Source organism: Eubalaena glacialis, chromosome 2 (assembly GCF_028564815.1).
Source record: "Eubalaena glacialis isolate mEubGla1 chromosome 2, mEubGla1.1.hap2.+ XY, whole genome shotgun sequence".
In the NCBI taxonomy this organism is placed as follows: domain Eukaryota; kingdom Metazoa; phylum Chordata; class Mammalia; order Artiodactyla; family Balaenidae; genus Eubalaena; species Eubalaena glacialis.
In genome coordinates, this window is record NC_083717.1 from 145,356,967 (window position 1) to 145,614,339 (window position 257,373).

A 257,373-nucleotide genomic window follows, 5' to 3' on the forward strand; every position below is an offset into this window, starting at 1 on the left:
CTACACAAGTACTTTATAGTCACCTTGCTCTTTTAGAATGAACACATCTAAACTCTGAAAGTAATTATGCAGATACATCAAGCCCCAGACTTCAGAAAAATGACCTGGTGCCACTTATCTACTACTTATCTGGTCTCAGTTTAATACAGATAAGAACCACAGAAGGAAAAATTCACTAAGGGTCCAGGATGGTGGAATCTTGGAGCTCCAGCCAGCAAGCCCAGGCTCCGTTATTTGGAAATGAGGATCTCCTCTGTTTTTGTTGGCCTCTGAACGCTCATGGCACTTGCTTTAAAACCATAAAAATGAACAGCGAACAAAGGTTTTCCTTCCACTGTATCTTTTTCTTCTTTCTAAATTGCTTACTTGTTCAACTAACAGCACTGTGCACGTGTTCTCAGGCTCCTTCCACCCCAGGTGCCGTTCCCACCGTGATGAAGCAGTGATGTTCATAAGGGCTCTATACGCTAAAAAAGACACCCAGATTTCGCACTGCAACACAGACTCGCATTATTACATTTTCCCATCCCCTGATGTAAAGTAAGTCCATCTCTAGTATAATCACAACATTTATTGAAGGCTTACCCTGTGCCAGATATTCCATGTACTAAACTGATTTAATCCCCATGGCAAACTATGAGGCAATTTATTATGATCCTCACCTCACATAGGAGGAAACTGAGGCACAGAGTCACAGAGCTAAGTAAATGGCGGAACTGGGATTTAAGTCCAGATAATCTGGTCTCAAGGCTTGTGCTCTGATAGTTTTCAGAATGCTCGTGAGAAAAACATTATCATAGAGATAATTTGCTCTAACATATTTTAAAACCTATTATTTGAAAACTATGTTATTAATAATGAATTACATAAAATGTATCTCACAGTTGATGGACTCACTAGATCTTTACCAGAACTTCAACACAAAATGACCTAAGACAATGTCTTAAATGACCCCAAATACCTAACAGTTTTAACCTAACTGGTGAAAATGGTTTCAGAATTTGTTTTCCTACCCAAAATCATTTAAAGTGAAAACTTTGTCTTTATCCATTACCTGATTAATTTTCAGTAAAATTCTGTTGCCACAAACTTTTTCTAATTCAAATATAGCTTACGGTCTCTATGGTATGAAAACTGAATATTCTACTTTTAAAATGTTTATTATCAGTGAATCAAAAACTCTTTCAAATCCTGATGTTCCTTGAGGAAAAATTAAAACTGAAAGTCAAATATCAGTTATAGAACTGTGATATAGCCAAAGACAGAGCTTCAGTCTTTTGATGTAAAAGCTACTTACTACTCTAGTGAGGAAAGTATGCTGGTTTGTAAAACTAATTGAAATTAATTAGAAGTTTCAAGTACCTCAGATGTAAGATCATGCATTATAGAAAAGGTACTTTCAAGGTGAATTTAATTTTTAGAACTTTGCAATGTCTGTCTCTCACGGAAGATACCAATAGCAGAGAAATGGTTTATGAATTGCAATGTATGCAGCTATATGAATGACAGTCAAAACTTCAAAAGGCATATCAAAATGCAATAAAAAGATAAATCAAATACAATTTTATAAGAAAAAAATCCCTTTTCACCTACACTGTTGTTATGGCCTGCATGTTTGTACTCCCCCCACTCCCCCATTCATATATTGAAACCTAGTCCCTCAGTGTGATGGTATTTGGAGGTGGGGCATTTGGGAGGCGAGTAGGTCAAGAGGGTGAAGCTCTCATAAGTGGGATTTGTGCCCTATAAAAGATCCCAGGTAGTCCCTTCTCCCTTCTGTCCTGTGAGGTTACGATAATACAGCGGCCTATGAGGAAGTTGGCAACTTGATCTTGCACTGCCCAGCCTCCCAGGACTGTGAGAAATAAATTTGTTAAATAAATTTGTTGTTTATAAGCCACCCAGTCTATGGTATTTTGTTATAGCAGCCCAAACGAACTAAGACAACCACATAATATTCTGAAAGCAACTCATGATAGGTACGTTTATTCTTTAAAATCTAATTTACTTCACCTTTAAAATGCAAGTGTGATTCCATATCAAAATATTCTATTTTAACAACTTCCTGTCTATCTGTTTAAAGACAAAGTCAAGCAATGCCATCTACAGGGAACCTTAGGAACAACAGTCATATTTCTATGACCCATACTTTTCTTTAAATGAATACAATGTCTGTAGTCTGAGTTAATACTGTATGTGACATCATTTAACAAGGAAACTAGGTATGCTGTGTAAAAAGCCCTACTAACAGTCACTCTGGATTATTAATACTTCTTAAAATAATTTTAAATAACCTAACTTCACTCCCAAATTCACCAAACATATGATCCGTGGACCCTTGGTTATGAACTGTAGAAGGTTAAGATTTAAAGCTATGTAACCTTAAAAGACTTCAAAGTTAGACTGATATATAGTCACTGGAGGCTACACCTGTAACAATTTTCTTTTCCCAGCTCTTGAATTCCCCCTTACTCTTGAGTAGCATCACCTTTACCCTCTCGGTCAGATTCTCTAAATTTTCAGATATTTAGTTTCTAAAACTCAGCCCTGTTTATTTTAAAACCTATTTCATAGAAAATGCCACATCGGATTCAAAGCTCTTTCCCTCCCTTTAAAGTATAGACCCACTTTAATCACAGATGGTTTTTATACTTCTCTTTCCTTTTCTTTGCTCTCTTCTTGGGAGGTAGATGCTAGAAGAGGTTTCTTTATTGCAGTAGTTCTCAATTTAGGCTAAACATTAAAACCATCCGGAGCCCTTCACCAAAAATACCATGCCTCTGGTTTAACTGGACTGGGATGGGACCTGGACATGGTTTGCTTGCTTTTAGTTTTCCACATACAGCTAGTTTGAGAAGCACCGCCTTACTGGGGGGTGGCTTTCTAATTGGCCATCACTGCACTGTGGTAAGCGGCTTATGGGTTTCGTTGTGCACAGCGGCAACCCCCACTCGCCTGGAGGACCAGAGGCCCATTCCCGAGCAGTTCCTCCTGGCCCTGGCAGTCCACTGAGATTTCAAAGTTGCCTATGTTCTGGCGGACCCCCAGACAGTGGCATCACGCCTCACCTGCTGCACCACCTGCCTTTTAACCTCCCCATGTTGCTGCAGAAGTCCTCGGGCCGCACGATCCATCTCTAACGCCTCTCGGCCTGACAGTCCCCACAGTGCCTCTCCAATTCCATTCCCATGCTCTGGGATTAAACAGATGTGTTCATCTGCTGAGTAAAGACAAACCCAACCAGGTGGAAAAGGTGCTGGTCTCCCCTTCTGGGAGGCATCCTCGGTCTTGAATTACTCCCTCAGGTCTCCCTCTTGTGGTTTCTGAGTACAGATGCACTCTGTTCCCTCCCTCATGAGAGCTCAAAGGACTAAATCCCTTTCCCCAACATGCACTTCTCCAAAAGAAGACCTCTCCCAGGCCTCCCCAGGTGTCTGTGGGATGGTGGTTAGTGATAGCACGTGTTATCTGATCTGGCGCCCCTCTGTAAGCCCTGCAGTGCTTACTGGTCCTAATCACCGTGGTTCTCTGATCCTAGAATGTGGGGATGGGCACCTTTTAACCTCTGCTTTGGCCTTATTCCAGAATAAGAAAATAAAACTCACTTGACTTTCTGTTACAAATTACTTAATTCTGTAGTCAGTACCATTAGGTCAGTTCCCCAGAAACAGATGGCAATGAATGTATGCAAGTGACTTATTAAGGAGGTGATAAGTAAGGGAGTGGGAATAGGACATGAAAGAAGAGGAAGCACACACAAGCAAGGGTGTGATTCTGGCTAAGCTGCAAAGAGGCTGACTTCAGCCCAACCCCTCCAGGAAGTTTTGGTGTATGGTCACCTGTCTGAGGTAAAGGAGCTGGGCTTTCATTACAGGACTGTCAAGGGCACTTCAGGCAAGACCCACAGTGACTCTTTTTAGAAGTACAGTGAAAACGGGAGGAGGGTGAAAGGTATCTGAGGAATCTGGATGGACTACTATTGCTGGTCAATGTTAAACTAATTTCTACAAGTTCTATAATGTTATGAAACAAGCCAGAAAGTGGTCATTTGTTCTAAGACTTCACTAATAATACCTGGTATTATTTGTAACTAAAAAAGTATCATATACTTAGGTTACACTAACTGCTTAGTAAGCTGCTTAATGAAATGCTAAGAGCAGTTTGAAAAAAAAAAACAACAGCAGAACAAACATTAAAGATTGAAGCAAGCCTGAAGGAAAAAACTGTTCTCTTGATGTTAATCTTTAATTTCTCTAGGGCTGCTTTTGCTCTTTCTGGAAACCAGTCACCTTCTTTAAATGTTCATTTTCTCAAAATCTATTTCTGAAACATTCTCAAAGTCACAGGATCTCAAAAACAATGTTTATTTTAACACATAAATTGTGCCACCTAGCACCAATGCCTGTAAGTACCAGAATTCCATCTGGTTACCATTACACTTTGGAACCATGCGACTGAAGTCCTGATAGATCAGTCTGTGAACAGATGATTCTCATGAGAACATAAAACAGAGACCACACAGAATCAAAATCATTTGATAAATGTATACAGAACTACATTTGTAGTCATTTAAATACTTTTCTCTGTTTCATATAAACAAGTTAACACCAGTGACTTTAGCCGCATTTTCCTGGAAGCTATACATGAGGGAAAGTCCATGAGCCACATAAATGCAAGTGCCTGAAGCTGGACTTTTTATTTTCACTCCATTCTCAAGTAAACAATTTTGTAAAGATACCTTTTCCTCCCTCCCAATCTCCCGATATCTTACTTTCATCTTTATCAACTGACTACAGTATAATCTACTATCTAACTCACATAGTAAATTATACTGCAGTCAGTATGGTGAAGGAAAAGCATAGAACTTGGCCACAAAACAGTATTTTCATTTTTTTTTTTTAAAGTAAAAGAACACAAGTATTAAAGTTATCTTAAAAGCAATAAAGTGGAAGATACGATAAAAACCACTGCATAAATACGTTAAAATAAAAACCTTTTAAATTTATCTTGAAGACAAGCTAAAATTTATTGATTTGAATTTAAACATTATTAAATAGTAATTGATATCTCTCTTTAGAAACCGGATCAACTTATCTCTAGTTTCCTGAAAATACGCCAGGTCAACCATCCTACTTCACTATTTTTGGCAGACTTTAGGCTAACCTCAGTACCTATTTTTATTTGAGGAGTGACTGAAACATGTTTCTTTTAAGCAGAACTTGATGCCGAGCTAAAAGTAAACTAAGTTGGATTTCAGGCCCATTGGCAGGTAGGCAGTCAGTCAATCATTTTTCATACTGCAGGCAGCCCGTGGTGGTTGTCTACATATCGGATCCCTAAGGACATGCTGGAAAAATCTGTGAACACAATCTTCCCATGCTGTATTCACATGCTCCATTCACAATGTTAGCTTACCCACGTTGTTAGAGGCTTGGGTAAGATGACTAGATTTCACGACGGAAATTTCTATAAGAAAAAAATGGAAACCTTAAAACACTGATCTCTTTCATAAATTAAGTATTTACCGGGTACTTAATACCAGGTAATATTCCTAGTAATGGCTAATGCAATTCAAATGAACAGCCATGCATAATGTTTAGAGATGGTCTTTGCTGATGCCTAAAGTACAAGCAACCAAAGAAAAAACAGATACATTGGACATCATCAAAATTAAAAACCTCTGTGCTTCCAAGGACATACTATCAAGAAAACGAAAGGATAACCCACAGAATGGGAGAAAGTATTTGGAAGTCATATATCTGGTAAGGGTCTAGTATCCAGGATATATAAAGAATGTTTACAACCCAACAGTGAAAAGACAACTCAATTTTAAAATAGGCAAAGGATTTCTGTAAAGATGTACAAAATGTCAGTAAAAAAAAGATACTCAACATCATTAGTCATTAGGGAAATAAAACCCACTTCATACCTACTAAGATGACTACAATAAAAAAGATGGACAACAATAAGTATTAGTGAGGATGTGGAGAAACTGGGACCTGCAGACATTGCTGGTGAGAAAGGAAAATGGTAATAGCTTTGGAACAGTTTGGCAAGTCCTCAAAAAGTTAAATGTAGAGTTTCCGTATGACCTAGCAATTCTACTCTGGGTATACATACACTGGAGAGATTTGAAACATGTGCCACACAAAAATTCTTACATGAATATTCACAGCAGCATTATTCCCTAGAGCCAAAAAGTGGAAACAACAGAAATGCCCATCAACTGATGAATGGATGGATAAGATGTGGTATATCTATACAAAGGAATATTATTCAACTATAAAACATGGATGCACCTTGAAAACACTGCAAAATGAAAGAAGCCAGACACAGGAAGCCACATAATGTGTGATTCCATCTGTATGAAATGTTCAGAATAGGCAAATCCACAGAGATACAGATTGGTGGTTGTCAGGGGCTGGGGGAGGCAGGAAAAAGAAGTAATTGCTAACAGGTATGGGGTTTCTTTTTGGGGTGATGAAAATGTTTAAAAAGTGGTGATGGTTGTCCATTTCTGTGAATATACTAAAAATCGCTGAAGTGTAAACTCTAAAACGGTAAACTTTATAGTATGTAAGTTATATCAAGTTAAAGAAACAAATGATTCTCTGCAGAAAAAAAAGCCTTCATATTTAGGAAACACAAAGTCTTTATGCCTCAAAAAAAAAAAAATCTACTTTTAAAACTATACAACAGCTTCAGCTAAAACTGGATCCCTTAAGGCATAAAACATTTTTAATTTATCTTTTTGTCTCTAGCGCCATGCCACATAATAATTGATCCGAATTACTAACCCTACTGCTCTTCTTTCCTTATAGTCTCAACACCTAGTCTTGACTCCAAAAATTACACATTATTTGCTTTTGGCTAGAATTCACATAATCAAAAAACTTCAACACAAATTCAAAGGAAAGATAATAGAAACAAATGGAACTAAGTAAATTTAGCACTCTCAATTCATAAAACTGATCTTGCCCCTGCCTTATACCAGTCACATATATAGAAAGTGCTGGAGTACAAAAATGGATGAGATACAATTCTTCCTTTCTACAGGTTCAAATTCTAGGCATTGGAGAGGCAACGTGCATAAAATGTAATTAGTGTAACAGGTAAAGGAAGCAACCAAAAAGGGGAACATATATAAATTCTACTTAACTGAATGCATTTTTCTTTATTGGACAGATCTGCCTATTTATAGTTTACTTGGACCATTAAAAAACATATGAATGGTTGGAGGGAGTTCACGAAGGACAGAACTGGCATTTTAAAGCCTCTAACAGATAACAGAAATTCATAAATAGTTAAGTTCCTTGTCTGAGGTAATGCCCAATTATAAAGCTATATAATTTACAGCTAGAAAAGACCTTTACAAAAGAGGCCTGCCTTATTTTAGAGGAAAAACCTGAGGCCAGGTAGGTTAGACAATCTTAACGCTGAGAATTAGTGCCCGAGTCCAGTGAATCATCAAAGCTGTTTCCCCACATGAAAATTAACATCTACATCACACACAAGCTCAGAGACAGTGTCCAGCTAATGAAATCGCTTCAGAGGATGAAAAGCCAAATACGTATTTACCGATTTTTTCTTTCTGATGTATAAAATGTGAATATCTTCACTTCGATATTCTTCATCATGTTTTTCCAAAGGAATTTTTTCAAAGTCAAAGTCTAGTTGAAGAAGCTATAAATTTAAAAAAGATATACTTTATAGTTAATAATATGAACTATCATCTGGTGACAGAAATCAGAATGGTGGTTACCTTTGGAGTACTGACTGGGGAGGGGCACATGAAAAACTGAGCTAAGCACTTGATACATGTGCATTTTACATGTTTTAACTCAACTGAAATTGATTAATAAAATAAAATTTTCAATTATACATTATTTCAAAAGTTCATTAATGTTCTTCATATTCAAGAAAAACATAAAAAACCATTTCATCATATATCTGAGGCAGAGTCATGAAGAGTCACTTTACCCAAAGTAACCCTTTCAGAGGATAAAACTGCAGGGCTAATCAGATGTACCCTTATGAGGAGTCACTTGTAATGTGGTGGATTTTTGCCCATAAAAAGGGCTTGGGTGACCACTGGAGGAAGATGGGTGAAAGATAAATGGGATTCTATGTACTACTTCCGCAACTTCCTGTGGGTCTTTAATTCTTTCAAAAGAAAAAAAACCAGAAAAACCTCAAAATAGGTAGGATACACTGGTCAAAGCTATCATAAAAATACAGTAGAAAACACTAAAATAAAAAGATACCACATATCATGTTTCTATGATGTAATCTCCAAAAATAATATATACATCGTTAGTTAACATGTTCCTAAAAGCCAGCAACATGTTTAATAAAGAAACGCTGAAAACTTTCTCAGGAAAGACAAGGGTATCACATTATTATTCTACATTGTTTTACAGATCGACAAGTTAGAAAAGAAAAATAAATAAATAATCAGAAAAGATGAAAAAGGCGGTGGGGAGGGAGGTTGGTGGTTATTAGAATGGTGTGCTATGAAGGATCCTCTCCTTGGGTTCATACAAGCAGAATGTTTTCCCTACTCAAAATTACCACAATACACTTGAACACAAAGTCACATATAGCCTCTCTGAAGGGTAATCACTACAAAGATAGATCTAGTAGAATACTCACCTCAAAATATTTTTTCTCGATTTCTGGATTTTTTCCCATTGTTCGTTGTTCATAACAACATATAATACAAGTCTCAGATCCACTGAGATCTTTTAGGGTTTTCAACAGTGGCTCCAAAGACTGTTCAAAAAGGAATATGATTTTTGTTTATGACTTTTAAAAATTTATATGTTTACTATAAAAGGGAGTAGGGGAGGTGGAGGGAGTAATTATAACTTCCCTACAATTCATCCATCTTGGAATCAATCCAAACAAGTAAATGTAGTTACAGCTCTGTAACTGATGATTAGTAAACTCTTAACTAATCAATCATCATATTAATTTGTTTCCAGAGAAAGGATTCAAGTGACTGCATTTTGGAGTCCCCATGGGTAAACAAATGGAATTGACTGCACTCTTAAAATTTAATTTAATCTAATTTAACTTGGGATTTAAACAATCAACAATTTACCTACAAAAGCAAGTCCAACCCTAACTAGAACATAAGTTGGTTCAATGCTCGTTATTGAAAAAAATGAGTGATGCCCACAACACTACACAAACGGATATTCTAAAAAAAATCGTTCTATAAATATAATAAATCTTGCCACAGAACAATGAATTCTTTACGATGCAACTTAATTATTAATGTCATGATTAACACATTCATCAGAAAAAAAAGAAGAAATCTTAGTCTTTTACAGGAGATCCAAATGGCAAAATCCTTTAAAATTTTTACAGACACCTCTCGCAAAATGCACATATCACTTTTCTCAATATGCTTCATGGGCCTCTATGTTAATCATGAGTGTATATATGTAGCTCCTGGTGACCTTTATTTTCTCTTTACTGTGTCATCAACTATGGAACAAATATCCTGCATTCAGAGATGTAAAAATGCGAAGAAATGCGTGCTTTAGAATCCACCAAATACGGTTTAAATCTTCTAAAGGAAGAGTCTTCACTATTAAATACTCACCTCTTCATAGTATATGCAGTCGGCCATCAGGATGTAGTCTGGAGGAGAAGGAAAGTCTTCTGTTTCTTCCCCCCTTAAAAATGTCAACCAATATTTTAAACTGTTGTTTCACTAATTTAAAATATTCCTGTTTTACCTGTTTTACAAACAAAACCCAGAAAGTCCCCTTCGTATTAACCATGCTTTTAGTGTAACACAATTTAAAGCAAACTACAAATAGTTATCTTAAAACAAGCTGAAAGGCCATACAAACCATTTCAGTACCTTGGCTTGAACAGAACCAGTGACAAGATGCTTGTTCATATTAATATTCATCTTCAGCAAGTCTTGCAATTCCTCTAGGTCGGTGACTATGACATCTGCCCTATAAAATAACGTTGACTGAGGTGTAGGCACAAGGATGGGAAGCCAGTAACCGGGGTTTCCTGAAAAGCGGCGTCCCCTCCCGCCAAGCTCTTACCCGAAGGTAGCAGCCATGAGCCCCACGGCCCCGGTGCCAGAGCCCAGCTCCAGCACCGACCGCCGGCTCAGCGCGTGGGCCCCATCGCCGGAAAACTCGGGCGTTTCCAGGTATTTAGAAAGGACGATGGCAGCGTCCCAAACAACGCAACCCACGCCGCCGGAGCCGTACTGCTGTAGTCGTAACACCGTGCCATCTCGCTTCTCCAAAACTCGCACAAAGTTCCGCAGTTGGTCCTCCCCGGAGGACTCCAGAGGAGCCGCCATCGCCGCCCGGCAACACTGAGTGTCGAGCGTAGCGACGTCACACCCACACGACCGCCCTGGGCCCCGCCTTGCAAGGGGCCCGGCGCCTCCAGGAGGCGGAGTTGGCGCCATAGCGCGTGCGCAAAGGCATAAAGCCCGGAAAGCGGCGTTCCACCGGCGTGGCCCAGCCGCAGGCCAAGGCTTCCCCTGCGCGCGGAACCGCCTCGTTCGCCCCTAAATTACAAGTCTGCCTCAACGAACGGGCAGTTTAAATTACTTTTCCGGACAAAGCCAACCTGAGTGTTTTTATCTAGTTGGAGGTTGATTCACACTGGGTTTTTTTTTTTTTTTTTTTTTATTACTGGCATTAAATCAAGGCAGCGTCCAAGATCCTACCAAGGATGGCTATAATCCTGCTTACAGAGAATTCCTAACATGCTCCTAATTTTTCATCTGAATGCGTAAAAATGGTTGCAAGAAGCTTGTGACTGCGTTTAACGGTGAAGACAAAGTTATCCCTCTGACGTTTACACCACTTAAATTCTTTGGGATTATGGAACTTAAATTGCACAAATTATTGAAAATGTGTGTATATATTACTACTACAGAACTCAACAATCTTACCCCCTTGTTCCTTAAAATGAAAACACATATTTTAAACGTCTTTTAAAAATTAAGACTGGGGTGATTTATTAATCTTGTTAGGAACTCTGATACAAAGCACAGTAAAAGGCCACAGACCAGTAAATAAACAATGTGGCTTTTGGCTACTTTACAACTGCTGCTACGGCACTAAGAGGAAAACACGCTTTTTCATCACTTAGAATGAAGGAGTACAAATGGCAAATAAAAGTTTTAATCACGTCTCTGATTAAAAATTTAATAAAGCTTTAAGTGTCTGCTGGTTTAAATATTACCAATCTAAAAAAATACTTTAAAAATTTTTAGTTAACACGAGATTTATAGAGAAAGTTACTTGGTTTTGAAGGCAATGCAGTTTTTTCCTATGCCATAAGAAACTTATCCTCTGGCTTTATGAATTAGTAAAGTAGCAGACTGTATTATAGGCCTTGAGTCACATAAATTTACATAGGTTATTAGCATTATCTTTAAATGTACAATATAAACAAAACTGTACATGTATGGCATATTAACTTTGTTTTCCAAAACAACAGGCAACTCGTTAGCTAAAGACACCATAGTCTGCAAAAACAAAAAGGCACATCTGTATAAGATATATGCCCTTTTTTCCTCTATGATTGGGTTAGGTAGTCTGTTTACATTTCGACAAAACAATAAACACAGTGCATTCTATTATTTTTGTTCTGTTTTTCACTTTTGTCTTCAGCAGCAAATTCTGGCTTTTAAGACATGGCATTGAAGAGTTTAAGAACAGTGGGTGTTATTCACAATCTTCCTAAATGTAAAAACTAGATGTAAAAACTGGAAGATGGTCAAACAGGCTTAAAAATCAGTATCACCACACACCCCCTATATGTGTATAAATTTACTGCCTTAAAAAGTCATCTGTTACTCAAATTTGAAAAATTCCACAAATGCACTATCCCCTTTCAGTGCAATCAATGTCACTTTAAACCATATTTTAGCAGAGTCTACAGTGCAAATATAAATTCTTTATACTGGCCTTTGGGCAGCACTGAGGATCCAAGACAAGGCAATGCTACTGATCACCTGAGGATAATGGTAAAGGACTTCTGTAATTTTTATTTTTCCAATTTTTAAAAGCTTATTTGATCAGTAGCATTTTTGTAAGAGCATTATTTTTAAAAAGTACTAAAATACTATGCCTTTTTTGAATAAATTAAAAAAAACTTTACAAATACCATTCCAGTGTCAATGACTACATATGGCTAGGGTCATTGAGGAGTTTCTGCATTTTCTAGCAAAGGCAGTCTATACAATGGGGGGTGCGAAAGCTCCCGTTTGTAAGTCTTTGGTGGCAGTTTTGGTAGGTGAGGGCTTGAATTCTGCCTTGGTGGAACAGGGGGAGCTTGAGGATGAGCAAGATTATTTTGACTAGAACTGAGCACATAGCATCGACGTGGTACCCTTGGAGAGGGTGTGCTAGGAGGAGTGTTTGGAGAATTTGGACACGTACTAACGTCTCTGAACCAGTCTGGATCTCTGTGAAGACGTCCCAGCGGAGGTGGCTGAAGAGTAAACGGACAGTTTATAAAGTGTTCTGGAGGCCGAAGGGGAACTGGTGGAGGGGTATCGGGAAGAGGATCTCTCGGCGGCGGCGGTGGTGGACTATGCAGAGGCCCGTCAAATGCACCAGTAGGAGCAGGAACTCTGGGTTTTACCTTTGGAGGAGGAGGCTGTCTTGGCGGAATAGCAGGGGGGTCATCATCAGATTTCATAGTTCCCTCAAAAACAAAAAGATTAAATTATACCTCTGTTCTCCTGAAAAATCTGTGAGAAAAAGTTTTAAAAAGACTAAAGAATTCTTTTGTGTTAAGTTAAATCCAGAGCCTCAAAATAGGTTAATCTGGTTTAATGATCAGATTTATGAGTAAATTACTCCCAGTTTCACTCAGGGCCCAGTTTAAAATTTTGATATATGAGATGTTTTAATTGAAATCTTATAAAGCCTCAGATTATCCTACTTTATATATACAGTTCATAAATGTGTGGTTTTATTTATAATAATGGGCAAGTGATGTAAAAAGAATATATAGCTTTGTAGACATGAAAGGACATGAAAGGACAAGAGGACTTAACATCCAGCTTCTGCTTTTTGGCCATTTACTTCTACGATCCCCAGTGAGGCTCAGTGGTGGTTCTCAAAGTGTGAGCCAGGGATCAGCAACATCAACACGAGTAGGGAACTTGTTAGAAACGCAAATTCCTGGGCCCCACCCCAGACCTACTGAATCAGAAACTCTGGCCATCTGGTTTTAACAAGCCTTCCAGGTGCTTCTGATGCAACCTAAAGTTTGAGAAGCACCAGTTGAAAGTTTGGAGAATGGTTTGAATACTACAGTTCTTTCCATCTCCACCAGAAATAAAAGTATTTCTTCTGAGCATCTGTGAATCTTCCCAGCCTCTTTTTTTAGAAAAATTATTATGAGGATTAAACAATTATTTAAGGTATTTTCTAAATAAAACAACCTAAATATTTAAAAACCATAATGGGTGACCAAATTGTAATTGACAGACTCTTTATAAGAACAAGCACTATTTTGAAGATTCACAACTTTGAATAAGTTGAGGCAAACCTAAGTCCTGTTGACTACCTTGGAATTTGATTTTTTGTTTTTGTTTTTTGGCCACGAGGAGGAGCATGCAGGATCTATAGTTCCCTAACCAAGGATGGAACCTGTGCCCCTGCAGTGGAAGCCCGGAGGTAACCACTGGACCACCAGGGAATTCCTTACCTTGGAATTTGAAGCATCATGATCAAATTTTTTTCGAGGAGGAAGTGGAGGAGGAATCAGTGGCTCTTCACTTAGTTTATGTAAACTACCACACGAACTAAAGAAAGACTCTGGGGGTAAAAAAGATTAGTTTAACCACAAGTCACAATGCAATCATAAGACAAAACTTTACTTCAATCTGTGATCACCTCTGCTATGGTATCTGTCAGACTGTACTGTAGCTGACTGTTGGTTTAGCTATCCTCTCCATTAAGGTGTAAGCTTTTTGAGGGCAGTGTGTATTTATTTTCATATCCGTAACATGTAACACAGTGGTAGCACCTGGCACATACTAGGTACTACTGCTAAATGAAAATATACTATTCAATTAAGATTAATAAGGAGATTCTGCTCCCTGAAAAGCCTTTTGTTTGTATAAACTGTACTAACTTCCAGAGAAAGATCATCCATAAACAGAGACCATGCTTTTTTTTTCCCCCGAAATGAACATTATTTTTACTTAAGTTCTTTTAACATCATGTTAACTTACATAAACATGCAGTGTAGACGACTGGTTTTAGACAACAGTCAAAAATTAAATCCTTAGCTAATCAACAGTATTCTCAGTGTAAAATACCATGCATTTTTTGAAGCAGCTAATATTGGATACATTTCTACACAGGTAATAAAACCTCCATATAGGAGACCATAGGGTAGGGTTGTATCACAGGACTCTTCTATTTGCAAGTCTTTCATTGATAATGGAAACAATACACACCTGCATTAAAGGAAATTTACAAAATAATAAAGTATTAGAGGAAAAACTACCCATAAACATGCCAACCAGACATAGAATAAGAACGATTTTCATGTTCATTTCTTTTGTCTTTTTCATATGGTTAAAAAAATACCTGTAATTATGGACCAACTCCCTATTTTATATCTCCACACACAGTTGTTATAAAGATAGTGATCATATCTTGTTTATCATTGTACTGAGATTGGGTTTATAGGAGCTAGTTGGGAAAGAAGTTGGTGAGTTTAATTTTAAACACACTGAATTTGTGTGAACTGCTTATGGGACATCCAAGTAAAGATGTCACTCACTACTCCATGTCAAGAATTGCTGTCCTGATCACGTGACTCTGCAGTCACCTCAGGGTGTCTTGATGGCTCACAGTGCCAGTAGCAGAAACAAAAAGTATGCCTAGGGGGTGTTGGCAGATGGTGTGAGGAGGTTAGGTAGAGCACTACCTGCTGTGAATATGTTCCTTTTGCTTGCCCAGCAAACTTTGCCCTGTCTTTGTCTCTTGGTGATGGTGAATCCATCCCATATGGTTTAGTCAGCCAATTCTGCCCAGGGCACCCCAATTCCAGTCAAGAAGTGGACAAAGGACTCGCTTTCTTAACTTGATCAGACTTTTATCTGCCTCTCTTTTATGCATACAGCTGTGTGCTTCAGTGAAAGCTGATCTCACCCCTTAGCTCCAGAGGTGGGGCCTGATTAGACCATTCCCTCAGCCAGAGTAACTGGCTGTCGACACAAGAACTAATTCAGACTACTGAAATTTGAAAAGAGGTTTGCAAGAGGCTACTGAAAAGGAAGTTCCTTGCTCTTTTGGAAAAGCAGCCTGTCAGCCTTTCTCTGTACCTCTCTTTCTCACTTGACTGAACAAGAAAGCACATAACCAATACTCCTGCCACCACTCTTATGACCCTGAGGAAAAACAGCCTCAGATAAAGCTGATAATCTGGACAAAACAACGAAGAGTCAAAAAGAAATCTGGTCTTTAATAACATCATTAAAGTTATCATTATCAGTTATCATTAATAACTGAATCAACCAGTCCTAAAGCAGCCTTCCTCCAGACTTCCAGCTATCTGAGTCAGAATGCTTTCTTATTGTTTAAGGCAAACTTAGTTGAGTCTTCTCTTCCTTACAGAAACACACACGCTCATGGAAGCAGAAAATACCTTAATGATAATGGGATAGCTGTGAAAGTTTCTGAGTCTGACTCTACAGTCAGCCCACTTAAACACTTAAACACAGAATGTTTCTCCATAGGAGGCACTCAGTAACCCTTGTTGAAGTGTGAAGTTCACCTTCAATTTTATTTTCTATTAAGAGCACTTCTCCACAAGATTATACAGGTTTTGTGAGCATTTTAGATAACCTTAGTATTCCAAACCAGTGAATGTAGGATAATTTACTTAATTTCTGCAATGTTAGCTAGCTATGTAAGTTACTTCCAATTTTTTATCATTCACTCGTCCATCCACTCAACAAGTATTTATTGTGCATCTGCTATAGTGCCAGCACTCTTCTAGGCACTAGCGATACAGCAGTGAACAGGAAGCAAAAATTCACGTCCTTCTGGAGCTTATGTTCTAGGTTGGTAAGAGAGAATAAACATGATAATTAAGTAAAAGTATAATGGCTATAAGTTAAAAGAAGAAATATTAGGTAGGGAAGGGGGAGCAATTTCTAAGAGGGTGATCAGGGAAGGCCTCACTCAGGTAACACCGAGCAAAAGCCTGAAGGAGGCAAGGGAGCATGCCACGAGGCCAGAAGGGTGAAGAGCACTCCAAGCGGAGGGAACAGCAAGAGCAGAAGTCCTGATGTGGGAATCTGTCTATTTTGTTCAGGAGGCAGAGTAGCTGGAGCAGAGTAAACAACAGGAGAGAAGAGTAGGTGATGAAGTCTGATAGATCAAAGAAGGCCAAACTGCATAGGACCTTATGGGTCCTTTTGAAGGAGTTTTGGCTTTTACTCTAAGATGGAAAGCCACTGGCTTTAAGTATAGGTGAGAAGAGTCTAACCTACATGCTAAAAGGACCTAGTTGCTGTATTGAAAACAGACTGAAGTGTGGAAGGTGGGAAGTTAGGATGCTACTATAATAAACCAGGTAAGTGATGGTGGTTGCTTGGACCAAGGTGGCAGCAGTAAAGAAGTGGTTAGATCCTGGATATATTTTGAAAGTAAATAAGACCTGTTGATGGATCACATTTGGGGTATGAGAAAAAGAAAGAAGTAATGATAACTCTAATATTTTCAGCCTCAGCAATTAGACAAATGTGGTTATGACTGAGAAGAGGCGGTGATGGGAAGAACAACTTTAGAGGAGATGATATCCAAATAGAGACGTCGAACAGGTCACTGAATACATGAGCCTAAAGGTCAAGAGACAGGCTCTGGGCAGAGAAAAAAAATTGGGGAATTATCATCATATAGACGATATAACAGTGAACGAGACACCAAGTGAGTGAGAAGAAAAGAGATTCAGAGACTTAGGGCCTTCCAATGTTAATAGGTTGGGAAAATGAAGAGAAACCAGCAAGAGAGACTAAGGAGCTAAAAGTAAAGTAGAAAAACCACGGGAGCAGGATGAACAATGTGATCTTCATGTACGCGACTTCTTCACAAAAATTTTTTGGTATCCAGTATTAATGAAGGCAGAGACTTTGTCTTTCTAGTTTGCTGTTGAATCCTTAGTACTTGGCAGAGTCGCTGGTACAAAGTACTCAATTCTCTATTGAATGAATAACTAAAGGGTGTGAACATTTTTTTGGTTTGATATGTTGTTTTCAGATTTCTTTCCAAAAGGATCATACTAATATATCAATTTACAAGGGATAAGTAATATATGAGTATCTTTTAACATAGGCTTGCTCATACTTTGATGTAAACTGTCTATTCATGCCCATTGTTAATGCAGTCTTGCTGTTTTTCCCATTGTATGTGAGCACTTTTCATACTTTTATTTCTTTCATGATTTTAAGATGTTCAGAATTTTATGCAGTTATTCTCAATATTTTCTATTAAAATTCAAAACATGATTTCTTTATCATATGGAAAATGTATTTTACTACCACCCAGAATAATGTCTAGAACTCCTGGTTCTCAAATGGCACAGTGTTATGGGTTGAACTGTGTCCCCCCCTCAGAAGTTATGTTGAAGCCCTAACCCCAGCACCTATGAATGTGACCGTATTTATTAATACAGTCTTTACAGATATGTAATCAAGTTAGGATGAAAGTGAGCCCGAAGTCTGTATGACTGGTGTCTTTATAAAAACAGGAGATGAGAAAATGAGATACAAGGAGAAGATGGCCATGTGACAACAGAGACAGAGATTAAAGTGATGTATCTACCAACCAAAGGATGCCAAGGATTGCCAGCAAATGCCAGAAGAAGTAAGGAAAGATTCTCCCGTACAGGTTTCAGAGGGAGCACAGCCCTGCCACCTTGATTTTCAGACTTCTAGCCTCCAGAACTGGACTTCAAGCCACTCAGTTTGTGGTACCTTGTTACAGAAGCACTAGAAACTAATATATGTAGTAAAAACATTTCCACTGCTGAACAACCAGGAAAATAAGAAACATGCACAAACTTCAATGAAGCCAGGAAACATCTGGATCCTGAAGCTTCAATGCATGAAGGTGGACTACAATGTACATGAAGGAGACAAATGGAGGAAGATGAAACCCAAATGTCTATAGTGAGTGGGACTGACAAACAGCAGCAGATTTGCCCCCAGAGAACCAAAGGAGGGATCAGGAATTAAAGGCACTTGGTATAATGGAAGGCATGGACGTGAAAACAGAAGATATGATTACGTCTATACAAGGGCCAGTGAGAACCCCCAAATCCTATTCTCCACTTAGTGAGGCCAGGCAATTACCACATTCCCACCACTGCAGGAGACTGAGGGTTTTATTCTCTGGAGAATCTAAAGTTCAGACTTGGGAACACTAGTCTGTGCTGAAAACACAGATTTTCATACTAAATGCAGAGATCTCCCAGGCAGAAGATTCAAAGATCTTTCTTTGGAGAAATTAAACACTCTTAGAGAAAACGCCTCATAGATTCTGAAATTTGGGGACTTCCTAAGCAAAAAAAATTCTCATCACTCTATCACTCTAACAGTGAAACCTACAAGGCAACAAGCTTTGCCCACGGATATTGCACTTCCCATCAGTTTATATTGCCTCACTCTAAAATATGAACAGAAAGCTAAGGATCCCAGACAAGAAAGAAAAACCTCCAATATGAAAGACCACAGACCACAACTAATAGAAGAAAGAAACTCAGAAAAGAAACCATACCAGAAACGAAACTAATTTTTTTCAAAAATTGAATAATGAAACCAGACTAGGATGATATAAAAATGGCATGATCAGAGGGAATTTAGAAAGAATTCTTAGAAATTCAAAATCATGATAGATGGAAAAAAAAAAAAAGAAAGAAAAGCTGGGCAATAAACTAAGGAAATCTCCCAGAAAACAGAACACATAAACAAAGAGATGGACAAGAGGAGATAAAAGAAAGTCAGAGGATGAATCTAGGATGTACAATATGGAAAAGAAGCTCCAAAAAGGGACTCAGAGAACATGGCAGGGAAGAAATTATTTAAAAAATGATACAAGGAACACTTTCTAGAAATCAAAGACATGAATCTCTAAATTTAAAGGGCTCATTATAGACAGCAAAATGAAAGAAGAAAAAAAGACCCGCATCAAAGCAGATCCTTGTGAATGTATAGATCATTAGGAATAAACAGAAGACCCTAAAAGTTTCTTGAATTTAATGTGGCAGAGACTGCCAACTGTCCCCCAGTGCACCTGTCCCTTTCTTCCTTTTAGTAATAGGATCCCATGAATTTTAGCAAGACAAAAGGCTGCCTAGTTACAGACAACATTTCTTAGCCTCCCTTGCAGCTGTGTCCATGTGACTAAGTTTTGGCCAATGGGATGAGAGCAGGAGTGACATCTGCAACTCCCAGATCACGTTTTTGTAACAAAGCTCCTTGCCCTCCATGTTCCTGCTGGCATAAAAATGGTAACAACTCAAATCAGTTGCTCAAGACTCAGAGATGGAAGCCAAATTTTGAGAATGCTGGATTGCCCTGCTAGCCTGAAAACCTTATAGAGCAGAGTTGTTTACTTGCTCTGGCTATTTTGAGAAGTAAACTTCTATTTCATGTAAGGCACTGTATTTTTGGGTCTCTTTGCTACAGCAAGTAAACTCCAGTTTTCAAAAACAGGATTAAGAATGTAGCATCACTGACAGAAGGATTTTTGTCTATTTTGTTCAGTGCCACTTCTCTCACACCTACAACAGTACCTGCATATAATAGGCATTTAAAGATTATACATGAATAATTTATGAGTGAATGATATTAGACTTCTAAACAGCAAGTATGAAAGCTAGAAGACAGTGGGAAACTGTCTGCAAGATTCTGACTGAAAATGATTTAAAATTCCATACCCAGCCAAACTTTTTTTTTTTTTTTTTGGCTGCACCATGAAGCTTGTGAAATCTTAGTTCCCCGACCAGGGATTGAACCCGGGGCCTTGACAGTGAAAGCGTGGAGTGGACTGCTGGGGAATTCCCCCAGCCAAACTAATAACAACTAAATGTATAAATACATTTTCAGAAATGCAAGAACTTAAAAATTTATATCCTATGTATCCTTTCTCAGGGAGCTACTAAAGATGTACCCCTACCAAAATAAGGAAGCATATCAAGAAAGAAGACAAGGAATCCAAAAAACAAGAATCCAACACAAGAGAGATGAAGGGAATTTCTAGTATGACAACAAAAGAAAGTTCTAGGATTTCAGCTGGGTCAGAGGCCAAGACAGCAACCAGTCCCAACTGGAGCAGGACAAAAGAGCATCAGGAAGGAAGTTTCCAAGTTAAAAAGCACACACACAAAAAACCCCCAAAACAAAAAAACCTAGATAACTTCCCTAAATGGTCTGACTTTTAAGGAAAACTGTGCTGTAAAAGGGTGTGGGAAGATGTAGCAATAGATGTTTAAAAAACTAACAAACAAACAAAAATCCTAAACATTAATGAAGCTATTATTAACTTCAGGAAACAGAGCTGTACAAGAAAGGAAGCATGATCAGAGTATACACTCCTTGACTTGGCAGTGAATAATATTTTCCCCAAATGCGCTAAGTATATTAGGTAAAGGGTGAAATCTTCATCTACCATAATAGGAAATCAGTAAACACTGTCTAAAATAAATGATTCAAGAGAGAGAAAAATATAAAAACATCATTTAAAAATGTGGAAGAACCACTGGAAAACAAGGGGTGGGGAGTCATCGGGTAGAACTGTTGTTAATTTCATCTTAAGTGTTTTAAGCACTATTTGCCTTTTAAAACTCTATGCATATATCACCTTGATAAAAATTTAAAAATTAAAATAAAGTACAGAATTAAACATATAAAAGAAAAACTTTACTTTTCTCACAAGACAGAAACTCTCTTGCTACTATCTAAATGATTTACATTTTACTATGATAGAAGCAGAAGTCCTCTAGATTGGGAGAATTATTCCTGAAGCTGCTGTGTCCCTTTGGGTTATTTTGTTTTAAACAAATGACCATAGAAAGAAAGGTGACAGTATTTTACTTAAAATGCTGCTTTAACTGAAAAAAGCTCATGAGAAGAAATAAGTGATCAAGGCTAACCTGGGAACCTGATGAACATTTAGTATTATTCCTATAGGAAATGAATTGGAAGGAGTGGGGAAGAGGAGAGGCAACTGATAAGAAATCACTGTTCATCCTGTGCCAAGTAATGTGCTAGCTGTTTCTAAATAGTTCTCATCTGACCCTTAACAAATTGGATATGCTAAGTAATTTGTTCAATGTCATACAGCCCCTAGAACATAGATAGGTTGTAAAATGATGAAAATAAACTGTAGTAAAGTTTAAATAGTACCCAGTTGAAAGAAAATAATTTATAAGAATTTCACTCATTTCTTAAAATTTTAAAATGTTGCTAAAACCCAAAATATTCATATACAAATTTTATCAATTCAATTATTATCTTTATAGTCATTTCATTAGAATCGACTCAAATTCTTACTTACTTGAATGAGGCAAGAGGACTGGAGCAAAGATGCTATTGCTTCCTATTGGAATGAGAAAAATCAATTTGAAAAGGAAGGTAATATGTACGGTTATATTTTTAAAATATGCTTGCATAAAGTAACATACGTAATAACACACACAGAGTTCAGAATTTTATCATCATCTTTGGCCATGTTAGTTTTTAAAGAATGAACCTGGTATTCTTTGTACCTGGAATGTTTTTGCTTTCTTAGCATAAGTAGTTCCCTCCCTAACACAGTCTCTTTTTAAATTTCCTTCACAAAACTTATCTGCTTTGTTTTCTTTTTCACTGTCTACTGCTCCCCTTTAGAGTAGCATTGGGGCTCAAAAGGTTCTAAATAAATCTTTGTTGAATGAATAAATTAGAAAATAATATGCATAAACAATGCACAAATAATGCTTTACTCCCATGATAATCACTATTTTCACATACAGATGTCACTTTTCACACTAATATAGTTCGCAAAGGATTCTACAGTTTCCTAATTAAAATGATGAAAAGAATTAACTGAAACACAAGATTCCTTTTTTTGCCAAATAGTTTACATCAAATACATACCACAGGAACTGCTGAGATCCACATCTAAAAACACACTAAGGTCTGAAGAAGCAGATACTGGTGGAGTAGATGGTGTATTTGGAGAGGTTGGTGCTGACACTGTTGATTCAAGCTCTGTTTCAGCAATCCGACTAAAGCTTATTTTACATGGTTCTCTTTCTAATGGTGTTGGATGACCTCGTAAAGTACCTGAGGTAGAGCCATGTCGGCCTGTATTAGGCCTTATTCCAGGAGATTTTAAAGAGAAAGTTGATTTCCTAGGCTAGGAAAAGCAAATATAATTGCGATTACAAACTTGCATGTACTTTATTATGACTTAGTATTACCTTATTAATTCTTAGCATACAGTTAAGAGAGTACAGTAAATCCCAGTCTGCAAGGACAGTCTGTAACATTCCAGTGGAACGCTTTGGGATTTGATTGGCTTAATTTTAACATTGACTCGAATACTGTATAAGTAAACCTCTTTTCATACTACAGAAATAAAATACTGCAAAATCTGTGCGAAAACAACTGTTTGCTCCCCAAACACTTGAACCTGAACTTCTTCAAATTACTGATATCAATTTTACAAATATTCACTGTAGACATAATATATGCAACATATTATGCTAGGTGCTTTAGAAAAAAAAGACCTTTTTTTTTTTCCCCTCCCTAATAATAAATGACCAACCTCCACAATTATACTTTAGAGTCTTTGGAAAAAATTGCTATCATTATCTCCCACCTTCAACCTCTACTCCCTTTTAAAACTTCTCCCAGTGGTAACCTAATGAAAAAACATGAACTCAGATTCAGGTAACTTGAGTTAAAACCTCAAGTGTGCCCATATCTAGCTATGCAGCCTTGAAAAAAGTTATTTATCTCCTTCGAGCCTCAGTTTTTATGTCTGTAAAATGAGAGTAAGATCAATATCATACAATTGTTGTGGAGATGAGGTAACATGAAACTACCTGGCTCGAAGTTGGTGTATCACAAACATTTTTACTTCCTTCCACACCTTGCTTCACTTTCAGCTACTTAGAATTGGTCTTCCACTACTTCTGTTGTCACTGCGAACCCCAGGAATAAAAGGAACTACTGTACAGCAGCAAATTTTAGCGAGAGAGGTGGGTTCCAGGGGTAACTACGGACAATGGTGCTCTTATGGCAGGAGCGAGGGTCAAGTCAGAAGAACTATGATATCTCTCCTTACTCCTTCCCAGGTCTTTTCATTTCCTGTTCCATTAGCTACCTGTCATTTAGGTTCTCACTTTCTCACAGCTTTTCCCCTTATACTAGGAAGGATCAAAAATGGACAGATAAACAAGTGGTACTAAGATAAAAGATAAACCAGATTTTATCAAAATGCTAACTTTTCCCCCACAGTATATATAATTTTAGAAATAGTATAAACACTGCAAAACAAAACACTTAAAAACAGCTATTCGAGCAAAGTACAATTTTAATGGAAATAGTCTGTTGAACACTAAAGACAATATTGCTTTAAAAAACAAATTTTTCCAAAACTGTAATGGACTTACAAATCGAGGTGGCTGTTTGCAGTTTCGGGGTTCAATTTCTAGTGACTTGTTGAACAAATAATCTGTAAACTCTTTTTCAGAAGCATTTCCCATGGGGTTAAGGTTTTCAAAGAACCTCTGGAATTAAACAAATATCCATGAGTACATATTTTAGATTTTATTGAAACGTTTATACTTCATCAGTTTAATACAAAAATATCATCAACAAATTAACAGATCCTAATGTCTGAAAAGTCCTCAAGAATTGCTGATTCCAATCTCTCTATTTTCAGATAAAAGTATAAAGTTTTTATGGAAGTTGTATATTCCAGTCTTAAAGTTCTTTTAAGAAGATGAACAGATTTTTCACTTATTACCATCTTAATGGCTCAGTATCCCTCAGTTAACATTCCTACTCATTATAACAACAAAATGATCATCAGTAATAAGCTGTCAAAAGTGTTTAAAACAGAATTATAGTTATAATCCACAATGAAACTTTGATTATCAGAAAAAAATAGAGATAAATTGGACTAAAGTCTATTCAAAAGTAATTTCAAGAACAATTATATAAACATATCTGTTAGCCTCTAGCAAAGTAACTTTTTTGTCTTTACTAAAACAATATTTTCCAAGCTTACATGTTGTTTTATAAATTAGTTTATTTATAAATATTTATTTATATACTAGTTTATAAAATAGACATATATTAAAATTTGGTTTTTCATCTTTATTGGAGTATAATAGCTTTACAGTGTTGTGTTAGTTTCTGCTGTACAACAAAGTGAATCAGCTATATGTGTACATATATCCTCATATCCCCTCCCTCTTGAGCCTCCCTCCCACCCTCCCTATCCCACCCCTCTAGGTGGTCACAAACAGTGCAGGAGGGTTCCCTTTTCTCCACACCCTCTCCAGAATTTATTGCTTGTAGATTTTTTGGTGATGGCCATTCTGACTGGTGTGAAGTGATACCCCATTGTGGTTTTGATTTGCATTTTTCTAACGATTAGTGATGTTGAGCATCTTTTCATGTGTTTGTTGGCAGTCTGTATGTCTTCTGTGGAGAAACGTCTATTTAGGTCTTCTGCTCATTTTTGGATTGGGTTGTTTGTTTTTTTGATATTGAGCTGCATGAGCTGCTTATAAAATACAAGTTTTTAAGTAAAAACTTTAGATGATTTAACAAAGTACAAAAAGAAAAATAAACAGTAATCTCACCAACCAGAGATCTCACTGTTAACATTTTACTATTGGAATATCCTTCCAATGTTTTAACTCTGTGTGTGAATATATGCACATATACATATATTGCAATTTTTTTCCTGCAAAATTGGGATCACAACATAGCTAGTTTTAGCCTTTTGAAAGTATTCAATTAATTTTTTTCTGTATGGTTTATTTACTTTAAATAATACAAATTTTAACTATATAATACTTCATCAGATGGATGTTCCAGAATTTATTTCACCAATTTCCATATAGGTAGTAACCCACATAGGTGTTTTCTAATTCTTTGCTATTATAGTAATAATTATTATTATCAACTCCTTGTGCATAAAGTTTTCTGTGCATTTCTGATGACTTCCTTAGAAAAATTTCTTAGAAGCAAATTACTGGATTTAGCTTTATTTAATTTTGAAGTAGCTTAGAAGCATATATAAAAATAAGTTCTGGGGTTTAGCTTTAGCAGTAGGCAAAATGAGCTTTAGAATTTCTAGTATAAAATTCTTCCATTTTTCAGGCATTCTGCCAACTTCAAGAAAATAATATTACTCCTTTAACAATATTGAAACAATTAATTCTTATATTCAGGTTAGCTAAATCAAATCAAATGGACCAACAGTAATTTAAAGACTTTTATAAAGTTATAATCGTGATTTTCTCATCCTTTGCTCTATTTTTTTAAATACTATTTAGTTTGGTTAACTATGCTTTGAAAATGATTAGCTACTTTATCTACTTTTTAAACTTACTTTGAGTCAATCATAAAGAAAGCATTCTCTGCCCCTAACCCACAAAAGAATGTTTTAAACAACAGTAGGATGTCTAGATCGGATCACAGAAACCTATTAGGAATTACTGAGATATGAATGCTAAAATTACTATTTTAATTATACCCAACTACAATGTAACATTATTTCTGGGAGGAAATATAGTGTGAACTCTAATCTGGGCTTCAAGAACATTTCTTTTTTTTTTTTTTGCTGTACCACGCAGCTTGTGGGATCTTAGTTCCCCAACCCGGGATTGAACCCAGGGTCTCATCTGTGAGAGCACAGAGTCTGCACCACTGGACAGCCAGGGAATCCCCTCAAGAACATTTCTTTAGCCCTATGAAGCACCACATCACAAAGGGTTGGCTAAATAGTGAGAGAAGGGGATGAAATAGGTGACAATTTTCTTTAGAGCAAGTATCTGTCTATATTTTCATAATGGTGTATACTTCAGGTCATTTTTTCTTAGGACTTTAGGGTTCTTTGTTTTGAACTTGGAACAAAGAATAGTTACCGTCTTACAATTTAGGAGGATGGGAATGATAGTGACCATTTTCATTCAACATGCCCAACCTACAGACTACATCTGAAAGTGTAGCACAATTTTTAATGTGAAAGGTGAACTTATTCTGATAGTTATCATATGTTCTGAATTTCAAATAAGTATAATACAATAAAACTCACTTACTATAAACATAATACCATAATTTACTCTAATTTAGAAGATATTTCACATCTTATAGTACCACAGAATCAGTATTATGAACTATTGCTCAAAACAGAATACCAAGTGAGAAAATGTTTTAAAAAAATCATTTTTTACTATGCATATATACACACCACTCTCCCAACCCCTTCCCCTATTTAAACGCAATGTTCTTATAAAGGGATTAATTACTTAATGTTACACTGGCACATATAAAATATCTAAAATGTCTATCAATCAATGATAGTACTGGTAGTGGATTTTCTTTTTACTGTGTGGACATCAGAAAGCTTCTTTCATTCCACTTTGTCATTCATTTTTTGAAAGTGTTACTTAAACCAGTTGCACAAAGAAACAATGTGCCTAATAATATTAATAACTGCAGACTGTTAGTGCAGAATATCTAATATTCATGACTTCTATCTATTGATAAATTAACTCATTATTTTCATAGCAAAATAAAGATCATAATGTATGGTTATGGCATATCTTAGAGAGGGCAGAGGATTTAACATGTTCTCTTTTTAAAGAAAAGCAAAGAAAATATTTACCCTCATTTCTGGTTCTATCCGTAAACAGTAAGGTTGATTCTGATATTGCTGAATTTCTCCAGTAATTTCAGCTACTTTCCTCCTCTTACTGAAATTGATTAAATCTTTCCCTTTCTTTTTTAAAAAATCATTATTCCCTTCTTCAGTCTTCAGAATATTTGTTAAATATATTCCTAGTAAAAAAAAGTATTTGAAGAACAGTTTTAAAATTGGTTACTTAGCCATTTGGGGAAACAATTAATCTAGTAAAGTCAAAAGACATCCTATAATACAGCAGTTCTTACTACTAAAATCTCTGATATATTTAATAATCAATTTTACATTAAGAATTTTTTTACATGGATGGAAACAATTTAAAATTGAAAGAAAATTAGGGTTTATAAAGAGCTTAATTTGCCATTTTTAGTCTAATAGCCTAAAATAAAAGGGAGGATTCATTCACAAAGTCTAAATTGTACGTGTTAAATCTATTCTAACCATTTTAATATTTACTTATAAATCTTTAATGCCAATGATCTTAAATGATTACTGATCAATAAATTAATTTTAAGCCAATTCTGGTTAATAAGACTATAAATTTATAAACTAATTCTGCCCTCCCAAAGCCCGTAAATTAGATAGAAAAGAATTATTCTTCAGTTTTGGAGAGGAAGAAAATCTTCAGTTCCTCTTTCATGCATAATTACTGATTCATTTAAATCAGTGGCTCTCAGCTGGGGGCAATTTTGTCCCCTAGACGACAGATATCTGGGAATGCCTGGAGACATTTTTGGTGCATGCTATGGTTTGAATGTTTGAATGTTCAACATTCATACGTTGAAATCCTAATGCCCACTGTGATAGAATGAGGAGGTTAGGCCTTTGAGAGGTGACCTCATGAATGAGACTACTGGTCTTAGAGTTCCCACAGAGCTCCTTACAACTCTACGAGGTAATTACTAGAATATTCACTTTATAGATAGAGTTTACATACAGAGTTTAGGTTTTATTTATCAATATAGACAGCTAATAAAAGCAGATGTGCTCAGATATAAAATCAGGACAATCTGCTTCTAGAGGCTGGTCTCTTTTCACTATATAACAAACTCTCCCTCAAAATATAAATCCATTTTTAGTAACTTACCAAAAAAAGGCACACAAGGTGGATTGATTGACTTAAGTTTCACTAGATATTTTTTAAAATGATCTTGACTTAATTCCACAGCTTCATCCAAAATTTTCCTTTTTCTTTCCTGCAATGCCTTTAAAATATATAAACTGAGCATAATTTGTTTTTTTACAATTCAATCATATTTTATAGATGCAGAGCTTTCAATTTTAAAATTTTGCAAATATTTGAAAAACAATTTTTAAAATTAAGAGATGAGTAGTATTTTTATCTGCACTTGCTGAAAATGATTTCTTATCTATAAATATAAAACTTTAAAACTTAGTTTTTTCTAATATAAATTAGAGGATTAAACAATAAAAAAATCTTCCACAGGACATTATTAGTTATAATCCTGATTAGCCGGAGTTTCAAGTTATAGCTGTTGGAGAAAAATATAATCCCATGGCATTCAAATATTTTTCCACTGAAAGGTCTTTTGGGGCTAAGGGTAATAAGGTTTTGGTAAAGAGGAGAAGGCTGTGGGAGGGAGACAAGAACTGAACAAAAATGTAGTAAACCAAGTAAGCAGTCATTTATTTTATATTTCATTATTACATTTTTAAATTAAAAATGAATTATTTTATTTTTAACCTGATAGATACACACACACACAAATTGACAGCAAACATTATACTTGATGGAAAACCATTCAACTCATTTCCTTTTTTTTTTTTTTTTAAAGATTTTTTTGATGTGGACCACTTTCAAAGTCTTTACCGAATTTGCTACAACACTGCTTCCGTTCCACGCCCCAGCCCTTTGGCTGTGAGGCATGCGGGACCCCAGCTCCCCAACCAGGGACCAAACACTCATCCCCCCACACTGGAAGGCAAAGTCCCAACTACTGGACTGCCCGGGAAGTCCCTCAACTCATTTCCTTTAACTTAAGGAAAAAGCAAAGGTGACTGCATTGTAACTTTTATTCAGTACTATACGGAAGTCCTAACTAGAATGAACAAGAAAAATAAATAAAAGACTAGGGACTGAAAAGAAAAACTGTCAGTATTCACAGAGGAAATGATTGTCTGTGAAGACATGAAATAAATCTACAAATAGAATGTTAATGAGAGAATGTAGCAATATTGCTGGATATAAAACCAATAGGCAAAAATCAACTGCATTTCTAGATATCATCAACAAAGAAAACAAGATTATTAAAATATTCTAATATAAATCTAACAAAACAGATGTGAGATCTTCATCAAGAAAACCATAAACTTTATTAAATAAATAAATGGAGAGATACACCATGTTCATAGTTGGGAAGACTCATTATTGTAAAAATGTCAGTTCTTCATAACTGATTTATAGAACCAGTATAATTCTTACCAAAACCCCAACCTTTAAAATAATTAAACTTAAAATGATTCTAAAATTTATATAATAGCAAGGGGTCAAGAGTAAGTCACTCTTGGGAATTTCCTGGCAGGCCAGTGGTTAGGACTCGGCGCTTTCACTGCCAGGGCCCAGGTTCAATCCCTGGTCAGAGAACTAAAAAAAAAAGAGTAAGTCACTCTTGAAAAAGAATGATTGGTGGGGACTTGCCCTACTATACTGTATCAAGAACTAGTATAAAATTATGGTAATTTAAACATGTGGCACTAGCACAGTAGTAATCAAATACATCAAAGGAACAGGATAGAGGGACCAAAAACAGGCCCACACATTTATGGATACTCAACTTACGATACAGCTGACACTATAGATCAACGGAGAAAGAATGGACTTTCAATAAATGTGTGAGATCAACTGGCTAGCCAAATGGAAATTAGATTCCATACTCAAAACTCATTTCCAGCTGGATTAAGGACTTAATGAGAAAGATAAAACATTAAGGTAACAGAGGAGGATCTATTATACAAGACACCAAAAAGCACAAATTACAAAGGAAAAAATAAGTAAATATGACATTAAGAATTTTTGTTCATCAAAAGACATCACTGTTGCTTTTGTTGTGGTCATCCATGTACAATGCTTGGTGTCAGTCTATCTCTTGTAAAAATAAAAAATAAAAAAAAAAAAAAAGACATCATAAAAAATGGTGAAAATAGAAGCTTCAATCTGGAAAAAGATATTTACAACACACATAACTGACAAAGGATTAAAATCCAGTATATGAGAGAACTCATACAAATTCATTAAAAAAACTCAACCAAAAAAGTAAAAAATTTCCGCAATACAAAGAGCCAATAAACATCTTAAAAGAGGTTCAAACTCATTAGAAATTAGGGAATTATAAACCCACACCACAAGACTAGAAAAATAAAGAGAACTGACAATATCAAGTGTTAGCGAGAATGTGGAACAACCAGAACTCAAGCTTCTGGTGGGAGTATAAACTGGTACGATTAATACTTGAGAAAACAATTGGGCATTATCTATTCTATCATCCAATAATTCTACTCCTAGGTATACAACTTAAGAGAAATTTGTGCATGTAAGCACCAGGATAGATGCAGAAAATGTTTATGGCAATATTACTGATAATAGTGCCACACTAGAAACAATCCAAATGACCATTAGCTAACTAACTAACTAACAAACAAATAAATAAGCAAATAAAGAAATAAATTTTGGTAAAGTTATTTCTATAATATGATACAGCTATAAAAAAAAGAATGAACTATAGTTAAAAGAAACAACATGGATGAATTTTAGGACTATAATGTTGAGTAAAAAAAGTCTTAGAAGAATTATATTCATATATAATTAAGAAACAGGAAAAATGAAACAATGTTTAGAGATACAAATAGTAAAACTATAGAAAAAAGCAAGAGAATGATAAGCACAAGATTCAGCATAGAAGTTGGCTCTGAAGGGGCAAGGAAGGAGATGGATTGGGAGGGGTTCTTAAACTGGATGCCAGGTAAACAGGTATTCTTTGTATTTTTATTCTTTATACCATATACCTATTTTTATAAATATTGTTGAATATAAACATTCAACACTTTAAGAAACTAAAGCTTAACTTCTCAAAATGAATACACTCCTTCAGAGTTTTCAAAATGAGAATTGAAATTATTAGTCTATTAGATAATTTGGCAATATTTGACTATTAATATTTTTAATATAAATAAGTCCATACAAATCAATAACATGCAAACACCCAAATAGAAAAATACACACATGAAATCAGTCTAACCCTCCACTCCCCTCTAATCACAACCCACGGTAAGAACCAATGTGAAGAGAAGAGTATGAATCCTTCCACACTCTTCTCAATGCTTGCGCAACTCACTTACACGTTTACAGTTTGTTCTGTTTTGTTCCATCAAAATGAAATCATATTAATTTTTCTAAAGATTTTTTAAATGGCTTTTCCCCTAAATGTCACAACTATTCTTCCAAGACAATATACACAGATTCTATTCACTTTTTTTCTGTAGCTAACCAATATTCTATGCCATAGGTATAGGATAACATAGTCAATCATTCTCCTACTGATGGACACAGGTTGTTTCTAGTTTTCTGCTACTACAATTAATGCTGCAGAAACTAGATCTTTGTACCTTAACTTTATAGTCCACGGCTTTTATTTCTGGGTCCAAAAGTATCTGTATTTTAACATATACTGCCAGATTACTTTCTAGTAACATTGTAAAAGTTCACATTCCCAAAGGCAAATGTATTTGCATGGCTGAGTCTCTAACTTTATTCTATACTTTCTATATCTTCCGAATTTTCAATGATAAACACTAAGCATACACAATTTTATAATTAAAACAAAACTAAGTTCTAGAAAGCATTCTCTCCATGTTACTCTTTCTTTGACTCTATACTACAGGTGATTAAAGTAATTTGTACATTTATATTTAAAATTCTTTGTCATTTATTTGAAACAATCAATGTACCACTGAAAAAATCCATTTGGAACTTCATTACATTTAGGTAAGCATATTAAACAGTCACAAAATTCATATTCTTTGATGAATTCTAGGCTCACTAATATATATTGATATATTTTCTAATATTGTGATATCATTGTGTTTAAGGAGTAAGATGGATTTATAAAGGATTTACTCAAAAAGATCAGTGGTAGAAGGAATCTCTTTCACATTAATTTTATCTCCCCCAAAAAGGATAAACTATTTAAGCCTAAAACTTACCTCAAAGGTATGATCTAGTCTATAGACTGATACTGAATTTACTGCACTGACGATCTCTAATACACCATTGAAATTATTCAAATCTTGAAAAACTTGCAGAATTTCTATAATTCTACTTAGTACTGCCACCCGTTCCTCAAAATTTTCTGCTTCCACAATGCACCTAACCAAAAAAAAAAGAAAACAGAAAATCATGGCTTAGAAAGCAAGTTCCTTGTTTCACATAGAAAAGAAGAAATATATTTTCAGCCAGAATTTTTGCTTATATATGACTTAATATTATACAAGTATAACATTAAGAAGTAATAAGACAAAGTAAGTAAAAACTTACTTTTCAAACCAGAGAGTGAGATTTGTGGTGTGGCGAATCATTTTTAACAAATTTGGAGAATTTATTTCTTTATCTTCTTTGGTCCATACACTCCCTACAAGTTCAGAAGGTTGAACTTTCCTGTGGAAGCAAAAATCAATGCACTTAACCTACAAAGGATTAGTATCAAAATTATTTAAAGGTCCCCTAAAACTTAATAAGAAAAAGACGAGTCTAAAAGATAAATGAACAAACGTAGAAGCAGGTAATTCACAGAGAAACAGAACTGAATAGCCACGAACATGAAAAAATACTTTAACTCTTACTCAGGGAAAAGAACATTAAACCACAAGGAAATCCCATTTTATTCCTATCACACTAACAGAAGTGTAATACCAAATGGGTAAAAACGTGGATAAAAAGGGAACTCTCCATCACTGATGTGCAAGTAAAAATTGATACAACCATTTTGTAAAATAATTTGGCAATATCCCATAATACTGAAAATATACATACTAGATCACCCAGCAATTTTACACCTAGGTATATATTCTAGATACACCAGTTTATAAGAAAACATTTTTAAGAATGTTCAGTCAAGCACTGTTTGCAAGAGTGAAAAATCCCAAACAACCTAAAGGCTCCTCATCAAGAGACTGGATAAATTGTGGAGTATTCATACAATCGAATACAATATAGCAATTAAAATAAGCAAACTAGAGCTATACTCAGCAACTTGAACAAATGCTAGAATCAATTTAAGTAAAAAACAAGTCACAGAATGATACATCAGTATAAACAGCCTTAAAATGTGCAAAATAATGCTACATATTGTTTATGAATGTGTATATGTATATAAATTATAAAGACATACATAGGAATAGTAAATATCAAATACAAGATAGTGGTTATCCTTCGGAAGAAAGAAGAGAAATGGGATTAGAGAGAATTACACAAAGGGTTTCAATTTTATTTGTAATGCTTTTGTTGCTGATGAGCCCTCATTGTATTATCTTCTATATTTTTTTAATACCTGAAATACTTAATAAAAAATCAGATGGAAGAGCAGATTACATCACTGTATACAGTGATTCAGGATTACATAATTTTTAAAAAATTGACCATTGGCATTGCCATCACTGTCCTACAGACTTGGCTATTATAATGATAAAAAAGTTCAGTAGATTTGAGTGTAAATGGGTACTTTGAACAGTCTTGGAAGTAAGTTTTCTTAAGTGGTTCTATTATTTCACCAGAAATTAGTTTACAAAGAGTGTCAGTATTTTACATATGGTACCCTTCTTCCATAACACACATATCACTTAACAAAGGTATTTCTATGTTCTGAAAGTAGGTCCACATAGAGCTAAGTGCTCCCTTATTCTTGATGTCCATTCATGTAACACTATAAGGAAAAACCTGATTCTGTACTATTTGCTTTATCTAAGGAGTAAGTCCCTTCATTCCCACCTATCACAAATCCCACAGTAAAGAAGCAACTTAAGTGCCCATCAACAGATGAATGGATAAAGAATTTGTGAGATACACACACACACACACACACACACACAAATATCACTCAGCCATAAAAAAGAAATTCTGCCATTTACAACAACATGGATGAACCTAGAGGATATTATGCTAAGTGAAAGAAGTCAGACAAAGAAAGACAAATACTGTATGTTATCACTTATATATGGAATCTAAAAAATATAACAAACAAATGAATATAACAAACAAACAGACTCAGATATAGAGAACAAACTAGTGGTTACCAGTAGGGAGAGAGAAGGGAGAGGGGCAAATTAGGGGGAGGGAATCAAGAGGTAACAAAGTACTATGCATAAAATAAATAAACTACAAAGATATATAGCACAGGTAATATAGCCAATATTTTATGGTAACTTTAAATAAAATAGCCACAAAAATATTGAATCACTATAGTGTACACCTGAAACTAATATAATATTGTGTATCAACTATACTTCAATTTAAAAAACTGTGTTTTCCTACAAAAAAAATCCTACAATATCAACAAAAACCACCTGAACTCCAAATTACTTAAAATATAACACGACAATCTGAATGAGATGGTAACAAACTCTGATGTGTGTGCTAAATTCTGAACAGCACAGTCAGGGCAAATCAGAAACCCAATTCTAAAGAAGGTAAAGTTTTATATCTGGTGCCTTCCCACTTTCTCCATTTACACTAAACTTTATATATTCTTGCTTTTCCCTGTGTAATCCCAGTTTTTTGAAAAAAACAGTGGCTGCTAATCAGGATAACTTCTTAAGGGTGTTTGTATTTTAAAAGCGGCTCCTGAATGCAGAAAAGTTTCTGATGGAATGATAGTGGTAGGGGTTTATTTTCTGGCTGGGGCTGGCAGGTGGCAATTACCTATAAGGCCTGTACTCTTTTTTTTTTTTTGCAAGGCCTCTACTCTTCACAGGAGCCTGGGTTGTAAATGAAAGAAGAAAGCTTAAATTATGAGGTAGGAGAGGACAGAAAGAGGCTAATGTACTGGGAAGGACAGTGGTTTAAAAAAAAATGACAGAGGAAGAAGTTGATAAAGCAAGTTGAAAAGAGAAAAAACTGTGGTTAGGAAGGTATGAGATGTGTGAGTTAGTAATTCTGGAATAAAATTTGGAGTGATGACAAGATTCAGAATATGACCATAGGAAATGTCTGATTTGGAGTAAAGAATGACATTGGAAGTGATAAAGCCATGAAGCTAAAAGATTAGGTTGTAAATGGGTGATCTGTGTGGATACAGGGGCAGGAACTGCTTTATATATAAAGACAAACGATGGGATACAGATAAAAATAAATAGTCAAGCATATTTCTAGTGATCCTTATAAACAAAAGAAAATGGTTCAGAAGTTTTAAGTATGGTTCATCATCACACTACTTCAAAAATATACTTTTCTTTAAAGTGAGTATTGACTTCAAATAGCTGAAGTATTTGAGACTCCTTAAAAGAAGTGAAGAAATCTTTACTCCTCTAAGAATTTTGTTATTCATTTGCCTTGCAAACCTAACCCAGTCAAGATCCACATTAAAATTCTGATTACATATTGAAAAAAATTTTTGATTACATATTTGAAAAAAAGAGAAGAAAGCTTATCTCACTCAATATTCTATTCACTTAGCTGCCCAGAGCCTAGCATCCATACTGACTGTCTTAACTGAACCAACTCAAACTAAAGCAATATGAGAAGTATTAGGAATAGGAGCTGGGTGACTGTCTAAAGTGGTTGCTATTGCACTGCATTAGTCTTCTCTCTGCCACTCCTCTTGTGAAGGATTGCTAGGACCTAATCTAGGCCTGAAGAGCAATAATTTATGACTTTCACCTGCAGAACAGACTATAGTTAAAAACTGTGCTATGAACTTTCTTCCCAACCCACAAGAATAGATGAAGTATTTTTAAGCACACATGAATAATTTTCAAAATGTTCTGAAAATAGATGGAACTGTTCAAAGTTCTTGAAAACAGAGCAGCGAATTAATGTTAATTGTCTACCTGTAGAGATCAGATTCCAAAAGTGTCAGCTGACGTGCAATTTCTATTGGATGAAGTGTCATGAGATCAAATGTTTCAAACTGTCCTAGTCTGCTGATGTGCCATTCAATTGGTGGAGGTGGACTTTCAAAGGTAATATTATGGCTTATTCCATTTGCCTGAGCTTGTTTCTTCCTCTTGATGATCTTAGCAATTGACTCTACCCATTTCTTCATAGCTTTCCCTAGAAAAAGAACACAAACAAAAATGCCCTTTACTTGACAGATATAACTGCAAATCTTCATATAATCTGTAACTTTCATGCACCTTCAACAACTATCAACTCATGGCCACTTTTTGTTTCATCTAACCCCACTCATGTCCACCCTCTACTCCTTATGTTATTTCAAAGCAAATCTAAGATATCATATAATTTCATTCATATTTAAGTAAGTATATCTAAAAGTTAAAAACTTTAAAATAACCATAATACCATTATCACATATAAAAATGACAATATCTTCTTAATATCATCAAATATCTAGTTAGTATTCACATTTCCCTGATTGTCTCATGTTTTATTACAGTTAGTTTGTATGAAATAGAATCTGAACAAGATCTACATATTGCATTGAGTATGTGTCAAGTCTCCTTTCATCTACAGGTTCCCCCTTCATCTCTCATTTTTGCTTGCAATTTATTTGTTGAAATTCAATCACTTGTGGAGTTTCCCAAGTCTGAATTTTGCCAATTCCATCTCTGTGGTATCATTTGCCATGTTTCTCTGTCCCTGTATTTTCTGTAAATCAACACATACAGATTTGATCTGGTCCAGGATAAACTTTCGACATGAATACGTGCAAGACTATTTCTGGTAAGAGGCAAATAATGTCTCTCTTTTTATGATGTTACTAGGAGTTGAGAAATGGTAGTATTCTAATTCTATCATTCCTTCTTCACTTATTAGTTGCAATGCTTCTTTAAAAACTTTCCCTCATCAACTATTTAGTTATCTTGAGGTATAACTTGTATAGGAAAGGCCTTTAAACAAAATCATTTACTTGCTTTATTCTAATATGTGTGTGTATTTTAGAAGATTCTTAGATCACATATACTCTAGTGTCTTCATTAAGAACATTAAGTTAAAAATTAACTTAGTACTATAAACAATTTTAAAGCACACATGATAAAAATGTGTTTTAAACATCTCAAAACTGAAACAAAGGAATCACATTCTCTATTTAAAGTAAAATTTGCCTTAAAGAACAAGTAGGAGATGAAAGAAGCTAGACTTAATTATGGTATTCTTAATTAATGCCTTATACTATCAGAGAAAACATGAATTTTCTTGATTCAACAGCATACATTTGATATGTACATTTGTTTAATGTTCACCACCTAGAGTTTTATTTCATGGGCTGTGTTCTGAAACTTCAAGTAGGAAACTCCTATCTTTCAGGTGTCAAAAATACACCAAAAACTTTTCCAGGGGAAGTAAATATTATTTAAGAAGCTGTTAACCATTCAAAACTGAAGAATAAGATTAAGGAGGATAAGAAAACAGATTAAATTACACAAATATTTAATTATTTAAAGGAATGGCAACCATGAGATGAGATAACATTAAAGGGCTTAAATTTACTAAAGAGGACTTCTGACTTCTTAAAAAAAAAAGATTCTCCTAAAAAACTTCAAAAGGCAAGATTTTAACACTTCAGGTGGTTCTAAACACATGTGAGCTCCTTAGAGTCTATAAAAATTATTCCAAATGTTATTTCTGCCTTTTAAAAATGAAAAATAGTTTAGTTTATTAAATTGAAAGTCATATAAATTTAAAAAAAAACTCATATGAGACAGAAGATTCAATCAAATCTTCAAATAATATACCTCTTACACTTGAAATGAAGGATTCTAGTCTTTCAAGCAACTCCAAGTCTCTTTCAAAGTCATAAAAATGGTGTTCAACCCAGTGCCGAAACACATTTAAGATCCTGACAAAATGAAAAGAAACATATTTTAGTGAAACCCAAGCATTCAATTATACTTCTTTCACTTCTCTAATGCCGTGGTGATAATTTTATATACTAGGGCCAATATAACATTCAAAAGAGTCTCTAATTTCTATTTAACTAACGCCTTAAGTGCTTCAGTAATATGAACTGTTTATTATTCAAAAGTTATACTTTAAAAAATTTATAAACATAAAAATCATGGCTTCTATACTTAATTATCCATTTATGTTCTGGAAAAGTACTTTTTCTTTATTTATATGTAGAAAATTCATACTCTGTACAATACAAAAGTTTTTAAGTTCTTCAATTATAAAAGGATTTTTTTAAAAGCCTAAAATTTGATATATTTTCCACATAAAATGGAAAACCAACTAAGATGTAGTGTATTTGGTTCTAAATTCAAGTGCTATCATCAAATTTCTATGTAATTTACAGGTAGGTTCACATTCTTTTATTTCAAAAGACAAAAATATTTCTGACAGAGAGCTATTTTGTTTTACAGTACCTCAAAAATAATTACAGAGATTTAAGCAATCTATACAAATAAAACATTCCATTCTCCACCACAAAGATACAGATAGTATATATTAATTACATTAGCATTTTTCCTTCATTATTTCAATGAATATTTCTAGTTTATCTTCCCACCCACTGCCCGTGACCCCAGCAACTGTCAGACAATAGTTTTTCTCCCAGACTAAGAAACTATTTTAAATTACTAATGGTATCTGTAATAAAACAACCTTAAGTGCCTGGTTAGCTCAGTGGCTTAGAGAGTATTTCAAATGATCACAAAATTGTTAGCTTCTAGGCTAACACTAGTTTTCAAATAACTCTGCTTCCATCCTTTCTACTTCCTAGTTTCTACAGAATCCAATGTAATTTAAAAATTATTATCATGTAAAAGAAAAAAAATCTCATCATTAGATATCACCAAAATTAAGAAAAGTAAGATAATCCAAAGACGGGGAGAAAATATGTGTAAAACATTTATCTGACAAAAGACTGGCATCCAATCCTACTCAATACACTACTACAACTCCATAATGAAAAGACAAACAACTCAATAAAAAATAGGCAGAAGATTTTAATAGAGTCTTGACCAAATAAATATGAATAGCCAATAACAGACAATAAAAAGTTCTCAACATTGCATCATCGGAAAAATACTAATTAAAATCATAAAGAGATATCACTATACCCCACCTGTTCGGCTAAGGTATGAACACTGACATCACTAAATACTGCTAAGGATAAGGAACAAGTGGAACTCTCATACATTGTTGGTGAGAGTATAATATTGTACAATTACTTTGGGAAAAGATTTGGCAGTTTCTTTTAAAATTAAGCACACACCTACCCTATGACCCAGCCTCCCACTTTGAGTTATTTACAAAAGATATATAAAAAAGTATGTTCACGAAAGACTTATAAACTTCATAGCAGCTTTAATCATAATGATCAAAAACTGAAAAGAACCCAGGTGTCCTTCAGTGGGAAAGTGAATAAACAAATTGTGGTATATTCATATAATAGCATACCATCTCAGCAATAAAATAGAACAAACACTGATACAAGCAACAACATACTCAAAAGCATTTTGAGTGAAAGAAGTCAGACACAAAAGAGTATATAATACACAAATCCATTTATATGAAAGTATAAAACAAGTAAAAGTAATCTATATAGGAAATTGAAAGCTGCTTTGGGCAATGAGAACAAAAATTGATTAGAATGGGCATGAGGGAACTTTGTCGGGTGATAGTAACATCTTATACACCTTGACAGGAGTGTGGATTATAGAGATGTATTTGTTAAAAATTCAAAGTACACTCAAGATGTGTGTGTTTCATTATATACACATTTTACAACAACAGAATAAACAAATACTGAACTGTTAATTATATACAAACTGAAGTATTTAAAGAGAAATGTTCTTTGAAACATGTACCCCAAATTAGATGATTAATGGACCAAGAGAAGAATGATAAATCCATAGATCTGTGATAAAATAAGGATAGCAAACTGTTAACAGTAGATCTAGGTGGTAGATTCCTAGGTGGTACAGTTCACTGTAAAATTCTTTCACCTTTGCGTTATGTAAAAATCTTGTAATACAATGTTGGAAAAAGTTACTATCATTATAAAAATTACTATTATTGCTAAAAATCCTTCAATGCTTATAGGCCAAGTTTAATAACTTGGCATGGATTTCAAGGCCACTGACAACTCCGCCCATTCCATGTAGTTAATCTCTACCTGCAATACAATTCATTCCTCTTGAGTCATTTTCCTTACCTATTTCCTCTGCCCACTACCCTCATTTCTGCCTTCCTGCATTTGTTCATACTATTTCTCATGACTCTGAATACCAACAATCACCTTTCTGCCTATCTATCTAAATCCTACATATCCTTTGGGAGCAATTTCAGATTTTACCTCTTCCAAAATGCTTTCCCTAATTTTCCTGAAATTTTATGAGGATGTATCTTTCTAAGCCACTTAAACACTTGCACATTTAAAGTAGAATAATATACAACTGTTTCATGTATCCCTTTTCCCCAATAATACTGTAATATCACAGTGGCAAAGATGATATTCTATGCTCTTTTTTTTGTTTGTTTGGCAGCGCTGCGCAGCATGCAGGATCTTAGTTCCCAAACCAGGGATCGAAGCTGTGCCCCCTGCGATGGTAGCATGGAGTCTTAACCACTGCACCACCAGGGAAGTCCCTCTATGCTATTTCTGTATTCACTATAGTTACAAGTACAGGACTGAGAACACAGAAAATGCTCAGAAATAAATACTTAAAGAACATATATGACTGAGAGTCTAATATTATATTCTGCTCTAATATAGCAACCTCATAAATGTATGCCTCATGTCAAGGGGCTTAATTTGAGTGTGGATTAGTACAAATGCATCACAGCTAGTAGAAAAAAATTAATTACTTCTTTATTGTTCAGGGGTAAATAATCTCATCTTCTTATGCAAAGAATGACATATTAAAAGTTTTGGCTGAGAGACATACAGTTGGGAGCACTATCATTCCTCTAAAACTGCATTTATTTGTGGCAATTATCCTGGAAAATAAGCAGTTAATATACTCAGTTTCAAAATGTCAATTTATTTGTTAACATTAATCAAGGAAACTTAACATTTACAGGGAAAAAATATTTAGATCATATACAATTAATAAGATATCTCAGTTTTCCCATGGAAAAAGGTAGATAATACTTTGGTTTTCACTTGGACTATAAATAAGCCTAATCAAAGGAGCTTCCAATTTTCAATGCTCAGTGAACACTGAAACAAACAAACAAGCACTGGCTTAGGAAGTCAGATATGGGTCCTCTCCTGTCACTCCCTTCATATGACCTATCTCAAATTACTTTATCCTGTTAAGTTTCAATTTTCTCTTATACAAAGTGGAAATAGTAATTGTGTTGTGAGGACGAGATAAAAAAGATAAAGCACTTAGGCACACAGAGTAACCTAACAACCGGCAGATGTTATTATCAGATACATTTTTAGAAATTATTAAACAGATAACCAATAAGGACCTACTGTATAGCACAGGGAACTATACTAACTATCTTGTAATAACCTATAATGGAAAAGAATCTAAAAAAGAAAAAATATATATATAAAAAACTGAATCACTTTGTTGTACACCTGAAACTAACACAAGATTGTAAATCAACTATACTTCAGTAAAAATTTTTTAAAAAGAAAAAGCATGAAAAAAAATAAATTATTGAAATGACACTTTTTAGACAAGTAACAAATGTCTATGTATCTTGTGGGGAAAGAGTACGGAAAGAACTAGAACTTTCATAAATATTATAAATGGTAAAAAAGCCCAGAATTACTAAATGATCACAATGAGACAATGAAGAAAAAAAGGGGAGGGGGGACTGACAGTAGGCAAAATTCATATGAAATTTTATAATTTTTATTTATTAGGTACCCTGGTCTGTAAGCATAACATATCACATGCTAGAGATATCTGATGCATATAACACAGTATATTTTAATAATTAAATTTCTTCAGGGGATTAAGAGTAGCTTCACATAAAAAGAACTTTGGAAGTTTAACTTAAACTGCTATGAAATTAATAATACCTACATCTGAACTAAGAGGTAAAAATTTTTGTGCTAACTATATATTGAAAATTGAATGGCACATAAAAAATATAATATTCAGGCCAAACCTAAGTTGTACTGGTTGGACGTATTCCTTGCGAAACCTTTTAAGGTCTGCACTGATAGGCTGCTCGCCTTTCTCTACTGCCAATTTATCTGCTTCAGTAGGTTCTGGCTCTGGAATTTCAAATCTAAGAAGAAAAGCAAAATGAGAGAAATTTTTTGTTGTTCATACAGAAATGAGAAAGATTTCAAATACAGCAGAAAAAATATTTTAACTAAGCAATCTTCTTTACTACCATTTATGTGAAAAGTGCAATTACTGATAAACTTCTCTTAAAGTATTACATACTACAAAAAACTGCCCTTTGTCTATAGTACTAAGTACTTATATTCTTACTTTTATCAAAAAAAAGTTTAATAACTAGCATTGACCAACATAGGAAAGGTCAGTGGAAAAGATCCAAGAAAGAATCTATAAAGAGTATGACCTCTTTAAAGAACATAACAAAGATACCTTATCTAATAATCTGTCCTTAATATTTATTTTATTAAAATGAAAGTAAATGTACATTTTCTAAAATAAATGAATATAAATCCAAAGAGAAGTCCCACACTGAATTTTAAATATTATTTAAAAAACATAACTAAATGGAAAAGGTAAAAAAATCAAAGTTAAAAAAAAAACCTTCCCCAACCATAGGAAATATAGCGAAAATATAAGTCTAACATGTGCTTTCCTTATTTTGGACATGGAAAGGCAGCTAAGTAAATCTTCATAGCACATTATACTAACTCAGTCTGCTATACTTAGTTTCATGGAACAACATAATGATAGAGGTCCAGATAAAATTCTGGCAGTAAGTTTCAAAATGTAAAACAAAAATTATTTTGAAGTCCAGATACTATAATTTAACCTATAAAGCATTTAAAGTACCACTAACATACTCAGTAAAAAAAGAAAAAGTCAATCCAAAACTTAATTTTAAAAAATTAATCATAATAAAGGAAATTTTAATTTTTTCAGGTCTAATAATGATACTGTATTATGTTTTTAATAAGGATACTTATCTTTTAGAAATACCAAATGGGAATATTTACAGATGAAATATGTTGCCAAGGATTTACTTCAAAATAATCCTGGAATTACGGTGTTCAAGTCAGTACGGAAACAGATGAAACATGAGTTGATAATTATTGAAGTTGGATGATTGATAAATGGGGTTTATTATATTCTATTTACTCTTGTTTATGTTTAAAATTTTTCCACAATAAAAAGTTTGTTTCAGAAGTAAAAAGTCTCTTTCAACGAAGTATTGTTATATTGCATAGAAAAAGTTTCATTAAAATTCATAGTTTTTTTATCCTGTAAAAATGGGTCTTTCTGATTACCACTATAAATATTGCTAAGATCTGAAAAGATCTGTTATAAACAGCGATTTCAGTAAGTATGCTGCTTGAAGAGAATAGTAATACTGCAAATTTAATGTCAAATAAATTATGTTCAAAAACTACCTGAGTACATACTAGATGCCTAGCACTTTGCAAGGTACAAAACAGTTAACTTTTAAAAAAATGTAAATATAAGTGAAATATTTTTCTTACCGTTCAATCAGTAAGCTTAGCAATTCCTGTGGTTTACAAAATGAACGATACGTAGTAAGAAAAGTGCGAACAAAATTAGGATCTGAAAAGGTAGAGCATAAAACAGGTTGCATGTTCAATTTATTCAGTTTAATTAATTCAAAGTACCATATTTTGGAGGGCTTCCTTCCTTACATACCTGCATACATGTGATATGTTAACCTTTCAATTAATTTCACCACAGTTCCTCCTTTAATAATGGGGATTCCACTTCTACTTTGCAAGTTGTCTTCAAAAACAATGTTTTCCTCAGAGTCTTTTACCACAAAACGATACACTTCAGGACTCGGTAATCTAAGTGGTTGTTCATTTTCTTCCTTCAATAATACTGAATCTAGCATTCGATCTAGAGTACTACGATAATGAAGAGAAATAAGTGCTGCCATCCAATTATTTTTCTCTTCAGCAGACTTAGCAGCAAATATTATGCTGTTTTCATCTTTGGATACTAATTCAAAAGCATGTTTGCACTCGCAAGTATCTTCTTTATCACATATTTGTATTTTCCTCATGACAAATTTTTCTTTTAATCTGTATTCTGCACTACTGTATCCTGGAAGGCGTGACTGGCTATGATTGGGTTTGCAGCTAATCATTAAGCCATCAAAGAGAAAAATATGCCGTTCGTGTTTAGCACCAATTCTTGTCAATGGGCCTTCCATAATAAATTCATTACAACACTGTCCAATATCTTTGCCTTCCCATCCATCTATGTTTTTCTGAATTTCATTCATTTTTTTAATAGCCAGGTGCTTGCTTCTTAATTGACGATTATAAAAAGGGCAAACAGGATCCCTAAAAAAATAGCAACAACAACAAAAAAAACCCAGATAAATTTAGCTTATTCAATGGCTAAGCAACCTTAATTGCCTTAGGTATGAACTACCTCAAATCAAGTGACAAAAATATTAAATAACACTAGATTTTGCACACAACATTTACTTTCTAACTTCACCACTAAATAATACATGCTTCAATTTCATTATTGTGAAAGAGAAATAGTAGAGGCTCTATATATCATTCTTAATGCCATAAGAATTAAAATGAAAATAACACTAAATTTCTTATATAAATGATACAAAAATTATTGAAGGTATCTTTAAAAAATTTTATTAAATATATCTTAACAATATGACAATGCCAATTTTAAAAGACTAAAGGACAAAAGAAAAATGTAAAACAAAACTATAACTTTCAAGAATGCAACTATCACTGTAAGCAACACTTCTTTAGAAAACCAGACATCAGACGTAAGAGAAGTATTCCATAAGCATTCATATTTTCAACAGTTTGGAATTACCCAGGTCGGCGTCTAGGTGAATACTGCTTGTAAATTCGGTCCATACTACCTTGGAGATTCATGAGAGCAGTAATAGCTTGGTTCAAACATTCTCTGTCTTCATGCTCTTCACTACATGCTTTCAATTGCTAAGAAAAACCAAAAAGAAAAATTAAACCTGCATTGGTCAATTCTTTCCCTTTCTCATAATTAGAGGAAGCAGCAACAAATATTATGAACTCTCAAAAGAATTTTAAATACACTTAATAAAAACAACTATAATTTTATATAATTCTGCATACCTCCTGATCCTTCAAACCAGTCCTCTTTCTACATATGTAAATACAACACAGATATTACTACCATTGCAATCAGAAAAAAAAAAAAAAAGCAACTGTGATAACTATTTGGACATTTTCCAGATATATCAAAATAGTTTAAAATATGCAAAGCATGAAGCTTACAAGTTACTTTTATTTATGAGTAACTATGAACAGAGAAAAGATAAACACGTATTACTTCACATTCTCTAATGACTAAATTCTTAAGTTTTAGAGATTTCTAAAAGCTTGCATATCTTTGTTATACAACACAATCAAGCATGCTAACTTTAGCAATTCAATCTACCATAAACTTTCCTACAAACAGCATCACACAAAGATTCAACTGATATTTTTTACATCGTAAAATTCAACTATTCTAGTAAACATCAAGAAACCATGAAAGTTAATATCCTATCTTACTAATCTTAAAAATAAGATTTATAATTACAAATTGCGTTATTAATCCTAACAACTCTGGCTTTATTTCACTTAACCAAAAACTTCTCCCATAGCTCAGTCTCAAAATGGAAGAAAATTCATCTTATAATAAATCATTCAGATTGGATGATGCGTCAGTGTTTTGTTTGACAGAAGAATTCAAAGTGGAGCATTATACAGAGATTATGTAGATACAAATACAAATTTATGTGAGAATACATGAGAATATGGAAAAATTATGTGAGAATATGGAAAAATTACAATTGCTTCAGAAAATTTTTAAAAATTTAAGTGTATTTCATGATCTTAAACTACCTCACTAGAAATTTTATGACAAATTTTCCTTATATTCCAAGAACAATCTGAAAACCATTCAGCAATGGTTCCCTTTCCTCAGCAAGGAACTGAATGGATACTGTTTAAGTACTAGATCCATTAACTTTCATTTATACGTCTAGAAATTATTCTCTAAAAAAAAAAAAAATTATTCTCTATATAGAGCACAGAGCCATCTGATATTTTTAAAGATACATATAGAAGTCTTGCTATCAAAGATTTGCAATATAAATAATTTAAGTGACTACCATCGGAAATAAAACCTTCATCTCTAGATTTGAGAAACAGAAAATTGAAAAGATAAGGAAAAAGAGACAAAAAACCACAGGAAGTTTGAAAAATGATCTGCACTCGATCATTCTGACTTCTAAAGGTGAAAATTACTACCAAATCACTTATTTTGCTGTTTGAAAGATTTCTTACAAAAAGATTCTTTTCAGCTCCACTCTAAAATACTTCCCTAGTAAATACGGACACTGATGATATAAAATGCTTAATTACAGGTTTTTTATTCTTATTGCTTTTGTTGGTCCAAATTTCCAAATTATCACTAATAATGAGATTCTACCAAAATGAGAACTGCTTTTCAATTTAGGTGTATGAGGATACTAAATTTCTACTGTCTACTTGGTCTTAAGTCTGATCAAACTCTTCCACATAAATGGCCTTGTCATTTCTAAATATCCATGAAGAATTACAGGCTGTCAAAGAGAAACAAAACTTCACCATGATTTCTTGGTGATACAAGTAAACAAAACAATGGCTTTCTTTGGCATAAACGTAGTCCAATAATTTGCTAAAAGTTTCTTGAATTTTTGGCAGTGAGATTCAACAAACATCAGATTAATGAATATCCAAGCTAATTCTCTATAGATGTTTGAGAGAATGCATTCTTACAGTGACATGGAAATTACCACACTGAACTGCCTTGCAAGTTAAGTCATGCTCTTTCATACTGCTATCACTTTCTACCTAACTGCCTCTGCTCCTCCTTACCTACCTGGTGAATTCAGCCTCTATGATACAGTTCAAATGCCTCCTCCCTATGAAGCTCTTTCCTTTTTTCTCCCCCCTTAAGTTTTTTCTTTTGAAATAGTATCAAATTTGTAGAAAAGCTATAAAAATAATACAAGTAACTGCTGTATACTCTTGAGTCACCAGTTTTTTTTTTTTAATAAATTTATTTTATTTATTTATTTTTGGCTGCGTTGGGTCTTCTTTGTTGCGTGCGGGTTTTCTCTAGTTGTGGCGAGCGGGGGCTACTCTTCCTTGCAGTGCGCGGGCTTCTCATTGTGGTCGCTTCTCTTGTTGTGGAGCACAGGCTCTAGGCGCGCGGGCTTCAGTAGTTGCAGCACGTGGGCTCAGCAGTTGTGGCTTGCGGGCTCTAGAGCGCAGGCTCAGTAGTTGTGGCACACGGGCTTATTTGCTCCACGGCATGTGGGATCTTCCCGGACCAGGGCTCAAACCCATGTCCCCTGCATTGGCAGGCGGATTCTTAACCACTGCGCCACCAGGGAAGCCCTGAGTCACCAGTTTTTAACACTTTGCCACACAGGCTTCATCATTCTGTGTGTGAGTGTATGTGCATTTTCCCCCTGAACTATCTGAGAGTAGTTTGTGCTACAGTCCTCTCATTTCCTTGCTGAGGAAGGTGAACCATTGCTAAATGGTTCTGAGATTCTTTTTGGAATATCAGGAAAATTCAAATATATCACAAACTACTCTCAAATAGTGTTATTCCCCTTTACTCCTTTGATATTTCAGCAATGTGTCTTAGAACAAAAATTCTTTTACAGTATAGTGATCAACTTCAGGAAATTCAACATTAGTAATGTTCTGTAATCTAATTTACAGTGCATATCCAATTTAGTTAATGTCCCAATCCTGTCCTTTTTTTTTTTTTTTTTTTTTTTTTTAGAATGTTCCTTTTATTTATTTATTCATTTATTTATTTTTATTTTTGTCTGTGTTGGGTCTTTGTTGCTGCGCGCAGGCTTTCTCTAGTTGCGGCGAGTGGAGCACGGGCTCTAGGTGCGTGGGTTTCGGTAGTTGTGGCGCATGGGCTCAGTAGTTGCGGCTCGCGGGCTCTAGAGCGCAGGCTCACTAGTTGTGGCTCACGGGCTTAGTTGCTCCGCGGCATGTGGGATCTTCCCCGCAGGGCTCGAACCCGTGTCCCCTGCATTGGCAGGCGGACTCCTAACCACTGCGCCACCAGGAAAGTCCCCCAATCCTGTCCTTTAGTACAATTTCCCCCCAATACAGGATCCAGTCAGTGTGTACTTAGCTATCATGTTTCTACTGTCTCTTTTAATCTGTAGTAGTTCCTCAGCATTTGCCTTTTATGGCTCCCCCAATTAAATAACACCAGCACACCGGAACAGTAGGATAAACCTCTGCATACCCAACACTCATATAAATTTTTTTCTAACTTTCCTAGACAGAGGTTAGTTACTCCTGACTCAGTAATCCCACAGAACTACTTCTATTAGGCACTTACTATATTGTAATTATTTGTCTGATGTTCATCTTCTTTACTAAACCATGAACTCCTTAAAGCTTGGGGATATATTTTATTCATTTTTAGTACAGTACCCACAAACGGTAGGTACCCAATAGGGTAATCAGAAAGAGTGACTGTTGTATAAGTACTTATAATTTTGTTAAGTGTTCAGACAAATAACGACAATGAACATTTATTAAGCTCTTATTCTTTGCATGCTCTTTTATGCATTAGCTTATTTAATGTCTGTTACAACTCTGTAAGATAGGTACTATTATTATACACATGTCACAGATGAAGAAACTGAGACACCCAAGATGAGTGGCAGAGTCTACATTCAAACCCAGGAACTCTGACTCCAGGGTCCAGGTTTTTTGCCATACTACTACACCGCCTCTCTCCAATGACACAGAACACAATTATGCAAAATACTGAACTATGACAAAATCTGGTGAACGCGAGTTAAAGGGGATCCCCTCTATCTTAAAAACAAACTGGGTAATTACACAGTTTAAGAAATAAAATGAAGTAAGTGTGCTTTGGAAAAGAGGTCAAAGAGAATAAATGCCCTTGCAATATATGCTTAAACTAAGTAATAAAGTGGAAGTGATCTTTCATTAATGTCTAGTACCTTATGAATTTGACTGAAGAATATATTCCTTGCTTACCCGATAATCATTATTCTCCTTAGCTGTGTATATGTGTATCCTGCCCAAGATTTTACACTTCACGTAAGTTTTTTCTTAACTCTATGAGACTTCACTGAAATACTTACCATGCTTCTCTTGAATTTCTATAAAATGCTGTATCTGTTATAGACATGTGTGCCTAAAACAAGGGAAATTATAATAAATTATGAATTTGTCTCTAATTCATTATTCTGGGAATTCAGTTTAGATGTGAAATAATATATGTGATCAATTCTCTTTTGATAGTAATAAACTTCTCTCTAGATTTTCATAAAAATAGAATTTTAGTAATTTGGTGGGAAATTCAGCTCATTAAAACCTATCACTTTTCTTTATGTGATTTTTTAAAATGTGTATTTTCTTCCTTTAGATGTCCTTGAGTGATGTTTCAGTACTGAAAGAGTAAATATTATGCAGTAAAATGTTCCTCATCGTTTTCTTCAAGAGTCAGAACATTTCTTTCAATAGACATTATCTCAACTTCTTGATGTTATAAATACATTTACACACATAAGCACACACAGGAATGCAAAGAAACTGACAGAGTAATTGTTACATAATGTTAACAATTAGCAAATCTAGATGAAGGGAGTTCACTATACCATTTTTGTAACTTTTTTCTATGTTTTTCAAAGTAAAAGGTTAAAAAAAGTATTACTAAAGAAACAATTTCAATTGTCTCATTGAAATATTGGCTTACCTTTCCCAATGAACCTCATTAAAGTCATTAATAATAGGTCTTCCTGTTAAGCTTTAAACTAAATTAAGATGGATTAAGTTCTCTTGAGAGGAGAATTTTTATTCTTTCCATTACTAAATTTCCAGAGAATGACCAGAGTTGGAGAGTAAAAGAATATTACTTAGCTTTGAATAAATCAATTCCTAAGTGAGAGTCAGTATGTTCTTAGTAACAGAAGGATAAACACATATTTTTTTCTTAGAATGTAAGAAGTATATTATAAAGATACTTATAAATCAGGAAATGAATTTGTTATTTCTTTTTCCTCTTACATAAGGATTGAAATATATATTAAGGAAAAAATCTAAAACTTATCTGAGAAAAATAAAGAAAATTAAAGTAGTTTATGATTAACCCCAGAGGGGCTTAAATTGGAAAAGGCCAAAAAAAGAAACATATTACCTACAAAATGAACTTTAAAGTATTGCTATAAATAATAATAATCTAGGACTTCCCTGGTGGTGCAGTGGTTAAGAATCCGCTGGGTTCGTGCCCTGGTCCAGGAAGATCCCACATGCTGCGGAGCAACTAAGCCCGTGAGCCACAACTACTGAAGCCCGTGCGCTTAGAGCCGGTGCTCCGCAACAAGAGAAGCTACCACAATGAGAAGGCCACGCACCGCAACGAAGAGTAGCCCCTGCTCGCCGCATCTAGAGAAAGCCCACACGCAGCAACGAAGACCCAACACAGCCAAAAATAAATAAATAAACAAGCAAACAAACAAATAAAGATTTTAAAAAATAATAATCCAACAACATACTGTAAAATAATTTCAGGAAAACTATATATGATATCCCATAATTTCTCATTATGTAGTTGTTTTTCTATCTTGCTTATCATAAACTCTGATTCTGGGAAATAAAACTCAAATAATATTTAAATACTATGTCCACAAATAAATCTCCCTTGGTATATGACTGAGGCAGATATTTCAAATTAAACCTGGCTTAAAACTGCTCCAGTACTGCGTTTTCTATTCCCAAAAGAATATGACAGCCTTAAGTCACACTGGTTCGAGCCTTCTTTTTTTTTTTTTTTTAATTTTTATTTTTTTAATTTATATTTATTTTTGGCTGTATTGGGTCTTCGTTTCTGCGCGAGGGCTTTCTCTAGTTGTGACAAGCGGGGGCCACTCTTCATCACGGTGCGCGGGCCTCTCACTGTCGCGGCCTCTCTTGTTGCAGAGCACAAGCTCCAGACACACAGGCTCAGTAGTTGTAGCTCACGGGCCTAGTTGCTCCGCGGCATGTGGGATCTTCCCAGACCAGGGCTCGAACCCGTGTCCCCTGCATTGGCAGGCAGATTCTCAACCGCTGCGCTACCAGGGAAGCCCACGAGCCTTCTTTTATAGGTTCTCATCCCAAAGTAAGTTCAACATGAAATGAAATTTCCTTTGGATGAGTACTTGAGCCCAAACAGTATCACAAAAAGGCAATCAACAGAATGAGAGAGTATTTACAAATGACAGATCTGATAAGGTACTAATATTCAGAATATATACAGAACTCCTATAATACAACCACAAAAATACAAACAACCCAAATTAAAAATGGGCAAAGGACTTGAACAGACATTACTCCAAAGAAGATATACAAATGGCCAACAAGCAAATGAAAAGATGCTCACTGTCACTAATAGGGAAATGCAAGTCAAAACCACAATGAGCTACCACCTCACATCCATTAGGATGGCTACTATCAAAAAACAAAAAAACTGAAAATAACAAGTGCTGGCAAGGATATGGAGAAATTGGAATGCACGTGTACTGTTGGTGGGAATATAAAAGGGTATAAAGCTGCTATGAAATATTGTACAGTGCTTCCTCAAAAAATTAAAAATAGAATTACCCTATGCTCCAGCAATTCCACTTCTGGGTATATCCAAAAGAACTGAAAGCAGAGTCTCGAGGACATATTTGTTCACTGATATCTGTAGCAGTATTATTTACAATAGCCAAAAAGTAGAAGCAACCCAAGTGTCCGACACTGGCTGTATAGAAATATACTTAACTCTACTGAACCGTACACTTAAAATGGTTAAGATGGTAAATTTCATGTTATGCTTTACCACAATTAAAAACAAAATGTTATTAAAAGGAACAGTATCACAGTCAGAACAGATATAAAAGTAAAAAGTAGTTTCTAATCTGACCATGTGATAATCCTCTTTGCTTCTGTCTAGAATTAGTCCTTATTTTGTGTTTTTCAAAATGCATGTCATAATCTATTGAATTATGACATGAATGAATCCTTTTTTTTAAAATGAAAGAAACAGAATAGAACAGAATATAGTACATGAATATATTGCATGAAATGCTAAGTAGTGTTTCAAAAAACTTTTTGTTTCTTGTGTGTGTGCACGCACATGTATACAGCATCATTGTGATGCTAAATGTATTTTTCCTTTTTTTTTTTTTTTGTCATATACCATTACCATTGCATCCTTTATTCACCAACACTCCCAATATAGCACTCAAGACACTCCTCTGCAATTTTAAATATTGGGAACTATTCAATTATTCACTTACATTTTTCATAGGCTTTTCTATTTGGGAAAACAGTAAGTTAATTCATATTGAGATACATTTTAACATATAACCCAAGTGCCTGACATATTGTATTCTAAAAACTTTGTGTTTAAACAGTATAAGTGTAATATAAGTGTCTATGCATATATAATAATTTAATATACATACATAAATTAACATACATAAATATATGTACATACATGGAAATTGATATAACTCATAAAACATGACTAATTAGCAACCTTAATATTGCCCATGTAAGAAAACTGTAATTAAGGAAACATAAGTGAAATTTCCAGTGTAGCCCTCCTAATAAAATATGGAGCATAAGTTTAAACACAGCCCTTTAAGGTGGGTACCATCTAAGGATGTTTGCAGGTATTCTTTCCACTCATCACCCTCACTCTCCTCACCCCAAGCCTCAAAAATTGAGAAAGAAATGCCAAAATTTTCAGTGCCTTTAACCATGTATATATCTCTATTTTTTTTACTCTAGGCAATGAAAAATGTTAAGAACGTGTCTTCACTTATACTACTTTGAACTGACTGGAAGTAAAATGTGACAGTGTGAGAAATGCAGTAAATGTACAATTCACATGAATGTATTTCTGACTATGGATCATTCCCACTGTATAACATACAGACTGATTCCCACAGGACAATAATGCTATAAATAAGTGGGTCACTCTCTAGAATACCTAGGTCCTTCTGATCCCACTAATTGAGTCATATACTTACCAAGAATCAGTAGTACATGTTTCCAAATATGTATGACACTTGTGCTTATGCTGTAATTATGTAATTTAATTACTATATAAGTTAAAGAAATAAGAGTATAAAAATATTTATATGAAAACTCAAATCAAATAATTTTAAAGCAAGTCTTTTTAAAAAAGTATAGGGAGATTGGTTCAAGATGGCGGAGTAGAAGGACATGCTCTCACTCCCTCTTTTGAGAACACTGGAATCACAACTAACTGCTGAACAATCATCAACAGGAAGACACTGGAACTCACCAACAAAGATACCCCACATCCAAAGACAAAGGAGAAGCTGCACTGAGACGGTAGGAGGGGCGCTATCACAATAAAATCAAATCCCATAACTGCTGGGTGGGTGACTCACAAACTGGAGAACACTTATACCAGAGAAGTCCACCCACTGGAGTAAAGGTTCTGAGCCACATGTCAGGCTTCCCAACCTGGGGGCTTGGCAACGGGAGGAGGAATTCCTAGAGAATCAGACTTTGAAGGCTAGCGGGATTTGACTGCAGGACTTCGGCAGGACTGGGGGAAACAGAGACTCCACTCTTGGAGGGCACGCACAAAGTAGTGTGTGCATTGGGACCCAGGGGAAGGAGCAGTGACCCCACAGAAGACTAAACCAGACCTACCTGCTAGTGTTGGAGGGTCTCTTGCAGAGGCAGGGGGCAACTGTGGCTCACCAAGGGACAAGAACACTGGCAGCAGAAGTTCTGGGAAGTGCTCCTTGGCGTGAGCCTTCCCAGAGTCTGCCATTAGCCCCACCAAAGAGCCCGGGTAGGCTCCAGTGTTGGGTTGCCTCAGGCCAAACAACCAACAGGGAGGGGACCCAGCCCTACCCATCAGCAGACAAGCGGATTAAAGTTTTACTGAGCTCTGCCCACCAGAGCAACAGCCAGCTCTACCATCCCCCAGTCCCTCCCATCAGGAAACTTGCACAAGTCTCTTAGATAGCCTCATCCACCAGAGGGCAGACAGCAGAAGCAAGAAGAACTACAATCCTGCAGCCTGTGGAACAAAAACCACGTTCACAGAAAGACAGACAAGATGAAAAGGCAGAGGGCTATGTACCAGATGAAGGAACAAGATAAAACCCCAGAGAAACAACTAAATGAAATGGAGAGAGGCAATCTTCCAGAAAAAGAATTCAGAATAATGATAGTGAAGATGATCCAGGACCTCGGAAAAACAATGGAGGCAAAGATCGAGAAGATGCAAGAAATGTTTAACAAAGACCTAGAAGAATTAAAGAACAAACAAACAGAGATGAACAGTACAATAACTGAAATGAAAAATGCACTAGAAGGAATCAATAGCAGAATAACTGAGGCAGAAGAACGGATAAGTGACCTGGAAGACAGAATGGTGGAATTCACTGCTGCAGAAAAGATAAAGAAAAAAGAATGAAAAGAAATGAAGACAGCCTAAGAGACCTCTGAGACAACATTAAACGCAACAACATTCGCATTATAGGGGTCCCAGAGGGAGAAGAGAGAGAGAAAGGACCCGAGAAAATATTTGAAGAGATTATAGTCGAAACTTCCCTAACGTGGGAAAGGAAATAGCCACCCAAGTCCAGGAAGCGCAGAGAGTCCCATACAGGATAAACCCAAGGAGAAACACGCCGAGACACACAGTAATCAAATTGGCAAAAATTAAAGACAAAGAAAAATTATTGAAAGCAGCAAGGGAAAAATGACAAATAACATACAAGGGAACTCCCATAAGGTTAACAGCTGATTTCTCAGCAGAAACTCTACAAGCCAGAAGGGAGTGGCATGATATACTTAAAAGTGATGAAAGGGAAGAAACTACAACCAAGATTACTCTACCCGGCAAGGATCTCATTCAGATTCAACGGAGAAATCAAAAGCTTTACAGACAAGCAAAAGCTAAGAGAATTCAGCACCACCAAACCAGGTCTACAACAAATGCTAAAGGAACTTCTCTAAGTAGGAAACACAAGAGAAGAAAAGGACCTACAAAAACAAACCCCCCAAAATTAAGAAAATGGTAATAGGAACATACATATCGATAATTACCTTAAATGTGAATGGTTTAAATGCTCCCACCAAAAGACACAGGCTTTCTGAATGGATACAAAAACAACACCCATATATATGCTGTCTACAAGAGACCCACTTCAGACCTAGGGACACATACAGACTGAAAGTGAGGGGATGGAAAAAGATATTTCATGCAAATGGAAATCAAAAGAAAGCTGGAGTAGCAATACTCATATCAGATAAAATAGACTTTAAAATAAAGAATGTTACAAGAGACAAGGAAGGACACTACGTAATGATCAAGGGATCAACCCAAGAAGAAGATGTAACAATTATAAATATATATGCACCCAACATAGGAGTACCTCAATACATAAGGCAACTGCTAACAGCTCTAAAAGAGGACATCGACAGTAACACAATAATAGTGGGGGACTTTAACACCTCACTTACACCAATGGACAGATCATCCAAACAGAAAATTAATAAGGAAACACAAGCTTTAAATGACACAATAGACCAGATAGATTTAATTGATATTTATAGGACATTCCATCCAAAAACAGCAGATTACACTTTCTTCTCAAGTGTGCACGGAACATTCTCGAGGATAGATCACATCTTGGGTCACAAATCAAGCCTCAGTAAATTTAAGAAAACTGAAATCATACCAAGCATCTTTTCTGACCACAACGCTACGAGATTAGAAATCAATTACAGAGAAAAAAACGTAAAAAACACAAACACGCACCTATGGTCAACTAATCTATGACAAAGGAGGCAAGGATATACAGTGGAGAAAAGACAGTCTCTTCAAGAAGTGGTGCTGGGAAAACTGGGCAGCTACATGTAAAAGAATGAAATTAGAACACTCCCTAACACCATGCACAAAAATAAACTCAAAATGGATTAGAGACCTAAATGTAAGACTGGGCACTATAAAACTTTTAGAGGAAAACATAGGAAGAACACTCTTTGACATAAATCACAGCAAGATATTTTTTGAACCACCTCCTAGAGTAATGGAAATAAAAACAAAAATAAACAAATGGGACCTAATGAAACTTAAAAGCTTTTGCACAGCAAAGGAAACCATAAACAAGACAAAAAGACAACCATCAGAATGGGAGAAAATATTTGCAAATGAATCATCAGACAAAGGATTAATCTCCAAAATATATAAACAGCTCATGCAGCTCAATATTAAAAAAACAAACAACCCAATCCAAAAATGGGCAGAAGACCTAAATAGACATTTCTCCATAGAAGACATACAGATGGCCAAGAAGCACATGAAAAGCTGCTCAACATCACTAATTATTAGAGAAATGCAAATCAAAACTACAATGAGGTATCACCTCACACCTGTTAGAATGGGCATCATCAGAAAATTTACAAACAGCAAATGCTGGAGAGGGTGTGGGGAAAGGGAACCCTCTTGCACTGTTGGTGGGAATGTAAATTGATACAGCCACTATGGAGAACAGTATGGAGGTTCCTTAAAGAACTAAGAATAGAATTACCATATGACCCAGCAATCCCACTACTGGGCATATACCCAGAGAAAACCATAATTCAAAAAGACACATGCACCCCAATGTTCACTGCAGCACTATTTACAGTAACCAGGTCATGGAAGCAACCTAAATGCCCATCGACAGACGAATGGATAAAGAAGATGTGGTACATATATACAATGGCATATTACTCAGCCATAAAAAGAAATGAAATTGGGTCATTTTTAGAGACGTGGATGCATCTAGAGTCTGTCATACAGAGCGAAGTCAAAAAGAGAAAAACAAATATCGTATATTAATGTGTATATGTGGAACCTAGAAAATGGTACAGATGAATCGGTTTGCAGGGCAGAAATAGAGACACAGATGTAGAGAACAAACGTATGGACACCAAGGGGGGGAAAGAGGTGGGGGGGGGTGGTGGTGTGATGAATTGGGAGATTGGGATTGACATGTATACACTGATGTGTATAAAATGGATGACTAGTAAGAAAATAAAGAAAGAAAGAAAGAAAAAAAAAGGTATAGGGAAGATCATCGTAAAAGATTTGGAAAAATTATAAATACTTAAAAGATATCTGCACTCAGATTGCTTTACAAGCATCTTCAAGTTTATGTACCATCTAAAAGAAATGGAAAATAGAAATCATAGAAGATACCTTTTGTACTTAAGCAAGATTCATACTCAAAGAAAAAGTTTTACCCCAAGTCAACAGATTAGCATACAAATACATATAAATGTTCATTTGTAGGGGTTTTGTGTGTATTTATTGAAATAAAATGTGCATACTTTTTTATGATTCTTTGCCTTATTTTTAATTAACTGACCAACTACTAGTCCCAGTCACAATGGCTAAGAGTACTTGGAGTCCAGTAATTAATTGGTAGTAAAAGTAGCTGTGGCCTCAGGATGAGTCAGGGCATCATAGTCAATGTCTGATTTTAGATTCAGATCTCAGAGATTTTAAAAACTAATCATCCAGATAGGAGAAAAAAATAAGCTTCAATTATAGTCAAGCCGGGATTTTTAAATGTTGGCAAATATTAGAAGGCAACTCTAAGACTAATGATAGGACTTCCAATTACACATGAACATTCTCTAAAAAATTTTAGGAATCTAAATATACATCTGGGGCTGCTAATGTATTACTCATACGAAGTCTACACACATAGATCTCATCAGTGAAACTAAACTCTTAGAAAAAATATGGAATATACTCAGTTTTAATTAATGCACAACAACAAGAAAAACAAACAGAAATGTGAAATGCAAAGACAAGTCACAGTAGAGAAGATATTTACAATGGCAAAAGACTTGAATAACCCTATAAAAGGTTATCCAAAAGGCCAATAAACATATACCCAAGCACATTAATAATCAAGAAAATACAAATCAAAAACACCACATACCATTATAAATATACCATATGACAGAAATTTTAAAATATGAAAATATGCATAAAGAGAGACATCACCTGCATTCTGGTAGGAGTATAAACTGTAAAACCTACTTTGGAAAACTGCTTGACATCATCTATTAAATCTGAAAATATGCACACCCTATGACCAAGCAATTCCAACCCCGAGTATATACTCTAGAGACACAAAATGCATACACATGTGTACCAAGAGATATAAAAAGAATGTCCATAGCAAGTGTTATCAGTAATAGCAAAAAACTGTTGTTCAACCAGGAAAGGATAAATAAATCATGGTTTATTCAAACAATGGAAGAAAATTAAACTAGACCAACATACAACCACATCAATGAATCATACAAATATAACTTTGAAAGGAGATAAAAGACACAAAATAATGTATATAATTTGATCCAATTGATTAAAAAGTTCAGAAACAGGCTACATATATTTCTAGTGACATACACATAGGTGTTTAAACTGTAAAGAAAAGCAAAATGTAATTACCATTAAAGTCAGGATAGTGGTTTACCTCTGGTGTGTTTACGCATTACATTTATTATAAAACATGTTTATGTTTTTATACTTTTCTCTATGTATATATCATAATAAAGTTTATACTACATATTAGAACTTTAGGAATTCAATATATTTTTATGTGTACTGATCTTTAAAAATAGTTCAAGTTTTACCATAATTTTATTTTTTAATTTGTTGCTTGGGTTCTAGCTATTACACTGCATACTGCATGCGGAAAAGGTGTCAACTTTAAAAGCGTTTTTCTTGACAAGTTATAACAAGATGGAAGTTTAGAACAATGCTATACATAAAAGTTATTAATTACTTATATAAAATAAGAGTTAAACCATTGTTGCTGTGTGTCTCCAAAATATAATTTTTAAAAAGTCAACTTTTTTATTATGTTATTACTTTGAGAATTTATATTATCAAATGATAAATATACATTTTCCTCTTATCTACCACTTGGAAATGATATGAAGATAAAAAATATAGGCGTTTCTCTATGGTCTGTGGAAAGAAGGGAGACATTTAAGATACTTTACTTTTATGAATAAAAAGTATGGAAAATAACATCAGATTTTAAAAAAGGTTTTAAGCCTCATAAATGCAAGTATTTTTTTGCCTCAGGAAGCTTTCATCTTACCTTTAATAATTCAAAATAGTGCCAACAATGATATACTGGCACCAGCATAAGGCGTGGAAGGACATAACGAACTGCCTCTTTAAAACCATCAGCAATGGACTGCAAAGCAAAAAGACAAAAAACAGTATATCTCTGATATCAAGGTTATATAACAGCAGTGCCTAACAGAAGCAGATTTTAAGAATACAAGTTACAGGGAATTCCCTGGAGGTCCAGTGGTTAGGACTCGGCACTTTAACTGCCGGAGCCCCGGGTTCAATCCCTGGTCGGGGAACTAAGAACCCACGAGCTGTGCAGTGCGCCGCCCCCCTGCCCCAAAAAAAAGAACACAAGATACAGATTATCAAAACTATAATAGGAAGAATGTTCTATATTGAAATTGAAGGGCTATAAATCAAGTTTTTTCCTCCTTTAAGTTATCAGATAATTAAATATATACATTTCATCTTTCATGGCTAAAATAACTTTAACAATAGTCTTCTCAGCTCTTCTTCAAAAGTTTTGGCTTCCACATATCCTAAAGGAATGCTGAAAAGCTGTGTACTGTCTCACACATTTTTATGTCAATTTTATTAGAAATGTTTTGGGGGATGTGGTACATTGTAGATGTGATTTAAATATATTTCACCAAACAATGATCAAATAAATTTCAGATTTAGCTCATTTAATTTATGAAAAATGTCTGTTATATAACTTAATTGATAAAGCCCATCTTCACTGTCAAAATAAATAGCCAGATCAGACTAAATTTCTGCAACAAGTCTGACTTCATTCTGAACTTGAAATACACATGTTAATGTCACAGTCTTACATACAGCAAGCATCTGGAAGAACCTCTGTTTCTAACATAAAACATGCAGGTATGAAAACTTTACAAGCCTCAACTCTCCTTTATCACAATGTCCAATGAATGATGAAGTACTTTTTAAAAAAGGTAATATTCACCCTTGTTACAACCTTCTCATTTCTTAATTTTTAGATAGACATGACAAGACAAAGGTAGATATGACATTTCAGCTACCAAGAGTTTTTAACACAATCACCCCATCCCCTGCTTTTGGAACCCTTTTTGCTTTGTACTCAATAAACTCTCCTTCAGGAGCAGTCCTTTTTTTTTTTTTCTTTTCCCTGGCTGGTACCCTGGAGGTTTTTACACCTTGGATCAATGCATAATGGAAAATTCAATATGACAAGAAGTAATGTGTAAGAAAAACTGGAAGAGAATGCAACAACACAAACAAGGTTAGACTAGAAACTAATTCCCTTAAAGATATCTGTACCCTTATATTGCCTGGAAAATCTTAGTGTATAGCTAGGGTTAGGTATATCCCAGTTTTGAAAACTAATAGTCTGCAGAATAAATGATTTTCTAAAATTTATAAGGCATTTAAAAGTTACTCATGTTGATTTTAAATGTCATTAAGGCTGACTTCTTTAAAGTGGTATTTCTCCTCATCAGGTAAATACAGACAGAAGCAATATACAAAGTGAAGAAAGAGTTCGAGATGCTGCTTTTAAAATATATACTCATAGGTAAACACTCCCGTAACTCTCACCTATTGTTAACTCAAGTAAACTACAATTTGTTCAATAGACTTTTACCAGGATATGCAGAAATTAATTTCTTTTATCATTTAAGATAGTGATACAGATGCTAGATATAATTTTATATATTTTATATACAGTGCTTTAAGTGGAACCAAGATGAAACTCTAAAATTAGCCTACAAAAATCATTCGTATTGTTAATTAGCACTGAAATGGCTACTAAAGTGCATTCTAAAATATTAATGCAATGGGTTTATAGTGTAAGGAGTCCTCTAAAAACAACACAAGCTAATGTCTGACTGTTTAATATGTGCCAAATGTGCTTAGTGTATTCCTGTTTAATAACCGTAAGAGGTATACATTATCATCATCATTTTACAAATGAGCAAACTGATTCTCAGAGATTAAGTGACTTGATCAGGGTAAGACAACTATTAATTGGCTCAAAGCCAGAAGTTCTGACTCCAAAGTTCATATTCTTAAAGTGTGCCTACATCTTCTAAAGAAGTTTTGTTGTGTTTTTTTTTAAATAAAAAACTTCTATTAAAGTTTTTTGAAAAAACATTACTTTTTCATTTTACAAATGAAGAATCTGTTTTAAGTTAATACAGTACAAGTGAGTTTGGCCTGAAAAGGGTTTTTATATCTAACTCTGAATTTTACTGACTATCTGGAACAACAGCTTAAATAATTGGGTCTTAAATTCAAATTTCAAATCCCATTCAAATCCCATAGTAAGAATTACTAATAAAATAAGAGTAAAACAAGAAATGTTGTGAGTGCTTTTGATGAGTATGCAAAGATTTTATAAGCAGATTTTCCCATTTAACTAATGCCTACTTCATGGTTTATATGAATATATAAGATTTAACTTAAAGAATTATTCCTTCAATTAAGTAAATTTTGAGAATTAAGTGTAACTTTTATTCCAAGTTGACAAGTTTTTGAGTAGAGTAGAAGTAGAAGATGATAATAATGGGAATTCACAGTAAAGGAGGGAGGCAGGTAAGTTCAGTTTTGAACATTTATATTTGAAGTCCTCGTGGGATATTCAAATGAATTAGTTCAAAGGGCAGCTGGTTATACGAAAGTATATACATACACACACATACATCCACTGTTCAAAAGAAAGTTATGACTTGAGAATACAAATAGGAAGTCACCAGCATATAGGTGAAAGCAAAGAGCATGGATAAAGTCACCCAAGGACAGCACAGAGGAACAGAACAGCAGGGGCTGCTAACAGAAGTTGGGTAACACCTGCAACTAAGGAGACTGAGAAGAAACCAGAGAAGATGAAAATTAGGTGTAAGTAGTATCATAGGACTCAAAAAGGACAACAGAGGTACAAATAAATACTACAGACATAAATATGAAATCAAAATATCCACAGGATTTGGTGGTTAAGTTCACTGTCAAGGGCAGTTTTTAGTGTTACATCCTGATTAGAACACAGATGGTAGCAGTTTGATGGAGAATGATAAAAAGTAATATGAAGACAACTGGCTACAAATGGAAAAAACAAAAAGGGGAAGAGCTACAGTGACAAAGATTTATTTATTCGCTTGTTTTAGGACAATAAAGATTTGACCATATTCATATGCTAAGGGAGAAGAGCCAGTCTAAATGCAGGAAGTAGTAGTCAAGGATCATCAATGCCAATGTTACCTTCATTAAGTGTTGAGAGAGTAAAAATATAATTTTGTCTCTCTCCACTTACTCTCACTTTACCTAACTGCATTACTGAACCAAGTAACTTGCGTACTCTCCATTAATATATCTATCTCCTTTAAATGACAGGCCTGATAGAGAAATCTGTATGAATATATGTGAGGATATTCTCCACTCTATGATTTTGGTTCTATCTCCTGTAGGGAATAAGATCCTGAAATAGCTCTCCATATTCATCTCTACATCTCAGATCCAGAATGTGCCAGATTTTTCTAGTCAATCAGTATTTGTGATGGTATTCTATAAAAGATTTCCACATTAAGGACAAACTGAAAGAACTCAAGACAGAAAACAGAAAACAACTTAGAATAGGCTTACAATTAACAGATTTTGAAGGATTGGTGAAATATTTCTTTAGTTGCTTTATAAAAAATAACATTCAATTTAAGTTTACCTGAAAGTGTAGAGCCACTGCAGGTCTGGCCATCAACTTACTGAAATGTTCATTAAATTTTGGTGAAAGAATATCCTGTGATAATGTTTCATAAGGATCAAATGCTTGTTCCTATTTTTTTTTAAAAAGGAAAACGTGTTAGGTTTAAAAGAACATCTTTTCTACTAATATGGCACAGATTATTTAATGGCAAATTTTTATTTAAGGCCTCCATTAGGTTTCAGAATTTTTTTTATTTCAGGGACAAATAATAACTATGGCTGTAACTTGGCAATTTTTAAGAAATGTAAGTAATGACCTTGGGCAATGGATGACAAGAAGCTACTGGTCGTAAGTTAGGTCACTGACTTGTGGTCACAAGTATCAAACTATTAAAATGCATACGCACATTTACCCCAGATAAACAAAAGGTGTAGTTATTAGTAAAATAAGGCCGGGATTTGAAATTTCAGTTAGGTTTACCTAGGTTGAAAGGAGTTTACACTGAGGATACTTTCAAAGGAAGCAAAAAGTGATATTCCCGCTGTTTTATCCACTCTCCACTTCTTCAAAATTAGAAAAAGAAAGTAAAGACTAACATACAGTAAACTAACAAAACAGAAACTGCCCATATTTATATTGTCCATGTTTATATTGAAATAAATGAATTAAACTGCCCATGTTTATATTGAAATAAATTCCTATTATTTTATAATAATCAACATCCCCAATGTTTAGCTAGAACTAAGATTTGTTTCATTTCTGTATGTTAAAAATGCAGTAAGTATGTTTTTCAGAAAATAACAAGTGTTGGCAAGGATGCAGAGAAACTGGAACCCTTGTCCACTGCCAGTGGGAACTGCAAAATGCTGTAGCCCCTGTGGAAAACAGTTTGGCAGTTCCTTAAAAAGCTAAACAAAGAATTACCATATGACCCAGCAATTCTACTCCTAGGTATATACCCAAAAGAACTGAAAACAGTGACTCAAACAGATACTCATATGCCAGTGTTTACTGCAGCATTATTCACAATAGCCAAAAAGGTGGAAAAAGCACAAGAGTCCATCAACAAATAAATGGATAAACAAAATGTGGTATATACACACAATGGAACAGTATTTAGTCACAGAAAGAGATAGAGTTCTGATACATGCTATGACATGGATGAACCTTGAAAACATTATGCTAAGTGAAATAAGCAGACACAAGAGAATATTGTAATGATTCTACCTTTATCAAATACCTAGAATCAGCAAATTCACAGAGACAGAAATAGATTAGAGGTTACCAGGGGTTGTGTGGGAGGGAAGAATAGGGAGTTATTACTTAATGAGTAGAGCTTCTGTTTGGGGTGATTAAACAGTTTTGGAAATAGATAGTGGTAATGGTGGTATACTACTATGAATTTAATCAATGCTGTTAAACTGTACGCTTAAAATGGTTAAAATGGAAAATTTCATTATATGTTTACCACAAAAATAAAATAAAAATTAGAAAATACATTTTTGAATACATGTTTTTGAACCATCATATCTTTAAGAGTACAACAAGCAACCAGACTACAAATTAATATGCTAAGATATCACAATATTAAAAAACTTTCTAATAAGAGCAAGCCTGAATATCTTGGTTAGGCATCAGTAACTGAGTATTTCTATACTATCAGTTCCATTGTCTACAAAATGGATGTAATTAAAGTGACTTACATTTTCAGAAAAATTAGGAAGAGATTATAAAACTAGCAAATTTACATGATATCTGAAGAAAGCACTTTTAATACCTGTTTTCCAGAAGAAATAAAAATGGCCAATGAGTATGAAAAGATGTATAACATCATTAGTTTAAAAAAAGAAAAGCAAAATCAAAGAACAATGAAATTTGTTTTTTCCTACTAGACTAGCAAAAATTAATGGGATAATAACAAAAATTAATGGGATAGTGAAGATATGGGTAAAAAGAGGGTCTGCATATACTGGAACTTATCTGGAAGTAAATTTGGCAAAATGTTTCAAAGTTCTAAAAATGTACCTAGTCTTTAGTACCACGATTCCATTTCTAGGACTACATCCTAAAATAATTACTAGGCTATGAAGGCATTATATAAATATGTTTGTTACCGTATTGTTTACAATAACAAAAAGAACTGAAATAACCTACATGCTTAATAATAATAGTTAAAATGTAGTGTCTCCATAGAACATGGTACTTTGACTTTAAAAGCTGTGTTGAAGTATATTTATTAGCATGGAAAATGTTCAAGATATTGAGTGAAAAAAAGCAGGTTATAAAATAGTGAGATCCTATTTTTGTAAATATACATAGGTTTGTATGAATATGTGGACAAATGTTCATAAGGATAAATAAATCTTATAAAGATAACTAATCTCTACGTATTGCAAAATGAAGTTATTTTTGTCTTATTATATTCATCTATATTTTTCTGAGTATTTTTACAATGAGCTACATTACTTTTATAATCATTTGAAGCACAAAAATATGATTTGCACTTTGGGAAAAAAATATAAACTTCCTTTTTCATTTTTGGAAATTAAGACTAAAATCCACAAAAGCTAAACAGCTATGGTCAATAAAATTTCTTTTCTTTCACCTTAAATGCGCTTGCCATTAAAAAAACAATCTTAAACATTACTAGTCTATCAACTTTCGCTATAAATATTATCATAATTACACTATAAAGACAATGTAATTTTAGTTTGCTATTGGTTAAATCGTAAGTATTTTTTATAGCAGCCAGCAGTGTCTTCTAATTTTCACAAATAATATCTTACTAAATATCTTAATACAGCACTTAGGACTTTAATGAGAAAATAGTTTTGTAAACTTACCTCTGCCAAATCTTCAAAACAGCTTCCAGCTAAGGGATGAGGGCTGCTTTCATCAGTCATTTCAACTGTGTCTTCAATTAAACCTAAAAGTTTCACGGTCAATTCATGTATATCTAAAATGTTACTGAAAATCTTTTCAATATCCTAAAAAAAAAGGAAGGTTAAGTAAGGCATGTCAGTTTGAGAATTTCATTTAAGAATTACTAAATATAAGTAATGTAAGTGTTAAGAATGTTATTTTCACCCAATAACATACCAGTATATTTCAAGACATAAAATATTGAATATATTCCAAATTATAGCAAAAGTCAATCATGAATAAATAAGTGAAATAAAAAAACCTCTTGGATTAGATTTAGAATTACTGAACAGAACTATATAGAATCTATATTTTCCAGTAAATTTACTGTAAATCTCATATGGTGGATGATTCTAAGCAACTCTTTACATAAAGCATTCTGACATTTGAGTATTTTAAAATTGGCTAAGTGCTACAAGTCTTGATCAAGGTCTCACAGAGCTGGTTAATGACAAAAGCTGGGATCAAAATGAAGATCTGACTCCTAAGCCAGACACAAACTGGTTTCACAATATGTGGCCTGTCTCTTGAATTTGAGGAGGAATTAAAGATTTCATTCAAGCTCTCAGGTGTGAATTTTATCTGGGTTAAAACATGTTAAGTCCTCTGGAAGCAAAAAGAGCATATGACTGATTATCCAGGTTATGGCCAACTATTATTCACTCTGCATCTTGTAATGGAAGCATCACAGATTAAGGAACCTGACAGACCTGAGCTTGGATCCTGGCCCCACTACTTGCTAGATGAGTGACCCTGGATTAGGACAATAATGACAATAATAACAGCTTACATTTCTTGTTATTATGTTCCAGGCACTACTTATAAGTATTGATTACTTGACATGTAATTTCATAACAGCCTTATTAGATAGATACTATCATCATCCTCATTTTACGAATGAGGAAACAGGAACAGAGCAGTTAAGTAATTTGCCCAGGGTCACACAGTTAGTATATTAATACCTACCCATAAAGTTCTTAAGAGGATTAAATGAGGTGATTTCTACAAAATGCTCCTGGCATATATTAGGCCTTCCACAAATGTGAGCTTTCTGAAAACACAGGAGTAGGGCCCAAAGGAGTAAATTAAGATCAAGAGTCATTCATTCTTTTATCAAGTATTTACTGAGTTCTATGCTCTGACCTTAGATGGCCTTTATTTCAAAAGTTTACACTCTCAACTATGCTGAAAAAATATAGTAGATATAGAGATAGAGAAAAGGGATTCTTTCTCTTAACCCTTCAGTATTATAATAAAAATTTTCTATCAAATCAGCACAAATTCAGTGAAAAGAGACCCATAAAAATTAATTCCTGAGGAATGAAAACGGATGGGACGCAGAAAAGGCAAAGAGGATAATATTAGCTACCAGCAATTGTTATTAGCTAACAGCATTTGTTAAGCTTTTAATTCTTTACACCACTATAGACAAAACCCAATTATACTGTGGTATAAAAGAACCAAAATTCAAGTTCAACCTCCATAACTAACTTATCATAACTATTTTATGTCAATTTCCTCACCAGTAAGGTAGAAATGATAATACCTGTCCTACCTATCTCAGAGAATTGTTAAGGGTCACATAAAATAGGAGAGTACTTTAAAAAACATAAAATGTTGACTACTTAAGGCAGTGTGTCCAGTAGGAGTTATTATCAAATGTTAAACTAAATATGCATATTTTAAAAAAGGATAAAAGCCAATTAAAAACACCTTAAATTATCAGTGAAATTAATTCTTCTGGAAAAGAATGAAAAAGCTAAATCAGGAACTTCCCTGGCAGTCCAGTGGCTAAGACTCCGTGCTCCCAATGCAGGGGGCCGGGTTCAATCCCTGGTCAGGGAACTAGATCCCACGTGCCGCAACTAAGAGTTCACATGCCACAACTAAAGATCCCACATGCTGCAACTAAAAGATCCCACATGCCACAATGAAAACCCGGTGCAGCCAAATAAATAGATAAATATTTAAAAAAGAAAAAAAAGCTAAATCAGTTCCTAATCTTAAGCACTCAGCCAGCTGTGTCTGAGCATCACTCCTATTCACTCATGTAATAGTTATTTGGGGGAGGAAGTCAGGAAGTAAGAGAAAAGCCAAATATTCAAAGTGAAAGACACTCAGGGACTTCCCTGGTGGCACAGTGGTTAAGAATCCGCCTGCCAATGCAGGGGACACGGGTTTAAGCCCTGGTCCGGGAAGATCCCACATGCTGCGGAGCAAATAAGCCCATGTGCCACAACTACTGACCCTGCGCTCTAGAGCCCACGAGCCACAACTACTGAAGCCCATGCACCTAGAGCCCGTGCTCCTCAACAAGAGAAGCCACCACAATAAGAAGCCTGTGCACCACAACAAAGAGTAGCCCCCGCTCGCCGCAACTAGAGAAAGCCTGCACGCGGCAACGAAGACCCAACACAACCAAAAATAAAAAATATAAATAAATAAAAATTTAAAAAATCATTAAAAAAATAAAGTGAAAGACACTCAGACACCTAAGAAAAAACAGATCACGTGAGAAATGAAGGAAAGAAAAATAAATCTAAATTTTAAAAAACCCCACAAAACAGTACTTGTCTAGCTAGATTCCTTAGAGTGGACTTCAGAACCTAGAGAGGTAGGAAAAACATGGACAAGTCTCCCTGGATCCCCATCCTACTCACCCCATTCCTACGCTGTCTTCCAACAGCAGAGCTCTGCCTTTGCTTATTTGATATTCTGTATAAACTTTCATTCTTCAAAAGTTCCACTAGTAAAACTTTAAACTACACCCTAAAGTACTTACCAAAAGACAGGAAAAAGCGTAAGTCTTTCTCTTCTAGACCATACATTTCTTTCACCATCTTCAAATGAATGACTATAAATCTCAAATACTGCGCAGTAGAAAAAGATTTTTAATTTTTTTAATTTTTTTTTTTTTTGGCTGCATTGGGTCTTCGTTGCTGCACGCGGGTTTTCTCTAGTTGCCGCGAGCGGGGGCTACTCTTCGTTGTGGTGCACAGGCCTCTCGTTGTGGTGGCTTTTCTTGTTGCGGAGCACAGGCTCTAGGGCGCGTGGGCTCAGTAGCTGTGGCACGCAGGCTCACTAGTTGTGGCTCGCGGACTCTAGAGCGCAGGCTCAGTAGTTGTGGCGCACGAGCTTAGTTGCTCCGCGGCATGTGGGATCTTCCTGGACCAGGGCTTGAACCCGTGTCCCTTGCACTGGCAGGTGGATTCTTAACCACTGAGCCACCAGGGAAGCCCAAAAAAGATTTTATTCCAGTGTAATCCCCCTAATTTTGTGTCTAATTTTCATTGTCACTGCACTTATTAGTATAACAATTCACATATTAAAAAACCCACAATATCCCCAATGTTCATAGCAGCATTATTTACAACTGCCAAGATATGGAAGTAACGTAAGTGTCCCTCAATAGATGAATGGATAAAGAAGATGTGGTATATATACACAATGGAATACTACTCAGCCATAAGAAAAAGAATGAAATATTGCCATTTACAGCAACATGGATGGACTTGGAGGGCTAAATGAATTAAGTCAGACAGAGAAAGACAAATATCAATTATATGTGGAATCTAAAAAATACAACAAACTAGTGAATATAACAAAAAAGAAGCAGACTCACAAAGAGAACAAACTAGTGGTTACCAGAGGGTGTGGGTGGCAATATAGGGGTGAGGGAGTGGGAGGTAAAAACTACTGGGTGTAAGATAGGCTACAAGGACGTATAGCAAGCCCCCTACATATGAACGAGTTCCATTCCGAGAGCAGGTTCGTAAGTCCAATTTGTTCATAAGTCCAACAAAGTCAGCCTAGGTACCCAACTAACACAATCAGCTATACAGTACGGTACTGTAATAGGCTTATAATACTTTTCACACAAATAATACATAAAAAACAAACACAAAATATAAAGAAAACATTTTTAATCTTACAGTACAGTACCTTGAAAAGTACAGTAGTAGAGTACAACAGCTGGCATACAGGGGCATGTTTGCATCCTTGAAAGTTCGCAACTTGAAGGTATGTATGTAGGGGACTTACCATATTGTACAACATGGGGAATATAGCCAATATTTTATAATAACTATAAATGGAGTATAACCTTTAAAACTTGTGAATCACTATGTTGTACAGCTGTAATTCATATAATATTGTATATCAACTATACTTCAACAAAAAATCTGAAAAAAATTAAAAATAGACAAAGCTAAACAACCCCACAATACTATATAAAACAATATTTTTTTTACATACTCATAAAGTATATGAAGTTACTGTTTATGATTTTAAGCTACTATATGACTTTTTGGGGTAGACAGAATTTCAAACCCAAAAGGTACTTACAGAAGGTTTAAACAGCTTTCTGTCAGAAAGAAAAGCTTCTCGAAACACTTTTATGATCATATTTAGTTCCCGTAGATACTGTCTTTCTTCTGCAATTTCAGTTCTGACAAGGTCATAGTAGTTTAATTCACCTGAAGAACTAGGTTCATCTTCACAAAGAGAAACCAAGCCTATGTCATCCTGATCAAACATGTCCATCAAAACCTAAGAAATATAAATCAGTAATGGATAAACTTATTTTCCTTACTGTTATAAGACCATCTCAAAGTACTTGGAATTAAAACGTTATTAAACAATGAGAGTTGTGTGTATTACAGGCTAAAATTTTAAGAGAAAATCCAATATAAGAGAAATATGAAAAGTTGAAGTGAGATAACGTTCAAATAAGACTGGATATGGAGAAATAAATATTTATGAAAATAAGATAAATCTAACAGTGAAATATATATATACATATATGTACACATATACATGTATGTCTGTGTGTATATAAATACAGGTACATACGCACACATAAACATAAAATATATAATAGCAAAAAGAGCACACATTTGGAGAACAACAATCTGAACCAAAATTCCAGTTCTACCACTTACCTGTGATTACAGACAAGTTATTTATTCTTTTGAAAGTCAGATCCCTTATATGTAAAATGTAACTGATGAAAGAATTCAATGAAGTAATGGACATAAAACGCATACTATTACGTCTGGCAAACAGTAGGCATTCAAAATGGTAGTTCTTTGTCCTACTGTAAGGATGCTTACATGCACTTGAGTAGAGTTTAAGGGAGAAAAGTAAAATGATACGCAAAATATATTAACAGCGTGATGCTTTTCTGATGCATATTTACTACATCAACAACTGCTATTAAGTTCATTTGTTAAAATCAAGCATCCCCTGGGACTTCCCCTGGTGGTCCAGTGGTAAAGAATTCACCTTACAATGCAGGGGATGCAGGTTCCATCCCTGGTCAGGGAACTAAGACCCCACATGCCGCAGGGCAACTAAGCCCGCGTGCCACAACTGCTGAGCTTGCCGGCCTCAACTAGAGCCCACGTGCTCCGGAACCCGCGCACCATAGCTACAGAGCCTGCGCGTCACAACTAGAGAGAGAAAACCTGCACACCACAACGAAAGATCCCACATGCCTCAATGAAAATCCCGTGTGCCACAACTAAGACCCAACGCAGCCAAAAATAAATAAAAATAAATATAAATAATAAATAAATCTTAAAAAAAAAATCAAGCACCCCACAGATGCTTAAATTGCTATAGTGACAATTTCCCCTTTCAGAAAATAGTAAAGATTGCTACTATGGATTTAAGTCAACCAACAGGCAAGAACTAGCTGTATATCAAAAGCAATAGGAAAAAGGTGACCATACTTTTTAGAATTAAAAATAGTTTAAAAAGAAAAGAAAAATTGGACCTACTTAATTATATACTCCAGACTGACTGAAAACTACTTTCTTAGAGTTTAGGAAAAAAGAAAAGGCACAATCCCAAAAAGGAAGCTCCAGAAAGTAAAACAATTTCAAGGGGATGAGAGGAAATTCTAACAATACAATATGAGATATTCATTCATTCATTCTCAAAAACATCTACTGATCACCAGAAATTGTGCCAGATGTTGGTAAGACACAGCAGTAAGCAAAATAAACATGAACCCTGCCCTCCTGATCTTCTTTTAAATCTAACTCAAAAATATTTCTTAAATCTGGTCAATCCTCTCCATTCCCCTCCACACTTCAAATCAGACTATTAAGCAATCACAACATCTACTAAAAGGTCGTGCAATATGATCTCCCTGCCACTGGTTTCTTCCCAACCCCATTTTCAAAGTTATGTTCCTAAAACCAAATTTGTGTCATACCCTACCTAAAAACGATACTGGATTTCATTGCTTTCAGCACACAATTCTAATTTCATGAAGATAAAGGCCATTCACAATCTAATCCCAGCCCACTTCCCTAGCCTCATCTCCTGTGATACTTTAAAATCCATCTTCTCCTCATTGCCCCCCCTCCATGAAACTCACCCTCCTGCCATCATCACCTCTGATTCCCAGACACATTAGACCTTTGAAGAAACCACTGGGGCTGCACAGAGAATTAGCTAACGAAATCTGATTTTAAGCAGACACGCAAAAGAACAGAAGGTATGACACAGAACAGTCTTCTCTTCCCCACCAGAGATATTTTTAAAGTAGTCTGTACTTGCTCTAATTTCTTACTTCTCAAGCTCACTACTCTATTGAAACTGCTCTCACTAATGACCTTTGAATATCTTTTTGTTTTCTCTAGTTATCAACACAGCTGACCAGAACTTCTTAAAACTTTCTCTTCCCTTGGCTTCTCATACACCATTCTGTCAGTGAGGCCTCCTTCTCTACTACTCATCTTCTCCAACATCCACTGCAGGGTTCCATTTTTGGAACTGTTTTGGTCACACAACACCCAAAATCCCGAATGTAAATGCTATAGGAGCCAGGTAGATAATATCATGTTAATACATAAGAAGAGGTGATGGGGAATGTGGCAAACTAGAAGGTGCATGCACCTAAAGAAGAAAGGCACTGTTCAATGCCAGCTATTCTGTCAGGCCTTTTGATTTTCTTTTTTCAAGAAGAGTCTGGAATCTAGATTTTTATGAAGAATTTTCATATCTGTAAATATAAACAGACTGCAAATAATTCAAAATTTTAAGAAGTAAACCTGGAGTCCCTATTCACTAGCAGGCCACCAGTCTGAAACATCTACTATACTTCCTCCTGAGTGAGCTCATCTTCTTAAACGATTTTCAGTTACTAGATAATAACTCCCTAAACATTTATCTCAGCATCTCTCTGGACCCTAGGCAGGTGTTACCAGAAGCTTGCTAGATATCTCTGTCTGACAAACCTATACATGTATACTCTACTTCAGAATCACTAATCACAGCATCATCTCCTTGGCTTTCATAGCTAGAAAACTTGTCACTACCCTAGACTTAACACTTCTCCAACTTCCACACCAAATCAGTCCCCAAATCCTGTTAACTCCAACTCAGAAACAGCTCTTAAATCTCGTCAGTTCCTTCTATTCTCCTGTCTAGAATGTCTTCTCTTATTTCTCTTTCCTTCCAACTCTCACATTTATTCATCTGATAAATCCCTAGCCATTTTCACCACTTAGCTAAAATATAATTGTCTTTGTATAGCTTTTCCCAACTCTCCCTGAACTCTATCAAAATCTTTTCCATTGGCTTCAGTCCTCCATTAGCAATCCTCTCTCTTTTCTATATAAGCACCTAACTTATATTGACGTTTCTAAGGATAAGAGCCATGATTTCACCTTAAAATCCACAGCATTTGATACACAGTAAATGCACAAAAGATACTTGCTTAAAGAGTATATATGTAGGGCTTCCCTGGTGGCGCAGTGGTTAAGAATCCGTCTGCCAATGCAGGAGACACGGGTTCGAGCTCTGGTCCGGGAAGACCCCACATGCCGCGGAGCAACTAAGCCAATGCGCCACAGCTACTGAGCCTGCGCGCCACAACTACTGAAGCCTGCGTGCCTAGAACCCATGCTGTGCAACAAGAGAAGCCACCGCAATGAGAAGCCCGCGCACCGCAACAAAGAGTAGCCCCTGCTCGCCGCAACTAGAGAAAGCCCACGCGCAGCAACGAAGACCCAACGCAGCCATAAATAAATAAATAAATAAATTTCTATTTTAAAAAAAAGAGCATATATGCATTTCATGTTTGTAAACTGTTAGACTTGTAATGAAAGGCTAAAGCCCAAGTGAGTTAAAGATCAGAATAAATGTTAGGACAATAAAAGCATTTTTTGGTCACGTTCACAACAAGAATAATAAAGGAGAATTGGTTCTTGGAACAGATGGAGTAATATTACAACAAGAGAAAAAATACAGAAGAACTCAACTTTTATAACAACTGGGCTCACAGAAATAAACTTCTTCAGAGCAGCTCTGTGCTCTCTTACTCTCTCTTGCCTTTCTTAAACATCAATTTTCCTCTTAAGCATGTATGTTCTATTTTTCCAGTCTGAATATCATTTTCCTTAACAGTGACAAGTAGATTAGGGGTTGAGCTCTAAAATTCCTTCCTATGACCATCTAACTATTCTCAGCAATCTATGATGTGCCAGAATACATCATATAGTCAAATGCCTCTTTTATTTTTAAGTGTAGAAAAAAGGTTGGTTCTCAAGTTCTCTATCAAATTATACGACCTTGTCTAGGAAATTACACAGATCCCTAGAAAGCATTTATTTGAATAGTTTATTAAACAGGTGGTTTGTGAGCTCTTGAAATAGTGATCACAGGAAATCAGTTTAGATTTACTGAGACCACACCATGTCACACTTATCTCATTAATCCATTCACATGACTAGTCCCACAAATAAAGTCATCTGTATCTTAGCTAAACCTATGACAGTCTCTCATGACAAACTTGGAATCACAGTAGAAAAGGATGGGCAGGGGACTTCCCTGGTGATCCAGTGGTTAAAACTCCGCACTCCCAATGCAGGGGGCCCGGGTTCGATCCCTGCTCAGGGAACTAGATCCAGCATGCCACAACTAAGAGCCCGCATGCGGCAGCAAAGATACCGCGTGCTGCAAGTAAGACCTGGCTCAGCCAAATAAATAAATAAATAAATGTTAAAAAAAAAAAAAAAAGAAAAGGATGGGCAAACTACAGCCCATAGGCCACAGTGAGCCTACTGCCCTTTATGTAAATAAAGTTTTACTAGAATACAGCCCACACTCATTGGTTTATGGCTTCCTTTCTGCTACAAAGGCAAAGATGAGTAGTTCTAAGAAAGACGTGTAGCCTACAAAGCCTAAAATATTCAGCAACCCATCTGGTCCTTTACAGGTAAAGTCTGCTGACCCCTGAATTAGACAAAGAGATAAAACAGTAGCTGATGAAAAGGCCATAGTGAAAAAAAGTGGTAATTTATTAACCTGGAAGGATGCCTCGAATAACATATGTGAGAGGGGCTTCCCTGGTGGCGCAGTGGTTGAGAATCTGCCTGCCAATGCAGGGGACACGGGTTCGAGCCCTGGTCTGGGAAGATCCCACATGCCGTGGAGCAGCTAGACCCGTGAGCCACAACTACTGAGCCTGCGCGTCTGGAGCCTGTGCTCCGCAACAAGAGAGGCCACGATAGTGAGAGGCCCGCGCACCGCGATGAAGAGTGGCCCCCACTTGCCGCAACTAGAGAGAGCCCTCGCACAGAAACGAAGACCCAACACAGCCATAAATAAATAAATAAATAAATAAATAAACAAAATTAAAAAAAAGTTAAGGACGTACCTCACATATCTTATTTTAAAAAACAAAAAAACAAAAAAAAAGTGAGAAATCTCATCTCTTAAACTTTTCCAATATTTTTAACAAATAATTCCAACTAAAACAAACTAAGGGGCTTCCCTGGTGGCGCAGTGGTTGAGAATCTGCCTGCCAATGCAGGGGATGCGGGTTCGAGCCCTGGTCTGGGAAGATCCCACATGCCGCGGAGCAACTGGGCCCGTGAGCCACAACTGCTGAGCCTGCGCGTCTGGAGCCTGTGCTCCGCAACAGGAGAGGCCACGACAGTGAGAGGCCCGCGCACCGCGATGAAGAGTGGCCCCCCACTTGCCACAACTGGAGAAAGCCCTCGCACAGAAACGAAGACCCAACACAGCCAAAAATAAATAAATAAATAAATTAAAAAAAAAAAAAAAAAAAAGATTGCAATCATTCTCTAAAAAAAAAAAAAAAAAAAAACAAACTAAGTTTCTCAGACTGGCATATATTACAAAAAGCTGGTATGATATCTACAATGATGAATGACAAAATTCGATTTTTATAATATCTTGATATGCTAGAGCATAGTCTCAGTAACATTACAAAGTTTTATAGAGAAAAACTTGAGTTCAAACTTAGATGAAAAAAATATCAACAGCACAAGCTGTAAGAAATCAAAGATATAAGAGTATCTCATGTGGAAAGTCCCAGGGAGCTAAGACATGTGCAAACTCATTAAGTAAACAGAGTGATATGTGTGCCCAAAAAAGTTAATGCTGAAATTATAAAAGAACAGCATATAGAATAAAGGAGGTGAGCCTTTCATTGTACTGTATCGGTCAGACCAAATCTAGACTGCTGTCTTTAGTTTTAGAAATCACAGTGTAAGAGCAATGCAATAATGAGATCTGAAAATCATGTCACAAAAAGATTGGTTTTCAAAGTCTCAAAAGGTAAAAATTTAGTACATGGAAAAAAGCTTTAAATAACAGAATGACTTATTCTGAAAAACAGTTTGGTCTTATCTAATGTAGTCCAGAAGAGAGACTAGAATTAGTGAATGAAATTTAACAGGAAATTCGGATGCAAACTATTGTATATAGTATGGATAAACAACAAGGTCATACTGTAGAGCACAGGGAACTATTGATATATTCAATATCCTGTGATAAACCTGTGTGGATTTGGTCTCTTGTAATTCTGAGACGGTGTAATTGTTTAGAATTTAACTACTTTCGCCTTTAAAAAGAGTCATGGAAAAGGTAACTGACTCAGATATACTCAGAATAAAGTCTCTCCTTCCCACAGTCCCTCAATAATCCTGTTTGATTAATCCAAGGCCACTGTTTGAGGGCAGGGGGAGGGGAGGAATAGGGCAAATAAGGTAGGAATCCCTACACGAGGGTGTGAGGAAAAGCTGAGGGGGCCCATCTCAGCGTGCTAGCTCCTGAGAGGAGTAGGGAGGGTGTTTACTAGGGGGGCGGGGGCTCACAACCTGGCACAAGATGTTAGAGATCATTCGGAGTAAAGAGACTATCCATATGATAGGGCAGCTTGATTCAGGGTGCTGGAGCCCTAGTGGATAAGGAGGGTATTTGCATGGGAAGGTGGTCCAGCAGCAGCAGTGGTGCAACATGGGATTGTCAGAACTTGAGTGGAGTGAGAATGTATACAAAGAAGAAGGGTTTCTATGCCAAAATAGGGTGCCTACACCAGCGGGGGGAGAGAGGCCTGCTGGGAGACTGGTCACATACAGAAGGATTGATCAAATAAATAAATATATTAAGTAAAACAGGAGCCAGGGGAGGGAGGGGCAAGATGGCGGAAGAGTAAGACGCGGAGATCACCTTCCTCCCCACAGATACATGAGAAATACATCTACACGTGGAACTGCTCCTACAGAACACCCACTGAACGCTGGCAGAAGACGTCAGACCTCCCAAAAGGCAAGAAAATCCCCACGTACTTGGGTAAGGCAAAAGAAAAAAGAAATAACAGAGACAAAAGAATAGGGACGGGACCTGCACCAGTGGGAGGGAGCTGTGAAGGAGGAAAGGTTTCCACACACTAGGAAGCCCCTTCGTGGGCAGAAACTGCGGGTAGCAGAGGGGGGAGGCTTCGGAGCCACGGAGGAGAGCGCAGCCACAGTGGTGCGGAGGGCAAAGCGGAGAGATTCCCGCACAGAGGAGCGGTGCCGACCAGCACTCACCAGCCCGAGAGGCTTGTCTGCTCAGCCGCCGGGGCGGGCGGGGGCTGGGAGCTGGGGCTCGGGCTTCGGTGCTAGCCGGGAGGGAGTCCGGGAAAAAGACTGCAGCTGCCGAAGAGGCAAGAGACTTTTTCTTGCCTCTTGGTTTCGCGGCGCGCAAGGAGAGGGGATTCAGAGCGCCGCCTAAACGAGCTCCAGAGACGGGTGCGAGCCGCGGCTATCAGCGCGGATCCCACAGCAACAGGGACACAGAGGGAAAAACGGAGAGATTCCCGCACAGAGGCTCGGCGCCGAGCAGCACTCACCAGCCCGAGAGGCTTGTCTGCTCACCCGCCGGGGCAGGCGGGGGCTGGGAGCTGAGGCGCGGGCTTCGGTCGGATCGCAGGGAGAGGACTGGGGTTGGCTGCGTGAACACAGCCTGAAGGGGCTAGCGCACCACAACTAGCCGGGAGGGAGCCCGAGAAAAAGTCTGCAGCTGCCGAAGAGGCAAGAGACTTTTTCCTGCCTCTTTGTTTCGCGGTGTGCAAGGAGAGGGGATTCAGAGCGCCACTTAAACGAACTCCAGAGACGGGCGCGAGCCGCGGCTATCAGCGCGGACCCCAGAGACGGGCATGAGACGCTAAGGCTGCTGCTGCCGCCACCAAAAAGCCTGTGGGCGAGCACAGGTCATTCTCCACACCGCCCCTCCCGGGAGCCTGTGCAGCCCGCCATGGCCAGGCTCCCGTAATCTGGAGACAACTTCCCCGGGAGAGCGCACGGCGCGCCTCAGGCTGCTGCAACGTCACGCCAGCTTCTGCCGCCGCAGGCTCGCCCTGCCTCCTCCGTACCGCTCCCTCCCCCCGGCCTGACTGAGCCAGAGCCCCCGAAGCAGCTGCTCCTTTAACCCCGTTCTGTCTGGGCGGGGAACAGACGCCCTCAGGCGACCTACATGCAGAGGCGGGTCCAAATCCAAAGCTGAACCCCGGGAGCTGGGCGAACAAAGAAGAGAAAGGGAAATCTCTCCCAGCAGCCTCAGAAGCAGCGGATTAAAGCTCCACAAACAACTTGATGTGCCTGCATCTGTTGAATACCTGAATAGACAACGAATCATCCCAAATTTAGGAGGTGGACTTTGGGAGCAGGATATATTAACTTTTCCCCTTTTCCTTTTTTTGTGAGTGTATATGTGTGTGCTTCTGGGTGAGATTTTGTCTGTATAGCTTTGCTCTCACCGTTAGTCCTAGGGTTAGGTCCGTCCGTTTTTTTTTGTTTTTTTTGTTTTTTTTTTACTTAAAAAAAATTTTTTTTCCCTAATAAATGTTTTCTTAATAATTTTTTCCTTATTTTCTATTTTTAAAAAATTTAAAAAAAAATTTTTTAATAAGATTTTTCACATTTTTTATTTTAAAAAATTAAAAACATTTTTTTTCTTAATAAATTTTTTCTTAATAATTTTTTTCTTATTTTTAATATAAAAAATTAATAAATCTATTTTAAAAAATTAAAAAAAATTTTTTTCTTAATAAATTTATTCTTAATTTTTTTTCTTATTTTTTATTATAATTGCTTTATTTTATTTTATTTTATCCTCTTTCTTTCTTTCTTTCCATTTTTTCTCCCTTTTATTCTGAGCCGTGTGGATGAAAGGCTCTTGGTTCTCCAGCCAGGCATCAGGGCTGTGCCTCTGAGGTGGGAGAGCCAACTTCAGGACACTGGTCCACAAGAGACCTCCCAGCTCCACGTAATACCAAACGGCGAAAATCTCTCAGAGATCTCCATCTCACCATCAAGACCCAGCTTCACTCAACGACCAGCAAGCTACAGTGCTGGACACCCTATGCCAAACAACTAGCAAGACAGGAACACAGCCCCATCCATTAACAGACAGGCTGCCTAAAATCATAATAAGGCCACAGACACCCCAAAACACACCACCAGACGTGGACGAACCCACCAGAAAGACAACATCCAGCCTCATCCACCAGAACACAGGCACTAGTTCCCTCCACCAGGAAACCTACACAACCCACTGAACCAACCTTAGCCACTGGGGACAGATACCAAAAACAACGGGAACTACGAACCTGCAGCTTGTGAAAAGGAGACCCCAAACACAGTAAGATAAGCAAAATGAGAAGACAGAAAAACACACAGCAGATGAAGGAGCAGGGTCAAAACACACCAGACCTAACAAATGAAGAGGAAATAGGTAGTCTACCTGAAAAAGAATTCAGAATAATGATAGTAAGGATGATCCAAAATCTTGGAAATAGAATAGACAAAATGCAAGAAACATTTAACAAGGACGTAGAAGAACTAAAGAGGAACCAAGCAACGATGAAAAGCACAATAAATGAAATTAAAAATACTCTAGATGGGATCAATAGCAGAATAACTGAGGCAGAAGAACGGATAAGTGACCTGGAAGATAAAATGGTGGAAATAACTACTGCAGAGCAGAATAAAGAAAAAAGAATGAAAAGAACTGAGGACAGTCTCAGAGACCTCTGGGACAACATTAAACGCACCAACATTCGAATTATAGGGGTCCCAGAAGAAGAAGAGAAAAAGAAAGGGACTGAGAAAATATTTGAAGAGATTATAGTTGAAAACTTCCCTAATATGGGAAAGGAAATAGTTAATTAAGTCCTGGAAGCACAGAGAGTCCCATACAGGATAAATCCAAGGAGAAACACACCAAGACACATATTAATCAAACTATCAAAAATTAAATATAAAGAAAACATATTAAAAGCAGCAAGGGAAAAACAACAAATAACACACAAGGGCATCCCCATAAGGTTAACAGCTGATCTTTCAGCAGAAACTCTGCAAGCCAGAAGAGAGTGGCAGGATATACTTAAAGTGATGAAGGAGAAAAACCTACAACCAAGATTACTCTACCCAGCAAGGATCTCATTCAGATTTGATGGAGAAATTAAAACCTTTACAGACAAGCAAAAGCTGAGAGAGTTCAGCACCACCAAACCAGCTTTACAACAAATGCTAAAGGAACTTCTCTAGGCAAGAAACACAAGAGAAGGAAAACACCTACAATAACAAACCCAAAACATTTAAGAAAATGGGAATAGGAACATACATATCGATAATTACCTTAAATGTAAATGGATTAAATGCTCCCACCAAAAGACACAGACTGGCTGAATGGATACAAAAGCAAGACCCATATATATGCTGTCTACAAGAGACCCACTTCAGACCTAGAGACACATACAGACTGAAAGTGAGGGGATGGAAAAAGATATTCCATGCAAATGGAAATCAAAAGAAAGCTGGAGTAGCAATTCTCATATCAGACAAAATAGACTTTAAAATAAAGACTATTACAAGAGACAAAGAAGGACACTATATAATGATCAAGGGATCGATCCAAGAGGAAGGTATAACAATTGTAAATGTTTATGCACCCAACATAGGAGCACCTCAATACATAAGGCAAATACTAACAGCCATAAAAGGGGAAATCGACAGCAACACAATCATAGTAGGGGACTTTAACACCCCACTTTCACCAATGGACAGATCATCCAAAATGAAAATAAATAAGGAAACACAAGCTTTAAATGATACATTAAACAAGATGGACTTAATTGATATTTATAGGACATTCCACCCAAAAACAACAGAATACACATTTTTCTCAAGTGCTCATGGAACATTCTCCAGGATAGATCATATCTTGGGTCACAAATCAAGCCTTGGTAAATTTAAAAAAATTGAAATCGTATCAAGTATCTTTTCCGACCACAACGCTATGAGACTAGATATCAATTACAGGAAAAGATCTGTAAAAAATACAAACACATGGAGGCTACACAATACACTACTTAATAACGAAGTGATCACTGAAGAAATCAAAGGGGAAATCAAAAAATACCTAGAAACAAATGACAATGGAGACACGACGATCCAAAACCTATGGGATGCAGCAAAAGCAGTTCTAAGAGGGAAGTTTATAGCAATACAAGCCTACATCAAGAAACAGGAAACATCTCGAATAAACAACCTAACCTTGCACCTAAAGCAATTAGAGAAAGAAGAACAAAAAAACCCCAAAGCTAGCAGAAGGAAAGAAATCATAAAGATCAGATCAGAAATAAATGAAAAAGAAATGAAGGAAACAATAGCAAAAATCAATGAAACTAAAAGCTGGTTCTTTGAGAAGATAAACAAAATTGATAAACCATTAGCCAGACTCATCAAGAGAAAAAGGGAGAAGACTCAAATTAATAGAATTAGAAATGAAAAAGGAGAAGTAACCACTGACACTGCAGAAATACAAACGATCATGAGAGATTACTACAAGCAACTCTATGCCAATAAAATGGACAACCTGGAAGAAATGGACAGATTCTTAGAAATGCACAACCTGCCAAGACTAAACCAGGAAGAAATAGAAAATATGAACAGACCAATCACAAGCACTGAAATTGAAACTGTGAGTAAAAATCTTCCAACACACAAAAGCCCAGGACCAGATGGCTTCACAGGCGAATTCTATCAAACATTTAGAGAAGAACTAACACCTATCCTTCTCAAACTCTTCCAAAATATTGCAGAGGGAGGAACACTCCCCAACTCATTCTACGAGGCCACCATCACCCTGATACCAAAACCAGACAAAGATGTCACAAAGAAAGAAAACTACAGGCCAATATCACTGATGAACATAGATGCAAAAATCCTCAACAAAATACTAGCAAACAGAATCCAACAGCACATTAAAAGGATTATACACCATGATCAAGTGGGGTTTATTCCAGGAATGCAAGGATTCTTCAATATACGCAAATCAATCAACGTGATACATCATATTAACAAATTGAAGGAGAAAAACCATATGATCATCTCAATAGATGCAGAGAAAGCTTTCGACAAAATTCAACACCCATTTATGATAAAAGTCCTGCAGAAAGTAGGCATAGAGGGAACTTTCCTCAACATAATAAAGGCCGTATATGACAAACCCACAGCCAACATTGTCCTCAATGGTGAAAAACTGAAACCATTTCCACTAAGATCAGGAACAAGGTTGCCCACTCTCACCACTATTATTCAACATAGTTTTGGAAGTGTTAGCCACAGCAATCAGAGAAGAAAAAGAAATAAAAGGAATCCAAATCGGAAAAGAAAAAGTAAAGCTGTCACTGTTTGCAGATGACATGATACTATACATAGAGAATCCAAAAGATGCTACCAGAAAACTACTAGAGCTCATCAATGAATTTGGTAAAGTAGCAGGATACAAAATTAATGCACAGAAATCTCTTGCATTCCTGTATACTAATATGAAAAATCTGAAAGTGAAATTAAGAAAACACTCCCGTTTACCATTGCAACAAAAAGAATAAAATATCTAGGAATAAACCTACCTAAGGAGACAAAAGATCTGTATGCAGAAAATTATAGGACACTGATGAAAGAAATTAAAGATGATACAAATAGATGGAGAGATATACCATGTTCTTGGATTGGAAGAATCAACATTGTGAAAATGACTCTGCTACCCAAAGCAATCTACAGATTCAATGCAATCCCTATCAAACTACCACTGGCATTTTTCACAGAACTAGAACAAAAAATTTCACAATTTGTATGGAAACACAAAAGACCCCGAATAGCCAAAGCAATCTTGAGAACGAAAAATGGAGCTGGAGGAATCAGGCTCCCTGACTTCAGACTATATTACAAAGCTACAGTAATCAAGACAGTTTGGTACTGGCACCAAAACAGAAATATAGATCAATGGAACAGGATAGAAAGCCCAGAGATAAGCCCACGCACATATGGTCACCTTATTTTTGATAAAGGAGGCAAGCATATACAGTGGAGAAAAGACAGCCTCTTCAATAAGTGGTGCTGGGAAAATTGGACAGGTACATGTAAAAGTATGAAATTAGAACACTCCCTGACACCATACACAAAAATAAACTCAAAATGGATTAAAGGCCTAAGTGTAAGGCCAGACACTATCAAACTCTTAGAGGAAAACATAGGCAGAACACTCTATGACATAAATCACAGCAAGATCCTTTTTGACCCAGGTCCTAGAGAAATGGAAATAAAAACACAAATAAACAAATGGGACCTAATGAAACTTAAAAGCTTTTGCACAGCAAAGGAAACCATAAACAAGACCAAAAGACAACCCTCAGAATGGGAGAAAATATTTGCAAATGAAGCAACTGACAAAGGATTAATCTCCAAGATTTACAAGCAGCTCATGCAGCTCAATAACAAAAAAACAAAGAACCCAATCCAAAAATGGGCAGACGACCTAAATAGACATTTCTCCAAAGAAGATATACAGATTGCCAACAGACACATGAAAGAATGCTCAACATCATTAATCATTAGAGAAATGCAAATCAAAACTACAATGAGGTATCATCTCACACCGGTCAGAATGGCCATCATCAAAAAATCTAGAAACAATAAATGCTGGAGAGGGTGTGGAGAAAAGGGAACACTCTTGCACTGTTGGTGGGAATGTAAATTGATACAGCCACTATGGAGAACAGTATGGAGGTTCCTTAAAAAACTAAAAATAGAACTACCATACGACCCAGCAATCCCACTACTGGGCATATACCCTGAGAAAACCATAATTCAGAAAGAGTCATGTACCAAAATATTCATTGCAGCTCTGTTTACAATAGCCAGGACATGGAAGCAACCTAGGTGTCCATCATCGGATGAATGGATAAAGAAGATGTGGCACATATATACAATGGAATATTACTCAGCCATAAAAAGAAATGAAATGGAGTTGTTTGTAATGAGGTGGATGGAGTTAGAGTCTGTCATACAGAGTGAAGTAAGTCAGAAAGAGAAAAAGAAATACAGTATGCTAACACATATATATGGAATCTAAGGAAAAAAAAAAAAAAAAGGTCATGAAGAACCTAGTGGCAAGATGGGAATAAAGACACAGACCTACTAGAGAATGGACTTGAGGATATGGGGAGGGGGAGGGGTGAGATGTGACAGGGTGAGAGAGTGTCATGGACATATATACACTACCAAATGTAAAATAGATAGCTAGTGGGAAGCAGCCGCATAGCACAGGGAGATCAGCTCGGTGCTTTGTGACCACCTAGAGGGGTGGGATAGGGAGGGTGGGAGGGAGGGAGATGCAAGAGGGAAGAGATATGGGAACATATGTATATGTATAACTGATTCACTTTGTTATAAAGCAGAAGCTAACACACCATTGTAAAGCAATTATACTTCAATAAAGATGTTTAAAAAAAAAAAAAAAAAAACAGGAGCCAGGTTTCTCACTATCAGATAAGGGAGTTACAAGTGTAAAAAGGGGAGGTTAAAATGAATCCTGTGGTATTGAACGTGGATTGAAGAGATCTGTGAACTTAAATAAAGATAGATGAGAAATAAATATAGATGTGTATGTATATATGTATACACACACAAACACACACACACACTCCCTAATTCTGGCCTCTAAGAGACCAGAGCAGTGACACTCCAATTTCAATTAGCTCATCTAGCACCAAGATCTTGGTTTCTAAATACCATTCTCCACTAAAAGGAACCAGGATTTTTTAGAAAACAACTAATTCCAGGCTTGAGCAGCAGGTAAAGAACAAGTTGAACCTGGAGCATCTTGTGTCAAAATAAAGTGTTCAAAGAATGACAGGGACAGAGAAGCCAAATTGAAGGAGTTCCCATTGGCCAAATCTGAGACAATTTGAATATTAAATAATGAAGTAACAGGTTGTGTTCCACTGAATAAGAATCAATGAGTCCATATTAAAATAAACAAAATAAATAAATTTAAAGTGTGATGAGGAACACGATATTTACATAGCCTTAAAATATTCCACAAAATATTTATTAATTACAAAAGGAAAAGGAGTCCTTTAAAGTAGAGAAGCCTAGAGGACGAACCCTTAATCAAGTGATCAAAGTGACCATCACTAGTAATGGGACACAGTGAAATTGTATGTCGTGTAAGAAAATGCAATGAGAAGAACTCCTATGATATTCCTGCCACAGATCCATAACCTAAATCTTATCAAGAGAAAACATCAGAAAAAACTAAAGGAAGGGGCATTTTAAACATTAACAGGTATAATCCTTAAAAACGCCAAGGTCATAAAAGTTAAGAGAAGAATGAAGAACTGTTCCAGAATGAACAAGGAGAAAAAAGATACATGACTACTAGACACAACACATGATTCTGAACTGGGTCATTTTGCTCTAAAGGACATCACCGGGACAAGTGGCAAAACTTGAACGGGGTCTAAGGATTACATAATATAACGTATCCACATTCATTTCCTGGATTTTGATTGTCATACCGTGGTTACACAGGAAAATGTTTTTGCTTGTAGGACACACTAAACTATGTTGGCAACCTACTCTCAAGGGGTTTAGGGCACAGGGGAGTATTTTTATTGTACATACAACTTTTCTAAAAGTCTGAGCTAGAAACAAAGTTAAAAAAAACATGTAATCATTTTTTTCATTTTTTCAGAAGTCAAAATAGAAATAACAAGGAATTTCTACTATAAAATTTAAGTGAAAAATCATTTTTGAGACTACGGCATAGTACAATCACTCTCAATCATAACTGCACATCAGAATCACCTGTGATAGTTTCAAAAATTTTGAAAATACTGAGGCTTAGAGGCCGATCCCAGGCCAAGTAAATCAGCTCTGGGGGTGAATGCAGGCATCAGTATTCTCTACAAGCTTTCTGGTAATTCTGATGTGCAAAGTGGAGAACCACTGGCATGTGGCAGGTCCTGGGGTAATTCACCCTTAGAGGTCTAGTTCAGGTACCTTCTCTATGAAATGTCCCTGGTCCCCCCTTTGCCAGAGTTAATCACTTTCTCCACCACCTTTGATTTATCTGTATAATAGTTTTAATTACATTGTGCTGCAATTATTTGGTTATAATACTTTTATTTCCCACTAAAATAAACTCCTTCTAACATAGGGATTGCTGATTTGTTCACTGTTGTATTTTCAATGCTCAGGACAGTGACTGACACATAAGAGGTACTCAAAAATGTTGATTTAAAAAGTAAGAAAAAAAAGGAGGGAAAGTGGAAAGGGAAGAAAAGGAGGAGAGAGGAAAAGAAAGAAAAGACTCAATTTCTTTCCTCAGTAGCTTACAGCCAGGAAGAAAGAAGATAAGTAACAAAAAATTATCAAAAGGAAGTAACTTTGGCATTGCAAAGTCTTCTCTCTACCTGTGCCCCATGACCCATGCTGTGAAATCAAAGCATGTTTTTCAAAATTACTTCTTAAACTTAAACGTATCTAAATATTCTATATTTATTCGCTTTCTTAAAATATAAAACTCAAACTACTTAAACTGGTTTGAGGCTTTGGATGTTTTTTCCTATAGGTAAAAAATTCTTGCTGGAAAAAAGATTCTCATCCTGTCACATGCTAAAAAACCTGAAAATATCATTGGTAGTCTGTAAAGCCACCATTTTTCTGTCTTCCAACACCAGGAACTATAAAAATCACTAATATAATCATGTATTAAAAAACAGAGATATAAGTGACAAATAGTCTCTATCATTCAGGTTAAGTTTAAATACCTTTTAACACTTACCTTATCTGCACACATTGACACTTTAATGTCCTGTTGGGATATTTCATAATGTCGGATATTAAAAACATAATTACCAGCCAATTTCAAAATATCAGCTGAGATATACTCTAGTACAGCCACAATATATAGGGACACATGGTAGTCCACTTTGTACCCTAAAACTTCCTGTGGAAAAAATAAACAATTTAATTCCAAAAAATGGCAGCACTGTCAAGTAGCAGTTAAGCACTTAAAAATTTTATTTAACATTCTTGCTTATAAAGAACTTTCTATAAACCATATGTCTAAACTCAAAGGTACCACAGGATATAAAACGAGCTGTTGGCTCAGTATCAGGGTTTCTATTTCTCTCTCTCTTTTCTAAAGAGACACCTAATCTAACAAATCTGCCTTTAGTATCAAACAAGAAGAGATGATTGATTCTAAGACAGAAATCTTGGACTGGACTTCCCTGAAAACCTCTTGATAAATTATCCGAAACCCATCTGAAAAGTATCTGCTATCTCCAAGGATCTTGCTTTAATTAATATCCCCAAATTACAATGGTTTCTACTAAGGGGAGGATGTGTGGATGTGTGTGTGTTGGGTGGGGGGAGGGGGAGTCTTGAAATTTCTACCAAATGGTATTCAAATCCATGTACACCAATTATTTTCTATAGACTAAATAATATTCCCTAGACAACTTTTCCAACGTACAGAAAAATATCTGTGATAAATACAGATTAATTTAAAAACAGTTCTGAACTCACAGGAGCTTTTGCATTATATATTTTATTAATCAACAAAAAGCTGGAAGTCAATCAGGGGTAGCAATCATTAGAAGATGCCACAAAGATGCATTATTTCTTATCATTAACCTTTAATATTATTTGAAAAGCAATCTGATTTCATCAAAGCATACTTCTTTTTGTTTGGTACACATATTAAGAAACATATATATGTATGTATGTGTATAAACAAGTGTACACACATTCAAGTGCACATACACAATAAGACCATGCTATATAAATACACAAATACTATATAAAGTATTATTTGTTAAAAATAACCTCCCCAATGCTTTTTTGTGTCTGTTTTTTGTTTGTTTGCTTGTTTGTTCTACCTTCAATGAAGGATGGATTTTGTCCACAGGCAGTAAGAGAGGATTTCTTCGTTTTCGTTTCTCTATGGCAGACTGTGCATCAGCAATAGCCCATTTATCAATTGGATGAGGAAAGGTCTTTTGAACTCGTTCCTGTTCAGATCACAGCAGAACTACTGTTAATAGAAGTGCTCATAAACAGAAAATTCACACAAAATTAAACTTTATCATCATCCATAACACCAGCAGTTAATAGTAACGTAACATATTCTGATTCCTGCAATAAATGAAATTTTTTTGTTTAAAAAAAAAAAAGATGAACATGCTATCAAGATTTTTCCACATAATTCCCATGGGTGAGGAAAAAGGTGAAGTTTAAACAGAAAGCTTTAAGTGTAAGCATAATTAAGATAAAATGGAAAAAGGAAAAAGTAATAATATTAGGGGAGATTAAAGCAAACATGAAATACTCTATCAGTGATTTTAAGGTCAAGGTTTCTAGGGTTAAAACTGTTTACCTAGCAGAAGTTAACTCATTATTAATAATTATTTTCCAGTCTCTCTCCTGCTAATCTCAGAGCTTTATAGAGAAGAATTTTAAAAGAAGAAATATCATGTACCTCTTACAGGATCAAGTGTGTGGCAGAGCTCAGAAAGGTTTAAAGAAATATACCTCTTGGCAAAAACAATCCAAGCCTTTTACGTTACTATTTTGTTCATCTAATCTTAAATATAACCAGTAATTGGCATGAATAATGAGAAGTAATGATAACTGAATGAAACTCCAATTTAGCAGGATTTCCTATTTTTAAAATTATATTCTCAGCTTCTAACATACTTAGCTTCTGAGAAGTATACTTTTATTATATTTACTTATGTCCAATTCTTACAGCAGAGAACAGGGAAACAAATGCTTTAATTCCCAGAGTCCCTGAAAATCTTAATAGATTACTCCAAATTAAGATTTTCCTTTACACTGGAAGTTGTTGCCTTGTTATAGAAACAATCTTCAAAAGAAAGATGATATAAACAGTATAATGCCAAAGTAACTTTTAAAAGCTATACTGACAGATATTTCTAAAAATCTAGAAATACTCCCATGCAACTGAGCCAAAACAAATATTTCAGCACTGAATTACACACGATCTTTTAGAGGTATATATATGTATATATATTTTTTAATCAATGAGTAAAATGTTTATTCTATACTAGTCCTTTATTAAGGTAATATTTATATGCAGTAAGATGCACAGATCTTAAGTGTACCATTGAATGAGTTTTGAAAACTGCTTACACCTGTGTAACCATCACCCTAATCAAGATTACAGAAAATTTCTATCATCTTAATCTCACCCTTCATAGGCAGCCACAATCCTGATTTCTATCACCATTACTTTTAGCTATTTCTGATTTTCATATAACTGGAATCATATAATACATACTCTCTGGGGTATGTCTCATTTTGCTCTATATGATATCTGTGGATTGTAGCTATGTTATTGCATATATCAATAGTTCATTCTTTCATTTTACAACACTACTAAGTAGTATTCCATTTTATGAATCTATCACAATTTGTTTTCCCATTCTCTTATAGATGGAAATTTTAGTTGTTTCTAATTTTTGCCTATTATGAATAAAACTGCTTGGATATTCATGTATAAGTCTCTTTGTGAAGATATATTTCCATTTCTCTAGGGTTAAATACCCAGGGGTAAAATTGCTGGGTCATAGGCTAGATATATATTTAACTATAAGAAAATGCAAAACAATTTTTCCAAGTACTTATGCCGTTTTATACTCCCACTAGCAATGTATAAGAGTTCTAGTTGCTCTACATCTCATCAATATTCCATGTTATCAGTCTTTAATTTTATCCTTTTTAGTGGGTGTGAAATAGTATCTCATCGTAGTTTTAATCTCTATTTCCCTGATGAATTATGAGTTTGAGTACCTTTTCATATGCTTATTGGCCATAAGTATATCTTCTTTCATGAAGTGTCTGTTCAAGATTTTTGCCCACTTGGGTGAGCAGGGTATCTTTTTATTACTGACTTGTAGGAGTTTTTGTTTGTTTGTTTTAACATATTCTGGATACAAGCCCTTTGTAAGGAATACATATTGAAACATTTTCTCCTAGTCTGTGACTTATACCTTTTTTATTTTCACATCAATTTTATTTTTTGATATTTACAGTGCTTTGAGTCCTCTGTAAAAAAACATTTAACACTAGCTTATATTCTCCTGCATTTTCTTCTCGAAACTTTACAGTTTCAGCATTTATGTTTAAGACTATAATATATCTTGAACTAATTTTTGTGTGAGATAGGTTTCAAGGGTTTTTCCCACCATAAATTTATCCAGTTGTTTTAGCACTTTTTTTGCTGAAAAACTTTCCTTTCCTCATCGAATTGCCTTGACATCTTTGACAAGAATGAACTGACCATATATCCCCCATTATGATTTCAATGGTTTTAGCTTCCATAATAATTTAGAATGATATAGATTGAGATATAAAAATTAATTTGTACAGTGGTTCAATGACTTTTTGAAATAACAAGATAATTTTTACCTCCACATCTTGAACAGTCCTTGGTTGGGCCATGCATAATTTATTAAGCAGCTGAAAAATCAGCTCTTCAATATAATAGAGAGACTCTTCATTAGCTGAGAGATTGGGATGTACTTGCTCCTGAACCTTTAAAAAAAAAAAGTTCTCAATTTAAGTACAGGCAAAATGATATTTATTAAACAAAAGTCAGAGAATCTTATATATAATTTATAGTATTTTACCAGAATGGTCACTCAAATACAGATATAAAACACAAAAAATGAAGAAAAACTGTATTTGTTGGTCTCTGTAAACTCTTAACTCAGAGTAGTGGTTCTTAATCTTTTCTAGATTCTGAAAATCAGCTGAAAGCCACTGGCCCCTCTCATCCTTACCACCAAAAAAGCATATGCACATAAAATATTCTATATAATTTCAAAGGAAGCATGGATACCCTGAAGTTAATTAATAAACCTACTATGTACCAAGATCCCAATCAGGGAAGATATCAATCACTCTCACAAAAGTCCTGAGGCTGCTAAATTTCTGTGATAAGAGGAGAGGCAGCCATCTGTGATAACTTACGTGATAACCTTGTACAAGGTTTGGGTTTTGCCCTTCCTGTGACAATTATAATCCTAATGTCTTCTCTCCCCTTTGAGTAGAGCTACTGCAGTGCCTCAGTGGCTTGCCTACAGGCTTCAGTGGATTACATGTGACAGTGAAGCCCAGGTGCTGGGGGTGGGGTGGAGGAAGCTGTCAGCTACGTGTAGGCCGGTGGTGGAGCTGAAGGCACAATCTGCCCTGTCCCTGCTTCCCCGCGGAGGTCGGGCAGAGGTGCCCTGCTCCAAGCTGCATTTTCCCTTCCCCAGAAACAATGCCATTCTTGCTCCCATTCCTCCACTTCCCCCTCTGGCTCAGGTGAAAGCCATGCCACTCTGCTTACAGATAAAAAGTTCAGGTGCTTTTGGCCACTGGTCTTGGATCTGCCTTCTCTTTCCAGTGGTGAGATCCCACTCCAGAGGCGTTTTCTGAGAAAGGTGGTTGGGGCTGGTGGCTATCACTGAAAAGTGACGCCAGTGCTGTACCGCCTAAGTGAGTCAGATGCTGCTCTGCAGGCTGGGCATGGTATCAACCAACCCCACTCCCCCAGGTGGGCAAGGCGCAGGACCCTCTTCACTTGGCCTGCCGACTCCATTACAAAACCATTTTCCTACAGTTCAAAAGCAAACCACCCCCACCCCTTGCCCTTGTCCAAAGGGCAGAGCATTTTAGTAGATCTACTTTGTACATCTTTAGCAATAGTTAAGTCCCTGACATTGGGGCCAAATTCTTATTGTGAGACATACATATCCATCCGGCCTTCCCCAACTGTTCCTCCCAAATCTACTTTCGCTTTGGATCTGGGCCGGGTACCAAATAGAAGACTCTTTTTTGATCATCAGCTACTGCTTGAAGCCTGTTTTCTACAAGGACTCCAAAGGCTGAAGTCTCCCAGGGCACAACATGAGGACAAATTTCTCATCAGATAAACGTGGGCTCAAGGAGCTTTCCTTTGTTAGTGTCTTCCTCAGACCCTGTTTTCCCACTGTATTCCTCTGACACCCTTTTCAGTCAACAGGTGAAGTTCTCCCAGCCCATATAGGCAGTAACATCATCTTTTGCGTCTCCTCTCCTTTGGCCATCTTGGGAAGCAAAATATTATTTTCTAGCCCAGGCTTCACAGCCACTCTTCGTGGGCAGCCCCCATCTGGACTCCAGACCCTGGCCTAGGTGAAGTCAGAGGCTTTCTGACAGATTTCTGAATGGACATTACAGGGATGGAGGGGCTCCCCAACCTGCTGTAGGGAATAGCCTGAGAAGACATGTGTTTGGAATCTTAATATTTTGGCACATGGCTATGTCCATTTTAAGATCTCTGGTGGGTTTGAGATATTTAGGTGTGGATTAAAGGGACAAGGAGTCTTTTTCTTAGCTAAAGTGTTCAAATACTGTTTTGAACAGTGACAGCTATTCTTTATTGCCAGCCCTTCTGGGCATCTCACCGCCACACCACCTTCTCTAGTATTAACAGGATCTCTGGTCTTAGAAGCCTGCCTTCAGTTCCGAGCTACCCCAAGTAACTGACTGGCCTTGGTATTGGCTGCAACCTTGTTAGAACCACACAGGTTCCACCCTCACCTGGCCGGCCTGGTTACTTGGGCCAGTGGGTGCAAGTGACCCTTCCAAGGAACAGGTGTTGATGACTTCAGCATTCAGGGACCCTTTGTGTTCCCCCTTACCTAGAACCCTTAGACTACTCCTTCTATTCTCTTCTCCCTGGAAGCCTCTTTCCAAGAGCCCTATTTTTAAGAGCTGAACTGCACAGATTATAGCTGCTATCATATTTAGTCAAGGAAGAGAGAAAGAAGGCTCTCAGGCACTAACTTCCAACTTCTCTCAAGCCAAACCAGTTTAAAATGAAAACTCTAGCAGAATGAACTGGATTTCCATTTTCTCATGTCTACCTGTCTTCCCCCTATACTCTAAAGTTACCTGTTTCTAGCAAAATAGAAGGGAAGGAGAGGCACGCCTAGCAATACTTCCCCCCTCCTCCCCCATGCCCTTCTTTGAAGGCCTCAGCTCAGCTGTTCAGGCCACATCTCTCCTCCCCAAGCTCTTCTCGCTCAGCTTGGTATCCAGCATCCTGAATATTCCTCAGCAGATTCATCTTGTGGGCTCAGATTCCGGATTCTCAGTTGAAGGCAAGGAGCCAGATTCTCCAGCTCCCTGCAGGCACCGCAGGAACACTTAGGGAGAGGAGGCTGGCTGGGGGCCTAGGAATGTATGTGCCTGTCTGCCTCCCTGGCAGGCTGGGGAAGGGTGCAAGGCTCAGCGCACTGAACCACAGGAAAGGCTCACAACCAGTAGCAGTATCTTCCAGGTAGGACTATCCTGGAAATAAGTGCGTGTGAGACTGAGAAATTGCTCTGAGTAGGTTTTTTCCACAGCTGTTGTAGGATTGCACATTTTAGACCAATCTTGTCCAGTACTTTTCCTGTCCTAACTTTTGTATTTTTTTGTTAAGCCAACAAGCCAAGAATTTGGCCCTACGGGGGATCCATGTGGTAGGCAATAGCTGCTCTTTGGCCAAGGCCTTCATAAAGGATTCGGTCATCCCATTGTCTGTTCCCCAGCCCCACACCCAGGTGAAGACCACGGGGAGGGAAGAATTTTGAGGTCAGTACAAACCAAGTAAGTCTGTAAATTAAAGCTGTTAGTTTTCCTCTGGGAGGGCATTTTGCATCAGGCCTGGGCTATGTGCAGAAGCAAACCTGGCTGTGAGTTAGGATAGGCACCATTTGGGCTTCCCTGGTGGCGCAGTGGTTAGGAATCCGCCTGCCAATGCAGGGGACACAGGTTCGAGCTCTGGTCAGGGAAGACCCCACATGCTGTGGAGCAACTAAGCCTGTGCGCCACAACTACTGAGCCTGTGCTCTAGAGCCCACGAGCCACAACTACTGAGCCCACGTGCCACAACTACTGAAACCCACGTGCCTAGAGCCCGTGTTCCACAACCAGAGAAGCCCCTGCAATGAGAAGTCCGCACACTTGCAACGAAGAGTAGCCCCCACTCGCTGCAACTAGAGAAAAGCCGCGCACAGCAACGAAGAACCAAAGCACCCAAAAATAAATTAAAAAAAAAAAAAGAATAGGCACCATTAAATTTGGGGCCCAGAACACTGGGAGAAAGGATTGTGTAGTATGTCATAAAGGTCTTCAGTGTGTCTGGGCCCACCTTACTACTTCTGGGCCAGCCTGACTGCCGATGTCCACATTAGCACACACTTGAACCCCTCTGCTAAACTCTAGCCCTGCTCCCCTATGTAGGTCAGATGTCTGGCCTCTGGGTTTGGGAAGAGAAAACTGCCATGCTGAGAACTCTCAGGCCCTGGAGTTGGGTATTGGCTCTTTTAGCCAGCTTTTGTGGGAACTGTCTTTGATTGAACCACTAAAGAAGCAAAGGGGGTATGTATGAGGTTCCAGCTACCCAAGACAGACCAGATGTCCCTCAAAAACAGCTTGGGTTCCCAGCTACAGACTCTACGAAAGTGAATCAAACCTTTTACCTCACTTTTTTTCTTTCCAAATTTATTTGCTTTTAAGAACTATAAACTTCTGGCTATTGTTTTTCTTGTTCTTGGGGCCCCTGGGTAGACAGACACAGCTTGATGATTTCAGAGCAGATACAGGCCAAGAAACCAAGGCATTGAGTGCTGAGTCCAGACAAATGATACTTATATACACATCCAGATTTGAAGAGAAAATGTGTTTCTTTAGGTTTCAAACACTGTAATAGATATAAAACAAAAATAAAAACCTGCTGCAAAGCTAATAAATAAAATAAACCTACTAGAAGTCTATGAACACTAGGTCATGAACCCTAGCAACAGAGGTATCCCTGAATAACCATACTACTTTATACGTTACAGAGGTGCTCTATGAAGTAGGTGCTAGTCAGATTTCTTTTACAATGGTATATGCTGCTTTCTGTCGCCACACAGCTGTGCTGAGCCTCTTTTGTTGTTAAATTTCTTTCTTTTTTTTTTTTGGCCGCACCGCATAGCATGTGGGATCTTAGGACCCCACCAGGGAGCAAACCTGCACCCCCTGCAGTGGAAGCACAGAGTCTTTAACCACTGGGCTGCCAGGGAAGTCCCTGTTGTTAAATGTCTTAAAATTAGAATCTAGTAATCTGTCCTAAAAAATAATCCAGTCAAACTGAATATGAGGAAAAAGAAGGTAAAAAATAGTGCCTAGCGTTATAGTAGGTGTCATGTAAATATCTGTTGAAAGAATGATTAAGAGAAAAGTATTGTTCTAATGCACGGTATTAGAAGGATATCAATGCCACTGACATAAAAAGTAAGAAAAAATTTTGAATAGTCTCATAGTTATTTTGGAAAACTGATGCGGTAGTTTAAAATCTTCCCACAAAGAAAACAGCATTAAGCTGACCACTTCATCTAAATTCTCAAAATTTATCATAAAATTGTTCATTATAGCCTCTTGCATTTTTAAGTTCATAGAAACTTCAGTGAAGTCTTTTCTTTCATTAATATCAGTTATTTGTGTGTCCATTCTTTTCTTGATCAGTCTCTCAGGGGTTTATCAATTTTATTAATCTTTTCAAGAACCAACTTTTGGCTTTGTTGATGCTCTCCATTTTATGTTGGTTTTATATTTCATTTATATGTTTCATCTTCATTTTTTCTTCTGCTATTTTTTTTTTTTTCTAACTTCTTGGGATGGATACTTATTTTCAAGCTTTCTTCTTTTGCGATATGTATATTTTGTCTAAGAACTACTTTTGTAAAAAACCCACAGATTTTTATATGGAATATTTTTGCAGTCATCCATTTCAAAATAACTTCTAATTTCCATTATGGTTTCTTCTTTAACTTTAAGAATTTAGAAGTATACTTCTTAATTTCTAAACAAAGTGTTTTTTTTTTTCACGTTATCTTTTTTATCGATTTCTAGAATAATCACATTGTGGTCAGAAAACATACTTTCTATGATTTCAATTTTTTTGAAATATGTTAAGACTTGCTTTTATAGCTCATTGCATGGCCTAGATGGCTTCACTGACAAACTCATCAAACATTCAAGGAAGAAATGCAACAATCTTAAGCAAGCTTTCTCGAAAAAAAGTAAAAAAGTAGACTTCTCAAGTTATTTTGAGGATAGCCTTGATATAAAAACTCAAAAAGATGAAAAGTACAGCTCGTTTTCACTCATGAACCTAGAAACAAAAGCCTAAATAAACTATTAGCTAACTTAATTCTGTAATATATTAAAAAAATTATACAACATGACCAAGCTGGATTTATCCTAGGAACGTTAAGTTGGCTTAATGTTGGAAAATCATGCAAAGTAATTCACCATGTTAACAGATTAAGAAAGAAAAATAATATGATCTCAAACAGATGTAGAAAAAGCATATAAAATTTTGAATATTCATACATAATCAAATCTCTTAATGAACTTCCTGAATTTGGTAAAAGATATCTACAAAAAAGCTACAAGAAACATCATAGTTAATGGTAAAACACTGAAAGCTTTTCTTTTGAGATTAGGAAAAAGGCAAAGATACTAGCTATTATGATTTCTATTCCACATTGTACTGGAGGTCCTGGCCAGTGAAGTACAGCAAGAAAAATGAAAGTATAAGAATTAGAAAAGAAGAAACAAATTTGCAGACGATTTGATTGCCCACTGTGATAGTTAATTTGATATGTCAACTTCTGGGCCACCGGGTACCCAGATATCTGGTTCAATATTATTTCTGAGGGTGTTTGTGGATGAGATTAACATTTGAACTGGTAGACTGAGTAAAGCAGATTGCCCTCCCCAGAGTGGGTGGACCTCATGCAATCCACTGAAGGCCTGAATAGAAGAAAAGGCTGGGTAAGAAAGAATTCTCTCTCTCTGCCTGACAGCCCAGGTTTTTGGTCTTCTTTTGCTTTTGGACTAGAACTTGGACTAGAATTACACCATCAGTTCTCCTGGGTCTCCAGCTTACTGACTGCAGACTTGCACTTCTCTGCCTCTATAAGAGTGTGTGTGTGTGTGTGTGTGTGTGTGTGTGTATTTCTGTTTCTCTAAAGATTCCAGACTAATACACCCATGAAGGAAAATAAAAATATTGTACACATAAATTATTTCAATTCATAAAAATAAAATGTTATTTCTATGTAACAGCAACAAAGTTAGAAAATAAAATTTTAAAATAAAATAAACATTATACCATGTATCTTGGAATAAATCTTCGATAAGAAGCACAAGACTCCTAGGGAGAAAACCAGACTCTGAGAAAAATTAAAGACCTAAATAAATGAAATAAAATACCATGTTCATGAATTATCAGACTTAATATTGTAAATATATCAATTCTCCTCAAACTGATCCATGGAGTTAATAAAATCATAGTCAAAACCAAACAGTATGTTTGGTTAAAATTGAAAAGATAATTTCAAAACTTATACAGAAATACAAAAAGCTAAGAAATCAGTCATATACTCTTAAAGAAATATAAGTACTTGCTCCAATTATTATTGGAATTTATTACAAAGCTACAGTATTTAATAATGTGATACTGATATAATGACAGACAAACAGATGAACAGAACAGAGAGTACAGAAACAAGCCCACATATATATAGACCCTTGATGTACAACCAAGGTGGCATTATGGGCAGGGGGAGGATTGTTGAGGGACGCTGGGGCAAGTCGATGAATAGTGAACAACTGGATACCCATATGGAGAAGAATGAAATCAACTCCTATTCACACTTGATACAAAAATCAATTTTAGTTGATTTTAGACCTATTAAATAGACCTAATAAAGTTCTGATAATATAAAACAAGATAATAATTATCTTCATGACCTCAGGACAGAAAAGGATTTACTAAACAGAACACAAAAATTACTACCCAAAGTGTGATAATACCAAGTGTTGGTGATTATGTAGAAAAATGGGAACTCTCACACACTGCCAATGGCGTGCAAAATGGCTCTATCACTTTGGAAAACTTTGCCATCATCTACTAAAGTTCAAGATAGGCATACCCTATGATCCAGTAATTCTACTACTCAATATTTTATATTCTTTAAAGCTCTACAGTCCAATACAGTAGACACTAGCCTCATGTGGCTACTGAGCACCTGAAATGTAGCTCTACTGAACTGGAGATGGGCTATAAGAGTAAAATGTATACCAGACGTCAAAGATCTAGCACACAAAAAAAATGTCAAATATCTCAATAATTTTTATGTTGACTATATGCTGAAATGATTAGATTTATTGGGTTAAATACGTTATTTAAATCAATTTCATCTGTGTCTTCTTATACTTTTAATGTGGCTATGAGAAAAGTTTAAATTACATATGTGGCTAATATTATATTTCAATTGGACAGCACTGCTCTAGAGCAATAAGCACAAACGTTTACCAGAAGACATGTACAAGAAGGCTCATAAAAAACACTATTGGTGGACTTCCCTCGTGGTGCAGTGGTTAAGAATCCACCTGCCAAAGCAGGGGACATGGGTTCGAGCCCTGGTCCGGAAAACCCCCATGCTGCGGAGCAACTAAGCCCATGCGCCACAACTACTGAGCCTGTGCTCTAGAGCCCATGTTCCACAACAAGAGAAGCGACCACAATGAGAAGCCCGCACACCACAACAAAGAGTAGTCCCCGCTCGCCCCAACTAGAGAAAGCCTACAAATTGGAAGGAATTGAAAAGGAATATAAATTGGAAAAGAAGAAATAAAATTGTCATTATTTGCTGATGACATGATACTATACATAGAAAATCCTAAAGATGCCACCAGAAAACTACTAGAAGTAATCAGTGAATTTGGTAAGGTTGCAGGATACAAAACTAATGCACAGAAATCTCTGGCATTCCTATACACCAACAACGAAAAATCAGAAAGAGAAATTAAGGAAACACTCCCATTTACCACTGCCACAAAAAGAATAAAATACCTAGGAATAAACCTGCCTAAGGAGGCAAAAGACTTGTACTCAGAAAACTATAAAACACTGATGAAAGGAATCAAAGATGACATAAACAGATGGAGAAATATACCATGTTCTTAGATTGGAAGAATCAATATTGTGAAAATGACTATACTAAAAGCAATCTACAGAATCAATGCAATCCCTATCAAACTACCAATGGCATTCTTCACAGAATTAGAACAAAAAAACTTACAATTCGTATGGAAACACAAAAGACCCCGAATAGCCAAAGCAATCTTGAGAAAGAAAAACAGAGTTGGAGGAATCAGGCTCCCCAACTTCAAACTATACCACAAAGCTGCAGTAATCAAGACAGTATGGTACTGGCACAAAAACAAAAATATAGATCAGTGGTACAGGACAGAATGCCCAGAGATAAACCCACACACATATGGGCACCTAATTTACGACAAAGGAGGCAAGAACATACAATGGAGAAAAGACAGCCTCTTCAATAAGTGGTGCTGGGAAAACTGGACAGCTACATGTAAAAGAATGAAATTAGAACACTACCTAACACCATACACAAAAATAAACTCAAAATGGATTAAAGACTTAAATGTAAGACCAGACACTATAAAACTTTTAGAGGAAAACATAGGAAAAACATTCTTTGACATAAATCACAGCAAGATCTTTTTTGACCCACCTCCTAGAGTAACAGAAATAAAAACAAATGGGACTTAATTAAACTTAAAAACTTTTGCACAGCAAAGAAAACCATAAACAAGACAAAAAGACAACCCTCAGAATGGGAGAAAATATTTGCAAATGAAACAACAAAGGAGTAATCTCCAAAATATACAAACAGCTCATGGAGCTCAATATCAAAAAAAACCAAACAATCCAGTTAAAAAATGGGCAGAAGACCTGAACAGACATTTCACCAAGGAAGACACACAGATGGCCAAGAGGCACATGAAAAGATGCTCAACATCACTAATTATTAGAGAAGTGCAAATCAAAACTGCAATGAGGTATCACCTCACGCTGGTAAGAATGGCCATTATCAAAAAAGCTAGAAACAATAAATGCTGGAAAAGGTGTGGTGAAAAGGGAACTCTCCTACACTGTTGGTGGGAATGTAAATTGATACAACCACCAGAGTAGGAAATCAACAGATAATGCCCAAAACAGAAAAGTCATAAGTAGCAACAGAAGCACTTTTTTTCCTTAGAGACACAGAATACTGAAATGAATCACTTTGAAAAATTAAAGGGACTGCCTCTAGGAAGCAAAAAATGTTGTGAATAGTGAGGAGGTAATGCTCTTTATCATAACAAGCCTTATAGAGCTATTTATCTTTTTTTTCCCATGAATAATGTTGATAAAGTACAAAGAAATTTACAAGGAAACATGATAAGTGGGGAAGTGAGAAAGAGGAAGGACACATGAAACTGGAGACAATAAGTAAAAACTACTTTTTGAAGAAGTCTGGATAAGAAGAGTTTAAATAAGGCAATTAGAAATTCATATAGGACTAACATCCAAAAAACCTGGCTTTATATTTTTTTAGAAATTCCAAATAGATTTGGGAGAAATAAATATTTCCTCTTACAACCTGCACTTCTTTCATATAACAAGAGGAAACTTAATTACATCCTACCATGTATTTCTATTAGATCAACAAAGACATTTTTAAAAATATAAAATAAACATTTATATTGGAAGTTCAGCTTGGTGTTCATAAGGCTGTTTGTTATAACATCCTTCCATAAAAGCCAAGGGCCCTAATCAGTAAAAATGACTGTGCATGAGAATTAAGATAATGTCTAATGGATTTTTTTCTATGATTATGATTTTAGTAAATAACCTACAAAGCAACCTTAACACTGAGCATCTGAGTTTCTTATGCTAAACCTGTTAAACTGAAAATATGAAAAGTCATAAAAACAAATATACAGTGTTAAAATCCCAGCCATAAATACTAATAAGGACATCAAGATGACAATGAAAGATAACCATATTTTATACTTTCACAGTGTTTACTATCTCAGCACCCTGAGAGACAGTCAACATAAAATTACCACATCAGAACAAACTAATTTTTCAGATTTTTCTGAAAGACTGGTCAGAAAAAGAGCAATTAAAATAATTTTCAATCTTTAGCAGTAGATTAACAAGTCAGACCTGTATTTTAGTTACACCGTATTTTCAAATTGCCAGAAGGTACTTCCTTATACACACCCTGTAAACAGAATAGTCATAATACTATAGATTCATGAATAGACACATATAAAAGCATTAAACTTTATTTTTTAAATTGATAAACACTAGGTTTGACAAATTTCGGAAATGCTATTTCCTAATATATATATTTTTTCAGTTCCCCATACTCACAATCAAATTATAAAATCTTGCTAGTGCACTTGTTCAATCAACTAACATTTGCGTTTCTGGTACAATGTAGAAATAAATCCCTCTGGATACACAGTCTGTGTATTTACTTATGTCAAATTCTTTATTCTACTGCTAAGATTTCTGCAAGGATGCAAGTGCCTCAAACACCAATTAAGAATACTGGAAGTTTTGTTTGCTGTAAGAGTTAAAATTCAAGTTAAAAAGAAAAAGCAGCAAATTTCATCCTAAAGATATACTAACTACTATAAAATATTGCTCATAGAAATTTTTTAAAACCTAAATAAATGAAAATTTAAACTGTATGGGTTTAAAGACTCAATATTGTTAAGATGTCAATTTCCCTCAAATAATCTATAAATTCAACACAATCCCTATCAAAATTCCAGGGTTTTTTTGGTAGAAATTGACAGGCTAATTTTAAAATTCCTACGGACAGGCTATACAAAGGTCTTAGAATAACCAAAACAACTCTGAAAAAGAACAAAGTCGGAAGGCTAAAACTACCTGATTCCAAGATTTTTTATAAAGCTACAATAATCAAAATAGTGTGGTATTGATGTAAAGATAGGAAAAAAGGGACTTCCCTACCAGTCCAGTGGTTAGGACTTCGCCCTTCCACTGCAGGGGGTGTAGGTTTGATTCTTAGTCAGGGAACTAAGATCCTGCATGCTGCACGGCCAAATAAATAAATAATAAAATAAATAAATTTTTAAAAGATAGGAAGAAAGACCAATGCAACAGAATAGAGAATCCAGAAATAAAAACACAAATATAAACAAATGATTTTTTTGCTCGTTCATGCAAATTTTATTTATTTTTTAACATTTTTATTGGAGTATAATTGCTTTACAATGGTGTGTTAGTTTCTGCTTTATAACAAAGTGAATCAGTACATATACATATATCCCCATATCTCCTCCCTCTTGTGTCTCCCTCCTACCCTCCCTATCCCACCCCTCTAGGTGGTCACAAAGCATTGAGCTGATCTCCCTGTGCTGTGTGGCTGCTTCCCACTAGCTAGCTATTTTACATTTGGTAGTATATATAAGTCCATGCCACTCTCTCACTTCGTCCCAGCTTACCCTTCCCCCTCCCCGTGTCCTCAAGTCCATTCTCTACGTCTGCTAGACAAATGATTTTGATAAAGGTGCAAAGGCCTTTAGCAAAGGAGAAAGGATAGCTTTTGCAATAAATGATGGTAGAACAATCAGATAATCATATACAAAAAAACCAAACATAACAGATACAAAATTATCTCATCATGTATAAAAATTAACTCAAATAGATCATAGATCTAAATGTAAAACCTAGAACTATAAAACTTCTGGAAGAAAAAATAGACGAAAAAATTTGTCACCCTAGGTTGACCAAAGATTTCTTAGACACTAAAGGCACAGTCTGTAAAAAAGCAAATGGATAAACTGAACTTTATAAAAATTTAAAACTTTTGCTCTTCAAAAGATAATATTAAGAGTGAATTGAATATAATCAGCAAATCAATGAATAACATTTTATAGTAATAAAACAATATATTTTGGTCTTTCAAGAACTGAGGAGATTTTCTCCATAGGAATAATTTAATTCTTTAATTTTAAACTATATTAATGTGTACACTGAATGCTCTAAGTTGAAGCCATCATTCTCAATTAAATAACACTACTATGACAATACTTGAACTAAATTTTAAAATAAAAATTAGCATTTTTTCTTGGTAAATAAGCTATAACTCTTGTCAGAAATTATTGACTAAATGTGTATTAATGTATTAGCTATACTTGTTAAGGTGAAGTTGCTATAGTATTTAATGTATATATAGAAAGTGAGAAGAAATGAATAAGTTGCAGATTACACAGAATTTAGAATTAGGTTAGTTTCGAAAAATGAAGTTGTCATATATGGGTTCTAGCATATCTCACCATAAAAATTATGGAGATCAGATAATTGTAACCTGGTTAATTTGGGATGATGGATATTTTGGACTAATAGTGACAACATAAATACATTTTAGGACTAGTATACATGTGGCATATGGATTCGTGGGAAGAATGAAAACCTAAACTATATAGTTTATAATCCATAAGCTATTTTATAGTATTCAAAGATAAGGTATCATTATTGATAGTATTAAATACAGTTACCCTGAACATTGATGGTTCAAAACATTTTACTGGATTATGCAATGTTAACCCAGAATTTGTTTTGATCCTTGGATGTATATATATATATAATAATGCCAACTAACTTTATTTACTTTCTTGTTTACATGTGGGGTTTTTTGTTTTTAAAAATTATTTTGTTAAAAAAATCCCAATAAAGATTTATTGCTATTTTTAAAGAGGTAATATTAAGAGAATAAAAAACTACAGACTGAAAGAAAATCTTGTATATAAAGGATTTATAGTTAGATACATAAAGAACCCTCAAAACTCAACAATAAGAAATCACACAACTTAACAAAAAAGGGCAAGGGATCTGAACAAACAGTTCACCAAAGAAGATATATGGATGGCAAATAAGGAAAGGAGAGATGCTTGACATCATTAATCATCAGGGAAATGCAAATTAAAACAAGATACCAGTATAACAGCCCTATTAGTATGGCTAGAAATAAATTTAAATACCAAGTGCTGGCAGGAAGAACTGGAATTCTCATATGTTGCTGGTGGGAATGTAAAACTGTACAACAGTTCAAATAGAAAACAGTGTGACAGTTACTTAAAAAGTTAAACACACACCTACTATCTGATCCAGTCACTCTTTGGTAATCACCCAAGAGAAAAGGAAATATATGCCCATACAAAGACTTGTATACAAATGTTTACAGCAGCTTTATTTTTAACAGCCAAGATATGAAAACCAATGTACATCAACAAGTGAATGGATTAAAAAAAAAAAAGTGGGGACTTCCCTGGTGGTCCAGTGGTAAAGAATCCGCCTTAATGCAGGGGATGTGGGTTCGATCCCTTGTTAGGGAACTAAGATCCCGCATGCCTCGGGGCAACTAAGCCCGCGTGCCACAACTACTGAGCTCGAGCGCCTCAACTAGAGCCCGCGTGCCGCAAACTACAGAGCTCACGCGCCCTGGAGCCTGTGTGCCACAACTAGAGAAGAGAAAACCCGCACGTCACAACTAGAGAGAAGCCCGTGCACCACAACGAAGAGCCCGCACACCGCAACAAAAGATCCTGCATGCCTCAACGAAGATCCTGCATGCTGCAACTAAGACTGGACGTGGCCAAAAATAAATTAAATAAATAAATAATAAATAAATAAATAAATCTTAAAAAAAAAAGTGGCATATCCACACAATGGAATGCTACTGAAAAATAAAAAGGAATGAACTATTGATGTATGCAACAACATGGATGGATCTCAAAATAATTATGTTGAGTGAAAGAAGCCAGGCAAAAAAAGAATATATACTGTGTGATTCCATTACCAAAAAACTCTAGAAAAAGCAATCTATAGTGATAGGAAGCAAATCAGTGATTGCTTGTGGATTAGAGGTCAGGAGGGATGGGAGGGAGAATTATAGAGAGTCAAGAGGAAATCTATGGGCTGAAGGATATACTATCTTTATTATGAATGTTTCACTTAAGTATACATACATAAAAACTTATCAAACTGTACACTTTAAATATGTGCAGTTTATTGTATGTTAATTCTCAAATAAGTTATTTAAAATAATATAAAAATTAATATTCTGAGGTAGCATTTTTCTGATCAGGGTGTATAATCAAGAACTGAAACCACAGTTGTACACTATAAACTCATTAAGGTCAGGAACTATTTCTTATGTTTTTGGTCTCTTCCTATTTCCCCACTCCTTTATTCCTAACACAAAGGTAATTTAGCACCATGCTTTGCATAAAGAAAGCACTCAGTAAACAGCTGCTAAATAAATTCATGGTAGCAAACAGATTCCCTGGACTTGCTGAAATTCGGAGACTGGGAAAAATTAAGAACTCCATTAACTTTGGTTTTATTTCATTGGATATGTACCTGGAGACTCAGTTATCCCATATAACATTATAAACGAGGGGATTCCCACTGTATGTTCCTCTATTCCCACTGTCTATTAATATTCACTTCCCACTTAGATTTAGTGTTCTTAATTAGGTGCTTTCTTGACAGGTTTTCAAGGTGGATTTATTTATTTTGTTTTTTATTTATTTATTTTATTTACTTTTGGCTATGTTGGGTCTTCCTTGCTGCGCGCAGGCTTTCTCTAGTTGCAGCAAGCAGGGACTACTCTTCGTTGCAGTGCACGGGCTTCTCAGTGCAGTGGCTTCTCTTGTTGCAGAGCACAGGCTCTAGGTGTGCGGGCTTCAGTAGTTGGCACACGGGCTCAGTAGTTGTGGCTTGCAGGCTCTAGAGCGCAGGCTCAGTAGTTGTGGCGCACGGGCTTAGTTGCTCCGCGGCATGTGGGATCTTCCCGGACCAGGGATCGAACCTGTGTCCCCTGCACTGGCAGGCCGATTCTTAACCACTGTGCCACCAGGGAAGTCCCCAAGGTGGGTTTATTTAAAATGCAGAAAGTACAGGCCAGGAATCTCATTCTATTTAGCTTAATATTAGGTAAGGGCTTACCATAAAACAATCAAAACATACAGGAAAGACTATTAGCTGAAACTGAAAGTTTTGTCATTAAAATTTTCCTTGGGGCTTCCCTAGTGGCGCAGTGGTTGAGAATCTGCCTGCCAATGCAGGGGACACAGGTTCGAGCCCTGGTCTGGGAGGATCCCACATGCCGTGGAGCAACTAGGCCTGTGAGCCACAACTACTGAGCCTGCGCGTCTGGAGCCTGTGCTCCGCAACAAGAGAGGCCGCGATAATGAGAGGCCCGCGCACCGCGATGAAGAGTGACCCCCACTTGCCGCAACTAAAGAAAGCCCTCGCACAGAAACGAAGACCCAACACAGCCATAAATAAATAAATAAATAAACCCAAAGTTTAAAAAAAAAAAAAAAAAAAAAATTTTCCTTGACTGGAATGAAATGGCAAATGAACTGTTAAGTACCTTCCCATACAATCAGGCCAAGAAAGTACAGGCTATATCAATGGTTCCCAACTTGTTCCAGTGGCAGTGCATTTGGAAGTCACAGTGCTCTTAGAAGGATATGAAATATTAAGATACTTACACTTCATCATAGTAAGCAAGAAGAATGTTAATAAAAATGACTATAAAACTTAAAACTATAGGCACATGTTTGTAAGTAAAAACAAAAAGTATCATAGGCAGTTCTCCCTGTAAAACATCTATATCTCTTGTTCATTTACTTTACAATCTTGCACTACTCATTAGCAAATAAACTGCAGCACGTACCACAGACTTAAGAAAAACTTAGGAGAAAAAAATAAAATTGAAAAAAATTAATAGTGGCTTTTTTTCCTGTGACCCGGGGAAAAGATCACTATTACTAAATATGTTTTATTCAGTCAAAGTTTAAGACTCCCTGGGCCAAATGCCCATGTCCTTCAGCATACTACCAAAACTACCATATGCACTCTTTCTTAAAGAAGATCTGCCGGCAAGGTACTTGCACTCAAGGAGTAAATAAAGCAGGTTCTCCTTTCCCACCTCTCCACAACTGCCCTCCTCCCACTTAACTGAAGAAAGGCAGATCTCCTTCTTATCCTGAATCTCATTATGGTGCATTGCTCTGCAGTGCAATAAATAAATAAATAAATAAATAAATTCTATGACACAAAACAAGGAGACAATGATAAATATTTTTCATTTAACCTTGCTTCTTCTATCCCCTAGCCTACTGCCAAAAAATACACTATAATGCGGAGAAAAGCTCATGAGAACAAAGAAGAGAAAGCATATTTTAAAAGTACTAAATAAGACTTCCCTGGCGGTCCAGTGGTTAAGACCCCACGCTTCCACTGCAGGGGGTGTGGGTTTGATCCCTGGTCAGGGAACTAAGATCCCGCGTGCTGCACAGAGCAGCCATAAACAAACAAACAAACAAACAAAACTAAATACAGGCAACATCACCTTATTTCATTCAGGAGAAAAAATTCAAAGCAAGTTTTCACACCTTATCTACCTTTCTATCTTACAATTAGAATTCAGAAGTGAGATGGTTGGCATGTGACATGTATTAACACATTCATTTGAATTGAAAAATTAAGTCAGACTTTGCCTGAACAAGATAAATACAATAGGCTGGTTGGCTTGACAACTAAATTGACCTTACCAATTAGGTTATGTGGGGATACTTTCCATAAAATGTGTGAGTGTGGTAGGCAGAATTCTAAGGTGGATGGCTTCCAAGATTCCCACCCCTGGTATACATGCCCTGTACACTCCTCTCCCCTTGAATGTGGGCAGGACCTGTGAATATGATGAGATATCACTCCTATGATAATATTACCGTATATGGCAAAGGTGACTAAGGTCTGTAATCAGCTGATTTTGAGTTAATCAAAAGGGAGATTATCCTGGGTGGGCCGGACCTAAATCAGGTGAGTCCTTCAAAAGAGGGTCTAGAAGTGTGAGACAAGTGACAGCAGCAGATGCAGTTCTGCTGGCCTTGAAGAAGCAAACTGACATATTATAGGGAGGGTCATATGGCAAGGAATGGCAGCAGCCTCTGGGAGCTGAGGGCCTCAGACAGGCAACTGAAAGGAAATGAATTCTGCTAAGAACCACATAAGCTTGGGAGAAGACCCCGAGCCTCAGATGAGTCTGTAGCCCAAGCCAAAACCTTGATTTCAGCCCACAGGACCCAAAGCAGAGAATCCAGCTAAGCCATGTCTGGACTTCTAACTTACAGTAACTGTGAGATAATAAATGTGTGTTGTGTTAAGCCACCAAGTTTTTGATAATTTGTTACGCAGCAACAGAAAATTAATACAATAAGCTAGATCTACAGCTCCAAGGATTCAATGAAAATGTATTTAAAGAGTGTGATAAGGTAAAATACATCTTATGAGTAAATATTGTCATGGCTAAGGTATATTGAAGTTAATACTATTTTTATTTTCCCAATCTTTCTTGGATATATTGGACTAAACAAGGTACTTCTAAATAGAAAAAGTAGCAGTAATAATAATTAGTCATTTGACAAGTCCTAGAAAATCTAGAAAATGAAAAAGTGAATAACTCTAAAGACCAGGTAACGAGTCATTTTTCAAGTCAGGTGCTTTATGATTATTATTTTTCAAAATTCATGACATTTATGTTCTTTTGATCAACTATGTACTACTAATAACTCAACCCAAAAGGAAGTTTTAAAGCTTTATGGTCATTGGGGAAATTTTTAAAAATTCAGTATATAGACATTTTTGTTGTTGCAAAGAAGTATAAATACAAAGGAGGGATCAATCAAAGACTTTTAAACATAAAAGTAAATATTATATTAGAATATAATTATGTGGGGAAACTAGAATGAAAAGTTCACAGAGAAAAAAGAACAATGTAAATTTCCAACCATTAAAAAAGCAGTTTGTCATGTATATTTTAAAAGGCTGAACGGTGTGTATTTCATTGGGTACATTTTTTTTAATTACCTTACCCTTTTATTTTTTTAACATCTTTATTGGAGTATAATTGCTTTACAATGGTGTGTTAGTTTCTGCTTTATAACAAAGTGAATCAGCTATAGGCATACATATATCCCCATATCTCCTCCCTCTTGGGTCTCCCTCCCATCCCCCCTACCCCACCCCTCTAGGTGGTCACAAAGCATGGAGCTGATCTCCCTGTGCTATGCAGCTGCTTCCCACTGGCGATCTATTTTACATTTGGTAGTGTATATTGGGTACATTTAAAAGACTAATGGGACTATTTTAAAACATCAGTATTTAGAAAACATATAAAACTGTATCTTCTGAAACTAAACTTAAAGATGAAAATTTTTAGATGTCAACATAAAAATGTACAAATTTTTCAAAATTCTTTTGGGATACATAGCAAAAAAGTTAGAAAACTCCTTTTAAGAGAACGAATCAAGACTCGGTGTTGATTAGACATGAACCTGGTGTGAGAGGGACAGAACAGATATGCCTAGGTTCCTAGGTTTCTGGCTTGAGAACTGAGTACTGTATCATTTATACTGGAGACGTTAAGTTTAGGGAAGATGATAATAAGCTTGGATTGGGACATGCTGTGAACATTTACATATGAATGTCCAGGAAGCAGGAGGTGCAGATAGGCTGCAAGAGAAGGCCTCTTCAAGAAGATGATGTTTGTCTGAAGACTTATAGGAGGTAAAAGGGCCACTCATGTTTTTATCTGCAGGAAGGCTGTTCTAGGCAGAAGAAACTCCAAGTACAATACAAAAAAAAGCCCTGAGACTAGAACATGTCTATGTGTTGGAGGTACGAGGAAGCCAGTGTGGTGCAGGAGTAAATCAAAAAAAGGTCAGTAGTAAATGAGGTCAGTGAGGTAAAAGGAGAAGGGGGGGAAATACCAGACTGCAGAGGGCCTAGCAGGCCACTGGGAGGACTTCCACTTTTATTCTGAGAAGCACTGAACAAGGTTTGAGGAAAGGGGTGACATGATCCCACTTATCTCTATTGTGTTGAGAAAAGACTGACTGGGGCAAGGGTAGAAGAGAGGAGACCAGGTAAGAGGCTACTTTGATACTCCCAGAGTGTTCCCAGGTGGTAGAAGTGGAAGAGTGAGAAATGGTGACTGAATATTGCTATAGTGTGAAGTAGAGCTAAAAGGATTTGCTGACAGATTAGATATGGGTTATAAAAGAAAGACAGGATTCAAGAATAACTCGATATTTTGAGCAACTAGAATGATGGAGTAGCCATTTACTAATGTTGGAAATATTACAAAAGGAGCAAGTTTTCAGGGGAAGAGAAAGAGCTCAGTATTAGTTCAGATGCCTATCACACATCTTTGTGGAAGTGTTAAGAAAGAAACTGGATATCCAAGCTCAGGAGAGACACCTGAGCCAGAATTATAAATTGGAAACCATCAGATAGAGATGAAATGTGAAGCAATGAGGCTGGGTGGGATCTCCAAGAAATCTACTGTAAATAGAAACAGGAGTCCAAAGACTAAGCTCCAGGGAGGTCAGGATGATGTAGATGGGAAGATGAGGAGATCAACAAAGGAGAAGAACTAGGAGGAATAGTCAGAGAGGGAGAAAACCAGCAGCGTTTGGTGTCCTGGAAGCCAAATGAGGAAAAGATTTCAAAAAGGAGGAAGAGACTCTTAAATTAAAAAATTAAAAAATTAATAAAACTATTAAATGCTGCTAATGAGTCAAGAAAAAATTACAAAGTGCTATGTAAGTAAGAAGTAGTATTTGAGTTTACAAAGTGTTTTAATGAAGAAAACTGGGGTAATGAAAACTTTACTTGGAGGAGATCATAGTAGTGCTCATATCTAGATCTTGATGTTATTTTCATTGTGTTGCTCACACATTAAAATGTGAAGTGTATAACACTTTACACATTTCAAAAGCTTTCTACTTACTATATGTTCTTATGTAAAAAAAGAAAAGAATTTTAGGTTGTTAATTTTTAACATGACTCCATGAGACAATGCTAAATCCATTACTTCCATTAAAATTCCTTCCTGATTCAAATATGCAGGCTAACAGAGGATATAATCAAACTACTGCTCCCTTGAAAGAAAGGCCATGGTTAATATAAAAGATATACACTTGATTTATGTCAAGTGGTAACACAAGTAATACTTTGGATACTCAGCATAAAACACTTTAATGGAATATTATTGCTCCAAATATACCATACCAAAATTAAACTGAAAATAGAAGAAGACTACTAAATCATGGCTGAGAGGAAGCTAAATGCAGCAAGCTAAAACGCATTCCTAACGCTCATCCAGTTCTGGCTGAACCCCTTGGGTCAGTTTGGGTCATTATTAGTTTGGAATAATTCCAAATGACTCCCTAGAGTTCTACTATTATATTCAGTAGCTTTAGGAAATCCAGAACAGGCCTCATGTCACAAAAATCATAGTTTCTACTATTCCTTTTAGTTGGAGTGATCTTTTCAAAGAAGCAAGTTTGATCAAGTTCATCTAATTAATTTGTCACATAAATAACCCTACAGGCCTTCCTATTCACAGGTAGAGACCTTAACCTGGGTCTACACTAGAGTCTCTCAACTAGCTCATCTTTTTTTTTTTTTTAATAAATTTATTTATTTATTTATTTTTGGCTGTGTTGGGTCTTCATTGCTGCACGCGGGCTTGTTGCGGTGCGCAGGCTTTGCACTCATTGTGGTGGCTTCTCTTGTGGAGCATGCGCTCTAGGCGCGCGGGCTTCAGTAGTTGTGGCCCTCGGGCTCAGTAGCTGTAGCTTGCAGACTCTAGAGCAAAGGCTCGGTAGTTGTGGCACACAGGCTTAGGTGCTCCGCGGCATGTGGGATCTTCCCGGACCAGGGCTCGAACCCATGTCCCCTGCATTGGCAGGCGGATTCTTAACCGCTGCGCCACCAGGGAAGTCCTCATCTCCTTTTCACTTGGTCTTGGTTCTTTAAATCAAGTCATGTTCCTACCTTTCCCTAGGGCTCAAATCCTTTCTCTCCCTTTCTTTGTTTTGTTAATTTCTATTGATCTTTCAGATAATTAACTTCTTTGCTGTCTGTCTCTCCCAGGCCTCTCTGCCACAGCCATTTAGAATGGAAGCTTTATGAGAGCAAGGCCTTGCTACAACCTCAGTATCAAGAATAGCACCTGGCACACAGGAGGCACTCAATAAATATTTGAGTATATCCTCCAGAACTCAGCATGAATGTTACTTTCTTAAAGAAGGCTTCCTTGACCTTCTTATGTCAGTAACATCAATTTCATTTTCTCAAAGGACCCCCATGCTCTTCTTTTGGGCCCCAGGAAAGATCCAGCACAATCTTCTAAAACAGTTCCAACAGATATTAGTACAAAGGCATAAACATTAGAATCTTTCAGATTTCACAAAAGCATTTCTGAATCAAAACTCTCAACCTTCTTCCCCCTCTGCCACAGACTGCTATTAATTAACTCAAACATTCACACCTCTTGAATTTTAACAGATATCTAAGAGCAAACTGTAATGGTTGAGGTGGGAGGTCGATATTTAACCTGAATGAAATTAGACTCAGGAACAAGGTAATTCTACCAATTCTTTCTAGCTCTCTGTGACATTTGTAACTACAGATAATAAGAGGACAGATGTTTTCTCTTCCTTGGCTAGCCTGGTGAATAATGCCTTACAGAAAAGGCATCTACCACGGAAATACCAGGTACTAAAAAACCTGCTAAAATGATTTTAAGGCATGTTTCCCATATATAGAATGCCTACACTGATTTTTCTCAGCATACAATCGAATAGCACATGCACAAAGTACCACAGGCATTTCAAAGACACAGGTAATAAGCTGCATTTACAAATATATCCCACACTCTTTTTTCCTCCAAGTAATATGATAGCTTCAATCTTCTCGGGGAGTAGTGATGAAGGCATTTATGTCTCTGGCTCTTTTAGGAAAGATACATAATTTAGCAGTAATGTTAACAATGCATGTATTATCCATAAGTGGTGTCATTTTGCTCTACTTTACCCTTTGTAGTTCTGTATGTACTTAAATGTCCTAGGTGAAGTTCTGTTTTAACAGTTAAAGAACAACAGCACAACAAAACAAAAAGTTAAAGAACAACACATTTCTATTTCCAAAATTATTTTTCCTTAAATCTATTTCTCAATGCTCGTGTTTCTTCTACATAGTGAAATGAATATTTAATGCTGGTTTAAAAAAATCCCTTGTGTTTTCAGTCAGTAATAGTAACTTTGTCAAATATATGTATTTTTTGGTTTCCAGAAAAATCAGCCAAAACTTGAAAATAAGCAAAAAAAATAACTAGGTGTTCTTCAGTGCAGTGCTATGCTTGAACCTTTGATTACTTTCTACTGACTGGGCTATTTTACAAATTGATCAGATTAACTTACGAGATTTTTGTCTGGTACAGAGGCAAAATCTAATCAGCAGGAAAGACAATCCCAAACTTACTGCTTATGTTCTTGTAGGACATTAACAAATTTTGTGTCCAACCCAAAAATCTTACTTTAATATTCTTTTATTAAGTTGCCTATAAATACCTACCTCCTCCAGTTTTCATTTGAAGTGGTTCTAAGATCTCATGAGTTCCCTCATTAAGTAGTAAGTTGAATCAAAATTACTGATACATGTTCGTTCACATTGGCATGAGAGTTGTGACTTTACCTTTCTGAAAATTATATTTTAACAGTTTTGGAGGTTCCATCAAGATGCCCAAGTGAACTAACCTCACAGAGTTAATTAAACAACCTTGTTCTTTTCACACACAGAGATATTCCTTACAAAACTTTGAGCTCATAACTGCTATCTCATTTACATAAACCAAAACCTCAAAGTTTATAATTTTCAGTCTAAGTGGTAAACACCTTTAGAGCAAGGCCTTTACTTTTATTCATGTTGGTATTCTTAGGATCCAGCTTGGTGCCAAGTACCTAAAATGTGTTCAATAAATGTTAAATGAAACTAGCGTACACATGTTTGATGGCAACACCAACTGGAGGAGAAAAGTCTTAGTAGTCTAATACTATTGCTGCTTCTACTATTAATCCTAGCAGTCTTTGTAACAATCTGGTCAGCTGGAAGAAGGAAACCAAATTCTAGATGCCTTGAATGTGAAGACAGAGCCTCCCCATAAGTGGTAGGAATCCCTTGTACAAAGACAAGGGTGGCAAGTATAGACCAGAATTTAACTCATCCTTCAAAGAAAGAGTGAACCTTGAGCTCTTTAAGAACTAAAACTCTTAGCAAGCACTACAAACCTACATGTCGCAATACCACAAATACCACAAAACTGAACATAATCTGAATTATGAACACCAAAAACATAAAAAATGTCTTCCATGGGAATATACCTCAATTCTAGAATAACAGTAAATTAATAAATTAAATAGAAACTGCTTCTTGAATTCACCTCAAAAGACCAGATTTTCTTTGCTGTATTTATTCCATAAGCGAAGGATATACAAGAACTGTGGAATAAGAAAATAGAGATCTACAAGCCATCTGAGTTCCAAGAAAACAAGCACAACACATAAATGCAAAATACCAGACTCAAAGCAATGGACTAGGATTGGATGCTAACGCTGGCTTTGTTTCCAGGCTAACCTGAAGATATAAATCTGTATTTGTGCATGACGGATTATTAGGGTCAAAGCTACCTACTGAATAAGTTATGCAACACATACTCAAATGCTATTTGCTACCAGAAAATACTAGTAGGTGGAGACCTACTTCACACTGCCAACAATACAGGCTTACCTGATAACTGTACTCACACTTCTTTCTATGTGGTGGAAGATTTAATTACTATCTAAGCATTTCCCCCTTTGCTTTTCATTATCACCACTCAGCACACTTTCCATTTCTTTCCCTCTCCTTATAGAATCGGGTTGCCCACAGAAGGAAGGTCAATTTAATACTTTTAACACCTAATATACCTGTGAAATGATAACTGTCTAGCTGCTCCTAGTCACCTCCACCAAATTCTTTAAAAAGATACTAGCTGATGTTTGGCCCAAGGGAGGCAGTATCTCTTCATAAGAATTATGAAAATAATGGCAAATCTGAAACTCTGATGCATGAGGAAAATGTTTTTAACTTAATATACCACTTCCTTTCACTTGTAGAAATTTAATGTATGAAGATTTATTTTCCAAGGGCAGTCTTTTAAATTAATGTTTATTCTTTCTTTATTATTTTAAAATTTATTCTTGGTTATTTTCCACAAAAGGTAGAAGGGACTAAGTTTGCATCACTGGCAAGGAAAACCCACGCTCAGTAGGTATGGTATCTTGTCCTGCACCCATTTACACTCTTTAAATGTCTTGACCTTACAAAAGGTTTTATTATAAAAATGATAGTATGATTATTACCTAAATGCAGACGAAAACTGACACCATTTACAGGAGAGATGCACCCTAGTGATGCACCCAAACTTAAAACATTCATTTTTATGAGCTGCTCCTTTTTCGTCCCCCTAAAATGATTCTAAGTGCTAAACTGCACTCAGTGAAGAAACTGACCAAATGCTACAAGGGAAATCTCTCGTAAACAGGGGGGACGCCTTTTGCAGGAAGGGAGGAGGCACTTTAAATTGAGCTCAAGAATTGTTAAAAGCAATATCATGGCTCACTGACATTTCTCGAGAAACACATCCATCTTACAAAAAAAAAAGTTACCACCTCTTAAGTGAGTGGACACCCTTCACGAGCAAATCGCCTAAGGGAACAGCTCCAAGGAACTTAATTAAAAGTAATTACCCAGGCTAGAAATGTGCTTTTGTTTTAGAAACTGTCTAAATACCAGCGGGATTTTCTCTTGCCCGAATCCAGCCTGAGGACAACAAATTGGTCAACAGCGGAAGTCGCCTGACGAAATGACTGCAACGTGAAATCCAGTTTTATTGATCATAACAAAACCTTCCTTCCGGGGCCAAGCAAGAACTTGAGAAAACGTCCTTTTGGACGCAGCAGGCAATCACGCGCCCCCATCGCCGGCCGGGGAGAAAGTGCTGGGCCTGCGGGCCCCGAGCGCGGGGAGGGCGTGTAGCTCCCCGTAAGAGCGTCCGAGGGGCCGCGGCCCGCGCGCCCCGCCCGCCTGCCTCCCGCCTCAGCCCCGGCACCTCCCTAGGGGCCCTGCGGCCGCACGGGCACCAGCACTGACCTTCCGCAGGGCCGAGACCAACAGTCCCCGCCATTTCGGACTGTTCTCTTCGCTGAAGAACTCGTACGGCTGCGGCGCCTGCTGCATGGCCCCGGCGGCAGCGCCTCCGCATCGGGGGCGGCCCGCGGGCCGAAACGGGCCGGGCCGGTGGCCTGACAGGCAGGGCGCGGGCCGCCTCGCCTCGCCGGCCGCCGCCGCCGCCGCCTCCTGCCCGGGCCGCGGCTACGGCCGAGGCGGCTCGGAGGCGGCGCCGGCGGGCGGGCGGGGGCTCCGGGGGCGGCTTCCTCGGCCCCGCGGCCTCGCCTAGTGCAGCGTCCGCAGAGGAAGCGCGGCGGCCCGTGAACCCGGACGGCCCCCGGCTGCGACCGAAGCGGCGGCCTCCTTTCCCGGCGGCGCTGGCCCGCTTCTCGGGCGGCTCCTCCTCCTTTGTCTGGGTTCGCAACCCGGCGGGGGTACAGCTGGCCTCTCCCCTGCTCGGACTCCCGCTACGGCCGCGGCAGGCAGAGAGCGGCGGTGGCGGCTTGTCTCCTCATCGCCTCATCTCCGCCCTCCCAACCGGCAACGCCGCCCTGCCCGGCCCACCCAAGTCACCTCCAGAGGGCCCTGGGGACAGGCCGGGCGCGCGCGTCGGGCGAGAGAGCCACACTGGCGCGCACACTGTTGGCCACCACCACCGCCGCCGCCGCCCCTTCAGCAGCCGCGCACAGCGCCCCAGGGCCGCCGCCAAGCTCCGGGTCCCAGCAAGCGCGGCTCGGCCAGCCCCCTCCGCCCCGCGCTCATTATCCAGTGTAGCTGGAGCAGCCCCGCACGGAGCATGCGCGCCGCGGAGCTGGCAAAGGGGCTGGCCGGGAGCGGAGGCCTCCTCGCGGGAGTGCGCGTCTCCTGGGCGCTCGCTGGGTGCACGTTCCAGACAGACTCCGCAACTCACTGACTGCGTTTTACACACACTCTCCCTCCTCTCGATCTTCCCGAGACAATGCTGACTCGATGCCACTCCTCGAGCCCCAGGACTCCGTCATGGGAAGCAGTATAGGGATTTGTAGAGAAAGGGGCTTTCCGGCTGGACAAGATATTTAATGTATTTGTGTTCTACATGGCTATTCTGTATATGTAACTATTTCATAGCGTGGTGCTGTGGGGACTGAAGGAAGTGAGGAGTGGGAAGCCCTTAGCACACAGTAGGGCCAAAAAAGGCAGATGGCAACGTTAATCAAGCTTGAACTTAAAGGTCTTTCACTTGCATGAGCCCCTATGTGTTCACAAAAATTTCATACCGTTTTGGTAAAACTTTCCATATTTTTGCATTGTTTTCTTAATGGTGTCCTCCAAACTGTGGCGGTGTGGAGGTGTCAGGCGCCACAAAAACCTGGATCCGCCCTTGGGGCCAGCCATACTCATTAGCAACCCAAAAAAGATCCCCAGACCTTAAGCTTTCCTGAGTTGAAGACTCTGGAAACTTTATCATTAACGTAAATTTCATCCCACTAAAGACGCTGAGAATATACATGAATTACGATACAGTGTTGCCAGCCACTAGCAGTGAGGAAGGGAAAGGAAGAACAGGGTGCCAAAAAAAAAAAAAAAGTCTGTGCCACGCTTCAGTTCCAGATCAGTAGCAGAGCAATTATCCTACCTTAAAAGAAGCACCATTTTGTCATTTTGGCAAAATCATAATGGCAGAGTTGGAAAACTTAGTATCCACTCAACCACTTTTCTAATCCAAGTATTCACTGAATCAACAATCTTTTCTAACAGATAAGCAACAAGGATATATTGTACAGCACGGGGAAATATAGCCAGTGTTTTGTAATAAGTTTAAATGGAGCATAATATATAAAAAATATTGAATCATTGTGTTGTACACCTGAAACTAATATAATATTGTAAATCAGAAATGCGTCAATTAAAAAAAATATCTCTAATAAATGGCCACATCCACATTCCCACGTACAATACTTGGGATAAAGGTAGGATAGGGAAATGCTTGTATGTCTCCAATCTTTCCATCAGTGAGGGCAAAGATCTTGGCTTATATAGAGTGTATTTACTTTTCTCTCTCTTCCTGAACTCCAGCTATAAACTGCTAGGCTGTCAAACTACTGGACTGTGATTGTATTTTCTTGTAGGAGAGTAAAGTTGTTAATGGGAAGTTTCATTCTTGGCTAAGGAGGTTAGAAGCCTTCTCTGGGTCAAATCAGGTCTGAAGACACATTTTGTTTAACCAAAGCTATATTTAAATTTTTTAAACTGTTGTTAATATTTTAAAATTAAGAGATTTCATATAAAAATCTGGATTTTCAGCTTCTATTGACAAAGATCTGGCAACACTGGGCCCTGATGCTTCCTGCAAGGGAATAATCAGCAAGCAGTGGGGTAGTGGCTGCCTCTTTAGAAAAATATGCCATCCCGTTTCCAGTTGGCTATACTCCCCAGCTGGCACTCTTCACCCTTTTATGTAACCTGCCTAGTCTCTACAGGCATCTGAGTTGTGATCTCTGGGCTAGGCAAACAGAAATGTGATCCACGTGCATGTGGAAGATAATCCAAGAATGACACCAGTAAAAAGTTTCTCAACCAGACAAATGGGCCACCGAGAAAAACATGTTGGATCCATACTGTATACTCTACACTAGGCTAAAGCCAAGATGTGTCAAATATTTAAATGTAAAAAATAAAACCATAAAATAATCTGTTTATAACTTTGGAGTACAAAGACCTTTCTACTATGATATAAAATGTAGATTGATAAATTCTATTTTTAAAAATGTATACCAAAGAAAAACACCACAAGCTAAGCCAAAAGGCAAATAACAAACTGGAAAAAATATTCGCAACTCATTTCCTACACAGTTAATCTCCCTAACATCTAAAGGAATTCCTGCAAATTAATAAGACTAAAACTTATTAAGAAAAAAAAGATAAAGGATATGAAAAGGAAATATAAATGTCTCAAACACATTGAAGATGCGCGACTTCACTCATATTACAAAAATCGCAAATTTAAATAATACTGTTACCATTTTTCACCTATTAGAATAGCACAGATCAGAAAGTTTGATTATATACTATGTTGGTGAGAATATGGAGAAACCGGTACTCTGATAGATTATTGGTGAGATTGGTAAATTGGTTCAATCTCCATCAAGGGCAACTTGACAACATCCAAGTTGCAAAGGCACATACCCTTTGACCCAATAAATTCTAAGAACATGTCTTATAGGTATACTTGCTCATATGTGAAATGACTTTGCACAGTATTATTCATTACGGTATTGTTTGTTACAGCAAAACAACAACAAAAAAACACCCTAGAAATAAACAATTTAAATAATCATCAGTAGGAATAAGGGACTGGTTCAACAAATAATAAATCCAGAGAATGGAACCTATAAAGTCATTTAAAAAGAACCAGGCCACTGTGTTCAGGCCACTTGGACATTCTCCAAGATACACCGCAAAGAGAAAAGAGCAGGATGTATAATACAGTATGCAGAGTATCCTACCACTTGTGTAAAAAAAATGGATAGTATTTTATTATATATAAATATTTCTGCAAGGCTGCACAAGATATTGACAAGTTTTGTTGCCTCAGGGATGAGAACTGGGGGGCTAGAGGACAGAGGGAGACTTTCCACTGTGTACTTTTTTATGACTTTTGAATTTTCAACTATATGAATGTTGTACTTATTCAAAACATTAATTAAAAGTTTTTTTTTAATGAAAAACTCCAACCTCATTAGAAACACATGCTTCAAGTGTTGAAAAATAGAAGTATTAAACACACTGATACCATGAGAGAGAGGGCCTATGGATATATAACAAAAACTCAATCATAAATTTGAGTTAAAATTAATATGCTATCATACTAAGAATCTGATAGTAATTTTACATATCTTTAGAATTTTTTTAAATTTTTTATTGAAGTATAGTTCATTTACAATGTCGTATAAGTTTCCGTTGTACAGAACGGCGATTCAGTTATACACACACACACATTATATATATATATATATATATATATATATTCTTTTTAAGATTATTTTCCCTTATACGTTATTACATAATATTGAGTACAGTTCCCTGTGCTATACAGTAGGTCCTTGTACGTTATCTATTTTATACATAGTAGTGTGTATATGTTAATCCCAGTCTCCCAATTTATCCCTCCCCCCACCTCCTTTCCCCTTTAGTAACCATAAGTTTGTTTTCTGTGTCTGTCTCTGTTTTGGAAGTAAGTTCGTTTGTGTCTTTTTTTTTTCTTTTAGATTCCACATATAAGCGGTATCTTATGATATTTGTCTTTCTCTGTCTGGCTTACTTCACTTAGTGTGATAATCTCTAGGTCCATCCATGTTGCTGCAAATGGCATTATTTCCGTCTTTTTTATGGCTAACATTCCATTGTATATATATACGACATCTTCTTTATCTATTTTTCTGTTGGTGGCCATTTCGGCTGCTTACATCTCTTGGCTATTGTAAATAGTGCTGCATTGAACATTGGGGTGCATGTATTTTTTCAAATTATGGTTTTCTCTGGATATATGCCCAGGAGTAGGGTTGCTGGATCATATGGTAGCTCTGTGTTTAGTTTTTTAAGGAACCTCCATACTGTTCTCCATAGTGGCTGCACCAATTTACATTCCCACCAACAGTGTAGGAGGGTTCTTATTTCTCCACACCCTCTCCTGCATTTGTTATTTGTAGACTTTTTGGTGATGGCCATTCTGACCGGTGTGAGGTGATACCTCATTGTAATTTTACTTGTCTTTTTAGAATTTAGAATGGCTTTAAGGAGATAACTTGAATGACCCAAGCACATCTCAAATTTTAAAAGGCAGTAAAAATTTTACCACTAATATTCTCACTGTAAAACATTTTCAAGGAGGACTTAACATTTCTCCCATTTACTCTCTCCTACTTCCTCCATTTATTTAAAGCTACAAGTGCTGCCACTCAGTAGCAAACCAAAGCAATGCCACAGGAAACAATAAATGTCGTTGTCATTCACTTTCATGGTCCGTTGCTGTAGCTAACTCTGGTCCTCTTAACAGTCCACCTACTGGAAAGAAATTGGAGCAGGCACTCAGACAGATCATTTGCCCTATAACCCATATGGGAGGCTCATGCCCAGAACCCCAACCCCGTGTAAGAGGTAGCATACCAAAAATGTCTTCCCGAGAGGAACAATAATTTTGTATGAAATTCCAAAAGATTGATTTACTTATTGCCCTCCTCCCCATGGAAAAAGCACTGTGTATTGGTATGTTATATACATTCTACTAGGGAACAGAAATAATGTTCCCTGGTACTCTGGGTATGAAGATGACACTGAGGTCAGCCAGATATTGCTACCACTACCAAATGGAAAGCCATTTTTTGTAAGTAGGAAAGTGCTCCACTTTTTTTTTTTTTTTGGCTGTGTTGGGTCTTCATTGCCGCACGCAGGCTTTCTCTAGCTGCAGAGAGTGGGGGCCACACTTCGTTGCGGTGCTCGTGCTTCTCATTGCGGTGGCTTCTCTTGTTGCGGAGCACGGGCTTAGTCGCTCCGCGGCATGTGGGATCTTCCTGGACCAGGGATCGAACCTGTGTTCCCTGCATTGGCAGGCAGATTCTTAACCACTGCGCCACCAGGGAAGTCCCTAGTGTTCCACTTTTTACCCAAAAAATAAACTACTCTACCTCATTTTTACATTATACACAAATACAAGCTTTTTTTTTTGCTTGGCTGCTATTTAAAGCCTATTGATAGTTCAAAATCTATATGAATCAGAGTTTTAAAAAAATCCTTATTTCTCCATATCCCTGTGTCATATTAACCACCATCCAGTACCCACATTAAATGGATGACACACTAAAGGTTCTCTTCAGTACTAGATAAACACAAACCACTGGACCCCTAGAAAACGGTCTTGAAGGATCTCTATGGTTAAAACAGAAAAAAACAGGGGAAAGCTCAAACACAGTTCCCCAATACCACAAATCATGCAGCCAAGTTTCCCACATTTGGGGAAATTGCAGGGGTCAGCACATCCGGAGTGCAATGCATGAGCTGCACCCTGGGAAAACCACCTTCATGATCATGGTATATCCCCTCCCAGGTAAGTATTGAATCAGAGTTTTTATGAAACTAAAAATTATGTTCACAACGCCAAAGCTCATTAAAATATTTTTAATATTAATATACAATTCTTCTCTCTTAGAAATACACAAAACTTTTAAATATTATAGCATTATTCCACAACAAAACTCTATTGACATAAATAAAAACGTTTTACAAATAGAATAATCTACACATTCAAAACGCTTTCAATAATTTTTTCACTTGTATTTTTTGGGGTAAAGACCCAAATGGAATGGGGGTTGCTTTAATTAGGGTAGTTATTTTTATAACTTCAGTCTTTCACAGCTTAGTGTATATGCAATCTTACTGTTAATGAAATAGAGAATTGTAATATTTTCCATCTCTTAATAGTCTTGCAATGAAACAGAAAATACCCTGTGTATCACATTTCTTGGAGGAATCAGTTGTTATGAAGAACCATTAGGGCTTGTTTCCTCTGTGAATACTTTCCAACTGCTTTCAGTATTCTCATCCCAAGTGTTGAAGAACTGTCTAATCTATTCACCTGAGATGTGCTATTCTGTAACACGAGCTGATGATGTGTAGCCTTTCAAATTAATTGATGAGGTAGCTCAGTCAATGTAATCATTGGCTTGAAGTGAAAAGGAAGAAAACTGGTAAGTTTTGCTATCAACCAAAATGCTCATCTTTCTAACTCATCCATCACACAGTTTTGGAGAGACGAGAGGAAAGAAAAAATGAAGACTGGAAGATTAATCCAGAGAGAGTATATGTGAGGGAATGGATGAAAATTTCTCACCTAAATGGTGGTTCTGCAATAAGTTTCCCCATATTATACCCTATTTTCATTTATATTTCTATTTTCCAACATTCTGAATTACAAGAATCATTTCAACAGATACCACACACACACACACACATATATAGTACATAGTATACAGTATGGCACTGGGCAACAATTTAAAATACTCATGAAATACACATGATTGTAAGGCACTTTTGCGGTGTACAAAAGTGAATGCCTCAAAAGTAGGTATTTCCCCAAAATGAAGAAATATCCTCATAAAGGTTTATAGGATTCTGGAAAAGTCAAGTAGGCATGAATCATTAGTGATCTTGGCCAACATTTGAGAACCTTGGTATGACTGAAGAACAGATATATAAGAGATAAATACTATTTTAAATTACAAAGTTCTGTATGTCAGTGTCAGGATTCTAAGTTCTTTTAGTTTCTCAACCACAGAAGACTGAAGAGTAAGCAAAATACTCAGAGTGGACTGCTGTTTAGATTTAGGGATGACATCAGACCAAGTCAATTATAAAGAAACTGGGAATAATAAATGCTTTGAGTTTCTTTTGCAAAGTTATTTCTTACAAATGTAGCTAAGATAGAATCTTATTCAAACTACTTCAAAATGTGAAATTTCATGTATTTGAATCAACAATTTTAAATTCCCAAATACAAATACTGTTGCTCTAAATGATGTGAGCTTTTCTATGACTCTTCAAAATTAAAAGGTTTACAACCTACAATATATTTTCTTGTCTAGGAAAGATCAAAAGCTTAGATATTATAAAGCCAAAAAGTTAAGGGAATAATCACTTTTTCATGCTGTAGTTCCCAGAAATTCCAAAAAAGCCAAATCTCTAGATCATGGTTTGTGAGGACAGGTCATTAACAAAGTCAAGAATTCAGGACAGATACAACTGTACCTTTTTAAAGAGCATGGACTTTAAAAAATTATTATTTCCACATTACATAATTTAAAAAATTCAGTGGTTATCTAAATGGTATACCTAAAAATGACATTTTAAACCATTTTTCTTAAATGAAACTTAAAGAATGTAGTTAGTACATTCTTGTTGCTGAACGTGGAGATTAAAATGCATACCTAGCTCCTTTCATTATTTACAATTTAAATCTTTGTTGTACTTCATCTGCAATCATTCCAGAAATTGCAAGGGAAGAAGTGGCAGCAGGGGAAGGTGCATTTCTCACATGAAGAATGCGATTTCCAATAACCCCAACTCCTCCATCAAATACAAAATCTTCTACGAGATTTCCATCTCTATCCAGGGCTTGGGCTCTTACTCCAGCTGGACCTCTGCAAAAGCAAGAGTGGTAGTCATCTGACTAGAAGCGACAGGACACTTTACATACGTGTCAGTGGTTTCAAAGTATTCTTAAAGCAATAAAGTCTTTATTCTTCTAAATGCACGATTATGTGAAAACCCAATAGGTTTGTGTTTAGCCAAAGGCTGCCAGTTGTAGCCTGTCAAGCATATATCCTTACCCTAAAATACACAAATGGGTTCTTTCCAAAAGTAGCAGATAAACCCATATTTAATTAGAATAGATGTATTTTTATTTAAATTTACAAAATGAATTTATTATAAAATCAGTCACTAGAATAGAAAGCAAGATAATACAAAGTAAAGAAAGCAAGAATTATGTGTGTCAGCTACATTCCTACATGCGCTACAGAATTCTAAGTATTTTTATGTTTTGTTTTGGTTGTACACTATTAAAAGTTATGGAAAAAAATATTTGCAAATGGCAGCAAATTCTGGCTTTGTAGTTTGTTTTGATTTTTAACGGTTTAGCATTTAATATAAGGATAACCTTCAATTAATTAAAGAGAAATGACACACTCTCTTAATTAAAGGAAAAGCACAAAAATGAATTAACAGCATGTTAATACAGTAAGAGCCTTTAACATTAAAAGTTCTGTTTTACAACATTTGAGTTTACAAATTAGATTTTTTTTTTTTTTTTTTTTTTTTTTAGTTTTAAAAATAAAGTTTACAGATAAAATCTGGATAAAATATTTTTGGAGTCCAAAAGCGCCTCCTCTGAAACTGCTTAAGAAAACCCAGTTTGCAAACAGCTGCCTATACACACCAGCAAGACTCAAGAAATCAGGCAACAATATTAAACACTTTTTATTGATTCTGGGCCGATGCAGATAAGCACTTGAGGAAGATACAAAGAACAATATGAGAGCACTGCCCTCTAAGACCTCAGCCTGGCTGAGGAGAGATCATGATAATAATAGCTATTTTTTTACCAAGTGCTTACTCCATGCTAGGAATTCTCTCATTTAATCCTCACAACAACTCTAAGAGGCTGATACCATTTATATTTAACAGCAAAGAAAATAGAGAGATTAAGTAACTTGCCTGAAGTTACATAGCTATACAGTTCATCTGTAGAGAGATAAATAAGAATTACAACAACAGGGGTGAAAGGTTCTGTAATAAAAGTAATCTGTAATATAGAAGACTGCAGGGAATCTGGACAGGAGATTTTTGAGCTGTAAGGATTTCCAAGTAAGAATCAGATACAACACTTACAGCACAAAAAGACAGAATGGGACTGAAGCTGAAATTTCTTAGAGTAAGGATACATAACAGCCTATTAGCCAGTGTATGGTCTATTTTGTACATTCTGTGTTTGTAGCTTCTCTCAACCAATCAAAACAGCATTTCTCCTGTCTTTTCTTGGATAATGCTCCTGTTGCTGTTGTGAGCATCTCTATGAGTTTTCTTGTCCTTCTCCTTTTATCTCACAGAAAGCCAACATGCAGGGGACACACAGTGGCATGACTGGCTACTGATGTTGAGTGTTCAAAATAAAAACTTTCCTCTCCATGAAGGTTTAGTTAGTATATTCTCCTTACTCTTTCTAAGCAAATAGAAGTTAATACTGATTAACTACAGTTAAAAATGTGTCTATATTTATTTATTCCTCTTACAAACATCAACTATGTTCTCGACATCCCCTACACTCCTGCCCAAGTATTCAAAACCTATAATCCAAACTGTAAAAAAAATATAGAAGATTAACTTTTTCTAAGAAACTCACTTTAGTTCAAACTAAAGTAACTATTTAACATGGCATGTTTAAATTACCAAATTCTTCATGCTCCCTATTCAGCACTTAATGAAATTTCAGGGTTTTTCTTTGCATGATTACATATAGGCATTCCCCCTCAGAATATCTCAGCTTGAGATGAATATTATAATTTTGAAATTTCAGGTAAAATAAACCATAAACATCTTCAGAGCCAGAACTGAATCTTATACAACAGCCCTATTTTGCCCCCATGTCTAGATTTGTGTACATAGGAAGTATTCAATAGGGATAGAAAATTTTAATTGTTTAACTCTCAATACTTTTAAATTCTATTTTAATAGCTAAGAACAAATGATTCAGCAAATTTAATATTTGTGAATTTAGCTATATTTAACTGTTTAATGCTATTTGTAGCCACATATTTTGCCATATTTGTAGCTAAATTTAATAGAAATGCAAGCCCTAGACCCTTAAATATGTCTAGAAACAACAGGTAAATATGTATCTAACGGCACTCATTCTTCTGAGAAGTGTTGTATTTATTGCTTTATTATTCTGTGGCAGGCATAATCCTGTGGGCTATAAAACAGCTATGACAGGCTACAACTGACATCTTTGGCCAGTTCCAAATAGGACAATTTAGTATTTTATAAAACTCACGTGGGATCTACTGTTAATCTAAAAACAGAAGTTCACAGGAGCATATTTAAATTGGGAATGGTGATATAGGGCAAGTCAACCATTCCATCTTAATTTCCAAATGTGAAGGAAGGGTATTTTTGTTATTAATATTCAACCAAACTGGATTGCAACAAGAGAACATGCTTTTTCCATGCCCAGTTTTTGAATTTTGTTGACAAACTGGTTTAGGGCTTAGATCATTTTGAGCCTTTGTAAATGTTCTGTGAGGGCTTGAATAACACGAGTATTCTATAACGGGGGTGAGGGAGTTCTATGCATCCCTTAAATCAAGTGGTTTTGTTTGTTTGTTTGTTTTTTAAGTTTTTGGCCGTGCCGCATGGCACGTGGGATGTTAGTTCCTTGGAAGCACAGAGTCTTAACCACTGGACTGCCAGGGAAGTCCCTAAATCAAGTGTTTTAATTGTGTTATTCAAATCTAATTTTTTTTTTTTTTGGCCATGCCGAGTGCCTTGTGGGGATCTTAGCTTCCCGACCATGGATTGAACCTGGACCCCAGCAGTGAACCGAGTCCTAACCACTGGACCACCAGGGAATTCCCCTCAAATCTAATATTTTATCTGCTTGAGCTATCGTCTATCAACAGACATGTCTTAAAATCACCCACCACAATTGTAGATTTGATTTCTGCTTCCAGTTATGTCAGTTTTTGTTCTCTGTATTTCATAGCTCTGTTATCATATGCAACAAGTTTATAGTGACCCTCCTTATTTCTAACAATAATTTTTTACTTTAAAGCGTCTTTTATCTAAAATGAACCTAGGACTCATCTTTCTTTGAATAAGCATTTGCCTAACACATAGGTGGATTTTTTTTTTTTTTTTAAAGGTAGCAGAGGGCAGATCATGCAAGCTTTTTTTTTTTTTTTTTAATTTATTTGTTTTTATTTATTTTTATGGCTGTGTTGGGTCTTCGTTTCCGTGCGAGGGCTTTCTCTAGTTGTGGCAAGCGGGGGCCACTCTTCATTGCAGTGCGCGGGCCTCTCACTATCGCGGCCTCTCTTGTTGCGGAGCACAGGCTCCAGACGCGCAGGCTCAGTAATTGTGGCTCACGGGCCCAGTTGCTCCGCGGCATGTGGGATCTTCCCAGACCCGGGTTCGAACCCATGTCCCCTGCATTGGCAGGCAGATTCTCAACCACTGCGCCACCAGGGAAGCCCCACATAGGTGGGTTTTTAAAATCCAACCTGATAATCTCTGTCTTAACTGTTAAGCACATTTGCATTTATTATAATTTCTGATATTTGATTTCTACTATATTATTTTATGCTATTTAACCTGATATTTTTCTGAAGTTTTCCCACCTCCTTTCTTGACTTACTGAGTTTTCTACATTCTTTTTTCTTCCTCTACTATTTGGAAGTTATATAATCTATTTACATTCTTGTATTTAGTTTTTTAATTCAGATGGGACTCACTGTGCATCTTGAATTTTATGTCTTTTTGTCCATTCCAGAAAATTCTCAAATACTTCTCTTCAAAGTATTGCCTCTTCTCAACTTCTCTGGAACTCCTATGAGATGTAGGCTGGAATCTTCTCATCTTCTCCATGTCTTAATTTGCACATCTTTAGCTTACAACATTGTTCTCTAAATTCTTCAGATTTACCTTCCAATTTACTAATTTTCTCTTAAGGGAGGTCCAACCAGCTGTCTAACTTAATCATTTGAGTTTTAAAATTTAAGAACTATATTTTTCATTTCTAGAAATTCTGATTACTTGGTTTCTAAATTTGCCTAGGGTATTTTTTAAATTATTATTCTTTTTCAGTTTTTTTCATTCCCTTTTTTAAAAAATTCATTGGAGCATACTTACTTTATGGTTTCTAATATTACTATTACCCAAAGTTGTTAGAGGTCTAATTCTAGTATTTATTCTATCTGCTTACTCTCACTTATAGTGCTTTGGAACTTTTGCTGGTGAGTTCCTATTCAGCAGGGGGTGTTGGGTTGAAATTATGTCCCTCCACAGAGGTTTTATATTCGCTTCTATCAGACACTCCAGGTGTATAACCATTCTAGGAACACCTTTTTTTTTTTTTAATGGAAAATCTTAAACATGTACAAAAGTAAAATGAACAGTATAAGGAACTCCCGTGTATGTATTACCCAGTTTCAGTAATAATCAACACACAGCCCATCTTATTTCATCTATATCCCCACTCTGTCTACCTCTCTCCACTGGATTATTTTAAAGCAAACCCCAGATGGCATATCATTTCACTTCAATGTATATTTCTCTTAAAAGGATTCTTAATACAAAACTACTAACTGCTTAGTGTCAACCATATTCAGTCTGTGGTCAAATTACCCTGATTTTCACTCACTCTAATCTGTTTAAAGTGAGAGAGTGAGAGGGAGAAGTGTTAGTCTGAAGCAGGATCCAAATAAGAATGGATCTACTTTTTAAGCTAGATCCATTTCTCAGCTTAAAGTTCCTAGATCAAACTAGTGGTACAAAGTGAAACTCCAAGTACTTGTGAGGGAAGGCCCAGGGTTCTAGATTTTTAGGAGATTTTTTTTTCTAGACTTCCTTTTCACTGAGGGTATAGCCCTTCCACAGTCCCTGGTTTTACAAAGGGATCTCAGTTCCAACTTTTTACCTTTTACAGACCCAGGGCTTCCTTTCCAGCACTTGAGTAGCAATTAAAATATAAGTCCCTAATGTTTTATATCTTGATTTGTGTGGTGGATACATGAGTTTATACAATTTCCAAACTTCATTGAGCACTCAAGATCTGCATATTTTATTGTCTGTAAATCACATATCAATTAAAAATAAAACTCAGTTATATTTACATCAAAATCAGAAAATCCTCCCCACCTTTCCAGGTCAGCATCAGCACTAATTCCTCTTAGTTCTTGGGTATTCAATTTCCTCTCTGTTTTCGTTTCTGGGATGCCCTTATTTTCTTGCACTCTCAGCTATAAGTATTTCAAGGGATTTTTATTATATTTTCTCCAGACTCTCTTATTAGTATTTTGTAGTGTGAGGGTTACCAAATTCTCTAGACTAGTAGCTCTCAAACAGGGGAGATTTTGCCCCCTAGAGGATATTTGGCAATGTCTGGAGACATTTTTGGTTGTCATACTAGGGGAGTACTGCTGGCATCTAGTGGGTAGAGTCCAGGGATGCTGCTAAACATTCTACAATGAACTGGACAGTCCCCCACAATAAAGAATTATTTGGTCCCAAATGTCAACAGTACCAAGAACGAGAAACCCTTTTTTGCAAAAGGGTCTAGATCACCCTTATTGCAGGATTTTTGGCTTTTACCCTTGCATTTCACAATAGTGTAGTCTTTAGCTATCACTTACAATGAAACCATCTTGCCTGAAAATTTACTACAGAATTCCTCCAAGAAGATATTTTCAAAATGAAGTGTGGGAAAAAGAGGGGATCTTGGTAAATATGTCTTCATATTTTACATCCTTACAATGCTAACAGATACAAACTACTGTTAGATTACCATGTCAAAATCAATCACAGAACAAATTAAAGGACTTTAGAGCTAAAATTAGGAACCTTAGAGATCATCATTTAATAATGAGAAGTTTGTATACCTAATGCATACATTTGACAGGTTATAACTTTACATTCCAATCTAATGTTCACTGGTAAGTTATTGCCCAAGATACTCTGGCTGGGCAATGAGAAGTCAAACTGGATCCCCTTTGGTAGCTACTGCAACTAAAGGACACCATCTTGAGCTAAACATCCCACTAAAAGTGTTGCTTTGGTTCTTTTTTACTACCCAGAACTGCCTAATATGCTTCTTCCCCAATATTTTTTTTTTTTTTTTTAACAAGCTCTAGTCAGCTCTTTTTTTTTTTTTTTTTAAACTTTTTTTTGGGTTTATTTATTTAATTTATTTATTTATGGCTGTGTTGGGTCTTCGTTTCTGTGCGAGGGCTTTCTGTAGTTGTGGCAAGTGGGGGCCACTCTTCATCGCGGTGCGCGGGCCTCTCACTATCGCGGCCTCTCTTGTTGCGGAGCACAGGCTCCAGACGCGCAGGCTCAGTAACTGTGGCTCACGGGCCCAGCTGCTCCGCGGCATGTGGGATCCTCCCAGACCAGGGCTCGAACCCGTGTCCCCTGCACCGGCAGGCAGACTCTCAACCACTGCGCCACCAGGGAAGCCCCCCCAATATTAATGATAGAGCACTTATGGTGTTATACTGGTTGCAAACAGGACTTGGGCTTCAAAATGTGGGGAAGTCTATTGATTTTATTTTTTTGTATTATTATTATTTAAGATTCTAGGCATATAACAAGGTACGGAGAATAACATAATGAACACCAATTTTTTTTTTACCAAACAGCTTAAGAAATAAGCATTATAGATATGACAGAAGCCCCCTGTCAAACTCTCTGCATCCCATTCTCTTGTCTCCCCGGAGACAAACACTCTCCTTAATTAGGTGTTTATCACTCTCATGTTTGTTTTTATTTTCACATTACATGTGCAATCCATATACATACACAGTATAAACATATAAATGGTATCAAACATATCTTCTACAATTTTCTTTTTGTTACTGATAATTTCCTACATTTAAGAGCTACAGGAATCAAATGGAATTGCTGAATATGTTCAGCTTCTCTATCTTCAGAGAGAAACTCATCTGTGACTGGGTTGAATTTGTCCCCAAATGCACCTGCCTACAGTGTTGTGTGCCCTTTTCTACTACCTGGTAATGAAACTGGTAACTGAAATTCACACCTTTCCACCCAGAGACAAGGGTATTCACCAAAACCCACAAGCCCCAAGGTTCAGTTCTACCATGTGAAATCCACTGGTCTAAAGAGTTTTCCTCAGGCTTCTACAAAAGAGCGGTAATCAAATCTGGGTAGTGAATTCACTGCAACTATTTATACACAGAATTCACTATGCCCACCTATTGTGTTTTCCAAGGAATATTAACAGCAGTAAAAGATACTAGATTTGACCCATCTATTTTCAGATATAAAACATAACAAGTCTGCTAAAGCAGACCACTGAAAACATAAAAGCCTTCATTTATAGGTGAGTGAAAGAACATAAAGCCTAGATATTTTTATCCCTTCTATTTCAGAAGGTGAGTAGAGGGGTGAGAGAGATAAGAGTTAAAAACATTAGCTGGGTTTGAATAGTTCTTCTAAGGATTCAAAGAGGCTGGTCTGAGAATGATACATGAGAATCAGATTTAGACCAGGAGGCTCCCCTGAGGGAGACAGCTGACGTGATTATTGCTCTCTTCCCAGATACAGAGTCGAGCTGCTGATATTTTCCACCAGGCAAGTTCAGCAGCTGTTACTGAGCAGACAGACACTTAGTGCTCTAGAGATTCATTGCGGGATGGATTCAGGGAGGAGAGGATCTCAAAGACCGCTGCTGATTAGGCCTAACAAATGGCTGGTTCAGGGAAAAAGATGAACACCCTAAAAATACCACCAAAAAGAAAATAGGCTTGTGTGGTATTTAGGACAAGGTATAGATCAAGTCCAGAAAGCCTTTTATCTTTAAGAAAAAAACATTTTTTTTAAAGTAATCCTTCCTTTGCCCCACACCCCCATAGCAAGGACTTAGAATGATTGCTACCATACTATTTCCCACTTCTGTTCTGCAAATAGTCCTTGAGGGAAGTAGGATCCAAGAAAGAACAAAATAAGTAGAGAGGAAGCAAGGTAAGATGCCAGGTATGAGTATGTTTCTAAAAGCTTTTAAGAATCAATCAAAGTATAATGTTTTAATATGCTTATTACCTAATTAGGTAACATGGTGATCAATAATCTTATACAGAATTAAAAGTCAGAAGGCTTTGGAATCACAAGAGTAAGTGGCCAGGGAGATTAAAAAAACTTCAGGTGAGATGTTCATCATGAGTGATAGCTAGACACAAAGGTGAAGGTGGCATCATAACACAACTGCAATGGAGATTTCAGCTTAATGCTGTAAGGTAGTCCAGATAACCATGAATGGACCTAGTTCAAGCACTAAGGGCCATGATGCAGCAATGCCCAAACTGCAAGGGGAATGAACAGCTTGTTGGGAAAGAGAGAGCACACAAAAATTCAGTGGACACACTGATTGAAAGTGTGCTTACAAATCACCAAGTCAGACCCACCTCCCAAGTTCACCTAGGACATGACTGTATTTACAACCCTTACGGCTTTTCCTTACCTAAGTATGTCACTGACAGTAATTTCAGGGATAAACTTTTGAAGGTGCTTCACTGTTGCACTGAGAAAACAGGCTTTGTACATTTCATTAACTCCATAGGAAAAATTCTGGAACACCAGTTTAATCAAGCCACTGAAAGCAAAGAAAATAAAATCTTCATGAGAGAAAGGAATTCTTTATTATCATACAACACCTTTACAACTATTAGATTTGGGGGTGGGGTGTGGCATCACAGAAATCTATGCAAAGTCAGAAAAACCACATATTAAAAGAAAATCAGCTTTTGGCCTACATAAGAAGGAAACTTCATCAAAGGGATACCTTCCAAACTCTAAAAGTAAACACCATTCAAACTCAAATTCCCAGGGAATGCTGGTTTCAAACTAGGATAAAGCCTGCCAACATCAAGGCTTTCTAATGCAATGTTACATGCTTTCAAAACGCACCTAAAAGGCATTACAGATCTTTAAATCATGGCATTAAACATGTGGGACATTTACCCTACTTTTCTTTAGTCAGCCAGAGGTAAGATGCTCTAGTAGTGATTCTCAAGTGAGACTCTGGGGAACCTATGCACATCTGTATTTTTACAAGCATACGTGCTAGGAAGCCACATCCTAAACCTGTTTCAGAATCTGTGCAGGGTAAAACTCAAGTATAGCTTTAAAAGCTTTCTAGTGATTTTGATGATGTGAAACCCTCTAGAGAGCAACAGTGCTAAAAGGACAAAACACTTCACTGAGTTATTTCTTACAATAGTAAACAATCTGCATTCCAGGTCAACACAGCAGTATTGTTAGTCTTCCACAAAAAGAAACAATCTTGCTTATCAGCAGTTTCTCCAGAGGTTTTCAAAATCATGGTGACTGGCCTGAAATGATCTTATCAAAGTAAACCATCTACTGATTTTGAGAGAAACTTGTTTTTTTTCAAGCTCAGCTAGAAGGTTAGCAAAACAAGATCTGGATTCTCAGATGTGTGATCGCTCTTGGCTCTTGGTATTGTTCTTTTTAACCAAGACATCACCCTGGCTCATCAGAGTGTTCTTGAAGTAGTTAAAATGTTATGCTTATTCCACAAAGCTCTTAATTTGGATTAATTAAAAAACCAATATACCAATCACAAATATGAAGATTTATCCAATAAACAGAATATCGAGAAAGAAAAAATTCCCATATTAAAAATAAAAGCACATAAAATCATTTTTTTTAAGGAAATAAAGTTACCTCTTGATAATTATATCCATAATATCTCTGGCACTGAAGTCAAAGGGTCTGTAACCCTCTCGTTTAAAGGCAAGAACTGCATTCGGCCCTAGCCAAATACTGCCGTCCATCCTTGGTGTGAAGTGAACTCCTAGGAAAGGAAATCGGCTATCTGGGACCTATGGATTTAACAGAGCAAAGAACTATTAGCCCCATTTCATACTGCATTTTATTACACATGCAAACATTCAACTGGTAATATAAAACACTTTCTTCCCATGCATCTGATTTGCATTACTTTTGATCTGTACTCAGATAATACTTTTCTGTTTACATGCTTCTGCCTAGAAATGCCACACAGGAAATCCGATGCTATGACAATAAGGCACATTGTCCCATCTATTTCTCTTTCTGGGTAAAGAAAAAAAACAACTGTCCTACTTTAGGTTATTCCCCACCTCCACCCTCCCCAAGTAGGGATATATGTGGGTGGCAAATAAAATCAGAGCTGCTGGAAAAAAATACACCTTCATAGCACAGGCTTTTGTAAAGTGGGAATGCAATACTTGGAACAGATGAAATGGAAGTTTTGGCAAGGTCAAAAACATTAAATAGCTGAATACTGGTTGTTCAACCTAGTAGTTCCAGACAGGAGAATGAGCTTTTCATTTAAACGGCTCTGTCTTCTCTGCACCATGAAACTACACAGTGGCCAAATCCCCTTTTCTGCACTTATAGACAGTGAACTGAGAAAGAGGGTTGGCATCTGGGCATGCTACAAGGAAAAGTTCTGTTATGAGTATGCCTTCCATCAGAGAAGTGGAAGAATTGGGTTCTTTTTTCACAGCCCTTCCCATGGTGCACTCAAGCTTTCCTGTACTTGTGGGCAAGTCATTATAATTTAATGACTATGATATTGGAATAAAGATTTGGGGATTCAACCACAAGAGAAACAGGTGGAATGATTGCACCAAAAGCCCTTCAAAATATCTTATTTCTCACCCTGGGAAAAGTTTTTGTTTCATTCCCCTTTTTGCCCACAACCATCTTGAGAAGGCAGAAGCATCACTACCTACTGGATAAATATTCCCTTTTACAAGATAGCGTTTTTCTGGCTTCAAGAGCAGGTAATCTCCCCGGAATGGTACAATTCGCGGATTGGGATTGCAGCCACTCAACTCGGAAATACGGTCTGAGTAAAGTCCTGCACATGTCACAACATATTGACATCGAACTTCCTCTCCCTAGTGCAAGAGAAAAGAACAGTGACTTGTGGGAAGTAGAAAGATTAGGTGGAGGAGGGGGAGAGGGAGAGGGCGGATAGATGATAGAAAAAACAATAAGGGCATAGATATGGACTTCTTTCTTTTTATTCCTTTTAAAAGAGAAAATTAAATACAAGTATCAGCAAAATAAGTTCTTCAGCATTTAGGTGGCAGGTAGGAACTTAGGGCAGTGGCACACAAGAGGATGTACCTTAAATTTTGTACTTTAATCTAGAGATATAGTGGTTGACCTAGTGAGGATACCTAACAAGCCACACACACATACACCCGGATTTTACTAAGACCTAGCACGGAACTTAACTACTTGTTGCATGAAGTAGCAAACTTCATTTAGGTGGCCCCAACCAATTTGGCTTCCTTTGTATTTCAGATAGCTTCTCCTGTCTTACCTAGGAGTAATTGATCTTGTTACTCAATAACCTTGCACAATTCCAACTGTAACCTACCCACCAACCAATTTCTGCTTCCTGATCAGTATCTACTTTGCAAACTGAGGCTACTTTCAAAAACTCATTCATTCAACCCACATTTACTGAGAACGCACACTACAGTCAAGGTTTGCTTTAATGACTAGGAGACTGCTAATCTTAGGCTGTATTTTCTCATAAATTTTATTTTGTGATTATCATCTGCATATTTTTAGCTTTACTCTGCCAGGGTTAGCCAATTTGCAACTCTATTTCCTAAAGGATTTCATTTAACCCTAATTCACCACCACACTCTAATTTCTATCGCTTTATTTCTTACAGAGGAGACAACTAACACCTTCTTGCTTCAGGTAATTTGTTCCTACATCTCCTTCCCCGAGGACCTATTTCTGAAGCCTTGGAGTTCTCACCTGCCTCAACGTTCTTTCTTTGTAGCCCTTACTGATTCAGCCTTATTTTATCTCCGTGTGCATCCTATTTTTGCTAAGCTACCAAGATAAGCATCTTTTCAAGAGTTATACAAGTCACTCTGATGATAAAAATCAGATGAAACTTCTTTGTAGTGAATTCAAATTAGCTAGACTAAACCATGAAAGTGGTAAGATGCTTGAAGTCAAAGGACCATGTCAACAAAAACAAAAGTAGGTTGGTATCTTTCCTGTTCATCTAGAGTTATATACCAGAAGTACAAAAAAATTCTTTATGTGATATAAATCTTCTAGTTACTGCTTTAAAGGTCAGCAACTCTTTGTTCTTAGAACATAAAATGAAGAGGAGCTTTATAAATGTAAAGATAAGAGAATTTATAGAATGGTACCAGAATGCAATAACCTAGAAGTTCTCTCTTAAAAGCTCAAGGAACAATTCTGAAGAAAAAAATGATTAAAAACTGTCATACGTCTCTGAAATCAGTTTATGCTATACACGGAACAATTATTAAATTCAATAACACATTAATTTCACACCCAAAATGGAAATTTTGAATTTACATTGAATTATTTGTTCAAACATAAATTTCTTTAAAAAAATAAACTATGCATTACTATTGTTATTTCATAAATGAAAGACTTTTTCCCCATATGCAATCTATAAATCTTTAGTTTGCAAATCCTCTCCCCAAAAGTTTATTTTAAAAATTCATTTTCTTTTAACCTGTCATAAAAGCACAGATGTTCAACTTGATAAGTTGACTCAAACTTTTATTTTTTCATTTTTTTTAAACAATTCCAGTTATTTATTTTTTTAATTTATTTTTAATTTTTTTAAAGATTTAATTTTACCTGATTTTTGGCTGCGTTGGGTCTTCGTTGCTGCACGCGGGCTTTCTCTAGTTGCAGCGAGCGGGGGCTAGTCTTCGTTGCGGTGCATGGGCTTCTCATTGCGGTGGCTTCTCTTGTGGAGCACGGTCTCTAGGTGCGCAGGCATCAGTAGTTGTGGCTCATGGGCTCAGTAGTTGTGGCTCGCAGGCTCTAGAGCACAGTCTCAGTAGTTGTGGCGCACGGGCTTAGTTGTTCCACGGTGTGTGGGATCTTCCTGGGCCAGGGATCGAACCCGTGTCCCCTGCATTGGCAGGCGGATTCTTACCCACTGTGTCACCAGGGAAGTCCCTCAACATTTTAAATTATACTTTATAATTTAAAATATATATTAAAATTATATTTTAAATTTTAAATTATATTATTTAACTATACTAAAAGAAAATGTCAAAATAAAAGCAACAACTATAGCAAATGTGGGTGAAATACATAACCACTGGTATCCCATAGGCCCCTGCATATCTTGCATCACATGATGCCGTACTCTAGTGAAAATGTTCCTTAGATGAGGGCAGGGGCAGAAGCAGACTTTTAATCTTTTTTTTTTTTTAGCTTTATAAAAGTTTTTAGTAAACATTTCCATCAGTTTATTTTATGTACTACTTAAAAACAAAAAATCACAGGTTTAATATTAATGCTTTAAAGTATTATACACCAAAGAAAGCCAATTTTCATTCATGCTGCAAATTGGTCTGTGTTTTCTTTACTCCTATTTACCAGATAATCTTCAATAACTTCTGCAAAGAGACTTCTCTTCAACAGAGTATAGGTAAGAGGTAAAAGCTGGCAGGTAACTTTATGACAATAGTCTGAACCATAACAAGGAAGTCCATTCCCACTTAAGCCCCATCCCATAATCCCATTCATCACTAGCAAACTGCACAAAAGTCATCGCTGAATGAGAGCAAAAGCTTTTAGTCTCTCCTTATCACTTTGTGCTTCAACAATTGTCTTGCAAATTCCCTTGAAGTTGGCATCTGTTTCAGGGAGCTCTCCGTACTCAGCATCATTTTCATCTACTGGGACAACTAAGCCTGCATCATGAAAAGTCTTTGTCTTGACTTTATTTCTATGTTTCATCTTCATGGTTCTCTGTTCCAATGAGTAACCCAGTGCTCTGGCCGCTTCTGTGCAGTTTTCATCTATGTTTTTCAAGAGACTAGTTTTCTTTTTATGTTACCTAAGTTTTTCCTCAAAACAAATTTGACTGCAGCAAACACATTATCTCCATTTTGATCAATTATACAATTTTTCTTTGCTCCATCTGTACAAGCATATACAGGAGGTTCATCAGGAGACTCCCTGAAATACCCCATGTGGAACTGAATTTTATTATCTCCAGTAATAACAGTCTGGAACTCAGGAAGGTCATAGAAAAATCTCCAGTGAAGGTTAATATTGGGCTTGCTGATTTTTTGTTCATTTTATACTTCGCAAAGACCCACTAATCGAAGGCCAAGGCTTGCAGAAAAGTGAATCAGCCGACTTCTCAGGATCAAGTTCTTCACAGAAATTCCAGAAGTGATAGAAATCTTCAGGCAGGGCTTCCCTGGTGGCGCAGTGGTTAAGAATCCACCTGCCAATGCAGGGGACACGGGTTCCAGCCCTGGTCTGGGAAGATCCCACATGCCGCGGAGCAACTAAGCCCATGCGCCACAACTACTGAGACTGTGCTCTAGAGCCTGCGAGCCACAACTACTGAACCCACGTGCCACATCTACTGAAGCCTGCGCGCCTAGAGCCCGTGCTCCATAACAAGAGAAGCCACCGCAATGAGCAGCCCACGCACCACAATGAAGAGTAGCCCCTGCTCACCTCAACTAGAGAAAGCCCGCGTGCAGCAACAAAGACCCAACACAGCCAAAAATAAATAAATAATTTATATATAAAAAAAGAAATCTTCAGGCAGAGAAAGCTTATGATGATTTTCTACTTCTTTTTTAAAGTCACTGGAGACATCAGCTTTACAGGATTTACTCCTCCTTCACATCAAATGTTTTTTCACACTGTTGCTCCTCCACACCAGGCCTGCACTTCCCACTGCTGCCAACCATTCTGCTTTTTCATCCTTTTTTGAATGGAGACCCTGGTTGCTCTGCCACTTGGGCCACATGATCCAGCAGCTCTGATGGTAGCTGAAGTGTGTGGCCGATAGTGATGTTTTATGGAGACTGTGGTAGGCCCCTAGAGGTGGAATCACAGTACAGAACCTTAGGATTTTGGAGGAAAGTTATACCATCCTCTGCAGGTAATTAGCCTCCTTTTGAGAAAGTGCTTCTGCCTTTGACTCAACACCCAACCACAGGTCACCAAGTAACCACGTGAACTACCCATTATGAACTAGGTATTGTCTGACTCACCAAGCCGTAAAATTGGGTGTGTACACAGCACTCTGTCATCAAGAGGAAGTGGAATATACAAGATAAGGGTTGTATAGGTCCTGTAGGCACACATAAGTTGTGCAGGCAAGTGGCTCAAATTCCCATGACCTCTACTGCTAAATCATCTCCTCCCTCTCAGCCTGCCCCCATGGCCCCATGGAAAGTTCTCTGTGATCAGCTGACCAAGGAAGAAAAAAATACAGGCCTGGTTTACAAATGGTTCTGCACAACATTCTGGCATCACTTGAAAATGAACAGCTACAGCACCAGAGCCCCACTCGGGAGTGGTCCTGAAGGACTGTAGTGAAGGGAAATCTTCCCAGGGGGCAGAACACTGAACGTCATACTTGGTTATTTATCTTACCTAGAAGGAGAGATGGCTAGAAGTATGGATTTACACTGCTTCATATGCAATGACTAATGGTTTGCTGGATGGTCAGAAAAGAGAGCTCTGGAGAAAAGGTATGCGAATGGACCTCTCCAAACAGGCTCAGATAAAAAAAGATATTTGAGTACTATATGAATGTTCACTAAAGAGTGATCATGGAAGAGGAAGATTTTAATAATCAGTAGACAAGATGACCTGCTCTGTGGACGTTAGCTAGCCTCTTTCCCCAGGCACCCCTGTCCTCACCCAATGGCTCATGAACTAAATGTTTATGGCAGCAAGGAGGTAATGCAAGGGTTCAGCAACATGGACTTACTCACCAAAGCTGATCTGTTTACAGCCACTGCTGAATGTTCAGTCTGCCAACAGCGGAATCAACAGAGCCACTGATATGGTCCCTGGACCACTTCAATCAAAAACCAAAGGCAGCACTCAGTGCTCACGGGAATAGACACTTGCTCTGGATACAAATTTGTCTTCCCTGCCCACAATGCTTCTATGGAAACCACCATCTGTGAACTTATAGGATGCCTTATTCACTGTTATGGTATTTTACTTAGAAGAATTACTTCTGATCAGTGAGCTTATTTTACAGGAAATGAAGTATAACAATAGGCTCATGCTTGTGTAATGCACTGATTTTATCATTTTCCCCACAATCCTGAAGCTGCTGGGTGACAAAAAGTAGAATGGGCTTTTGAAGATTCAATAACAGCACTAGTTGGCTGGCAACACCTACAGGCCTGGGGCAATGTCTTCCAGGATTCTCTACATGCTCTAAACCAGTGACTAATATATGGTGTTGTTTCTCCCATAGCCAGGATTCACAGGCCTGGAAATCAAGAGGTAGAAAATGGGAGTAGCTCCTTACTATTACAGTAAAATTTTTTGCTTCCTATCCCTACAACTTTTGGCTCTGATGGTCTAGAGGTCTTAGTTCCCAAGGGAAAAACGTTTCCATTAGAGAATAAGCAATGGTTGCATTAAGTTAGAAATTGATACTGCCATACTTGGCCACTTCGGGTTCCCCCTGCCAGTGAATCAATAGGCAGAGGGGATTACTGTACTGAGTGGGGTAATTGATTCTGACTCTCAAGGAGAAACTGAGTTGCTACCACATAGAGGGCTCAGGGATGATAAAGAGGAGTACGTCTGGAATGTAGCTCTCCTGGGACATGTCTTAATTTTCCCATGTATTATTATAAAAGTTAATAGAAAGTACCACAACCCAAAACAGGCAGGGCTGCTAATGGCACAGACACTTCAGGAATGAAAGTTTGAGTTACCCCACCAAACTAGGAACCATGACCAGCTGAGATGCTTGCCAAGGGCAAAGGGACTATGGAATGAGTAGTGGAAGAAGGAAATTATAATTATCAGCTATGACCACATGACTGGCGACAGAAATGAGGAGTGTAGTGGCTATGGGTATTTCTTCCTTATTTTGAAATAAATATATTTGTCTATAAATTACCCAATTATTTCTTTATCCTCATTATTATGGACTGAATTGTGTCTTCCCCAAATTCATACGTTGAAGTCCTAATGCCCAACGAGACTGTATTTGGAGACAGGACGTGTAGGGAGGTAATTAAGGTTAAATAAGGTCACAAAAGTAGAGCCCTAATCTAACAGGAATGGTGTTCTTATAAGACAAAGAGATACCAGAGGTTGCTCTCTCCCGCTCTTTCTCTGCACATGTGCACACACGGAGAAAAGGCCACGTAAGGACATAGTGTGAAGGCAGTCGTCCACAAGCTGAGAAGAGAGATCTCACCAGAAGCCAACCCTGATGGCACCTTGACCCTAGATTTCTAGCCTCCAGAGCTGTGAAAAAATAAATTTCTGTTGTTAAAGCCACCCCGTCTGTGGTGTTCTGTTAAGGCAGCCCTAGACGACTGACACACCCATCTCTGTCACTTCCCCATTGTGTAACACCTCAACTTCAGTACTATCGACATTTGGGGCCAGATACCTCTTTGTTCTGGGGGCCTGTCTCTCACATTGTAGGATGTTTAGCAGAATTCCTGGCCTCTACCCACTAAATGCCAGTAGCATTGCCCCCCTTCTACTAGATGTGACAATAAAAATGTCTCCAGACATTGCCAAATGTCTCCTAGGAGGAGAAACTGCCTCCAGTTGAGAACTACTGATTTAATATAAGACGCTTGAATTGTGGTTAACCTTTTATCTCAGTATTTAAGTTGCAGGATCTCAAAGGGGGAGAGTGACTCAGCTAGAAAAGAAATGAACATTCATGATCAATAAAGTAGACTTCGTATCTTTTTTGGAGAGTAAGCATGTCTTCAGGTGTATGGAAGATAGTTGCACCTTGTGGATGGAAGCATAATTTTTCTACTCTCTTTATTTGGAAGTTAAATATGGTTATAAGGGGTGTGAACGGATGCCAAGTTGAAAAGGGGTGGACTGCAGGGGGTTATACTGTGTCGATCTGGTTAAGCTGGGAACGACAATGCTTCCCTATACGGTTCCAGCTTAAAGCTGACCAAACAGGAATTGCATATGGTTTGGCAGGCAGAAGTACAGCAGCAGCCACTATTCTCTGAAGGTCATTCTAGTCCAGTGAAGTGACAAACACCCACTGCAGAGTAAATTACAGCTCCACATTCAGCTTCCCAACTACCGATTCTACTGATCAAGCACTGCTCCAGCCCACTGCTTGGGTAGAGACAGAGGCAAGAGCTCCCCATATCTCCTCATGAGCTTCCTGCTTGCATTCCCACTTCAGCAGCTAGACACACGTGGCTTCTCAGACTGGCTGGAGATGCCTCTGATCTACCAACTCCCCTTCTGAACCCGCACTTCCCCAGATCCTTTAAAAATTGTGTAAGGGGACTTCCCTGGTGGTCCAGTAGGGAAGACTCCACGCTCCCAATTCAGGGGGCCCAGGTTCGATCCCTGGTCAGGGAACTAGATCCCGCATGCACGCCACAACTAAGAGTCCGCATGCCACAGTGAAGATCTCACGTGCCGCAACTAAGACCCGGCACAGCCAGAATAAATAAATAAATATTTTAAAAAATTGTGTAAGGCCTAATTCCTATAATATACTCATTGATGACTCTACTCTCCTGACTGAACTCTGATCATTCAGTGAACATACAGCTAACGAAATGCTTCTATGCCATTCAATACTTCTTGTTTTAGACTATGAGAAGATGAAGAAAAGCAGTCCATCTCTCTCTGCACAACCTGCTCCCTGCCCCCAAAGTCTTCTCATTAGCAGACAGTTAATAAGTTAATGTAGATAAGTAGGCAGAGCAATAAAACTACCAGTTTTTATTACTCTAAGTGCTTATAATCCTATCCTTTGCTGGCACAATCACTTCATGAAGACATTTCCAAGTTGAAACCCTTCTTAGAATGAAAGCTGTTACACTGCTCTCAAAGGATTTCTCTCTGAATAACTTTTACATTAGACAAACTTCATTCAATGACATAAAATACAGCACTGTGGTTAATTCAACTTTTTAAGAAAGGAGATGACAGTAGATAAAGTAGATGAAAGTAGTTTTGCTTAAGAATCTTTACCTTTGTATTCCTTATAACAATTGGGTATTTCATCCCTGAAAAAAAATTAGTGAAAGATTTATTTTTAGCAAAAGAAAGCCTACATTAAATGAAATATTATTCTAGTAATAAATTTAAAGGATTGTCTCTGTCATAACCATTATTGCCCCCTACTTTTCATTCTAAAGTTTTTTACCAAGTAACAAGATTAAACTAGTTCATATTTGACAATATACAAAACTCTGGCATGTTTTTAGCATATTTTATTTTAATTCATTTAATCTATACTTATAAACCATGCCCACCCCAGCTCCAAAATAGGCAGTCCTAACTTTTCTGTGAACTGCAATCCTAGAAAACAGGCTATAAAATGGATCATCATAAATCAGTATGCATTTTCCCACAGGACTAACGCTATGACACTTGTTGTTCAAGTCTTGGTTATCTGAATCCTTGCGGATTCTAAGTTGTATAGAGAAGCAAGAGTTATCACAACACAAAATTTCCAATGATAAACTATTTATAAAATTAGTTCCCAATCAGATACATGTGATCTCAAAGACCTATAAAGCATATGTACAGCAGGTAAAACATATGATCTACTTACTTATATCATAGATTTGATTGATTATGCTACCTGTCTAACAATCTCAATTATTTAACAATTTTGCTCATCATCTTAGAATTTAAAAGGACACTGGGAGAATGACTCAGATAGCCCAGATCTTCTTAAAAACCTGTCAAGGAAGAATGAACTGAGCACTACTTTTTTTCTCCTTCAAATTTCCCAACAACGAATTTAAGGCTTAAAAACTAATTCATTTGGTTCAAAAAAAAAATTTGTCCCCAAAGCAAAACAAAACAAACTCTAAGTACAGGCTACAATGGAGGAACTGGGCGGGGGGGGGGGGGCGTGGGTGGAGGAGGAGTTCAGAATGGCTGAGTCATGTCCTATCCCCAGACAGTCTGATTCAGTAAGACTGGGTAATGCTAAAATCTGCATTTTTAACAAGCATTCCCAGGGGATTCTGACTCTAACCTACTGGATAGGGAAGTGTTTGCGGGCTAATTTTCCATAAACAGCCTTGGCAGTTCGGGTTTTAGCACCAGTCAGAAGTGTCCCATCAGTGCCTAGTTCTATCAGCACAAGACTCACTAGAAGTCCCAGTTCTCCCATATCCGGTCTCACCCTCACCCCTTCTGTACCTGCCTCCAGCTCTGTGCCCTACTGTAGCCTAGCTTCTGGTGGCCCTCTTATCAGCGCTACCCTAGCCAAAAACAGTCCCGAGTTTGTTTAGAATTCAGTATTCAAAAGAAAAGACAAGGATAGCTTACCATCTTTACTTCTTGAAGGACTTTCTTTAGCCATTTCAATATCTTCTACTTCAAAATTGGTCAAAACAGAGCCACCTCCTTCTTGGAAATCCTGGGCAAATGACAAAGCCACCTGCCGATAGTCCACAATGCCAGTATAAGGACAATCAATAGCCATTAGACCCTGGGACAGAATTGTGAAAAAGTCAATACAATTAAAAACCACTGAGCATAGGTTGTGCAATAAATTTGATTTTTGGCTGAATTTTTTTACTGTTTATATTGATGGATAACACACAATTAGCCTTTCCTGGCAAATATCTGATAGTCTTAAAGAAAAATAAAAGTGCTCAATTCAATGCCTAAATTGGAAATTGAATACATATATAATTTGTCTAACAGATAAAAGAAATAATACTAGCTAAATAAGAAAACCTCTATAGTCAGGAAATAATTCTCCTCCTTAGAGGAGTTAATTTTTCCAGGCTCTTCCAGCTGCTACAATGAGTTTTTCTGTTTTATTTATCCCTTACCATATCTGATTCTGATTCATATCTGACTCTGAATCAAATAGTGTATCACCAATTATATTTTAAACAAACTGTAGAGATTTTTCCCAGTAGTATATTATATGTCATGCACACTCAGTGAGAGCTCAGAGTTGTTCACAGTGTTTGCCGAGTGTTGATTTGATTTGCTGCAGAATCTATCTTCAAGACTACACCTACTGAATGGAGATTTTATGTGGTTAATTCAAACTTTCTCTTCAGGTAATATGAGAAATTAATAGTCTGGGTCTTTTGTTGCTATGTTGGGGTGTGTGTGTGTGTTGTCACTCAAAACATGTTTAAACCCTATAAATGAATGATCTACAACCATACCTATTTAATTTTTTGGAATAAGTATTGAATGTGCATTGGCTTTTCTAATTCTGAAGAAAAGGAAACGAGTAGCATTTCACAAAGTATTGACTACATTTTGGTGAATCCTTGGAAATGGCACCATTTTCTGTTGCCTTATCGTATATAAGAGTATATCAGTTCTCCCAATCAATTGCCCCTAACAGGGTAGCCTGGTTCCCAGGATAAATGGCGCCCAGAAGTTGAGCACAACAGGTAAATGCTGCTAGCCTCCTGTTTGGCCAGGACTGCACTGTTGTTGCAGTTTTAAAATGATATCTGATAATATTATTTTAAATATCTCATCTGTATTCACTGCTCCACCTCTACCCCAGTGCATCTACCTGCTTGGCCTTTAAAAGCTTTTGACTTTGCCACCCATCCCTGACCAATGCTTCCAAATGGCCAGATGACACTAAAGGTGAAGGCTCACAAAATGCCTCACAGTCTCTTTTCACAAACTGAACATAACATTTGGCAAACTTCATCATTTTCCTGACAGCCTTGCTTCCAGAATATGACAGCATTTGCCAAGAACAGGAAATCATTCCTTCTGTTTCAGTACAATCACACGTAAGATTTTACATTAGAACTTATATTGCCCGAAATCCCTAAATTCGCAGGTCAAATAAGTATAATTCAACTTCAAACTACAAATAGTATTTGGGGTACAATAACCTTGGAAGCTAACTTAGGATAATACTAAGAGTTTAGCCACAAAAAATAAGAGTTTAGTTACAAAAAACTTCCTTACATAGCATAAAAACTATGTGACAAGTATGATAACAGGGTGATAAAAACATGCTGTAAAAGTGCTTCATATCAATAGTTTTTTATAATCCCAAATATCCTCCTTATTCATCTTATACTCCTATAACCCAGCACATGCCTGACACACAGAACTTACTAGATTCCTCCCCCGCCCCAGACCGTCCCTAACAAGTTTTCCTTCTTCCTTCCCTTTCTAGCCTTGGCTGTGACTGTCCTCATGAGATGTTAGTGTGCCCCGCCTATATGTGTAGTGGGGGGAAGGTGGAGCAAGTCACTGCTGCCCAGCAGTCGGACACTCTAGCCCAGGGCAGGGTTGGGGGACAGGCTGACTGTGTCTGTCAGCCAGCAGGCTGGGCTTGCACTGTCCAGGTTAGCAGGTCAGAGCTTGAATCTGAGGTTATGGCAGGTCAGGTGGCTGGAAAAGAACCAGGCAAGCAGGTCAGGGAAAGTTGGGAGTTGGAAGTCAGTCAGGAGGCTAGAGGAACAAAGGAACGTGTGCCTGACGAATAGTGCTAAAGAAAAGGCAGACGGATCACCACAGCTAAGGTCAGAGGAAGCAGTCAGGATTTACCCATAGCAAGCACTGACAAGAGCTATCCTTCAAAGTCAAAGTTTACAGAGGCAGTTTAAAATTTTCCAAGATACTTCCCCTAGGGGCACTTAATTTTCTTCTTAAAGAGATCTGGTCCAAGAAGCCCTTTCAGAGTTCCCCTGGCAAACTGTTTCTTTCTGGAGGGCCTGGAAGAAACAAAAGTGACCCTATACCATGGAAATTTTGCCACCCATTCTTGGTAGTGGTGGTGAAGTTGGGGGAAAAGGAAGGAATTTACTCAAGACATTTCTATGAAATAACCAGAGTATATTTTCTACTATGCATTGCCATCCCTAAATATCAATACACCTAGACATTGATAACTATAATGTGGCATTCTATAAAGCAGATCACTACTGCAGAGGACTCAGAGAAAAGTAGGATATACCTCTTTTATAAGTTACACTATTTATTCATCTTTCAAGTGGGGGGTTCACTTCTGAAAAGATTTTCCTAGACTTTCAGACTAAGCTAAAAGCTTTCCCTTACCTTGGCACAAGACAGAGTATCAGTTGTATCAGAAAACTTATCACTGTATTAAAATTGTATTTTCTGCTATACTACAACTTCCTTCAGGAAGACAACTATGTCTTACTCACCTTCACATCTGCAGTGCCCAACATAGTGTTTGGCACATAGTAAAGAAGAAAATGTCGGTTAAACTGAACAAAAACATACTAGTTCTGAGTCAGATCTGGGAGGAGGGAACTCTTTAGGAGCTGTACAACCTTGGAGAATTACCTTAACCAGTTTCTTTACTTATAAGACACAAAAATATGCATACATAATTTGATTATCTATACACACATACTTCATCTACCTCATTCCAAGACACGTGAGGATCAAATGGTCAGGTACACAGAACAATATCCAGATTCATCCTTAACCTTTATGATTTATGAAGAGTTGTTCTGTTTTTTGTTTCTTTTTTAACAGTTAGGCATGATATAAAGAACCATGGGGCTTCCCTGGTGGCGCAGTGGTTAAGAACTCACCTGCCAATGCAGGGGACACGGGTTCAAGCCCTGATCCGGGAAGATCCCCCATGCTGCGGAGCAACTAAGCCCGTGCGCCACAACTACTGAGGCTGCGCTCTAGAGCCCGCGAGCCACAACTACTGAAGCCCACGTGCCTAGAGCCCGTGCTCTGCGACAAGAGAAGCCACCGCAATGAGAGAAGCCCTCGCACCGCAACAAAGAGTAGCCCCTGCTCACTGCAACTGGAGAAAGCCCGCACGCAGCAACGAAGACCCAATACAGCCAAAAATAAATTGAATAAATAAATTTAAAAAAAAAGAACCATGGGTCCATGTTTCTATTTTTTTTCTACCTTTAAAGTGCTTACAAGGATACATGACAGACAACAATTGTTGTTCCAGATGATTAGCTGGAATCTTCCAAATACTCCAGATTTCAGTACGGCCACGAAACCAATAATCCTGTTTTCCAAACTCCACAATCAATATTGCTTTTACATCATGACTAAATCCACAGTGGGGTCAGGGGCTCATATGTCCTTTTACTTATTTTTTTTTACACCAACCTTAAAGTGTGAAAGAGCTTTTCATTAGTACATAAAAAGAGAAACACATGTTAAAAATTAGCATGCCTTTTTGTGCATGGTGTTAGGGAGTGTTCTAATTTCATTCTTTTACATGTAGCTGCCCAGTTTTCCCAGCACCACTTCTTGAAGAGACTGTCTTTTCTCCACTGTATATCCTTGCCTCCTTTGTCATAGATTAGTTGACCATAGGTGCGTGTTTGTGTTTTTTACGTTTTTTTCTCTGTAATTGATTTCTAATCTCGTAGCGTTGTGGTCAGAAAAGATGCTTGGTATGATTTCAGTTTTCTTAAATTTACTGAGGCTTGATTTGTGACCCAAGATGTGATCTATCCTCGAGAATGTTCCGTGCGCACTTGAGAAGAAAGTGTAATCTGCTGTTTTTGGATGGAATGTCCTATAAACATCAATTAAATCTATCTGGTCTATTGTGTCATTTAAAGCTTGTGTTTCCTTATTAATTTTCTGTTTGGATGATCCGTCCATTGGTGTAAGTGAGGTGTTAAAGTCCCCCACTATTACTGTGCTACTGTCGATTTCCTCTTTTAGAGCTGTTAGCAGTTGTCTTATATATTGAGGTGCTCCTAAGTTGGGTGCATATATGTTTATAATTGTTATATCTTCTTCTTGGATTGATCCCTTGATCATTATGTAGTGTCCTTCCTTGTCTCTTGTAACAGTCTTTATTTTAACGTCTATTTTATCTGATATGAGTATTGCTACTCCAGCTTTCTTTTGATTTCCATTTGCATGGAATATCTTTTTCCATCCCCTCACTTTCAGTCTGTATGTGTCCCTAGGTCTGAAGTGGGTCTCTTGTACACAGCATATATATATATATGGGTCTTGTTTTTGTATCCATTCAGCAAGCCTGTGTCTTTTGGTGGGAGCATTTAATCCATTCACGTTTAAGGTAATTATCAATATGTATGTTCCTATTACCATTTTCTTAATTTTGGGGGGTTTGTTTTTGTAGGTCTTTTTCTTCTCTTGTGTTTCCCACTTAGAGAAGTTTTTTTAGCATTTATTGTAGAGCTGGTTTGGTGGTGATGAATTCTCTTAGCTTTTGCTTGTCTGTAAAGCCTTTGATTTCTTCATCGAATCTGAATGAGATCCTTGCCAGGTAGAGCAATCTTGGTTGTAGGTTCTTCCCTTTCATCACTTTAAATGTCATGCCACTCCCTTCTGGCTTGTAGAGTTTCTGCTGAGAAATCAGCTGTTAACCTTATGGGAGTGCCCTTGTATGTTATTTGTCATTTTTCCCTTGCTGCTTTCAATAATTTTTCTTTGTCTTTAATTTTTGCCAATTTTTTTGCCAATTTGATTATTATGTGTCTTGGCATGTTTCTCCTTGGGTTTATCCTGTATGGCACTCTCTGTGCTTCCTGGACTTGGGTGGCTATTTCCTTTCCCATGTTAGGGAAGTTTTCAACTATAATCTCTTCAAATATTTTCTCAGGTCCTTTCTCTCTCTTTTCTCCTTTTGGGACCCCTATAATGCGAATGTTGTTGCGTTTAATGTTGTCCCAGAGGTCTCTTAGGCTGTCTTCATTTCTTTTCATTCTTTTTTCTTTATTCTGTTCCGCAGCAGTGAATTCCACCATTCTGTCTTCCAGGTCCCTTATCCGTTCTTCTGCCTCAGTTAGTCTGCTATTGATTCCTTCTAGTGTAGTTTTCATGTCAGTTATTGTATTGTTCATCTCTGTTTGTTTGTTCTTTAATTCTTCTAGGTCTTTGTTAAACATTTCTTGCATCTTCTCGATCTTTGCCTCCATTCTTTTTCCGAGGTCCTGGATCATCTTCACTATCATTATTCTGAATTCTTTTTCTGGAAGTTTGCCTATCTCCACTTCATTTAGTTGTTTTTCTGGGGTTTTATCTTGTTCCTTCATCTGGTACATAGCCCTCTGCCTTTTCATCTTGTCTCTCTTTCTGTGAATGTGGTTTTTGTTCCACAGGCTGCAGGATTGTAGTTCTTCTTGCTTCTGCTGTCTGCCCTCTGGTGGATGAGGCTATCTAAGAGGCTTGTGCAAGTTTCCTGATGGGAGGGACTGGTGGTGGGTAGAGCTGGCTGTTGCTCTGGTGGGCAGAGCTCAGTAAAACTTTAATCCGCTTGTCTGCTGATGGGTGGGGCTGGTTTCCCTCCCTGTTGGTTGTTTGGCCTGAGGCGACCCAACACTGGAGCCTACCCGGGCTCTTTGGTGGGTCTAATGGCCGACTCTGGGAGGGCTCACGCCAAGGAGTACTTCCCAGAACTTCTGCTGTCAGTGTCCTTGTCCTCACGGTGAGCCACAGCCACCCCCCGCCTCTGCAGGAGACCCTCCAACACTAGCAGCTAGGTCTGGTTCAGTCTCCTATGGGGTCACTGCTCCTTCCCCTGGGTCCCGATGCACACAGTACTTTGTGTGTGCCCTCCAAGAGTGGAGTCTCTGTTTCCCCCAGTCCTGTCGAAGTCCTGCAATCAAATCCCGCTAGCCTTCAAAGTCTGATTCTCTAGGAATTCCTCCTCCCGTTGCCGGACCCCCAGGGAAGCCTGATGTGGGGCTCAGAACCTTCACTCTAGTGGGTGGACTTCTGTGGTATAAGTGTTCTCCAGTTTGTGAGTCACCCACCCAGCAGTTATGGGATTTGAGTTTATTGTGATTGTGCCCCTCCTACCATCTCATTGTGGCTTCTCCTTTGTCTTTGGATGTGGGGTATCTTTTTTGGTGAGTTCCAGTGTCTTCCTGTTGATGATTGTTCAGCAGTTAGTTGTGATTCCAGTGCTCTCACAAGAGGAAGTGAGGGCACGTCCTTCTACTCTGCCATCTTGAACCAATCTCCTAATCTCTTTAATACTAGTATCTTTCCCCCTTAAGTATGGAATCAGTCTAAACAACCAGTTCTGCTATAGACTGAACGTCTGTGTGCCTCCAAAATTCATATGTTGAAACCTAATGACCCATGTGACGGTATTTGGAGGTGGGGCCTTTCGGAAGTGATTAGGTCATGAGGATGGAGGCTTCATGAATGGGATTAGTGCCTTTATAAAAGAGACTCCAGAGAGTTCCCTTACCCCTCATGCCATGTGAGAGCACAGCTAGAAGATGGTCTATGAACCAGGAAGTGGGTCCTCACTAGAAATCAAATCTTCCAGAGCCTTGATCTCAGACTTCCAGCCTCTAGAACTGTGAGAAATAAATATCTGACATTTATAAGCTAACTGGTTCACGGTACTTTATTGCAGCAGCCCCAACTGACTAAGACAAGCTCTTATATGAGTTATTCACAACCCTGGTTTGAAGACATCCTAGGATCTCTCTACAATGTTTTTAAATAGCCTATTTTACTCTGCAGAGGAATTGATATGGCTTAAAGAAAATAAACAGAATAAAATAATGAGTTACAAGCAAAGCATCAGGAAAAGGGGAAAATGTAAAGCAGGAGGAAAAGAACAAACATAACTAAGTTATCTTAACAGATTTCATGAAAAATCCCCAAGTATCTCAGACAAAACCAATTTGAATTCACTAGAATTACTGCTTAAATAAGCCCAAAATAACATCTACCACTTCTTGAGGATTAACATATGCTGGATGCCTTACACATATCACTGTATTTAATTCTCAGAACAACCTGCATTTTACAAATGAGGAGTCTGAGGTTTAGAACAATTTTAACCCACTCAAGGTAAACAGCTGTTAAATAGGCAGATATGAGATTTAAATTTATGTCTGTCTGGCTTCTCAGCCACCACATTCTGCTGCTCACCTTATGTCAGATCCCACTTTATGGAAAAAAAAAAAAGACAGAATATAGTGAGATAAAATAAAGAATAATATCTCAAAATTCCCTGAAGTCTAGAAATTACTAACCTATGATATTCAAGAGTAGCAGAAAGAAATCAGGTATTCTAAAAATAACTATAAATAAGTGGTGTTGATGGTATCATGGTGAGCATAGCTGCCTTCCAAAAATAAATATAAATGGCTTTGACCTCCCACCTCAAGGCTCCCCTCTCTCCCATGTCCAGTTCCATCCTACGTACCAGAACTTGATTAACCTTCCTAAATTAGCACAGTTTGCATATCATTTTCTTGCCTAAATCCTTCAGTGGCTCCCTACTGTTTGATCAGGAGCTGGTAATCTTTTCTGTAAAGGGCCAGATCGTAAATATTTTTGCCCATGTGAGGCTTAGGATCTCTGTTTCAACTACTCAAGTTGGCTGTTAGGCACAAAAGCAGCCATAGACAACACATAAATGAATAAGTATGATTGTACTCCAATAAAAATTTATTTGTGGACACTGAAATTTGAGTTTCATATAATTTTCATGTGTCACAAAATACTATTCTTCTTTTAATTTTTTCAACCATTTAAAACAGCTTATAGGTCTCTAAAAACATGTGGTGGGCTGGATTTGGCCCACAGGCCATAGTTCACCAATCCTGGCTTAAGACCGTGTAGCATTTGCCCAAAGCCTGAAAGAAATAGCCAAAATTAGATATTCAGTGAAGGTGTCTTCTTTTTTTAAAAAAATCAGTCATTCATTCACCATCTCAGAGAGATAAGAAATACATGGGGAGAGGAAAAGGGAGAAGAAGACCTACTCCCAGAAGCCAAACACTTTGATTATTCTGACTGAGTCTGAGGGGAGGGAAAGGTGAGGTTTTCTGGAGTTGAAGATGCTATGACTTTCTCTGCAGGAAGAACTCATTTAACACTGTTTGGATTCCTAGTCTCCTGGGAACTTTATACTAATTAAGAAAATCAAATATTTTGATCTAACTTTAACTGCACAACTACAGATAACTTAAGGGAAAAAAATCTATTTCTATCTTGTCTTTTTGTGAAAGGATTTGAAGCACCCTGTAAAAACAAACAAACAAGAAACACATACAAAACAATATATGCTAGCATTAAATATTGAGTCAGACAAGTATATGGGTTGGAAAGGAAGAAATAAGTTGTTATTTGCAGACGACATGATTGTACATAGAAAACACAAAAGAATTGGGACTTCCCTGGTGGTCCAGTGGTTAAGACTCCACACTTCCACTGCAGGGGGCGTGGGTTCGATCCCTGGTTGGGGAACTAAGATCCCACATGCCATGTGGCGCAGCCAAAAAAAAAAAAAAAAAGAATTTATAGACAAACTATTAGAATCAATAAGTGAATTCAACAACCAAGATGAATACATGGTCAAAAACCAATTTGATTTCCATATATCTGTAATGTATAAGTAGAAAATAAACTTTAAATAACAATACTATTTATGAGAGTATAAAAAATCAAATACCTAGAAATAATCTAAGAGACATGTAAGACCTCTACACTGAAAACTGTAATACATTTTTTTCAATAAATTAAAGATTCAGATAAATGGAGTGATCCATGTTCATGGATTGGAAGATTCAATATTGTAAAGATGTCAACTGTCTGCAAGTGGACCTACATAGTCAGTGCAATCTCAATCGAAATCACAACAGGTTATCTTGTGGACTTTAGCAAATTAACTCTAAAATGTATATGGAAATGCAAAGATCCAAAAATAGGCAATACAATGTTGAAGAAGAACAAAATTGAAGGACTTACTCAACCAGATGTCTAGACCTATTGAAAAGCTATAGTAACTAAGACATTATGGTAGTGGTACAAGAAGAGACAACAGAAAAGAGACTCCAGACATAGAGCCCACCTATATATAGTCACCTGATATCACAAAGGTAACACTGCAGTGCAGTGGGGAAATAATGGTTTTTTTGATAAATGGTGCTGGGCTAACTGGATATCTACATATGAGGGGAAAGAAGTGTACCTTGATCCCTATCTTATACCATAAACAAAAATCAATTCCAAGTGGATGGTAGATCTAAATGCGAAAGGTAAGACAACATAGCTTTTAGAAAAAAAGCAGAGAATATCTTCCTGATGCTGAAATAGGCAAAGACTTCTCAGAGTACAAAAAAGCACTAAGCATAAAAGACAAATATATGCATAAATTGACTGAATGATTACATTAAGACTAAGAATCTCTGTTCATCTAAAGACACTATTAAGAGTGAAAACACAAGCCGCAGAGTCATAGAAGATATCTATTGTATATATATATACACACACACACACACACATATATACAACAAAAGACACATATTCAGACTATATAATGAACTTATAAAATTAATAAGAATTAATAATTGTTAAGAAGGACAGTCAACCCAATAGAAAAATGGGCAAAGGACTTAGTTACTTCACAAAAGAAAATATCCAAATGCCCAGTAAACATATGAAAAGGTGTACAATTTTATGAGTCAACAGGGAAACTATAATACTATACTACTACATAGCCACCAGAATGGCTAAAATGAAAACAACAAACAATATCAAGTGTTGGTGAGGATAAGGAGCAACTGTAACTCTCATACACTGCTGATAAGAGTATTATTTGGGACAAATGCTACGGAAAACTCTTTGGCAGTACCTACCACAGCTAGACGTATGTATAAATTATGACCATAATTTCCCTCCGAGGTACATCCCCAATGAAAGTGTGTACATGTGTTCACCAAAATAGATGTGCTAGAATGTTCTTAGTAGCACTATTTGCAAGAGCTCCAAATTGGAAACTACCCAAAACGCCCAACAACAGTATAAAGAACCATGCTATATTCATACAAAGGATTATTATACAGCAATGACAACAAATTATAACTACATGCAATAATATGGATGAATTTTATAAACAATACTGAATAAAAGAAGTCCAGACACAAACGAGCACATACTATATGATTCTACTTACATAAAATTCAAAAATCTATGATGTAAAAGAACAGTGGTCATCCTTAAGGGAAAGGTAGTGTCTAGGAGGGGGCATGAGGGGAATACTGAGAAGCTGGTAATGTTCTGTTTGTTGATCTGGATGCTGATCACACTTAACGAAAATTCATCAAGCTGTATACATTTATGATTTTGGATGTATGCTGTGATTCAATAAATAGTTCCAAAAAATCAGAGCATATAGAAAACAAAGGTGGAAAGATAAGATGAAACAAAGAGCAAAGTTAGTACATGAAAATAAAAATGTATGCTTAATGCTCTAGATATTTGGCAAGAGTAGGGCACAAATGTGTTTCTGCTTAGAGCCAAGGCAAACAGGACAATACAATCAGTTAAAGAATTCACAGTGCCCATAGATAAAAACAAGCCAATTGTGCTCACGAAAAACAAAATTATTCTTAGAACTGGAGTCTGAAATTTCTCCTGAGTGTTCTCAGAGAGATGTTGTTTGACAGTGAACCTATGTCCTCAACCACCTCCTATAGTAGAGGCCTCAGTGAGTGACACAATGACTTTCTCCACAGGCTGATGCCATAAAACCAAAACACAACGCAAGGAGAGTAATCTGGGGTCAAGAAGTAGGATGGGAAGAGAAAAACACTACAGTGTAGGTGTACTACAATCTGATGGTCTGGAGAGATGTACAAGAATGAATGGTCTACATATCATCCAGGCTCTCTCCCTTAAATAGTGTTTCTCTAAAGCAAGCTTTTGATAAGCACTGCCTGACAGTGAGTTCAAGGTCACACTCGCTAAGACAGGTACCCACAGTCCAGCTATTGGAATACGTCATTAAAACACTGAGGAATGGGGAACAGGAGATATAGCGATTCATTGGAACAGTCAGTGGAATGAGAGTTGGACGGATAGCCTCTAAAAGGCTATCAAGGGAAGTTGATAGGCAGAGTAACTATTATATTATTATTCGTGTTTCTATCACAAATACAAGAAAGAAGATCTGGTTTTCCCCACAGCATGTTTTAAGCCAGAAACTCTATAACCCACCCTCTTGAAACAGATCCAATATTGTAGCCACCCTCCTCAAAAATTTTTAGTGGCTACCTATGCCTACTGGATAAACTTCAAAGTTATCAGCATGGATATCAAGCCCTTTATGTGGGCTAATTCTGCCTTCCCAGTCTCATCTATTATCTCTTGCTACACACCCTATGATCCAACCACATCTCATCACTCAGTGGTTTCCAAACATGCCATAGAGTCTCAGACCTCCTCTTGCTTTTGCCTATGTTCTTCAGGACCTGGTAGTTTCTTGTAGGAAAAGAAGAAATCAGGTGTCCAGAGTTTGTGGCAATGCCCTCTTGTGTCTGGCACCTTAATGCTTCTGTAACAGGATTATTTAACTGTCTCTATGATTCCTGCTTCCTATAAACTCATCCTCAGCCTCCATGTCACAGGACTGAGCCCTAACCCTGTGAGCCTGTGTGTGCGGTCAGTGAGTCACTTACCCTACAATATGGCTCCTTCTTTTTTATGTCCTCTTGCTGGATCAGCCTCAGGTCCTGGACACCATTCTGCAGGCCTCTCTCATACAGGGCTTGAAGTCTGGGAATTTCTTCTTGTTCAACAGCTACTATAAGCTTAAAAAGATAAAGAACATGAATAGAGTTAAATATATCATCAGCTATGATAGATAAAATCAATAGAAAATCATAAATTAGTGTATGATTCAAATTGGGTTGATTTTTTAAAACTGTTTTTGCTTCGTGTATCTACTTCTCCCTTTCTTCATGACTTCACTTTCTTCCTCCACCAAAAAAATTTGTCTTAAGACTGCATTAAAACAAAGGTGAGATGTAGCCTCAATTGTCACATCTGCTATCACAGTTGCTACATGCACCTTGGCCAGAAGTATCACCATCACTCCCTCAATTCCAGAGGGGAAAGAAGCACAGGTTGCTTAGTCTTTACATTAAAAACCAAACAAAAAACAAAAGTAAAACAAAACTAAACAAAAACCAGTACATCAGAAAGACAGGCAATATTCAGTATAATGGAATATCACTAACAGAAAACTATTTTATTTTTTGGAATAAAGTACATTTCAAAGTATTTACTAATGCATTCTGTTGCAGAGGAGAAAAACAGAAAATCCATCAAGACTCTTTTTCTATTTATTTCTGGGCAAAGTATCTGTTTGAGGTAGTTTCTTACTTAACAGCTACCAGCAAAGGAAAGCACAGATGATGTTCACAAGTACATTAGAATTCAAAAATCACTATTTCATAGCAAGGAGTCAACCGAGCTCCATAAAGTAATACTTCTAATCAAGGTGTAAAGGTTATTTAAATCAACAAATAATTAACCTTAAAAATATATGTGGAATCATAGGGCACTATCAAGAAAGTGAAAAGATAACCCACTGAATGGGAGAAAATACTTGCAAATCACTATCGCTGATAAGGCTCTAACATGCAGAATATATAAAGAACTCTTTAGAAACTCTGTACAGACTTCCAAATATAAAATAAATAAGTCATAGGGATGTAATGTACAGCATGGTGACTATAGTTAATAATTGTGTATTGCATATTTGAAAGTTGCTAAGAAAGTAGATCTTAAAAGTCCTCATCACAAGAAAAAAAAATCTTTTTCTTACTGTGAATGGTGACAGATGTTAACTAGACTTATTGTGGTGATCATTTCACAATACATACAAATATCAAGTCATTGTGTTGTACACCTGAAACTAATATAATATTATATGTTAATCATACCTCAATTTAAAGAAATAAAAGGACTTCAAACTTTGAAAAAAAAAAAAAAAAAAGAAGTTGGGGAGGGGCAGACACTCAGAGGCTCAAATCAGTGACTGCACCAGGAAAACTCTGAAATCAGGTCATTAAGTCACATTGACACCGTTGTGGCCTGGAAGCAGCAATCTGTAAATTAATACCTGGAGCTGAGCTGAGATGGGTTAGAAGCAATGATGTGATTTGATGTGAAGAGGGAATATGAAGTAGTGTTCAGGGCTCCAGAAAGTAGGTGTTACAGAGCTCAAAATCATCCTATGGGTTGGCATGGGGCATGGTATGTTTCTCAAAGGTGGATGTTGTGGATGTTGTCTGGTTCCTTCGGCTTAAAGGATTAAAAAAAAAAAACAAACTCATAACTCAACCATAAAAACTGTAAATACAGTTTTATATCTTGCTTTTTTTACTTAACACTATATCAGGACCATTTTCCCACATCATTAAAAAAAAAATCTTCATAGCATCTTTAATGGCGACAATGAACTTTTATTCTTAAAAATTACATGAAGAAGAGTTATAAGGAAATATTATGAACAGCTGTATGCAACAAATTAGATAATCTATATGAAATGGGAAAATTCTTAGAAAGACACAAACTTTTGAAACTGACTCAAGAAGAAAAAGAGTATCTGAATAGACCCATAACAAGAAACAGAATTAGTAACTGTAAAGGCTCAGGCCTCATGAATGCTACCAAATGTTTAAAGAAGAATTAATACCAATTCTTCATAAACTCTTCCAAAAAACAGAAGAGAAGGGAACACTTCCTAATTCTATAAGGCCAGTTAACACTCAAACGAGACATAGATATCAAAAGAAAACAAAACTGCATATCAATATCCCTTATGACTATTGATATAAAAATTCTGAACAAAATACTAGTATATTGAATGCAGTGACATATAAAAAGGATTATATACCATGACCAAGTGGGATTTATTGCATGAATGCAAGATCTATTTAACAGCCAAAAGTCAATTAATGTAATAAATTCATATTAATAGAATACAGGACAAAAACCACATGACTGCCTCAAGAGACACAGAAAAGGCATTTGAGAAAATCCAACACCTTTTCATGATTAAAATCAACAAACTGCAGGTAAAAAGGAACTTCCTCAGTCTGATAAAGGGCATCTACAAAAAACCCACAGCTATCATTATACTTAATAGTGAAAGACTGAATGCTTTCTCCCTAGAATCAAGAACAACACAAAGATACCCACTTTCACTACTTCTATTCAACATTGTATTAGAGATTCTACCCAGGTAAATTAGGCAAGAAAAAAAGTAAAACTATTTTATTTGCAGATGACATGATCCTGCACATAGAAAATCCTAAGGAATCCACACACACACACATACGAAAAACTATTAGACTAAAAAATGAGTTCACCAAAGTTGAAGGATAAAGATCAATATACAAAAATCAATCATATTCTATACATTAGCAATGAATAAACCAAACTGAAATTAAGAAAACAATTCCCCTCACAAAAGCATCAGAAAGAATAAAATATCAAGGAATAAAATTACAAAAGAAGTGCAAGACCTGTAAAATGAAAAATTTTTTTTAATTGTTTAAAGAAATTAAAGAAGATCTAAATAAGTGGGAAGACATCCCAAGTTCATGGTTTGCAAAATTTAATACTGTTAAGATGGCAATATTCCCCAAACTGATCTATAGATTCAATATAATCTCTAACAAAAATCCCAGCTGCCTTTTTTGGAGAAACTGACAAACTGACCCTAAAATTCACATGGAAATGCAAGGGACCCAGAATAGCCAAAACACTCTTGAAAAAGAACAAAGTTGGAGGACTCACACTTACTGATTTCAAAAAATAAAGAGCTACAGTAAACAAGATAGTGTGGTACTGGCATAACGATAGACACACATCAATGGAATGGAATTGAGAATCCTAAACAAACCTTCTTACATTTATGCTCAACTGATTTTCGATACAGGTGCCAAAACAATGTAGAAAGAATAGTTTTTTCAACAAATGGTGCTGGGACAACTGGATATCCACATGCAAAAGAATGAAGTTGGAACTCTTCCTCACACCATATACCAAAATTAATTAAAAAGTGAACCTACGCTGGAGGAATACGTGTAGGGGTAGAAGCTCTGCTTCTGGTGGTGGGGTCTGGGGAAGGGGCAGTAGGCCATCTGCAAAGGTGGTAAGAAGCACCTGAAGCAGCCCAAGAAGCAGGCCAAGGAGTTGGATGAGGATCATAAGGCATTCAAGCAGAAACAAAAAGAGAAGCAAAAGAAACTTGAGGAGCTAAAAGCAAAGGCTGCAGGGAAGGCCCTCCTGGCGACAGCTGGAATTAAGAAATCTGCCAAAAAGTAAGCTGTTCCTTGTGCCAAAGGCAATGGTGATTCTTAATTCCATTCCTGTTTAAATAACTGGATTCCCTGCCATAACATCTGTTGCCACCTATAGTTAGAACGAAGTGCTGTCTTGAAGCCTGCTGTACATTTAAGAACAAACTTTTGTTAAAGTTTAAAAAAATGAAATCATACAGTGGTTCATCTTCTCTTTAGTTCTTCTCATTCAGCCATTTCTACCTTAGCTGTGAGGTCAGAGTAAACCCAGCCCAGAATCCTGCCAAAGTCTGTTCTTCAGTCTTTGTTCTAGCTCCAATTCTATAACATTCAGAATTAAACCAACTCATTTGGGGGAAAAAAACGATCACAGATCTAAACATCAGAGCTAAGGTTTTGACATTAGAAGAAAATGTAGGGGCAAATTTTCATGATCTAAGGTTAGGCAATGATTTCTTAGATATGACACTAAAAGTATAAGCAACAAAAGAAAAAAAAAAGATAAACTAGACTTCATCAAAATTGAAAGTTTCTGTGCTTCAAAGGATACCATCAAGAAGTAAAAAAGAAAATCTACAGAATGGGAGAAAATATCTAGTAATATTTAAAATACCATCATTACTATCACTATTATTTTATTTAAAAAATATATATATTTCAATATTTTAGTAGTATTTTAGTAAATATCATATAGCTGATAAGGGATATTTATATATCCAGAATATATAAATAACACATACAACTCAACAATAAAAAGACAAATAACTCAATTTTAAAATGAGCAAAAGATTTGAATAGATATTTCTCCAAAGAAGATAAATGAATGGCCAATAAGTATATGAAAAGATGCTTAACATCATTAATTACTATGTTTAATTACATAAAAACCACAATGATATAGCACTTCACATCCTCTAGGATAGCTAAAATGAAACAGACAATAACAGGTGTTCATGAGGATGTGAGGATACTGGAATCCTCGTTAACTGCTGATGGGGATGTAAAATAGTACAGCACTTTGGAAAACAGTTTCGCACTTCCTCAAAATGTTAAACATGTAGTTACCATATGAACCTAGCAACTCCACTCCTAGATATATACCTGACAGAAATGAAAACATACGTTCATACAAAAACTTGTATATAAATGTCCATAGCAGCATTACTCATAGTAGCCAAAAAGTGGAAACAACCCAAATGTCCATCAACTGATAAATGGATAAACAAAATGTGGTATACCAATACAATGGAGTATAAAGAGGAATGAAGTACTGATTCATGCCACAAGATGAATGAACCTTGAAAACACTATGCTAAGTGAAAGAAGCCAATCACAAAAGACAACATATTGTATGATCCCATTTATATGAAACATCTAGATTTTGCAAACTACATGGATACAGAGAAAGAAAAGCCAGGCATTTTTTAAGTAAACATTAAAGATTACTATGAAAATGCTATTTATAAATAAGTCAAGGCCCTAGTAAAATGCCATACCTTGCCACATTGCTTGTAGGAAATTCCCTTTTGGTTACAGTACTCATAGATGAGGGCTGCGCCTTGTACACATAACTTAGCTTTCAGAGATTCAGGTTTATAATAAATTCCACTATGTATGACACCACTGTTATGTCCAGTCTGATGAATAGCTATGGAACAAGAGAAACAGGTTAAGAGAAAGTACATGACTCATTTAAAACTTAAGAAGTGGGGGAATACACTTACAGTTGAAGCTATTAGAGACCACTATTTAAAATTCTGCCTGAGTTTGTTCTTATAGTCAGAGCACTTCTAGCCTCCCGTAGCAGCCAACCATGGTGTCTGTGTCACATCCCTCCAGCCCATCTCTGACTTCAGCTACAACTTTGGTGCACAAACCACCCCCCCTCACTACCAGCAAACCACTTCAAGGGTCCACTACAGCTCTCTGCCTTCTGCTCCAGGGCCTTTTCTAATATTTGGGGGCAGAGGGACTCAACACCCTATGGACAATCCTCAACCAAAGGGACAGAAGCTGATGGACAAATGAGCACAATCCTGGGAAACATTAGGCAGCTCCTCGGAGGGCTCAGTGGAATTAAGCTCACAGCTGCAACCTGGATAATGCACCCTCACGAGGTTTTTCCTCCTTCCCTGTTTACTCTCCCCACCTCCTCACTCCTGCCTCCTCGGATAACCTTGAAAAAAATCACCGACACCCAAATCCTAGTCCTAGGCTCTGCTTTCTAAAGAATCCAAACTGGGACACTAACATTGACATTCAGCATGAAAGATGTAGAACTGACAAAATGAGCAGGTGCTCAGGTTAAGCAACACTGAGAACATACATACCTAAATCTTTCTCCTTTTCCAGAACACCAATGGAAAGAGCTGGATGTCGCAGGATGAGTGCTCTGGCAGAGGCAAGCCCCACAATTCCGCCACCAATAATGACTACATCAAATGAGCTTTAAGAGAAAGCCACCTTTAAAGTAATGCATGTTTACAATAGACTTTATCAAACTTGACATTTTCATCATCAACTGACAATTAAAGTATTAATTAGTAATCACTAAAATCAAATGTTTATTGGGCTTTGTGATATTTGGCTTTATACTAACAAAGAAACCTTTAAAAGTCACATGCATGTATAATCAGCTACAGCCAGCAGGCAGAGTGGCTAGTTGCCCAAGCTGCTCTAAGTCTCTATAATACTCTGCCCAACCTGGCTACATCAGTGGTTACTCTGTTAACTATCACACTCTCTCCTCTACCATCTATTCTTTAAAAATTCAAGTGCAGTATTCTTTTTCTTTTTCTTTTTTTTTTTTTTAATGCTATTCTTGTCTGCTTACATTCTTTTTATGTATGTATGGCTGTGTTGGGTCTTCGTCTCTGTGCGAGGGCTTTCTCTAGTTGTGGCAAGCGGGGGCCACTCTTCATCGCGGTGCGCGGGCCTTTCACCATCGCGGCCTCTAGTCGCCGAGCACAGGCTCCAGACGCGCAGGCTCAGTAATTGTGGCTCACGGGCCGAGTCGCTCCGCGGCATGTGGGATCTTCCCAGACCAGGGCCCGAACCCGTGTCCCCTGCATTGGCAGGCAGACTCTCAACCACTGCGCCACCAGGGAAGCCCAGGTGCAGTATTCTTGAGGATAAGTTAACATTAAGTCTTTAACACCTAGTGTACAAAAATTTATAAATTTTTTATTCTGCTGAGAAGGAAACAGTCAGTGAGAACATCAAACTTAAGGAAATAAGTGGTCCAGAAACGGGCTCAGAACCAGTTTTAGCCATAACTCTGATTACACAATCATTTAAAAAATTAGAAAGGATATGTATAGTCTATCTAAATCCAAAATGAAAAGCTTAAAAGATTACCATAAGCACTGATCTCATGGTCAACAAATCTAGGTTTTACAGGAACGTGGCCTATCTTGCTTCTTCCCCCCATTTATATTTTTTCACCCCCTCCTGCATTATATTATTTCGATCTAAATCTTAAACATCACCTGTAAATATTTCAATATGTTATTTCTAAAAGGGCTCTTTAAAAACACACACACAATGTCATTATTCTAACCAAAAAATTCAGTTTTTAAATATCATCAAATATTCACAATAAAACTTTTAGAAGAAAACATAGGAGAAAATCTTTGGTATCTAGGGCTACTTGAAGAGTTCACACCAAAACCATGACCCGTAAAAGAAAAAAAAATGATAAACTGGACTTCATCAAAATTAAAAACTTTTGCTCTGCAAAAGTCTCTGTTAAGAGGATAAGAAGACAATGAACAAATTGGGAGAAAACACTTGCAAACCATATATCTGACAAAGGACTCATTTCTCAAATATATATAAAGAACTCTAAAAATAAGCAAGTCAAGACTTCCCTGGTGGCGCAGTGGTTAAGAATCCACCTGCTGGGCTTCCCTGGTGGCGCAGTGGTTGAGAGTCTGCCTGCTAATGCAGGGGACACGGGTTCGAGCCCTGGTCTGGGAAGATCCCACATGCCGCGGAGCAACTAGGCCCGTGAGCCACAACTACTGAGCCTGCGCGTCTGGAGCCTGTGCTCCGCAACGAGAGGTCACGATAGTGAAGAGGCCCGCGCACCGCGATGAAGAGTGGCTCCCGCTTGCCGCAACTAGAGAAAGCCCTTGCACAGAAACGAAGACCCAACACAGCCAAAAATAAATATAAAAATAAATAAATAAATAAAAGATTACTATTAAAAAAAAAAAAGAATTCACCTGCTAATGCAGGGGACATGGGTCCGAGCCCTGGTCTGGGAAGATCCCACATGCTGCAGAGCAACTAAAGCTGTGCACCACAACTACTGAGCCTGCGCTCTACAGCCCGTGAGTCACAACTACTGAGCCTGCGTGCCACAACTACTGAAGCCCGCATGCCTAGAGCCCGTGCCCTGCAACAAGAGAAGCCATCGCAATGAGAAGCCTGCGCACCACAACGAAGAGTAGCCCCTGCTCTCTGCAACTAGAGAAAGCCCGCGCACAGCAACGAAGACCCAACGCAGCCATAAATAAATAAATAAATAAATTTATTAAAACAAAGAAGTCATTTAGAGAATAGGCAAAAGATATGAACAAACATTTCATCAAAGAGGACAGATATATAGATGGCAAATAAGTACATGAAAATATATTCAATACCTTTAGTCATTAGGAAAATGCAAACTAAAACTACAATGAGGCATCACTACACCCCTATCAGAATGGCTTTTTTTAAAAAAACATGATAACACCAAATGCTGGTGAGGATGAGAGGAACTGGATCAACTCACACGTTACTGGTAGGAATGTAAAATAGTACAGCCACTCTGGAAAAACAGTATGGCAGTTTCTTAAAAAACTAAACATGTGCTTACTACATGTCTTAGCAACTGCACTCTTTGGCATTTATCCCAGAGAAATGAAAACTTACGTTCCTACAAAAATCTGTACATAAGTGTTCATAGCAGCTTTATTCATAATAGCCAAAAACTGAAACAGCCCAGATACCATTCAACTGGGGAGTGGTTAAACAAACTGCAATACATCCATATCCTAGACTGTTACTCAACAATTAAATGGAACCCACTATCAACACAGGCAACACCTTAGATGGATCGCAAGGACATTATGCTGCATGAAAAAAGCCAATCTCAAAGGGTTACATACTGTGTGATTCCACTTATACAACCTTTTCAAACTGACAAAATTATAGAGCTGAAAAATAGATTCGTGGTTGCCAAAGGTTAGAAAGGGTGGAGAAATGGGATGTGAATATAAAGGGGTAGGTAACACAATCTCTGTATTGATGGAACATTTCTGTTTCTTAATTGTGGTGGCAGTTACACAAATTAACACATGCGGTTAAATTGCATAGTAACACACACACAAATGACTGCATGTAACAGCAAAGGAAATCATAAACAAAATGAAAAGACAATCCACAGAATGGGAGAAAATATTTGTAAATGATGCAACCAACAAGGGATTAGTCTCCAAAATTTACAAACAGCTCACGTGACTCAATATCAAAAAAACAAACAACTCAATCAAAAATTGGGCAGAAGATCTAAATAGACATTTCTCCAAAGGAGACATACAGATGGCCAACAGGCACAAGAAAAGATGCTCAACATCGCTAATTATTAGAGAAATGCAAATCAAAACTACAATGAGATATCACCTCACACCAGTCAGAATGGGCATCATCAAAAAATCTACAAACAATAACTGCTGGAGAGGGTGTGGAGAAAAGGGAACCTTCTTGCACTGTTGGTGGGAATATAATTTGGTACAGTCACTATGGAGAACAGTATGGAGGTTCCTTGAAAAACTAAAATAGAACTACCATATGACCCTGCAATCCCACTCCTGGGCATGTATCCGGAGAAAAACATGGTTCAAAAGAATACATGCACCCCAATGTTCATTGCAGCACTGTTTACAATAGCGAGACATGGAAGCAACCTAAATGTCCATCGACAGATGAATGGATAGATGTGGTACATATATACAATGAAATACTACTCAGCCATTAAGAAGAATGAAATAATGTCATGTGCAGCAACATGGATGGACCTGGAAATTATCATACTAAGTGAAGTAAGTCAGACAGAGAAAGATAAATATCATATGATATTGCTTATATGCAGAATCTAAAAAAAATGATACAAATGAACTTATTTACAAAACAGAAACAGACTCACAGACTCAGAGAACAAACTTATGGTTACCAGGGGGCAGGGTCGGGGGAAGGAGGGAGTTTGGGATTGACATGTACACACTGCTACATTTAAAACAGATAACCAACAAGGGCCTTCTGTATAGCACCCGGAACATTGCTTAATATTCTGTAACACGCTGAATGGGAAAAGAATTTGAAAAAGAATAGATACATGTATATGTATAACTGAATCACTTTGCTGTACACCTGAAACTAACACAACATTGTTAATCAACTATGGTCCAATATAAAATATAAATTAAAAAAAACATGAATTCACTTGACATCAGATTTCTAAATTGTGACACTGAAATCAAGAAGTCAATGGAGCATTATTTTCAAGGAGAAAAAAAGGACTTCTAGAGTTAAACTATCTCTTTTATTTATTTTTTTTAATTTATTATTTAGTTGTTTTTATTTTTGGCTGTCTTAGGTGTTCGTTGCTACGCACAGGCCTTCTCTATTTGCGGCGAGCGGGGGCTGCTCTTTGTTGCGGTGTGCGGGCTTCTCATTGTCATGGCTTCTCTTGTGCAGCACGGGCTCTAGGCGGGTGGGCTTCAGTAGTTGTGGCACACGGGCTTAGTTGCTCCACGGCATGTGGGATCTTCCGCGCCAGGGCTCAAACCCGTGTCCCCTGCATTGGCAGGTGGATTCTTAACCACTGTACCACCAGGGAAGCCCAAACTATCCCATTTAAATATGAGGATTCAATAAAGATATTCTTGGGTAAAGAAGGCTACAGGAACTTTAACATGCAAGAGACACTCCTAAAAATACTCCTGGACCAAAAATTAATGAGTTAAGTTATCAACTCAAGAAGTTAAATATAATAAAGAAAAACAAACATATATAAACAGGTATATATAATATATAAAACAAACATACATATAACAAAATATAATAAAGAAGAAAAATCTTTTACTTGAAAAAATTTATAATGTAGACAAACCTCTGGCAAGAGTAATGGGGGAAAAAGTGAGATGACACAAATAAATAAAAAAGAATAATAAAGAAAAAATATGTAAAGACACAACAAGGATCTTAAACATAATCAAAGAGTATCATGGAGATCTATATGCTAATAAATTTGATAACATAGATGAAATGGGGTGGGGAACTCCTCAGGCAAAATTACTGAGGCACAAAGAAATAGAAATTTTGAATCAATCACTATAAATTAAAATAGTCATCAAAAGCTTTCTACCTAAACACACACACACATAAATTTTACCAAACTTTCAAGGAATGGATAATCTCTATCATCAAAGATATTCCAGAAAAATTTAAAAGGCTGAAAACTCCCTAACTCATTTTATGAAGCACATATGAACCAGGTTCCAAAACCGGATAAGAAGTACAAAGAAGCATCTTCTATACCAGTAAGATCCAGCTGAAAGAATAATATAAAATAAGATACTGTTTACAATAGCGACAAAGCAATAAGGGAATCTAAGAATTAACTTAAGAAAAAAGAACTTCACAGAGAAAAATTTTAAACTCTATTAAATAACAAATGAGGGACTTCCCTGGTGGCGCAGTGGTTAATAATCCGCCTGCCAATGCAGGGGACACGGGTTCCAGCCCTGGTCCAGGAAGATCCCACATGCCGCGGAGCAACTAAGCCCGTGTGCCACAACTACTGAAGCCCGCGCACCTAGAGCCCGTGCTCCGCAACAAGAGAAGCCACCGCAATGAGAAGCCCACGCACCGCAACAAAGAGCAGCCCCTGCTCTCTGCAACTAGAGAAAGCCCCTGCGCAGCAACGAAGACCCAATGCAGCCAAAAAATCAACAAATAAATAAACTTTAAATAACAAACGAGTATGCATAAATGAAGAGATATGCCAAGTTCATGGATGGGAAAACTCAAAATTATAAAGAAGTAAATCTCCCCCAAATCTATATACCTAATATAATTTCAATGATATTTTCAAAATAATATTTTAAGATACTAAATGTTATATAGAATAAAGGTCTATAAGTAGTAAAGCAATTTAAAAAAAAACAAACAAGTGCAAAACTTCTAAAACTGATGAAAATCTGAAAAAGGCCAGGTGGATTGTGCTAACGTCAATTTCCTGGTTTTGATACTGTTATTACAGTTATGTAAGGTGTTGCTGGGGTAAATTGGGTGAAGACGGGTACATGAGAGTTCTCTGTTCTTTTGCAACTTCCTACGGATCTATAATCATTTCAAAATAAAAAGCATAAAAAGAAAAAATAAAAGTATAAACAAAACCTTCACTAACCTTACCTTTCTTCCCTTAAAAAAAGGTTCCCAAAAGAGCTGTCTACAAACCCCCACGATGAATCACAAATCCTATCCCACTCTAATCCCCCTCCAATCCACTAATACACAGCAGCCAGAATCAACTTCTGAAACATCAACATTTAACCACTTCTTTAAAACCCTTTAAAAGCCTCCCAGCGCTCTTAGAATAAAATTTCACGTGTAGTTAAAACAAAAACTGTGCTGTGATGTAGCCCCTCTCCGGTGTCATTCCACACAATCTCTGTTCCGCTAAGCTCTAGTCACACTCATCTTGCCCACATTCTAGTTCCCGAAACAGCCAAGACCTTTCCAGCTTTGAAACCTTCGCATAAACCATTCCCTCTACAGAGAGCAGAGAAAAACAGTAGTTGCGAATGTGGTCTCCAAACTTCAAATCACAGAACGCTGAATTCTGCAGGGTTTGATTAGAAACTGAGCTGCTTCTCACAGGGGCAACTCTATGCAGCATGCGTGTGCCAGGAACTGATTGATATAAGACCGGTTTTAGATCTTCCAAGTAACATCAGGAAGGCCAGCGAATAAACAGCATATTTGATTGCTTACAGTGTGTTAGGTCCTTCAATCCTCAAAACGACCACTTAACACGAGAGACTAGGATCCTATTCACAACTGAGCCTTTAAGGAGCTTAAGTAACCCGCCCAGAGTTGAATAGGAAGTGGTGGGGTTGTATTCAAAGCCAGAACTGTTCTTGACCTCTACTCAACACTGCCTTTCTTATTCTTTTCCTCTCGCCCACAAACCTACAGATGATCCAGGCAGGTAGCTCCTGGCATCATAGGTTGGAGCCCGGGATTCACAGGATCCCGACCCTCTCCCACGCCGAGGACAGGGAAGTAGCGCAGGGGCAGAGGTCCAGCTCGAGGCACCTCTGAGAGAAGCAGCGCAGACCGCGGGGGGTCCGGCCAGCGGCTACTCACCTGGTGCTGGCTCTGCGGCCACCTTGGCACAACAGCCAGGGCTTCCCCGGCGCGGGCGCGCACGCCGCGGAGAAGCCCCCGGGAAACCCCCCGCGGGCCAGTCCGCAGACACTGCCTAGGTAACGTAGCGCCGGCACCATCGCCTGCGCCTCCTCCCCCGCCTCAAGCACCAGAAGCCGGCCCTTGAGCCCTACACTGCCCAGGTCCAGGCGCTCTCTAGCCCCGCCCCCAGGCAGAGGCCAATGAGGGGCGCGCCTTCGCCCCACGTGAGAGCAGCCGCCAGTGGCCAATGGACTCGCGCGGCGGAGGGCGAAGGGTAGGGCGGCGCCGCCGTAGACGTTGGGGACGCTAGGTCGCTCTCTCTTTTTGAAGCTGTGAGTAGAGGAGCTAGGCCCCGGGTGGGGCGGGTCTAGGGTGGTGGTTACCCTCTGCCCTTTCCCTTCTCCCATCGCTAGGCTGACTGAAAATCTGGCCCGCCGAGTCGGGCGTCCTCAATCTTCACCGCCGAGCGGACTCGGGGCCGCGGGAGAAAGTCGGCATGATTATGGGGAAAACTGTCGTTTGGGCAGGCCCAGCGGCCTCCCTTCCTCCCGCCAGGCCCCGCCCCTCTCGACCCCGCCCCGCGTCACTCGAGGCTCCGCCCCCCTCAGCCCCGCCCCGCGTCACTCGACGCTCCTTGCAGGGCACCGCGATCTCCAACCCGGCTCCCACCCAGTGGAGTGGCCACTGGAGAGCCGCTCGCTGTCCAGCCCTAGCCCTCTCCGGACGGAGGCTCTGTCATGGCAACGCCTGATAGCCTGCAGTCTTCTGGACTTCCGTATATGTGGCTCCTGGCGTGCCATTCATTCATTTATTGGTCCTGTAAATATTGAGCGCCTAGATGAACCAGACGGCTCGGTCTCTGACATCATTTAGCAATCTATTTCCTTTTTAAAAAAATCCTGGACCGAGATATACTTTAAAATATGCTGTGCGGGCCTGGGAACAGCTACTCACCTGTGCAGGTCACTTCACCCTTGTTTGTTTATCTGTAAAATGAGGGAAGTGGACCGTGTAATGTATGAACGACCTGTGTTAAATTACTTGATCCTTTATCACCATGCCTGTTTAACTAACATTTGTTCTCTCTGCTTGATGGAAGTTTTTTAATTTTTAGGGTCAGGACAGCTGAACAAAAATAGGATCATTTAACTTTATTGCTGGAAGGACTTATACTTGCCTGCGTGAACTTGGCTCCAGTTATTAGTCGGGTAGCTTGGGGAAGTCATTTCACCTCTTTGCCTCAGACCCTTCTCTGTGAACTAGGAGTAATAGCAGGATCTCCTTCATAGGACTTTTGTGTGGATTACACGAGATAAGGCTCATCAGATGTTAGCACAGTAAAGTGCTCCATAAAATGATGGCTTTTATTATGTTTATATGGTTTTATTACCTGGACAGTTGTACATATTTTCTTTATTTGCGAAAATAATGTGGAATGTTGCCTGCTTGTTCATCACAAATGAAAAAAATAAGAAATGGTTATTTTGTTAGTTCGGTTTTTTAGTTTTAAGCTAATTGTAGATTCCCACGCAGTTGTAAGAAACAGTAGAGATCCTGTGTACCCTTTACCCAGTCTTCCCCAATGGTAACATCTTGTAAAAGGATAGTACAATAACTCAACCAGGAAATTGACATTGACACAGACCATGGATCTTATTCAGATAACCGCAGTTTTACCTTTGTGCATGTATTTAGTTCTGTATAGTTTTTATCACATGTGTAGGTTTTTTGTTTTTTTTTTTGGCCGCACCGTGGGGCTTTTGGGATCTTAGTGCCTTGACCAGGGATTGAACCCCAGCCCTTGGCAGTGAGACCTCAGAGTCCTAACCACTGGACCGCCAGGGAATTCCACGTGTGTAGATTCTTGTATCCACCACAGGCAAGCTACAGCACAGTTCCATCACCACCAGGATCCCTCCGTTGTCCTTTTATAACTACACCTCTCTCCTGCAAGGCACCCTCTTCCCCGTTCTAGTCTCCTTTTCTAAAATTTTGTCATGCCAAGAATGTTACATAAGCAGAATTATACAGTATGTAATTTTCTGGAATTGGCTTTTTCACTCAGCATAATCTCTTGAGATCCATCCAAATTGTTGCATGTATTGATAGTTCATTCTAATTGCTGAGAAGTATTTCATGGTATGGATGTACCACAGCATGTTTAACCATTCACCCCTTGAAGGACATCTGAGTTACTTTTAGTTTTTAGCTATTTCAAATAAAGCTGCTATGAAAATTAGTGTACAGCTTTTTGTGCGAGCCTGTTTTTGTTTTTCTGGGATAAATGCCCAAGAGTCCAATTGCGGGTCATATGATAAGCACATGTTTACTTTTGTAAGAAACTGCCAAACTGTTTTCCAAAGTGGCTGTACCATTTTACATTCCCACCAGCAATGTTGAGTGATCCAGTTCCTCTTCAGTGTCACCAACTTTTGGTACTATCACTATTTTTTATTTTAACCGTTGCATGGGATGTAGTTGATTTGTTACTAGGTTGAGTACAGAATTATACAGTTCTAGGGTCTGTGGTCAGGCTTTCATGGGTCAGCCCAGAATAGTGACTTTTTTACTACTCTGTGATTTTGAACATGTGCTTCTTAGTTTAGCAAAGTGAAAGAACTCAAAATACACATGCTCTTTTTATAAAATTTTCTCTGCTTACCTTCTCCCCTGGGCTTGACTGTACATTAATTTGTTTCATTTAGATAATCTCACATCAAGAGCTCACCTTACATTCATTCACCCTGTAATGTCTTTGGCTAGAGACATTTGTGTTCCAGCCACCACCCTCCTCAGCTAAGAATTCGTGTTCATCTTCCATCTAGGTCAGAACCTATGTGAAATTAGTTCAATGAGTGTCAAGTGATATTAGCCTAAGAGTGGCTTTTGGAACCTTTGCTTCTAATTCCTAAGCAATTGCTCTGCCGTTCTATTTCACTAGACTCTAGACACCTCAGGAATAAGAATTGGCATCAATAATGGATGAATTTGCAGTGAAGTGGGGTTATAATTTGGGGAAAAAAACCTCCCCAGTTCTGATAACCACCCCACCCCTCTCTTCACACTTTTACTGCCCTCAAGAACGAGTTGGCTAGTTCAGTCTTTTTGACCACTAAAATAGCCAACGTTTTGAATAGCCCACCTAAGTAATTATGTTTAATATGTAAAAAAAGAACTTTCACTTTAGAACAAAAACTTGTTTATATGCAAATTGGGGGACTCTCCATATCCTAGTTTGAGTCACACATTAGAGGTCTGGTCTTCTCTAAGTCGCAAACATTTTAGAAACTTTTAGAAACTCTGTTACAAACTTATGGCTCTAAGCTGTGTTATGATAGTAAGAAGAATTTTAAAAATAATTTTAATTCCTAAATTATTTATCACAGCGGTAATTTAGTAGTGGTTATTTTTTAACTTGCATTTCACTTGTTTTAATTTATTAAAGCTAAATTCATCAACTCACCACCAGAGGTCTCCTCTTTCCCTCTAGAAAGCATTCTCAGAGGTAGCTGCTTGAATTCATCTGAAATTCCTAATATCAATTAACAAAGTAGCAGTTGAGAATGCAAAAACCTACCAATTAGTATTTTTAATTTATTGCTAAATAAAAACTTAATTTTCATGTTTAAATTATTTTATATATAATATATAATATTTTTAGAGACCATAAGCTGAAGTAAATTTGGTTTAATCTTTCCCTTAAGCTGAAATACAAGGTGGGCCAAAATGAATCAAGTGAAAGTGCTTCAGTTTTCACAAACCTCTCTAATTTACCCGCTTAATGAGTTTCCCTGGTTTCTGCATGAAAATGTATCACCCACTGAAGATTATTAATTGCCAAATATTTATTAAACTTGCATTAGGGGATGGTGCTGTGCTAGGTGCTAAGAAAAATGGAAATGAGTAATATGTGATTCTTGCTCTTCCTTTTGCCCTTCATACTTTTCTTTTTTCTGCCTAACTGGAAACTCTTAATCATCCTTTGAGACCCATCTCAGAAGACACCTCTAGTATGAAGCCTATCCCTCACTCCCTTCTCTAAGCTCTCACAGAACTTGTCCATACCTCCATTAAGACATCGTGTTGCATGTTAATCATTTGTTTATATGTCATCTATACATATATGGTACATATACTACACATTCTATGAGGACAGGAACCATGTTTTTCTCGGTCTCTCCTGTGTTGTTGTTTTGTTTTGCTTCTGTCTTGCCGTTGAATCTCTTGCACTAAGTATAGCAGACATTCAATATTTATTGCATGAATGAATGGATGGATGGAGATGGCATTTGAGTAAGGTCTTGAGGTTGGGGAAGATTTCCATAGGATTCTGGGGGGCAGGGAGGGATGGTAAATGGAGGGAACAGCCTGAGTTGAAACCAGAAAGCCCAGATTTGTAAATAAGGTTGGCAGCCAAAGGAGTTACTGAGATGGGCACAGGTGGAGAGAGATTTACCCAAAAGCTGGAAAGGGCTGAGAATGTGGGAGGAAGTAGCAGGGGGAGAAGTTTGCGGTAATGAAGGCAGAGTGATGATGGAGAAAGGATAAAAAGGCTAGTAGATGACCCCAGAGTTCTGTCCTCAGACCTCAGCTCTCTTTGTTCTACAACCCGACATCCTTGGGCACTTTCTCAGCTCCAAGGTAGTTCCCACTCAGGCCTCTTTCTAGTCCTCTTCTTTTTCCTGAGTTCTAGAACCATCCAATGTCTGAGGAAAGAGCCCTGGACTAATAAGAGAGAAAACTAGGTTCCAGTTTCAGCACTGCTAACAATTAGCCATGAAACATTGGACAAGTCCCTTTAAGCACATGCGTTTATTAATACCCCACCTTGTTCCAGAAAGGATTTAGGGTGTCAGCAAGTTACTTATTATCAGGGCTTCAGTTTCCTCATCTCTAAGTGACCCTCAATCTTGATGCTGCTGTCTGAGTAATATTCCTGAAGCATAGTTCTAACCATGCCAGTGCTCTGTGCTAAAATCTCAATGATTCCCAGCCACCTGCAGAAGACAAACTTTCTGGCTGATCATGGGAGACCCTTCCCGATGTGACTGTGTACATTGTCTCCCTCCTCTTCTCGTGACCCCCATGTGCTGAGCCAACTGAACTACAACATGCCTTAAAGGTTCCTGCCTCAGCTTATCACCTGACCTACATTTTCCTGGCATCTTTGTCTATTGAAATCCTTGTGTCTTTAACTCGTTTGAGGTATTTTCCAGGTTCTATCATTTATTTTAACTACCTGGTAACTTGTTTTAGCTCACTCCACCCTGCATTAAGTTGTCAGCTTCTCAAAGGCAGAGACCATGTTTCATTTATCTTTGTTTTCCCCCCACCTGGCACACTATCAGAGAAACTTGAATTGAGATAAATCAGGTTGAGACCCAATTCCAAAATCTCTTTCTCAACTCATAGTTATGGGTTTTTACAGCTGGAAATCATCTGAGCAAATCGTCTCATTTTACAAATGAGAAAACCAAGGGTCAGAGAGGTGAAGTTACTTGCCCCATCTTTCCCAGCTGCCCTTGTACAGCTCTTGCTTTGCACTGTTCTGGGGACACTACTTGCAGCCTTGTGATAGGAAGATCTGTTTCCACGACTCCTCTCCTCTTCTGGATGTAAGTGTCTTAACCTTGACACATTGCTCCTTAGGTGATTTTAGTTTGTCATTTTGGTACTGGAAATGTAGATTGGGACTGGAGCTGGTTTCAGTAAATTTGTAGATGCACTGCCTGAATGGACACCAGGTGGCACCACGGCAGGCTGACTCCAATTGAGGAGTGAACAAGTAGAAAGAACAATGTCAAGTCTGGAAGGAACCATAGAGACCATTCAATTCAGCCTCTCATTTTTGCAGCAGAAGAAACCAAAAAACAGACAGGAGTAACTTGCTTAATAAGTATTGAGTGGCAAGTGAGTCATCAGCTTTATCAGCACAAGAGCACTGACTCTGAAGTTGTAAAGTCAGTTACTGTATGTATGGGACTCTGATTGCCAGGTGATGATCTAATATGAATACTGTTTTATGTGTCTAGATCAAATGATGCTGTTTGGAAAAATTTCCCGGCAGTTCTGTGGCTTAAAGAAACTCCCAAGGTCACGTGACTCCCGATACTTCTGGGGCTGGTTGAATGCAGTGTTTAATAAGTAAGTTACTCTAACTAAAGTGAAGAAACATGGGAATTGTTACAGCTTGATGAGTTCCCAGTAGCTAATTTGGTTATTTCTTGTGTTTCAAATGTTTTTTGTGTCGTGCGGTGCAGTACGATCCTAACTTTCCTTTAAAGCAAATAAAACACACAAGCACTGAATAAAGATCAGAAAATAGATTACAGAATATTAACTGTCTGGGTAACAGGACTTCAGTGATTCTTCTTATTCATCCTTTCAATGCCTTTCAAGTTTTCTGAAATGAACATTTATTACTTTTGTAATCAGAAAAGCTCAGTAAATGTAATTTTAGAATATTTTATTCCATGGCTTCTTAAGGGATGTAGTTAACCTTTTGAATACTATCAAGGGAAATCAAGGTTTTAAAAAGTTAGTTGGGGGACTTCCCCGGTGGTGCAGTCGTTAAGAATCTGCCTGCTAATACAGGGGACACGGGTTCGAGCCCTGGTCCGGGAAGATCCCACATGCCACGGAGCAACTAAGCCCGTGCGCCACAACTACTGAGCCTGCGCTCTAGAGCCCGCAAGCCACAACTACTGAGCCCACATGCCACAACTACTGAAGCCCGTGCAGCCAGAGCCTGTGCTGTGCAACAAAGGGAAGCCACCGCAATGAGAAGCCCGCGCACCACAACGAAGAGTAGCCCCCGCTCGCCGCAACTAGAGAAAGCCCGCATACAGCAACGAAGACCCAACGCAGCCAAAAATAAATATATAAATTTATTTTAAAAAATAAAATAAAATAAAAAGTTGGTGGCATGCTTAGAAATATTTTGAAACTGACAAAACTAACCTCCTTGTTGCTTAATATAGCATTAATACCACTAACTAGAGAAAAAAGCATATGTTAAAATTAATGAATATCACTTAATGACATTAATTTGAACAAAGGTTCAAAATTATTCCTTTTAATCTTTTGTCATTAATAAAAATGATAACCAAGTGTAGTCATTCATTCAAAACACAGATACTGAGTACCTCCTGGTGTGAAGCTATTGTGCTACATACGAATCAATGAAGACTCAATGTCTGCCTGATAAACTCACATAAGGATAACATGCCTTGACAGAGTTCACTTGAAAACAAAAACAAAAGCAAAAAAGGTAGCAGGTAGAGCCATTGAATGTTTTCTTTACATGGATTTCACTAATACTTTATCTCCCTCCTCATCATGTGAAGCGAAAAGTGGTTGCTCTTCTGTATTTACGTTGGTGAACATAGTTCAGAAGCTAGTGATTATAGTAAAAGCTACCTGCTTTTGTTCTCTTGCCAACAGAGTGGACCATGAACGCATCCGGGATGTTGGCCCTGACAGGGCGGCGTCCGAGTGGCTGCTGCGCTGTGGGGCTGTGGTGCGCTACCACGGCCAGGAGAGGTGGCAGAAGGATTACAACCACCTCCCAACAGGCCCCCTGGACAAATACAAGATTCAGGCAATTGATGCCACTGATTCTTGTATCATGAGCATTGGATTTGATCACATGGGTAACTCCCCTATCATTTGTTATGGGAAATGCAGGTGATTTGCAGTGACATTTGGTTGCAGTTGACTCACTATTATAGTCATAGGTGTGTCCTTTTTGCCTTTTTCAGTCCAATCCAGCTTGTTTCTCCCTGTGTATGATATTTATTTTTAAATTAAATAGAGGTTACAGATACCTTCCTCTCCTTTCTCCCTGCACTAAGCTTGTCTCTACATGCCTTTATTCTGTGCTTTATTGACTTAAAATTCAAGGCCTTGTTTGTCAAATTATCTTTGTCAAACTTCTGTCATTGAGAAACGCTCACTAATGTAGAAATAATTATATCCACACAGCTTCTGCTTGTGTGGGCATTTCTCTCCTCCAGTGCATTGGGCATCTGACTGCAGAATGGCCCTGTCCATCAGCACAACCTGTATAGTGAATACCTTGTATGGTTAATAGGGTGACTAATTGTTACTGTTTTCCTGGGGCTAAGAGGTTTCCTAGGACTTAGGACTTTCAATCCTAAAACTAGAACAATTCTGGGCAAACTAGGATAGTTGATCATCTTAATGGTAAAGCAGGTTCTTAAACTGTACTTTTTTTCCCCCAGAAGGCCTACAGCATGTTGAAGAAATAAGGCTATGCAAGTGTCACTATATTGAGGATGGCTGTTTGGAGAGACTTAGTCAACTTGAAAATTTACAAAAAAGCATGTTGGAAATGGAAATAATTTCATGTGGGAATATCACAGACAAAGGTATCATTGCTTTGCATCATTTAAGGTAGGTGATCAGTGCCAAAATGGAAACTTGATCATGTTAAGGTGAATAATCGGAATTTAAAACAGTTGAGAGGTGGTGTCTTTTTTTTAATTCTGAAAAATATAATTTATGAAAATGACTTAACTGTCAGCTATAATATTTTAAAACAGTTTAAATTATCACCCTTAATATGTTATGGTTGTATTGCATTTTTTAGGGAGCATCTTTTTAAAAAATTAACCTACATAAAGCACCTAGCATGGTTCCTGTTACAGAAAGCTTTCAATAAGCACTAGCTATTATACTTTCTCCCCATCTTTTAATTTCCCCTATGTTCTGCCAATAACCTCAGCATCACAGAAGTCTGAGAAATCTTAAACATTAGAACCAAAAGTACTAGATTGTTTATCTCTTACATTAGTTGAGCCTTTAAGGCTTCACCTTTTAATACACACTTGAGTTCCTTTAAGAACTTTCCCAATTTCTTTTCCTTTCTAGGTTAAGATTCATATTTTTAAAATTCAATTTACTTAAACTAAAAACAAAAACATGAAACCGTTCACCCATTTCTCCCACTCCCCACCCCGTGCCTTTGGCAACCACCAATCTGTTCTGTGTATCTATGAGCTTGCTTATTTATTTATTTTTAGCTTCCACATATAAGACATCATACAATATTTGTCTTTCTCTGACTTATTTCACTTAGCATAATGCCCTCAAGGTCCATCCAAGTTGTTGCCAATGCAGAATTTCATTTTTTTATGGCTGAATACTACATCATTGTATACATATACCACATTTTCTTTACCTAATCCATCAATGGACGCTTAGGTTGTTTCTGTATCTTGACTATTGTAAATAATGCTGCAATGAACATGGGGGTACACATACCTTTTCGAGTTAGTGTTTTTGTTTTCTTCAGGTAAATACTGAAAAGTAGAATTGCTGGATCATATGGTAGTTCTGTTTTTAATTTTTTGAGGAACCTCCATGCTGTTTTACATATGACTGCACCAATTTACAATCCCACCAACAGTGCACAAGGACTTCCTTTTCTCCACATCCTCACCAACACTTATTTCTAGTCTTTTTGATAATGGCCATTCTAACAACAGTGTGAGGTGATATCTCATAGTGGTTTTGATTTGCATTTCCCTGATAATGATGTAGAGTATCTTTTCATGTACCTGTTCTCCATCTGTATGTCTTCTCCAGAAAAACGTCTATTCAGATATTTTGCCCATTTTAAAAATTGGATTGTTTGGGGTTTTTCCTATTGAGTTGTATGAGTTCTTTATACATTTTGGATATTAGTTCCTTATCAGATATATGATTTGCAAATATTTTCTCCCATTCAGTAGGTTGCCTTTTCATTTTGTTGATGGTTTCCTTTGCTGTACATAAGATTTTCAATTTGATGTAGTCCCACTTGTTTACTTTTGCTTTAGTTGTTTTTGCTTTTAGTGTCAGATGCAAAAAATCATCACCATGACTGATGTCATATTTTATATTTAACATGCAAAGGAGTTCTATGCCATAATATACATAAAATATTTGGAAGAATTCAGCAGCATTATTGATGTAATTCAGAACAACTAAACTGTCCAAGGTCTGGTTTAGTGCCTAGCATGAATTTCATTTAAAGTAGTACTCTAAGACTACCATTCTAAAAGTCATTTTGAAAGTGTAGGATGATATGAACACATTCTGTGTGTAGCTTTTTTAAGTCAATAAAGCAAGTTTATTTTTAATGCTATAAGAGTAAAGGCCAAATTAAATTAACTTTTAAAAATTTCTCTTTTTGCAGAAACCTCAAGTATTTGTTTTTAAGTGATCTTCCTGGCGTAAAAGAAAAAGAAAAAATTGTCCAAGCCTTTAAAACATCACTGCCTTCTCTGGAACTAAAATTAGACTTGAAGTAAAATAATAATATTCAGTAAGTGCTTATTTCAGTATAAAGTATCATGTGCAATTGTTGATCCTAAACAGCAACAAATATTACATAATCAACAGAACTATAAGAATGTTATACGACAACACTCTAGCAGAGTCCATCATGTAGAAAATAAATATTCAGATGTGATTCACTAAAGTTACTAAGTTAGAAGTGAGAATTTAGGTACATTAAACCATTTTAAGAAAAATGCAAACCAGGTACCATTTTAATTCTTATATATTCCTTATTTTATATCAATCCTATATAAATATCTCTTGATGTAGATACTTAAGAGTTCTTTAAAATGATTTAAACGTACAACAGATATTCTTTATTTTTTAACAGTAATTTGTTGCATTTTACTTTAAAGTTATTGAAGCATGTTACTATAAATATACAATTATGAAAAACTGAAAGCTGAATTTCATATTCATTGATGGAGTCAATTATGCAAAGTAGTCAGTGGTTGCTGGGGCGTTCATATTGCTTCCCAGGATTTGCATGCATTTGTCATGATCCTGCATTCCTGTGCTCTTTATACCATACATCGTTTCTCTGAATGAACAGTTTCTGGCTAATTTGTCTATTTTGTAGGCTTAGTCTAGTGTCTTATTAAAACTAGACATAAATACCTGGCTGGATTTAAATAGCTTTGCTGATTGCAGTAGAACAGAGGAAACAATGATAAAGGCCAGCAGAGCTATACTTACTTTTTGCTTAAATTAAAAAACTGCTTCAAACAGAAAAATTTAACATGTCAATTAGAAACTAATTTGTATTCCCTCATGTATGTTGGATAGTACTTCCCATGAGCTCAAGGCACATCATAAGAAGTATAAGCACAAATTCACTTTACATCTAGAAAGCAGTGATAAAGAATATCATAAATAGGTATAAACAGATCTTTATTTTTACCTGCTTCAAATGGTCCTGATTCTATTATTGTTATTTATATGCCAACTTGTTTGTGGATTTCTGTATGTTTGGTTTGAATATTAATCTGTTGAATATAACCTTGACTGGAGATAATTTTAAAATAAACACTTTCTGTGATGCAGCATTAAAGTAGAAAAATGAATTTTAGTTGTGTTAGGAACCAGCTTATGTAAATAGCACATACCATAAATGATATACTGTTTACTAATATAATTGCCACTGTCATTTTAAAAATCAGAAAATAGTAAATAAAAAAATGATAAGGATGTAGAACAGTCTCATGTGAAACAGTGGCGATTCCATGCTGAAGAAAAGATCACAGATATGGTTAAATTAAGTATAAGCATATATTTAATAGAACTCATTAGAAATAAATGACCACTTCTGTCTCAGGCTTGTTTGATTACTATGTGATGAAGCAACTGATTGACCACAGGTTAGTCTGGAGCTACTTTTCTACTCTGAATAGTATTCCTTAAAACTACTGGATAAATTAGGCAGTTACAGTCATCTGCCTCGTCAGGTACACTGTTGGGGGTAAGGAAAAAAAGAAAAACACAAAATGTAAACTATTAGCAGAAGTTGGATGTCCTTCTTTGTCATTCGAATCAAGTCTACATAACAAGAATTAGATTATACTGTGACTAGTATTTAACCCGCTATCAGCTCTATGCAAGAAGCTACATACATTAGGAAGCCTCAGGATATCACTAAACTTTCTGGGGTAGCCAAAATTATTGAACAGATGCCAGAATTTGGTGGATTACTTAGCAGTAAGTGAATAAGGTCAAATGCTCTCATGAAGAAAATTAACATAGCAGTAAACTGAGAATGCAGAAGAAAGGTTTTGAAGATACAGTAAAATACATCTTCAAAAACCATGGCGGAGGACTGCTAGGAAATAGCAGCACATCAATCAAAAATGGGGTTGAGCAATAAGAAGCAGACATCAGCTTCATATTGCCCTTGTGTCCAGGGGACAAGGATGAAAAAGCTTTTTGAATAGGAGCAACAGGCCAAATCAAAGCTAGTTATATGTCATCATCTTAAGTATCACTGTACAAAGCTAGGAATTCTCAATAATATCATTTTGGTCTATTTTCTTATTAGTTGTTAACTTTTAGTTGTTAGGTTGGTATATACACACACATATATATGTGTGTGCACTATAGATATACACACATACACATACAGTGTAAAAAGATATTTCAGGGAAAACATCAGCTTATAACCTTATGTCTTTTATGACCCAAGTGAAAGCTCATAAGCAGTTTCTTCCAAAACCCAGATCACTATAGTCCTGCCAGTATCTCTGTCTCCAAGTCTGAGGCTGAGCTGGAGAGAATGAAGTACTAATTACTTTCAGGCTGGCAGGCCCAGTTCCTGTGAAGCCTGTAGTTCTTGTTCTACCCCTGGGTCAGCTGCCAAGCTTCATGCCATTGTTTGCAAGGGGAATTGGGTGAACAAGTTTAGATGGATTATAGTAAATCCATCTTGCCTGCAAAAATGACTAAGATGCATCCTTTACTAAAGGTAAAGACCAAAGTATATGTAAGAAATGTCTATAAACATCATTAAATATATAAGCACGTAAATTACAGTCTTTTATGATCATCCATATGATTTTAAATATTTTAAACATTCATATATTCAAAAAAGTTTCAATATATAAAAATCAAGAGCTAGAGCAAGCAGGAAATGGAATTTTAAACATTTTGGTTTCGAGAACCTTAACTCTCCTTAAATACGATGAGAAAATCTGAAAAGGCAGGAGATAGGACTCAAAGCAACAGAGATCCAAGGAAACATATATGGGCATTCTGTAATCCATTTTTTCACTTGTTGCATATGGTACAATTGAAGCATAAACTTTTTTATCTCTAATTTTGCCGGAGGTATGGGCGAGTGCAGTAGATAGTTTATATTCTGTCCATAAGCTCAGCTACTTAGATACAACAAAAATAAAAGTGCAAATCCAAAGAAGTTTTTCCTTTCTGTTCTGGACACCATCGTCAAGCATGGAACACTGCCTCTGGAATTTCCCTTCACATCTTGCCAAGTGGCCTCCCCCAGTTAGTTACTTATGTTTTCTCCTGATGTTTTTTTCAACATCGTGATTGTTTTCAATCAAATGTATGTTTTATTCAAATTAATGATTAATTCTTTTTTTGTTATCAATCTCCAAGCTCTTTAAATGTTTGGAAAACGGTAGTTAAGTTTCTTGGTGTTACAGCAGTACTTCTTGTTATCCAAAGCTGGGAGGATGCTGCTGCTAGTCAGCTGAGGTAGGTACTGCAACTGAAAATATGAAACACAGAATTACGTTCAATGCCGTACACTTTTTTCATTATTGATAACACATCGAAAAGAGGTAAACAAACAACTTTTCCAGCACAGAAATATTTTTTCTGCACAGAATCCAGGATCTGAGAAAGGACAAAATGTTTAAATTTGGTCTCTGCTCAGGGGCGGAATTGAAGGATTTGGAGCTTACCCCCTCCCATAAATTTGGTCTCTGCTTTTTCTTTTCAATATTTATTTTATATTATAAAGCAAAACATGCACATTAAAGGAAATTTAGAGAATACGAAAAAGAAGGGAAAAATCTACATGTTAACATTACTGGGAAAAAGCATAGATTCATGGGGGTTAAGAGCTTGCTGGGACATTAGGGATCATTTAAGCCAATATCTTGTCTTGTAGTGAAGAAAACGGATGTCTGGAGCACTTAGGTGATTTGCCCACCTACTACCTTAGTTAAAAAGGCAAAACTGCTCCTTTCACGCTGCCAGAAAATGTTTGAATTTATCGTCAATGTCAAATGAAAGTAAGGGAACACATATTTTTTTGTACAGTACTATATGGCCTTAGGTGTCTGAAAAACAAGTACTTTTAAATCAAACAGTTGGGACCTACAAGCAACACACAAATTAGTTGGGTTCCCCTAGTCTTTCAAGTAAAAATACTTCCATCAAGAGCCTCTTTTTTTTTTTTTTTTTTTAAATTGGTGCCTATTTCAGTAGCATTTACGGGCAGGTGGCTCATCCTGAGGTTCTAGTCACAACTCTGCTACAAGTCTCACTTTCTGCCATTGACAATCCACTTTAAGTTTTTGTTTTTTGTTTTAATTTTTGGCTGCGTCGGGTCTGTTGCTGCGTGCAGGCTTTCTCTAGTTGCGGCGAGTGGGGGCCACTCTTCGTTGTGGTGCGCAGGCTTCTCATTGCGGTGGCTTCTCTTGTCGCAGAGCATGGGCTCTAGGTGTGTGGGCTTCAGTAGTTGTGGCACATGGGCTCAGTAGTTGTGGCTCACGGGCTCTAGAGTGCAGGCTCAGTAGTTGTGGCGCACGGGCTTAGTTGCTCCGCGGCACGTGGGATCTTCCCGGACCAGCGCTCTAACCCATGTCCCCTGCATTGGCGGGCAGATTCTTAACCGCTGCGCCACGAGGGAAGTCCCACTTTTTAAAGTTTTAGTTCCAGTTTCTTTAAAAGAAGGGATGAGGTTTTCTAAAATCCCTTGTAAGTCAAGGATTCTAAGATTCTTGAAATAAAGAAACAGCAAGATAAGGGGTAACTCTGGGGGGAAAGTCTATTTCCAGTCTGTTTTGCATTAAAAGCATTCTTAATTTCGTAATTCTGGTCTCTTAGGGCCCTACGTTTCATGCTGTACCTGTTCATAATGGACTGTCCACCCTCTTCTCTCCTCCAAACCTCACAAACACCACCCAAGTGCCACTCAGCATACTGGGCAGAGGAGGCTGCAAAGGGAAGGACTAAGACAAGATAATTTATAGCTTAAGGGGTACCTGAGCAGATCCAGAAGCAACCAGGAGCAGCCAGCTCATCTTAATTGTGGTTCCAACTACAGTCCATCCTAAATTATTACGGCTTTTGGCTTATGACAAGACACTTAATGTAAGGCCATTCGGCCACTTTACACCAATCACAATTCTCCACCGGCTCCCAGTGTGCAGCTTGGATGCTGTGATCTGATTCAATGCACTGTTCTGCTGCTCTCACTGAAAGCACTCATCACCACGTGTACACTAGCCAACTCTGATGATTAATGGATCAGGGAGGAAAACAGTTCCTTTTTTAGATAAACCTGGAATGTCAATCAATACTGAAGGTAAACACGATGACAGAGAGCTAACCGGGATAAATTTGATTTCGTTTCCCAAAGCATAAGAAGCACGCTTCTTGTCCCTGGCTGGGACCTGTGCTCATGCACACCAAAAGCCCTGGCCCCTGGCTGGCAGCAGGGAGCTGCTGGGCAAGGTCACCTTTAGGATTCTGGGAGAAGGGCCCTTAGCAGGCAGATGTCTTTGGGACCCTGGTTGGTAGATCTTGTGACCTGTGTGTCCTCATGCAGTACTAAAGGTGCTGGAGCTGCAAGCCACAATTGCCACCTCAAGTATAGATTCAGACTCTCCACACCAGGTGGCAGGTATGAGCTTATTTGAAATTGCAACCTTGGATGCTTCTGTAAAGCAGTGCCCCATTTTTACCCGCGGCAGGTGCTTTTGGCTCTGTCTTAGGGTCTTCCTTGTTGATTTCTCATGCTCTTTTGCCAAATCCCCTATTTCTCTGATGCTGTCAAAATATGGATGCCGCAACAGCTGCTCACATGTCAGTCTCTCGGCAGGATTCATGTGGAGACAGCCCTGAAAGAACAGAAAATACCCTCTTCTTACTTCTTTAAAATTGCATTAACTTATTAAAGTCATTTTTTTCTTCTTTGAAAGATTAAACTCTTCAGTTGGGAACAAAAGGGGGGAAAAAGTAGGAAAAAACACACCAATCATGACTTTCGTTCCTTCCACAATCATTCATGGGTAACCACATAATGAATTAATAAATAGTTTCTAGGAATAGTAACAAAAAAAATCATTTTCTCCACCTTGTTCTGTTCTTGAGGCATTTGGTGCTCTGCCCTGAGGGAGTAGGATACGATTTTTGAGTTCACCTCAGTGTCTCACTAGAATAATCCACCTAACCCATTTGGTTCCTTGCCTGTACTTAGTAAAAACTAGTTTTTTATTTAAAAAATCACACATGGTAAAAATAAAATTTATACAGCATGCAGCAGTCTCTCTCTAGCACTCTAGTTCTTCCAATCTCCCTTCTAAAATCAGTTATTTTAAGTATATTCTTCCAGAAATAGTCCATGCATTACAAGTATCTATGTGTATGTAAGGAGGGAGAGGCATAATATACATCTCTTTATGTTACATCATTCTTAACTATTTGCTTTGCCAGTAAATAGGCCAGAGGGCTCATACTTGGATAGATTAAATCGCACAACTACATACCCCAAGGAACTGTCTCATTTTTTAAAATTATAAATGCATCAGTAAATGTTTTACATACTTTTTGAAATGGGTGGGACATTGTCTGTAACTTGCAAACATTTTAATTGGTACCTCATTTTACATAAGGGCTATTATATTTCTGAAAATGTATATATAAATCAAGTTTTAAAATCAAAACCTATGTCCAATATACTAGGGAGTTGGCTATTTAAAAGAATCCTATGGCTAAACATTTTTTTGAAGAAAAGGATCCTTTTGTAAAACAAACCACCCCAATCTTAAATTTCTATTTTGTGTTAATTTAGATTTCAAATACAGTTTAAGTTTATTTAAAGTGAAAAATACTTTCAGATGTTTTCACTGTTATGTGACCCATTTTTAAAACTGGAAAATATGTATACTTTTCAAAGGAGAAGAAGAATTCTAAAAGGAACACTTTTCAATCCATGGATTGACATACATCATTCAGATTCCCTAGTGATACAGCTGCCGTGTGCTTCCAGGTCTGTTGGAAGCCATGATTTTACCTTTAAGAGCCCCAGGGCAGGATAAGAGATGTTTGGAAATTTTAATTCAAGTGGTTCCTGTTAAAGAAAAGAAAACAGGGATTTTATTTACAGCATATATTCAAATATAAGTTTACCTCAGATTGAATTTGAGTGAGAGAAGCATCTTCCTGGCACCTTCTTCGCCTCTTCCACCCTCTGCCCACCCCACCTCCCTGTGTCTGTTTCATAAGCTCCTTCTCTCCCCACCTCCAAATTGCTTTTCCAAATTTTCTTCCTAACCATTAACCCCCTTCACTTCCTGAAGAACTGATGCAGGTAGCAAATTGTGAGGGAATACTAATGAAAGAAAAAAATCCCAAAACACTCGTCAAGCAATTGTTATTTCCTTTTTTTTCTGCCTCAACTTATATAACTTGCCTTGCCTTGGAATAACTTTTGGCATTTATCTTGGCATTTATAGAAAGGGGCTCTGATTATTGCATTTATTGACATTTACATAAAGGGAGCTACAAAATAGATTTTTTTTCCCTACCCAGAAAATGTTTCTTGGTTTTCTGGAATACACACTGTCCTCTCCTCCCACAAGAGCCTGCTGTTTCCCTGATCATCCTACTATTTAAAGAGTCTCCTGAGCAGACAATTCATCAATCTCCCTTTGGCTCTTTAAGGCTATTTTGCTCCAGTCACAGGCAGGAGACAATCAGGAATAATAAACACTATAAAGTAGAAGGAATGCCTATGTCAGGCAGACAGGCCAGTTAAAGAGATATACAGCTGATAAAGAGGCTAAAGAGGAGGGGAGCTGAGAAATTAAGAGCTAGCCAAGCAGAGTCAAATAAATGACCAATTCCTGAGTGTGCAGTTATTCATCACTAATAAGAGTAAGAGATAGGAAACTCGAAAACTGAAGCTCTTAAGACCAACAGGGAAAAAAAAATCCTAAAGCGGATTTGTATCAGCCTTTGAGAGCGGCCCTCTCCACGCCCATAGCTAAACTATTTCTCTTGCTATTTCTGTGTGTTGAATCTGAGCACCTCTGGGGATTGCCTTGACATTGGCTTGACATTGCTGACATTGAGCCCTGCTGTCTCAGCAAGGACGCCTGGGACGAGGCCGGCTGGTTGGCTGTGATAGGATGGGCCCATCCCGCCTGCTTAGCCGGTTTCCCTGCCCCAGAAGCAAACAGGCCTCTCCCGGGCAGGGTTGCTGACCGGCAGAGGGACTGGGGCACAGATGTTCAACCAGCACAGCCCCCGCACTGCTTCTTCCTGTGTTTCTGTCAACAGGAAATCCCCTGCAGCACAACCTCTGGGAAACCATAGGAAGCCTTTTACACTGATGACACTGATGAAACCTGGGTTGTTTCGGAGGCTTCCCCGGTAGAAAAGCGAACAGGAAATCGCTAAGGGATATTTAGCGTGAAACTGGGAACGTCCAGGTCACAAAGGAGCCGGCTGGGTCACCTCCCATATGCCAGGTGTCATTCCTGCTTCTGCGGCCCTGCAGGCTCCCAGCTGCCCCACTTTTCCTATTCCTAGCGCTGCAGGAGCAGGGGTGGCGGGGAAGTGGGAGGTGGGAGACTTCACTGCAGGACAGGCCAAGAGGTTGGGAGAACAGACAGCTCCAGTGGAACTGGATGGAACTTTCATCTGGAAACTGAGCAATGGAGAAGGGTTAGTTCAGTTTGAAAGTACCTTCCTTAGGCAGTAGGAACTCAGGATCTCACAGACCTTAACTGTGCTCAGAAATGTTTTTGAGTATAATACAGGCTCATTAGAAGACTTTCGAAAATATTAAAAAACCATAAAGAAAGAAACAAATCATCCCACCACAAAGAGACATTCACTGTTAATATTTTGGTATATATCTTTGCAGCCATTTATTTCACAAACGTAAAAATCTTTGCCTGATTTTCCAGAGGTTGTCATATTATTTTATATTTATACATGTAAATATATGTTTTATTAAATATTTATACATGTAAATGCATGTATTTATTAAATATTTATTAAAATTATGTCAAATTATATATACTGTTTTGTAACTTTTTTTTCATTTAGCAATATGTTGCGGACATTTTTTTTTAGGTGATTACATATGACTATTTTTATTAGCTATGTGGTACTTCTATTGTAAGGACATACCATAACTTATTTAATTAATTCCCTACTGATGGAACACTAAAGGAAATGATTTCTATTAAAGAATGTCATGAGAAATGCAAATTGAAACTACAATGAGTTATCACCTCACACCGGTTAGATTGGGCATCATCAGAAAATCTACAAACAATAAATACTGGAGAGGGTGTGGAGAAAAGGGAACCCTCTTGCACTGTTGGTGGGAATGTAAACTGATACAGCCACTATGGAGAACGGTATGAAGGTTCCTTAAAAAACTAAAAATAGGATTACCCTATGACACAGCAATCCCACTACTGGGCATATACCCTGAGACAACACAATTCAAAAAGACACATGCACCCCAATGTTCATTGCAGCTCTATTTACAATAGCCAGGTCACTGAAGCAACCTAAATGTCCATCGACAGATGAATGGATAAAGGAGATGTGGTACATATATACGATGGAATATTATTCAGCCATAAAAAGGAATGAAACTGGGTCATTTGTAGAGACGTGGATGGACCTAGAGACTGTCATACAGAGTGAAGTAAGTCAGAAAGAGAAAAATATCATATATTAACACACATATGTGGAATCTAGAAAAATGGTACAGATGAACTGATTTGCAAGGCAGAAATAGAGACAGAGATGTAGAGAACAAACGTATGGCCACCGAGGGGGAAAAGGGTGGGGGTGGGATGAACTGGGAGATTGGGATTGACATATATACACTAATACGTATAAAATAGATAACTAATGAGAACCTGCTGTATAGCACGGGGAACTCCACTTCGCTGTACAGTAGACACTAACACAACATTGTAAAACAACTATACACCAATTAAAAAAAAGAATGTCATATCTTTATGCCTTTGTCTAATAGTTTCATTGGAATAAATTCTTGAAGGTGGGTTAGGATATGCACGTTTGAAATTTTTTTCAATTTTTGAAAAATAAGTGTTTTCCCCACATTGGCCATAGAGGACAGGTATGAGAGTAAGGCTGGCCAAGCAAGTTCATCACCGTTTTCCCCCAGTCTGGGAGTGAAAGCACAGTAGAGTAGGGGGTTTGGACAACGCTGGATTTTCCCTGGATGAGTCATTGTCTAAAAGTTAATTGGCTCTGAGCTTCATAGCTTCCACTGCTGAAAATGATGAAGGACAGGTGAGGCTGGGGCAGGTAGCTCTGCATTCCTGTCCAACATGCTGGCTAAGCTCTGCTATCAGCAATCTATAAACTAGCACTGAAGGCCATGATCTTGCTAGCCAATTTGCCCCAGTTTTCTTTTTTACTCTTAGACTGATCTTCCATTGCAGAGTGGACCATGGGGCTCAGGGTGGTGCATAGCTACCAAAACCTAGTTAGCCTGCAACTCCTCATGTACATTCATCGAGTGAGAATGATCCCCCTTAAACACCCTGGTAACCTTAGCTCTGACGTGCAGAGCTCTTTCCAAAATGGGTCACTCACCATATCTTCAGGGTCTGGAATTTTTACCCCACTGAAGTACTGATTTGTGCTAAATACTTGATGGTGCCTAGGAATGAGGTCTCCTTTGGACAAGAAGAAAGAGAAAGGTAAAATTAGATAGGTTGTATATATTACAAAATACTGAGTATAGCTCCCTGAAATTAACACGATATTATAAATCAACTATACGTCAATAAAAATTTAAAAGAACAAAACCAAAAAAACCCACAGAAAATAAATAGAAAATAAAGTCTTTTTCATCCTCGCAAAAAAAAATTAGATCAGTTAGCAAGCACTGCTCTATAGTTTCCTTCCATTGGTGCTGTGTTGGTCAGTGCCTATATCTACAAAGGCTGCGATTTGCTTCTCCAATCAGAGGGAGAGGCACTGAGGGAGCTTTCAACAAACTGTGCCGAGACCCACAGTGGGTGGAGTACTGTGTTAGGCACAGAGGAGGCGTGACCGGAAACTGAAGGCTGCAACGCTCTTGTCCCTCAAAGGCTCACAGAGTGTTTAAGGAGTCCAAACCAAACAACTCAGAAGTGTGTGCGCACACACACACATACACACGCTAACAAATAATGGCTTTTTTTAAATAGCAAAAGTATGCTGGAGAGGGTGTGGAGAAAAGGGAACCCTCTTGCACTGTTGGTGGGAATGTAAATTGATACAGCCACTATGGAGAACAGTATGCAGGTTCCTTAAAAAACTAAAAATAGAACTACCATATGACCCAGCAATCCCACTACTGGGCGTATACCCTGAGAAAACTATAATTCAAAAAGATACATGCACCCCAATGTGCACTGCAGCACTATTTACAATAGCCAGGTCATGGAAGCAACCTAAATGCCCATCAACAGACGAATGGATAAAGAAGATGTGGTACATATATACAATGGAGTATTACTCAGCCATAAAAAGGAACGAAATTGGGTCATTTGTAGAGACATGGATGGATCTAGAGACTGTCATACAGAGTGAAGTAAGTCAGAAAGAGAAAAACAAATATCGTATATTAATGCATATTTGTGGAATCTAGAAACATGGTACAGATGAACCATTTGCAGGGCAGAAATAGAGACACAGATGTAGAGAACAAATGTATGGACACCAAGGGGAGGAAGCGGCGGGGGGTGGTGGTGGTGGTGGGATGAATTGGGAGATTGGGATTGACATGTATACACCAATATGTATAAAATAGATAAGTAATAAGAACCTGCTGCATAAAAAATAAATAAATTAAATTTAAAAAAATAGCAAAAGTGCAACAACCACAAATTAAAATCGTATTCACTGAATACTGATGGGTCGAGAGAAAAGTGTATTGGCCTAGCGCTTAGAACAGTGCCTGACACGTAGCAAGCACTCAATAAATATCTGAGAAAGGAAGGGTTAGGGTTAGGAAAGGAGCAGAGAAAGGGAAGGAGGGAGGGAGGAAACAAAGCATGGAAGATCTAGCTAGTAGGAATATGTTTCCAAATTGGAACCACCTTTACTTGTTTTACCAAATAGCAATCACTTGGAAATCCCACTTTATGTACTGTTTAGAAGCACTTAAGATGTGAAGTAATAAAACAAAAGGAGCATTCCTATATTCTGGGGGATTATGTGAGGCTCACCTGCCCACATTTCAGCCAAATAAGCTAAAATCGCCCTCATGTAAAATTCCAGGGATATGACATCTGAAGAGGAATTTTGTTCAGAGAACAGAGGGAGATGCTCAGAAGGGCGCCCCTGGCACACCCAGGCCCACTTCCCAGAGCAGAGTGAACAGTGAAAGCCTGCCAGCCAGGGCCCCGGAAACGCTGCTATTGGACTGGGCTGGAGTTCCGACCTCAGGGTATCAAGTTGTCTAAATTCACCAGTTTGTTTCGGAACTTTACCTTTCACTCAAATCCAAAAACTGCCGTCCTTGCCCATTTTGGACGAGCAGCCAAAATATGCTCTCTAATGCCTTGTCCCAGGTCTCAGTAAGCTTCCTCATGAGCACATTGTCTGTACCTTAATAACCTTCTTCCACCAGAGAGCTGGGGGGTAGGACATGGACATAGTGCCCTAAAATCACTGGGAAAACACAGCAAAGGAAGGCTCAGTGCCCCTGGTAGGGCTCCAAGGTGACTTACATGTCACTCAACAAAAGCTACCAGCAAATATTTACTGCCTACTGTGTGCAGATGTTGGTGGAGGATAAATAGAAATAAAAGACAGGATCTCAGCCTCAGGCAGCTTACAGTACCTTTGGAATGATGCAAGCACAAGACACAAGTACAAGACAAGACATGGCCACAGCAGATGCTACATGAGTTTCAAGGAAGAAAAGTTTGCTTTAAACTGAGAGTCATAGCTCAACTCCCTGACTTCTGAAGGGAGCAATCACTGCTCACAGATCTGTTCATCTGTCCCTTCCTTCCCCCTCTTCTCCTCCCCCCTATTCCCCAAGAGTAGAAACAAAGGAAAGGACTTTGGGGTGGGAAAGTAAAACAAGAAGGGTGACATAAGAAGAACCAGGCTTTCTTCCCGACACTTAGAAGGTTGAGCATCTTCTAAATAGCATCTGAATAATCCGAACTAGCCTGACAGGCTGGAGTCAAGGACATCCAGAGAATGAATTACCACATCATAATAAATGAAGCGAAACACAACAGCATTCTGTAAACTGCTAGGCCCTTATAGAAATGTATGTTTTTATTGTTGTTATCATCATTATTCGGAGTTTAACTTGATCCAAACTATGTTGAAGAGAGAATCTTGTGTCTTTTTGGACAATTAGAACATACTCAAAATTGTTGATTCTTTTTCTTAAAACAAACCCGGACACCTTTCATGGAGCCATTTCATTGAGACTTTCCCTCTTTGTGACTGTAAAGGGCATTAGATGAGACTAGGAACTTGGCTCTGCCCAGCACTGACACGGGTAAAACTATCCAGTTTCCAAAAGGCAGGACAGAAACACCACTTACCCAAGGTTTTCCTAATCAGATAGAGCTGATCCACATCTGATTTTCCGGGCCACAGAGGCACTCCTGACAGCAGCTCAGCAAAGACACAGCCAATTGCCCAAACATCTACTGGGGGGCCGTACTGCATGTCCCCCACCAACAGCTCTGGGGAGCGGTACCACCTGGTGGCCACGTAGTCTGTGTAGTAGTCACTCGGTCCAGCTGGCCAGTGATGGGATATGGAAAACAGAGAGAGCAGTGCAAGCGAGGAATCAAAACCAGGAGGGGGAAGACCTGAGAAATCAAGCTTGTGTTCCATCTGTGGCTTTTCTAAATCAGTGGTTCACAATACTGGTTGCACATTCAAATCACTTGGAATACAGTATTTTTAAAATTACTGGTGTTTGGGCACCCCCCAGTCCAATTAAACCAGAATCCCTGGAGGGGTATCAGTATAGTTTTTATAGTTAGAGCTTATAGTTTCCCAGATGATTCTAATCTACAGCCGAGGTTGAAAACCACTCTTCTAAAATAGTAGTTCTAAAAAGTACTATTTTAGCAAAACATGGTAGAAACCAGGAGGGTAACATACTTTCTTTTTTTTTTATAACATACTTTTTAATAAGCACTTTACTGTGGTAAAATTTACAGATAGCATACATTTTAAACCAGTGTATATCTACATGTTTTCAATTAATTGCAGACGTGTAATTTATAGCAAGCTTATGCCCTAAATATACAGGAACCAGCTTTCTATAGTATTTAGATTCTTTATCATATTAAAAATCTTTCCAGCTTTGACACTTAACTAAAGAAAACTTCAATACTCACTCAAAAGCCGAGCGAATCCAAAGTCACAAAGCTTAATCACAGAATGTTTTGTGATAAGGATGTTTTCTGGCTTCACATCTCTGTGTATGCACTAATCACAAACATCAAACCAAAGCAGATTAAAAAGGAGCAACTATAACACAGGGACTAAATAAAACATATGAATATTTAGCAAATATTTGAGAAATTGTTTGAACCTCTCACTGGCCTTTTGGAAAACAGACTACAAAACAGCAGCCTAAAATAAACCTAGTACCATACCCATCATAGCCTGAGTCAGCCCAAACTCCTGAAGGGCCCCTAAAGACCAACAAGTGTGAAAGACAAAATGAAAGTAGGGTAGCCAGATAAACAACAAATAATTTTTTAGTATAAGTATGCCCCACGCAATGTTTGGGACATATTTATACTGAAGTGTTATGATTGTTTACCTGAAATTCACATTTAACTGGGTGTCCTGTATTTAATCTGGCTACCTCAGGTGACAGGGAAAATGTTAAAAGGCTCTGGGTGAGGCCTGCAGCGTGGCTGCAGGAGCTGCAAGTTGGTGCCTAAGCAGAATTCACAATCCAGTTGTTCAACTGAGAACAGAACACATTCCGCCTGGTAAACAGGACAAGCCCTGGGCCTACTGAGATAAGCTGGGAAAGAGAAGGGCGGGAAGCAGCAGCCTGCCAAGAGACCTCCCTTCCAGCTCTGACATTCGTCCCCACCAGATAAATAAGAGCAGGCAGTGCTCACCCTCTGGGGAGTCGCTAGATGTCAGCTCCATCCCACACACATCCAGCCTTCTTTCTGTGCCTCCACCCCACGGGATGCAGCCCCCATGCCAGGGTTTAGACACAAATCACCTGTGGTTTCCAAACCACAGCTGACATTGCTTAACAGGGTGATGCTGGAAGGATGTTTAAGAATCTTCACATGATTTTCTTATTAAATAGCAATTTTTTGGCAAGGAACAAATCAACAACCTAATTAAAATTACATAAAAACAACCGTGGGGTCATAGTACTGTTCAGGTTCCTAATAACCTTCCCTTCTTCCAAGTGTTTTCCTCTCTGGAGGAGAATGCTGGAGCCTTCTGCAATCTGAGAGACCCTCTCTGGCTTGCGGCTGATACCCTGGGATGTTCTTGACTCTCTAGAATCTGGAGAGATGACAGAGTTTCCTCTTGGGCCTGGCCTAGTTCTCACTCCAAAGGATCTTCAGGGTGAGACCTCAGTGTGTTTCCCCATGGGTATTTATTATTCTGGAAAAACTGGGGGGAGACAGTTTCTGAATTATTTTATTACAAACTATCTGATTCTCAGCAATTAATGGCCCTGAGATCTCCACTTTTTTTTTTACCACTGGCTTCAAATATTACTATAAATGGGTACACCCCTGAATATCATGATGACAGATGGTCAGAAGTACTTGTAAGCAAGAATGTGCTCTTATGCTGTTCTGGGAATTCTTTACAAGTTTCTACAACCCTCCCCCCATGCACATGTGGCCAAACAGCTTCAGGGGCTCTCCAGGGAACTGTGGTATGCGTTATATTTGTTCTTAGTGTCTCTGCTTTTCCCCACCAGGGCCTTTCTGCAGTCTCTCTTGCTCCCCCATCCTAAAACCTGCTCTCAGGAAACCGCTAGCCCTCACTTGCAGTACCTATAAGGTATCCATGCTCCCTGCTATGCATGCATTTGGACAAGGATTGTAGCCGTGAGCTAGGTAGAGAATCAGCAGGGAGAAGTGCTGCCTACTCTCATATTTGCTTCTCTGGGAAGGCAGCTTCAGGAAAAAAGAACCATTTAGAACAGCATGAGGAAGGGGATTCAGCCCCACCAGTGAAATTGGACCCTGGCTGTTGTCAGGATGACATATTGCAGTAAATTGTCCTTGTGGCCAAAATGAAGCTCTGATGTTGGAGTCTGGCTTCTGTGTACAGGGACTGGGCCATGTTGTATTGGAAGGAACAGCAGGTTTCCCAGCATCTGTGAAGTCACACCACCTGGGCAGCGGTCCACTGTGCTTCCCGCCAGCCTTGCTGTGGCTGGGAGTGCTAGAGGTTTCCACTGGCTGCTTTGTTGCAGACTTGGCACCTCTATCTCACCAATGCAGACACTAGTACGTGTGCATTGCACTTGAGACTCCACGTACTGCACTCAACAAGCATGAGCCACCTGGGGCTCCCCTCCCCAGTTTCAGAGTATTTTGAGGGTTCCAGACCAACATGGACTCCAAGTGAATGGGATTCTACCTTAAATCTGAGCAGTTCCTAAGCAACGTAAAAATAACTACTTTCTTAAAATCATAAAAATGCATCTTTAAAACCTGAACAAGAAGACCTAGCTAGGTTGGCATTTTTAGTGTCTACTTACTCCAACCAGGCTTACGAAGATTTGGGTAAAAAATTCTACCCACAAAAGTATGATATAAACTTCGTACAAAGGCTCCACCTCAGCTTAAGGGCAGCCTTCTGGTTTTTAGAGGGAGATCATGAGACTTACATTGTGTTTATGGCAGAAATTTACGGCTTGCAATGTCTGCCAAGTTATGCTCTTCACAAGATGTTCTGGTACCCTATTAAAAAAAAACAAGGCAACACAGACACATTCTTTAGTGTTGCCATGGAATTCAGCTCAAAAAAAGAAAAAAGCAAACCAAGACAGGCTTAAGTAGTGGAAAATCCTAGGTCACACATACAGTCATCTAACTCGTGCGACAGGCATTCCAGGGGTCCAAAGTGTAGAGAACACGTGATCAGAACACTGCCGAATTCCAGGGACAGCAAGGTAACAACAATGTAACATCTACATCTAGAGGGAGGGACTAGGAAGACCCACAGGGATTTCAACCAGTACTTAAGACCACCTACCTCGAACATCTGTGGCACCACTGGGAACCTGCCTGGTACCTTGAGCTCCATCTCTATAAGGAGCTTTTTGTTGACGGCAAGTTATTAGTAAATATCAAGCATGAAAGATGCTGTTTATTTTTTCAAGTTGCCCCAACTGATGGCCTTGAAGCAGAACTCATCTTCCACAGGTGGGCACATGGTTTCTTCAGATTCCCTAGACAGCACTTTTTCTTTTTTTTTTTAAGTTAATTAATTTATTTATGCTTGCATTGGGTCTTCGTTGCTGCGCGCGGGCTCCCCTCTAGGCTTCAGCACATGTGGGATCTTCCCGGACCAGGGATCGAACCCGTGACCCCTGCATTGGCAGGCGGACTCCCAACCACTGTGCCACCAGGGAAGCCCCAGCACTTTTTTTTTTAAGGTAATGAAGATTTTAGTGATGGTAAGGAAGAGGTTTACGTTGCACACCAGGCAACAGAAGGTCATAATAAGTAGACGCCCACGTAGGCATCTTGGTTCTTTCCTCACACCGCTCCTCTCTGGTAGCTGGCTGCATCCTGTTCACATCTCCCTGCCCTGTCCTCTATACAGCATCTAAACCTCATGCCACTGTTCCCAGCACTTCCTCCCTGACTCTAAGCTTACATAACCAGGGCAACCAGTGACCCCAGTAGGTCCTTTGTGTGAATCAGAAAACAGTACCTGCTCTGAGAGCATTTTTTAAAAAAATATTAGGCAATGAGCAAAACGAACTACAGAGAGAGTACATTTATTTTCAAAGACCCCCGCCCACCAGTTAGACTTAACTGTTTTTACAAATCAAACATTAAACAATGTTGTTGTGATCCTCAGCCAGAACTAATATGTACACCAGGGAGGAAACTCTGGAGTACTTGTGTCAAGGTGACCCAAAAAAGTCACTTCCAGCCTCCGGGAGGGGCTATGAGGCCACTGTTGTCACCGGCCAGATGTTCAGGAAATCCTTTCAAGCAGATAAGGGGAAGCTGGAACAGTGGGACAATGTGGAGGAAATGAAGAGGCCACTTCCATGAAGAAGAGCTGGGACATTCCTGGGCTGAAGTAGCTGTTCTCCAAATTCCCTTCCTTATTCTAGCGACATAAAGGTACAGATGCCAGAAAATCTCACCTGTCTAGAAAGACGGCCTAGAAAAATACAACTAAGAAGAGGACATTTCAGGGGACGTGCTTTCCCCCAGCCTCCATTTTTTACCCAGAAAATAACAGAATATATTTTGATTATGTAATGAATTAACTATTAATATAAGGTTATTCAGTACCAGGCAATTTTAGTCTCTAAGAACATTTCCCAAAAGAAATTACGCAAAAAGAGCATTTAAAAGTAAATTATAATAGCGTATCATTAGCGCTCCTCTAACACTAAGCACCTTGTTACACAGTTTTCAAACGTAAAAATTCTGTTCAAGCTACCTAGTGTCGTCTTGGATCAGCTACTCACTCCACTTTTTTTTTTAATATATATTTTATTTATTTATTTATTATTTATTTATTTCGGCTGAGCCAGTCTCAGCTTCGGCACGCGGGATCCTCGTTGGGCATGTGTGATCTTTCAGTTGCGGCATGCAGACTTCTTAGTTGCGGCCTGCAGACTTCTTAGTTGCGGCATGCAGACTCTTAGTTGCGCGTGCATGAGGGATCTAGTTCCCCGACCAGGGATCAAACCCGGACCTACTGCATCGGGAGCACGGAGTCCCACCCACTGGACCACCAGGGAAGTCCCTCACGTCACTTCTTTTTTTTTTTTTTTAATTTATTTATTAATTTATTTTTAGCTTGTTGGATCTTCGTTTCTGCGCGAGGGCCCTCTCCAGCTGCGGCGAGCGGGGGCCACTCTTCATTGCGGTGCGCGGGCCTCTCACCATCGCGGCCTCTCCGGTTGCGGAGCACAGGCTCCAGACGCGCAGGCTCAGTAGTTGTGGCTCACGGGCCCAGCCGCTCCGCGGCATGTGGGATCCTCCCAGACCAGGGCTCGAACCCGTGTCCCCTGCATTGGCAGGAAGACTCAACCACTGCGCCACCAAGGAAGCCCCTCACTTCACTTCTTGATTACTCTGTTTCTGCTCTGGAATGCCAGGGCCTCAGATTCTATCTCTAAGACCCTTTTTAGCTGAGGATGATAGGAGCCAGGTTTTTCACTGTTGGTGGAGGGAGTTACAGATATGGAAAGGAAGAAAAATAGAATCTATTCTGTGGCACCTCACTGGGATTGGATACACACGTACGTACAGAGGGTGCTGTGCTGAAAAGGGTTCTATCTTATACACATGCTCCAGAAAGCTTTTCTGCTTAGGACAACATCTGACGGAGTGGTTAAGGTGATGAGAAGCGGCCCAATTTGGACTATATTTTAAAAATATAGTCTTCAGGATTTTCTGAGAGATTGGATGTGAGATTCAGAGACAAATCAAGGAATGACACCAAGTAATTAGCCTAAGTTTCTGGTTTATGGTGGGGCCCTTTACTGTGGAGAACGCTGGGGGAGAAGCCGGTTTCGGGGAGGGGAAGGGAGGGTGGCTGGGTGAGATGCTTCTTAGCCATAGAAGGGAAGACTCTGGGAAAGGAGCTCTGCATCCAGAAGGATAAATTTGGGAAGCATAAGCATAATGATGGGATTTACAGGCCTAGGAGTGGATGAAGCCACTTAAGGAATGAATCCAGAAAAGAGAAGAGGAGGTCAAGCCCTGAGGCCCTGCAACATGTAGAGATCAGAAAGAGGGGGACCCAGCAAGAGACTGGGGTTGAACACCAAGTGAACTAAGATGACACTCAAGAGAACACAGTGTCACTGAAGCCAACTGAAAAAAGTGCTTCAAAGGACTTCTGGGTTAAGATGGTGGATTAAACACACCCATCTATTTCACTCTCTCCTAAAACCTAACTAGAACGACACTGAAGCTCAATCTAAATATAATAAGACATTATCTCACCCTCAGGCAGCTTATAGTATCTTTGGGAAAATAAAAGTACAAGACAAGACATGGTGACAGCAGGTGAGAGCTACAGCTGTCCCTCTGGAGCCCACTGAGCTGTGGTCCAGCTTGACAGAGGTACTCCCTCCAGGGAGGGTGGAATGGAATCCATCTTCCACTCGTGGGAAGAGGTGCAGGAGAAGTGCACTCCTGGGTCCTCCACCAGTGTGACCTCGCGGCACTCCTCCTGCCTGCTTTGGGGACTTTGTTTCACCCCCAGGAACATAAAAGCTTCCCAAGTGTTTGGCTCCAAGGAGGAGTAAGGGGGTATCATTAGAAATGTCTGTGGTCTAGATTTCTGTGTGACTGTACCATCATTTTAGCCAATTGGAGACAGAGATCCTTGGCCACACTAAGTAAGCAAACCCAGAAAGAGGAAGACCGGAGATCCAGGAAGTGGTGAATCAAACCATAGAGAAATTCCTAGAGGGGATTCAAAGGATGACAGCAAAGGGAAGTCCCAGGAGGACAGCTGGTCAGCGGGCTTGGAGAACAACAAGCCAAACAGATGGAGAATGGGGGTCTAAAGGCAGGATATCACCAAGGGGGCAAGAAAATGAACTAATGGATTACCTGATGTGATTATCCTGTGGAAAAGTATACTGAGAGACTATTAAAAAGAGTGGGAAAAGTTAGCAATAGAATACTAAGCAAATTTAAAAAGCAAGGCAAATATAATTTGCAGAAAAAATACAAAAAGAAACCCTAGTATGGTAAAATGCTCAGCTATAAGTAATATTTACATAGGCATAATAATGGGAACAGTGAATGCTGAATTAATAAAATTTTAATGTAACTATTTGGGGGGAGAAGGGGAAGCAGAGGAAATAATGGTGTAAGACAGCTAAATCCTCATCTATCAGAATAGTCTGTAGATAATGTCTAAAAATGTCTAAAAATCAATACATCAAGAAATAGCAGTACATCACTCTTTTTATTACATTACATTGCTAGATTTAATTTGCTAAGGTTTTTTACACCTAAGTTCACAAGGGATATTCATCTGTCATTTTCTTTCCTTGAAATGCCCTCATCTAGTTTTGGTATCAGGTTATAGTGGCCTCACAATATGATTTGGAAAGTATTTCTTCCTTCTGTATTTTCTGAAGGAGTTTGTGTAGGATTGCTATTATTTCTACCTTATATGTTTGAAGGAATTCATTCATCAAATATTTTAATAATAGAAACCAAAGTAGCATGACTATAAGGAAAAAATATACATAAATCCTCATCATTGGTGATAAGGTGAATTGGTTCAGTTTGACAAACCCTATGAGCCGATAATCCCATTTTGAGAACTTCTAAAGAAAAAGTGCAAAAGAAGAAAAATCTTCTCTTTGTAGGAAGATTTTGAGAGTAGAATCATTTATCAGACAAGACACTGAAAATGGCCTCAATGTTCGACAATGGAGGGACAGTTAGATGGTAATGTAACTAGATGTAATATCTTATAGTTAATAATAGATCTAAAAATTATACTGCAACATATATAGAAATGCACATGAGGGGTTTCCCTGGCGGTCCAGTGGTTAAGACTCCATGCTTCCACTGCAGGGGGTGCAGGCTAGATCCCGGGTTGGGGAACTAAGATCCCGCATACCTGCCGAGAGGAGAGGCGGGAGGGAGGGTGGGGAGTGGCGGAGAGAAATGCATATGAGAAAATATTAAGTGAAGAACAGAATTGGGGGGAAAAGTCATTTCATCACAGCAATACGGAGAATGTGGTGCTTCGTTTGAAAGGGCAGCCAGCAGCCTGGCTCCTTCTACAATGGTCTTCAGGTTTTCGTATACAGACAGTTTTGTCAGCACACCAAGACAGTATCCATTTCAAAAGGGCAGGTGAACATTACACAAATTTACTAGCCTGATATATAAAGCCAGAATGCTAATTTATTCATCCATCTTTAAATTCTGAGTGCCAGCTTATGCTCTCACTGTAGGCATTTCCATAGAGAAACTCAAGTTCTAATCAGAATGGTGTTTGGTGAGCAAAGAGTTGGAATGAGAGAAAGTACACAGTTTGACTGGTTATTGCCTTTATGCTGAGACAGTTTAATTGCACCCATCTCCAAATTAGGAAGGTGTCCTCCTTAGATAAAACGTATGTAATCAGTCACATCTAACCAGCCCGGCAGCCTCCTATCCCTTTAAGGATGCTTTGCATATCTCTGCCCCGATGCATAATGTGTTGGTTTCACAAAATAACTCCCAGAAAGCAATCTTCTGTCTCTCCTTCCAAGTTTTGGAAAGGATGGACTATGACCCTAACGTCCTGATAACAAAATTGAAATGAACAGAGAGAAACCTAAACAACTGCTGTGTGAAAGTGAACAGATCAAACTGCATTTTAAACACGTCTTCGGAAATAAGAGAGACGAGAGAGATGACAAAGAAAGACCATGGATCTCTTCCCAGGTTCTCAATACAGTAACGGTTCTTTCCACCACTGCTCCTCTGATATTTGTCACATTACAAGAAGTCAAACAATCAACATCCATTCAAGCTTCACTTCTACACAAGGCTACAACAAAGATGGGGACGAAAGGGCTGGCCAAGCTCCTACAGAAATAATATGTTCTTCGAAATTTATCCTATAGAAATATTTATGCAAGTGATTGTTTACTGTAGCCTTATTATTAGAGAAAAACTAGAAACAATCTAAATATTTATCAATGGGGGGTTGAATAAAGAAGCCATGGTATATTTGCACCATGGAATTCTATACCATTTTAAAAATATAAAAGTAGAGATGTATGTATGAATAGGGAGACAGCTCCCAAACACACTTAAAAAATGAACAGTATGTAGAGTTCAATCTCTTTAGATATATATATGCATAGAAAAATAATTAGAAAACCATTTCTCAAACTTTATTTCTATATGTTTCTGTGTGGCTTGACATTTTTACAACAAACAGTGCATCACTTTAAAAAAGACATTTTTAGAGTTTTAGAAAAGTTCTGGAATTCCATTGTCAGAAACTGAAAACTTGTAGTAATGCCCTTTACCCACCAGATGTTCTTTGAACAAACTATATGAGAGTCAGAGGAGGATCTGGTGGTAATGGAATCTGCACAGGAAAAAAATGGGTGAAGTGTCTGGCTGCACTTACACAGGGGCAGAAAAATGAGGAGAGAACACCTAAACCAGTTGTTTATGAAACTTTGACAGAGGAGAGACCAGTAGTTAATAGAATAATAAGTACAAGGCCTATTCAGTCCTACAGAAGATAAGGAATATCCTTGTTTGAGAGCAAATATAAGCAACACGAACACAGCACTGGGAATTATAATGGACACGTATTTATGCCACTATAACAGGATATATTCTGGCATAAACTTGCTTGTTAGTAGCAACATGAATGTGACTCTTCTCCAAAAGCCTTCCAAATGAGTTCAAGAAGTTACCAACATCTTACAAGGAGATAAATTAGTATCCATTTCAGATTCAAAGTAGAGATAAGTCTTTGAGTCTGATTTAGCAGGAATTATTTTTAATAATTAAAACATTGCCAAAGTAATAAATGGAACATGGAGATATATAAAAAAACAAAGTGGAAAATATCTACACAATCATCACTCAGAGATAATCTCTATTTAAACGTGTATATTAATTACTTTTCTTTATTTTCTACCTATATATAAATTCTATGAAAGTGAAATGTTTTTTTTATTATAGCATTTTTTCTTCATTTTGCAACCACTCATGAACATTTCTCTGTCAATGTTTGTTTTATCTTTTTTAATTAATTAATTAATTAATTAATTAATTTATGGCTGTGTTGGGTCTTTGTTTCTGTGCGAGGGCTTTCTCTAGTTACGGCAAGTGGGGGCCACTCTTCATCGCAGTGCGCGGGCCTCTCACTATCGCGGCCTCTCTTGTTGCGGAGCACAGGCTCCAGACTCGCAGGCTCAGCAATTGTGGCTCATGGGCCTAGTCGCTCCGCGGCATGTGGGATCTTCCCAGACCAGGGCTCGAACCCGTGTCCCCTGCATTGGCAGGCAGATTCTCAACCACTGCACCACCAGGGAAGCCCAATGTTTGTTTTATCTTATAAGCATGATTCTTAGCAGCTCCACTGTATTCCATTGTAAAGACATACTATAATTTACTTAACCAATCCTCTATCATTGGACATTTCAGTTGTTTCCAATTTTTTTGTTATAAACAATACTTTAACAATAGACACTTTTTAAACTAAATATTTACACACATAATTATTGTGGTAAATTAACAGAAGTAGAGCCACTGCCAAACTGCCCTCTGGAAAGGTTGCTCTAGCAGTGTACTAATAATTTCCTTTGACAATATTAGGTTTTAGAAATTTTTAATCAAAGTAACCATTTTTAAATGAAAAATAAAACATTGTTATGATTATTCTTCTTTAAAATCATCTTTAAGGATCAATTTATCAGTTTGCTGACTCAGTCACTCCACAAGTATTGAGAATATACCAAGTGCCAAGAATTAAGCTAAAAATTACTGGGGAGACACAGATGAGGAAGGCACAGCTCTTGCCCTTGAGGATTTTATAGTTTACTGGGCAAACATAAATAATTCCAGAAGATGTAATGGATACCAGAGGAAGGAACTCCCGAGTCTCCTAAGGTAGACATCATAAGGAGGTCATCTTTGAGCTGTATCCAAGGGCAAGCAGGAGTTTGCCAGGCAGAGTACAGAAGGTAGGGCAACCCAGGTGTCCTAAAGCCTAGGATGCAAATGACTCCATGGGATTGGAAACTGGTGGGAAATGGGGTGATCTTGCAGAGTGAGTGAGATTTTGTATCCCATGCTAGGGGTTTTTACCACACCAGTAAGCTTTGAGGAGCTATTAAATGACTTATGTAGGGGAGTGGCATGATCCACTTTATATTTTAGAAATTTGTACCCGGAAATATAGTGATCACAGGACGTTCCTGGGGTAAATGTGCAAACCCAGGGAGGACCAACCTGCCACCAGGCAGGAAAAACATCAGCATTAGCACATTATCTTCTGTTGATATTGTCTAACAGATCACATATGAAACTAAAAGAGAACTGCAGTCTTCTGAGCTCTAGGTATTAGATCATCAACTCATAACACTGTAGAGCTGGAAGTTCTCTTAAATTTTACCTGGTACTAAACTCTCATTTTTAGAGGTAAGGACACCTGTAAGCAACTTGCTAAAGGTCACACAGGTGATGCTGGCCCACTTTTACTGGGAATACACTCACAAAGTTTTATAGTATAGCTTTATTTTGTAGATCTCTACATTGAAACATAAAGTTTTCCTATGAATTTCAAAATCGTTGGTTGACAGAGTTAATAACATTTACTCCTTAATGATGACAAGCAAAATTTTGAAATAGCATTTAAAAGATCGGAGAATCCAAATAGTCAGGATAATGGAAAATAACTTTTATTTTTAAAACACATACACACACACACACACACACACACACATCCTTAAACTTCAAAGTAAATGCATATGATCTGACTTAGAATAAATCTTACTTTTGAAACTTGCTCAGTTATTAGTGTTCCTTAAGTCAATCTTATATTTGACAAACCATGGCACAGTGTCATTTGGAAATGAAGCTGCTTGTACTTAACCACACACGTGTCTACCAGTCTTTCCCTTCTCTAACCCACCTCTATATTAAAGCATTTTCTGGAACATATATAACAGATTTTAGCCAGTGGAGTTAAAAAAAAATCTGCTTCCAAGACTCTAGTCACTCCTCATCCTGTCTTTTTATTCTTCTGCTTAAACTATATGCTAAAAAAAGAACTGACTCCCAATTGCTTTCAACCCCCCACTAATCAGTGTTTCTAAGTGACTCAATCTAACATGATTAATCAAACTCCCTGCAACAACCCCCTAGTTCCACATAGCACGAGTAACTTATACTAGTAGGTTTAATTGAAGTGTCACTTGCAAGCTGTCAAAAGAGCAAATATCAACATAGTCAATGTTTTCTCCCTTGAACACATCATTTCTCTGTATCAATGACTTGCTGAAGGGAGGGAGGTGTCTGTTCTCTTGGCTCCCTCTGGCTGTGTAAATTAACAAGAAAAGCCTGTGCCATGGTCACTAATGAACCATGAACCACTTTAATCCCATCTGCCCAGAGGTCATGGCAGATCATACATAACCACCACCACATGACAGAGCAAGCTCTTGGCCAAGGCTTGAAAGCCTTGTTGAAAGAGCCTCAGCCTCCAGCCACTGGAGTGCGAATGTGAGCCAGGATGGGGTGCCGTTCCATCACTCTGATCTCCAGTGCTCTCTGCATATCGTCCTCAGCCAAAGTTGGGCTCCCAGGAACACAGCAAAAGACAGAGAAGAGGAGATATCCTTCCCTGTTCGACTTCTCTGGAGTCTCCTCACCTTTCAAGTCAAAGGCCACCTCCTCCATGAAGTCTTCTTTGATTGACCCACTTTGAATCATATCTCCCAGGGCCTTCTAATCATTCTACCCTCTCCCTCTGGCACAGTGACTGGTTCCAGGGGTAGCTGCATCACCTGAGCTGAGCCAATCAGTCTTCTACTGGACTTTGTATGCAGACGCTACCTTCTTCTAGAACTTCCTTTCTTCTAGAATGGCTACACAGGTTGATAAAAGTCTGTGGCAATGCTTTCTAGTTCACACTTTTCCCTTCCTAACTGCTTCCATCTCACAGCACACACACATACCCTCCAAAATCAACTCTGTAAAGGAGACTCAACTCCAAGGCAGAATGAAGCCAACACAGAGAGGAAGAGTTGGGAGTCGGTGGTGCGGGGGAGAGGGAGAGAGAGAGAGAGGTGGGCGGCCCCACCTAAGGCACTGTGCCTTAAAGACATCCAGCTGGGGAGTGGGTGGGAGCCAAAATCCAGCCTGCATTCTGCTCACCCTGGCAAGGAGCGACCTTCAGAGGAAGGGATCTCACCCCCACCCCCTGCCTTTTTTTTCAAACAAAGGCTCTGTCTGCTCACCGAGCCTTCTGCTGCTGCACACAAAGGTGTTGCCTGCGCTAGAAATGTGTGATAAGGTCAGCGGGACCTCCAGAGTCACCTCTCCAATCACAGCCACCACCACTTCCTTTTTCACCTACACCCGGCTTCAGTTGGGTTTTCTTGTCATTTGTAACCAAAAAAGTTCTGACCAATAGAGCAGACCAGATACCTGGGTTGCTTCAGATAAAACACCACGTTTGTCTTAGCCTTAAACTTCCTATTAGCCATTGTCTTTGAACTCTTCCTTTCAACCTCCAAGTCCTTATGCTTCCCTAGGCAGGCACGGAGTAACTAATATCCCTCCTTTTCTTTCCTAGAGACTGACATAGCATTTATGCAGAGATAATATACCAAAAAATCAAGTTCAACCGCATAATGTAGTTGCTGCTTTCTTCATGAAAATGATGAGTTATGATTTCTTTCTCAACACTTCTGGTAACCCCTCAGCAGCAGAGTATGCTGGCCAAACATTGGCTGTCCTTGCCTACTGTGAAAAAGGGTCATAACTCACTTTCCCTCGCAAACCCTAGGGTGTTTTGCTGTGTTTTGTTTGTAAACGACAGGTCACTCACCCTCTTTGGTGTTTGTCCAGCTCGTGGAGCACCGTGTGGTCACAGTATTCAAACACCAGGTGAAGCTTCCGCTTCCTCCTGAAGACTTCGATAAGGTTGACGAGGTTGGGATGCTTGAGTTGCTGAAAACACAAAAAGCAAGGTGTTAAAGTGGAAGTGTGAAAGACAGTTTTCTCTAATTTTGGCCCAGTAGAAGAAAGCTATTTGTCCTTTAGAAAAATTCTTGTCTTGGATTGACGGAGGCTGTCAATAGCACTATCTTTCTTCTCTTTATGAGCTGTTCGTTAGCAGCCTGCAAGTGAAAAATGATCATGACCCTGGTGGTTAGTGAAGGTAAAAAGAGATATGAGAAGGCTGGGAAAAAAGAATGAAAATGTCCCCTCCTAAAGAGATCTACCTGATCTCCCTAGACTGCTTCAGTGTCCCTCGTGGCCCCCCTGAAGTATGAATCTTTTGGAATCCTTCAAAACTACTAAGTAATTGTTCAATTGATTGTTTAATGTCCTCTGCTGCCAACAGATATAATGGATACATTCTATAGAATATAAGAAACATGACAAACATCAGGGTCTGTGTTCTCTTGTTTACGCAGAATGATGTTGTATTCCCAGCATGGGGCCTTGCACATAATAGGCATTCGATCATTATTTGTGAATGAATGAGTAAATCAGGTTTCCTAGGCTGATGAAACCTTTTAAAAGAGAAAAATGAGGAAGACTCTCCAATCTGATATGCCTGAAGGAGTGTATCTAGAAAACACAGGCAGGAATGAATGTCGGTGTTGACAGAGATAAATCTTGTACTTAGCTTTCTGGCCCCTCCTTGTCCATGATCTTACTGGAAACACTACAACTAAGCAAACTACTGTGAAGAGAGCAAAAATGGTTAACTTTCTTTAGGGCTTGAAGGCCTCCGGGCAGTGATCTAAGAGAGCAAAAGAGGAAGCCGAAAGGCTGCTTAAGGCCTAGTCTCAGAAATCAGGTGATATAACTTCTGCCTCATTCTAGTGGTCAAAGCAATCATGAGACCCCCCCCAGATCCAGCCCAGGATGAAATACCACGAGGAGAGCAGGGCGCAGGTGTCCCAGCTGAGCTCAGCCCCTGCCAGCCCTCACCTAATTCGGCTACGTGGGCGAGCCCACGCAAGACCCCCTGAAGGAGCACTCAGCCAAGGCACAACTGTGAGAAGTTAAGAAATCATTCTTTTTTAAGCTACTAAGTTTTGAGGAGGTTTGTTAATGCAGCACTAGATAACAACCCTGTAGTAGAATCACCAGGGGAACTTTTGAAAACTGCAGATGCCCCAGCACCACCCCCAGAGATCCTGAATTGGTCTTGGACAGGGGCCCAGCCATCTGGTTTATTTCCCCAAATTCTCCAGGTGATTTGATATGTAGACAGAGGTATTAATCATAGGTAAACAGATATTTCATAAATGATAAAAGACAGAAGGAGAAAAACTGAAGTTCTGGAACTGCACACTCTAGCACATTTGTATAGATAGTGAGAAGAGAAACAGTCAGCAAGAGAAATACTAAAAAAGACAATTATTTTCTCATTTTCTTTGTAAAACCCCTCTATCTTCAAGATGTGAAATTCCTGCTCCAGCGATTACACTTGATGAAACAAATATAAAACAGCCAAGACACTCTAAAGCCCATTAGCCACATTTGGGCCTTAGAACAGAAGGCACTCCAGGTTGTAAAGCCCCAGATTTACGTTCCCATAGCTGGAAACTTTTCGCCTGAACTAACACTTTCCAGATATAGGAGGACAGAACTGACTGCTGTTTTAAACCAAAGAATTGCATTGGCTCAGATGTCTCAAACAGAAAGCAAACAACCAAGTTTAGAGGGGGTAAATAGCAGCTTTGTGACAATTAGCAGAAAGCAGAGATTTTCCTACAGCCTCTGAAAAATAACTGTCTGAAGGCCCAGACCTCAAATCTTAGATTCTTTTCATTTTCCATGTTCCACACATCTTCAGCCAACTTTTTAAGCAAAAGTACAAATGTATCAATTCTACAGACACAAATACCTGGACCTTCTCAGATGCCAAGACTGGCACCTCCAACTTGTCACATCCATACCTGCAGTGATCACCAGGGGCACTGCTGCCTCAGGATAAAACCCAAAGATCCTCTCAATTTGACCTCTGCTTACTTCTGCAGCTGCATCTCTTAAACCCTAGACACACTGAATTTCTGTCACTTCTTCAAAGGCTCACACCCCCTCTCACTTCAGGACCTGTTCACCCAGTTCTCTCTCTGAAACACTCGCATCCTCCAGATGTCACTTTCTACATCTGGCCCGCCTCTGCCCCACCCGACACCCTGGTATGAACTAAAAGAGCTATAACTCCGCAACCCAAGCATGGGGACCATGTAGCAGGTAAAGAGCATTGTCACAGCAGGATCCATTGAACCGAGTGGGACTGTAAATATTATATTACACCCATCTTCTTGTTACTGCACACCTTTTGAAAACCTAGATTCTAATAATTGCTGGATATTCTATTCAAATAACATAGAGATTCTTTCCAATTTTTGTGTATTATAAATAAGGTTTTGATGAACAAGCCACTAGCCAGCTGACCTTGACTTTGAATAATTTAATTTAATGTCTCTAGGCCTCAGTTTTCCATCTGTGACAGCAGGAAGCTCAAGGGCTGCTGTGACAGCTTCATAACACAAAGCACATGAAACAGGGTCAGGCCACATTGTTCTCTCCAGGAAGCTTAACTGTTAATATTGTTATTGGGGGTTCAATCTATTTCTATTTAGGCTGACTTTCTCAATTCATTTTATTCAACAAGTATTTATCTATCTTAATGTGCTTAAGGCACTCTGCTAGTCCTAAGGATATAGAGACAAATAAAGCAAGTACTTGACCCTACTCTCAAGGAGCTTAGAACCTAGGAGGGGAGACAGATGTGGAACAAGTAATTACAGACGTGATAAGTGTTACAAAAAGCCCCCAGGAAAGGGTACCTGGCTCGAGGGTAGTGAGTGGCCCAGGGAAGATCTCCTTGGGGAAGGTGGCCATTTAAGAAGTTAGTTGGGCACCATTTAGAGTCCCAGGAGTACAACATAAAGCTCTAAACAGATATGGCCGAACTGCTTTCCAAAAGGATCAAACATATTTACACCTCTGCCAGGAGTGTGAGAGTACTTTTCACCATACCACTGAGGCGCATATACACATTTAAGGCTTGTGACGTTTATCGTCAAATGTGAGGGCTTCCAATGCCTCTGGCAACATAGGAAGATGTCATGTGACACTTAAACCACTTGTCTCTCCTATCCCCTGCCATGAGACAAACTTTATGTAGCTGCAAACAGCCAATAACTTATTTCTCAACTGATTTCCAGAAAATTCTTCATTTAGAAAAATCAATTGCTAAGACTAAATTCTAATTAGGACTTACAAACGTTAAATTATAAATATTTTAAAATAAATTATTAACTCTCTGTAGGTAGCCAGGATTCTGGGTGACCTGAAAACATTCCAGAGCAGCAGATATCTGGGAGCCAGTCCCTGTCCTGGCTGTGTTCTTTGTTATATTATAACAAAGATCTGAGAGTGTCTGCTCAGCCTCTGGCACTATTCAAGGCACTAGGGACACACTGGTGAATGGGACGGAGGACTCGGGCATTAAGCAAAGAAGTGCCATGAAGAGCCCTCCATATATAAAAGACTAGGCTGCCTTAGAGAAACTGTCCTTGGGAAGTGACTTTGAACTGAGTCCTGGAGGGTGAGAAGGGTCTGACCAGACCAAGGGAAGGGGTGGTGGTAGAGAGATGGTGGCTTTCCAGGCAGAGGACTGGCTCTGAGCCAGGAGGGAACTTACGCCACTTAAGGAACTGCAGGAGGGTGTGGTTTGAGTGTCAAGCACATGGAACTGATGCCAGTGAGACAGGCAGAAGGCAGGTCCTGTGGGGCCTTGCAGGACATACTAAGAAATTTACGTTTCATCCTAAGTGCAATGGGAAGCTACCGGAAGGAATTTTAGCAAGATGTGATAATTTACCATTTGGGTTTTTAAAAGCTCACTATGGTGGCAGGATACAGAATGGCTCAGAGGAGGCAATATGGTGAGAGGAGACCAGTGAAGAGCCTGTCGATAGCTGAGAGCTTGGACCAGCGCTGAGGCAGGGGAGATGGCAAGAAAGGCACTGTTTGGAGAGAGATCTTATTATTAGAATAGTCCGGATGTGGTGATGGACTGGAGGTGAGGCATGGAGGAGAGGGTGTCAAGAATGACCAACGGTTTGTATAATGGGGGTGGATGGTGGTGCCATGACTGAGGGGAAGGGCAGGTTTTGGGGGGAAGGAACTACTGTTCTGGCACGTTGGGTTGACAGGGACTCCGAGATACCAATACAGTCGTCAGGTCGGCTGGAGTTTGAGTTGAAGATAAAAGCCGGGGAGTCAGCGTGAGTGTAAGCAAAGCCATGGCTAGAAGTGATTGCCCAGAAGAGTGAGTGAGAAGGAAGAGGCCAAGGAACCCCAGCACCCAGATATGTGGTAGATGAGGAGGAAGCAGAGGAGGGGAAAGGAAAGAAGGTCTCCCAAGATAAGAGAGAAGACAGCAGAACGTGACACTACAGAGATATTGTGGAAGAAGGAAGTGGTCCACGGTGATGATGCTGCTGAAGAGTCAAGTGGGAAGAAGTCTGAGAGGCGCCCGGGGGGGTGTCCCAAAGGGGTTCGTGTGACCTCACCGGAAGCAGCGTCAGTGCAGTGGTGAGATCAGGAGCCAGATGTGGCAGATTTAGCATCCCCAAACCGTACTCTTCTCTGTTGACTCCCCTGGCCTCAGGGGCAGAGCTCAGAGGGACACCTCTGGTCCTGAATCTAGTCTGCAATTGGTAGCCTGGAGGTCTTGATCAAGGCTCCGATATTGTGAATGTTTGCATTGACGAAGGTTTGGATGTTTCTTCTTCAACCTTGAATGGGTTCCTTTAGGGGCATTGGGAGGAATTAGATGAGAAGAACCAAGCAACATGCTGGATGGACTGTCCACAGGCTTACTCAACATGCTTATTGTACATAGGAGTCTTAATAGAACAGACTAAATTACCATATGTACTACGAAGATGGAGTTCAGGGCTCTTTTAATTCTAATTCCTTCCTGTTTATGAGTATGTGAAACCAAAGCCTCAGGCCTGGTCTGATTCCTCAGCACTCTGAATTGTGCTGGCTCAATCTTGAGGATGTCAGTGCCTCTTCCCAGGCCAGTCACCATCCTTCAGTTATTCTATATCTAGAAGCCTGGGCCACCTCAGACTCAGATTTAGTGTCTCTTATATAAAGTTTCTGCCTTTGCTGCTGCTATTTTATTTTGGTCTCCTTTTTATTTTCTCTGCTGTTTGAATATGGATATTTCCTATTATGCTGCGAAGCAAAGCATTTTCTCTGACATTAAAAAAAGAATGCTAATTTCATCCACTGAATTTAACCTGAGCCCTGCTTGGTTTCCCCCGCAGAGCTGAGAAGGCTACACATGCTTCTTGGGCAGCCACCTCCACCCTGTCATCAGCCCTTTGTCCTCACTGCCCACCTATCCGTTGTGATAAGCTCAGGCTTCTACGTCCTCTAAGGTCAAACGTTTGGCCTTAGCATTTTGAAGAATTTTTGACCCAGCTGCCAACATTTCAGATCAGGAAATGTTACTTTAAAACCCTGGTTACCAAGATCCTCTTGAAAACGCTGGCAATCTAGCAATCCTGCAGTCTGTGGCGTCAGTGGGTTGGGACTGAGAAGCAGCTGTCCACGTTAGATAAGGCTGGATACTTGAGTTCATCACAGTCCCAACACGCCCGACCACTCCCTGACACTAAGGCCAAGTGAAAGTTGCCCTTTATCATCACTCTCCAGTATTAATTTTCTTAAAGTTAAAAGTGACATATTTAATGTGCCCATATCTCTATCAAAAGTGGGAAAATGTACAAGCAATAGAAATAACTGCATATTTTAAGACAAATAAGAAAAAATATATTTGTTTGTGAGAGTGAATCATTTCTCCCACACCTGCCTGGCCCCTGTAGGTACTGGGTTTGGGACCTCTACCCTAGGGACGCCTCAGCGCTCACACGTTTCTGGATTGACCAGTGTACAGACCATTACATCTGTGGTCTCTCCTATCCCTCAAGTGCTAAGGATTCTCTGGTCTCTGTTCTTTGTGCAGAGCATGGGGGGATATTTATCCTGTCTGTGCTTTAGAGGAAAACAGACCATTTTCTCAAGGATCATATCTTCTTTTCCTTTCAAAAACATTCTTCTTTTCCCATAAATTTGTGGTAAATAAAAAAAGAACAGGGATTAAAGTTTAGCAAGTTGAGAGCTGTCTCGGTAAAATGTTTTTCACAAGCCTTTACAATTTTTGAACTCGACTCTTGGTCTCAGTTACACAGATCCCTTTGCAAGAATTTTTTATCAGTTAACATTCACCCAGAATGGAGAAAAGTGATGTCCCCCTCCTTTATAATAATTAATCCTGGGTACTTCCCAAGGAGTCCCAGATCAGCATATTATAACACTCTCAAGAACTTGAGATCCAGCAAGGTTTAGAGCTTGTCTAAACTAAGAAAGAATCAAGGTTCTTCATATTTCCTCTCGTTCTTCCTTCTCACCCGGATGAATGCTCTCAACTAAATCATGCAACTCAATGTAAGAGTTAATAGCAGCAGTACCCAATTTCGCTTTTGATTCAGAAAGAAAGCTCTAGATTTTACCTTTACCTCATTTAAGGACTTAGGACTTTGGAAGTACAAGTATGGTCCTGATAAAATGATACCAGTGAAGAATTCATATCATAAAAATGTCAGTTCTTCTGAAAAATATGTGGATGTAATGCAATTCCAATCAGAATACAAAAAGGATCTTTTTAACTAGATAAAATGGCTTTTATGTTCATATAGAACTATAACTGTTTTAAAATCATCAGGGAAAAAACTGGGTCAACTTGCTTTACCAAATGGTTAAATTTTCTATAAAGCACCTGTAATTGTCATCATCGTCATCATTATCAACAGCCCAGCAGACTACAGACACAGAAATGAACAAACAGAAGCAGTACCGAGTCTAGAATTAGATCCATATACATAAGGGAAATTAACATATGACAAAGGTAGTATTTCAATATAGTTGAAAAATGTGCTTTATTTAATAATGATTCTGGGAAAACTGGCTACTCATCAGGAAAATTAGAACCATATCTCAACACCCCATATACAGGAATAAATTTTGCATACATTAAAACATTTATAAACATTTAACATAAATATATTAAATGTTTTAATATAAAATAATATAAATAGTAGAAAAAATTTAGGAGAACTTTGTAGGACCTTAGCTTGGGGAGAAAGCATCCTAAAAACAACACAAGAGTTCCAGAAGAAAAAAAAACAAGCTAGGTAAGTCTAGCTACATAAAAATAAAATAATGTTGGGAAGATGACAAAAGTTCTGAAGATGGTTGAACTGATGGTTGTATACCAATGTGAATTCACTTAATGCCACTGAAATGTACATTTAAAAATGGTTAAAACGGTAAGTTTTATGATATGTATATTTTACCATAATAAAAAAATAAAATAATGTTGGTTTGCAAGAGAAAAAAAAAAACAAGTGCACTATAAACAATGTCAAAAGACAAATAATTGGCAGGGAAATATTTGTTAAAGTTATGACAAATAGAGAATGATAGTCCTAATATTACAAAGAAGTTGTATGTACTATGAGGAAAAAGACAACCTAGTGGAAAAAATGGGCAAAAGCTATAAATAGGTAACACATACACAGAAAAGGAAAGATAAACCATCAAGAGACATGAAAAGATACTTAATCTCACTAGTAGTAAGAGAAAGGCAAATCAGAGCAACAGCTTGGTGCGACTTTTTTTCCTAACATATAGGCAAACATTCCAAAATTGGTAACATCCAGTGCTGCCCAGGGTACAGGGAAATGGATCTTCTCACACATGGCTGGTTAGAGTGCAAACTGCTACAACTTTTGGGGAAAGTTTTAGCAATATTTATCAAAATAATATACCCCCAAAACATGGGCAAAAAATCTGAGCAGACACCTCACCAAAGAAAATAAATAGATGGGAAATAAATATATGAAAAGATGATCAACATCTTTTTTCATTAGGGAATTGCAAATTACAAAAACAATGGGATACCATTACACACTTATTTGAATGGCTAAAGCTGACAACAACAAATGCTAGTGATGATACTGAACAATACGAAGTCTCATTCATTGGTGGTGGAAATGCAAAATGGGACAGCCACTTTGGAAGACACTTTGGCAGTTCCTTACAAAGCTAAACACAGTTGCACCATAAGGTCCAGCCATCCACTCCTAGGTGTTTACCCAAATGATTTGAAAACTTACATTCACACAAAAACCTGAACACGAATGTTTATAATCGCCAAAAACTGGAAGCAAACAAATTGTCTTCCTATAGGTAAATTGTGCTACATCCATAAAATGGAATATTATTCAGTGATAAAAAGAAATGAGCTATTAAGGCATGAAAAGGCATGTATGAAACAAATGCATATTGTTAGGTGAAAGAAGCCAGTCTAAAAAGACTAAATACTGTATGATTTCAATTATATGACACCCTGGAAAAGGCAAAACTATGAAGACAGTAAAAAGGTCAGTGGTTGCCAGGGGTTCAAAGGACATGTGAGAGGGTTGAACAGATGAAACACACAGGATTTTTTAGGACACTGAAACTATGCTGTGTGATACTGCAATGGTGGATATGTGACATTACACATTTGTCAAAACACATAGAACTTTACAGCACGAAGAGTGAACCTTAATGTATGCAAATTTTAAAAAATCATTTAGGAGGTTAGGGAATGCAGAATGTGACAAAAGAATCTAACTGTATTACAAATGAAACCACCGCACTGAAGAGGATTGGGGGAGGAAGTGCTGACCTAAGTAACTTTGGAAATGGGTAGACAGTGTAAGAAAAAAGTCAAAAGGAACTACACATAAGCATTATACTCTTGTTGATAAAGCTGTTTCCCATGGGAGTAGGAATTAGCAATTCTGATAATGCTATACATGTACGTTGGAATTGAACAATGAAGTAAATGAATGTCGGATAGGGAAGCCAGGTTCTCCCTGTCAGCGCAGGACTTTACATCTAAGCAAGGAGAGGAGGCTAGTGTAACTCATGATCCAATCTATGCACGGACTAGAGCCGGAGGCACCAGTATAAAGTCATGTTTAGTTTAAGATAGATACAGACACAAATAGGAATAACTATAGCTAAGTGTATACACACAGGTTAGTATGCACACATACATTACCTTGCTTCCTCAGCTGTGAGGGCCTAGAAACAACCACATCCAGTAGCAACAACTACTCCTAGTGTTCAGATCTTAGTTTCTAATACCATTCTCCAATAAAAGGAACCAGGGCTCCTTAAAGAAAATGGATGATTCCATGTAGGGCGGGAAAACCCAAGATGAGGCTGAAGTATCTTGCGGTGCCAGAAAGGAAAGTGCTAAAACAAAAACAAAAACAAATCCTACATTGATGGGGGTATGTCAAAGGGACACAAATATCCATAGGTCAATACTGAATGAATGAATGAATGAATGGAGAGAATAAATAAATCTATGTAAGAGAATTCCAAATAATTTATGTAAATACTCTGTCATCAAGGAGGAGAACCTAACTCCCCACTCCTTAAGTGTGGGCTGCATATGGTGACTTCCTTCCAAAAGACTACAGTGTGGAGAAGCTGAATAGGAGTAACTTTATAGTGAGAAAACAGTCAAACAGGTGATTCTCAACCAGGTGATTAAGATCAACATCAATAGGGACAGTATATACACTTGATGTGATTCGGTCTTCCTTCCCAAAACCCATAACCCCAGTCTAGCCGTGAAAAAAACCCCAGACAAATTCCAATAGGGGGCAGCCTACAAAATACCTGACGGGTACTCCTCAGAAGTGTCACGGCCATCAAAAACATGGAAAGTCTGAAAGTGTCACAGCCAAGGGAAGCCTAGGGACACACGACAACTAAATGTAATGTGGTGTCCTAGATGGGATCCTGGAACAGAAATACTTTGTCTCAGACTTTACTTTCTGGGAGATACACAGGCTAAGACAGGTGGTACCAGAAGTGACTCTAGCCAGTGGATCTTCAGAATGGGATTCTGAAACTGGATCGATCGCCAGGCGAATGGCAACGAGGACCCCTCTGCTGGCGGTAAGTGGGGTAAGAGAAGCCCTGGGGAGCTGCAGCAACATAATCACTAAGATTCCATTAGGCTGGTTTTGAATGAGGTGCAGGTTTGGCTCACGCAATGGCAGTGCACATGCGTGGTGTGGGGCAGTGGTGACTGCAGGGATTATTGAATGAGCTGACTTTTGTTAACACCTTTATGTTGTTGAGAAAAGAAGAGAGAAGAATGACAGGTTTGGGTTAGCCACCGGTCAACTGCAGGAATCAGAAGGCCTCTAAGGCAGTATTTAGAGAGACATTTATCTCCTGCAGACACCAGGTGCTAAAACCAGGCTCAGGACTTTAATAAGAGTAGCAGAGATACAAAGGAGACAACGTTCAGCCTCAACAGGTCTCTTAGGCCAACGTAAGGGCTCTGGTGAGTAATGAGAGGGACGTTGAGATCTGGAATAGGGACATTTAGGAGGATGAGCCTGAGACTCTTAAACTCTCAAATTTCCCCAAACCTTCTGGGCTGGGAGAAGCAACTTCTGCCCTTTAGCCAAAGTGAAACACTTCCTCTCACACAGAGACCCTGAAAATACCTCCTTGAGGAAAGTGCCTCTTTAAGAAGACGATGTGCATCCTCCTTAGATTCTATCCCCACCTCCTCCCAGGGCACACAGACCTGTAACTAGGATAAGGTTATAGCAGCGCCTGAGCAGGGCAGCACGGCTCTTGCTCCAGGAGGAAATAACTGTACTCAAAGAACTCAAGACCTGGCTCATATGTAACAGCAGTAATCTTGAGGGTGTTGGACCATGACAGTAGTGAAATACACAGCTGGATGCAGGGAGGAGGATTCGTTGACATGAAGCACTCTCCTGTAACTTGAGACTTATTTCCTGACAATGACACCTGGAGACAATCTTTAGTATGCTGCTGGTATTTGAAACTTGGGCTTTCAATAGGTTAAGATGGAGATGCTGGAACTGCCTCAGCAGAGTATTGAGGAAGGGGTCTGGGAAATCAAGGAGGTGGAAATGTTAGAGTGGACCTATTAGGCGACACTGCAAAACCCACATCCTCATTATCTTTCCTTGGGAGGCCAGGAGAATACTCCCTGCACTAAAGCAGTAAGGAAGGTACAGGGAAGGAGATCACCAGCATCTTTGAGAAGCTCAGTGGTGGCTGTCCTTTGTAGGCTGGGTGGACAGGCTTGTCATTTGTAGGCTAGAGATGCTACCATGGAATTAGGCTCTCTGGTTCCAATGGGAGTGATAAGATCTGGAGTGGCTGAGACCAGGTGCTGACAGTGGCAAGATGTACATAGAGACCATTATGGGAAGTAAGGCCAGCTGCCTTATTTCCCAGAAATCTGTGCTGATGCACAGACAGGAACTCACCATGGAGTTCTTATAGGTAAAATAGAAGGGCAGTTGGCAGGTGTGTTACTAGGTTTGTCTTACCAGAAGAAATGGAGACATGGCGAGCAGAAAGTTGATGTCAACTGTTAGAAAACTGCAGTCCTCACCCAGTTTCTAGATCTAAGTCAAGTTTGTAGACCAAAAAGTGCTGTTGATTGAGTCACCTTGCCAAAGGATCCTGCAATGCTACCACAAGTACTCCTCAATCCTTTCCCAAAGCAATCTGTAGCCATTTACCAGAGTAGCTGAGGAAAGGGAAATACCCAGACCTTTCAAGAGCTGTGGCTACAAAGTCCGAGGTGGCACTGATATCTGGGGACCCAAAAAGCTATCATGGCCCCACGTTAGAGTAATGCCTCACAGTGGGCCTAAAGGGTCCATGGATCCACTTTTGAGATTATTTGCTTTACTCCCAAGTGAATAATTGGGATGGATACACATTGGTTCCATGATCTGTGAATAAGAACCAATATGGCAGAAAGGGCCAAACAGAAGCGCCTGAAATTGCACAGCCCACAATATGACCCTGGCCAAAACAGTAAATCAGGAGCAAAACCACATCCCAGGAGTAACTGGCGAGATTAGTACCACCATCAAAGATGTAAAGGATGCAGGAGTGGTGGTCCCCATCACACCCCTACTCAGTTCACCTGGGAGACTACTCTAAACTCAACCAAATCATAGCTCCAGTTGCAGCTACTGAGCCAGGTATGGTTATCTCTCCTGGAGCAGATCTACACAGTCCCTGGTACTTGACATGGAACTACTAATCTGATGAATATATTCTTTCAAATCCCTATCAGTACAGAGGATCAAACAGTTCACTTTTTGTGGACTGGATAGCAGTTCACATTCACTGTCTTGCCCAAGGCCTAGGTTAACTCTCCTGTTCCCTGTTACAAAAAGCCCACAGGGACCTTGATCATCTTGACACTCCACAGAATATCAAGCTGGTCCACTTCATTGAGAACACCAAGCTAATCGGAACCCCTGCGTGAGCAGGAAATGACAAGTACTCTGAATGCCCAATTAAGACACGTCTGCCAGAGCGTGGGAGAAAACCTTCTGAGGCATGGCATACGGGTAATGTTCTAGGGGTCCGATGGCCTGGGGCAGGCTGAGACATCCCCTCTAAAGGAAAGGACAAATTGTTGCACCTTGTATCCTCCACCACTAAAAAGGGGGCATGGCACTTAGTGGTTCTCTTTAGATCTTGGAGGCAGCGTATATAGTCCTTGGGGATACTGCTCTATTTAATTTACCAGACGATTTGGAAGGCTGCCAATATTGAGTAGGACCCAAAGCAAGACAGAACTTTACAGGGGGTCAAAGCTACACTACCACTCAGGCCATATGACCCTGTATATCCAATCATGCTAGAGGTATCCAGCTCCTGACATGTCACTGAGCCCTAGTAGAGACTGAGCACCTGACCATGGGACATCAAGTAACTATGTGATCCAGAGCTGCCGACTGTGAACTGGGTAATAGAGATCCACTGTCATAAGACTGCATGGATGCAACAGCAATCCACTATACTATGGAAAGTATTCATTTGTTATCCTGTTTAAGCAGGTCTGGAGGGAACAAGCAAGTTACAAATAATAGGTGGCCTATTCTCCCCTGTCACCTAGTTGAAGACGGACTGCCAATATACTTATAGCCCCACCTGGCAGAGCCTCGAAGGACATGGTGAAAGGGAATCCTCCCCCTGAGCAGAGCTTCAAGCAGCGCACTGGACGGTTGACTCTGTACGCAGGAAGAAAGGACCTGAGACAGGCATGGACCTGTGGGCAGGGGCACATAGCTCATCTAGTTGATTAAGAGTCCAGATGGAGCGAGACTGAAAGATCATTTGGAGAAGAGGCACAAACTGTACTTGTGGGAGTGAGCACAGAGCTTGAGGATCTCTGGGCTTCATATTAATACCCACCAAAAGAGCATCTACTGCAGAGGAAGTACTGAGCAACCAGGCAGAGGATGTCTTTTCAGGGGTCAGCCTGCTTTGTCTTTGGCCGCCCCAACCCTTGTGTAATTGACCTATGAACAGAGTGGCCACAGCTGCAGGGATGGTGGTTATACGTGGCCCAACAGCACTGGCTTTCTCTCCCCAAGGCTGATCTGGATACTGTTGCTGCTGAGTATCCAACCTGCCAATAGAAAAAACAGATACTGAGGCACTGATCTGCACTGTCCTTTAAGGAGACCAGCTGTCACTCAGAGCAGGTAGAGATTGTCCCTACTGGAACTGATACTAACTCTAGATATGGGTTTTGCCTCTTCCGCCAGCACCACAATCCGAGGGCTTTACTGGCATGGGAGTCCACACAACATCAGACCAGGGGCCCGTTTTATAGCAAAGGAGGCATGACAGTTAGCACATGGCCATGGGATCCACTGGTTTTACTACCTACCTACCTCATCACCTACAACCAGCCAGCCTAATGGAATGGTGGGACCTGTACCCCGGCCCTTCAAGGGTATGTGCATTGAACCAGCAGCCACCACATGGTGCCGCATCTTCAGTGGCTAATCCGTTAGTCTGGGAACCAGGAGTGGAAGAACTCTCTCTTTTGGTAAAGAAAAGCTGCCTTGATCCCACATTTTCTCCAAATGCCAAGAACCCCGTGGTAGACACCCTGGCTAATGGCTTAGTTTTGGGGATGGCTAGAAGAGGGGAGGAGTACCAAAAAACCTGGAATTACAGGTGAAGAGGTGAAGTTAATTTATTTTAGGTCGGCAACAGACAACATGGACAGAACAGAATGTGCCAGGCTGGTCCTCTGGCCAGAGACCTGGGCTGAGATCTCTTGCGGATTCCTCTCAAGACCCAGCCCAGGATGTGGATGTACACAGCAGAGGCTTAAACTGTTTTACTGACTAATAAAGTATATGAAAAGTACTAGGAAAAAAGCAATAGTACAAATGAGATCAAAATGAGAATTAACAATGACATGGCCAAATATTCATGCAGCAACGTACTGATAGTTATAAAACAAATGATTAGTTTGGTTTTTAGGTTTTTGGTTCGGTTGATAGTGTCAGTTGGTTTAGAAACTCACCTTTCATTATTCTAACAAAAAGAGAAATGGAGTTCAAAGATTTTCAACAGGGCAATTTTACACCAAAGCATTTTTACTACAGTGCTTTTTAAAGTTAATAAGTAACAAAGAAGATTAATAATTAGCAAGAAAATATGCCTGTTGAAAGCAAATTTGTGGCCTAAAACATCAATCCTGCCAAATAAAAAGGTGAATTAAAACATTAAAAAAATAAGAATGAAAGATACGAGCCTGGCCCATTAAAAAAAAATTTTATTGTATGTAAAAAGTACTACTTTCTAGTGTGGTTTGAATATTTGATAATAACCATATGTAACATAGTTGTCTACCTATAAATCTTTTTTGCTGGAAATAAAATTAAGTGGCAAAGAAAGCAAGAGAATATATTTCTTATCAATGTGCATTATAAAATCATTTATTCAGCCTCCTCCTGCTCTATGATGTTTTATTTTTTAGAGTAAGGTGTGTGGCAGGATGTGTGTAAGGGCGTTTAGAGCACTGACAGATGATGGTATGAGCTTAAACTCCTTGCAAACTGGGTATTTTTAAAAAGGTAAAGAGCCAGCTTGTTGATTTCTGCTTCTTTTGTTCTTGAAGATGAGCATGGCAGCTTTATTTCTTAGGAGTTCACTACACAGCGGGAACGATCTTTCTAGACAAATACACTGTGAGTTAAGCCAAAAAAATCCTCTAATAAACAAACAAAACAGTCTGTTACTATTTGCAGTTAGTATGTTATCTTGTAAAAATAAAATCAAACAGGTCTCCACTTGTTGAACAAATAGGGAGAGAGGATGATAACGGGTTTTGTTTGGTTTCTATCATTGTGGGCAAGGGAATGCTTCACTTTGTCCTCCAATTGACAACCAGTTTCCATAAACTCCCAACACCTACATACATTAGCAATGAACCCTGAGGGGTCAGATCTGCCAGTCTCTAGTGAGAACATCTGCATACAATAAAAGCTGTATAATCGAAAGGTCCCAAACTGAGCCTGCAGGTCAAACATTGTCTGCTGATGTGTTTTGTTTGGGCTGAATGGTGTTAAAAAATTTTTTTTAAATTTCTTGTCAACATTTTAAAATCATATTGCATTCTCACTAAAAGGAACCAGGGCTCCTTGGAGAAATGGCTGATTCTAGAGCTGGGGCAGGATGAGCCTGGAACATTTCGTTGTGCCCCATGGTGAAGAAGTACACAAGGAATGATAGGCATCTGTCAGACCAAGGAGCTGGGTCCAAGGAGCCCCAAATGGACAAATGTGTGACAATTTGAGAATCAAAAAGAATGACAGCGATGATTTGTAACACGTTGAATTTTTTAAAAATCCATAATTCACAGTGACACTAAAAACTGTGTGTATTGGGGGCAGGGGCATGGGTGAAAAAAGCTCTTTTTACAGAAAAATTATAACTAATGAATGTAGAAAGAATTGTTGAAATCACCATTTTACAATAACTCTTATTATAATTGATTCAGGCAAGGATCATTGGGTGACAGTTGCTGGGGAACAAGGCAGTCACACTGTTTCAAAGTATCACCCCACAGATTGCTTATTAATTATAAAGGGGAAAATGTTTCTTTACAGTTGAGGAATATGACAGACCCATCTTAACCAAGAGATTAAAACTGAGAGCACCAATTACAGGACAAAATGATATCATGTACTTCCTGAAGAGAACTAGTGTGATGGACACAGCTTCATCCATGTGTATCCCTGCTGAAAACATTTACCCTGTATCAAATCATGTGGAAACAGTGAGACTTATGTTGAGGCACATTCTGCAAAGCAGTTGACCTGGACTCTTCAAAAATGTCAATACCATGAAAGACGGAAAAAAGAATTTAAAAGTTAGAGAACTGTTGGACAGCCACATGTAAATCAATGAAGTTAGAACACACCCTCTCACCACACAAAAATAAACTCAAAATGGTTTTAGAGGCTTAAACATAAGACATGACATCATAAAACTCCTAGAAGAGAACACAGGCAAAACATTCTTTGACATAAATCGTACCAACATTTTCTTAGGTCAGTCTCCCAAGGCAATAGAAATAAAAACAAAAATAAACAAATGGGACCTAGTCAAACTTATAAGCTTTTGTATAGCAAAGGAAACCATAAACAAAAAGAAAAGACAACTGACAGAATGGGAGAAAATGTTTGCAAACAATGCGACCGACAAGGGCTTAATTTCCAAAATATATAAACAGCTCATACAACTCAACAACAAAAAAACAAACAACCCAATTGAAAAATGGGCATAAGACCTAAACAGACATTTCTCCAAAGAAGACATACAAATGGCCAACAGGCACATGAAAAGATGCTCAACATCACTAATTATTAGAGAAATACAAATCAAAACTACATTGAGGTACCACCTCACACCAGTCAGACTGGGCATCATTAAAAAGTCTACAAATAAGAAATGCTGGAGAGGGTGTGGAGAAAAGGGAACCCTCTTACACTGTTGGTGGGATGTAAGCTGGTGCAGCCATTGTGGCAAACAGTATGGAGGTTCCTCAGAAAACTAAAAATAGAATTACCATATGATCCAGCAATCCCACTTCTGGGCATATACCCAGACAAAACTATAATTCAAAAAGATACATGGACCCCTATGTTCATAGCAGCACTATTCACAATAGCCAAGACATGGAAACAACCTAAATGTCCATCGACAGATGAATGGATAAAGAAGATGTAGTACATATATACAATGGAATACTACTCTGTCATGAAAAGAACAAAATAATGTCATTTGCAGCACATGGATGCAACTAGAGATTATCATACTAAGTGAAGTAAGTCAGAAAGAGAAAGACAAACACCATATTATATCACTGATATGTGAAATCTAAAATATGACAAAATGAAGCTATCTATGAAAACAGAAACAGAATCACAGACATAGAGAAGAGACTGGTGGTTGCCATGGGGGGAGGGGGTTGGGGGAGGGAGGAGTGGGAGGTTGGGATTAGCAAATGCAAACTACTATATATAGAATGGATAAACAACAAGGTCCTACTGTACAGCACAGAGAACTATATTCAGTACCCTATGATAAACCATAATGGAAAAGAATATTAAAAAAAGTATATATATGTATAACCGAATCACTTTGCTGTACAGCAGTAATTAACACAACATTCTAAATCAACTATACTTCAATTTAAAAAAAAGTTAGAATACTGTTTTAGATTAAAGGAGACTATAGAAACATGGCAATTAAATGCAATGTATGCTCACTGATTAGATCCTGGATTAAAATGTACACATACATACATACATATACATATATACATTATAATATATATAATAATAATATATTATTGAGACAATATGAGAAATTTGAGCACAGACTGTATATTAAATAATAGTATTGAGTCAATGATACATTTCTTGAGTGTGGAAATCACATTGTGGTACATAGAAAAATTTCTTCATTCTAGGAGATTCATGCTGCATACTTAGGAAAAATGTGTGTGCATCAGCCAAAAAAGTATGTGTGTGTGTGTGTGTGTGTGTGTGACAGAGACAGAGATAGAAAAGAAATGAAGAATTCTAACATTAGAATTAACTAGATTAGTGAATCTAGTTAAAGATATGTAGGTATTCATTGTATTATTCTTTCCTCGTGTGCATATATATTGAATTTTTTTTAAAAACAAGAGTTATGGGGGAAAACCCAGGAGACTTTACACAAAATTTTGATCTCTGGCTTTAAAAAAAAGACTCTGAAAGTCTAGCCCCCTTGCAGCCTGTGAGCTGGGTGGGCAGTGGCCACCCACTTCCCACAAGACAGTCTCCAGTTTGCCCTAGTCTCCACTGCTCCATCTTGTCTTGCATTCAGCCCACTCCACTCATTTATGTTACCACTGTGATTCCCCACAGACTTTTGAGTTTGTAATCCCACATAAACCATAACAGAGAATGCTGAACATGGCTAAAACAAGTTACAGAAATATGTTACTAATCTATTATATTTCAATAAGCCAATTAAGCAATATGAAGAAAAGGGACCTAGAAATGGCACCAATTAGCAACAGCAAGATTAAATTGTTAAAGATGTCACAGGATTTCCCCTGGAGACTTCTATTAAGTTGGTAAATGCTATTCAACTAATACGGGGGAAATATTCCTTCAACTAATACTAGGGGAGACAAAGCCTTCAGAAATTATGAAAACTCTGCTTAGATTCTAATGCTAGGGAGCATTTACATGGTACTCTACTAGCATTCCATGGAATGGGGCCTTGACACAAGAGCACGTGGTATTAAGCACTGCATAAATGCTTTGAAAAATGGGGAACCTTCACAGTCCTGCTCCCCGCAGCACATTACCATCACCAGGATGGTAATATGCCCAGCAGTGTTTCTGGTCTGATAGTTTGAAACGGGGGAGACCACGTAAAGTGCTTCACCTCCAGCTCCTCCCCTTGGAACCCCACCTTCTGCCTTCCCACCTGTGCCTTTCTCTCTCCTTTCTCTACTGCTCCTCCTGTCTCCTCCTCTCTCCTCTCCCCTTTGCGACTGCTCTTTTGGACCCTCTACTTTCCTGCCCTGGCATCCTTAAGGCTGCTTGACTGCTGTTAGGTGTTTGTCCCCAAAGCGCCCTGCTACCCTCAGCAACGTCAGCAAAGCAATGCCAAACAGAGACATAAATCACGGCAGTAAGGTGGGCCGGGTTCCAGCGGGCACTGGAGCTTTTGCCCAAGGTCACCCAACAGCTTTGAGCCGGATCAGAAACTGCAGTTCGTAACAGTGGCTCCTGTGCCCGAGCAGTCACACAGCCCACAGCCTCGCTGGAAGTTATTGAAAGTGAGGAGACAGTAGGAAAAAAGGGAATGCTCTGAACATTCAGTAGGTTACTACTATTCATGATTAATTACAGTCAAATGAGAGCATGTTTCTGGCACACAGTACACACTCAACATTCTCAACCTCCCATACCCCGTGGACCTTTTTTTTTTTTTCATATTTGTCACTCAAAAGAGTCTTTTTACACATTTTTCCTAATCATCTCTCAATGAAATTTTAATTCCAAAAATATACTGTATATATGTATATGTACTATATGTATATCTGTGCGTTATACAATAAAAGTGTTAGGACCCAACTCCTAAGAACCAATTTTCATCCTCTTGGGGGTGACACTGCTCTCATTAAGAATGAATGAACTTTATTGTAATGTTTATAGTAAAGTTTTAAACGGACCTTTTCCCCCATGCTTATCCCCACCTTTGTTGGTAGCAAACCATAACTTTGTGCCTGCTAAAATAATCTATAGAGTTAAGGAATAAGAATTGGAAAAAACTGATATTCCAGTAAGAACCCCAGGCTTCCACGAAAGCCATGAGTCTCAGAACTAAGGCCCGCTGGAAGCAAGGGCGGAATAAACCCTGAGGACCAGTCTCTGGGAGACTTAAGAAAGAGTACAGTGGTGTACATGTTTGGTGTAACATGATGGTTCTGAGGTGTGGGAGCAGCCCGGCATGGACATGGGGACAGACAGAACTGTGTCGGTATCCAGCTCACTAACCCGGAGGGCATGACAAATCATTGACTATCCTACATCCATTAGTAAAACGGGATAACAATACATACCTCCTAAGGTTGTTATAAGTGTAGTTTGTGCATCCTAGGTAACAATCCTTGGCATTTCACCCAAGACCACTGAGTCACCAAATGGCAATATGATTCCTTCTCCTTGTTGTTGCTCTTGCTTTTCTCATCTTCTGGAAGGAGGATAGTCAAACTTTGACTGATGTTGGTCTGATCTACTCTAAGGCCCCTGTACCGTCTGCCTTGCTGCCCAACATCTGCCGGGGCACCTCATAGCTGCTGGCTGGAATTCTTTGATTCCTCTTCCAATAGTTCTACCATTTGCATCCCACAGAGAGAAGGTTCAGTAGCATAAAGGCTTGGGGCCTTAGTAATACAGTGATTCTGGGTTGGTTGGCTTGTGTTTGTTTTGAATCACACAGTTCTTTTCTTGCTGGACACACAGATATTCCCCAGGGGGCTGGGTTCAATTACAGCCACCTGCTTTATGCAGAAGTAGTACCCACTTCCCGCCTCAGGCCTGTGATGCCAGACTTCTTGATTTAAGATGACTTCCTTTCAGGGACTGTCTCTCTCTCTCTCTCTGTAACCTGGCTTCTGTCATGACCATGGCGCCTCCTATCCAAAACATCTTTATATGCCTGGGACTTCCTTGGTGGTCCTGTGGTTAAGAGTCCATGCTCCCAATGCAGGGGGCCCAGGTTCCATCCCTGGTCCAGGAACTAAGATCCCACATACCGCAACTAAGCACACGGGCTGCAACTACTGAGCCCGTGTTCTAAAGCAGCGGCCCCCAACCTTTTCGGCACCAGGGACCGGTTTCGTGGAAGACAATTTTTCCACGAAGCGGGAGTGGGGTGTGGGGTGTTTCTGGCGGTAATGCTGGCGATGGGGGAGCGGCAGATGAAGCTTTGCTTGCTCGCCCACTGCTCATCTCCTGCTGTGCGGCCCGGTTCCTAGGGGTTGGGGACCCCTGCTCCAGAGCCTGCACGCCGCAACTAGAGAAGCCCAAGCGCCGCAACAAAGACCCAGTACAGCCAAAATTAATTAATTAATTTGAAAAATATATCTTTATATGCTTGAACCCTAGTTATGGAAAAGGGTTGAACCCTCTCCTGAAGGGTTCATGGCTCACAACACAAATCAGATGTCGTACACCCTGCTAGAAGAAGTTCTAGGCCAATAGCTTTAAGACAGCTGTGGGTCTTGTTCCCTAAAGACTAAGAAGAGTGTGTGGAAAGAACCTAGCAACATTCCAAATAAAAGAAGAGGTGGCCTAATCTCCTAGCTGGTCCATGAACTGGTCTTTTATTATAATAGTTATTTTGGGTCATGGTCTAGGTTGGTAACTCAAGGTCATGGCTCCAGGAATTCTCTCCCTCCATTAGCATACGAATATACTTATTTCTCCATATTAAAAACAACTTCAAAACTCTCTCTTGATGCCACATCCTTCCAAGCACACACTGCCCCATTTCTCGGCTTCCTTTTATAATAAAACTCCTCAGAAGAGTTGCCTCTATCACTGTCTTCACTTTGCTCTTCTCATCCTCTCTTGAACCCTCTCTGATGAAGCTTTCATTCCTACCACTCTGCCCAAATAGCTCTCATTAAGGTCTCAAATGACCCTCATATTTTCAAAGCCAATGGCTAATTCTAAGCCTGTACTAAAGGTGACCTTTGACACCATTGAGCATCCCCCTCATTCTTGAAACATTTTCTTCCCTCAGCTTTTTTTTTTTTTTTGCCACACCACACAGCTCGTGGGATCTTAGTTCCCAGACCAGGGATCAAACCCAGGCCCCCTGCAGTGGAAGTGCGGAGTCCTAACCACTGAACCATCAGGGAATCCCCTTCTCTCAGCTTTTAAGAACATTGCTCTTGGGATTTTCCTGCCTTGAAGATCACCCCTTCTTACCTCTTTTGCTGGTTCCTCAGCTTCCTGACCTCCAGATGCTGGAGCTCCAGGGCTCAATCTTTGGTATTTGTCTCTCCATTCCCCATGGTGGTATCTCCAACCCGGACTTTTCCCTGAATGCCAGACTTGTGCATTTAATTGCCCACTTTACAGTGGGTTTACACCTCAAATATAACATATCCAAAACAGAACTCTTGACTTCCTTTCCCCCAGATTTGCACCTGGGTCTCCCTATCACAGTGAATGATCTCTTCATTCTTCCAGGTACTCAACTGAAGAACTTTGGAGTCATTCGTGATTCCTCATCCAACCATCGGATTCCTATGTGCTCTTCTCTCAGAATAAATCTTGAATTTGACCAACTCCACTGCTGCCCCTCTGACCCAAACCCCATCACCTCACACCTGGATCACATCAGCAGTCTTCTAACGGATCTTCCTGCTCATGGAGCTGTAGTAACCAGCAGCTAGAGGAACCCTTCTAGGGTATAAGTCATGCCAGGGCACCCCTTTGCTCAAAACCCTCTGATGGCTCCCATCTCATTCAAAGTAAAATCTACAGTCCCTACCATGGCCCACAGGGCCCTCATATCTAACCCCCCCATCTCTCTAACTTCATCTCCTATGGCTCTCTTTCTCAATTCCTCTGCTCCAGACACACTCATCTCTTTGCTCCTCCTAGAACACACCAGAACACACCTAGAACACCTCACTTGATCTTGCCTTGGGGCCTCTGTCTTACTCTTCCCCTTGCTTGGAATGCTTTCCCCCTAAATAGCTGCAAGAGTCACTCCTTCACATTTCTGCTGGAATGTCTTCAAATGTCATTCATCAGGAAGGCTCTTCCTAACCACTCTATATAAAAAAGCAAGCCCCTCCATCACCTTTACCCCCTTATCCTGCTTCATTTTCACCACTTGACATATAATCATTTGTTTACTGTTAGTCTCTCCTTATTTGTGAGGACAGGAGCCTAGAACAGTGCCTGGTACATGGCAGGAGTTCTGTAAAAACTTGCCAAATGAACACATGTCAACTATCTTACACACAGGTGTCTCATCAAAAACACTGACTGAAAATATTGACTTCTTTCTTTTTTTTCCACAATGGAAAGTGAGCTTGAGAAAGGGTAGGATAGTTGCTTTGAGCTCAGGTATGGCAGTATAATTTTATTACTGTCACTAGAATGGTACTTAATGTTCTTAAAGTAGAGTACGAGCTGACTAACTTTAACTGGAGCAATTGTTTATTTGTCTAAAAGCCTGGAAAAAATAAGATTCAAATGAAAACATTAAAGGGTTGACTGCAGTAGGACCTCTTGGTGAAGAGCGAATTACATTTAGTTTAGGGAGCAGTTTATTAGCACAAATACTGAATTTATCTCATAAAAATGTGTCACACTTTTTCCCCAAATGGCATGAAGTAATGTTATTTGAAAAGTGTTTCAAATTTTCAGAAAAAATGTTTTCTAAAAATATTAGCAAAATAGGTTTCTTGATAATAATTATTATCCTTAAAATCATTTACCAATGTATAGTTACATCTTCATATATGCTTTCACATCAAGAACAAGAAACACTGTAGGTGTGGTGCCTTAATAATTATGCAACTGACTGCTAGACAATTCACTCCCATGATCTTACCTGCTTAATGGAAACAACTGAAATTTTTAAAAGAGTCTGACAGCAACTATTGGGAGTTGCTTTAAATCATTAAATAAATGGTTTAAAAAACATACAAGCAATTCTCTGAGGACAGATACATGCCAAATTCTATTATAACATAAAATCCAGGGACTTCCCTGATGGCCCAGTGGTTAAGAATCCGCCTGCCAATGCAGGGGACACAGGTTTGATCCCTGGTCCGGGAAGATCCCACGTGCCGTGGAGCAACTAAGCCCATGTGCCACAACTACTGAGCCCACGTGCCACAGCTACTGAAGCCCATGCACTCTAGGGCCCGCGTTCTGCAACTACGGAGCCCTCATGCTGCAACTACTGAAGTCTGCTCGCCTAGAGCCCGCACTCTGCAACAAGAGAAGCCACCGCAATGAGAAGCCCGTGCACCATGACGAAGAGTAGCCCCTGCTCGCTGTAACTAGAGAAAGCCCGTGCGCAGCAACGAAGACCCAACGCAGCCAAAAAAAAAAAAATCCAAGGGAGCATTCAGTTCTTTTGTGGTATTAGTATTTCGTTGTATCAGATAGATCCTATAAGTAGGACATCATCTGATCTGGGGAGTCTCTTTGTTTGCAGACATAGTACTAACTTTCATGAAATTTAGGCTGCACAAAACAGATGATGTCTTCATTTTCATCAATGGATAGTGAAGTGAGAAAAATAAGGGCAATGATCTCTCTCTCTCTCTCTCACACACACACACACACACACCCTTACACTCATACACTCTCACACACCTGAGAAATGTATATATATAGAAATGTTGTTTTAGTTGTCAACTACTCTCTCAGGAGGACTGCTTTTTTCCTAAAATTGGGTCTTTCCTAGTTTTTTTAAAATATTAAAACGTCCTTTCATTTATGAAGTGATGGTGATAACCCAATCTCTTAAAATGCCGACCAGGGGGGCTTCCCTGTTGGCGCAGTGGTTGAGCATCTGCCTGCCAATGCAGGGCACACGGGTTCGAGCCCTGCTCTGGGAAGATCCCACATGCCGCGGAGCAACTGGGCCCATGAGCCACAACTACTGAGCCTGCGCGTCTGGAGCCGGTGCTCCGCAACAAGAGAGGCCGCGACAGTGAAAGGCCTGCGCACCACGATGAAGAGTGGCCCCCACTCGCCGCGACTAGAGAAAGCCCTCGCACAGAAACGAAGACCCAAGACAGCCAAAAATAAATAAATTAATTAATTAATAAAATGCCGACCAATCTGTAAAAAAAACAAAAATTTTTTTTGAAATTTTATTGGTCCATGAAATTCACAAGTCTGCAAATGATAACTTTCTAATAAAAAATCTTGGCTGGCTTCCCTTTTTTCACGTGAAAGCCAGACTCCTCAGCCTGGCATTCAAAGCCTTCTACATCTGGCCTTAATCTACCTTTCTTGCTTTCTTTATCATAATAAGAGCAGTCTGGGCCTCAGCCCTTGCTTGTTCTCACCTGCTAAGGTCACTGAGGTACCTTCAGCCTCAGTCTTCCTAGTTCTTGACCTTAGCAGGGGTCATTAACAGCCCCAGTTCTGTGAGGGGTGTGCAAGGAAAATCCTAGGAACTCACACTCACTGAGCCCTTGAGCCCTTGAACCTGGGCCCATGGAACTGTGCTTGGTTCTGGTTTAGAATTCCCCTTCCATGGGCCCTAGAGCTCTGCCTTGAATGCAGCTCAGATGGGGCCCTAAAACACTAGCCTAGACCTCAGCAGTTTCCTGTTCTCAGGGACAACAACATGTCCCCAAGGCAGGCTCCAAACCCCAAAGGCCACCTGGGACCAAGGTGCAGCTATGTGCTAATCATCACTTATCCCAGGGCCAGACCTGTTTTCCAAGAAATTCCTCACACCCCCCTCCTAATGGACACTGGCTTCCTTTCCTTCTCTTTTCTCCCAGGCCTGTTAGCCCAGCAGGCATCTTGGCTAAGACTTTGGGGTTATTACCTGTGTTCCTTCAATATACTGTTTTCCACTTATGCACCTCTTTTTTCCCTAGGAGAGACTGTCTGCCCTGAATGCCTTATCTCTTATTCCATGTCTCCCTAAACATTTCAAAGTCTAGTTCAAGCAAGCCTCCAAACACTTTATTTAGAGGGTTCATGACAGGCATAGAGAGACAAGGTGAATGACACAGGCCCTGCCCATTAGGAACCCAGTCTATTGGGTGTAAGAGCTGAGGGGAAATTCATCTTCCACCAGTTAAGCATCTGAAAGACAGGATGTACAACTTCACGTAAACATTGTTTTAGGTACAATGGGGCTCCATAAATATTTACTGAATAAATAAATGGAGAAAGTATGACTTCATTTAACAAACCCTCAATTCATTTATCCAGCAAATATTTAAGCACCCATTATGTGTTAGGAATATCACAGAATTCTGAAAAGTTAGGGCTTGAAGGGACAGGCTCTACTGATAATCTAGTCCTATCACCTGATACAGATCAGGGGAGTCTCAGCTGTGCACTTGACTTTGGAGAATGGAGTGCTGTGTGCTTTGTAATCAGGCTCCTGGGCACTCAACTGTATCCTTCAGAGGACATCAATATTCAGTTACTCAACAGAACACATCTGACTTCCTAATTTATTGGCAACATCTACCCTTCCTAAGAGTTTATTTTGTTAACATCTTTTTTTCAATCCAACAATAACATTTATTGGTATTACATGCCAAGTGGTTGATACAGAGATCTAGAGGTGAGGTCCCCATCCTGACGGAACTGAATTAATTCAGGGACTAAACTTGTAAACACCGTATTGCTAAAGAATAGTGAGAGGTTTCAGACAGGTGCTCGCAGGTGACCTTCAGAATCAGAAAAAGAGTATCTCTCCACTAGAAACAGACTGGCTTTTCTTTGGAGTAAATGGGCCCTTTGAAATACAATTATCACCTTCTCCGCTAGCGAAAGCCTGAGAAAGTGAAAAACATCCATGGGCCCCGGGGAAACAGTGAGACCCTCTCTCTCCCGGTGTAGAGAGTGGGAGGGCAGGGCAACCAGGCGGTGGGATGGGCAAACACTGCTTGTCTCGCTCTTTCCTAGGGGAGTACTTCACAGGGGCTTTGGAAGTGTCTTCTCAGAATTGACAACATCCAGTTGGTAAAGAATGTCGTAGACCCAAATAGAGAAAGTTGTCCCCACCCGTTTTAATTTATCCAAAGCCCTCCACTTCCCATTTGGGGTCCTTATCCAGAGATAACCCCACACACTCAATTCATGGGGAGAAGAAGACTTTTAGAGAGGCCTGGAGAGAATGGAGAAGCAAAGGTAAGAGAAAATCCCCTGGATGTTCCACTGAGCTCGCACGAGGTTGCTTTTTCCTTGTTGGATAGTTAGTTGTACTTGTCAGAACACAGAGGCCCTAACAGTTTAAAACTAACTCCTACGGAGAAAGTTAATCTGTTGAAAGTTAACCCACACTGCGTTCATTACAGGGCGCATTCTACATAGGGTAGGATTTGGGTTTCATCTTCACAGAAATTCAGAAAAGAAGGAAAAATACTTTCCTTCTTCATTTCCATTCCAGGAAAAAAATACTTTCAGCTTAGAATAAACAACACCCCCCCCATATCATGGTCTCCAAAAGTTAACTGATGAACATTTTTAAAGCAATCATTTCACTTTTTTGAGAAAAATCCTTTTTCTAGAGACAAGACATTATAAAGTTCAGCAGTAGATAAATGTGAGGCATAATGAAAACCTGTCAGCTTCCTAGCTGTTGGAAAACAGGTGAATGATTAATTCTCTTCATGGACTCAGAACATCAACAGAAGCTAGTCTAGAAGTTTAAAAATCATGGAAAGTTCCTGTACTATAAAAGTTGATGGCTTTTCATGAACCAAATCTACAGGTGACATGGGAAAGAAGCCACTGGGAAGAAAAATAAAATATTCCACAGCAAGTCTGAAAGTGAATGCCATCGTTCCCTGCACTTAACGTCTCCACTTTCTAATTCATTATATAATTGGTGACTCGTGCACAGATGTCCCATTTGTGTCACTGAGGACAGAAGTCCGTGAAGGAAGGAGATGTGGCCACATCTCAAGGCATTTATTTCACATAACACGACTCACTTTCATTTTTTTAGTCCCTGAAAATTCACTTTAAAGAATCCACTTTAAAGAATCCATTACCAGGACTTCCCTAGTGGCGCAGTGGTTAAGAATCTGCCCGCCAATGCAGGGGACAGGGGTTCAATCCCTGGTCTGGGAAGATCCCACATGCAGCAGAGCAACTAAGCCCGAGCGCCAGAGCTACTGGGCCTGCGCTCTAGAGCCCGCGAGCCACAACTACTGAAGCCTGAGTGCCTGCAGCTGGTGCTGCACAACAAGAGAAGCCACTGCAAGGAGAAGCCCATGCACCTCAACGAAGAGTAGCCCCTAGAGGGGTGGGATAGGGAGGGTGGGAGGGAGATGCAAGAGGGAGGGGATATGGGGATGTATGTATGCATATAGCTGATCCACTTTGTTATACAGCAGAAACTAACACAACATTGTAAAGCAATTATACTCCAGTAAAGATGTTAAAAAAAAAAAAAGAGTAGCCCCCGCCTCAACTAGAGAAAGCCTGCGCTCAGCAATGAAGACCCAACGCAGCCTAAATAAATAAATTAATTTTAAAAAAATCCATTACCTTGAGCATGCGGATTTCTCGAAGGGCGATTTTCTTTATGACAGGGTCATCTTCTGATTCCAGAAACCTCTTGATGGCCACAATCTGACCCGTGTCCCTGTTTCTGCATTTGAAAACAACTCCATAGGATCCTTCGCCAATTTTCCCAATTTTTTCATACTTCTCCATCACAGAAGAATAAATCTTCTTTAAAGGGATCTTCACATAGTTTGAAAATGTCGCTTATAAAATCTTGGCATGAACACACTGCACTAGAGCTTCACTCAACGATGGGTCTTTGTCAAGGACCTAGAACAGAAGACGGCACTCGTTATAGAATTAGGAACCGACCCATTCCCTTAAAGCCTCGCCCCTCAGCCGTGGCCACTTAATCAAGGGTGACAGCCTGGAGTCAGCTGCCTTTGGTAACTCAAGTTTAATCGTCTGTTATATACCCTGCAAGTTAAAATGTAACCCGTCATCCTAAAACGAACTGAGTTGTAAGACAATCTATCTTTTTAATGGTAAGTTCATCCGATCTAAGACACATGAGCTGGCTGGAGGACCGGGAAGGGTAAGGGCTTCCCCGGTTCTGATATCGGGTTTCATTTCCCTTCGGCAAGAAGACACCGCCCGGCTCCCCGCGCGGGCGGCGGCGGCGAGGCCCCGCCGGAGGGGAGAGCCCTGCGAGGCGCCCCATGCCCCGCGCCCCGCGCCCCGCGCCTCCAGGGGCGGGCCCGGAGCTCTGTGGGAAGCAGGGCCGCGCCGTCCCGCCGCTGGGCGGGGCCACCTCTCCCGCCCCGCCGCTGCTGCTGCGCGGCCGCGGGGAAACCCGCCAGCGCCGCCCCGGCTTCCCACCCCCGCCCCAGCCCGCGCCGCGCAGCCTCGAGCGGCGCCACGTGGCGGCTCGGCCCCCGCCTCCCTCGCCGCCCAGGACTCACGGCGCCGCAGCTGTCGGGCCGGCCTAGCTCCTGCCTCGCCGACTCCCGCCCAGCTCGGTCGCGGCCGGCCGGCCCGCGATCCCTATGGGAACCGGCCCCCGCCCCGGCCTGGCCAGGGCGGGGCCGCAGCGCCCCGGCTTCCCTCCCGGACCCGGCCGCCGTCCTTGCTGCGGCGAAAGGCACTGGTGGGCTGCCTCGGAGCCCGGGAGAAGCTGTTCTGGACGTGGGCCCGGGTCCCTGCACGTCCCTCTGCCGGGGAGAGGAGGCCTGCAAGATGGCAAACTCCAGCAGGTCGTGGAAAACGCAGCTCTGGCAGAGTCTGCCGGGAAGACGCCTGCGCTAGGAGCCCCTCACCCCACGCAGCCTGTACCACACCGTGTGATAACTGTGATTACTCCCCTGTATTCTCCGCGAGACTGTGAATGCCTTGAGGGCAGCTTCTGTGTCTGTCCTGGTCAGTGCTGTAGCAGCCAGTAATGAATGAATGAGAGAAAGGGGGAGAGGAAGAGAGGAAGTATGATGACAGTACAATGACTGAAATTGGTTAGAGTCTGCACGTACCCCCACTAGCTTGGGAGTTGTGGTGGGGTGGGGCGGTGCTTGACCGTTGACTTCCACTAGAGCTGGGCTTATAATGTGGGAGATGGAGGCTTACAGAGCCTGCCCTATCTTACGTTCCTTATTTACATCCTTCTCCCGACTGGCTCCTACTCGCTCAGGTCGGAGCACAATGGTGGAAAATTAACGGACTTGGAGGAAATCACTAAATAGGGTAATTTGCCACTGGGCAGATTGCCTCAGTACTTTATCATCTATCCCATTCCATATGCCCAGCATTGAGATGGGTGTTGCCTGGAAGCAATAGCTGAGGAGAGAAAATTCGCATACTGCCTAGAAACGGGGACCAATCCTGTGCCAAGCAGCATGCCACTAAATGTAAATCAGGATAGGATTCAGGAAGGAGCTGGAGCTGGGAGGAGAGAGATTGGTGGCTGCCTTGAAAATGGAGTGGCATATAGATGGGGTCCAGGGATGGGCTGGAGGTGAACCTCCCAGAAATGGTTTGCAAATGGCGACCATTGATGTGTTTTCTGTCTCTACAGTTATGCCTCTTCCAGTATGTTATATAAATGTAATTATACATTATGTAGCCTTTTGAGGCTAATCTTCTTTCACTTAGTATTAATATATTTGAGATTCATCCATATTGTTGCATTTATCAGTAGTTCGTTCCTTTTTATTACTGAGTACTATTCCATTGTATGGATATTGTTTATCCACTCCCAGTTGAAGAACATATGAGTTGTTTCCAGTTTTGGTGATTATAAACCAAGCCACTGTAAATATTCATGCATGGTCTTTTGTGTGAACATATGTTTTCATTTCTCTTGGGAAAATAATACCTAGGAGGAGTACTGCTGGGTCATATGTTAAGTATGTGTTACTGTAACTGACTGCCAAAATGTTTTCCAAAGTGACTGTACCATTTTACATTCCTGCCAGCAATGTTCCAATTACTCTGCATCTTTGCCAACACTTGGTATTCAGTTCTTTTGACTCAGTCATTCTAAAAGGTGGGTAATGGTCTCTTGTGGTTTTAATTTGCATTTCCCTAATGACTAACATTGAGCAGTTTTTCATATGCTGATTTGCCATCTGGATGTTTTCTCACTTACAAGTTCTAGAAGGTTTTTGTAAATTCCTTGAGGTTTTCTATGTAGACAATCATGTCATCTACAAATAGGGACAGGTTTATTTTTTCCTAACTGGTATGCCTTTTATTTCTTTTTCTTGCCTTATTGCACTTGGTATGTCCGTCCTCCAGTGTAATATCCAATAGGAGTGGTGAGAGCAGACATCCGTATTACTGATCTTAGGAGGAACACATTCAATCTTGCACCACTAGATATCCTGCACTAACTAGATTTCTTTGTAGAGGTTGTGGTAGGCAGTCTCTAAGATGGCCCTTAATGATCCCTGCCTCATGGTATTCATGCCCTTGTATACTCCCCTTGTATATTCAGTGTAGGCTTGACCTAGTGACTTGCTTCTAAGGAATAAAATATGTTTAAAGTAATGGACTATCACTTTTGAGATTAGGTTACAAAGAGACTGTGATTTCTGCCTTGAGTACTCTCTTGTACTCTCTTGCTCACTGCCTCTGAGGGAATCCAGATGCCATGTTGTGAGCTGCCCTATGGCAAGGAATTGAGGCAACCAACAGCCAAGAAGAACGTAGTCACTCAATGCAGTATTCTGTGAGGAACTGAATGCTGCCAACAATCTTGTGAGTGAGCTTGGAAGTGGATCTCCCTACCACCACCCCTGCTCCTGCTCCAGTGAGTCTCCAGATGAGATTGTAGCCCCAGCTGACAACATAAGTTCACTTTTGTGAGAGACCTTGATTCGGAGGCACCTAGCTAAGTCATACCTAGATTCCCAGCCTCCAGAAACTGTGAGATAATCATTGTTCGACATTTATGCTTTGGGGCTGCTACACAGCAATATAGAACTAACACAGAAGCTGTTTATTAGATTGAGAACGTTCTTTTTTTAATATTTATTTATTTAATTTATTTTTTGACTGTGTCGGGTCTTAGTTGTGGCATGCGGGGTCTTCCTTGAGGCGTGCAGGATCTTTCGTTGTGGCGCAGGCTCTTTGTTGTGGCACGCAGCCTTCTCTCTAGTTGTGGCGTGCAGGTTTTCTCTCTCTAGTTGTGGCATGCAGGCTCCAGGGCACATGGGCTCTGTAGTTGCGGTGTGCAGGCTCCTGAGCGTGTGGGCTCTGTAGTTTGCGGCACGCGGGCTCTCTCGTTGAGGCGTGAGAGCTCAGTAGTTGTGGCGCGCGGGCTTAGTTGCCCCGCAGCATGTGGGATCTTACTTCCCCAACCAGGGATCGAACCCGTGTCCCCTGCATTGGAAGGCAGGTTCTTTACCACTGGACCACCAGGGAAGTCCAGAGAAGTTCTTTTTAATTGCAATTTGCTGAAAGGTGTTTTTTTGTTTTGTTTTGAATAATGAATGGATGGTGAATTTTGTCAAATACTTTTCTGCATCTATTGAAATAATGATTTTTCTTGTTTAGTCTGTTGATATAGTGAATTACTGTGATTGATTTTAAAATGTTGAACCAACCTTACATTCCTGGGATAAAACCAGCTTGGTTATGGTGTTCTATCATTTTGATACACTGCTGGAGTTTATTAATAATATTTTATTAAGGATTTTTACATTGTTTCTGAGAGATATTAATAGTTTAATTTTCATGTCTTTGTCTGGTTTGGGTGTCAAGGTAATGCTGATCTCATAAAATGAGATGGCAAGTGTTTCCTTCTCCTTTATCTTCTGGAGAAGTTTATATTAAATTGGTATTATTTAGTCCTTAAATGTTTGGTAAAATCTGCCAGTAGAGCCATCTGGAATTTTCATTGTTGAAATGTTTTTAATTACAAATTCTACTTCTTTATTATATAAAATATAGGACTATTCAGGGTATCTATTTCTTCTTGAGATTTGGTAGTTTGTGTCTTTCAAGAAATTTATCTATTTCATCTAGATATTTGAACTTATGGGCATAAAGTTGTTCATATATAATAGTATTATATTATTATCCTTTGTATAGTAGTGTACTCTCTGTCATTTTTGATGTTAGTAATTTGGGGGGTTTTTTCTTTCTTTTTCCTGATCAGTTTGACTAAGGCTTACCAATTTTGTTGATTTTTTAAAAGAAACAGCTTTTGACTTAATTGATTTCCTCTGTGGTTTTTCAATTTCACTGATTTCATCTCTTTATTATTTTCTTCCTTCGCCTTGCTTTGCTTTTAGCTGCTTTTTCTGGTTTTTTAGGATGAAAGCTTAAACCATTAATTTTATTATTATTATTTTTAAAATATTTATTTATTTGGCTGTGCCAGGTCTTAGTTGTGGCACGCGGGATCTTCATAGCCGTGTGTGGGATCTTTGTGCGACATGCGAGATCTTTAGTCGTGGCACGTGGGATCTTTTAGTTGCGGTATGCAGACTCTTAGTTGTGGCAGGCGGGGTCTAGTTCCCTGACCAGGGATCGAACCCGGGCCCCCTGCATTGGGAGCGTGGCGTCTTAACCACTGTACCACCAGGGAAGTCCCAGAGATCATTAATTTTAGATCTTTCTTCTTTCCTAATATAAGCCTTTAATGCCATAAAATTTCCTCTAAGCATGACTTTAAATGCATCCCAGACATCTTGATATGTTGTGTTTTCATTTTCATTCCGCTCAGAATATTTTATAATTTCCTTCATGACTTCCTATTTGAACCATGGGCTATTCTGAACTGTGCTGTTTTAATTTCCAACTTTTTTTTTAACAGATTTTCCAGATATCTTTCCGTTATCAATTTCTAGTTTAATTCCATTGCTTTCAGAGAAATCCCTTTGTGTGATTTAATTTCTTTCAAATGTGTTGAGGTTTGTTTTATGGCCCAGGGTATGGTCTATGTTGGTGAATGTTTCTCTTTGACAGTTTGAAAAATTATTTGTAAATGAGGTAGGAAAGTAAATATGAATTTCTCCAGAGCTACCTTGTCTGAAGTTCATTCCAGGTTAAAGTTAGTCTGGAAAACCAACTTCATGGACTTCACAGGCTTCAGTACCCAAGCAGCCTGGAGCTGTGCCAAGCCCAATAGGGAAGCAGGGAGCAAGCGCACAGTCATTTAAGCCTAACTAAGCAATGAGCCAGAGAGCTGGTGGCACCTGCAGCTGTACCAGTCGTTGTATTTGGAGGAAGTTGGAGCAAAATACGAGAGAACAACTTTGAAAGGGAGACAAACAGTTGACGTCACCGCTTGGCCCCAAACAGAGAGAATGCTATGGCCTCTACACTGTCAAACTGCAATCAGCCCTTTCAGCTGGCACGACTGGAACTGGTTTTGATATCAAAGAATTGTAACTCCCAGGAAGCAGAGTTCCTGGGAGGGTGAGAAATGGTCTGATATGTGGGTTCTTTTTCTCAAGCAAGCGTAAAGAACAGTGAAACAACATTATGATTTTCTACTTGGAGCGATCTTTGATTTGCACCTCTGCATAATTAGAGAGAATACTTCAGTGCCCCTGGATAACACAAACAGCACTGTGGTATTTTAATCATTTAAGCAAGCAATAAACATTCAGTAGAGTAACACATGGTAAGAGAAAGAGCCTGGGATTTGGCGTCAGAAGACCAGCATTTCTACCTTCTTACTGGTGTTTGATTTTGTGCAAGATAGTGACTATTGGCCAACCAACAACAGCAATAATTATTTAACTAGTGCTTACTTCGTGGCAGGCGTTAAGCTAAGAATATTTTATGTATGAGCCTTACAACAACCCTAGGAGATGGGCATCAATATTATCCTGGGTTTCAGATGAGGAAAGTGAGTTTTAGAATGGATAGGTCACGTGTCTAAGGACACAAAACTAGCGAGTTGTGAAGTGGGGACAGGAATGAAGGCAGTCTGACTACAGACCCTTTGCTCCTAACCCATTTGCTAGTACTACCTAACACAGTAGAAGTGGTTGTCAGGATTCTTGAGTTAATGTATAGGACATTGGGAGTTGACCCAAAGTACATATTACACGCAATATAGTACCCTCCTTTTTTTAAGTTGCCAGGAAGGCAAGTCTTGTCATTACGCTTCCTTATCACGGTGGCTCAGCAAATTCCTCTGTGTGCAGCTCCCAACTCTGAAGAGCAAACTTCCGTGAGGTTGGGCAGAATCCTGAGGCCTCATCTGAGTGCTGAAACCAGGGCAATGGTTCAAGCTTCCCCGCCACCCCCAATTATGCTTCCTGTAAGGAAAAGTGAGCTTAGTCACTGTGATCTTAAAATGACGCTATACAGCCACTTGAGGAAATACGTGAATTTACTTTCTCTGCTTTAAGTGGATTTAGAAATTATTTCCAGGGCACTTACAGAAAAGAGTTCATAACTACCCTTTAGGGGTACTTACGTTTCAGGCTCAATATCTATATTATCTCTAATCTTTATAACAATCTTATGTGGTTGGATTTGTTAACTGGTCGGCATTATTAACTACCCCATCTTACTAAAGAAGAAGCTGAGGCTCTGAGAGGTTGGTCCACGTAGTCAAGGCCACCCAGCTCTCCAGGGCTGACAGCAGGTTTCAAACCCGACTCCACCTGTTTCCAAAGCCCATGCTCTAGTGGCGAATGGAGTTACAACTAAGAACACCGTGTGAACAACCTAAAGAGAAGCCAAGTGTCAGCCTGGTTCTTCCTGACCAGCCACTGCTTAAACGTCACAAAACCAGGTGTGTAAATAACTTTCTCCCTTATCTGGAGATAGTAAAGGTGAATCAGTGTAAATACTGGAAAGTCAGTTTAAATAAAAGCCTATCATCCTTGACTTTCTATGTGGGCCCAACCAACAACAGAATAAAGTGTTTTCATCCCTAATCACCATAACCTTAGTTATTTTGTGTGTATTTTTCCCTTTAGGTACTCATTGCATTTTATATATGATAAGCCATTCTTTTAAAGCACCTCTTCTTCTAAAAGCTTCCTTTGTTTCTGAGTCTACCTTTAACAACATCAACACTTTTTTTGCATCTTCTGATTTTAAAACAACCACCTGGTACTTTTGCCAATGAACCCAAATACTGTGAGAGCTCAGCAAGATTAACACGAAACCCCGGAGGGTTTATGTGGTTGGCCCTGGGCCACCAATGTGTGAGACAATGTATACGGTGATCCTTCTTCAGGAGACAAGTCTCCAGATCTCATGGTGTACATCTCTGCCACTCTGGACAGATGATTGCTAACCACACTTAATTGTAGATGATCTATGTACATTTCTGGGCTTGTATGATTTTTGAATCATTATATTCTAGGGAAAAGGTAAATGTCAAAAAAAATTTATGAGACAATAAATAAGAAAGAACATAAATTACTTTGTGAACTTCAGCTTAAAGCCATGGCACAGAAATAGCTGTTTGGAAAGCAGACTTCTGCTGGGTGCTGACCTGGGTCAGACACCACGCTGGGCTCTGGAGGCTGAGAAGAGACTTTCCGGAGACCAAGCACTGTATCATCATGCACAGCCTGCTCTCCTGCCTCCCCTCCCAGCGAGTGTCTTCCCTGGAGGAAGCGAGATAGGAGACCTTGGAGGGCTGGAATTCACATTGTACTTTTTGCTTCTCAAAACACTTCACCAGGTTCTGTGAAGGAGAGAGGGCACATTTGGCATTTGAGGAAACAGCTACCAAAAATCTAAATGACTTTTTAGGAGTCAAAAAACCAAATTTTGGAGATTAATCCTTTGTCAGCATGGACATATATACACTACCAAATGTAAACTAGATAGCTAGTGGGAAGCAGCCGCATAGCACAGGGAGATCAGCTCAGTGCTTTGTGACCACCTAGAGGGGTGGGATAGGGAGGGTGGGAGGGAGGCTCAGGAGGGAGGGGATATAGGGATATATGTATACATATAGCTGATTCACTTTGTTATAAAGCAGAAACTAACACACCATTGTAAAGCAATTATACTCCAATAAAGATGTTAAAAAAAAAAAAAGATTTGTTCTAGGCAACAAACAGGGCTAGAACCTGTGTCTCAATTCTGAGTTGTATTCTTTCCATCTGTTGTACCACACTGTGGCTTTAAATTAAATAGCTCTAATTACATGGTTAAAGAAGTGTAAATCTGCCTTAAGAAAACAAATATTCAAGTGTGTGACAAGGTGGAGGAGGAGGGCAGGAAGTAGAAATTATTTGCATTTTAAAAATATTCTTTACTTAAAGTGAGATTCCATACAGATTGTTTTAGAAATGCATATGTTTCTTGAATGGACTTAATACTCAAAGTCTTCTCAACTTCCCCTCTTCAGAGAAACTTTATGATACTTCTTCATTGGTGTCTAAATAACTCTTTGTGCAAACAGAAATCTCTGGCACCCTAGATACATTTCCCATTGAATTTTTAGGTGTCTGTTGATCCAGAAGATCTAAATAGTTTCATAAAGTCATCTTTAAGCTGCATGCATGCCAAGGATTAAATGGAGCTCATAGTTACCACCACATGGGGAAATCCTGTTCTTGTAAATAGCTTTCATAAGAATGGCTCATTGTCAAATATTAGTAGTGAGATATCATTGTGAAGCATCTAAACTGAATCCAAATGTAGGTCCTTGTAAAAAATATGAATTTAAACAATATTCCCGCTAAATGATAAGAAATCCTTCACCAGCAACATATTTCTTTTTCTACAATATCATCTCACCTGAGGTTCCCATTAAGAGGATGAACTCTGGAGCCAGACTGCCTGGGATCAAATCCAGCTCTGCTATGAACCATCTGTGAGGCAAGTTACTCAACTTCCTTAGGCTTCATCTGTTTCATCGGCAACCTAGAAATCAGCTACCTCTTAAAGTTGTGAACATAAATGAGTGCTCTAATCATGTTAGCTTTAATTGTTATTATTGTTATGATACTAATGATCTCTGTATACTGTTTTCTTTTCAGGTGGGAATTTCATTTACACTAAAATGTATTCAATACTTTACTGACAACATATGTAAATTTATAGATTCACTTAACACCTATCAATCAAGGAAAAACATCTTCTTGCTCGTCACTCAGAGAACTAAGAAACACTCCCAGGGGCTTCTACTCAGGAAGCCAGCACTTCCCACTGGCAGAGCACACTCTTCCCACCACATCATGCTGCCCATGGGATGATCTCTAAGAAAGGAGACCGCATGTGATGGAGGACGAACCAGACCTGGGTTCATCTCTGGGTTCTATGCTTTTTTGGTTGTGTGAAACCAGGAAAATTACTTCGTGTATTGGTCTGGGATTTTTTTGTTTGTTTTTTTAAAGAATTAACCTTTCTAGGGACTTCCCTGGTGGCTCAGTGGTTAAAAATCCGCCTGCCAATGCAGGGGACGCGGGTTCGAGCCCTGGTCCAGGAAGATCACACATGCCGCAGAGCAACTAAGCCCGTGCGCCACAACTACTGAGCCTGCGCTCCAGAGCCCACGAGCCACAACTACTGAGCCTGTGTGCCACAACTACTGAAGCCCACGCACCTAGAGCCGGTGCTCCACAACAAGAGAAGCCACTGCAATGAGAAGCCTGCGCACCACAACAAAGAGTAGCCCCCGCTCACCACAACTAGGGAAAGCCCACGCACAGCAACGAAGACCCAAAGCAGCCAAAAATAAATAATTAATTAATTAATTAATTTTTAAAAAAGAGTTAAAAAAAAATTAACCTTTCTAATTTGAGATAATTCTAGATTCACATAGAGATCTCATAAACTTTTTTCCCCCATTTCCTCCAATGATAACATTTTGCAAAACTATATAGTACAGTATCACAACTGGGTATTCACACTGATAAAGTCAAGCTACAGAACAGTTCTATCACTACAAGTATCCCTCATGTTGCCCTTTCCTCCATCGCTGACACCTGTTTGTGAATAAATTTTTCTGTGGGCATATGTGTTCATTTCTTTTGGGTAAATACTGAGAATTGGAACGGTTGGATTGTATGGTAAATGTATGTTTAAATTTCTGAGGTACTGCCATATGGCTTTTCAAAATGGCCGTACCATTTGGCATTCCCATCAGAAATATGTGAGAGTTCCAGTTGCTCCAGATCCATGCAAGCACTTGGTACTGTCAACCTTTTAAAAAAAATTGTAGTAAAATTCACAGAACACACCATCTTAACCAGTTTTAAGTGGACAGTTCAGTGGTACTAAGTGCTTTCACATTGTTGTGCAACCATCATCACCATATATCTCAGAACCCTCTTCATCTTGCAAATGGACACTCTGTACCCATTAAAGAATAATTTCCCCTTCTTTCCACCCACAGCCTCTGGCCACCACCCTTCTACATTCTGTCTCTGTGATTCTGACTACTCTATGTACCTTTCACATTTTAGTTACTGTGAATAACGCTACTATGAACATGGGTGCACAGATATCTCTTCAGGACCCTGTTTTCAATCTTTCTGGTATATACCCAGAAGTGGGATTGCTGGGTCATATGGTAATTATATTTTTAATTTTTTGAAGAACCACCATACTGTTTTTCACAGCAACTATACCATTTTACATTCCTACCAACAGTGCACAGGGTTCCTATTTTCCCACATCCTTGCCAACAATTTTTTTCCTTCCCTGCCCTCCCTTCCTCTCCCTCCCCTTCCTCCCCTCTCTTTCTTTCATAGTAGTCATCCTAATGGGACTGAGGTGATATCCCATTGTGGTTTTGATTTGGGGACTGGGATCTTACTTGCCAACCACAGAAGCCGCTAGTTCCTTAAACTAGCTAGTTTAAGGATTTATTAAGGGATATTAAATAGTTTGGAGAATCTCTGGGAGAGTCAGAGTCAGATCTGGAGCCTACGCAGCCAGAAACAATACCGAAACCACTATGCGGGATTGTCTCAGCTACCTCAGTGCTGCTGCCACTGGTGCTGTAGATGAGTGGACACTACACACAAGACTCTCCACCATTCCTGCCACTGAAGACCGGACTCCTCGTCACCATCCAAGCCAGAAAAAATGGAGTCAACACAGCACCTGCTTCCTCATGCTGCTCTTTTTTCGACTGAGACTTGTGTGAGTACGCCTGCCTGGGAGAGCCTGCACTCTAGCTGCCAAGGTGCTGAGCAAGAGAGTTTGGGCTTCTGCCTTGGGGAGTCCAGATTCACAATGTGGGAAATTACTCTGATGTAGGAAGGGTTTTCAAAGACAGTCACAAAGCATGAGAAATACCTACTGTACTTTTCTACCCTATTTCTAAATATATAACTTTTTATATTATAAAAATTTTATGAGTATATACATTTATAAATATGAATAGGGTGATAATAGCTACCTCATTGACTTGTTTTAAAGATGAAATGAAATCCCACATGTAAAGTTTGTAACACAGTTTCTGGCACATTGCAGATGCCAATGATGTTATCCTTGTTTCTCTCAATAAAATGTAAGCTGTGAGTTACTTCCTGTGTGACATAAGGCTGTTTTGTAGGCAGCTGTATGATACAATTTTAGGAACCTCAAAAGAGCTCTGTGACACCCCCCCACCAATATCCTATTGAACATAGAGTTCCACGTTATTATTTTAGCTTAAGTTCTGATCTTGAAAGAAGGCAAATATCTGAAAAAGGAGTGCTAGTTTAGGCTATAAATGGCATATTAATACAAGGCTACATTATATGTTAGAAAGAGCACTCTTTTGGCCATTAAGAGGTCTAAGTTCAAATCCCATCTCCTTATAACTAACTGTACAATTCTGAGCAATTGATTACCCTCTCTGGGCCTCTCTCCTCTGCTAAAAGGAGGGTGAGGTACTGAACCACCATCTAGCTCTGTTGTATCATGCTGCCATCAATGGAGGCTCTTGAGAGCAGGTTTTTGATTTGGAGCAGACAGGAGGAAGCAGGAATGCCCTGGTCCCTTGAAGGAGTGTAAAAGGATTCTTGGGGAAGAAAAGGACACCAAAGGACAGCAAAGTGATGGAGATAGGGGTGCTGCTTCCTGTACCAGAAGGGCTGTGATAAGCTGAGACTCAGTAAAAACATTACAGAATAAGTGGCAGAAAAGTTAAGATTTTGTGGATTACTGAAATATCTTGAAATTCTCTCTTGGGAAATAGACAGTCATAGAAATAGAAAGTTATTGAGTAACCATTTCCTGTAACATACTGTAGATACAAAGTTAACATACAGTCCTTGTTCTCAGGGATTAATTCCAGAGGGAATTAATTAGAATATATTATAATTAGAATTAATTAGAAATATAATTAGAATACAGTGTGGCAAGTCAATAGAAGCAAGTACAGAGTGTGGTATTATATTATTTTAAGTTACCTGCATTTTGGAGAGTTATGTATGGAAATGCCAACAATTAAAAAAAAATTTTCTGGGGAATTCCCTGGCGGTCCAGTGGTTAGGACTCTGCGCTTCCACTGCAGGGGGCACAGGTTTGATCCCTGGTTGGGGAACTAAGATCCCACATGTGGTGCGGCACAGCCAAAAAATAAATTTTTTTTCTGCAAGGTTTCTGTGGTTTCGTTCCCATCATTGCTATCTTAAGATCAGGTAGAGACAGTTTGATAAAGGGGAGTACATATGTGTTAATCTAACACACACACACACACACACAAACACTGTTTCAAGTTGGGAAGACAAGATTTAGCTTTTAATATAATGGGAACCATAGTATGTTCGATAAATATTAAGACTGTTGAGATGACATTGGCAAAGCATTCTTCAACTCGTCTCAGGAAGGAAAGTGAAACCAACTTTAAGACCCAGGTCTAATGCCACATTGTACAAAACTTCCTACCAGATCTTCCAGCTGGAAACAATCTCCACTACACTGCCAGTCTGCCCAATTTTAGAGCTATTTTATCTATGTCCATCTCAAATTAGACTTTGTGCTCACTGAGCACTGACTTTGTTTTACTCATGTTCACATCTCTCCAAGTCTGTGGTTCACTGCCATACCCTTAGTAGGGGATTGATATGAATATGCTGAATTAAACTGAATGTTGGAAGGCTTTCTCAAAGGATATGCCATATGCTAGAAATTAGAATCCATGTGCATTTTCAAAGGCTGAGAGCAGTTTAAGCCTATCATTCGAATTTACGGGAACCACAATGAAAAAGTAGACTGAGTAACTGTATTTTGGCTAATCAGAGTGGATTAGATAATATTTCATCAGTTGTAAGATATATTTCATCAATTGTAAGATATATTTCAAGACTATTAATTTATTGTTGCTTTACCACATACTGAAAATTTCTAACTTGCTCTGCTAAAACTTAGTGGTATAGAAGTACAGAGATTATGTGGAAATATAAAGAAAAAGTAATCTGCAGAGAATTTATTTAGATATTAGTTGCCAATAAATACCACATGAGTCTTCCCTTATTAAGTCTTACTAAAAAGCTAGTTAGATAAAGGGCCTCAGTGAAATGGATGTAAAGCAATTATACCTATATTTAGTGTCTTTAAAATTCCAACTTTACTGATATAAGAAAATAAGTTGCTGGGACTTCCCTGGTGGTGCAGTAGTTAAGAATCCTCCTGCCAATGCAGGGAACACAGGTTCGATCCCTGGTCCTGGAAAGTCCCACATGCCGCGGAGCAACTAAGGCCATGTGCCACAACTGAGACCACGTGCCACAACTACTGAATCCCGTGCATCTAGAGCCCGCGCTCCGCAACAAGAGAAGCCGCTGCAATGAGAAACCTGCGCACCGCAACGAAGAGTAGCCCCTGCTCGCCGTAACTAGAGAAAGCCTGCATGCAGCAACGAAGACCCAATGCAGCCAAAAAATAAATAAATAAAAATAAATAATTTAAAAAAAAGAAATTGCTAAGGGAATGTGACACAGATGTAATAAGTGACATTCTTGCCATTTGCATTTAGATGGCACGTTAGTCCCTCTTTTGAGGATCATATTTAAAGTGATCCCTACATAACAATCTAGGTCAAACAATGCCCCTAAGTATATTATTTGCCTATTTAATGTCTTTCAGCTCCAAATTAACCCTTTTATATTCTGTTCTGTTATACTGGGGCTAGAAGTCTGCAAACTGTATCTTCCAGAATCCATTCCAATTAGGGTGGACCAACTGCAGACGTCAGGACAATGGATGGCAGAGGAAGAGAAAAAAGCTTCCTGCCTGTTTCTTGCAATTCCTTAACTCCAGCTTTTTAGCCCTTCCAGAACCGGCCTCATCACACACCTTCAGAGGAACCAGCGGCAGCCCCTCTCCTCAAGGTCTGAGCCTCAGCTTCACAGGACCTTTCCTCTGAGCGCCTGATGAGCTGTGGCAGCCAGGCAGCAGACCCTGCATGGGGCCGGAGCTCTAGCACGGTGGGTCTTCTCTGAGCCCCCGGGTTCTGGCGATCCCATACTCTACCCTTCTGTTCCTCCAACCCTATTGCTGGCAACTGCTTCCTGCAGTTGTTCTGAGTTGTCTTAATGTCCTATTTTTGCTCTTTCAGTCCTCCAACATCTGTGTAACAATCCCCTATATTCTTTTGATTCTCCTCTAGTAAAATACCTACTGTGGTTTTCTGTTTTGTTGCCTAGACCCTGACTGACCCTAGATTCTGAGCCTAGGTACCTAGGCTCAATGGTTTTAAATAATTGGTTGCCTAGACCCTGAGCCTGTATACCTAGGCTCAATATTCTAAAATGATTTACTCACACGACATTCCTAACTTTCAGAAAACTGGCAGGTTCTTGTATCTGCGTTTTGCACGAGCTAGACTCTAAGAGGCAACAAAAGTTTTTCTTAGAGTTACACCCATGAACAAGTTACACCACTGAACGAGCCACTCCATTACTGATTCACAATGTTCATCCTATTGTAGTTTGATTCAACGAGCGTTTACTGTTCACCGATGATGTGTCAGGAACTGTTAGGTGCTGGGGATGCAAATGTGTCATTGCTCTTACCCTTAAGAGGGAATAGAAATACCTATCTATTATTTAGCAACAGGAGCTTTAATCAAGGATGCACAAGAGGTTGTGGGTTCCTCGAGACGACTTTGGAACTGGGCTTTAAGGAATTTAAGTGGACATTGGTATCCACTGTGGGTTTTCAGAAACCATAAACTGAGAAATATATATTTGAAAGCTTGATACAGAGTCAGTGCTTTATATGGAGCACTTAAAGGTCAAATAAATGGCTGAGATGCCCAGGCAGGTGCTCAATCCAGATCACAGGATTCTCTGTGTCCTCTAGTTATCACAGGATAATCACACTGAAGTAACTAATCCAGGAAGATTTAGATTTGAGAAGCATGACCAGGATGAAGTCATATACCCAAAATTAAATGTCATATTTAGAAAGTGTTAAATCTTACACTTACCAAAATTACTGAGGGAAGAACTTGTGGTTGAAGATCATAATGATTTAGTGAACCATTTCACCCACACTTGGTGAATGGGTTTGTTTTTTTAAGCTTCATCAAGTGATGGTTTATAACTATACAGGACATCTGTTTCTTTTATCAGCCCAGCATCCATTTCTCCTTCTTGTCAAAAGCCCAATATCCATTCCTTCTTGTGCTTTGGGTTTCTGTCTCAGTGGGACTATTGTTCAAGGTACTGCACCCTCCGTGACCAAAGAATAACCAAACCCAGGCCAAGCAGATTCTGTTCCCTAGGAACCTGGCTCTTGCGCGAAAGGACACAGTGCAGAAGTCTTTTGGAGTGGATTCCTTCTGAGGGCCCAAAGGGACTATCCACTGTCTCCTGCCCTTAGGTCTTCTCTGAACCCAGTTTTCAGCTTTTTCTTTAATCCATAACAACCAAAGAACAGCCAAAGAACCCTGATACAGGAGCTTAACTCTCAACTATGTTTATTTCAGATACAATTTCCTCTGCCTGGAATGCCCTCTACTCTCTTCTTTATGTTTCCAAATATTATGTTTCCTTTAGAAATATGGACTTGTTTAACGGTTTTCTTAGATATTTGAGCTACACTTGATAGGTCTCCATTTAAGTAGTCATAAAGGGACTGTCTGGATTCAGACAGATTCATCCCAACTTTCCAAACAACTTAATATGTGAGTGTGGCAGCTGTAGATATGCGTCGGTCAGATCTCCCTTCAAGAGAGAACCTGCTGCAAGAAATTAGTTAACCTTCAGAATTCACCTCAGCATTGGCCAAGCTCTCCCTGGGCTGCTCCCAGCTAACGACTGAGTTCTTCTGTATGGGTTTGAAAGCTGAGCCGTTCCTTTCCAGCGCGGGATTCCTCTAGTGGACAATCTTTGCTCTGGAGCTCCCCATTGACTGGCCAAGGTGTTCTCAGAGCTGCACTGCAGTCTGAGGCTCTATGCAGTCCTCCTTCCTCCCTTTCTCATTTCACATGTGCCAGCTCTGCACTGACAGTCTTCCTGCTTACCCTGTTCATCCTTCCTTTTGTTCTCCACACAGGTTATTTCCCTAAATAAATCTCCTGCACTTCTAATTCCATCTTGATGTTTGTTTCTAGAGAACCCAATCCATGACAATGACTAACCTCTGGTTTTCTCATTTATAAAATAGGAACCCTACTATCTCATAGGATTAATGTGAAAATTAGATAATATTTCTCCCCAGTACAGGTCTTGGCACAGATTCTAATAAATGTTTTTATTGAAGTATCAATATAAGTACATACAGAAAAAAAATGCGTCAATCATGAGTGTACAGCTTGCTGAGAAGTGAAAATATATAACATTTCCAGCACCTCTAAAGCATCCCCTCATGCCCCATCTCAATCTTTATTCCCTCACTCCTCCTCAAAGGTAACCATCATCCTGATTTCTAACACTATAGTTTGCCTGTTCTTGAACTTCATTTAAGTGAAATTATACAGTATACTTTTAATGTCTGAATTCTTACAAAAAACTTAAATTTCTTGATTGAAATCCATGTTGTTGTTGGTAGGAGTTCATTCTTTTTGATGGTACTGTAGTATTTTGAGCTGTGAATATACCACAACTTATTTATTCTTTCTACTCTCGATGGACATTTGGGTTGTTTCCAAGTTTTGGTGACTATGAATAATGCTGCTGTGAACAATCTTATGTGTCTTTTGGTGAACACGTTTTTTAGGTGCAGACCTAGAACTGGAAATGCTGGATTATAAGGTATGTGTATGTTCACCTTTAGTTTTTCAAAGGTATTGTACCAATTTACACTCCAACAAACAGTATATAAGAGTTCCAGTTGCTCCATACCCTCATCAATGCTTCATACTTTCCTCCTGTTTCATTTTAGTCATTCTGGGGGAATGTGCAATAGCACTGTATTGTGGATTCATTTTGTAGCAGCATTATTATTTAATTTGTTTTTACCTGGTAACTAATGAAGTTAATACCTTTCAAAGTGTTTACTGACCCCTTGGATGTTCTCCTTCTCTGTTTGGTTTTATTGGGGTACATTTTACATACCATAAAATTCAGTCATTTTAGGTCTGTAAATAAATGATTTTTAGTAAGTTTACAGAGTTATGCAACTATCATCACAATCTAATTTTAAAATATTTCCATTATCTCAAAAAGAAACCTCATGCCCATTTACAGTCACCTTCATTCTTAACCTCTGCCCCATGCAACCACTAGTCTACTTTCTGTCTATAGATTCCACCTTTTCTGAACAGTTCATATAAATGGAATCTACAATGTGATCTTTTGTGACTGGTTTCTTTCACACTTAACATGTTTTTGAGGTTCATCCACACTGTAGCATGTATCAGCACTTTATTTTCATTGCTGAATAGCATTCCATTGCATAGATATGACTCATTTTATTCATTTACCAATTGGTAGATATTTGGGTTGCTTCTACCTTTGGCCATTATGAATAATGCTGCTATGGAGATTTACATACAAGTCTTTGTGTGGACATGTTTTCTCTTGGGCAGATACATAGGAGTGGAATTGCTGGGTCATATGGTGAATCTGTTTAACATTTTTAAGAAACTGCCAAACTTTTCCAAAGTGTGCATCACTCCCACTAGCAATGAGCAAGCACCCCAGTTTCGCCACAATCTTAGATATTTGGTTCTATCTTTTTTTTTCATTTTAGTCATTTTAGTGGGTGTGTAAAGTATGGCATTTTTGTTTTAATTTTCATTTCTCTGATAACCAAGGAAGTGAATACATTCACACATATTTATTGACTACATGGATGTTACCTTTTGCGGAGTGCTTATTCAAAATCCTTTGCCTATTTTTTCATTGGGTTGTCTGCCTTAGTTCTTTATATCTTCTGAGTAGGTCTTTTGCGGATATATGTAATGCAAGCCTCTTTTCCATTTTGTGACTTGTATTTCCACTCTTGTAAAGGTGTCCTTAGATGAAAAGAGCAACTTAATTTTAATTAGGTCAATTTTACCAACTTTTTCTTTTATAGTCAAAGTATTAATGTTTTGTTTAGGAAATCTTTTTTTACCCCAAGTTCATGAAGATATTATGTTTTATTTTAAAAGCATTATAGTTTTATATATTTTATTTAGATTTATTTATTTACAACCTATTTGGTATTCATTTTTGTTTATTGAGTGAAGTTACAGTCAAGATTCATTTGATTTTCCATTATTGTTTTCAATAAATTTTCAAAAGAATTTATTGAAAAGGCTATCCTTTTTTTTTTACTACACTGCAGTGTATCTGTTATACATAAGGTGACTAAGCATGGGTCTGTTTCTGTACTCTCAATTGTATTTCATTGTCTATCTTCATGCCAGTGTCACACTTAACTGCTATAGCAGCTTTATCATAACTCTTGAAATCTGGTACCTAAGATTCCCAGGTTTCTTTTTCAAGATTGCCTTGGTATCCCTAGCCCTTTGCATTTTATGTAATTTTATAATCAACTTGTCAATTTTCATAAAATATCTGCTTGGATTACAGAGAATCTTTAAATCTAACATTTTTACAATATCAAATCTAATTCATTAACATGGCATAATCTGCCATTTATTTAGGTCTTCTTTAATTTTTTTCACTGATAGAGTTTTATCTTTTATTTTTTTAAAGGACAGAAATTTATTGTCTCACAGTTCTGTAGGCTAGAAGTCTGAGATCAAGGTGTCAGCAGGGCTGGTTTCTCTTGAGGCCTCTCTCCTCGGCTTGTAGATGGCTGCCTTCTTGCTGTGTCCTCACGTGGCCTTTCCTCCATGCATGCCCCTGGAGTCCTCAGTGATAGTTTTAAGTATAGAGATCTTGCATCTCATTTTCTTAGATATTTAATAGTTTTCTATACTATAAATGGTATCCTTTTAAAATTTCATTTTCTGTTTATTGCAGGTATATGTATATGTAATTGTTTTCTATGTTGACAGTGCATCCATCTGCTTTTCCAAATTCACTTACGATTTCTAACAGTTTATTTGCAAATAATGGCATTTTTATTCCTTTCTAATCTTTTAATCTTTTATTTTTTTCTTAGTTTTCTTTGTTTATTGAACTGACTAGGACCTCTAGTACAATGAATAACAAGTGGTGAGAGTGATAATATTTGATTCATTCCTGATGTCAATATAGTAGATTTTTAACAAATGTTTCTTATTCTTCTCCTAAGTAAGATCCATTAGGAACAATCTGAAATTCTCAGTAAAACCTAAAATGATCCTTGCTGCTAGGTTTGATATGGAAGAGTTTCTTGGACCTTTGATACAAGATATCAGTTATTTTTCTAATGAAAAGGCATGTAAGGAACTTGAAAAAAGCAGAATTTAAAAAGCCCCACGATAAGTCTACCAATGTGTGACATACCGGAAGGAACAACTAAAGAATGAAAATGCACTCTTTATGCCTTTAATGAACTTTTTGGTTAAAAATAAAGGAGCCGACTGTTTTTCTCACCAGAAGCAAGAAACTTTAATGCTCACAATCTCACTTAACCCTCCTAACAACCATATGAAGTGGCCATTATTTGCAATCAACAGATCAGGAGATGGAGGCCTAGACAGGTTGAGTAATTTATCTAAGGTAAGTGGTAAGG

At 38.5% G+C, this 257,373-nt stretch overlaps 5 protein-coding genes, 1 non-coding gene and 1 pseudogene across 16 annotated transcripts; 1 reads left to right on the forward strand and 6 right to left on the reverse strand.

The window, feature by feature from the left end:
- Positions 1-8,484: 8,484 nt before the first annotated feature.
- Positions 8,485-10,342, reverse strand: VCPKMT (valosin containing protein lysine methyltransferase). 2 transcript variants are annotated; one of them, XM_061182516.1, is made up of 4 exons: positions 10,071-10,342; positions 9,864-9,974; positions 9,611-9,683; positions 8,485-8,772 (listed from the first exon to the last, which is right to left on the reverse strand). In XM_061182516.1, exons 1-4 carry the CDS (start codon positions 10,334-10,336, stop codon positions 8,623-8,625), a joined length of 600 nt encoding a protein of 199 aa, XP_061038499.1. In that variant the 5' UTR covers positions 10,337-10,342; the 3' UTR covers positions 8,485-8,622. The 2 variants fall into 2 exon arrangements, with proteins under 2 accessions (XP_061038499.1, XP_061038500.1); XM_061182517.1 differs by having other exon boundaries at positions 8,688-8,772; positions 9,875-9,974.
- Positions 10,343-11,002: 660 nt separating this feature from the next.
- Positions 11,003-116,929, reverse strand: SOS2 (SOS Ras/Rho guanine nucleotide exchange factor 2). 2 transcript variants are annotated; one of them, XM_061180812.1, is made up of 23 exons: positions 116,761-116,929; positions 91,158-91,283; positions 88,607-88,738; positions 87,505-87,669; positions 70,411-70,614; positions 65,988-66,131; positions 63,163-63,273; positions 59,491-59,589; positions 45,093-45,220; positions 43,932-44,587; positions 43,754-43,835; positions 42,217-42,339; positions 37,878-37,981; positions 36,012-36,234; positions 32,506-32,625; positions 32,175-32,337; positions 28,042-28,159; positions 26,919-27,091; positions 23,686-23,802; positions 22,163-22,424; positions 21,582-21,623; positions 13,714-13,823; positions 11,003-12,702 (listed from the first exon to the last, which is right to left on the reverse strand). In XM_061180812.1, the coding sequence occupies exons 1-23, from the start codon at positions 116,845-116,847 to the stop codon at positions 12,193-12,195; spliced, it is 3,999 nt and encodes a 1,332-aa protein (XP_061036795.1). In that variant the 5' UTR covers positions 116,848-116,929; the 3' UTR covers positions 11,003-12,192. The 2 variants fall into 2 exon arrangements, with proteins under 2 accessions (XP_061036795.1, XP_061036796.1); XM_061180813.1 differs by lacking the exon at positions 70,411-70,614.
- A 5,775-nt stretch (positions 116,930-122,704) lies between these two features.
- Positions 122,705-122,868, reverse strand: LOC133086118 (U1 spliceosomal RNA). Its single transcript, XR_009699890.1, has one exon. It is a non-coding gene; the product is annotated as a U1 spliceosomal RNA (small nuclear RNA).
- Positions 122,869-122,957: 89 nt separating this feature from the next.
- Positions 122,958-171,576, reverse strand: L2HGDH (L-2-hydroxyglutarate dehydrogenase). 5 transcript variants are annotated; one of them, XM_061180815.1, is made up of 11 exons: positions 170,571-171,149; positions 163,484-163,599; positions 162,650-162,801; positions 157,518-157,649; positions 145,432-145,594; positions 144,118-144,152; positions 135,843-136,010; positions 134,788-134,945; positions 133,562-133,693; positions 124,737-124,949; positions 122,958-123,475 (listed from the first exon to the last, which is right to left on the reverse strand). In XM_061180815.1, exons 1-10 carry the CDS (start codon positions 171,017-171,019, stop codon positions 124,754-124,756), a joined length of 1,701 nt encoding a protein of 566 aa, XP_061036798.1. In that variant the 5' UTR covers positions 171,020-171,149; the 3' UTR covers positions 122,958-123,475; positions 124,737-124,753. The 5 variants fall into 5 exon arrangements, with proteins under 5 accessions (XP_061036798.1, XP_061036797.1, XP_061036799.1 ...); XM_061180814.1 differs by lacking the exon at positions 122,958-123,475 and having other exon boundaries at positions 124,719-124,949; XM_061180816.1 differs by lacking the exons at positions 122,958-123,475; positions 170,571-171,149 and adding an exon at positions 163,987-164,212 and having other exon boundaries at positions 124,719-124,949.
- On the reverse strand, positions 138,423-140,563 carry LOC133085465 (histone PARylation factor 1-like; annotated as a pseudogene).
- On the forward strand, positions 170,861-182,277 carry DMAC2L (distal membrane arm assembly component 2 like). Of its 2 annotated transcripts, none has more exons than XM_061180824.1 (5): positions 170,861-170,944; positions 176,645-176,756; positions 178,056-178,264; positions 178,856-179,027; positions 180,814-182,277. In XM_061180824.1, exons 2-5 carry the CDS (start codon positions 176,650-176,652, stop codon positions 180,926-180,928), a joined length of 603 nt encoding a protein of 200 aa, XP_061036807.1. In that variant the 5' UTR covers positions 170,861-170,944; positions 176,645-176,649; the 3' UTR covers positions 180,929-182,277. The 2 variants fall into 2 exon arrangements, with proteins under 2 accessions (XP_061036807.1, XP_061036808.1); XM_061180825.1 differs by having other exon boundaries at positions 178,859-179,027.
- CDKL1 (cyclin dependent kinase like 1) lies at positions 181,591-237,942 on the reverse strand. 4 transcript variants are annotated; one of them, XM_061180823.1, is made up of 9 exons: positions 236,938-237,626; positions 208,467-208,588; positions 197,557-197,629; positions 195,065-195,155; positions 194,255-194,455; positions 191,292-191,374; positions 187,714-187,770; positions 186,347-186,538; positions 181,591-184,176 (listed from the first exon to the last, which is right to left on the reverse strand). In XM_061180823.1, exons 1-9 carry the CDS (start codon positions 237,103-237,105, stop codon positions 184,069-184,071), a joined length of 1,095 nt encoding a protein of 364 aa, XP_061036806.1. In that variant the 5' UTR covers positions 237,106-237,626; the 3' UTR covers positions 181,591-184,068. The 4 variants fall into 4 exon arrangements, with proteins under 4 accessions (XP_061036806.1, XP_061036805.1, XP_061036804.1 ...); XM_061180822.1 differs by having other exon boundaries at positions 181,592-184,176; positions 186,383-186,538; XM_061180821.1 differs by lacking the exon at positions 181,591-184,176 and adding an exon at positions 237,858-237,942 and having other exon boundaries at positions 184,295-186,538; positions 236,938-237,225.
- Between the last annotated feature and the right edge of the window lie 19,431 nt (positions 237,943-257,373).

What these genes read in the sequence shown, in the direction of transcription:
- L2HGDH (XM_061180815.1), bottom strand. Translation starts at nt 171,019, where the DNA reads ATGGGAGAAGGGAAAGGGCAGAGGGTAACCACCACCCTAGACCCGCCC. An exon ending in AGAAGGAGCCATATTGTAGG is followed by an intron (nt 145,595 to 157,517) that starts GTAAGTGACTCA and finishes ATTCTGTCCCAG; the next exon opens with GGTCTAATGGCTATTGATTG. An exon ending in TTGTTATAAGGAATACAAAG is followed by an intron (nt 136,011 to 144,117) that starts GTAAAGATTCTT and finishes CTCTTGCACTAG; the next exon opens with GGAGAGGAAGTTCGATGTCA.
- SOS2 (XM_061180812.1), bottom strand. Translation starts at nt 116,847, where the DNA reads ATGCAGCAGGCGCCGCAGCCGTACGAGTTCTTCAGCGAAGAGAACAGT. An exon ending in GGACTGTTCAAGATGTGGAG is followed by an intron (nt 88,739 to 91,157) that starts GTAAAAATTATC and finishes TGATCTGAACAG; the next exon opens with GAACGAGTTCAAAAGACCTT. An exon ending in CTAAGCTTACTGATTGAACG is followed by an intron (nt 42,340 to 43,753) that starts GTAAGAAAAATA and finishes TTTTCTTCTTAG; the next exon opens with ATTTGAAATTCCAGAGCCAG.
- VCPKMT (XM_061182516.1), bottom strand. Translation starts at nt 10,336, where the DNA reads ATGGCGGCTCCTCTGGAGTCCTCCGGGGAGGACCAACTGCGGAACTTT. An exon ending in CAAGCCAAGGTACTGAAATG is followed by an intron (nt 9,684 to 9,863) that starts GTTTGTATGGCC and finishes GACATTTTTAAG; the next exon opens with GGGGGAAGAAACAGAAGACT. An exon ending in ACTGCATATACTATGAAGAG is followed by an intron (nt 8,773 to 9,610) that starts GTGAGTATTTAA and finishes CTTTTTGAACAG; the next exon opens with TCTTTGGAGCCACTGTTGAA.
- DMAC2L (XM_061180824.1), top strand. Translation starts at nt 176,650, where the DNA reads ATGATGCTGTTTGGAAAAATTTCCCGGCAGTTCTGTGGCTTAAAGAAA. An exon ending in TTGAATGCAGTGTTTAATAA is followed by an intron (nt 176,757 to 178,055) that starts GTAAGTTACTCT and finishes TCTTGCCAACAG; the next exon opens with AGTGGACCATGAACGCATCC. An exon ending in ATTGCTTTGCATCATTTAAG is followed by an intron (nt 179,028 to 180,813) that starts GTAGGTGATCAG and finishes CTCTTTTTGCAG; the next exon opens with AAACCTCAAGTATTTGTTTT.
- CDKL1 (XM_061180823.1), bottom strand. Translation starts at nt 237,105, where the DNA reads ATGGAGAAGTATGAAAAAATTGGGAAAATTGGCGAAGGATCCTATGGA. An exon ending in TGGATTCGCTCGGCTTTTGA is followed by an intron (nt 194,456 to 195,064) that starts GTGAGTATTGAA and finishes ATCACTGGCCAG; the next exon opens with CTGGACCGAGTGACTACTAC. An exon ending in GCTTTACAGAAGCATCCAAG is followed by an intron (nt 184,177 to 186,346) that starts GTTGCAATTTCA and finishes TCATATTTTCAG; the next exon opens with TTGCAGTACCTACCTCAGCT.